General features: G+C 46.8%; 3 protein-coding genes and 1 long non-coding RNA gene across 18 annotated transcripts in view; 2 read left to right on the forward strand and 2 right to left on the reverse strand.

Moving 5' to 3' along the window:
• The first annotated feature begins 19,330 nt into the window (after positions 1-19,330).
• Positions 19,331-136,905, forward strand: LOC144114592 (ubiquitin carboxyl-terminal hydrolase 20-like). Of its 9 annotated transcripts, XM_077648435.1 has the most exons (26): positions 19,332-19,512; positions 19,979-20,034; positions 22,335-22,523; positions 33,579-33,716; positions 33,908-34,027; positions 37,916-38,132; positions 40,193-40,262; positions 41,305-41,418; positions 41,674-41,752; positions 46,502-46,738; positions 47,255-47,446; positions 55,656-55,846; positions 61,672-61,707; positions 63,722-63,745; positions 66,859-67,009; positions 79,549-79,663; positions 94,411-94,476; positions 98,301-98,427; positions 103,276-103,345; positions 107,445-107,550; positions 110,706-110,787; positions 114,529-114,637; positions 121,902-122,007; positions 129,189-129,269; positions 133,995-134,126; positions 136,782-136,905. In XM_077648435.1, exons 4-26 carry the CDS (start codon positions 33,636-33,638, stop codon positions 136,829-136,831), a joined length of 2,556 nt encoding a protein of 851 aa, XP_077504561.1. In that variant the 5' UTR covers positions 19,332-19,512; positions 19,979-20,034; positions 22,335-22,523; positions 33,579-33,635; the 3' UTR covers positions 136,832-136,905. The 9 variants fall into 9 exon arrangements, 8 of the variants coding, with proteins under 8 accessions (XP_077504562.1, XP_077504566.1, XP_077504561.1 ...); XM_077648436.1 differs by lacking the exon at positions 22,335-22,523 and having other exon boundaries at positions 19,331-19,512; positions 47,258-47,446; XM_077648434.1 differs by lacking the exon at positions 22,335-22,523.
• On the reverse strand, positions 134,148-201,305 carry LOC144114596 (uncharacterized). Of its 2 annotated transcripts, none has more exons than XR_013311064.1 (3): positions 201,204-201,305; positions 138,366-138,656; positions 134,148-134,278 (listed from the first exon to the last, which is right to left on the reverse strand). It is a non-coding gene; the product is annotated as an uncharacterized LOC144114596 (long non-coding RNA). The 2 variants fall into 2 exon arrangements; XR_013311065.1 differs by lacking the exon at positions 201,204-201,305 and adding an exon at positions 141,527-141,747.
• Positions 200,189-243,455, forward strand: LOC144114595 (high-affinity choline transporter 1-like). Of its 2 annotated transcripts, none has more exons than XM_077648443.1 (9): positions 200,189-200,361; positions 202,613-202,819; positions 205,360-205,467; positions 214,466-214,621; positions 215,399-215,547; positions 226,118-226,270; positions 227,340-227,469; positions 235,031-235,251; positions 236,960-243,452. In XM_077648443.1, exons 2-9 carry the CDS (start codon positions 202,618-202,620, stop codon positions 237,440-237,442), a joined length of 1,602 nt encoding a protein of 533 aa, XP_077504569.1. In that variant the 5' UTR covers positions 200,189-200,361; positions 202,613-202,617; the 3' UTR covers positions 237,443-243,452. The 2 variants fall into 2 exon arrangements, with proteins under 2 accessions (XP_077504569.1, XP_077504570.1); XM_077648444.1 differs by lacking the exon at positions 200,189-200,361 and adding an exon at positions 201,346-201,483 and having other exon boundaries at positions 236,960-243,455.
• A 30,484-nt stretch (positions 243,456-273,939) lies between these two features.
• The window catches only part of Sirt1 (Sirtuin 1), a 40,693-nt gene continuing 37,432 nt past the window's right edge, over positions 273,940-277,200 (reverse strand). For 4 of the 5 annotated variants that reach the window (XM_077648448.1, XM_077648446.1, XM_077648445.1 and 1 more), the window contains one exon: positions 276,026-276,792. In XM_077648448.1, the coding sequence (XP_077504574.1) occupies positions 276,482-276,792 (311 nt within the window). In that variant the 3' untranslated portion in view covers positions 276,026-276,481. Of the gene's footprint in view, positions 276,793-277,200 lie in introns of all 5 variants that reach the window. The other variant, XM_077648447.1, reaches the window with a different exon arrangement.

The raw sequence follows: 277,200 nt of genomic DNA on the forward strand, positions 1-277,200 counted from the left end.
ACCGGCTGGCGTTATTAGTGCATTGATAGCATTTTTGGCGCAAAAAATTGGCTGATGCAAAAACTGGCTGCAAAGACGTAGCGTGCGTGCTACTTCTGCTGAAGGGCGCCTCAAGAAGGTTTTTGGATCAACGCTGTTATGTCCGCACCTGTACAAAGCATGTCGCAAAATATCTGCGTACTGCGTATTGTTTACGTCGTTAATGATCGCCGAAAGCATAGTATTGTCTAAAATGGTTGCCCTTGACTTCGATGTAAGCCATTTATTAAAACCACCAATACATGTAGCTCTGCAGTAGACGTTACTCGGGCGTGCGTCTTCGATGTCTACGCTCGCCTTTCACGGCATCCATAAACAGTAAACCCGGGTATTCCATATTTTTGCCCGCGTTGAACCAGGATTCGCCACTCGCCCATTGCGCGTTTACAAGCGACAGGAGGAAAGCTCTAAGCAGTTTTCCTTTCTTGCCCTTCCCTCGCGACAGAGCGGTTTTCCTCCTCACCGGAAAAAAAGGTTCAGAGACTGTCAAATGAGCAGGGGAAACCAAATTGCGCGAAACATATTGCACGCAGCGGGCCTTTGCACAGCCAGCCTTTGAGTTTCGTTTCTTTCACAGCGACACCTGTACTATAGTCAAATACAACCCAAGAACGCAGCGGGAAATGCTCCTCAAAGGAGGCCCTCCAGCAATGGGTTCGACGTATTGCCATGACGCCGCAGCCGACTGCCTTGGGCTTGCTAGCCACCTGGGATGCCACGCTAGTAGCTAGTAGGAAAAGTTCTTAGACCCAGTGCTCAAAAAATGTATTTGTATGTTGTTTTGTATTCACGGTTCAAATATTAATAATGATTAGAAGGTTATATTAAAACTCTTTACTTGGAACGCTAAACAAATGTTTATGACCCAACATATAACATTATTTGTTAATTCTTAACATGATAACAACATTTCAAAGTCAACATGATATAATGTTTACTTTCAATGTTAAACTTATATTTCAGATATGACTACAACGTTATATGCTAGTTTTTAACGTTAATGTAACATTCCAACTTAATATATAACGTTGCTGCAACTTGCATAAAATTTTTATAGCGTTATTCAAATGTTCGGTGCTACCTGGGGGGTTTCAGCGGTGTCGGTGTGAAGCCACATAGTAGCAAGTGTAACTAAATCACTTGTTCAGTGGAGGCCGTCATGACTGCCTCCCCCGATATCGCCGTAAAGGCAGCCATCGCGCTAACCATCATCTCCTCTAACTCAATTCCCAAAATTATTATAAAACCGCAATCAATAATTTCTCTAATGGCCGGACCTCCGCCTCTTACAACCTAAGCCCCCCGCCCACACCATCAGCTTATCGGACCCCCGCGCACTCTCCCTCCCAGGGAACGAGAAGGTCCACTCACACGCCCGAGGCATTACTATCCGGGTGGACCCAGCCCCTATCCTCACCGCTGAGCGAGGTCAGCGAGGGACCGGTTGACCACTTATCAGCACATCACCCTAAATTACCAACTGGACCGACGCCTTTACCCACCGGCCGACGAGTCCCTATTCAGCACGCGCGAAGCCTTTTGGCGCCAGCTTCAGACGCACCCTTCCCAAATCCCGCAGTTCTCTCCCATTCTACCCTACCCTCTACTTTTCCAACTGCAGATTCTGCGGTGGGCACGCTACCCTATCCTACATCATGTGGGCCTGCCATATAACCCCCTTCCGCTTCATCACTATCGAGGAGCTGTGGGAGACCACGCTACACATCTCGGAGCCGGGCCTGCTGGCTCGACTCGTCTAACGTGCTGACTGGGTCGCCGAAGCGCATAAGCTCTTGGATATCCGGCGGGGTTGACCTGCTGCGTTATGAGGGGGCAGCAAGTGAAGTTTATTGTATGTCTGTCTTCAATCGCGCTGTAAGGAGCTGTGGCGTCCACCTACAAACTGAGGAAGTTATGCGCGTTTCCTTTTCTCAAAACTATAGCGGAAGCTTTAGACTGCTGATTTTGAGAAAGGGCAGGGAGCATAACTGCCTCCCTGGGTCAGTGGACACCTCAGTCTCCTCCAAGAAGCCATCTGTTTCTTATAGAGAGGCCCCGCCGCGGTGGCTCAGTGGTTAGGGCGCTCGACTACTGATCCGGAGTTCCCGGGTTCAAACTCGACCGCGGCGGCTGCGTTTTTATGGAGGAAAAACGCTAAGGCGCCCGTTTGCTGTGCGATGTCAGTGCACGTTAAAGATCCCCAGGTGGTCGAAATTATTCCGGAGCCCTCCACTACGGCACCTATTCTTCCTTTCTTCTTTCACTCCCTCCTTTATCCCTTCCCTTACGGCGCGGTTCAGGTGTCCAACGATATATCAGACAGATACTGCGCCATTTCCTTTCGCCAAAAACCAATTATTATTATTATTATTATTATTATTATTATTATTATTATTATTATTATTATTATTATTATTATTATTATTATTATTATTATTATTATTATTATTATTATTATTATTATTATTATTATTATTATTATTATTATTATAGAGAGACAGAAATAACTTCAATGACCAAGGGATTTGGGAAACATAGGGCAATCGGTCCACGCACGACCCTACTGCTTTCATGAATGAGTTCATGGAGTTCTATGGCCTGGCGGCCCGTTCAGTGGCGATCTTCTGCCTAGCGGGGTCTGTGGAGCGCAGTCGGATCTTCCAGTCCTCCCAAGTGGTCAGGTGCTCCGGGCTTCGCAGAGGAGGGTCGGCAGGGCATTCAAGGAGAAGGTGGGTAAGAGTAGCGTGGGAGTGGGTGCTCTGGGTACAGGAGGGGGTGTATGCACCTGTGTGTATGCGGGAGAACAAATAGGGAAAGGAAGAGTGCGGGTCTGGAGGCGGCGCCATATTATTTGGTGGTAATTGTCAAGGGATTGGTGGGGTGGGGGGGGGGGGGAGGGGTATAGCTGACGTTCGGCGCAATATGCCTGGGTCCGCTCGCTGAATGAGTGCAGTCGTTCCCGTGAAGAGCCCGACTCCGATTCCGCCGCCGCCGTTGCCCGGTTGATAAGACCTCGGGCGTGGCCATTGGCGGCTTCGTTGCCGGGGTTCCCGGAGTGCGCAAGTACCCAGATCATCTCCACATGGCGGTGCGGGTTTGTGGAGGGCGAGCTGAGGATGCGGAAAGCCCCTGTTTTAATGCACGCAGACAATATTGCACTTTTAGCTGACTGGGAAAGATGTCTATACAGACCCTCGTGGATTTTTGTGGAATAAGACAAAGCTCTGTGCTTTAAATTCAACCTAAATAAATCACGCTTAACGATATTCGAAGATAATACGAATGAGCCGCTGACAATAAAAGGACATGGTATGCCCAGGGCTGGAGAGTACCAAAGCTCAGAGTATGGATAAACGAGGGCAAGATGTACATGGAAAAGCCCGAACAATCTACTCGGCTGAAAGAGAAGGGAAATGCCGCGGTAGTGAAGCACAGAGAACTTGGGGATTTAATGTGTATGAAGTGCTGAAAGTTATCTCGAAAGGAGTGATGTTGTCAAGGCTTACTTTTGGGATTGCAGTTTTGTGCCTAAGTAAATAGTACAAGTGCGGCCAAAAATAAATCAGAGAGCGGTTGTGAGATTAGCGTTAGGTGCTTGCGGCAAAAACACTGTTGAGGCAGGGCAGTGGGATGGACACCGTTCCAGTTAAGCTCGGCCAGCGTGGAGTAAAATTTTGCCCAAGCGTATCTGTAGAGAAAGAGCATTGACTCTCAGTAGAGGAAGAGAACTAAAAAACAAACAAGAAAGTACTCTAGATACCAGAAAGTAATAATAAAAACGCTAAAGGATGATCAAAGAGCAGAGGAAAAGAACTCGGTAAACTCAATGGGACTACAAACGTATGTAGAAGGGGGAAAAGCGAAATCAGAAAGACATCCCTTTATGATAATTCAAACGGCAGCGCCCTATTTAAAGCGAGATCAAGGTGCCTTAGAGCGTGCGGATACAAGAAAAATATACCCGAGAGGATGATTCATGTAGAGTGTGCGATAAATCTGAAGAGACAATTCAACATATTCTGCTGGAATATTGCAGTATCTGCTGCTGGTCCTTGGACCCAAGATATTAAACTTATTTTTCTTCCTTTCTTCTTTCACTCCCTCCTTTATCCCATCCCTTATGACGCGGTTCTGGTGTCCAACTATATATGAGACAGATACTGCGCCATTTCCTTTTCCCAAAAACCAATTATTATTATTGTTATTATTATTATATGGCGGAGTGCTAGACGCACTTTGGCACAGGTCGGCCCGGAATTGCACTGCCTCCGGGATCGGCCCGGGGCTTAAGGGCCTATTAGCGCGCGGCGCCTTTTCTTTCTATCTTTCCTCTCCTATATATCCTTGAACTCTCCTACTTTGAGCACGCGGCAGCGAGCGTGGCTCGGCTTGAGCCAGTAGGCAGGCCCGTGCACTTTCCTTTTCCTTCTTCCTGTCGGCAGCAGCAGCAGCATTCCCGATGTCGGTGCCAACCAGGTCAGCATCTTTGAGGCACTAAAGGATTGAGCAATAACTAAGGTAACGCAGGTGTGTCAAGGCAAAGGTCAGTAAAAAAACAATCGGAAAATTGATGGTTTAAAAAGGACAAGGTTTTTAAGAATAGAAATTGGTGTATTCTGAAAGCAATTGGAAGTTGTAAGTAAAAGAAGTGTTAATTCCATTATAGTGAGTGTGGGGAAGAAAAAGTTCAAAAATTAATAAACCTGAGCCTGGTGAATGCTGCCGCCACCCGTTTCAATGGGGACGCTCATATTATTCCATCTGCCAACAAAGCCCCTTGGTGAAGCACTAGTGAAGATTTTCTGGTCTTGTTCCAGAATTACCAATTATCATCTCACTTCATGTCCACTTGGCTGCACAACTTATGTGCCGAGGTGGTTCTCACGCACCACTCAGTACCGAATTTAAAAGAAATCTGTAAAGCGTAATTCTGAACACCCTGTATATGTACTGGCCCAGCTTTGTGAACGGGGATTACTTCGCCAGTTTTTCAATGCACGGTATGGTGCCAGAGTTCGGATTGAGAAAAAATGCACTGTAGTACGATAGAACAGTATTCCACCGTATTTTATAAAAAATATATCATTCTTATAGACCTCGTCAGGCTGTACTAGCCTTTAGTCTGTCTCCGCAGGACATGCTCTGAAAATGAAGGAAGGAAGGAAGGAAGGAAGGAAGGAAGGAAGGAAGGAAGGAAGGAAGGAAGGAAGGAAGGAAGGAAGGAAGGAAGGAAGGAAGGAAGGAAGGAAGGAAGGAAGGAAGGAAGGAAGGAAGGAAGGAAGGAAGGAAGGAAGGAAGGAAGGAAGGAAGGAAGGAAGGAAGGAAGGAAGGAAGGAAGGAAGGAAGGAAGGAAGGAAGGAAGGAAGGAAGGAAGGAAGGAAGGAAGGAAGGAAGGAAGGAAGGAAGGAAGGAAGGAAGGAAGGCCTCAGACGTTGCTGGCACATACCCACCACGGGGGAGTGGCCAAGACACAGGCGGTTAATTGCTGGATACAGGAAAGTTTTGACGGGAAAAGGAGTGGTAATAGGCTGTAGCCTGATAGATTGGAGTGGAGCTTATTGCAGGGAGCTAAGCGGATGAGAATGATTGCGTGGATGTATCATTAAGCATAGCAGCACACAAATGGACAGGAACAGAGTCCCCAAAACTTTTCAGCAATGTTATTAAGGGTCTATTAATATTCCCTCGTATGGTGTCCGAAAATCGCTTTCGGTTAGTTTTTAATATTATTCGAAGTGTACAATTGAGAAATGGGGATTTGGCTGACCGCAAGGCACTCAGATATGATTTAGCAGCTTTTTTTATTTGCTATCCAATGTGTCAGTTTGGAAGAACGTTTCACAGTTCGGTGTAAACGTTTTTTCCTTGTTTCGAGTGAGATAAGTGTTATACCATGGTGCTTTATTGGCAGTGCGGACGGTTCGAAAAGGAACGTGTTTGGTGATTAAATCAGCGCTTCTATTTTTGGAAATCGACCATTAGTTAGTTTATATGCAGCGTTCAGGGTGAAGTGGTAAGAAAGTGTCAAAAAATGAGCAAATTCGCTTTTTATGGAGGGGTAATTATCTTTTTTTGGAATCTCGAAATTTTTTCTCGGCTCGCGTGTTTTTGGTGCCGTGCTGAGCAGCGCTGCAAGCCTATTTTTTTGACAGTAGCATATACAGGCTCTTTCAGCGAAGGTGAAGCAGAATTTTTTTAAATAAGCCTATTGAGATACAGAGATGTCTTCTGTGGCGTTGTACGAGTAACATCATGGTTGGTGGACGACCAGAAAACCGATGAATCGTATTAACAAGTACGCTGGTTGACTAATATCTAATAATTAACTTTTTAGCTACTACAACCAGGTACTGGTTGTGATAGAAGATATGTAGCCGGCCGTTAGAAAACGGAACTTCGGAAATGTGATTATACCCTCAGCGCTATGGCGCAACAAACTTTCGTCATCGTGCGCCCTTTTCGAAAAGCGCGCGCTAAGCGGCGTCCATCACTGCACTTCTATCCAGTGATTTCCCAGTGAAGGCACCCCCTTCAGTCGTAACGAATGCTTGTTTACACTCGACGGGGAATTTTTATCATCTTTTTCATGAGTGGTGGAGTCATAAACGTTGTAGCCCTACGGGACACGTCGATACAAATAAAAAATTAAAAAATGACTACCGCTGCTTCTGTACCTTCCCCCTTCCCCCCCCCCCCCCCCCCCATTTCAATTCCTGGCGAAACCGCTGCGTCAGCCAGTGGCTCAGGTACCGTATGACTTTCTCTCTCGTGTATGGTGTGGGCATCGGTGCGGGCATCCAGCGTTCCTTTCCATAGTGGTGACATCTCCATTTGGGGGCTCGGGCTCAATTGTTCACATCAAAATATTTTTGCAGAAATTAACGGTCTCGTGTCTAAGACCCATGTGAGAGTCCAATACTGCTTCCAGACTTCTATTACAGATTAAAACTTAGAAGTCTTCTATGCATTTCAGGGGTCGGCACAATCCCTGTGCCCCAAACAGACGAGCAGCGTTTTCACCACCCTGGTAAGAAATAGGGAATCGAGGCAGGCTTGAACAGCGAGCAGCACAGCAGCGGTGATGGAACAGAGAAGGTAACGTGGAACGTGTACAGTGGCTCGATACAGCTTCCTTTGAGGGGCGGAGACATCCATTGCCCGATTGAAGGAGGCCATTTTGAAACACGTGGTTTGCGCCGACCCGTACGATTGACAGACAGGTGCTAAAATTTATTCTGAAATAAGATGGCGATGTGTTGCAGCAGCATTGAACACCCTCATATGTCAAAGACGCAGAATTTCTTAATTCTAGAGTGATATCTTTATGTGGCTAAATGAGCCAAAAAAGCGGAGATGCCACCACCACCTCACCAAAAGAAGGTGTATCGGGGCACGTGCGCAATGGAGCAACGCGCTGTGGGCGTTGTTTAGTGTACGCCTTGCGTGCGCCAGAGAAGTTCTTTTCGAAAAGGGCACGCGGCGGCCGGAATTTGTGTAGCGAGATAGCTGAAAGCAATCACGTTTTCGAAATTCTAAAAAGTGATATGGCTACTACCAGCGGCCGGCTACAAATTTCCTTTCGCACTCAAACGCCTACACTGCGATAGTTAAAAAAGTAAACTATTAGAAATTTGTTAACCAGTCTACTAGTTAACATGATTCACCTGTTTTCTGATGTCCACCAGCACAGGTATCACAATGCGACAGAAGCCATCTGTATAGCTCAAAAAGCCTATACAGACCATATTCATACTATCAGTCAGGTGATAGAGAAAAGTGCAGAATACAGAGTGTTTCACCTAAGACTTTACAGAGTTTTTATTTTAATAGGCTCTCGTCATACTATTGTCAGCAGTGTAGTATACATAAGAATACAGCTATGACGGCTAACTAACAGGCTGGTTAACTCATACTGAATTACCTTTTAACCATTATTGTTAGGCCCCTTAATTATTGAGAGGAGTTAGTCCACTGCAAGTAATATGCATATCAGGTTTTTAGAATTTCAAAAACGCTGTTACCCTCCGTGCTGTGGCCCAGCAAATTTTGGCTATTTAGACGAGTTGCGTATGGTGGAGAGGTTGCTTTGCCTGCAAGCTTCTCGAAAGCGCTTGTATTTTGGCGCAGAGCCGAGGGTAAATGCGTTTTTGAAATTCTAAAAACTGATATGGATATTACTTACGGTGGGTTACACGCCTCTCAATAATTAAGGAGCCTAACAATAATAGCTAAAAGGTTAACTATTCAATATCAGATAACCAGCCTGCTAGTTAGAACATCTTAGCTGTATTCTGATCATACTGATTATGATGATGAATTTTTATGGCGCAACGGCATCTGTGACCAAAGGGCGCCACAGAACAAGGGTTTTTCTTCTACGCCAGGTGGGGTCGAAGACGCATTTCCGAAGCACTTTGCACTAAAGAAGCTGAGCAAAAGGGGGGGGGGAAAGCTTGTACCTATTTATAACAGGTAGGTACCCGGCTGCACTGGGGATCGAACCCCGCACCTCTCGCATGCGAGGCGGAGTCTCAAACGACTAGGCCACCGCTATTTTTTTATTGCATGCAAATAGTGTCGAAAATGAAAGTCTAAGCAAGCTTACGCCACAAAACACCAGACTACCTTACCCCTGCATGCACCCTCCTTTTAAAACATCAACCGTCTGGGAGGCACACACATGCATCCAAATAGAGGAGCCAGCTAGGCGGCTCTTGCGAGGCAGCATATACTCCCCGCACCAGAGCGCATTGTTCACGAAATAAAGATTTCGACGACCGTAGTGATTCGGCGTGGCGGTCCATCATGCGGCTCTTCCAGAGACTAAATAGTCCCAGCAGCATAAATAGATCATATGGCACAGCACTGTTTTTCTCCGCGGGCAAAAAACGAATACTGTAGGGTGTGATGACAATGTCCTTCTTAACTGTTCGTTGTAAGATGTCCCAGAAGAAGATAGCATCAATGCACAGAACAAAACAATGGTCAATTGTCTCTGCTGTTTTGCACAGGCGACAATTCACCGTCTATGGTGCAAGCATCTCCTTAGCATGAAGCCATGCCTTCAGAGACAACGTTGACGTGTTGGCTATACAATGGTACAGGAAACAAATACTCTAAGTGTCTGAGTCATCTGCCTTCTGGAGAGGCTATACAGGTAGTCTTAAGAAAAGACTAGGCCACCGCTATTCTGATGTACTACACCGCTGGCAATGCTATGCAGAAAAAAGCGCTCTTTCAATTCAAAAATCATATATTTTTAAAAAATTGTGTAAAGTCATAGGTGGAACACCCAGCTGTATATCGCCTTCTTACAACCCTTGTCCGTATAGTTTCGAGACTGATTTATTTTCTTCTCTTCAAATGAATCCCCAAAACAAATGTCGGTGCTAGGGTGCCTCGATGCCAGCCAGAGGCGGCGCTGGCATCGAGGCACCCTAATGTCGGTGCGTATTTGTAGCGCCATCTTTTCTGACTAGCCTGAGCTATTTATGTTATTTGCTGTGGCAGCCGTTAGATGGCACTACATATAGAAAAATACGTTGGCACTAGTCGTCTGCTCATTCTACTGTGAGTGAATGTGGAGAGATCGACGTCCACCTCGAACAGCGTGTAAACATAAAATTCTGTGTGAAGCTTGGCAAGACTGCCACACAGACGTATGAGCTCCTTCGTGACGCTGACGGCAACGAGACAGTATCGCGGGCGCGAGTTTTCGAGTGGCACAAGAGGTTCGTTTCGGGGAGAACGTCGGTGGAAGACGACACAAGGCAGAGGCTCCCTTCAACCTCACGGAATGAAAACAACGGGGCTAGGATCAAGGTATTCGTACAGCAAGACCGCACCATTGCAGTCCGCATGCTATCAGATGCTCTCTACATTAGTAAGACCACATGCCACCAAATTTTGAGTGAGAACTTGGGGAAACGAAAGCTGAATGCCAGACTTGTGCCGCACTCCCTCACACATGACCAGAAGGACACGCGGGCATCAGTGAGTGCTGATTTGCTCTCCGCCGCAGAGAAAGATGCCGCATTCGTCGCCACCATGATTGCTGAAGACGAAACACGGTGTTTGAAAAATACGATCCTCAAACAAAGAGGCAGAGCGCCGAATAGCGGTCCACAGGTTCTCCGAAGAAATAACCAGCCAAAAAAGACGAGCACGCAAGGAGAGCAACAAAGAACAACGGCTGGACTAACAACTGAATTGTTTATTGAGTACAGACCACCGAGTAATCTCAACGCATGCGCCAAAGGCAGGACAGACACTCAAACATGGTTGTTCAAATAATCAGGTTCTTTTATCGTCAGCGCTATCGATGGTGAACTGACTCAAGCATCGCCATGTTTAGCTATTTGAAAGGCCTCAAAGATTTCACGGGCCTTCCGTGTTTTTCCATAGCCCAGAATAGGGACATCAGGGAAGCGTGGGGAACATTTGTCAGGACATCCACTACAGTGCCAAGCAAGATTGCCATCTTCACCAGCGCCAACTTTTGTTTTGTGCTTGCGCACCCTCTCGTTGACACAGTCACCCGTCTGACCTATGTAAAATTTTCCACAGAAAAGCGGAATCTTATAAATAACTTCGGTTCGGCACTTTGCGTACATAGTTCTATGTTTGGTCGTGCAACGCTTCTTGTTTCCGCCAGGCATAATTCGTGCACAAAGACCTGAAAGCTTGACGGGAGCCGAAAAAATCAAATTGACCCCCTGGCGCTTGGCGACTTTCTTAACATTGTGCGCCACTTAGTGCGAATAAGGCATGACTTGAAATTTTTTTTCTTTTGTCAGTGGCATCATTGTTTCCCTTCTTGACCCCGCCGTTAATTTCCTTTGATACGGATTCAGCGACCGCTCTCAACATTTCTGCTGGGAAACCTGCATCAGACAGGCGTTTGGCTTGCGTAGTGACACTGGTTGACACGGTGTGGCAGCAACTTTTCTTCACAGCGTTCCGGAAACAAGCCTTAGCAATACTTCTCTTGACTAGTTTTGAATGGTTAGAGTCAAAGGGTAAGAGCCCTTTTTTCTTACCCTGGCTCTTACCCGACGTGAAACAATGCATGTTACTGGCTTTTGTATGAAGCAACTCGCACTATTTTTGTATTGTGCTTAATTAGATGTTTAGTCGAGACTAATTAACCAACTTCGCAAGCAACGAAGATAGGCGAAAAAGTCCAATGAGAAAGTTGCAGAACGGTCCGCGAAACGTCCCACTGAACAGTGTCTAACTTTCCATCTATTACGAATCCGCTTTTATTCGCTCTCTGCGGATGCCCACGAAATACAAAAATACCACGTGACATGCCCGCTTGCGCGCCACGACTGCAGTGCTCTCAAACGTTCCGCCCGAGGAGGCGCTGGCCCGACAAAGAAACAGTTAGTTCATTTAGCCGGGCGTGGTGCTGCTAAAAGGTGACAGGGCGGGGCGACGCACGCGCTAGCTGTGCGACTACGGGAGCGAAAGCGATGAGGACTGCGTCTGCTTGTCGCTGTCATCAAGCTCCGCCAGGGAAGCATACCGCTGGCTAAAGAATTTCTGATGGCCCAGCTCTGTTAGGCCAGGATATACGTAGCGAAAGCGCGGCGACTTCTGCATCGGAAGCGGGCATTCAGTAGATGCGCCTTTATTTATTATTAAACATTGAACCATCGTGGCGAGTAACAGCGTCTCCGCCTCAAACACCAAAGGCCCTGGTTCGATTCCCAGCCTCGGCACAAGTTCTTTTTCTGTATTCACTCATTGTGAGGGGGTGTCAGTGGCTCTCATAGGTGCCGCCACCGAATACGTTGGTTAGCAGTTAAGCGCAGGCTCTGTTAAGGCGCGTTTATACTCTAACGTAACGCGCTGGACACCAACGCCACGTACATGAAAGCGAGATTGAGGTCTCCTTTCCTTTCGGGAAAATGAACGGCCTTTGCAAAGTTGTCAACGCCAATGAACTCTATGAACGCCGTCGGCTCACTTGTTTGTTTGTTTTTTGTTTTTTGAGGAAAGAAAATGGCACAGCAACTGTCTCACGTATATCGGTGGACACCTGAGCCACGCCCTAAAGAAAAGGATAAAGGAGGGAGGGAAAGAAGAAAGCGAAAACTTAAAATTGAAAGTTGGAAGTGCTGTGCGATGTCAGTGCACGTTAAAGATCCCCAGGTGGTCGAAATTATTCTGGAGCCCTCCACTACGGCACCTCTTTCTTCTTTTCTTCTTTCACTCCCTCCTTTATCCCTTCCCTTACGGCGCGGTTCAGGTGCCCAACGATATATGACACAGATACTGCGCCATTTCCTTTCTCCAAAAAACTAATTATTATTAAAGTTGGATTTTGAGGAAAAGCGCGGCGCTGCGCAGCAGCGGAACGCCTGTGGCTCGGTGCTACTAGTGGTGCATGCGCAGTAGTGACTAGGGAGCGAAAGAGAGAGAGAGAGAAATATTCGCGGCGAGACGCGCGTTGTGACGTCATGTGCCTCCTCGGACCACCGCCAACGCGAAATCGCAAGTTCGCGGCCAGTAAAGCTTTCGCTTTGAAACGCTAACTCGCTGGCTAACTCGCATAGCCAGCTGCTGCGTCGTTGCCCTGTCGCCTTTTAAGGGGCTACACACCGGGCTAAAAGATATGTTAATTCCTATCCGGAACGTTTGAGAGCACTGCAATCACGAAGTGCAAGTGGGCATGTCACGTGGTATTTTTTGTATCTAGCGGACATTTGAAGTCAGCAAAAAAAAAAAGCTGATACGAAATAGATGGAGAGATAAAAACTGCACAAACGGAAGTTTCGAGGACCGTTCTATAACATTCTCATTGACATTTTTCGCCTATCTTTGTTGCTTGCGAAATTGGGTAATTAATATAGGCTGATTACTCAATCAAGCAGAACATAAAAATAGTGTGACATGCTCCATATAATAGCCAGCAGTATGCATTTGGTCGCGTAGTCTTAGAGTGCCTCGGCGTATTTTTACACCCGGGCTAAAGTTAGCTGGGACGCCCTGTATATGTGACGGCGCCGTACCTTCGCATGCACAAACTCCACGCGGTTAGTTCTTGCCGGCGCTGTTTCCTCTTACGTCACTGAGTCGACCAAGCTTCGGTGCTTAATGCTGCTGCCCATCTCATCTGCCATTGCCAATCGGCAACCTTCAATCCGTGCCGCGCTACACGGGATAAAATGAGAGCGAGTGATTATCTTGCAATATGCATGCAACGTTGTAATGGACAGAGATAACGCAGGAAGTGAGATAACCAGAAAGAAAGAAGCACGGGGATAGAAATAACCCAGTAGGTAAGAGATAACGCCCATGAGTGACACCGATTGCGTTAAGCAGAGGTTATCTCCGTTTCTGCAGTTTATCAAAAGCAAGTGAGGGAACTGGGACACGACCAAATAGTGTAATACTCTCTCGTAGATTACTTTGCAGCTTTCAACTATAATGGAAACGTATTTTAGTGCCTTTTTCGGCTATATATGAAACTGTATATGGTTCAATCCGCTGTCCTAAATTGGTTTGCTCGACGCTGCTCTTGAGGCCATTCGCCTTCCTGTCGCTGCGTATGGACTTGTTTCAACCATGGCATCTACGACGTCTCGTCTATCCTTATAGGTGTTTTTCCTAACGAAAATCATAACAGCCTATTTGCTTACCGACAATTAATAGGCGAAAAGTTAATGATAAATGCACCAATAAGAAAATTTGATTGGCTAGTAGATTACCTGACGCTGGGAAGTATGTGCAAGTCTCTCATAGTGGCAGAGGTCTCCATTCAACGCACGCGTAAATTCTATTTAGGGTGCCGCGATGAGCAGCGCCGTTCTCAGGGTTAAGAAACCGCTCTCGGAGGGGGCATGTTGGGCCCCACTCTCCCGTTCAGCTGCATTGAGCGCAATGCGGCGGCGCGCCGTCTCGGAGAGAAAACTGTAGTAGCTTCCACGCGGAATTAAGGAAATTTGCTGAGACAGAGTGGCACCAGAAATTGTTTGAACAGTGCATCAGAGGTAGTTACGCTAAAGTATACGATCTTTCGCAGCTAATCTGCCGAGGAAGTCGGCGCCTTATGAACAGTCGGTGCACTCTCATGTATGTTGGTTCTCTTCTTTAGCATTCATATTGCGCTATGTTCCTTCATAATAGCATTCTCACAACTTACTCAGCATATTCCAGTACAATCTCTTGACCCGGATACTCTACATTTCAGTTAGTTTTCCAACAATCAGGATTACTTATTTCGAGCTACAGTTGCATATTGGCCAAAGACTGCCATTCAGGCAGCTTCTCGTTCGCCATGAAATCAATGCCAGAAGGAGCGTTTTATGGCTGTTAATTTAAATACCTTTGAGGATGCAAACATAAGTTGTGCATTATTCCTCCGTCCCCAGCAGAAACTGTTCTGGAAAACGAGCGTTTCGCATGCCTTACTTCTCATACTTTGGGGTTAACTGTTGGTCTGGCCGTCTGGTTTAACCAGCGACTGGCAATTCTTTCGGCGCGCGCTGTTACGAGCAAAAGCAAATAGCCGGTGCACTTTAATAGTGTGGGCAGAACATCCAGGAACACAACATTCCCTCATAACTTGGTCTCTGACTGCTGCGCATCATACACACACTACGAGCTCACTTCAAGCAAAGGGGCGCAGCCCGTTTTCGCCTCGGTTTCGCACGTTTCGTGCCTTCTTCGCCGCCTTTCTTCCGATTAGAGGCATCTCGTTGTCGTTACGCGTCGCGGCCTTTCTTCTCCCGATTACAGCCGCCTCGGTACACATCGCACGTTCTGCACCACGCTATGAGACGCCGCATGTTTAATCCACCATCCCACAAGCGCTTGCACTGATGACGTAGGCCAAGAAAGCTGAAAGGCGAGTGTTAAAGCCTGCCAGTCCACATAAAAATTTTCTGAGCAGCTTCTTCACGACCTGATCTCAAAGGCGTTTCCCAATAAGGCAGCCGTATTATTTAGGCGCTCTCGCGGTTAAGCGAGTATCTGAAGCTCGCGTCGCAACGTTTTGTTCAGTTTATTATTTGTTTTATCTTAATGCCGCGAAGGCATTATTACCCTTCCCCTCTCTCTACTTCTTTGCTCCAGTTCACTGCAATATCCTGGCGCCAAACCTATCTTCTGTGCGTCAGTAAGCAAAGAAGCCGTGGATGCGTGACGCGAACGAAAGGCGGCTTTTTCCCCCAGTAATGGTTTATTTTCCTTCCTTTTCGTATCGCTTTTAAAGAAGCCACAACTGGGGAAAAAAAAAGGTTATTTTCATTGCCGCCACGAAGCCAAGTGAGCAAAATTCGTCACGCGTGTTTCTGGGCAACCATATCCTACAGATTACTTTTTTTTCCTCATTCGATGACAGTAGCAGCAGGGATGAAGACTTGTCGGTCGTGTTCACCAGTCCGCGTGTTCCTGCGTGCTTCACCTCAAACGTGGTTTTGCAATTAGCCCAGACTCATTCCTAATGAGATATCTATTGCCTTGCCCAGCGACTATCGGGTGAGACAGCAAGCAAGCGTCTCTTGGCAAATGGAGCTGACGGTTCAGCAGAAGCGAGTAAGGGGTTCGACAGAGGCGAAACGCAAAGGCGCACGCGTGTTTCTGTGCGATGTCAGTGAATGTTGATCTGGAGAACGCTCAAACTTCGTCTTTAAGAGTGAGACGCGACAGCGAGTTGCAGCGCTGCCAAGGAGCCGACGGAACGCCAACGCACGTTCGGCGCGAGGCGTGGCCCGTTGGACAATCTAAGGAAAGAACGCCTGTCTCCCATATCTCGGTGGACACCCGAACCGGGCAGTAAAGGAAGGAAATTGAAATGAAAATTGGTTTCAAGGAAAAGAAATAACGCCTGTCTCACAATTCTCGGTGGACATCCGTGCCGCGCCGTAAGGGAAGGAAAATCCCTTCCCTCACGGCGCGGTGCAGGTCTTCACTGACATGCGCCATTTTTCGATCATGGCTAAAGACGCCGACGACACCGGCTTTTCTGTGACACGAGTTCCTTAACGCTGTCGCGTTAAAATCCCCAGCCCCGCCGCGGTGGCTCAGTGGTTAGAGCGCTCGGGTACTGATCCGGAGTTCCCGGGTTCGAACCCGACCGCGGCGGCTGCGTTTTTATGGAGACAAAACGCTAAGGCGCCGGTGTTCTGTGCGATGTCAGTGCACATTAAAGATCCCCAGGTGGTCGAAATTACTCCAGAGCCCTCCACTGCGTTACCTCTCTCTTCCTTTCTTCGTTCACTCCCTCTATCCCTTCCTTTACGCGCGGTTCAGATGTCCAACGATATACGAGACAGATACTGCCCCATTTCCTTTCCCCCAAAACCAAATATTATTATTAAAATCCCCAGGTGGTCGAAATTATTCCTGAGCCCTCTTCTACGGCGCCTCTTTCTCTCTATCTTCTTTTACTCCCACCTTCCTCTCTTAACTTACGGCGCGATTCGGGTGTCCACCGAGATAAATAAAACACTGCGCCATTTCCTGCCCTCAAAAACCAATTTTCAACTTTTTCTTGTGTTGCTCCGGCTCCGCTTTCTTGTTTTACCCTGGCAGGGACAATGGGATTGTAGTAGTTGTCAGGGGCTGTGAGGTCTCTTTGTAGATCAGTCGCTGTTGAGGATTTTTCTTCATCCTTTGAAAGGAAAAATAAATTGTTTAGTTAAATTTATCCTCAATTTAAGTGACTTAGTCACTACGAATTAGGAAGACGTCGTCGCACCGCATCATCAGTCTACGTGTAGTCAACACCATTCAAAAGGAAACGCCACCATCTTAATTATTGTGCTGCTGTACAAGCCACTAAGGGAAGCAGTTTAGATAACATGGTCATTTGGTTTCAGACGTGTCCTCAGCTTTTCACTCTAGAGCAGTGAGGAGACAGATTAATTGGAAAAGAAATCTGACATTATTACGTATAATTTTTCACATACGGTGCAGCAACAAGACAAAGGCACTCCAGAGAATGTTGGAAAAGTGATGTTGACTACGCAAAAAATATATTTCGCAGGTCATGCATACTGCGCGCTGCTTGTGTACAAAATAAATTTTTGGCCTTGTGAACAGTCTTTACGTTCAAAACAACAAAATCAGCATAATTCTATGGAATTCGGTGACCTTAATATAGTCCATACTATCACTATCGAGGAAAACCAAATAACTGCTGCCCCTTTACAGTGCAGCCGTTGACTTAGAAACACAGCAGTCCGTCATAACTCTTCGATTACCGTGTAGTCGGAGCGAGTGCATCATGCATAAAATACGCTCAAGACTGCCAAAACCCTACTGCCACGAGTGAAAAATGTACTGTCTATTTCTAGATTAGCAGCATTATTACAGTCGCCACGCGACCGCACAGAAACCGTGTCAGACGCATAGCGCACTGCACGCAACTGACGCGTGGGAACCAACATGCCGCTGCGAGGGGGGAATTGGCGGCGCGGGGTACTACAAAAGGTGTCCCCACCCTGAAAGCGGAGGCACAGCGACATCATCAGGACAAACAGAACATACAACCTTTAATATACTTACCGTATACAAATAGTCAGCATTCACTGGGCTTCACATGGGGTGAAAGAACAGGCACAACATGAACGAGCGCAGACTTCCAACTCTCAGAAGGCCAGACAAGGAGAATTTTGAATCAACTGGGATGCATATTCCTTTTCGTCACGTGCGCAGACAACACTGTCAAGTACGATGGAGGTCATTGCACATACTTATTTCTGGAATGCTTGCATTCCATTTTCACAACTTTATCCTGCCCTTCTCACAGTCACGCTGCGGGAACCCATGGGCACCTACCCACTCCCTTAACTGTGCCGCGACGAAGGAGCGAGCCAGAGTCCTCGCCCCAGGCCTCAGGACGCCCAAAACAACATTGATTTCCAGACGTTCTGAAGACGAATCAAAGACTGCCGGTGAAGGCAACTGCTAGTGATGGGATGGCGTGGGGGGCAGTAAAATTTTGGGTAGGAACCACGGGTTTCCCCAGGAACTTAAATTAGAGAGGGTGTCTTAAAGGAGGGGGGGGGGGGGGGGGTTCCTGAGGGTAGAGTAGTAGAAGCGGTAGTCATTTTTGGTGGTCATCATTATATATATATATATAATCTTTACGAGTTAAGGGACTGCCAATTCAGAAAGACAAGGGGGTGTTTAGGGAAATAACTATATATGGTAGGCACACCACATATGCCGCACTGCTCCTCATACAGGTAAAATGAATAAAATGAACCAAATGCACTAGCAAAAGCTTTACAGGCTCCTTTACCAGCGAAGGGGTCTTATTTACCGGCTCCATTTATTTATTCACATTTCCTGCAACGCCGTGAAGGCATCCGGGTTTTCAAGGGAGCGGATGGCGAATTGTTCTGGGTCTGCAGTGGGCGAAGGAAAGAATTGGGTCTGCAAATTTTCGGGGTGGCGGCCGCCACCTTTCGCCGCCTTCCCTTGGCGCCGTCACTGAAGATTACTGTGGTCAAGAGCCTGTATATCGTTCACTGTTTTTGGAGGCCCGTGTGCTGTGCGATGTCAGTGCACGTTAAAGATCCCCAGGTGGTCGAAATTATTCCGGAGCCCTCCACTACGGCACCTCTCTCTCTTCCTTTCTTCTTTCACTCCCTCCCTTATCCCTTCCCTTACGGCGCGGTTCAGGTGTCCAACGATATATGAGACAGATACTGCGCCATTTCCTTTCCCCAAAAACCAATTAAAGGCAAAAAGATAGGAATACATAGTCGAGGTGGGAAGAAAGCATGAAATTTATTTTCCAGCTCTGGTTGCCTCAGTTTCTGCTTAACCATAGGCACCGAAAATGTAAAATTACGAGCAATAGATCATTTTTTTATAATTTGCTAATTTTTTTTTTCTGAGCTAACGATTTTGTAAGTTGTGCATATAGCGCAGTTTATCAAACTTCGCAATTAAACTGAATTTTATTAACTTGACAAGTTGTTGCGCCACCTATTGTCTTTAAAATAAACTGCAAAATGTTATTTCATTTTAGTTTTTAATACATTTAAGCCGTAACATGAATTCAAAGCTGGCGGCCGCGCTTGTTAGTTCTAAATACACTATTATAGCCACTGTAGTTCGAAATGTACTGTTAGCCATTGTGGCTCTCGAGCAGAAACCAGAACCGAACCTGAGCTCTGCAAAAACAAAAAAATGCTTATGTTGCGTATACGTTTTTTTTGTTGATTCAATATTTGAACGATTTTAAGCCCAAAAAATATGTTCTTGCAAACGTCATTGGCTTTGCGTTGAGTTGGCTACGGATAGCTTCAGGAAGTGCGGCTTTGTCCTTTATTTTCGACTGCCGAACGCAAGGGGATAGATACGCTAGGCGGCTAGGCTACTCAGCATTAGAAACTGACTGTTCAGGAAGGCCAAAGCTGCAGAAGTTTTCCTTTGACTTTGAGTACTCGTCTGCTGCTTTTATGCGTTGCCAATGGCATTTATTGCCTGACTAGTCGCATCTACACCGAGGTAAGTGCAATCGATCCGTCCCAAGTGCTGTTATCGAGCGAAGCAGCGGCGGCGTTCGTTGCTTCGCTGACTGGAATGGAACGCCAACCATTCAGGCCCTAGAAACGGTGTCGGGAAATCTCGTAGCAACCCCACGAACGCGTCCTAAAAACATGGTGCCAGGCTATTTTCTCAGTGTAATTGTGCTTGTGGCTATGTTCGTTCGCGCGAAGCGGAAAATTTAGTGGAATTTGGCTTTTCTTGCATAAAGTTGCGGTCTCTGGGCACAAGTCCGTGTCAGTTCTAGCTTCGGTGATGTGCGAATTTTGAATGCCCTCTGAACAGGTAAGCACAAAGAGAAGAATAGCTCTATTGTTACTTGCGTTTACTAACATGAAGGGAATTTTACCGCAAATGCTTGTCTCAACAACAACGAAAAAAAAGAAAACAACGTGCAGCGTTCGGTTTTCCTTTCCTTGTTTTGCAGCGTCTGCCTGGTTGATCCTCGTTCCATAAAACCGAACAGGCCTTCGCAAAAGCTAGGTAAGGGCTGCGTTATTTTATTTTCCACTTCCAGTGATGTAAAATTTCGCCATTCGTCTTGTTCCTCCGTAACTAGCGCGCGTTCCTGATTATTAGCGACGCTGTTCGAACCGCAGGGCACCTTCATTGATCTTCGGCAGAACGGCCTCTCTCTGTCATGTTCCTCGATGGTGTTACTGCAATCGAAAAGCGATATGCTGGCGTTATGTCTGTTCTGCTTTGCAATTGCGGAACGCTACCTTTATCTTGCCAGTGGGAAATTGGAAGCCTCAACGTGGCTTTGTAAAACTGAAGAGGATAAATTTAGCGCTGTATTTTATTGCCCGATTCGTAAGTTTTAGCTGCTTGCGTATTCAACGCCTAATAATCTGTTGTCTTTTTGGCGTGTATCCTAATACGAGAATCCAACAAGTTAAAACTTGTTGGATTTTTTTTCTCTGTTCCCTGCTCTTGCATGGAATGCACCTCTAAGAAAGTACACCATGTATGTGCAGAGTCTTGAGTATATTTCTTCACTGACAGCGTACAAAGGGCTCGAGAAAGCGATTCGTGTGCTCTTGTGTTAGTAGCGTTTCATGCCTCATAGAGGGCAAATTGACCTCATGGTGGGCCAAAGGGTTTGCATATCACGTGTTTCTCCTTCTGTCGTTTTTATTGTTGGCCTTACTTTTTTTTTTTGTACCCATGGAAACATCTCAGGTTCATGCATTCTCTAATTTGGCTGATTTGTCACATGCCCCATATTTTTGGCTCAGCATAGGAGTCAATATGAATGATGTTATTGATAAGTCTTGACCACCTGTAGAAACAGATTGAATTATTTGCATAGCATACCACAGCAGAGGTGCAGTCAAAGGAGAGCGACTGAAAGGAACACAGAAATGTTTGAATGAGAGCATTTCATAGCTTCACCAAAGCCACACATTACCATTTGCCTTCTGTCATAAAAGTTTCCAGGCGAGCATATCCATTGCTGGGGTGCGATTGTATGCATATTTTGATGCGGAATTGTAAAATGTCATGCTCATTGTTCGTGAAGTCATTGCCATTTCCTCTGGTTACATACTTATTTACATTTCAAATCAAGCATGCAAGTCTGAAGTACTTGCACCTCAAAGCTCCATGAACATCATGGTTTGGTTTTCCTAAGTTATCTAGCCTGTAGCATTTATTTTCTCTCTCCTGCACAGTTGAGAATTGGTGCATTTCTGCACTGGTCAGTTACTGGAGTGGAAATGCCAAGTGCTCTGTTTGTTCAGTTGTTTGCAGAAGAGCCGACTTATGAGGTACAGCTGTCAATTTATTTATTCATTTATCCTATCACATTTTTAGTCCAAGGGCATTGTTACATACTGATCTGAATGGGGGTCATTTCTTAATGAATGGAATTATTAAGGTGTATAGTGACCTAGCATTCTGGGTTACAAAGGTTTTTACACGTTCTACAAGCAGTAGAACATACCGCATTACTCATAGTAACATCTATCCTTCACGTCTTCTAGTAGCCATTGCATGAGTATGTACCCTGAAGGTAGCCCAAAATTTAGTGAATAAATATTGTATCTATATAGTGCTGTTGTCTATAGTGAGTTGGAAGTTGTTCAAGTCATGAAACAAATCTAGCATCAAACCTCACAGTTGAACCATACATGGTGGTCATGCTCCACTTATATAATTTGTTTTACAAACAGGTGTAGAGAAAATACATGGCACTGCTGTTGCATGGCTTGCATAACTGAATAGTAGGTCACAGTGCTTTTCGTGTTATCTTAACCGGGAGCCCAAACTGTTAGCTAAGCCACTGTGACAAAGTCAAGCCAAACGAATAGTCTCTACCACAGCAAACGACACCAAAACTCTCCTTTCAAGGTCTCTATAATGATATCGCCACTCACACCGAAGCTACCGGATACGCAGACAGTGTTGTTGTTGGCACTTTTTTCATGGAAGAAAAAAAAATGCATCTTGATGCACATGGAACATAATTAATGGGATCGAGGAGCCTGAACTCTCAAGAGGCAAACAGATGGTTATGAGAAATAGACTTTACTTTTGCTTCAAGAAAATGTAATGCTCTTTTGCAAAAACTAGTATTACTCTTTCTAGAGTTGATGACCTTGCAAGTAGGAGCATTATTGCTTTCCAATTATTTAATCAGTGAACATGTAGCAACAGATCTTTAATCACTGAATTGCACAAGAAGTTGCAGTTGAAAAGTTGTGGGGCATCAAATGAAAGCCCTGATGTTGCAGTTTCCAAAAATGCACTTTTGTTTCCAAACTTTCTCCACACTTGGACAGAACACACAAAACACTGGAGGAGAAGCTGATTGCTGTCTCACACAGCACACAGCTGCAGATGTGCACACACTGCTACTCTATGGGAAATCTGCACTGGCCACATGGTGCTGTGATTGCTCAACTGTATCACTAAAAGCTTCCAGCGGTGGCCACAAGGGTCACAATGAAAAGGAAACCACATTCTAAACGGTGAGAGACACACATATGATTCATAGCATTCCTTGTCTTGTTACGGTCAGTACAGCTTACTTGCGCAGATGCGCTCTACTTATCGCCTCGACAGAGCGCAGGCATTCATGCCTCAAGTAGCCGCCGCGGTGGCTGAGTGGTTATGGCGCTCGGCTACTGGCCCGAAAGACGCGGGTTCGATCCCGGCCATGGCGGTCGAATTTCGATGGAGGCGAAATTCTAGAGGCCCGTGTACTGTGCGATGTCAGTGCAAGTTGGTCGAAATTTTTGGAGCCCTTCACTACGGCGTCTCTCATAGCCTGAGTCGCTTTAGGACGTTAAACCCCTATAAACCTAAACCAACCATCATGCCTCAAGTGTGCCACGAAATGGTGCTTCCTTCACTCATTGAGCTGCATGTCGCAACCCTGCGGTCAGCATGAAAACCTCCAGCCCAAGTTCCCTATGGCAGGAGCTAGTTGCAGGATCTGCAAAGCATGCCATATTCAAGCGGGGTGCTCGGGCAACAAAATGCCCCACAGCAGTAGCAGTAGGAAGGGTTTACTTTGGGATGGTGACAGAGAATGTTGCTACCAAGAACTTTGATATTCACTTCCTGGCCAGTGGAACCAGTGATGTTGTCTAGGTGGGGACAGTGAGTTGGAGCACGTGTGGGTGGTGGGAATGTGCTGCACAACTATTACTGTCGCTGTAGGAAGGTGACAAATCTGAGTCTGTATTCGTTAGATTTTTTCTTCGTACGCTTGAACAAAACTTGCAGATAAAAATGCTGTACTTTGGAAACTGGGACATCGTCTTTTCTTTGATGCTTTGAAGCAATATAGTCGCAGTTTCTTCCATATAAAGCGGCTAGAATGTGCCATACAGTGACCTAGTTTAAGAACTGATTGCTGCGTACAGTCTTAACTAGTTGCATGGATTTAGGTGTGAGGGATAGCATAGAACGTCCGAGAACATATGTTAGCTCCCATTATGAAAAGTGACAGTAAAATTGCTCTATAAGCTGGTTGTTTATCAAAGCATATCATAGCATTACCATAGTTAAATTTGTAAAGTTCACATGTGTGTTGGTGAAGTACAGGTCTCTAATATGAAAAGGAACAAACAGTTTGCACAAAAAGACGAACTTGTTGGTTATTTCTCAGCTAAAGTTAAAATGACTTTTGGATATTAAACTGCAAGAGGGAAACTAGTTCCAAAAACATGAAAAAGTGTGCTTGTTACACATAATTATGTAGTAATCAGTAATTGAATTGTCAAACTCTCTCCCCTGTTATATTGGAGGAACCTGTACATTGCTTACAATTTTTTCGTCGGACTTGCTTTGTGCTGTGGAAGTGTAGGGAGGTTGTTTATTTCTGTAGTATTATTAGCCACTGTATTAGAGTTACACAATCTTGAAGGTGGATCAGATAATAAAAGATAAGTCAGCATCAAGAAATACGAAATTTTAAATCATGCCCCAAAATAGCTTTAGGTGATCTAGGTTTCAGAGCACATAGCATACATTAAAGGGACACTGAGGAGAACCCTATCAAATTTTTTTTGTGAGCAAAATCTGTTAGTTCGGCATTTCATGGCTTTGTTGCCGCTTGTCCGGGAGTGAAAGACGCATTTATTTCAAAGAAATTTGGATTCTAAGTTGAAAAAGTTTTTCCCGCCGCTTCGATTCAAACTCGAGAACTCTTATGACGACACGGAGAACTCTTATGACGTCACAGGACGGAGTGACGTGAAACGTGACGTAAACGGAGACTCCGTGATTTCTGGCGGCTCGCGGTGCGGTCTAGCAGCTGCCGAAATGAAAGCTACCGCCGCCGCACGCTGAAGGCATCTATCGGGGGTCGCTACCGTCGCTTCGTATACGTTTGCACCGGCGTCTTGCCAGCCTTACGATGGATCCCGTTCCCGAACCCGACGACGCAGTTCTCGCAAAAACTCCGGCCTGCATTCAGTGACCTCAGCCCCACAGAGCGTGCGATGCTTTTGAGGGAGCACGGTTAGGTTAGGCGCCGGCGGGCCGCTTCTCCCTTCCTCAGTGAGCAGCCGTTGCAAACTAAATATCAGAACCCGAGTGCAGGGAGTCGCGAGGGGCCAGGACAAGGTCGGCGCCTTGCGCCCATCGGAGGCTGGCCGGGGCTTTGGGGCCAACGGATTGTGAACGGTGCGGTTGCACAGCGCAGCAGGCGGCGTCGAGGTCTCCCACGGTTGCAAGGGCCAAGTTACTTATTTATTTTTTTGCCACAAAAAACGGATGGGTGCTCAAGGGCGGTCGCGTTTAAAGTCGGCGGCTTGAAACTAAACTAAGCGCACGACGCTTCAGCGGCTTCCGCTAGATCCAACGGGTCCACTGGATCGGGCTCTCTCGCCCACATGAATGTACCTTCAGATATGTACTGTGAATGGATTAAATTAGCCGAGCTCGAAAAGAACAGCTCCGCTCAACTGCCGAAACTATTGAATTACGTCACAACGCGCACCTCGCCGCGGAGCCGAATCAGTCTGGCCGGGCCGGCGGCGGCTGGCGCACTCGGCGCGAAATAGAGACATGCGCCAAGCTCCCCGCCAGTGCGGTTATAGTGCGCCGAAGCCGCTGAACGCGTCGGCGGTCAAACGCAGTTGGAGTATAGAGGGTTTCGCTTCGACCAACGTGACGTCGCCGTGCAGCGTGCGCGCGCGCGTTACGCCGCAGCATAAACGCGCCTGAACAGAGCCTGCGCTTAACCGTTAACCAACGTATTTGGTGGCGGCATCTATAGGAGCCACTGAAATCCCCCGCCCACTCACGGAATAAAAAAAAAAAATCCTGCGCCGCGGCTCGGAATCGAACCAGGGCCTTTGGCGTTTGAGGCGGAGACGCTACCACTCCGCCGCAACGGCTCGAATTACAAGCAATAAAGGCGCATCTAGTGAATGCACTCATCTGATGCAGAAATCTCCGCGCTTTCGCTAGGTATATCCTGACCTAACAGAGCTAGGCCATCGGCAATTTTTCTGAACTGCCTTGTACCTTGTCTCCCGTCCCTAATAAACGATTTCCGTTAAGTAGTTTGAAGTTTACTGGCACAGCCGGGAATGTTTCGCCGGGCGAGCGTGCGAATACACAAGTGCTGCCTTGTACGATCACCGACCATTGTGCCATCATAGTTTTTCATCGACCGTGGCGATCATCTGACAAGCCTTAACAGGCTCCTTAAAAGGTTAACTAGCACTTGAAGCGGCACTTGGAGTTCCTCTGCCGTTCGGCGCTTGTAAATCGAGGCGCGTCAAAAACAGAACCACGGGGCACGCAAAGCTCGTAGACGCGAAGCGCCACAAAAAATCGACTCTCTCCTGGCCGCCTGTGGTGCCGCCAATCATCGGTTTTCTTTGCTTCCAACATTCAGGTTGTCTTTTGTCTGTTTTCTTGTGAGATAAAAGCGCACTATTGGTTATAAAACAAAACTTCAATATTGAACCGCGCAACCTACCTTTGTCAGCCTCAGAGATTCGCGAACATGTAGGAAGGAGAATTCCTCCAAGGTGACGTCTCTTGTCCTATGGCGTCACCACGCTTGCACTTGCGAGATTTGCCAGTGGCGGCGATACCTGTATTTTGGTTCTTGCTATTTTCTACCTTACAAGAGCTTTGTTTTCACTAAGAGCGGCGTTTTTGTGATCAGGGGCTGGTATTCTATCGATAAAAGCCAACTTCAATTTCTCCTCAGTGTCCCTTTAAGTTGGCAACAAAAAGCAATGCACATCATTGTGATCTGGTTATCATTGTGATCTGGTTTGCATAATATATATCACTAACATGTTCTGAATATTTTTATTGGAATGGAAGGGATGCACTGCTCAAGGTATCCATAGATGACATCAACAGTTTGAAAACATAGGGTATGTCTGTGAAGAGAAGAGGTCAGACTCTTCCAGCATGTCTGATAATAGTTCCACAACTTGTTATGCTAGGCTCAAATTAGCCATTGCACTGACTGCTGTTTTATCGTTTTTCTATGATTCTTGACAGTCAAAGAGTTTGAATGCTTCACACGTTAACCTGTAATGGACAGTGACAAGAGCCAACAATCATTTTCGGCTTATGATGTGTCCAGCTCGCGGTGTTTTTATTCAACTGGCAGATGGCTGTATAGGTACTGTAAGAGCATTTTGGTGCAGTTTGTTAAAAAGAAAAATGTCTATTTGGGGGTTAAGGTTGCACAATGAGAAAAAGAACTGAAGTTGAGCCACTTCGAGCTAGAAGCAATGACTGACAGTTTTGCTTTGTGCTTGCTGTTTATATACTGTACAACTTTTAATTTCTGTGGCTGGGTGAACTTTCACAGTGCATTTTTATAGGGCATGAAAAGTTCTAGGGCTGTAGTTGACCTTATAGCACGAGGAGTGAAAGTCTTATGTGCGATTTGTGAGGAGAAAGGAGTCTGTGGCCCAGCTTGTGCTGTCCAATAGCAATGCTGAACTGGTCTGTCTCTTCCTCAAATGTGGTGCGCTGTGATTGGTGTGGTCAAACTAGACCAGACAATTTTGTGTTTCGTCCTTGCTTTTTCGTTGTGAGTCAATTTTTTTTAGATTATATGAAATGTACTGTATTTGTGCCTGGTACTGCCTACAATTATGTAGTAGGTGAAATTTTTTATCTTTGCTGGTGTCTGTTTTATGACAGTGGATATGCTGGATAGTGTATAGCCAGAATACACTATTGTCTTGGTGTTAACTTTAAGGCATGCCTGTAGAGCATGCCTTCCACTCTTTTGCATGAGCGTTGGTTGTATTGCAAAAGAAGCAAAGCTGCTTCCTGCAGTTGTCAGGGTTGGCTTTCAGTTCAGATTATTTTTCACAGAGAGGTGGTCATCATATCGCGGCACCAATGGTATGTATGGAATCAGATGCGCAGTGCCACGTCTACAAACCAGAGTAAACAAGTGATTGAACTGCTGACTGGCTAAAAGAGGATTAGATTAAGTAATAATGACTCATTCATAAAATTGAAAAGGGATGCACACGGATATCCCATGTTGCTTGAACCAAGGTTTTTGGAAAACGGGGTTGGCTACTTAAAAAAAAAAAGTTAGTTGTTCTCTCTTCTGGGGGAAAAAAAAATGTATATGTGGGTCATGGAGAAGGTGATGAGGAACATTTTTTTTTTTCACAAATTGCTCCACTCATTACTCAGAAAAAAAGCTGTTGTAATTTTATTTTGCAGAAATTTGTGCATTTTTTCCATAAAGTCCCCATTTCTTTTCATTCAATTTTCCCACTAATTTGCAAATTTTAAAATGATCCTATGGTAGAAAGTTGTTCCATGCTTCCCTAGATAGTGTTCACTGGATTGCCTCTGGCATCATAGCATTGACCTAGTGTCTGGTACCTTGCATAACCAAATGGATAAAAGTTCAGATCAGGATATAGGCCAGGTGGTGAAGAGGCTGTTGCTTCATTTGGTCTCTTTCCATCTGCATTATGTAAGCAGTACAAGGATGTGCATTGTTGTGCTGCAAGCTGAGTTTTTTTCATGTCATCATTGCATAAGACAGCAGAGCTTGTGGAGTGTTTCAACGTAATGATTTACGTTTGACTTCGCCAGGAGCAAGGAGATAAATCAAAATAAAATGCTCCTTATCCTTACGAATGTGCACATTTCAATGGCAGCCAATTCCACCATTTTTACTGAATTTTTTCTGTTATTTGATAATTTTCGTTTACCAAAAGTTAGCTGTGATATGTACCTCTTGGTGCTTGTGTGACACAGCTGCACCTCTGCATTGATTGCTTCTTAATTTTCTGATTACAAACTTGCTGTATTTTTCAGTCTAAGTCGCACCCTCTTGTAAATGGCAGTTTTTACGAAAAAAATCTGGCATAAGTCACACGTTGTATAAGACACACCTGTTCGTTTGGTAAGCGCTATAAAAACCTGCTGGGAATTCGTTCTTCATAGAGTGTGACTAAAATACTCACTTGCAGCAGTGACAGTGCACAGAGGATTCTTGAGCTCTGGTGAGCATGCCTTTGAGTACTCGCTGGCTTTGCATTCTGCCACTGGCGAGTAGCTGTTGTACAAGGCAACCCTAGATACATAAGCTCTTATGCTGTGCAGGGCTCCAACTGCTGAAGCGTATAACCCAGCTTCTCTAGCTAGTCGGATGCAGCAACAGTGCTCATTTTGACAATAATGTTTGCGAAAAATGCTCAAGTTGCTGGGTCAAGGCTTTCTTGTTATTGCCCTTATTGCAAAATCCAATGCCACTGGGATCCATTATCTAGTGCCGTGTTTTATTATGAACCCAGTATGGTGTTGAGCGCTGCAACTCTTAGGTGATAGGTTCTGGACGTCACTGGTTGGTTGCTGTGACAGAAAAGCACGGTTTAAAGGATGAAAATAAATTTAAGACTATAATAGAGGCTAGGATTTTAGTTTGGCACTCTTGAACTAACAAATCTACTGTGATAAAAAAATATGGTGCAGCTTTGCTAAACTATAATAAACTATAAAAATATGTTAATTTGGACCTTGTGGCCAAATTTCTGGGCATTTGCCAGTGGGTGCTGTGGGTAAATAAATAATTAATTAAAGCCAAATGTTAGTTTGCTGAGACGGAAAAGGTCTCATTCAGGCTGTACATACACAGTGGAAAAAGGATTTGTTTCGGAGGAATGAGGCAAGCAGTGTCAGCAGCTGTTTAAACTTTTTTGAGTGCCGACTTCGCTCACTAAGAGTGGTGTAATAGCAAAGCTCTTCCAGACTAGGCACAACCCTTAAGTTTGAATTTTTTCTGTACTTCCCAGTGTGCCTGAAATAGGAATTTTTGGGTCTAATGGAGGGAAGTTTTGGTTACGTCATAGAGCATCACTGAAGAAGCTGAGAACGCTATGCGAAAAGTGATGCCATGAAAGAACAGCACGCGATAAAACAGTATGCGTCAGAACAGTGCACACAAAAGAGCACAGGGAAAAAACGGCACAGGAAAATAACAGCATGGCAACAGAACAGCACGCGTCAAAATAGCACACCGGACAAAACGGCACAGCGACAAAACAGCACAACGACAGAAGGGCATGGGGGAAAAACAGCACGACGACAAAACAGCACGTCGGAGTACGGTACAGCGCTGCTGGAGAGTTGAACTATCATAGCCGTAACCGCAAATGGTAAATTACAACACATGCGGCAGTGGCCTCCAGAGTTAGCGAGTTCTTGTTTCACAGAATCGATAAGGAACACGGTAGGGTAATAATCGCGATCTCAAATATTGGCTTTTTTTTATGGCGTGTAATGGAATGAATAACGCTGAAGAAGTTCTGGAGCATCGATTCTTCGGGTTGGCCATCTTGGTGCTGAATTCTGGAAAACATGCCCGACGCAGGGCTCTGGGTGTACCACAAGTTCTCGTTCTTCAAAACTTTCGCTGTCATCAATTGAATCTTCAGCAATATTGTTTGGAGCAAGCTACAGGGCCTTCATATACTCAAAATATCCAGTATGCGATGCTTACTTTTAAAGAAAGCAGGATTGCCCTAGCTGACATTTTCAGGTTGCTTCGTGTTTAATCAAGACTCTGCCTGCTGGTTGTATGAGGCTGACTGGTGGTTTCTTTACTTTGCGAAATGGGCTGCACTGCTGACCAGAAAATTAATGCGTCAGCGCGCATTTGCTCAGTGCAATTTTATATTGAGGCCCTTTTTTTCACTTCAAAGAGAATTATCTCGAAACATCAATTTTTGCCACATTTGACTAAAGCTACTTTTTTCACTTGGAAGCCAACCTTATTACAACATCAATTTTCACCAAATTTGACTCTTTTGCTCAGGAACCACAAGAAATACCCAACACACACCTCACGTAACAAACACAGGTGGGAATCTACTGAAGCAGAGTTGTAGAATGAACGCAGGGTATTTCGTTTCACTGGATATTTATTGCCAAATCGGGCTTGATGGAAGCGTCCAGCAGAAAAAATAACTAGAATAACAAATTGGTAATATGCTATGGTTTGCTTCATTATAGACAGCAAGAAAAGCTGGTCATAATTATACCGATGGAATGGCTCCTGCTCTAGTAGTAGTAGTAGTAGTAGTAGTAGTAGTAGTAGTAGTAGTAGTAGTAGTAGTAGTAGTATAAGACATGTATTCAACCAAGAGTTACAGGCTGAGCACATTTCTGGTAGATACTCCTAAAGAGGGCCGCCAACAGCAGGGCTTCCTTTCGAGGTATTTAAAAACTACCAATAAAAAAAAAACCGAGCATACTAAAATTCTGACCTGAGGCGTTGCTGGCATCATCATATGAACTACTATAGAAATGCAACGACTTTTTGCTATAATGCCGTTATGTGTTTAAATGATAGCTACTACGTTGAATATTCTTTCACCGAATGTGTGCGAACTTCTCTAAACAGATTATCAGCAAGCAATATACAGCCAGCGTCATGAAACCCCACGGCAACAGCAAGTGCACTAAGATAAACTACCCGGGGTATTTGACCACAGAGCAGATGCCCGGGCCATTTTTTCTGTTTCCCAGATTCTTCTTACATATAATACAGAAAAAAACTAGGTCATTGAAGCCAAGCAAGCAAGGACTACTTAAAAGGGCTGCGAAACACTGCTTGAACGGATGCCGGTTGCACTTCAGATGGATTCTTTGTCACACAGATGCTGAATTAAAAAGAATTACAAGAATCGATGCATAGGAACGGGAGATATTCGATGAAAAAATTTCAGTATACAAGCAAACAAAATGCTGCCCTCAACTCTATTTTCGCGCAGCTTCCCATTCCCATTTCACTCTCCCAATGACGACACTTAATGGGACCAATCAAAACAGCCTATCTGAGCACATTGCGGAAGTTTGCACTCCATGGTTGCCTGTTCTCTGTAACTTGTTCTTGTCAAGGCTGGCAGCGCCGTTTGCACGGTTACAACTATGTGAATGCCCAGCTGACCCAGCCATGCTTCATCGTCACGCCGATGTCACAGAAGGGAACACTGATAAGTGACTTCCCTGACTTATGGATCTGAACTGGATCCGAACTCGAGCGTGAGGTACTGCGATGGTGTGATGGCCTGCGCAAGATATTAGACACATTTAGCATAGCGCGTACCGCTACTGCTTACCGCCTACCATTGGCCGTCGCTCCTAACGCGCTGGTTGGTCACAGCGAGCAAGGAGCGCGCTCTGTTGTCGGGAGCGTGGCACCATCTGGCGCCGCCGCCCGGTGATCCTCCACAAGCTGACGATGTGCACTGCTAAATGTTAAACGAACGGCTTTTTTCTTTGCATCCTTCCTTGGGACCGAAACGAATGTTTTAGAGTGCAATGGCTCGATCAGGTCGATTCCACAAAGCCGTTCTCAGATACATAGAGAGTAGCCATAAGTGTTGTGTGCTAGGTCATAGGATGTTTACAAAGAAGCGCAAAGTCCTTCAATGCAAAAAGTAGCCAGAGACTCTGGTGGTGTATTTTTGTTTTACTTGCTTTACAGTGCTTTTATCTAAGGCAAACAAGTTGGTTTTGTTGGTGTAATATAAAACACAAAAACTTGACAAAACACATCTCTTGTTATTAACCCAATTTGAAGTATATAATATTATTTACTGTTTGTCCAATCATCAAGCTCCCACGAAGTGATGTCATATCCACTGCTAAAAACTGCCACTGTATGGTGACACCGTGAGCACCGTGAATTTGTTTTTGCGAGCTAATTAAAATATTAAAAACCGTAGTATATGTGGTACGAGCGATGCTAATAGCATCATTATAACTCATTCTATGCAACCAAGAGGCAAAACAATGCACCGATTATGTGTTTCGGGGCCCCTTTAACCACTACTTCTGCCAATTGCAACGTTCACGCAACGCTGCTACCCTCCAGTGCCGGAAGTTGTCTCGTGTGGCAACTTTAGCATCACAAATAAATAAATAAGCAACGGTGTTACTCAGTGAATGAGCCTGCCCTGTTTCTTAATGAACCAGCGAAACGAGCACTCGCTAACTCCAAAGGCCGCTGCCGCATGTGTTGTGATTTGCCGTTGTGGTAATGGCTATGATAGTTCACCCCTCCAGCAGCTGTACCGTACTCCGATGTGCTGTTTTTCCCTGCGCTCTTTTGTTATCATGCTCTTTTTCCGGTTTGCTGTCTTGTCTGGCGAGCTGTTTTGACGCGTGCTGTTTTTCACCTGTGCTGTATTGTCGCCGTGCTGTTCTTTCCCTGTGCCGTTCTGTCGCTGTGCCATTTTTTTCTCGGTGCTGTTTTGTTGCTATGCTGTTTTGTGCACTATTTTAATGAATGCCGTTCTATCGTGTGCTGTTCTTTCGTGTCCCCGCGAGAAGTACCCACCAGACCATAAACATGCACAGGTCTTTCCATAGGGAGTGGCCAAAGTTCATGGTAGCGTCCATTTATGTCTTGTCAGTAGCAAAGAGCAATGTGGTACAAAATCTGTACCCTCCCTCCCTTACCCATGTCTATTAGGGTGGCCCTGCCTTCCTTTGACCCCCCCTTTCCCCAGTGTGCACGTCTATGCACCAGACTGCAATGGGTGTCTGCATATATGCCATCATTGCTTAGCAGCGGGACCCAGCAACTTTCATGCACTGTTGAGGGGTCATTTGATGTTGCGAATGAAAAGTTCATGTGGGTTGCCTTTGTATTCAGTATATGTTTTATTTAAACATTTTTTGTGAATTGCCATAGACTTTCATACTGGTACTTAGCGATGTCTTGTTTGTGGACTATTAAACGTAGGTCTGGTCTGTTTCTTGTAATTGCTAAAAACACATGAAAAAAAGCATCCCACTTTTTTTCTGTGTTCTGAATTTCTGCATTCTGAAGGCTCACATTTGTTGAATCTTCCAGTGTATGAAATGTGATTGTCTTTATTTTAGTTTTTGACAAATTTAGTGGCTTTTGGCTACAATGAATTACTATTTTGTAAGGACATCCTGCCTCAAATTCAGATTTTATTTGATCATTCTCCTTTGTTTCCTTAAAAGATTTTTTAGACGCCAAAATGGGTTGGCACACTTCAAAGTGTTCATGGTTTCCCTATGTTTAGTTTGCAGTGATGCAAGTGGGTATGACACACTGGCCTTGAGGCTGCTGTGGAGACGCAATGGCAGGCCCTCTCAGTGCATGCCCTCATGTCACCACCGTTGGAGACTTCACCAAGGAGGATATTGCCCGCAAACAGGAGGCAAGTGGCCAGTGTTGCTTTCTGTTTAGAAATAAGCTGCTGGGATCCTGTGGTGAACCCTTTCCTCTTAGAATGGACTGCTAAATTTCCTGTCCAATGGACAGCACAGTGTCACGTCAGTAATTGCATCAGTTGTGCATGGCAGAGAAAAGTACCTGATCTAACGCAATTTTATCCTTGCATATATGCAGCAATGGCGCTGTGAATCATGTGGTGCAAGTGGGCCCAGTCTTTGGGCTTGCCTCTACCGTGACTGCTTATATGTGGGGTGTGGCGAGGCATTCAAGGACCATAGCACCCAACACTTCCAGGTAGGTTTTTATATACATATGTAGAACAGTACTGGTTGCTGGCTGTGCCTCTGCCTTCTTGTGTATCAAGTGCAGCTTTCTGTAAGCTAAAGAGCAGCTGTTGACAATACTCTTATACAGTGGTCATATGCTAATTCTAGTTGAAAGCAGTGGTTCGAGCCTTCAAAGGTTTTTTCATCAGATTTCAGTTCGGATGTTTTTTAAATTTGTCGTTAAAATGGTGATTTTTTTTGTTGGTATAAATACTGCCTTTTATCATGTAACTAGCCTGGGTGTGCACATATCTGCTTGCCAGTTTCAGTTGCAGTTTGTTGCTAAGTTTAAACAATTCTTCACTGTGAATGCAGGCTCATATCTAATGTGATGCCCTAAAATGAAGTGCTTAAATTTTTCGTTACCACAAGAAAAATGGCTGTTTTTGATAGGTCTGAGATATTCTTTTCCTGCAGAATATGCGAGGTGTAAAAAAGCGAAATTTACATCAAATTGATTGCAATAGAATGTGCTTCCTGAAGACACATTAAAACACAAATACTTAATGTGAATATTACACATTAGAACACAAATACTTAATGTGAATATTATTTCCGGAGCCGTTCACTACGGCATCTCTCATAGCCTGAGTCGCTTTGGGACATTAAACCCCCATAAACCAAACTTAATGTGAATATTGCCAAAAAAATCAGCAAACACACAAACTTGAAAATTAAAAAAAAATTGTATATACAAGACAGTATCTCTTGGCGAAAAAAAAAATTTAAAAACATTCTGGAACATAACAAAATGTTTCCAATTTGTTTATTAACTAGCCACCAAAACTAAGTTTATAATTCAAAAACGTTTTCTTAAGGTAGAAATTTTTGTGACACTACATGAAAAAAGGCAGTTTTCAAAGTGTCCTTGATATAAATTTTTCAGATGTAGAGCAAAAAATTTTCAAAGTAAAATGTAATGTGTCAAATGATGCTCGATAAATATACTTTTCAACATTATTAATTCAAGTTAAAACTGTTTTTAGAGAACCCGAAAAAGAGTTGCAGAAACAGGAAAGGGTATTTGCCGTACCATTTGTGTTAATTACCCACTTAAAAATTTTAAAAAGGTAATACAGTGAAACTTCACTATAGCAAATAGGTAAAAAACTGTAAAGAGGTTCGATATAGCTAAAATTTTTATTATAAATTTTTTCAGAAACTCACGCTGGGGCAGCAGAATTTAATTGCAAAAGAACAGCATCTGAGAGAGATCTTTCCCAAAGTTTTAGCACCATATCGAAGCCCTTCACAGTGATTGCAGAGGTCACAAGAAACCAGGCAACAAACATCAGCTAGGTCGGCTTCCCTGCAAAGCACTGTAACATGCGGCGGTGACGGGTCCAACGCCAAATACGGTGTTGAGTAAAAAATTGGATGCTAGGACGAAAGCTATCGCTGTTGTCACCACCTCCGCTCCGTGACAGTCGACATGATCAGAGGGTGGCTGTTGGAAAGCTTCGACAACCGACCACGTCTCTGGTTCCGAGGCACTATGTACAGGTGTGAGGGTCGCAAGCAGGTCTACTAGCTGTTCTTGCCGCTATATCTTCTGTGGTGCTAACACTTGCCACACCTGGGTAGTGAGGCAAAGCCTGCTGCCTGCTATTCGAGCAGGCACAGCTTGGCGCTCAGTTCCATTTTATGGGAGGCTGTATTCAATATATAATGTAAGAAATGCATGTGTTTGTTGAAAATATTTAGGAACAATTTAATTCATAATATCTGTGTGCGTTATAACAAGGTTTGACTGTAAACTGCTTCAAAATGCTCTACAATGCTTTGATTTTACAAGAAACTATTTTGAAAGACGTTTTAGATGATTTAGGACCAGTCGGAAGGCACCCACAGCTTTCACTAACAACTTTAGGCTACTACAAGTTCTCAGTCTAAGGTTGGTGCCCTGATTTCTACCAGTCCTGAAGTTGATTCTTTTTTTGGGCAGTTGGAAGTAAATCTAGCCCATATCATGTCAAGACACTACAGAAACCAGACATATCATTCATGACGTCAGTGTGATGTGTAAACAGGCTCCATAAGCGAAAAAACAGGCACGAAGCAGAAAACAAAGGCTAAAGGCAGACAGGTGCCCACGTTTCGTACTAAGGTTCTGCAGTTTCTTTGTCAGAATGAAATTTCGACGATGTAATGTCATCGTCAGAGTCGCTGCTGCTTGAAGCACTAAAAAAATCTGCTGCAGATGCAGCAGAATCTCATGAAGCGAGGTGTTCCCGAGCGCACATGTCTTTGTGGCTGACACCGTGCTGCAAGCGCACTATGCCGGAACCTCAACTTCAAGGGAAAAATAGACTACGCATGAAACGAAAGTAGAGTGCCTAAACACAAATTAGATAGGTCAACAACTCCTTGGTGGCCCCAGTAGCTCTGAAATCGCACTATGAATCTGTCAATTACTTGTAATCGATGCATAATGGCATGGTAACGAAAGTTAAATTGTCTTTAAAAAATAATGTAAGCAACTCAATATTCAACATTTGCAAAGAACATTATAGTAGAGGTATACAGTCGAACCTGTTAATAACAAAACAGTTTATGACAAAATAATGGGCATAACGAGGGAATGACGATTCCCCTTGGAAGCTTGGCCGACACGGGCTATAATGAAGCTGCGGCTATAACGAAGTAATCGCCGGGCCCCTTCAATGTTATTACGAGGTTCAGCTATACTAGGATGTACGTGCACCCAAAAATAGTGTAAGGGGTTTTCTTCCAAGCTGTATAGTGGGGCTCACTAGCACCTATGGGTGACCCATGCTTTGGAGGTGTGAAAACTGAGTTCATCTCACCTTTAAAAGATCTGAAAAATTAATGATGCAAAACAAGCCACACAGCAAAGCCCAGAAAGAAACCCGTTGGGCTGTATATTTCTTACAAAAGCTGTACAAACTGGCATCTAAAAATGCATAAAGGAGATATTACTTAAATGCAGAGCTATTGTATGCGGGTCTGCAAGGTGGTAACTTCTGGTCTTTTAAGGGGGGATAGGCTTTCAGAAAAAATTCTATTTCTTGGTGCATGTACATCAAATTTTTTGAGCATATTAGAATAATTTTGTGACTATTGCCACGAAATTTCACTGTTGTATCTCTAGAAAATTGTTCTCTAATATATATTTTTCCTCGCGAGTCTTGTGAAAAGGCTGCAGAGCTAAGAAATAGTGGTAACAGGCTGTCTTAACTTTCAATGTGTTCCTGCTGACTGTGCTACAGGTCAAGGTGTTCTTAGAAATTTTTTTTCGCTAAGCACAAATTTGTTTTGAATCCTTGCGATGCAGTGTCCATTTACATACTTAGAGTGAGAAGAAACTTTCATAAAAGAAATTTACAATTCGCAAATTTGAAAAACAAAGAATATCTTGACCTGCACCATGGTCCTATCAGTGCAACAAAAAAAAATGGAGTCAAAATAGATAAAACAGTGGTGAAGAAGTTCGTTCCAGAGGGCTGAGTATCTAGGCAGAAAACTGCAGCTGAGAAAAGTGGTCATTGTTCAAGCATTTCCCCACAATGCAGAGCCACCGCAGTTCACAAAACAATTTTTCTAGAGCACTTCCTGGCCGATTTCAGCAATGAAACTTTGGAACAACATAAAAAATGACTCATACAAGCGGATACAATTTTTTAAAAATTAATTTTTTTAGCCCCGTCCCTTCTAACCTGATTCCAAATGTTTTATTAATTCTGTATTTCTTGTTCTCTGTAAATGGCATTCAAATGATGTAAATCTCTTAATACATTGTCAGCAAGCCGACGTACATTTCTTAAGGGCAAAACCGTTGATATGTCCTAACATGTCAATGCATTATGAAAAGAAATGCATGTCTGTTCTTCCACAGAGCTGTTGTGAGCATTCTGTGACACTGAACCTAAGCACACTGCGGGTCTGGTGCTATCTCTGTGAAAGTGAGGTGTTTCTGGAGAATAACCGACCTCCACTGCTTGGAGCATCACCTCGCATTAGTAGCCAAGCTGCTGGCCATACACGCCGAGCACCTGCTCCTGCCCCTGACTCTGATGATGAAGCTGACAGGGAGAACAGCCTCAAGCCAAGAGGTGGGCCTCGATGACTGTTGTGCTTGCAACATGTTCAAACTGCGCTTTAGGACCTTCATCATATTGGGTAGCTTTTCTCCTTCTCTCTATTATTTTTGTCACCTAAGCATGTCTCTGTCTGGAGAGGCACAAAAAAACACATTGGCGAGGCAAATGTGTTAAACATGGCTGTCCCATAGTACAATAAAACCTTGTTAATTCAGATTTCATGGGTCCAGAGAAACTATCTGAATGAACTGTTAATGTCAGTTTAAAGAGGGACAGGAAAAAAAGTGTCCCACATCAACATACCTTTATTTCTTGTAAAAAATCTGTAATCGTTGATTGCTTCATGGGAAACATTCTTATGGCAATAACTATTTTTCGCAGTTCTGCCAAATAGTACATGCATGCACGCTGTTGGATGAACGAACACATATGGTCGCTAGGGCAGTCGCGGCATGAACTGCCTCTCTCTCCTTCTCCCCCCCCCCTTGCTCTCTCTCTCTCTCTCTCTCTCTCTGGCAAAAAAAAGTAAAGCACACCCCTCGTACAAACACTACATGATGTAATATGATTACAGGCTTAATATTAGCGGGAACAATGCTGACAGCACACTCCACAATGCGCACATAATGAAAACAAAGAAAAAAATGGCAGAACACAGCACAAAACTTAAAAGCTTCCCATCATACCTTCTCAACTGATCATCATTGTAATGAATATGGTGCCTTGACATTTCGGTTGCACACTAGTGCCACTCGTACTATGGTGGCCAGGCATCTGTGTCACTCTTTGCATCATCACCACCCTGTGCCCGGCGCCCTGTGCGTATGTGGGCTCTTCAACTGAAGCCTGGCCAAGTTCCTCAATTTAACAACTTAGAATTGTACATAAGTTTGACAAGACTGGGTGGGGGGGTCTGAATTATCTCATTTTCCAAATTAATGGGGTCAATTAACAAGATTTTACTGTAGTTACGAGAGTATGGGGGAACAAGTTTGCAATTTTGTTCTTAGCGTAAGATTTTTGTTGCAAGGCGAAGAAATTAACGAAGTGCTATTAGCATAATACCAGCATTGTACTCTTCATATGGAGATTTCAGCATGTAAATTTTTTCTTTGAGATATCTTCTGAATCATCTCTGTACTGTACACAGATTTATGTCATATTGCACCTAGAGTGCTATTGCAACTGCTTTGCTTGTTATCGTGAGGGTGTAGAGGTCCATCTTTTGCTCTCATGTGCAGTTTTCAGTGGAAGCTCCTTAAATATTAGTGTCATTCACACAGTGTTTCGGATGAACTTTAGTGACTCATGGAACGCATTTACCCCTTAGTGAGTTAGGCAATCTCACTGCACTTGGTTCAGCAATGGAAGTGTGTAGTCTCAACAGGAGCGCTCTCACATAAAAAAAAAAATTAAATTAAAAGGCCTCAAAATCTGTCTTATTTTCTTAAATGTGTCTTTCAGTGGGGACTTGTTTTAAGTCATGAGCAACTAAAATAACAAGCACGCTTGTACACTACTCTCGCTCTCAGGGCTAGTGTGGTCAAGCTATTTTGTTGTTTCGCTCGATGTCTTGCGACTCGCTTACTTGCAACTTAATCTCAAGCCACATCAATGCAGTGTGAGCCTGGGCTCACATGCAACATACCACTGCGACACGCTTGCATTCTTCCATCTACAATGAAGTCTCCCTGTCTGCGCATTCTGCCGTGTTTACCATGTAGGCGTATTGTGGATTGACCTCTTACTTGTTTTGGATTGTGATTCTTTTTGCAGTTACTGTGTTATCATATGCTCAAATAAACTCTAGAAAGCAACTTGGAATATTATATTCGCGATAAAATAGTATTCTCAAAGTATTTGTGTGAAAATTTTCATGGAGTACAACAACATTCATCGCCACTGACATAATTTCCCAATTACTTTGTTTTTATTTGGCCGTGTGACAGTACTCACTTAAAGTGTCATTTGTTCAAGGCAAGTGCACTTCGTGAAAGTGTCACTAAATGTGCTCGTGTGACAGGGGTATTAGTCACTGACGTTATTAATGGACAATAACATTCTTGTTGCAGGACTTACTGGTCTGCAAAACCTGGGCAATACCTGTTACATGAATGCAGCTCTGCAGGCTCTCTCTAACTGGTGAGTGATTTTTTAAAAAAAAATTTTAAAAGCAAATGTCATTTGCTACTTACACAGAATTAATGCAGACACCCTTATGAAGTTTAGTGTCTTCTTTAGTTTGACATCTTTGCAGCTGAAAACGGTAAATCATTTGCTGCTTACTCAAATCAATGCAGAATGAAGTTTAGTGTCTTCTTTAGTTTGACATCTTTGCAGCTACTCACCAGCTACTCAGTGTAATTTTTTCTGAGAATGATAAATGAGTGAAATAATTGCCCCAAGAAGTTGTGTCCACAATGGCAAACGAATTTTTTGCCTCACTGCTATAATATTTAATCTTTTACTTGTTGGTTTCAAATAATGCTTCATTGTATTTCTTGCATTGTGTTCTTTTTACCTGCAACGTTGTTATATATACTTTTTCCCCCACTGTAATCCCAAACCAAAATGGTGCTGTTGGATAAATGAAGTAATTAAGATCTAGTCAGTGCTAAATAGAATGCTGACATCATTATTTGAAACTAATCAGCTTCATCGTGCTTTTTCTTTTGGCCACGCAATGTTGAAGCCTGTTTGTTGCAATTTGCTCAATGTGTTTGAAGTAAGAATAGCTTGGAACATTTAGGTCTTTGTAGGCATATGGTAAAGTGCAAATATAAATGAGTTTGTCTATTTTTAGGCATATAATATATAAGTATTATTGGGAACTGCCATGGAGTGCACACTAAATGTGTAGTTCTTGCTCGTATCATTTTGCAGTGCCATGCAGCAGCTCATGCACAAAATATAGATGCATACATTAAAAATTAACTAGGGATAGACTTGTTCTTGATTTCTTCTAGCATGAGTGCCTCAGTTTTGTGCTTCTTTGGCTACGAGGATTTACCAATTAGACTTATAGAAAACACATTGTTGCAGTAATAGGTCACTGCTATGGTTGTGTGCGTGTTAGTCTTGAACACAACTGTCTTGTGCTTTTGGCCCATTTTTGCATAATTTTAGTGTTTATGAAAAGTAGAGTGCCTGAATGTAAGCTCTACTGTTTGTTTCTTGGCATTAGCCCCCAGCTGACCAACTTCTTCTTGGACTGTGGTGGATTCGTGCAATGTGACAAGAAACCGGGTCTTTCCAAAAGCTACATGCGCCTAGTGAGAGAAATGTGGCACAAGCGCAGGTAAGTTTTAACTGTTACTAATTTCAGCGAATATGTTTGCAGACCAGACTTCAAATTCAGCAGCAAGCTTCTCTTTAATTTCGTTTCTAATTCATGCTTGGTCTTTAACCGATTTTTATGCTTTAGAATTGCTTGAATTGAATGCAAATGTTTTCATGGTGTATTTTATTCGTGCGCTTATTATATAAGCAAAGTCACATGACTTCGACACTGACGTGATAAAAAGACATTCTAATTCTCACTTCTCTTGTCTAGGCCTAGCTATGTGGTTCCTTCTGGGATTGCATATGGAATAAAAATGGTCTACCCAGTGTTTCGTGGCTACAGCCAGCAGGTAAGTGCGTCTCAGCAGCATTGTTGGGCTCTTACGAACCGCTTTTCTTTGCTACTCCGACATTCTATGTGAAGGCCTAGTGTGCCCTTGGTCGGTAACATGCAGTCCACTTTGCAAGGGGCCCTTGGAGTTCTGGGGCAAGGACAAGGCTGGGAAGCATAGGACATAGGACAAGGCTGGGAAGCAGGTTAAACTGGTGGCCTTAAGTAGCTGGTGTGTTTCGCAGTGACAGCTATTAGACCAAATGAGCACTAAAGCCTTGCATGGTGTCAATGTCTTGCCCCTCACACTTTAGCACTCACTTTCGTGCTCTCTCGGTTTGCAGATAGGTTGTTGCTTTGATGTCCACACGACTTGTATGACTCACGAAAAAGAAACACAGGATGTTCGCTGAATTCATTAGAACTAAGGATACCACACTTTTGGCTCAATTTAAAGCATTGTGTAATCGTTTGAACAATGAAATTAGGTCAACTAGGACTACTTACTGCAATAACCTATTTGATAGGGAACTCTCCAGTAATCCTAAAGAAAAATGGAAACGTCTTGATCTGCTTACTCGTCCAAACAAAATTACAACCCTGAAAGTTGAAGGTACGGAACTAAGTGGATCGTGCTTGGCCAATGCTTTTAATGAATTTTTTACCTCAGTTGGGACTCGCTCTCACAACCCTGCCTGCTCGAGATTTTTAGGTAACAAAATTTCACAATCCTTGTTTTTTGAACTGACTAATGAAAATGAGGTGTACATTAATCTAAAAACCCTGAAGGACATGGCAAGCCTCGACTCTTGCAATATCCAAACCCGTCCAATAAAATACGTCTTACATGAAATTGTGCCATGTCTAACGCATATATATAACATTGTAATTTCTGCCGGCAGTTTTCCTGCTGCCATGAAACTTGCTAGGGTGGCTGTAATTTTTGAAAAGGGAAACAGAAATAATGTAAGTAATTATAGGCCAATATCCGTTTTGCCCTTGTTCTCTAAGGGGCTTGAAATTGTAATTCATTTCCGTGTTCATAATTTCCTACAAAAACACTATTACAAATGACTGCCAGTATGGGTTCACCAAATATAGATCAACAGAACAGGTATTACTTGATCAAAAGGAGTATATATTAAGCAATATTGAATCCCAGAAGCTTACATTAGGAATTTTTGTTCACTTTAGTAAGGCTTTTGATACGCTTAATCATAATACTCTGTTTGTAAAGCTTGAACATTACGGTATACGCAGTCATGCCCTTAATCTTTTCAGATCATACATGTGCTCGCGATCACAAAATGTTTCCATCAATAATTGCCATTCTGAAGTTCTACAAATTTCAAACGGTGTGCCCCAGGGCAGTCTTCTAGGTCCTATACTTTTTAATATATATATAAACGACATAATCAACATAAGCAAAGAGATAAAATATATTACTTATGCAGACAGCACCAGTTCATTCTGCTCCTCTTCAGATATGAAACAACTGACAGACACCGCGAACACAGCACTGGATAACTTAAGGGAATGGTCCTCATTGAATTAATTATTAGTGAACCGAGAGATAACAAAGGCAATAATATTTCATTCCAAGGGCAAGGTAGTCACGAATCCTCCACAAATCCTTTTCAGCGGCACAGAACTACAATACGTCAAGGCATTCACCTCCCTTGGCATAGATTTTACTCCCAAAATGTCATGGAATACCCACATTAGCAAGATATGCATCACCCTGTCTAAATTCATAGGTATCATCGCTCGTAATAAACATATTTTGCCAGTGAAAACGAAGCTCAACCTTTATTACGCTTTTTTCTTCTTATATATAGGTTATTGTTACTTGCTATGGGGAAATACTACAGTAAAACCTCGTTAATTCGAAATCGCTTAATTCGAACTTCCGGTTAATTCGAACTGACGGCCGGGTCCCGGCAAAGCCCTGTGTATTTCAATGGGTCAAAACTCCCGATAATTCGAATATGCCGGTATCCACGTCGGTTAATTCGAACTAGGCGCCGATGGCTGGCATTGCTCCTCGCATATAGAAGTCACCTCGTAGCAAATACAATGCGCTGAAAATTTTAAAAAATGCAGAATGATGAGAAAAAAAATAAGCCAGCACGCATGTCAGCACGCACGAGGTGAGACGTGAATTTCATTGCCCGAACCAACCCTCCGGTGCATGCCGTAGCAGGTTTTCGCTGCCGGAGCGTCGAAGCATTCGCTTGTATATTTTTGGCTGACGCGCGGTCACGCGGGTAGCCACCCTACCGCGGGCGCCGCCTATGCTCCGGCCACGGTGGCTCCGGCGCAAGCCGTTGCAGCAGGTCAACTAAAGGACTACCTTGCCGATTACTCGCTCAGCGATGTGTTCAATGCAGATGAAACCGCGCTTTATTTTAAGTTGCTGCCGAACAAGACTGTCAGTTACAAAGGCGACACGTGTTCAGGCGGGAAGAGAAGCAAGGAAAGAGTGACGGTGTTGGTGTGCGCAAACGCGGCTGGCACGGAACGGTGCCGCTTGCTAGTTATAGGCAAAGCAGCGAAGCCTCGCTGCTTTAAAGGGCTAAAAACTCTCCCTGTTGATTATACTTTCAACAGAAAGTCGTGGATGACGCGAGCAATTTTTACGGATTGGCTGCGCACACTCAACAGGAAGTTCGCGGCACAGAACAGGAATGTTCTGTTGTTCGTCGACAACTGTTCAACCCATTGCGACATCAGCGGACTGAAGGCGATCCGTCTGGCATTTCTGCCGAAAAACACTACGGCTGTGCTGCAGCCTATGGACCTTGGGGTTATTCAAAACCTCAAAACACTGTACAGGCGCCACCTCCTAGAGCGGATTTTTGTGTGTATGGACAGCGGCAAATCGTACGACGTCAATCTCCTCGGAGCTTGCCACATGCTGGCAACATCGTGGAATGCTGTCAAGGCGGACACAGTCGCGAACTGTTATCGAAAGTGCGGCTTCATTGAAGGCCCAGAAGCCTGCAGCACGGCAGAGCTGGATGCTCAGTGTGATGACTCCGTCGCGCTGCACCCTGCCTACGCTGCTTTATCGGAGGGTGTTGACTTCCAGAGCTTCGTAGACGTTGACAGCGGCGTGGAGACATCGGGGCCGTTAAGCGATGCCGAGATTATTGAAGCGGCCTGCGGTGACCAGATGCCGCACAACTCCGGCGCGGCGAGCACAGCTGACAGCGATGACGAGTCCGACGGAGGCGACGATCCATTGCCACCCCCGAGTGCATGTGAAACAGCGTCAGCACTCGATCTGGCTGCGCGCTACTTCTCCGCCGATGATAATTCGGACGCTGCGTTGGAGCTGTTGGGCAAGTTGCAGACGATGCTTGTCGAGTCACGGCAAAGAAAACGAAAACAAATGCGCATCACCTATTATTTTTCTCTTTGATATGCTTTGCCAATCTGCTGTTAATAAACATGTTTTTGAAGCATAGTGTCATATTTAATCATTAAGCTTGCTGCTTACGCGAATGCATTTTGATGTTAGCTCCAACCGCATAAACAAATTAACTTTATTTCCTTCGACATTCGGGCTCTATGATTTTAATTCGCGCAATCGCCCGCCGCAAATGTGTAGTAGCGCGTAGTAAGAGATAACAATCTCAGATATGCCTTTTTTAGCTTCGGCCCGTGCTGCCGGGCGTGATGGCCGCTTTTTTTAGCACCCGCTCGTTAATTCAAACTCCGCTTAATTTGAACAATTTTCCGGTCCCCCTCGAGTTCGAATTAACGAGGTTTTACTGTACTGTGTCAAATATACAAAAACTTTTTACACTACAGAAAAAAAATGATACGGATCATTACAAATGCTTCCTTTGATGCCCCGACTCGCCCCATAAGACAGAGGTATAAAATTATTCCGGTTAATAAGCTATTTGATTACAGGTTTGCCTGCTTTAATATTAAAATCATGGCACGAAATTACCCTTTTTTGAGCCGCGTTGTTCCTCTTGTACCATATACGTCACCCTATGCAACTAGATACCATAGAATGTTTGCAATACCGAGATGCAGAACAAAGTACGGTTGTGCGATGTTAAAATATATTCTTCCGAAATGTTTGAACGCCCCTCTCTGTAGCAATTTAACAAAAATGACTTCTTCTGCACTTAAGGAACTGTTCATTGACTAGGTTGTATTTTGTTACTGTATTGAAATGTTTTTACCTGTCATTTCTCTTTTTTTTTCTTCTTTCTTTAACAATGTATAATGACTCTCATGTGTAACTGTCTCTGCTAATGCTGCCGACTTCTACGGGTGATGAAGCTTGTCAAGCGGTCATTGCGAACCGCTTTTTTTTTTCGTCACCCACGGTTTTTGTACGACAAAAGCTGAAATAAACGACTCGACTCGACATGTTCACATTCCATTGGCAAGCCATGCACAGTTTGGAGTCTTTGTGAGAGTAAACATAAATGCTGACGAAAGCCTACATTTGTTTTTGTGCATTTAATGTTGTGTGCCTTATTATGAATATTCTGGTAAGTGGCTCTCTGTTATGGCAAGTTTATCTGCAATCTGCTGACTACTGCACACTCACTTCTCCTCGAATTCCTACTTCTCATTGACTTTGCTTGAGACAAAGATCATGTATTAAGTGTAGGTGCATTTTGAATTAAAGAGCATAAGGTTCGGGGATAATTTTTTTATTGGTGTGGAGGCACTTTTTAAGCTTGGGTTGATTTCGTTGGGTGCTGTTTCTGGCCAGTTCTCATATAGCCTTGCTATGCAGGATGCGCAGGAATTTCTGCGCTGCTTCCTAGACCAGCTGCATGAGGAGTTGAAGGCACCCGTGGGGGCATTTGCACGGCTGCCTCTTGGACGGCCACGGTCACCAACTGCAGAATCTTCAGAGTCTAGCCTTTCTGAGGACGAGGAGGACTTCGAGACGTGCGACTCAGGCCTGAGCAGTGAGAAGAGCTCTTGTGGGGATGATCAGGACCTCCTGCTGAGGTCTCATGGTGGACAGGTAGGGCTCATTGTTCTCTAGGTTCACAGGTAGTGGTCATTGTTCTTAGCTTCACATATTGTTCATGTTTATCACCACCACAAAATAGACAGGAAAGCGCAACAATAGCGCTTGTCCTTTGTCTACCTTTTTCTGTCTTATTAGCTACTGATTTGTATATCTCTGATGTTTAACACATTGCTGGAATATTAAGACTGCCACTGTGTGTTTGCTGTTGAGATGCTTGAAAGAAGCTTAAAGTTTTGGGCGAGTCGGTGACACATGGTAAGCAAAGAAAGATGCAGAGAAAAAGACGACAAAAGGTATATGATGCGTGCGTGCGTGTGAGATACTCTGGTCCTTGTCTTTTTCTGCCGCGCTGTTCTGTGTGTGTCCTTATGCCTCATTTGTGTTAGCTCCATTTTTGTTTAGCCATTTTTTTTTTTGCAATTAGCTTTGTTGTAGTGAGTTTATATACTGCATATACTAAAAGCTGAGTAGTCGTAAGTCCTGTGCATTGTGCTTTGCTACATCCAGCAGGAAGATATGCGAATGATAGTAGAAGAAAAGGCTGGTGGCGACTGGCCCACCCTGGATTCTTCTGCCCCTGGAGGAAGTAAGGGCCATCGGGCACGCAAGATGGCTGCTGCTCACCGCCTCTGCAGTATTGTCTCTGACGTCTTCGATGGCCGCATCCTGAGCTCAGTACAGTGCCTCACATGCGACACTGTAAGTGTAATGCTTGGCTTGTGCACCTGCCTTATATTACCGCACATAAGTTCACTTTTGAAGGAGTTTGACCTATACCTAGAGCCGACCTATTTGCAGGGTCTAAGGCAGTTTTGGCCGAGTTGCGGGTAGTACACGCCCCACACCGGTGCTCGTTCCTGCCAGGGTGCATGGATCTGCATGTCTCATAAAGAAAAATAATTCATTTGTATGCAAATCGGTTTTGCTAATGAAAATTCCAAGTGCATGCCGTTTACTTGGCTCACTTACGGTGGTAGTAACTTTTGTGGCTGTGTAGTAGGTAGCGTGAAAGAAAACTACCAGCAACCTTCATAACGTGCGTCACACTGTAATCCCAAATTATAGGACCATTTGCAGCTCGGTTTGTCAGTTTCTGTGCTAGTCAGCCAGGCTTGCACGTGATTGTAGAAGGTAGGAAGGTGCACCATGGTATCGCCTTTAGTCTTTATTTGCCTCTGACTACTGGCTTTGCGGTTCTGTTGTTATGTGTCTGCTGCTTTGAACTTGTGTGTGCTGCTTTGAACTTGTGTGTGCTGTAATGCTATCCTGCGAGAAACTACACAATAGTGTAGATGCACATCTTCCCTCTCTGGCTGTCGGGAGGGGGTCTATTTTCATTTGGAGTCTCAACTTTTTTTTGGCCAATGAGGGCTGCGAAATGCGAGCATTAACCTGTATGGAACAATACATGTGTACGGTATGTTGCTTTCTATATATTATGACTTTTAAAACACATGCAGCAAGGCGGCAGAACTGTGAGTCTGGAGCCTGCATGTCTTATAACCCTCTCACTGAAGAGGTTTTTCTCTTCTGTTTCGAACCACGCCTTGCGATTCATTTTTGGCGCTGAAAAAGTGCAACTTGTTCTCTCTACACACATTTCCTCAACCCACGACGTTTGACTAGCCTGTTCGGAGTATTGAAGTGTGGGATCACGGCAAATAAAATTCTGATGTTTAAAGGGGCCCTGAAACACATTCCGAGGAGAGCACATCAACTAGCTCAGTCAGTGCATTGTGTTGTCATGAACACATGTTGTCATGAATACATTTCTACCCACAGCAGAGAACCCACAATCATGCATGAAAGTTGATGAGCCCTTTCCGGCGACTTTTTCATGCTCGCACCCTCCTCCATCACACTGCTCCTGCATATACCAGTTCAGGTTAGGTTCTTTCAGACATCAGGAAGCTACCGTGGCCACGGCCAATAAGCAGCATAGCTCCGGCAGATCAGGAAGCTCCGCTCTCGGCGATAGGGCCGACAGAGGAGCATCGACCTTTCAGCATGTAAAAAGTGATGTGAGAAAAGGGAAAGGCATGAAGCCGCTGTAATTCAAATTTTAAGTACAGACAACTCAGCTTCTATAAAGTGCATCAAAAAAATTCTGCTGGAGGATATTTGTGAAGCGGCGTCCAAAATCGCAGGCATACCGCTTTAAACTTGCTTTGAGAGGCAACTACACACTTCAAACCAAACTTCCTTGTCATGCCACCTTGGGGAACACAGGCATGTTTGGTATTGCTGCATCTGTGTTCTTTGTCATCATCTGATGAGCATTAGCTGAGAACAAAGTAACATTGGTGTCCATGTCATGTTCTGTGCCACTTTTCTCTATCAAGACTTAGATTTTTGTACCTGTGAAATTTTTCTAAGTTTTGTGCCTCCTTGCTGCACTGTCAGAATAAATGACAGCTGTGTGTGAGCTAATATGCAGTTGCATCAACAGAGCATGCATACCATACCGTTCTAGAACGTTACAGTCACAATTAAATGATTTTGATACTCTTATTCTTATGCAGCAGATCTGTACAGGGGGTGTTTGTGAGTATTTGAGTCAAATTTAAAAGCTCTGCATAGACCTGTAATTTTTAAAAATTGCTGCTCGCAACCGATTAAAGTGACACCTCAGCTGCCGCGGTGGCTGAGTGGTTATGGCGCTCGGCTGCTGAACCAAAAGACTCAGGTTCGATCTCGGCCGCGGCAGTCGAATTTCGGTGGAGGCCTGTGTAATGTGCGATGTCAGTGCACATTAAAGAACCCCGGGTGGTCAAAACTTCTGGAGCCCTTCTCAACAGCGTCCCTCATAGTGTGAGTTGCTTTGGGACACTAAACACCCCTATAAAACCGCGCTTTCTTAGTTGCCCGTCCCACAGCACATCGTCCTCCATGGAAAGCCCGCACTTCCTAAATGATTGCACCACAACATCACGTGGTACGGCCGCCCAAGCGGAAATCACCCATCCGCACACAGCCTCCAGGGAGGCTCTCTTCACATGCCCCGTTGGCGTAAGTTCCCGCCCTTCCGCCGCCAGCCACTCGTTATACTCACGCCGGAGCAAGTCCTTGAATGGCTTGTTAATGCCAACATCTAGCGGCTGCAGCTGCCCCGTCAGACTGCCGGGAATCACCAGCATATCTGTATGTTCTTTTCGTAGCTCTGCCTTCACTTTCGTGGTAAGGTGGCCGCAAAATGAGTCCAGCACGAGGAGGTTCGGATTGCGATCTTTGAGGGATACCCCTGTCCTCAAAAGCCACACCCAACGGTACCAATCAATAACTAAGTCGTCCGTCATAAAGCCTTTTTCATTCACTCTCACAGTCACACCTTTCGGGAACATTTCCTTTGGCATAATTTTTCTCTTGAAGACGATGTACGGTCGGAGCTTTGTGCCGTCTGCCAAGCATGATAGCATAACAGTGAACCGAAGTTTCTCATTTCCTGTCATGAGAAGCTTAACCTCGCGAGCTGCCCTCACGCTCACTGTTGTGCTGCTCATCATGTGGAAGTAGACGGGAGTCTGGTCTGCATTGCCGATTTGGTCGAGCAGGTATCGCCGCGAGTCGCAGAGCTTGAGGTAGTGCCTATGGAAGGTGAGAACTTTCTCCTCGTAAGCAGCAGGCAGCTTCTGGCATACACTAGTACGCCGATGAAGAGAGAAGCCAGCCCTCTTCATAAATTTCGAAGCCCAAGCCCTGCTGGCTTTGAAGTCTGTTCGGAGTATCCCAGCTTCCGCAGCGAAGACCCGGGCTTGTTGCGTGATTATTTTGCGTGTCACTGGAAGGGACCGATCACGTATTCCGGTGACATACGCTGCAAGCTTGACCTCCAGCTCCAGAAAGCACTCCGACTTCGGCCCGTGGAAACCTCTTCGCCTGGAGTCGCAGTTGAAAATTCTGTCTCGCTGCTTCCACCACTCCCGCATCAACCGTTCAGAAGCATCGAACTTGTGGCCCGCCGCGCAGTTGTTGGTTTCTTCGGCGTATATGATGGCCTCCCTCTTGAACGCTGCAGTGAATGAGCTCCGAATGCTTTTCGAACTTGAAGAGCTCATGGCAAAGCACGCGGCCGGCAGTTGAGTCAAATGCACCAACTCCAAGCACCACCAAACAAAAAGTGATCGGTGTCGGGGTGTCGGCTCTTCCAGCAAACATCGGCATTCCCCAGAAGCGCCGCCGTTATGCGTGTAATCGTCTAGCCGCCGTATTACGCAACCAACTGAAATAGTGGCTCTTCCATCAGCTAGCGACACTCCCGGGCGCTGGCGCAGACTCCGTGATTGGTACAGTGGCCCTTCCTTAACTGTCGATACTCTTGCGAGTGAAATGAAATGAAATTTGTTTTTGGAGAAAGGAAATGGCGCAGTATCCGTCCCTAATCTCGGCGCCGTAAGGGAAGTGATAAAGGAGGGAGTGAAAGAAGAAAGGAAGAACGAGGTGCCACAGTGAAGGGCTCCGGAATAATTTCGACCACATGGGGATCTTTAATGTGCTGTACTGACATCGCACAGCACACAGGCGCCTTTGCGTTTCACCTCCATCGAAACGCTGCCGCATTGGCCAGGTTGATACCCGGGTATCCTGATCAGTAGCCGAGCGCCCTAACCACTGAACCATCGCGGCGCATAATAGTGTGCGCAGTAAAAGTAAAAAATTAAAAATCTTTGCCAAAAAGTCCACGGAATACCGGAATGCTACGCTTGGAGCCGTAGAGCAAACAAAAACTTGTAACCTCGCAGTATCGTCCCTGATAGATCGTTTTTCTTGCTTTTATTGGCAGTTCAAGGTTTTGTTTCGATTGTAAGTCGACCCCCCCACTTCGGAATTTTAAATTTCAAAAAAAGGGTCGACTTACAATCGTGTAAATACGGTAATGGGGTAAGGGGCTTCCAAATCACGGAAAATGACCAAAAATTCAATTATTCAAAAGGTTGTATCCACTCGTATGACTCATTTTCTATGCTGTCACGAAGTTTCTTTGAGGAAACCTGCCAGGAGGTACTAAAAAAAACTTTTATCTACCACGGTGGCACACGTGCTATGTGTCTTGAAATTTGTTTTTTTTTTTAACCTCCCTATGTTGCAGCACAGTGACTGATTCGCACTGTCTTGAGCTCAGCGGAAAGCTTGTTTCTCCGTCATATGGCGCCCCCAGCTCGACTCCACGTCCAAAAGCAAAGACTGACCCGAAAGACGCGGATTCGATCCCGGCCGCGGCATTCAAATTTCGATGGAGGAAAAATTCTAGAGGCCTGTGTACTGTACGATGTCAGTGCACATTAAAGAACCCCTGGTGGTCGAAATTTCCGGAGCCCTTCTCTTCGGCATCCCTCATAGCCTTAATCGCTTTGGGACATTAAGCTTCCGTAAACCAAACCGAAAGCAAAGATACAAAAAGTAAGTTTCAATGTCTCGCTATGTGATTGCCATGTGTTAGCATTGGTCTCCTCCGTAGTTGTCCCCTAGCAACCAGCGGATTCTACATGGGAGTCCGTGAAGCGGCATTTGCTTTTGCACTGGATTGGCTGCGCTCGCTCGGTAGTCCCGTATCATATTGTTTTGGCAGTGCCATAAAGTAGAGGAGGTGCTGGTTTTGGATTTCAGCTTCTGCCCTCATAGACCGACACTCCTTTAATAAGAAGTACAAAAGGGCGCATTGTTGCGGCAGCCAGAAGCAAAAGACTTCTATGGCCAAGAATGGAAAGAATACTTTTCTGCTGGCTGGTGTGAGTGAATCTATCACCGAAAGTGTCATGAATGCGCGTCCAAGCTCTTCAAGTTCCACTGGCCGAGCGTGTGCAGAAAGTGGCTTGGTCGTTGGACGGTATGGATGTGCAACAGAGTTTGTGCACTAGCTGGCAACAGCCAATTGCAGCCATCTGAAAAGCATGCTAAGTCAGGAAGAGGCCAAAAATCACTATCAAAAAGACGCTAAGGACTGTAACTGATGTCCCATCAGCAGAAATAAATGCGATGGTCAACTTTGAATGCATTTTTCTCAGTGTTGTTTTCCTCTCTTGTTCCTCATTTTGTGCATCAGATTCCTTTGCAACAATTTCTTTTATTTTGACAGCATTTGTTTTGTTACACTCTTAAAACCATACTGCCAGTCGAGACAACAATCTCTGTTTTTCAATTCTGTAGCTTTTGAATTTCTTTTGCAAAATATTTTTTGCAAGAATTGAAGACTGTAAATTTGTGTTCTGCTGGAAAAAGTAATGATAGTCGATTTCTGTAGTTAGGCCAAATGTGAATTAGGCACACTAGCGATTCGGTTTTCACTTCGATTCTGGTGTTCACATCGTATTCATGGATGGCAGTTGTTCAGATCGCGAGAATGGGTTAATGTTCATACATGCGGAATTGGCCATTCTGTACATTCATAGATCCCTGAGAGTCTTTCTGCAACTCCTGGTGCATTGGTGTAGCAGCCAAGTGATGCACCACTGCCCATCTGTGGCAGGAGTTGCCATCGTTGGGACTTGGGTTGCTTGGGTTGGGTTGCGATCCAGGTTGCTCTTCCTGAGCAGTTTCTCACGATTGAACTAAGTTGCCGCCTGACACGGGCAGGCGGGCCACAAAGCAGGCTTCAGACACACAGACAAACACACAATGGCTAAATGTGGGGAATGGCCACTATAAGGGCTAATGCACTAACAAAAATCTAAGTGCATCTTGACCTGTAGCATGTCTGTAAAAATGCAATTAATTTGGAACCAGCCTTCTTCCAAATTTTGCTTCTGCAGGCTTTTCACAAGAATCGGGGAGAAATAAATCTTAGAAAGAAAAGTTCTTGAGGCATAAGACATTTTTTTTTAAAATAGACATAATAGTATTTATAATATGCTCAAAAATTTGGGTATAAATCCACCAAGAAGCAAAAAAACTATTGTTTAAAGCCACCTTTCCCTTGAAAACAAGCATGTCTTGAAGTTGAGGCCCATACTGCACTGCCCATTCTGAAGTCTCAATAGACACCTACCTAAAGACTCTCATCTCATGTGAGCAGGGCACGGCTTTCAGCAAAAAAATTATTTTTTGATCGATTTACATGGAAATTTTTGAGCTTATTCGAAATAATATTGACTATTCTGACAATTTAATTTTTATATGTGAATATTTTTGCTGCAATATATTTCCTCCTTGATTTTCGTGAAAAGTATGCAGAGTTTAAAAACGTGGGAGAAGGCTAGTTCAACAGGACTTGTCGGGCTAGTTGGTGTGTGTCTGCCTCCCTTTCGTCCGTGTTCTTGTTGCGCAGTTCGTCTTTTTTGCTAGTTCAACATTCATTGCATTTCTACTGGTTTGCTACGACTCTACATATGCTTAATTTTTTTCCCCCAAACAAATATTTTCAGTTTGGAGAAGTAAACTTTGTACAAGGAATTTATAGTTCACAGAACAGGAAAACCAAGATGTTTTGACGTGCAGTATGGTTCTGGGAGTGCAACAAAACAAATGCAGTCAAAATAAACGAAACAGCCACAAAGAAATTTGCTGCGCAAAGCAATAAGTCAGAAAAATAGCATGGGGAAAAGGCATTCAGAGTTGACCACCGCATTTATTTCTCCTGATGGCACATCGGCTGCAGTCCTTAGTGCTTTTCCGACTTAATGTTTTTGGCTGCCTCTTCGCATGGCGAGCTTTTCAGCTGGTTGTAATCAGCTGTTACATGTTAGCAAGAGTGAATGGCGAACTCTGTTACACATTCATAGCATCCAACAAGCAAGCCATTTTCCGCACACGCACTGCAAGTGGAGCTAGAGTTTTGGATGCACATCCATGATGACCTCAATGATAAGTTCACTCGCAGTAGCTAACAGAGAACTCTTCTATTTTTGGTCGTTGGTAACTTTCACTTGCGCCTACTGTAAGAATGCACCATTTTCTATGATTGCAGAAGTCCAAACCTAAAACCAGCACTTCCTCTATTTTTTGGCCCTGCTAAAACAATATAATCTGAAAGGCAGCCAACCGATCGCAAGAGCAGACGCCACTTCATAGATCCCCTCGTAGAATTCATCGGTTACTAGGGGAAACCACATAGAAGATCAATGCTGGTGTGTGACAGTCACATGGAAAACCTTGAAACTTGGTTTTTGTATCATTGCTTCTGGAGGTGGAGCCGTGCTGTAGCGCCAGATTTAAAGGCAAGGAGACAATCTTTCCGCCAAGTTCAAGACAGTGCTGATCGACTGTGGTGCCGCAAAGACACCAAGGTTAAAAAAAACCCGTTTTTTACCCTTTCAAGATATACGGCATGCACCACCACGGTTGGTAAAGCAACTTTTTTAAGTAGTACTTCCAGATAGGATTTCGCTAAGAAACTTCGTGACAGCATGGAAGAGAAGTCATACGAATTTTTGGTCATTTTTTGTGATTTTAAAGCCACTTCTCCCTTCAAGGGATTAATAGAGGAGAGGTGGATAGCTTCTGCTCATAGTTTTATGCCTCTGCTGTCGATCTTAAGGTCCTGGGATCAGATCCCAGCCTTGACGGCTGCATTTCAGTAGAGGTAAAATGCTATAACACTTGAGTGCTGCGCGATGCCAGTGAGCCTTAAAAGAACCTTAAGTGGTTGAATAATAATCTGGATCCCTCCACTATGGCGTTCAACATAACCCATATGCAGCGGCTGCTTACTTAGGAAGTTGTATTGTGTAAACTCTCTCCTTTTAATTTTTCTATGATTTTAGCGCGTGGTTGACCTGGGTTAGGATATTAGTGACACTTGTTTCTATTTCCTGTTTTACTTTTGGGTCATAAATATGCAGTGCCATTGCAGACATTGATACCATAGCATGCGAGTTTTTGTGTGGTTCAGTGGGCACTTTTAAGTGAAGTCCATGCAGCTGTGCGATAAGAGTGTGCAGAGTGGCCGGCAAGTAAGCAGTGACCCTGTCCACAGGTGTCAACTACGCGAGAGACATTCCAGGACCTGTCGCTGCCCATCCCAAGTCGGGACCATCTGGCTGTGCTGCACGCAGCGCAGGGCAGCAACACCTCTGGCGTTCCAGGGGCCCACACGCGGGCCACACTGGAGCACCAGCAGGGCTGGCTGTCTTGGATTCTTGGGCGCATGTTCTCCTGGGTTTTTGGGCAAGTATTCTTACGTGTCTTCTAATGAACGCACCCAGCTGCATATCTGTCTAATGCCATGAATGGAGTGTTCTTTTGCTTAAATAGTGAAGGTCATCTAAGCATTGCTTTTATGAGGCTTAAAGTGCAGGTTTCTGAAATGGCACTGGAGCAAGGCAAGGACGCAACATGGGCAGTGACTTAACAACCAACAGATTTATTTGCGAGGAACAAAATGCAACATAGAGGAAAACCCAATACTGCTCCAGGCAAGAAAGTACTGGAATGTCTACTGCAGTGTCGTTCTAAATCCTGGCACGAAAAAAAAAAGGTAGTAAATGGTGCAGCAGTTGCCCTCTTTGTCTGTTGTTGCAATCTTAATATCTCTGCTGCATTTTGTGGCCTGTAAAATAGAAATTATCCTATAATAATAGCACCTGTGCTTTCAAAATTGCCATACCACGTCTTAGTACTTAAGAGTATTAAAGTGTTGAAACATGCCATGTCCTAGCATTTAGAGTATGACAGTGTAGAAGGTTAGATGAGTTGGTTGTAGACCACCGTAAAACAGCGCAGCCAAGACAAGGACACAGGAGCAGTTGAACACACGCATGCTGTACATATGACACCACACCAGCTATAGTTGGGTACAACTCTTAAAGAATGCAGCAGCAAATGCTCCTCAAAGGAGGTCCTCCAGCCAACGGCATTTACCGATTGTCATGACATCACTGTCAATCCTGTTAGTCCGTGGTTAATCTCTTTGCACCTGCTAGCCCCCCTGGGATGTCACACTAGCAGATGCAACCGGATTATCCTCTGCGTGATGGCAATGACAAGCGGCTGACATTGGCTGGACGGCTTCGCTTAAGGTCATTTGCCGCTGTGTTCTTCAGTTGTATGAGACAGCAGATCACTTTTGAAACAGCTCAATTAGGGGTCAGATGGGAGGCAAACAAAGCAGATGGGACAGGCGCTCTCCCATCAGCTTTAATCCAAACAGCTGAACTTCAAACCCTTGTAACTTACTTGTATTCATTTTTCTTCCTTCTGCTTCTCACAGCCCACCTTTGTGCACCAGCGTTCTTATCTCTGCGATGTGCCAAGCTTGCCTTTTCATTTTGGTTTCCTTTCGTTTTTCTTTTTTACTGCCTCGGTTATCTTTGGAGCGCCTGCCATAGAGATGGTGTATGCTTTCTTGCATGCTTTCAGGTATTCTTTTCTATCTGCTATATTTTTCAGCTCACAGTCTGTTTGCACTTTTTAAGTGCCCCCCGTTTTGAAGACTTGGCGCAGAGGCTGTGCTTCTATGGCATTTAGCTATGATGAGAGCTCGAGTTCGTGCGGTCAAACGCCATGGCAGCTGCATTTTGATAGAGGTGAAATGCCATAACGTCCGTGTTCTGCGTGATTCCAGTTGACAAAAAAGAGCCTTCGGTGTAGCCCTTCTCTGCAGAATCTCTTATAGTCCATGTGGAGCTTTGGGATGTTGCCATACCATTTTTGAAGCCCTGTAATAGCAGTGTTTTCTGTATACAATGCTGTGTTCTGAAAACTTTTCTATACAAGTTTTCTAACTGTAGACTCTTGTCAGACATCAGAGAACGATTGAAAGGGCTGATGCTAAAATGCCAAAAATGTCGAACTTAGTGCAGTGCAAAAATAGTATATTGTTTGAAGCAGAGAAAATGCGATATAATAGCAGTTTGCAGACCCTTGTTAAACATTGAAGGTTCGAGCATGGCCATGCTAGTCAAAAGAGGCATGTACTTTTGGATTCTTGTGTTGTGCGATAAAATTAGCATACTGTGCAGAGCAGGTCAAAGCAGCACACTGGCAGGGCACCAGAGGGTGATCAGAGGCATGCCAAACTAATGTTTGTGGTGCTTTCTTGTTGTAGGGCTGAGGAATAGAAAAGCCAAACACAGTCAAAACTGCGTATTGTGAATTCAGGTGTTTCAATTGATTGACATGTCCCGTTGAAAATTTCATGCAAATGTGCAGACGTGTTCGCACCTGTAGCGAACTCCCAATGGTGGTCAGTACATTCAATATTCCGGACAGCACGTCGTGCAGTGCTCCCCACTGGAACGGTCTTTATTAGAACAATTACCCATTGCATGTCACTGTCCCCTTCCATGAGGGAAGACTTGCTTAGAAGGACACCAGTCATATTGTTCATGTGACTTTGAGCTGATCTTTACCAAAATTTAGCCCTTTGAAAGCATCAAAGGGAGCTGACAAGAGGCCGCAGGGATGGGTGCAAGGAATGGCTGGAAAATGCATCACAGGCATCACAGGCCATTGCGGAAATGTGCGATGCCTCTTGCGCTGCTGATTCCTCGGCCTAGAAGCATTTGCACGTTCCCCTCGATGATGGCTGCAGCGTTAATGGCTTTCGTGACACCTACGGGCACGATAACGCTTGATCGGGGTGGGACGCTCACTTCTTCCTCCAGGACACTCAGCGCAACGCGATCTTCCCCAGTTTTCATCGAAGCGATGGCTTCGTCCGTCGAAAGCGTGATCTGCTTGGATCGGAGGTCGATGATCGCCTGGTGCTCATTAAGGAAATCCATACCCAAGATCACTTCGCGGGAGCATTGCGGTAGCACAATAAAGGTCGCAGGATAGGTACGTCCTTTGACAGTCACTCGCGCCGTGCATCGTCCTGATGGCGTAATGAGGTTGCCTCCTGCGGTGCGAATTTGTGGGCTGTCCCAAGCCGTTGTGACTTTTCTTAGCTGCGCAGCGAATGTGCCATTCATCACCGAGTAATCGGCTCCTGTGTCGACTAGAGCGGTAACTTCCCTGCCGTCGATAGTCACTTCTAAGTCGGAGATCCTGGCTCTTGCATTGCATGTCGCTCTCGGCGTTGGGTCACGGCTTCGTCGCGTATGCAAGTTGCGGGTGGGGCGTGTGGTCGAAGCTCTTCTGGGTGGCGGCGTTGTTTTCAAGGCAGCCTGCTTCGTGGTCGGGGTTCTCATTGTGTGCGGCGTCGGTGCAGCGAGTGCCGGTTCTTCATGCGGAGTCGTGGGTGCAGCGTCTTCATGGGGCGTGGTCGGTGGAGGATCTTCGGCGTTTCGCTCTTGAGCAACCTCACCTCCAGAGGTTGCTGCCTTTAGTTTCTCCTACGGGGGCTGGGAGACCTTCCTCGTACTGCGGCTGCGTAGCTGCGGCGTGGCGACGCAAAGCGAGAGGTTGACGGCGATGGTGAGCGCGAAAAGCGGTTCGGCGTGTACTCTTCTCGACGCAGGCACTCGTCGATTTCCTGCGGACGTTGTCCGAAGCGTGGTCGTGGGGCGTTAACGGCAAATCCTCGAAGACCGATACGTCGGTACGGGCAGTGACGAAGAATATGGCCGGCCTCACCGCAATAGAAGCACAACGGCCGGTTGTCGGAAGTCCTCCAGGCGTCGCATTTCCTGGGGCTTGAGCGTCGGTCATAGGCTGGGTGGGCGGGGGCTGGGATGTGGCGTTGTGGAACAAGTGGCTCATCTCGGGGAGGGCGTCGGGGCTGTCGTTGGGGCTGAGCAGTCCTTACTGCAGCTGCATAGGTCATGGCCTGGAGTTCTGTGGCCGTTGGGGTGCCAGTGCCTGTTGCCCTTCTTCCCGTACCACGTCCATCAGAGTCACTGCTTGTGACTGTGGGGAGGATGGCAGTTATCGGCGTAGCTCCTCTCGGGCGATTTCGCGGATAACTTCCCGCAAGCTGTCGCTGGTGGTGGCCGGCGTGTCCGAACAGATTGCACAGGCAGAGGAAGGGCGGTTGTGCTGCCGAGCTCGGATGTCGAGGGTCTTCTCAATCGTGCAGGCTTCTTGCATGAATTCTTCGACTGTTTTTGGCGGCTGGCGGACGAGGCTGCCAAAGAGCTGTTCTTTTACGCCGCGCATTAAAAACTGAACTTTTTTTTCCTCGGTCATCCCGGGGTCGGCGCGGCGAAATAGGCGCTTCATATCCTCGACTTAACCGCGGACGGGCTCATTCGGAAGCTGGATCCTGGGCTCGAAGAGTCGTTCGGCTCTTTCTTTCCTCACAACACTGGTGAATACCTTCAATAGTTCTCTCTTGAATAGCTCCATGTCGTGAGGGACGACTCGTAGTTTTTGTTTCACGTGCGTGCGGGGCCATCCAATGAGAAGAACTCGTGTCCAATTTTTGCCGCATCATCCCACTTGTTGAATGACGCCACGCGCTCAAATTGATCCAACCATTCTTCAGGGTGTTCGCCTAGGGATCCATTAAAGGTTGGCGGCAACCGCGGCTGCTTTAGTATGATCGGTGTCGACATCTTCGGTGAGGTTTCGGTGCTCGTAGCAGCGTCTTTTCGCTGTCTGGTGCGGTCCGGCAGTTTCCCGAACTCAGGCTCCTCTCCCTGGAGACGTCGGCTGGCTCGCTGAGCTGCTGGCTTGTCCTTGGGTGCGAAGCGCGGAGGGCTGGTTTCACGGCTTGAAGGGGGCATCCGGAACATGGAAGGCCATCCCGCACCTCCACCAGATGTCACGTAGTGGTGACGGCAGTCGAAGCAGCGATGAAGACGGATGAAAGGGTCTTCTAAAAGAAAACTGTTTATTGGGCTGACTTGCACCCAAAATGGGCTGAATCACTCGGCGGCGGCGAAGCGACAAGCGTGCTCGGCGGTCGTCGAACAGAATACCCGCCGCTGTCGGCCGTGCTCAATTTAAAGCTGATAGCGAACTTTCGAGATAAAGGGTGCAAAGTTACTAGAACATTCCGGAACAACGTAGAATCAGCTCTGCCTGGCTGCGATCAATCGAGATAAATCTAGTCGCGTCTTGCTTTCGCAAAGAAAGCGATAAGGTGGTGTGGCGGCAGATTTTAAAAACAACAAACACTGCAAATATTCGCGGCAATATTGTCATTCCACTGTCGAACCCCAAGGCTTCAGTTGAAGCCTTGACGGCATGCATACTAAATATCTCCTTTACTATGACCATTTTTAAAGACAACCAAAAGGAAATGGGGCACCAGTTTCACTTTACTGTACCTTTTTTTTTATTCATCTTAGTGCATGCGAGTTTACTATAGCGGGATTTTTCTGTAGTAGTAAATTACTATCATTTTGTTAAGGTGCCCACTTTGGTGAGTAGGTAACTAGGGGCTGAATTACGGAACGCTGTCAATCTGAAGACAGTCTCAAAGCAGTCTGAAAGCCTGAGCATTGTCAGGGCCGACCAATAGGAACGGTACTTAGAGTCTGTTTTGAGACATTCTTCAGATTGAGAGTGCGGCCCCAGTAGTAGCTGTGGAACAGCAGCAATGGCCTAGTGGTTTGAGCATCCACCTTGTATGCGGGAGGTGCGAGGTTTGATCCCCAGTGCGAACTGGCACCCACTGGTTTGCAGTGGGTGCAAACTTTCCACTGGCCTGCCACTTGGCTTCTCTGGAATGAAATGCTCGGAAAGTGGACCGAACATTGTGTAGTCAAACACCTTATGCCATGGCACTCTTTGGTCAAGCTGCCCTTGCATCATTAAAAATTCCTTATTATCATTAGCAGCCATCAATAGCCGTAGTAGTGCCACAAGCATTGGATGGCCGTCTAAGCATGCTGCACCACAGCATGTGGACAGTGTGCACAAGTTGGCACTTGCTGCTCGTGCCATATTCTCGCTTGCAGAAAATGTTCCGCACCATTCAGGCTTCAGGTGTCCGATGTTCATGGATCCACATGTCACGCAGGGTTGTTATTCTTTGCACCACAGTAGTGCATTCTGTATGAGTCTCTTTAGTCATGCATGCTCTGCTTTGTGTGTGCTTTGTTGGTATGGCTTCCTTCCTTGCTTTTCTTGCAATGTGCATGAAACTTTATTGCTGTTAACAGGTGGCTTCCCCTCTGGCCTACCCTCCGTGTCCCACGGTATTGACCTTACGTTTATTTTGTTTTGTTATTTTGCAAGGCTTGCTTACATTAAATTTTGCTGAACAAAAACGTATTCTGCTCATACACGGCTTTTTCCTATGTGGCTGATTTGGTTTGAATGTAAGTGGTTGCATTGATGTGCAACACACTGTTTATGTAGTAGTTTACTTTCATTATGTCAGGAAATGTACCGTGTGTGTCATTTAACTATAGCTTGTTCTGTTCATGCTCCTAAAGAACATTTTTTGTGTTCCTTAAAGTAAAATTGTGTTTAGCTTACTAGCAGCACTGCAGTGGCATGCCTCTGCTGGTAACAGAAAAAAAAATTGCACAATTCAGGGCAACTTTTATAAGTAGGGGTGTGTAAATATTTTATTAAACATTAGAATTTTCAAATGCAAATATAAAGAAAAAGTGCCGTCATATATATAATCTCTTCTGTATGAAAAAAAAATTCCAGAAAAAATGAAAAACCCAAATGCTGTTGCCCTTGATTGTTTCAAAATAGTGTGTAGTCTTTGCAACCGAAATAAATAAAACTAGGCTGACTCAGCACCACACTAAAAAAAATTGAGATACTTTGGAAATTCTAAAGTGTGTTCGGCGAAAGCCTGTGGACATTCGACTGACTTTGCCCATGTCTCTTTTTTTTTTTTTTGCACATCGCACCTCCATTCGAATGGCTCGGCAGAACATAAGGGATCGGCAGGCTTGTGCACTGTTTAGTGCACAGTGTAATTTGATTTCTGAATTTTTGCAAAATTCTAAATTTGGTGGGATGACAACATTTTGTTAACTGGCATGGCATGAAATGTCCATTGCACCATAACACAAAAAATGCAGAAGTGTGTATCCAGGTGTCTGAATTAATTCAGCATTAAAGGGGTTAAAGACTCGACTGCACATGTCTGAAACTTATTTTGCCCTATTTTGTTTATTTTGCTTATTTGCCCTATTTTTTCTAGTTCCAGGGGACGTTGCATTTATGCTTTACCTGACTACTGTATAAACGCGTGTAAAGGCAGCACCCTGTTTTCTCGAAGGAATACTCAAAAAAGAAAAGATCCTTGTAACAGATATTGTAAGGAACCCAACCTTTCCACAACTTACGTGGGAGTAGCCTTCCAAATGTGCTTGCACAGGAGCTTCCAGGGGCTGCCCACAGATAGCGTGCGAGTCCATGGTCATCTTCATCTAATGTCATTAATTTTTTTCCTCCTCTGCGAACTCTCATTATCCCTATCGGCATGAGTGTCACCAGCTTCAGCTTTTTGTGGCTGTCACCCGCGCGTGCATTGTGGTTTCCGTGTGCTGTTTGCTTTTTTTTTTCACGAACTGCCGTTAAGCATTGGAATTTTAGCTCGACAATCAAGCACCGTAATAGCTATACGGCTGGCTTTAAATTGAAATCAAAGAGTTCGCTCTCGAGAATAGCGGCAGGAAATACGATGCGGACGAGAATTGCGTTCGAGAATGGTGCAACCAAAAGGATGCATTGAGGAACACAAGCTACAAAAAGCCTGCTTTCTGAAGCAAGCTGTGCAAGTTTCCTGAATTGAAAGAAGAGCTGCTCTGCTATGTGATAGCAGTGCAAAACAATGGCTGCGCATTGACAACAAACGTGCTGCACGTGAAGGCACAATCCTTGGCGCGTGCAAAAAGCATAATGCACGAGAACTTCAAAGTTAGTGCCAGCTGGGCACATTGGTGCATTGTTTTTACTTGAAAAAAAAAAAAAATGCACGCATCACGTGCATAGGCCGTACCCTGAAAATTGGCCCTCAAATTAGGGAAGAAAGTGCGGCTTTTACACGCATTCATACGGTATTTGTTGAACCCTATCATCAATTGGCACCTGCCATTAGCACACATATGTTCTTAAGCTGTTGTAAGAGTGATTGTGCTTGCCAGCTTTGGCAGTCTTGCTGTAGTGTGCCCAATGTTTAGCTTATCTCGTAAGCCTCTTTGTGAGACCACAATTTTGACATCTCTGATTTTTCTGTGTGTGCAGCGTCAAGAAAGAAGTTGGAAAACTGTAAGTAGGGACCCTTTGCAAATCTTTCCAAGTTGGCTTTCTTGCACATTGGTAACCCCTTTGTTCTGGTAGTGTGCCTGTGTTTTGATGGAAGTAGATGAAGTGTTGCAAGCCACTGCACAGTTGGTGCATACAGGGGCCATGTACAGTTCCGCTTTGGACTGAACTGTACCTGGACTGCATATAATTTATGCCTAAAGAGTGGACTACAACACCAGGATGAAGGGGTTGGTCTGTGCAGAACAGCTGGCTTAGAAGCGTTGCAAGAGGTCCATTGCCATTGCAGCAACTGCATGCTGTATATGTGTGATGTGTTGCCAGCTGTGATCAATATGTTGGTAATGCATCATTTATTAACCTGATATTTTTACTAACACGCATGTCGTTGAGCACATTAGTCATGCCACTTTTCTGGCAGGTATGCAACTTGGTATCCAAGTTGGAATGCTTTTTTGTGTTTTTATTATGACCACTTAATTGAACACTGCAGTTGTTGACAATGCAAGAAGGAATCAGTTACTTCCCCTTTTATACTACTTGAGTTTTCTTTCGTAACCAACTAAAGGCAACCTGTGCATGCTTCAAGGATATGTTTGAAAAGCTAAGAATGTGTGTGTGAGTACTATATAGGACGCTGTTAATGAAAGAGGCCTGAGACAAACATCAATGGGGAAGCGATTGTAAGGAAACACTTTAGCATTAGGTAAAATTATTTTGTAATCCTGCATAGTGCCTGCAGTCAGCCATTGCAGTTGTGAGCTGTAGCCTTTTTCCTGACAGTCGCTCTTCTGTGATGTAGGAGGACATTTGGTCGGTGTTTACGAAAGGCTGTTTCTATGCCAGGTTGGAAGAATGTGCATGTAGAAACATGCTCAAATGTCCTTTAATGGAACTGCAAACGTTTTACTCAAGCATTGCACATGACTTTAAGGGAAATAACACCAGCCAAAAGAAGAAGCACAGAGGAAACTGGGAAGAAGACAGGATCCCATGTGAGCGACAAAGGCAGCGATGCGACCAACACTGTGATGTGTGTCAGTTAACTTGGTGCAACCCCAAGTGAGCGATGGCTGTTGCCACACAGCGCACTGTCAAAGGTTTCATCAAAGGTTATGCATGTATTCGGTTGCACCGTTTTTTTTGCTTGAGTAATCCTCAATGTCAGACAGTTTTGTAAAGGGCTTTCTCACAGATGCAGTACTAATTTGATCACTCACAAGCTCGCAGTCATCAGCAGTTGTCTCAACAGATTTCACACCATATTCGGATCAGGTCACCTACTCCACAAAATGTTTGGCTCACCTAGTATTGTGTACACTTCCGTAGCCTGCATGTAATGTTGTCATGTTAGGTTATTATAGGGAGCCAAGCAGAATGTTTTTTTTTTGCTTTTTTTCCTTCAACTTATCAAAGCCACAAAAGGAAGAATAGTTCCCCTGGGTTTTAAGGAGCTTAGCTCACCACTGCAAAGTGCATATTCAGGCAACCAGGATTTCATTCTCTCTTCACTTGAAACATGCACTTTTGGGTTACAGGGGACTGAGCACAAGGCAAGCAGTGACTGCTGATCTGCTTGCACAACAGGCCAGGTTGTTGCTGTTATTTGTTCTGTTCGACACGAAATCGCTCACATGGGGCATGGTTGGAAACTAAACATTTTGACAGATTTACCTGTCTGGCTGGGTTTGAAGACATGATAAACTGCACATCTCCAACCAAAATTTTAACTTTAACCCAACGTTTCGAAGCCCACTCGGCTCCATCAGGGGTGGCTGAGGGCAGTAGCTAGCGTCTTTTAAGTATGGAAGGGAGGTGAAAAAAACGACAGTCGCGAAAGGCGCGGGGGGGGGGGGTTAGGCTGTTAGTCCCGCTGGCGCACTGCAGGGAGGTGCTGAATGGCGACTTTTTTTCGTTGCGTTGAAGAGCGAAGTCCCTGGGCATATACTGGGGGCAGGTTTCCTTTTGTGCGGTTGATATTGTTCGGGTTGGTTTGGATATGCCAGGATTCCAGAAGGAGCCTCTTGTGGTAATTTGTTTCGGTTCCGAGGATGCGGGTTTCTTCAAAGTTGATTCTATGGTCGGAGTCCTCAGAATGTTCGGCTACTGGATTGCGCTCCCTTGCGAATTTGCGGACGTCATTCTTATGTTGCGGAATTCTTTCTTTGAAATTTTTGGTTTCGCCGATGTAGCTTGCGTCGCAGTCGGCGCATAGAATTTGGTAGACAATGCCTTGGGCTCTTTCTCTCGGCGGCCGGTCTTTGGGAACAGGTAGGCAAAGCGCAACAGTGTTTGTGGGCCTGTGCGCAACCTGGAGACCCAATTTTTTCAAGATTCAGGCGATGGTTTCGCTGACACCTTCGACATAAGGTGAAGTGACGTATTTTGGTGGTGGTGTTGGTCTTTGTGCATTGATTTCTTGACGAATGTTGTGTTTTTGACGTCGAATGGTTTTTTGAATAAAGTCTTTTGGGTAGCCGTTCATGATGAGTTCTTTGAATATCGTGCGCTGTTCTTTTTTTCTGTCAAGTTCTGTGCTGCAGTGTGTCTCAACTCTTCTGAACAGCGTCTTCACCACTGATGCTTTATCGACTGTCGGGTGGTTCGAAGAGAAGTGGAGATACCGGCCTGAGTGGGTTGGTTTGCGGTATACGGAGAATTGAAGGGTATTGTCGTTTCGGGACACGAGGACGTCCAAAAACGGCAGGGAGTTTTCTTGTTCCACCTCTAGCGTGAACTGAAAGTCAGGTTCTACGGAGTTTAAATGACGAAGGAAATTTTGAGTCTCAGATTTTTTGATGATGGCAAAATCTTTGGTTTCGGGTGGAATGAGTTGAGGGCTCGTTGTTCGACGTGTTCCATTGTTAAATTGGCCATGACGACAGAGATGGATGCTCCCATTGGTGTTCCTTTGGTTGGAGATTTTTGGTTGGAGATGTGCAGTTTATTATATGGGGCATGGGGCATAGTCATTATGGTTCAGCCATCAGCTGGCAAAAACTTTCTTATGAACCCTCCCTGCTGCTGCACATAATCACCTCCAGATAAAGTCCTTGTGCAGCATCTGTATTTTGCACTATATTGTTGAAGCCTTGGTTATTGTCTTGTCTGTCCAGGTGGTTGTGGGGTCCTGGTGTTGCTCTACAAGATTGCTTATCTGCGTTCTTTTCTGCGGATGAGCTGAAGGGTGACAACATGTACAGCTGTGACAAATGCTGCAAGCTTCGCAATGGCATAAAGTATTCACGGGTACTTCAGCTACCAGAGGTAAGCATAGATTTTTGCAAGGGCTTTATATTTTCTGGGCCAAAAGCTAATGTGCACATTTTGTGATTTTTGCCATTCTTATCTTTCTATGCACAATTTGTATTGGCAGCATAAAAGTTACTTTACATTGGGGTATAAAAGTACATGAGTATTACCAATGGGTGACACCCAGGTGATTTTGCGCCGCATATTACTGCACATGCAAAATGTGCATACAGCAGGGCACAACCCTTCTATGACAAACAACCAAGAACCTTTACAGGGCGTGCATGGATTAGTGGAGACAAACTGCATGATGCAGGGGCGGAAGTGCTGGGCCATTTGCACCATTCTGCACCATAAGGATTTCTTAGCACCATTCTGCACCAGTCAGGGCAAATTGCACCTTAAATAATTAACAGGCGCATGGAGACTGTCGCCCATAACTACTATTTTTGTCCATAAAGTTCCGAGACTGAGTGCATTAAAAAAAATGCGTTTAACATTGAAATAATTTGTGCAGCACCCCTTCGAAACAGCTTCTCTTGCAGTCTATACACAGCTTCCAATGTTTCTGGAGGTCTTGGAAACAGTTGGAAAATGCTTATTTTGGCACGACTGTCAGCTCCTTTGTCGTGGCGTCTTGGATGGCCTCTACGCTCCCCATCCAGCAACCTCTTAGGGCTCTCTTCACACGAGGAAACAGGAAAAAAATTGCATGGGGAGAGGTCAGACGAGTATGGCGGATGGGGGAGTACAGTAATGCTGTTCTTGGCGAGAAATTTTGTCATGCTGAGAGCAGTGTGCGGCCTTGCATTATCGTGGAGAAGGCTCCATTGTCCAGGTGCCCATAAGTCAGGGCGACGGCGTCGCAGTGCATCACGCATGTGTTGGAGCACGCGGATGTAAAACTCCTGATTCACCATCTGCCCTTGTGGGACGAACTCGTGGTGTATGACACCTCTGGCATCGAAAAAACTATCAGCATCGTCTTTGTTTTGGTCTTCTGTCGCTGCATCTTTCTAGACTCCGGAGAGCTTGTGGACCGCCCGCTCTGCTTGTTTGTTTGAGGATCGTATAGAAAACACCATATTTCATCTTCAGCAAAGATGCTGTCGACAAATGCAGCATCTTTCTCTGCCTCGGAGAGCAAATCAGCGCTCACTGATGCCTGCATGTCCTTCTGGTCCTGTGTGAGGGAGTGCAGCACAAGTCTGGCATTCAGCTTTCGTTTCCCCAAGTTCTCACGCAAAGTTTGGTGGCATGTTGTCTTACTAATGTCGAGAGCATCTGATAGCATGCGGACTGTAATCGTGCGGTCTTGCTGTACGATTTCCCTGATCCGAGCTGCGTTGGTTTCATTCCGTGAGGTCGAAGGGTACCCCTGCCTTGTGTCGTCTTCCACCGACGTTATCCCTGAAACGAGCCTTTTGTGCCACTCGAAAACTCGCGCCCGCGATAATGTCTCGTTGCCGTAAGCGTCACGAAGGAGCTCATACGTCTGTGTGGATGTCTTGCCAAGCTTCACACAGAATTTTATGTTTACACGCTGTTCGAGGTGGACGTCGATCTCTCCACATTCACTCACAGTAGAATGCGCAGACGACTAGTGCCAACGTATTTTTCTATATGTAGTGCCATCTAACGGCTGCCACAGCAAATAACATAAATAGCTCAGGTTAGCCCGAAAAGATGGCACTGCACATACCGTATTTCACGATTGTAAGTTGACCCCCCCCCCCCCCCCCCCCAATCACATTTCCGAAAAATAAAAAAAACTTCCAAGGTTGTTTAAGCTTGGCCTTGAATAGTTGAACGTGGTAGCATTATCTAGTGGCCGCCGTTTATCGCCAACCACTACCAGCTGCCGCGCGCGGAAGTGCCTGTGGGCACATTCCAAAACCAAAATGTATTAGTCACTGGACTACTCGTCCACACTTGCACCATCGTCCTCACTAGCGCTGCTGTCATGATCGCTGCTGCAGTCCCACAGCACGTTGTTCTAACGTCATCCAGCAAAGTCCCACACTTTGCAAGCAGCCACAAACCCGCCACGGTGGCTCAGTGGTTGGGGCGCTCGGCTACTGCTCCGGAGCTCCCGGGTTCGAACCTGACCGTGCCGGCTGCGTTTCGATGGTGGCGAAACGCTAAGGCGCCCGTGTGCTGCGCGATGTCAGGGCATGTTAAAGATCACCAGGTGGTCGAAATTATTCTGGAGCCCTCCACTACGGCACCTGTTTCTTCCTTTCTTCTTTCACTTCGTCCTTTATCCCTTCCCTTACGGTGTGGGTGTGGTTCAGGTGTCCGCCAATATGCGAGACAGATATTGCACCATTTCCTTTCCACAAAAACCAATCTTCAAGCAGCCACATCACGACATCGCGTGGAACAGCTGAAAATTATCCTCGCTGCAGCTGCCACACCTGTATCACCTGTTGCAAACGTCGAACTTGTGGCCCGGAGCGCGGCTGTTCATTTCTTCGTGTAAAAAATGACAGCCATCTTGAATGTAGCCGTGAATGAGTGCCGGTCACTTGCCGGACCTGGAGCACAAATGATGACTGATGAAGCACTACATTAAAAACTTGTGAAATGCGGGCGGCAGTGGTCAAATGCGTCAGAGCCAAAGAGAAACTATGCGTGAATGGAGTCAGCTCTTCCGTTGGCTACCGAAACTCCCCTGCCACCGTTGCCATTCCGAGTGAGGGTGCTGCCTCGATTGGAACAGCAGCCCTTCCATCGACTATCAACGCTGCCTTGAGTACCGAGTGCGCATTTGAAAGTAAAAAGGAAACTTGTTGGATGCTTGAGCTTCCCTTAGAATGTGATTGCGTTATCGGGCCGCCGCCGCTTATCAGCAACCGCAGTCAGCAGCCACGTGTAGGGAGTGTGGGGTGCCACTGTTTATCGATAGCTGCCATCGGCCGCCGCCAATGCGCGCAAGGAGGGGATGCCAGTTCTGCGTGTTTACATAGCAGCTGCTCAAGGCCAGCACCAAGAGCGATGTGACGGAGCCACGCAGCAAAAATGCAACCACGCTGTAGCATGTCTGATATCTCGCTTGTCGCACCTTTACTTATAGTGCAATGTTTTCGTTTCGATTGTAAATCAACCCCCCCAGTTCGGATTTTGAAATTTAAAAAAATAGGTCGACTTACAATCGTGTAAATACGATACGAACCAACATTTGTTTCGGGGAATCATTTCTGGAGAAGAAAATAAATCAGTCTCGAAACTTTACGGACAAAGGTTGTAGCCTTTATGTTAAAACTAATGATTCTCCTCGTACGTCCTTAGAATGTGATCACTTCCAAAGCACCTATGCTACTGCGCCTCCAAAACAACATACTGTAAGAAACCACGAGCAGTCAGGCTGTTGCTAACGCAATTTGAGGATATATGCCATGAACTGGAATTACGGGAAACGCTACCAGGTACGGTGCGCAAGCCCAACCCACTTTCCCCCATGGTACAGCTTCCCCACAGTGTGCGATCTTTCACACAGTTTATAAGAAACAAACCCCACAGGAACGAAACATACAAGAATACTTGCACTGGAAGAAAATTATGGGAAATGCAATGCAGTCCACTTATAAAGATATTGAGAAAACTGGAAAATCCTATCATTATAACTGACTGTTGTTATATCTGGACCGGCAAAAAATAATAAAGAGCAAAAAGAACTCCCATTTATCCCCCATGCATATAGGCGTTACGCCATGCATGTAGGTATTACGACATGACAGGCATGTAGGTATTATGCCATATATGTAGCCACTGCCACAGGTGCTCCTGTCAAGGGCACACAGTGTCTTGGTGCCCTGCCAAGTTTGCCCAGCAAGCCCCACCTTGCTCCCATAACAAAAGATAAATACTCCATGATGTTATTGGCATACAGCATTGTTGGTGCGCTGCCAAGGTCTGTGCTGTGGACAGCCCGAAATAAGGAACTGCTAAGAAAAGCTAATTTTCAAAGACAAAAGTTGGGGATGGGTTCAAAATACCACCTTTTGCTTAGTTGCTGCCATTTTTACCCAGTTCACGAAAATGCACGAACAGGCGGGAACTACGTTTGTCTGAGAAAGCGTTGTGAGGGGGCGCCCCCTCAAGCGAGCTCTTCCCTCATCCCTCCGATTGTGACCATGATAATGCTTGGTTCCCAAGGCAGCACTCAAAGCCCCCTCTCAGATTTTGCCACACTTGTCCGTTTGAGGAGTTTTCACATCATCTGCTTCGAAGTATATTATTCTTTATCAAACTTTCAAGCAAATTTTTGTTGTAAGCACCTTCCCAGTAGCCAGAATTTTATCATTGTAGCCGTTATGTTGCCAATAATTTATTGTTACATATCGTTTATTTTTACATTGAGGCAATGGGAGAGTTGATAAATCTAAAGGATTTGATCGTTGTAAGTGATATATTGTTATATTCGGTATCATTAGTGGATTACATTGTACACTCAATTTTACAGAGAGAGAGAGAAAAACGGTAATTTTGGTTATAGATCAGTGGAAATCGTTAGTCCAGGCCCCCTGCGGCTGCTGTGGCAATCTCGACCCAGTCACTCAGCTTTCTATGGTTTTCCAGGCTCTTGGTGGACAGAGCTGCCTCCCGCTGCTTCGTTGTAGCGTCCTGTATTTTCGGAGCTGCCGTTATGTTTTTGGCAGCTGCGTGTACTATGATATAGGGGTCAGTTTGTCCCCGTACCTTTTCATACGCTTTGATATTTTGCGGGGTAAGTCTTATTTAGAGTTTTGGAAAAGTGTTTGTCTGTAAATGTCTCCAGTGAACCGACTGTTCCCTATTGAGCCTCAGCTGAGGTTTTGGGTATTGCATGCGGGCTCCAGGAGATGTTCCAGAATAACGCAGTATATTTGAGAGGCGGGTGTGGGTTCCCACTTGCCATTTGCCACTCAGTACCAGTGGTGTGGCCTCGAGCAGTGGCATCAGCTACTTGGTTGCCTTTGAGGCCAGCGGGCCCTGGAGTCCATATGATGTTACGATGCGTCTCTTGAGGCTTGTATCACCTGAGGATATTTAAGGTGTAGAGTTTGTCTTTTGAAATTCTGGCAGACCTTTTGAGATGCCTAGACAGTTTTCAGCAGATGGATCAAAAACAGCCCTTTATGTTGGAAGCACAGTAGTACCAGAAAACTGGGAGTAAAACATACGGTTACAGCAGAACTCAATTTTTAGAGCCGAATGCTCTGTTGTCTGTGTCACGATCAGGAAAATAAAAAGAGGACGTTAAAAACGTTAGTAGCGTATTTATTGTCGTAATTTGTGCACTTTTTTCCTAAAATTAAGGCATCGAAAAGGGGGTGGGCAAGTTACACGGAGATTCGGGAACACGTCCTAAAAAACTCTACAAAGATCATAACACGCAATATTTTGCCGCGTGTAAGTCGTCCCTCCTACCACCACCGCATTTTGTGGTTCCCTGTGGGATGGCATGATGGCAGCCCAAAGCAGTAACTTGGACCTACCAATTGCAAAGCCAGCAGTCAGAGACAAATCGAGATAAAGGCGATAAAACGGCTCCCTCGCATGCAGCCCATCTGAGTAGCGGCTAATAGAACAGCCAGTGGTTCGGTAGTTTCGGATTCTGGTGCGACGCACACTTCGAAAGTTACTGGAAGTTTGCTCTCGCAGCCGTTTGTACGGGAAGGCGACCGCTGACACGAGTGAGCCGGCTAAACCGCACGCAGTCGACTTTTCTCTCTGGAACCAATTTCAGACGAATTGCTGTCTTTTTTTTTTTTTTTACACCACTCAATCGCCTTTCGCAGTCGCATGTGGCAGCGCGGCCACGCTGATCTTCCAAGCCTGCCCTGCGTGCACCCGCGTCCATGCTGGTGTGTGCAGCAGGGAGTGGAAATTATGCGAGTAAATGATTTTTTAAAATATAAATCCGGGTAATAGACTAGGGATGCACAAATTACGCTAGTAAATATGGTAATATACACAGACTCACTAAGCATGCTAAAGCGCTTCACTCCGCATAGTACAGACGTTAATAGCAGGTATCATCCATCAGCCAAAACAAACAATAAAATTATGCTGGATCCCATGCCATGTCGGCATAGCCGGTAATGAAACAGCTGACACGTTCTGCTGCACGAGCTCACCAAAGTGAATGGAAGTCATGTCAGTATCAAGAGTGCTTCATTTAAGTTATCTTATGTCACCTTTGCATTGGGCACGAAGGCCTTACGCATAGTATAATATACTCATGAAAAAAGGAAAGCCTCTTTGGGAACTAGGTGATGAAGTGGTCATAATAAACCATGCTTTATTTTCCTCCATAATACTTGAGAAACTAAGAAAATATCATTTCACAGTATTTTACAACAAACACATTCCTTTCCACCCCAGCTTACGTTTAGGATGAAATGCAGTAGCATACAGTGGAAGCTCATTAATTCATCATCAATTCAAATTTCTGGATAATTCGGGACTGTGTGACTTGGTCCATCCACTCCATTGAAGTCTATGTAAAATATGGCCGGTTAATTCGAACTTGAATGGGTTGTGCCATCATAATTGGAACTATGCACCACCGCGCCTGGGTCGCCTGGGCATGCGACAAACCAAGCAACGCTCCCGCGAGACTGCGAGGTAGGAGGCTGGATAAACATAAGGGACTTTAGATAAACTGGAGTGGGGGCTTCATGTTAGCGGCGGGCATGGTGATGGCAACTATGAACGACCTCAGAGATTTGTACCCAGCTGTTGCTTGTAAACACCGATCTCAAAGGCTTCAGTAGTTTGCTGTGTTGAATTTTACAGAGCGATGGATGATGCGACCAGCGGTGAGATACAGAAAATCAAGCAAATTGTAGCGTCCTCCAGCACTCCAAATCCGAAACCGTGACGTATACGAAACGAATGTATTGGAGCTGTTGCTGATGTTTGCTGTGCCTCTTTTTTTTCCGGTGCCCTTGGCATCACGTTTCTTGTGACAGCAGTCAACCTGGGCATGTGCCACTACTACTTAGTGGTATAGAAATGCGGTAATTATAGTGCCTGAATTATTCAAGAGAAGATTGAAATTATGCATGAGGTCGACGCCAGTGCATTATCGAAACAGGATGTAGCAAAAAAAAACGCTCATTGGTTTGGCAATTCGCGACTCAGTGTCGGAAGGCTAGAAAAAAAGGGCAATGCAAGGGCGGCCGCCCTGGCGACTGTCGGCTTTCGGCCTAAACCTTTAACTTTGCTTTTCAAGTCGCGCCACGTCCGTAACTCGTAAGTGGGTCATTTCACACCAAACGTCCCAGACGCTGCGTTGCGCTTGACCATCTCCAATTTATTAAAAAAATTCATGGAAACTTATTGTAATGTGCGTAATGAAAGCCTGAAATATTTTTGCCGAAAAAAATTTATTCGTGAGGTGAGGGCAGTTTGAATATTTAGAAAAGGCTAGAAACCGGCACTGCTCAATAATTAATAACAAGTTCAAGTTTTTAGGAAACACTTCAAAAATTTTTTCATTGACCTTTGCACAGATTCTGCCTTTCGATATAATTCGGAGGATGCAGCTTTACATGGCAAAGATTTTTAAAGAATAAAAAAATTATGAAAATGTATCATTTTTGTTGTTTTTTATTTTAAATATCAGCTTGCTCTCGGAAATTCGGAAGTAGCCATTTGGTTCCCCTAGACGTCTAGTACCTATAATAAAAGCTACACGTAATGAAACTGCGTGCACCGAAGTAAAAAAATATAATCAAATTGCAAAAAGTGCGTTTTGAGCCAAAAACACTCGTTAATTTCACCGTAGCCGCCGCGGTGGCTGAGTGGGTACGGCGCTCGGCTGCTGGCCTGAAAGACGCGGGTTCGATCCCGGCCGCGGCGGTCGAATTTCGATGGAGGCGAAATTCTAGAGGCCCCTGTACTGTGCGATGTCAGTGCACGTTAAAGTACCCCTGGTGGTCGAAATTTCCGGAGCCCTTCACTACGGCTTCCTTCATAGCCTGAGTCGCTTTGGGACGTTAAACCCTCATAAACCAATCCTAATTTCACCCTGAGGTGGTCCAAGTAAAAATGCAAACAATAATGGGTTACGTAGAACGGTTTATTGCCTTTCATTTCTGAAATTTTTATTGAAGTAATTGTTGTTTAAAGTGAGAAAAGAATTTTTGAAGTTGAGCTCTCGGGCCGCAAGTTGCGTCACCTCTTAACGCCTCTTCACTGCAGAACACGGCACCGACATGGCAGGACACTTATGGCCAGATAACTTCGTTTTCTGTCGTCCGCTGTCGTGCATTTTTAGGGCTGGAGCTAAAGAAGATATCGCGCGACATTCGGCGGATGGTATGCCATAAACGAGATCGTTTTCACCTTTGAAGTTCGAACAGACCCGCTTTGGTGCGGGGCAGCCAATTAAGAGAAGTAAAGCAGGGGTATTCAGTGTGCCGTCTCGCATGGACCGCTAGGAGGGCTGACCAGCTGGCAGACCAGCGGAGAGCGCTCGCCTCTGAGCGCATGCACGTGAAGGTGCGAAGTGCACACCCCTGCGGCAAGTAACGCGAGAAGCTCTGGCGGTGAACGCGGCCCGCTCCCCCATAGGTGTGTCACTCGCATGAAGGTGCTTCGCCAGCATAGTGGCTCATCTAAAGTTGTCACTTGGAGTATTAATGCAGAAATTGCACTGATTAAATCAAATACAACAAACACATCACATCGGAAACAACCGGGCATGAGCCTCTAACAGCCACAAGGGTCAGGTACCACATGGTGGTGTTGCGTCGCGGATTGCTTGAACACCGGATCGTTGTGGTCATTTCCAGAGCGGCATCTCTCAAGCTCTTATGCTGGTGATTACGTCTGCCATGGCGCCGACAAGAATGACTGAGTGCGACAGAACCACACCGTACAACTAGCTCACTTGGGCATGTGCCGCCCTAGCAACATTAAGAAAATCTTTTCCCGCGAATACCTGTTTGACCACTCAATGTTCCCATGCTTGCCTGCAGTGCAAAGCTCACTTAAGAGCAAGAACTATAGGTTTCGTTTGGCTACAGTGTCAGCAGTATCGTGCTGTGCGGTGAAGAGGTGTTAAGAGACGACACGACTTGTGCTCGAGAGCTGAAGTTGAAAAATTCTTTTCTCGCTTTAAACAAGAATTACTTCGATAAAAATTTTAGAAATGAAAGGCAATACACCGTTCTATGTAAGCCGTTATTGTTTGCATTTTTACTTGGACCACCTCAGAGTGAAATTAACGAGTGTTTTTGTCTCAAAACGCAATTTTCACAACTTTAGTATTTTTTTTTACATTGGTGCATGCAGTTCCATCACCTGTAACATTTGTTATAAATACTAGACATCTAGGGGAACAAAATGTCTATTTCCAAATTTCTGAGAGCAAGTTGATATTTAAAACAAAAAACGACAAAAGTGATACATTTTCATAATTCTTTTAGATTTAAAAAAAATATTTGTCATGTAAAGCTGCATCCTCCAAATTATATTGAAAGGCAGAATCTATGCAAATGTCAATGAAAAAAATTTATGAAGTGTTTTCTAAAAACTTGAACTTGTTATTAATTTTTGAGCAGTGCCGGTTTCTAGCCTTCTCTAAATATTCAAACTGCCCTCACCTCACGAATAAATTTTATTCGGCAAAAATATTTCAGGCTTTCATTACGCACATTACAATAAATTTCCATGAATTTTTTTTAACAAATTGGAGATGGTCGAGCGCAACGCAATGTCTGGGACGTTTGGTGTGAAATGACCCACTTACGAGTTACGGACGCTGCGTGACTTGAGAAGTGAAGTTAAATGTTTAGGTCGAAAGCCGACACTCGCCAGGGCAGCCCCGCTTGCATTGCCCTTTTTTCTAGCCTTCCGACACTGAGTCGCGAATTGCCAAACCAGTGAGCATTTTTTTGGGGGGGGGGGGGCTATCTCCTGTTTCGATAATGCGCTGGTGTCGACCTCATGCATAATTCCAATCTTCTCTTGAAGAATTCTGCACGATAATTACCGCATTTCTAAACCACTAAGTAGTAGTGGCACACGCCCAGGTTGACTGCTGTCGCAAGAAACGTTATGCCAAGGGCACCGGAAAAAAAAGAGGCACAGCCTGAATATTTTAGAACAACAAAATAGGGCAATCTTACTATCAACTGCTTCCCAATCGCAGTGTACCACGTATTCTGGTCACTTCCATTAGTTAGAACTTCGGTTAATTCGAACTCTGTCAGTGCCCTCGTGGAATTCAAATTAACGAGCTTTTCTGTGAACTAATGCTTTAAAAACAAGTAGTCCGCCAGCACAGCAGTGAGATATTTCCAGCCCTGTGTTTGGCGCATGATTGCCTCAGTTGCTTATGCACCATAAAACTCAACACACCAACCAGCAAACTAAATAATTGCTGGTGCCATTCTGCACTGCACAGGAAAGCTTTCAAACATAAAAAAAGCTTCGGGCCTAGTTTGTTTTGGTATTTGCTTTGCTAAAGCATGGCTGAGGCTGTTTCTTTGTTGAAGCACAGTTAGCGCACTACTACTACCTAATTGAAGCTTAGTAGATTAGAATCTCGATATTAATTTCACAGGGCCTTAAAAAAAATATTTAGATCACCTGAAAGTCATGTCAAAAATGAACAAAATCGTAAGAGCCACCGCGGTGGCTCAGTGGTTATGGAGCTCGGCTGCTGATCCGAAAGGCGCGGGTTGAATCCCGGCCGTAGTGGTCGAGTTTCAATGGGGGCATGATTCTAGAGGCCCGTGTACTGTGCGATGTCAGTGCATGTTAAAGAACCCCAGCTGGTCGAAATTTCCGGAGCCCTTCACTATGCCGTCCCTCATAGCTTGAGTCGCTTTGGGAAGTTAAACCCTATTAAACTAACCTAAACAAAATCACAAGACTAGCTTTAACGCAAATTTATTTTCCACTCATACCTAATAGTTTTTCGAAGAGCACTTTTCTTCATTTCGCCACTCCATGGTTGCAGCAGTGCGACCACTGAGCGTCTCCTTAGACGACACTTTCTGCAGCAGCCTCCAGTTACACCATCAACCCTCCGGTTACACTAACAGTCTACAACACTGATGCTGTTTTCCTGCTCTCGAGGTTGCTCCGAGCCACAGTTCACCAGCTCCACCCTTGATTGTGTAGTTGTTGAGAACAGCTCCTACTGCAGCATGTTTGATTATAGAATGGAAGTTTCTATTCAGCTCCTAAAATCCAAAGGCTAAAGGTGTTAGAAGCCATAGGATTGAGCAGCCATGCAAATTTTGTCAAATCTGTGTGCATTCACAGTGCTAGCAGTTTTGATCGTGATCATGACATGCACGTCACGAGTCATAACCAATGCATTTCTAACCCCCCCCCCCCTTTTTTTATTCTTTCACATGTCTTTCATTGAGAATTGTCATGCTGTGCAGGGACACCAGTCTGTAAACTACAGCTCATGGAAGTTGGCAGCCCTGAGGATGCAGCTGAGAACATTTAAAAAAAAAACATCCCAGCTTGCAAATCAGTGAATGAGAACAACTGATGTGGGCATAGCCAAATGGACTAGACGCATTTGGCTAGGCATGTACTGTGCGATGTCAGTGTACATTAAAGAACCCCAGGCAGTCGAAATTTCCGGAGCCCTTTACTACGGCGTCTCTCATAGCCCGAGTCGCTTTGGGGTGTTAAACCCCCATAAACCAAACATTTGGCTATGTTCACATTAGCTGTTCTCGTTCACCGATTTGCTAGCTGGGATGCTTTTTTTTTCTTTTTTTTAATTTATTAATTGAATCGTCGGGGCCGCTGACCTCCATAAGCTGTGCTATACAGAAAACAGCTGATTTGGGCTCAGCGAAATGTGTGGCTGTGCCCGAAGAGGAGCAGTTTAGGATCACCAGTCCGGTTCATGCTTGTCACACTCATTCAGCCTTTAGCGCGCTTTAACTCTGCTTCTCACCATTGCTGCCTTGCCTAGCAGTTTTCCTTTATTCATGACTACTTTTCACGGCGCCCTGGGTGGATGCACATCCGCATCACTCATGCAGCTTTAAGAACTTTGTCAGCCATGATTAAAGCACTTGCTCCAAACATGAGCTATCCAAAAACCACATTTGCCTTGCCTAAACTGACACAGATGTACATACACCCCACATCTATTCCCATGTGGACGCGGTTGGGATTTGGAAACAGGACTATATGAGTGGCAAATGAACTGCTCGAATATGCATCAAAGTGGGGCCATCTAGAACTGGTAACCATGACAGCACATCATAACTGACTCTTGAGTATGCACAGCTGTCACATTTCTTGCATGAGAGTTGGTAAACCTTTAAGTTCCAACAAATTAATTTCTTGGCATTCAATATTTGGTCTTTGTTTCGAAAGCTGTTTTTCAGTACTAATGAATGCACTCCTAATTTTAAATAGGTTTCAAAAGTTGTCAGATCTTTGTAAATATGAAGTACTGAATCTCCTTGAGATAAATCTCCTTACAAGCAGATCTGTCATTCCCTTGCAGTTTGCTGAGTAGTGAGCAATGCCCTGATATCCCTTCATGTGTACTGAGTAAAGCTTGTACGATTTTGCAGGTGCTGTGTATTCATCTAAAGCGATTTCGGCATGAGGTGATGTTCTCAAGCAAGATCAGCAGCTACGTCTCCTTTCCACTGGAGGGCCTTGACATGGCACCGTTCTTGCATACTGGTCAGTAACAGCTGCCCTGTTGAAGTCACAAGATTTTTACTTATTTCTCACAGAATTCGCATGCATTTTTGCTCTTTTACTGTTCTAGCTGGAAGGTCTCTTTTTGACTATTCCTTTCAATGCCAGGGGCTTTGTCTCATACCTTGTATGTTTTTCCTTCAGTAAACGGTCAGTATACAGTAGACTTCCATAAGGACGAACTCAGTGAAGATGAATGCTTGGGTATTACGGACAATGAGACAAAATTTTATTGGTTTCTCATGGACTCAGTGTAAAAAAAAGTCCACTTGAGAGAAACCGAGTTAGACGTTTCTCGGTCAAGACAAGCTTTTGCGCCAACTGTGGACAATGCTAACACTGTGCAGCAGTGCTCACAGAGCATCCATGCTGTTCTCTCGAAGCAAGAAATAAGAAAAAGATAAAAGATTGCTTCCCTGCACCTTCATGACTGCCTGAGCAGGTGAAGTTGCATCTGGCCATATACCGTATCTACTTGAATATAATGCTGCCATGATAACATGGGGGTCGACTTTCTGGGCACAAAGTAGGGAACAAAAAAGCATACAAGTGTAATGCAAGGGCTGCTTTCGCATGTGTAAAACAGCAAAAAAAAAATGCACAGAAATGTAATGCGAGGAACGAGGCTGCAGTATAAGGAAAGTTTGGTTGAAGTTTATAAACAAAGGTGCCTAAAAAAAATTGCTTTCCTGTGGCTCATTTTTAGAGGAAGGCTAGGCCACCTTCATGCCTTAAAGCTGAAATGGTTTTTTCAGAAGTCAATGTCATTCAACGGTTCAAAAGAATGAAGCTTTGAGGTGAAGCATGCCTAGCAGTTTTGCTCTAGCATTTAAAATAATGACGTAACCGCCTATTAAGGGGGGACACGGCTCTTTGGCACCGAAAATCGGCCCAAAAATCAGATTTTCAATCTTTTAATTTTCGTGTTTCTCGCGCCATTCCTCATCTGTATGCAAATTTTCATCATTATACCCAACGTAATTAAGAAGTTATAGCGATTTAAAAATGCAGTACAACACCCACTGCCCTTTAAATTGTGGACAAACGACACCCAATTTCGATCGCCCGGCGCATTGAAACTACGCGCTCTGCCGTGGCCATTTTAGTCTCGTTCGAAAGCGCAGGCTTTCGGCTTATTTTTTCTTTCAAGCAGCCACCCTGTACATGCCGCCTTCGCCAAAAAAAAAGAAATAATAATAATAATTGGTTTTTGGTGGAAAGGAAATGGCGCAGTATCTGTCTCATATATCGTTGGACACCTGAACCGCGCCGTAAGGGAAGGGATAAAGGAGGGAGTGAACGAAGAGAGGAACAAATAGGTCCGTAGTGGAGGGCTCCGGAATAATTTCGACCACCTGGGGATCTTTAACGTGCACTGACATCGCACAGCACACGGGTGCCTTAGCGTTTTTCCTCCATAAAAACGCAGCCGCCGCGGTCGGGTTCGAACCCGGGAACTCCGGATCAGCAGTCGAGCGCCCTAACCACTGAGCCACCGCGGCGGGGCCAAAAAAAAGAAAGAAAAAATAAATAGCGGCGCGCGCTGCTATTGGCCGGTTTAGGCACGTGATCAAAATGGCGTTGTCTGGTTGGTTCCGGCAAACTAGCCGTGGAAAGCGGACGCCCGGCGACGCCATTTTGTCTCTCTGCCTACCACGCTAGTACAACGCGAGAACCATGCCAGGAGGCGCTAAGAAGTACCGCTCTGTGCACAAGTTCGGGTGAAAGTGCGCAAAAGGAAAAGAACGTGTTTATGACGCGACATTGTTGCATACTGTGCAACAAGCATGCGCCAGTGGTACGGGATTGCGTGACGGTCACGTTGCGGGCGGCGACGCTTCTCCGTCTCCGCTGGATAACGGCGGTGTTCTTCGTGCCGATTGTAGTCGCGTACGAATTGACACCACGCCTGTCACTAACAGTGACATAAGCGAGTGCCCGTGAGCAGTCTGCACTTGATCGACTGGAATCGACACCGGCGACAGCACGAAAGACCGAGCTGTTCGCCGATGCAAGTGGTGCGTCTGCCGGATCAGACGCAGACGGAACAGCCTCCTATGCAATAATTGACCTCAACATTGCGAATGTCCTCTTGGATGCCGTGCGGTGCAAAACGTGTCGCGGATGCGTGAGGTTGATTATCAGCGACCAGAGCTATGGCCTCGCCGTGAAACTGATCGTGCTATGTGATAACTGAGGTGAGATTGCGGCCGAGTGGAACTCGCGGAGGGTCGACGGTGAGAAAAAGTACAATCCTTTCGAGCTCAATATTCTTGCTAGTCGAGCAATGCTGTCGACCGATAACGCCCAGACAGCAATGAACGATATCTTTTCGGCGATGGGATTGTCGCGGCGTGGCATGCACAACAAGACGTTTCAACGGCACTTGAAAAACACACTGCAACCTGCTGCTACTCGAGCAGCCGCGGCAGCTATGGCACAGGCCGCGCAGGCAGTGGCGAAGGTATATGACGACTTGTGTGTTTTGGGCACAGGGGGAACATTGCCGTGTGTTACGACAGCACATGGATGATGCGCGGGCACTCGTCACATATAGGCATCGGTGCCGTAGTGGAACTCTTCACTGGTTATGTGCTCGATTATGTGGTGCTGTCAAACTTTTGACTGGGCTGCAAAACTGGTTCAAAGCCGAACACTGACGGCTATGAACTCTGGAAATCGCGCCACGAGTGCCAAAAGAACACCAACTGCAAGGCTGGCCAAATGGAGGTAGAGGCAGGCAAAATTCTATTTGAGAGGTCTCTACAGCGCCACAACATGCGCTACACAACGATGTTATGCGATGGGGATAGTCGCACGTTTAATGCCCTTCAAGATGCTAAAATCTATGGCTACATTGAAGTAGTCAAGGAGGATTGCATAAACCATGTGCACAAGCATATGGGAGCAGCTTTGCGCAACCTCTTGCAAAGGCACAAGGGTGCAGGAAAACAGTCTTGATGGCAGAGGAAGGCTTGCAGCTGATCTAGTTGACAAGCTGGCTATATATTATGGCCGAGCGCTAAGGTCAAATGTAGGTAATGTGGGTGCCATGCAGCGAGCCGTGATGGCGACATATTACCACATCACGTCTACTGATGACTGCCCCAATCACACTTTGTGTCCCACTGGTGAGCAGTCTTGGTGCCGCCACAACGCTACAAAAGCAAAAGAGGAGCCCGAACCGAAGCATAAGTACAGTCTGCCAAGCGATGTGGCTGAAGCTCTTTTGCCCATGTACAGTCGCTTATCAGAGAAGAGCTTGCTGCAGAGGTGCATTCGGGGGAAGACCCAGAATTCAAACGAGAGCTTCCACTCGATCATCTGGACCTTGGTCCACAAAGAGCGGCATTCGTCACTGTTTGCTGTGGAAGCAGCCACAGCAGAAGCTGTGCTGCGCTTCATTGCCGGCTATAAGCATACAGCAACAGCAATTCTGCAAGAATGCAACGCGAACGTGCCAGCAACTGTCTCCAGGAGAGCTGAAGAAAAGGACTTGCGCCCTAACACGCGTTCTGCGAAGAAGCGGGCGGCTTCGCTTCGCTTTGCTAGAGCGGAAAAAAAGAAGCACCGCGACAGCATGCACCCTGACTATGCTCTTGGTACATTTTGAAATCATGCGAAGGTCTTTGGGGTTTTCTTTCCTGATTAAATATGCTGTTAGGCTTGAGTGCTTCTCACAATCCCCCAATTTTGGTGGTGTTCCATTTTTGAAAGATTAATATCTCCGGTCTTGTTCTTGCTATTGCTATAATTTTTTTCTTTTTTTGCTAGAAAGGGAACCTTGTGAGTCACATGACACCAAGGTAAATGCAATGACGACAAGAAAAAATTTACTGAGAAGGTTATCTGTCTTGAGTACCCAAATGGACCTTTCCTTTCAAAAGTTTTCTTTTGCATAACTTAGGCTAAAATTGGCATAAGCCATTAATTTTTGCTTTAGTTCACTTTCAACTAGTTTCTGATCATGTTGACATATCAATCATTGACATAATTTACATGTACATACTGCGAGATGTTTTTTCTCGTTTTCTCAAAACTGCAATTTTCAGGGTTCTGCAATTTTGGAGGAACGATATCTCTTAAACTATTTGTGCTATAGCTCTCATTCTTGTTCTGTTAGAAAGAAAAACTCTTGGACAGTGCATTAAGACTAAAATATGTTCAGTTATTACACGGCAACATTTACAAAATTATCAATCTTGGGTGCCAAGTTGGGCTTTTTTTCACAAAAGTTTGACTAGGTGTAACTTTGGTTTATATTCTTCTAGCACATTAATTCTTGTCTTGTTGCACTCTATGATCCTTCTAGATCACTCTGGCAGGTCTATTCTCATCATGGTATAGAGTGTTTAGTAATTAGCTCACCTCAAAACGAGCAACATGAATTAGATGAAATTTTGAAAACTATTTCATCTACAAGAAAACTAATCAGATATTTGAAATCAGCATGCAAAAATATACAAATAGTGCAAGTTTCAACCAGATCCACCCATAAATAAGGAAAAAAGTTCTAAGAGGGGTGTCCCCCCTTAAAGAGTGACGATGTTCAGGCTTTTCCTCGCTGCATCTGAGAAGTGCGGAGAAACTTAAGGTGACGTTGTTGCCAAAATTTCAAATTTGCACTGCCTTTGCCTACATACTCCCATGTGTTGCCTGACACTGCCAGACAATGCTTCATGGGCTTTACTTTCAGTGATGTAGTTTTTTCATGCAACCGTTTCTTCGCTGTGAGCGCTGCACCACCATGCATGACGTCATTGAAGCCCCCGACCAGAGCTGAGCACTGCGGAGAAGCCTGAAGGCTTGCACGACTTGATTCAGCGATTACGTCACCATGTCAAATGCTAGCACAAAAAGACATTGCTTTCTTTACCTGCAAGTTTCAAATATTCAAACCCTTCTAAAATCTAATCTAAAAATCTAAATTCTAAAATCGCTTCAGTTGCCTTTTAACTCTTTCCTTACTGTAAAAAATGGCTTATTTTGAGTGTTTTGAATGAAAAATTATTTCTTCAAAAGGTGCCTAATGTACTGTGCATTGTGCGGCATCAAACTATAGCTTATTGGTTATACTTCCGAACGAAAAAAAAACCGCCAGAGCTGTGTGTGCCAAACCTTTAGAAAAATTATTGGTTAAATATGCTGGTAACGCAAGAAAATAATACAAGCAAAACAAAAGTAAGCCACTGCAGTAAGCCAGAAGTTGATCACAAAGAGATTGAAATATGCAAAATGTTGCACATGTTCTTAGCTGCACATTACACTTGTTCTGAGTTCTGTTCTTGTTTTTTATAGCAGAGCTTGCAGTTCTTCCTTTTCTCCATTTTCTTTCTTTCAGTTGGTGGCGAATAGGTTGTATGGGTGGAAAGGGGGCGTGGCCTTCCTTGACATCATAAAAAAAAAATCTGCTGATGCATTTGGTAAAATATGTCAGTATGTTGCAAAGATTCTAAAGCACCAAATAAACCACTCTCATCATTTACAAATCAAGTGCACTGCATAAAATACAACGTTAACGGTAAAACAAAATAAGTGTGAGCACGTGCTGGTGTCCCGCACCTATAAGACGAAGTCTCGCTATTGAAACAGAAATCTGATCATTCTGCATCATTGTCTAACTCACCACTGCTGCTCGAAACAAAAAAAAAGACTTTGTCAGAACCAACTAAAGTGCAGCATAGAAATAGATAACATAGAAGTATTCAAAACAGATCAACAGGTCAAATTGTTAGCCAACTGAACAACGAACTCTTCAATTGGCAATGCACGAAGTGAGCCATCCAATCGATTCTAAATTTCAACAGTTAGCGGCAAAAAAGAAAATTTAAAGCAGTCTATATGTGGTTTGAAAGGAACAATGTTTAATGGGTGGTTCCGTCGGGTTGCACCTGCGCTTGAGTACACAAATGAGAAGGGTACCAGAATGCCAGATGACGTGTGATCTTGTGCAGCATGATGATGCGTTCACGTATGCGCCTATGTTCTAACGTTTGCGCCTATGTTCTAACGTTTGCAAAGATAAAGTGTGCATATGTGAAGAAGGTGAAAAGTTGCGATTGTACCGGCTGAAAATGATTCGTATTGCTTTTTCTTTTTAACTGATTCTAAACGGTCAGTGTCGTGCGCGTGATGAGGGGACCAAACAGTTGAGGTGTACTTCAGGATCGGTCGAACTAGTGATTTGTAAGCAGTTAATTTACATTCCTTCGTGGCATTTCTTAAGGTTCATTTAAGATAGCAAGTTTGAGAAGTGCTTTTCCAGAAATGTTATTAATATGAGCATTCCATCTTAAGTTATATGCAAAAATAACACCCAGGCATCTGAACTCGCTGACATGGGTCAAGGGGTTACCGCTATTACTGTAAGGGGAATGCAGCGGATTCTTTTTATGACCGTAGGTCATTGCAACTGTTTTAGTGAAATTAATTTTCATTTGCCATGCGTTATTGCATTTACAGAACAATGAGAACACTTTGTTTAGTTCCTGTTGATCATGGGCATTAGCAACGTTACGATAAAGCACGCAGTCATCGGCATATAGGCGTAACTTCACTGCAGTGTCATTAATAACATTTGTTACATCATTAATAAAAATTATAAATAATAGAGGCCCAAGCACCGATCCTTGGGGCACACCTGAAGTTAGTGACTGACGATGGTTTTGCATGGTTGTTGGTGGTGGTAGTGGTTTTTTATTAAAATAGTAAAAAGGAAGGAAAAGATTTTTGCTAGCCCCGGCATCTGCCATCGGCAATGAAGCACCTGAGCTGGGGCAGTGGAAGTAAAGGATAGCAGGCAGAATGGAGAAATTAAAGAGGTGAGGGGACAGGAAGAGAGGATAAGGGGAGAAGTAATATATACAAACTATTTACACAGTAAGAAATGTGTCCAGGTTGTGCGCGTGATTAGTTCATTTTAGAGGAATTAAAACACACGCGCACAGCACTGTGTTGGCTACAACTGGAGCATAGTTGAAAGTGACGAACTGGGATCTTAAGTACAAGTAGTCTGTTATCCAGTTGAGTAACTTACTGCCGTTAAATATGGTACATAGTTTATGAAGAAGCTTATTGTGGCAGACCATGTCAGATGCTTTGGAATAATCTATAAATATTGCATTGATTTGATCGCGGTTATTTAATGCGGAAGCTATGTCGTGAGCAAATTCAATGAGCTGAGTGACAGTAGAAAAACCAAATCGAAAACCGTGCTGACAGCGGGACAGTAGATTATGACAGGTTAAGTACTGAGCAATGTGCTTGTGAATAATGTGCTCAAGAAGCTTGCAGCAAGTGGAAATTAGGGAGATCGGTCGGTAATTACTAATTTGTTGTTTATCGCTAGATTTAAACAAAGTTTCATTTTTCACTGTGCCTCCTCATGGTAGAAAATTAAAAACAAAACTGAAACCAAAGAGTTGGTGTTATAGAAGCAAACTAGATGGCACAGCTTGGTCAGGAGTGCCGACTTGAATTTTTGACGGCAGGTTTATAACGTTAGTCATATATGTATGACCAATGGCCTATGGTCAGAGTTAAGAGGGGAAGCTGGTCTTTAAAAAAGAATTTTTATTAATGTCTCGATTCTGAAATCTTCGTGAAGCATGTATTTTTGTGTGTATTTCATTCAATTTCATTAAAACAAGTGTTCGTGAACTTATGTGCTATTTTATGTAAATTTTTTGCCAAGAGCTTTTAAGAAATTTTGCCGCAAGGAACTTGCTGAATTGTATGCCATTTGTTTCTCTTGACATCAAGGAATGCAATAAAGGTAAAATTTTCATCTTTCCTATTATAGAAGATGAGTGGTGGCGTTTTGAAGCCGCCACTTCAGAAACGGGAAGAAAAAAATCGTATTCCTGTTTCCGGAATGGCAACTTTAAAACCCTGTAACTCAAGTTTTATGATAGGCAGGATGATAATTTTTCTCTTATTGCATTCCTTGATGTCGATACAAACTAGTGGCATGCATTCAGCTAGTTCTCAGCTAGTTCCCTACAGCAAAAAGTTACATATCATATTACATTAAGGCACAAGCAATAGGTTTACATGAAATTAAAAGGTGTATTTGCAATCGGCACGCAGAAACACGTTCCCTGAAAATTTTTATTGATGTGACTGTGATATTCAAAAGATTTGTTTAAAGAGGAGCTTCTCCCCTAACATAGTACGGCAGTTGCTACCACCATTACCACGCTAAATTTTCATGCGCCCCTTCTTTTTCAATAGAGTCGCACAAAAGATTCTCAGTTAAGACCGATACGAAGATAAGCATGCGGTCTCGCTGTGCTGTCACTGCGTTGACTATGCGCTGAAGGCCTCATCATAAAACAAAACTTCTGAACCCTGTATCTCAACCATGAGGCAAGTCACCGTTCTCGGCAGTGTTCTCGGCAGCCATCGTCTTGCGCACGGGGTCGTAAAAAAAATGTGCACTGGCACGCAAGTTTGATGTCACTTAAAAGGGCATCGGATATCAATCTGGAAGAAAGTGGAGAACGCCTTTTGATTGTGCAACGCGAAGCTTTCAGTGCACCCAGAGCGGATTAACTTCTGCTAGGATGCAACATCAGCGGCGCTGTCTACGTTCAGGGTGCCTGCTGAACTTCAATAGAAAGAAGTGAAGGCCATTACATCTCGTGTGTGGTATTGCGCTTTGCTTCTAACGAAGTGTCAAATTCACGTTTGTTACGCAAGCACAGTCTCCAGTGACGAGTTTCTCAGCGTACCACCACTGCTATATGTGCCATGCCTTGGTCGAATGTTTATGGCTCAGAGCTTCCGTTGGTCAACCTGTACAAGGTTTGTGGCGTTTGAATGGGGAGATAAGTACGTTCTCCCCACTCAATTGCGGCTGACACGGTTCAAAGCCACCCGGACCCCACCCCGTGATCGCGTACGCTACCGAGCGCATGCCAACCACGGCGGGCCTTGCTCTGAGGGAACAAAGGAACGACACATTCGCTGACACAAACAGGCATTTATTGCTACAGAAACAATAACGCCAGCTAGCAACAAGGTATGCTAATGAATCGAGGTCGTCCGACTCACCAGCAAGGTTCCGAGCGAATGTTCGCCTGCGCTAGGGCAAGGGATATATACTCCGAAGGCCGGACGGGACGAGTACGGGAGCCTGTCTCCCCGTCGCTTCCTCGCCCCGCCGGCGAAGAGCGGAGCCCCGAGCAACACGTCCGCTCAGGCCGACCATCCCCGCCGAAGCCCCCCTCTCTCGCGCGCGGGCTTTGGCAGTCTCACGTGCAGCGATGCTGGCACCCTCTCTTGCCTGTTAATGTAACTGACAAGGGAATGCGCTCAGCCTCGAGGTGAGACTGCCGCTGCACGGTGCCTCGCGGGGAAGCAAACTCAGGGGGCTGCAGGGCAGGTCCCCACATCCCCCCAACCTTAAATAGACCCACGCGCCTGAAAGTACATGCTATGGAGGAGTCTCCTGGTCTTCATGTCCTTGAGGCACGTCTTGCAGCGGAGGTCACGCCGACAGCGTCCACGCAGACTTCCGCGGTATTCCGAAGGCGGCGTGAAGGTCTCCGCTGGGACGACTCGCATGGCCTGCGGACTACCGTGTCCGCAGGCCCGCGAATCGAAGGCCGGTGGGAAAACTGCAGGCCAGGATCCTGCAGTAGTCGCCAGGGCAGCAGCAGCTGGAGGTGACTGCTGACTGGTCTCACCACAGCTGCCCCGGATGGATGCGGCGAACAGGATACAGGCCGCTTCGTCGCAGCAGGTGGCAGCGAGACGATGTGCACCGGATAGCAAGCCTGGGTGGCTCCACCGGATCTGCAAAATCGCCGAAACGCTCTCGGCGTGCCTTTAACGTAGGTCACGGGAGGGGAAATGGCATCCGCAAGGGCCTCGTGGCACAATGCCTAACTCGCTAGCAAAACGTGTCAGCGGCTGTGCAAACGCAAAGTTCGAGTGAACAAAGCCCTTTCTTGAGTTGAACGAGACTGCTCAGTTCGTGCGAGGTTACAAAAAAAAAAACGGGCAGGCAGCAAAGTGCGCCCCCTCTCAGCGACACGGTCCGGTGGCCGTGTCTCTTTTAACGTGGTGCAGGCAGCTCCAAAAAGCCTCAGGCCTAACTACCACTCCGACAATGACCGTGACCACAACAAAGACCCAAAACGGGTTATGTGTGCGCAGCCGCGAGGAGACGTCAGCTTTGTAGGGTGGTCCTACCCCGCTCACTGCACAAAGCAGCTTCTGAGCGGTCGGCGCCCACCGTATCGGACGGTGTCGGAGCGCCCGGTGCCGAGCTGCAATACCAGCGAGCTCGTAGCGGCACCCGTGGCCCCAGGCCACCCGGCTCCCAGAGTCGAAAAAGAGACAGTAGAGAAAATATATACAGAAACTCGGACCACCCACGCGGCTTCCGTACTCACTCGCTGCGGGCTCGGCGACTCCGCGAGCGCTAGGCCTCGCGCTCCCTCGATGCGGACCAAGTGATTCTTGCGAAGAAACTCCAGGGAAAAAAATGTGCTGAGCATGTCGAAAAGTTCAAACATGCTGCAGCGCAATACACCTCGCACTCAAGAAAGCATGCCGCAGGTCCTAGCGATCAAAATTCACTCTAGGCCTAGCACTTGTCAAGTCCGGACAAAGAGCGTTCCTCGAACCGAACCGACAGTCACCAATGTTCCAAGAGCGGGCCCCACGTAGGGCGCCAGATGTGGGGGTTTGAATAGGGAGATAAGTACGTAACGACACATTGGCTGACACAAACAGGCATTTATTGCTACAGAAACAATAACGCCAGCTAGCAACAAGGTACGCTAATGAATCGAGGTCGTCCGACTCACCAGCAAGGTTCCGAGCGAATGTTCGCCCGTGCTAGGGCAAGGCATATATACTCCGAAGGCCGGACGGGACGAGTACGGGAGCCTGTCTCCCCGTCGCTTCCTCGCCCCGCTGGCGAAGAGCGGAGCCTTGAGCGACGCGTCCGCTCAGGCTGATTATCCCGGCCGAAGAGACTCCATATCCCGCGGGCGAGCTTCAGCAGTCTCCCGCGCAGCGACGCTGGCGCCCTCTCTTGCCAGTTAATGTAACTGACAAGGGAATGCGCTCAGCCTCGAGGTGAGACTGCCGCTGCACGGTGCCTCGCGGGGAAGCAAACTCAGGGGGCTGCAGGGCAGGTACCCACAGGTTCCAACTTCCTTTTTGTTTCTTTTTTCATTTCCTGAAGTTGGGGGCTGACTTATACAACACACAAACAGAATACGGCATAGTATGCCTTTGTCTCTGCATAATATTGTCACGGGTCGTTCAGACGACGTGGGTCGAAGGCACAATGGGGGACCAGGACCACAGGAGCAGTCCCATTCCCCGCCCGGCCCGCCGCCGCTCTACTGAGGAGGACGAGATCCATGCCAGCCGGCGACTTCAAAGACAGCCCCAAATTTGGCCTCTTGCCTCACATTACCACAAGGTCCGTACCAGCACTGCACATGGCTCGATCCACCGTGAGCCAAGGCCAGCAGACCGATTCTTTGCCCGCACCTGCTGTGGTTTACCTCCTGTGGGGTTGATTTGGGGAGATAATAGTTTCTCCCCACTCAATCGCGGCTGACACGGTTCAAAGCTGCCCGGACCCCACCCCATGATCGCGTACGCTACTGAGCGCACGCCAACCACGGCGGGCCTTGCTCTCAGGGAACAAAGGAACGACACATTGGCTGACACAAACAGGCATTTATTGCTACAGCAACAATAACGCCAGCTAGCAACAAGGTACGCTAATGAATCAAGGTTGTCCAACTCACCAGCAAGGTTCCGAGCTAATGTTCACCCACGCTAGGGCAAGGGATCCTCCACGCCCCTGGGCGGGACGAGTACGGGAGCCAGTCTCTCCGCCGCTTCCTCGCCCCACCGGGGAAGAGCGGAGCCGCGAGCGACACGTCCGCTCGAGCCAACGATCCCAGCCGAAAAGCCCCATGCCCCCGCGTGCGGGCTTCAGCAGTCTCCCGCGCAGCGACGCTGGCGCCCTCTCTTGCCAGTTAATGTAACTGACAAGGAAATGCGTTCATCCTCGGGGTGAGACTGCTGCTGCACGGTGCCTCGCGGGAAAGCAAACACGGGGCTGGAGGGCAGGTCCCCACACTCCCCGTCGCTCCTCGTTCCGCTGTCCCTTTCCGTGGCGAAGCCTCCGAAGACGTCGACGATTGGCTTCAACACTATGAATACGTGGCCCACCACAACGGCTGTACTGCGGAACATTGCCTGCAGAACTTATATTTCTGTCTTGAGGGCACTGCCCGCCACTGGTACTAGAACCACAAGCACACCCTTACATCGTGGGATACTTGCAAGACTCAGCTGTGAAACACTTTCGCAAACCAGCATCGTCGCTAACGCGCAAAGGACCTTCTGCAAACCAGGTTCTAGGGCCCCGACGAAACCATCACTAGTTTCGTGGAAGACGTGTTGCAGCTTAGTGCCCGAGCCGACCCCCGAGCCACCGAGGAGAAGGTGCGCTTTTTTATACGAGGCATCAAGGCCGACATTTTCGGCGGCCTCATTCGGGATCCTCCCACGGCCGTGGCCAAGTTTATCTCCGAGGCGACTAACATCGAGCGTGCCCTGGCAGCCAGAGCCGATCATTATCGTCGGCTTGCTGGAGTTTCCAATACTTCCAGTCTTTTCGCTGACCACCCGGCGGCTTACCCTGTTGATGCCATGCACCTACGCGAGGTCATCTGCGAAGTTGTCAGGGAGGACCGCTTTTACCTTGTCGGGAAAACTAAGCCCGATGACGCCTGGAGGTAGCGTTGCCGACCACGAATCTGTAAAAGAGCCTCCACGTATGACGTCCTGCTCCCCATCACCTACCGACGATGACCTATCCACCGATGCACAAAAACCTTCGCGTACTTGTCGACGGCCACGCCACGACAGCCCTCGTCGGCACCGACGCAGACTACTCCGTTGTGAGAGGGGAGCTGTCCCGCCGCCTTCGCAAGGTGCTCACTCAGTGGGATGGCCAACAGATCCGAACTGCCGGAGGCCACCTCGTCACCCCAGTCGGCTGCTGCACTTCTCGTGTTGAGATTAACGGTTTCACGTGCCCCGTTACCTTCGTCGTCTTGCAGCGCTGCTCGAGAGATATTATTCTCGGTATGGATTTTCTGAGCAAGCTGTTATCGACCTCGCCAACTGCCGCCTCACCCTTCGTCGACCTTCCCTTGACCCGCTGAGCTCCGAGCCGACGTTCTCCGAGGCGCACATCTTAGCGGACCACGTCACTTTGCCGCCTGACTCAAGCGTGTTTCTACTGGTCGAGTCCGCACCGGTTGCCTCTGGCGAAGTTCTTCTTGAAGGCAGTGTGCAGCTGCTTCTTGACAGGGGTATTGGTGTTGCTAGAGGTGTCACGCGGCTTCACTCTGGCTGCACCCAAGTCCTCGTCACCAATTTTTGCGGTGCTCCGCAGCACCTCACCAAGGGCACAGTAATCGGCCTCATCAAGCGCCTCAGCACTCCTGTCGATGCTGAGCATCTACTCTGCGGCTCCTTCTTGTCCGTCCCCTCCCCAGCCCTCGCATTACCCCGCACTTCCACCAGAACGTCACGGGTTGTTCAGACAACGCGGGTCGAAGGCACAATGGGGGACCAGGACCACAGGAGCAGGCGCCAGAGACAGGCCAAGCGGTCGTGGCCGGGCTCACAAGCGAGTTCTGCCTAGCTTGTACCTCTTCACCGTCGATTGGCACCCCACTGGTTGAAGATGAGTTCAAGTGCAAAACGAAGGAAAACAATAACACACACGACAATATTCGATTACAACTCGAGGGGTGACTTTTCACTTGTTTTTTCGGTAAAAAAACTTCTTACATTTGAGTAAATATCGCATATCCTAGTACTGCACACATGCGCCTGTCGTAGTCGTCTGCAATGAATGAAAAGCCTTGCAGGCACGCAGCGTACGTACTTGTTGATTTTGGGCTTGAAGAGTTTCAGCATGGGGAAAGTAGAATTTTCAGCTGGCGTAGTGTTGCATTGTGTACTTTTGCACCATGTGCCTTCACGCATCCCTGAAGCAAATGCAGCAGGTCACGCGTGTCGCCTACGGCCATGTTTGCTCCGGACTGAAGGGCATGTGGTGCACCTGCTCGCAAAGTTGGAACAGCCACGTCGTGGATGGAGTGAGAACGAAAGAAAAAAAAGAATGATCTCGGAGCCCGTACCTTGCAACTAGACATCCGGACACACTCTGCTGGAGGGAAGGAAAAAAAACAAAAAAAGAGAACGGAAAAGGCGATGGTGGCAGAAGAAATTGGGAGAAAGAGAAGGCGAAAAAGGAACTTGACGAATGCTATCTCAAAGAAGGATCAATTGAGCTTGTATTACATCCTCCTTTGGCCATGCATATGGCAGAAAATGCTCTTTTTGCAGTTATCTGCATGGCCACTTCATTCACTGTTTTCATGTAACCGGTTTTTATACAAACCTGGCACAGATACTTTCTGGGGGCATTTCTGATAAGAATTTTATTAAACAGATTTTCATCGTCCCTTGAAATTCGCCTCGAAGGGAGTCTACTGTATTTTGACAGTGTAGAGATATAAGCTCTTACTGATTGCCTAACTAGTGCATTGCTTATCCTCTGGAGGATACAAATTCAAAGAGCACCATTTGGCAGCACATAGTGTAGCGTCCCATAGCAGAACTGTGTTCTGTTGTTTTTAGTTATATGCTCTGGTCATTGTGCCGTGTTTCAGAGTGTCCACGTACTGCCACAAGCTATGACCTAATGGCTGTCATCTGCCATCATGGAACTGCAGGCTGTAAGTATTTGTAATACTTCCCATATCTTGCATCCCGTGTTCAGATGGATTGTTTTAGGATGTTCACTGGACTCCATTGCAGAGGTGGATTCACCTTTGTGGAATGCTGTGAATATTGATTGTGAACAGCAATGGGCTAATCAAAGTAAGACTTTGTCAGGGAACACAAAGCAGATTTCGCAGTTAGGAACTTCTATTTTCATCGCACCCCTCCGGAAGCCATTCATGAACTTCACGAGTAGCTTGCGGAAAAGAATGCGTATTTCAGAGCAGAAATCCTAATGATTTCTGTTGTGAGCTGTTAATGGTTGCGAGCATTGCTCTATGAATTCGTAATGAGAGCAGCCCTCCCCATTCATTGTACATTACTTCATCCTTGCCTTCCTTGTACAGCTGAAATTGACTGTAGTGATACACTGGAGATAATTGTATTTTAATTCTGGTATTTTGCTGTAGAAAAGTAGCCCATTACACAGATTGACAGCACTTATAATTGGATTTTATTACTTAAAATTGCTGATATCTTGATGTTGGCTTAATTCACTGCATGATTTCAGATAGTTGGACTTTACTCACAATTGGAATTCCTGTGGAAAATCTTTTTTCCCAACATTTGTTTGCTTTGCAGCAAAATCATGCATGAAGTGAGGGAGCACCTGTGTGCACACGTGCATACATGTTCTTGCACACAAATGCGCATACAGACACACAAAAGGTTGTCCAGTATACACCAGCATAGTGTAGGAGAATCAAAGCTGTGGAAAGTTCATTGCAGTCATCTTACGCACATGACGCACTATGCATTCCAAGAGCAGTCACACACCCTTGTGTTTAAAGTATTTTGAGCATGGGCTGTGTTACATGCATAAAATACAGTATATTCTAATATCTGTACTGCTATCAGATATCACAATAGTGATAACCACATAAGCAATCATTATCATACTTATTGGATGATAACGATCCTTAGGAACTGGTTTCCAAGTCATTTTCTTCTCTGCAGTCATAGGACAACACTCCACATCAGTGCCGTTTTGTCGAGCTCTTCAAATTTAAATTTTTTAGTGTAGCAGCACTACTACCCGTATTCTCGCAAAAGCCCAAATCTGAAGCCTGCTTTGTGACAGGCTGCCCACTTGCCCACCGGGTTGTGGGCAGAGTGCCAGGTGCTTGCATGCATGTGTGCATAAAATACAGGGTGTACTACGTCCACCACTATAATCGAGGGTGATGCCAGTGAACACACTCAAGTTTTAGTTACATGCGACATAAATACACCCGAAAGTAGAAGATTTGAAATTCGTCGCCATAGCTCAGTTAGTAGAGCACCGGATGGGAAATTCAGAGGTTGTGGTTCAGATCCCACGGCGGCATGTGGTTGTTTTTTCTTTTGCTTTCTAATCAATTATCTTTATACGATTAAATATTTTCACTATTAATATCCTGTTGATAAACATTACATATTACCTTGCGTTTGGCGCATGATGGCCTTAGTTTCCTATGTGCCATAAAACCCAGCATAACACAACAATTTAAAAAAAAAGCTTAGCAGTTGACAGTTCAATTAATTGGTCTTGGTCACGAGAGGTTGCTTGGAAAAAGCAAACAGGGTCTTGCAAGCCCACCGATGGCAGGTGCTGCCATTGCAGGGCAGTGGTGCAACACTTAACCACTGCACCACAATGGTATGAGGACTCCTAGCAATCTAGGAATGTAAAGTAGAGAATGACCGTATCTAGACATTAACCCATTAACACTGTTGCATCATACCCTTAAGGTGGAACTTGTCTTATATTGCTGATCTTTGTCTGAAGCATGCCTGACCTTGAAAAATGAACCTCTAACTGAAACCGAAATGAAAGCCAAAGTGCTAGTGCACCAAATTCGCATTTGGCCTAACTACGCTAAATCGTTCATTTTTTTTTTTCTTCTGCCTTGTGAACAGGACGTGTGCAGCTCACCGGCATGTGGCACCATTTCTGGAGTATATTGTCAGATGGAGACTGTAAAGAAAAAACTTCTATTGATTTCTTGCCCGTATATGGACCCGATTATAAGGATGTCAAGCATATTGAGCTATTATTTACATCATGCCTTTCGTATGCTTGGCTTTGTCTACACATAGCTTACATACAGTATTTCTGAACTTACTATGTGTGGCATGTTTATGGTAGCAGTGCTTTCAGCCTCTTTCTCTACTTCCCGTGTATGATACTTGGTCCATCTCACTTTTATTTTACAGTATGAATACAGCCCGTGTGCCCAGGCCAGTAGAACCTTGTTAATATGTTTGCTAAAAATGCAGAGGAAAACCATGTTAACCAGAAAAACTTAGCAGCCTCTAAGAGTTTAAAAAATGTGGCTGAAGAACAAGCGCACATGCATTTATTGACGCTTTCATTTTGTATAAAGGTCAGTCAGTGTTTACTTGTGCATTATCTGACGAGCTTATCTGTTGTTTGATGACTTCAGTTCTTATTTGCTCTGTCATTAGCAGCGTGAAACTTCATAACATATCCAGTCTGACAACAGCAAAGGCAAAAGTAGGATGAACCTCTTAGTTGTTGTTGTTTTTAGAAGCTTTGCCCCACTGCCCTGATGCATTGTAAAGAAGTGGCCCTGGAGGCTGTCTCCCACTCAACTGATTTCGCATGAAACGAGGGTCGGCCGATTGCTATGTTAAAACCTTTACGGTCGGTTGCAAAATGTATCGTGGGATCAGAATTTTGTGAAATATGAACATATTTACTGAGAAATTGTATAATCTAGGAACATATTAACCAGAACTAGAAGAGTGCAACTCTATGTAATATTTCTGTTGCTTACAATTTTTCGCATATATACCAGGAAATACAGTAACAGCTCATTACTTCGAAGTTCAGGGGACTGGAAAAAATGTTCAAATTATCAAGTGACCCCCAAAAAAGTGTCAAGAACTTCTTGCATCGTGGTAAACTTATTTAGTGAAAGTCTGGGCAAAGGTTGCCTTATAATGCAACATGGCAATGACTTTTTCATGTTTTCATCTGTGCTTTATTGCATTCATACTTTTAGCACCATCAAAGCAGAACTGCTCAATGATCGTAAGCCTTCGCGGTGCAACGCGGTGGAGCTCCGCAGCTTCCATGTCACACCTGCCATAATTGGCACTATTGCATGTGTGGAAAAAAATGGCATGTAATGACCGCGCAGTTTCGGTGTACTGTAAGAATGGAACCGCACGGACACAGGCGAAGAAAACTGACGGAGCTGCGAGAGAAAAAAAAATAGGAAAGAAAACGCCAGCAATATGGCAGTCTGCATCCAGAACATTGCTCAGCTGGGTTTGTTTGGCTTGCTGATGCTGGCAGGTCGAGTCACCATTACTGCAGGCTGGCATAAAGCTCAGAGAAGCAAAGCAGAAACTAAGCGGTCAGACCTGTTCTCGGAGATGGGGCCGTCCATTTTTCGTCACACGCATGTCAGAGGTGTGCTAGAGACTGCAACTTGGAACCCGGGTTTTGAGTAAGGGCTATTTCAATGATGTCTTTGCTGCGCTGGTTGTACCTGGACATAGCCTCGCTTCGGGAGCCCGTTTGAATTAATCAATGCAAGACCCATAGTGTCCATCGTTTTACTCTTTAATGGGCGTTGGGCGGGACTGAGCCAGCAGTTTGAATTATCCAGATTTTTCTAATTAACAGGGGTCAAATTAATGAGATTTTACTGTAGTACCAACTGGGTATGTATCAACAAGGTTCTACTTATGACCTTTATCATATTGTGACCTTTTTCATGCAACATACAACATAGCTTGGAGCTTATTGGGAACATGTTTCTTGTAGTTGGTCACTACACGACGTATGCCCTGAACCACCTCAACGACCAGTGGTACGAGTTTGATGACCAGTATGTTACCTCGGTCGAGCCTCAGGTGGTCCAGAACTGCGAAGCCTATGTCCTGTTTTACAGGTTTGCAACTTTTTATTTGTTATTAGTTGTTTTTCTTTACTGAATTCAATTATCATGAAAAATCTCTCTCTCAGTGTCGAAAACAGTAATAAATGTTGCTGTGTATGGGACAGCACTTTGATGTAGCATTCAAAATGTTGCAGCTTAACAACACTGTTTATCTGCTGAAATAATTTGCTAAATAACTTGCAGTGCTTGCAGTGCACTTATTTATCTCATCCACTTACAGCTGGCTGCATTCGTTGCCATTGTTGCCTGTAATTATCCTCACTACTCATGAATCCATTGATAAACTCATTATATTAATATAGATAATATTTTGTAAACAATTTTACAGTACACGTAGCAAAAGTTATCTACAATGGAATCTTGGCTATATGTAAAGGATCATGCCAATGCACTAGTATGCAAATTGTATGTCTTATATAGTTTTAAAAAGCAATGACTTGCCAGCTTCCAATGACAGAGGTACAGTGCCTACAGAAGCTAGTTTGACGTGGTGGCCACAAGAAAACCAAGTTTCTTGGCAGGCTACACATGCAGCCATGAACTGAAGGGTGTGGCCTGCACTTCCCTGCATAGCCTGCACAGCGCGCCTCTCAATGTCAGACCATGCCTCCTGGCAGAGTAAGCATTTTCATGGCTTCAGTGTTCCAAAAATTTCTGCAGGCACCTGTACATGAAACATTTACAAACGACTACTCTTAAGACAAACTCTGGTCAGTCTTTCAGATGCTACTTTATTATTTCAATTCAAAACAAATATTTCTTTGTCTAAATAGTATATCCAGGCTTCAAGAAAGACAATTCATTACTTTTGCAACGGAAGGCAGCAATAGTTCATTTTTCGACACGCACATACAAAAATTCTTCAAAGCATCCAAGTAGTTACTGTAATAATAAAGCACCAGGATTTGTGAAATCAACACCATAGGGACCTTGTAATTGTTTTGTTTCAAAGATGTACCGGACAGGAAATACAGAAAAATAAGACATTTGCACTGGGGAAAAATCTGTTGGCAAGAAAACTGCATAAGATGGGCTACTAAGCTTACTGTTTTGTGAAATAATTTTTGCTGCATTTGCTAGTTGGCATAAAAAAAGCATTCTGCAGTTGAGCCCACTTATAACAGTCCAAGCTGTAATGAATGCTCGCTTATAACGGATGAGACCGGTTTTAGTGTCAGAATACGTATTATGGCTATGGCACTGCGTCTCAAATAAAACAAACAATTGTGGCCACACCACTAGGTTATAATGAACAAGGAGGCACCGTAAACTCTCCCCCAAAGTTGAAAAAAATGCACTCCCCACCAATGCACAGAACGAAGACCGCCTTCCAGCTCCCATGATGTCCCCCCAAAGAAAGTGTCAACCCGCAAAAAGTAGTGTAAAAGATAACATCGAAATTGCAGTTAACTGCCGGCTGAATGCACCCGGACAGTATACAAAGTCATTTGGTGCATTTAAAGTGGAAGTATAAGCATGGCAAGAGTGAGACAGGGGCAGCTTTGAAAGTGAAACATCAACAAATAGCAGCAATTCGCAAAGTTTGAGCACCTTTCACATAGTGTATCTGCTGGCCCGTCTGGTAAAGTGGTACATGTCGCCTACCCAATGGGATCTCCACCTTTTGCGCTGTTGCTGCGTGCAGGCAGCGCGCAGATGGCAGCCAGGCTTTGTAATCATTGTGTAGAGCAGGCAAGCAATGCACACCAATCAATAAAAACTGAAATCAGACAGTAGCCGATGGTTTTCTGGTAAAGCGCTAGTTCTCACCTGGTTTGTAGGTCTATGCAGCTCTGCCTCTGTGTCGCTGGTGTCGCTTTATTTGGAGTTGAATGCAGTGCTCGAACGCTTAAGAAAACAAGGGTGGCGCATGCCGTACGTTCTGCAAACACATGCACTGCGGTCGCTTTGTCGCTGGATCCTTAAAGCTTTGTCCAAGGATGCTGACTCACCTTGCCGGAACAGCTCAATCGCTATCAGTATTATTGCATCCCTGAAGCGTCTTGTCCGCAGCGTGGGTCTCGGCCAGGAGCACGACTGCGTTGGAGAGCTTAGAAAGCGGCTTGATATGGTCTGCTTTGAAGAAACAGACATGATTTTAGAGAAATACCACTCTTGTCTGCATGTATGTTTTGGCTGTAACAGAGCAGGTCCACTTACTACGAACTTCGAATAAACGAACGCAGTCCGAGTGACCTTCATGTTCATTATAAGTGGGCTCGACTCTGTTTAAAAGGTGAAGGATGCTAAATTCACTAGCAACAAACAAATCAGTGCTAACAGAGCACACTGAAAAAAAGCTGCAAGTTGGCAATCTACAAAATTGTGTACGAAGCGCCGTAAAGGGTTAAGCGGAACAGTTCAAGGACCATTGTTTGGTTTTCCATAGGTGTAATGCAAAAAAAAAAAAAAACTGGTTAATGTAAAGTATTTAACTTTGTTTAATCCAACTCTCACTGTTTTGCAGGAGCATGAATATTAAGATTTGCAGTGCAGGTGTTCTTAAGTCCGGCAGGACAATGATGAATTATAGGTGGCTTTACATGCGACATGTAATTGAGGACAGCACTCTTTAGGCACCATACGTTTCTTGAGGAGCATTAAGGTTTGGGAGGATTTTCACAAATACTGGCACAAATGAGCAGTTGTTGCAGGAAAGGCTGAACCCAGATTTATTTAATAGCGAAGTTTAGATGCTTTGCAGATTTCTAAAGATGTTTCATCTAGGGAGTTTAAAGAACTACTTAGGAGGTTTTACAATTAAACGAGCTTAAAAAGATAAAAGGTGTGAAATCTGCAAGTAAACCATGCAAAGTATTTTTGTGCTAGCATTTGAAATGGTTACGCAAGGGCTGAATAAAGCCGTGATGGTGTTTAGGCTTCTCTGTAATGTGTAAGCTGCCGTTTTGGCTCATTGGTTATGGCGCTCGACTGCTAACCCGAAAGACTCTGTTTCGATCTTGGCTGCGGCGGTCGAATTTCGATGGAGGCGAAATTCTAGAGGCCAGTGTACTGTGCGATGTCAGTGCACATTAAAGAACCCCAGGTGGTCGAAATTATCCGGATCCCTCCACTACGGCGTCCCTCACAGCCTTAGTCACTGTAAGATGTTAAGACCCCATGAAACCAAACCAGAACTAGCTTATCCGCAACGCATAGTGCCAAGCAGGGGCTGCAGTAATGACATCATGTATGGCGGCATTGGACGGTGCACGGCAGAATGTGGGCAAAGGCAGTGGAAATTGAAGTTTCAGCAACAATAACATCATTATTGAGCTTCTCCGTACTAATCCGATGCAGTGAGGAGAAGTCTGAACATTGTCGCAGCTTTAATCAGTTTTTATGTCACCATTTTAAATGCTAGCACGAAAATACTTATATTAGTCACACCTCTGAGTTACTAGGAGCGCTTCTATGCTCATACACATTCTCATATTTTGGGCGCTTATGACAGGCTGAAAAAAATCGTGTGTTTCCATTTATACATATATGTTTCTTCCTTAATGCTAATTTGAACTTATTTCAACAGTAAGCTGTCCCAGATGCCATTTTTATCCTTGTAGTTTGTTTTATTGTGCCGTTTTCACTGTTCCAAATTTTTGTTAATACTCTGCATAATGAACAGTTTCCCGAAATTCTCAGATTTCTAAAAAAATTTGTTCAATGTCCAAGCAAATATGGTAGTTTATCAGATTTGGAGCTCAATAGGACTGCTTAAAGTAAGCATGGCACTGTTGCAGGACAGTCTCACAACTGCTATTTCTGTTATTATATATTTCTTGAATACTGTTTTACTATTTCACTTAATTTCTTAATAAATTTATCTAGAAGCTTTGTTATTTGGTCATTTTTGGTGTAATGGCTGGTGTGCAATGGATACTATTTAGAGCATTGAGACATGATATTTAGAGCAGAAAAAAAATGTTCTTGCCTTTTTTGCCCCACTACTGCTCTGTTTTCTTTGTTCCCTTTGATGAAGCTACAGCCATATATGTTGCTATGGGAGCTAGCTTGTAACGAAGGTAATTTCACAGCCCTGGGATATAACAAGGCCTCTTAGCTTACGGACAATCTCTGAGAAGTGCTCAACGTTAGACTCACTTGTCCATACACAAATCTAGTATTCACGCATATGCTTTAAAGGGGCACTGAGGACAGCTTTATCCAATTTTTGTTCTTAGTTAACAACAACTCTGTGGCTCTTCCTGGGTATGTCTGTTTTTCCGGTAGCAAAGCGCTTATTTATTGCCGAGGAAATTGTATTAAAGAATTTTCTTCCCAGTCGATTCAAACTCGTGAGGCCTACACCGACAAGGGCTCCATGATCAGTTTTGAAGTGAATGGTGGCATAGCCTAGCCTCTGGGGTTTGTGTCCAAACAACTCTGTTGACACACTGCAGCTTACTTTACTTGCAAAATCGGCCAGTGATGCGTCATCTTTATTTCATTTTTTGGCCTTTTTTAGTTTATAGAATCTCTGTTTTCAATAAAAGTAGCACCTTTGTTGTTGGAATGTGGCAGTCTATCATTGCAGGCCAACTGCAGTTTGTTCTCAGTGTCCCTTTAATGCATTATATTTCTTTGTAGAGCTCACTGGGCCTGTGATAAGGCATGATTGTATGTCGGGCATTACATAAGGGAGGCACATAATCAGAGTTGTGTTGTAAACTAACCAAAATATATTAAGCACTCTTGTATTATTATAGAAGTTCACAATATCCTCCAAGTTAATAGTCATGTTCTGTCCTTTATGTTCCACTTATCATTTTTGAAGCTGGCCATTGAAGTTTTGTGTAGTGTTGTTTATTTGACGGGAAAACGACTGTGGCTTACTTGCAGAAAGTCCTCAGAAGAAATGCTGAATCGGCGGACTAGAACTTATGAGCTCATGGAGCGCAGCCGCAGTGAGGTAAAAATTTTTCTACTTACACTTAAAATGAGCAGCTCACAAACTGTTCGCTGTTTCAGATCCCAAATGATTTAGAGGTCATTCAGAGGGCCCATGTTGACATAGAGTCACACTTTTCCCTCCACATTTTTATACCAGCTTTGAAAGTTTGAATTCAAACTACACATTTTCACAACACAAGGGTTCCCATGCTGCTGCACCGTGGCTGAGCTAGAGAATGCGCGCAGCCGCACCGGCACCGTAGATTAACCGCAGCAGCATGTGCTTCTACCCGCATGTTCTCTCTCTGTACCCCTCACTGTTGCCCCAGGAAACAAACTCCTCACCTTGCATCGCCGGTGCTTTCCGCCGTCTCCGCTCCTGACGCGCGGGATCTATCAGCGCCGGAATCACGCGAGCAGCCGTGCTGCGTTGATGGCCGCGCACTGCTGGTGTCATTTCTTTTTTTGCTATGCTTTTGAGCATGAACTGGTGTAATGCCATGTGGCATGACATTCCAACAGAGAAAGTGCCGGAGATGCACCGACGGCGTTGCAGCACAGTGCGTTGTGTCAACTACAGTCGCTCGTTAAGATTTGCATTCCTCTCGTGCCAGTTCGTGATGATAACTTTCACATGGTTCTGCCACATTTCTAGTAACTCAGCACTGGCTAACATATAGATGGCGTAGCCAGTTCGTTATACCAAGGTCAGCTGCCACAACACCTTTGTTACATGGAGGGTCTGAAATACACGCCCTGTAATAAGGGTGGCATTGGAGAATTGAGAAACTTTTTAGTATCGAGGAATTCGCTATATGGAGGTTCATTACATCCAGGTTTAACCGTATTTAAATTAATATAGCACGACGGGGAAGTTTGAGGTCTCACAAAAATGAAAAAATAAAATATTATGATGCGATCTCAGCCTGTTCAACTCATCTACAGCCAAGGGCTCAGAAAAAATGGACAGCATACAAAAATACATAAGCAACAGATATGTTGATATTATTTGAGAGGCAATAATTCAGGAATGCATTGACATTATCGAGTGCAGCAAAGAGCCTTCTTTCCACATTTGAGCCACTCTGTCTTTTGCTCACGTGCACCACGCGCCCCCCGGGTTGTTGAAGAGCTGGCTTTTCTCCTAGCACCTCACAAGTCTAGTGGTGAACATCACAGTAGGTATCTTAAGGAACAGCTAGAAAAAAAAAAATTTGCGTTATATTAGTACCATGTTTACTCGAATCTAGGCTGATTTTTTTTTTTTTTTTTTCGAGAAAACGATGTGCGAAAGCGGGAGGGTCGGCTTAGATTCAAGTACCATGATTTCACTGCTAAAGGCCCGGCCGCGCTAGTGGCATGATGGCTCGCCATGCTCCGACCTCAGGCTGCCGTGTGCAGGCGGTTTTGCATGCGCGCCCGAGGCTCATTTTCGCGACACTCTACGGTAGCTGCACAGTGATGTGGTCGCTCAGGCTCAGCTGCGGATGAGTAGTCTCCACTGCTACTCAGGCGAACCGCGTCATCTGCTTCGTACTGTCCATGGAAGAAATCTCGCAGTCCCACGTTCATGCAGTGAGGTTCATCAAGCCGATGAGCTTTGACGCCGGCAATAAAGTCCCTGTACTTTCGGAAAAGTACTGCCATCCTTCGGAAAAGCACCGCCGGCGGCGCGCACCCAGCCTGAAAGCTTCAACGGGGGCTTTCGAGGGGCGCCGCCGTAGACTTGCTTTCGCCAGCAAAAAGCAAAGAAAGAAACAAGCGTTTTAGGAGAGGAAATGGCGGAGGAGAGAGTAGATGGTGGTACTTTTCTCATATAGGGAATTTAGTCGGCAAGGGTGGATTGTGTCACGTGATTATGGCGCCGGCGATTGCCATGAACTTTGTGGCACCTCCCTTCTCTCTTCCTTCCGCATGGCGCGGCCACGGAGTTGGCAGTTTTCTGAAAGCGATCGTTCAGTGCAGTCTTGTTGGCTGAGTTTTGGAAGTGTCGCGCCTTAATCACATGCTCGCGAAACACCTGCACCATCTGTGCTTGAGAAGCAATTGCACCAACCAAGCGGTGTCACTGCAGTGCGGCCTTTAAGCGAAAGGTCTTTTTGCATGCGGAGAAAACTTAGAACCTGCAAGTGCAGTGTGAGTTCGACGTGCACGAAAAGAATGTACGACGATGGCGCAAACAACGGACCGAACTGTTCAGCTGTGCAGCAACCCACTTGGCGTTCACTGGACCAAAAACGGTTCGGCACCATGAGGTGGAAGAAGTTGTCGCCGATTTTATCACGGAACAAAGAGAAGTGGGAATGCCCATGACAACAGAGATTATCCAAGCGAAAGCCAGAGAAGTTGCCAACGTGAAGGGTGTCACATGAGCCAATTTAAAGCAAGCAGGGACTGGGCAACGCGCTTTATGAAATGGTTCGGGTTCAGCCTGAGACGATGGACCTCCGTGTGTCAGAAGGACTTCGAGGAGAAGCTTGTCAAGTTTCAGTGCTACGTGATGGACAAACGGTGGGAAAAGGGCTACCAATTGGGTCAAATTGCAAACGCCAACCAGGCCCTGGTGTTCTTCGACATGCCAATGGCACACACCGGGAACAAAAAGGGTGCGAAGGAAGTCAAGCCTAGGACGGCGGGTTGCAAAAAGCAGCGAATGACAAGTAATGTTGCACTGCACCGCCGATGGACGAAAACTCTCCCCGTACATAATATTCAAGCGCAAGACTACCAGCGGGTGAAAAGTTCCCCAGAAATGTTGCTGTGCGTGTTCATGACGAAGGTTGGATGTCCAGTAGTTTGATGTAGGACTGGGTGAAAACGGTTTGGGAACGCCGTCCAGGGGCCGCGTTGTGCAAGCAGTCACTCTAGTCCTCGATTCCTACCGCGGCCGTCTGACTGACAGCGTGAAGACCATGCTTTCTCGTGCTGGTACAGACATCATCATAATCCCTTGTGGCATGACTAGCCTACTCCAACCGCTTGACGTCCCCATTAATAAGCCCTTTAAAGATAGGCTTTGCAAGCACTGTACCGACTGGCTTATGTCGGAAGAACATCAGCTCACCCCAACCAAGCGCATCAAGCGTGCTTTGCTTGGCCAGCTGGCGAACTGGATCGCCGCGGCGTGGAATGAAATTCCAGATGAAACAATCATTAGAGCTTTCAAAAAGTTTTGTATTTCAAACGCAATGGATGGAAGCGAGGATGATGCCCTATAGGATGAACTCGCCAACAAAAAGGACAGTGATGTTGCGGACGATGACGACGACAACGATGAATTAACTTTATACATACGTGCCTACAGAGTGTGCACTTAAGCAATAAAAATGCTGGGCTTTCTGCCGATGAAACGGAGTTTTTTTTTCATTCTTTTTTTTCTGTCTTCGAACTTTGGGGGGGTCGGCTTAGAATCGGAGTCGGCCTAGATTCGAGTAAATACTGTACCTTTGTTCCGAATGTAATGCGAGATGCATTCTGATATTGATGAACTGAGGAAAAAAAACACATTAAATTCATGTAAATACAGTATATATATATATGTATATATATTAAATGCTTCAGACACACCTCTAGAATAATTCCCATAAGAGCGTAGACGTTGAATGCTTTTCAGGGGAATTCACAAGTCACAGTTTGAAAACTGGCATCCTAACTTTTTTTTTTTTTTTTAAACTTTCGAATTCTCACATTCTCGCAGGAACCGAAAGTGAGAATTATCCTAGTGTGAATTATTGCGAGTCTGCTGTAGTGAAAGGAAAGCATTGAAGGCTGTGAAAGGCAGACTTTTGCCTTACCCAAGAAAGCTCCTTACGAATATTCTTTCTGGAGAATGCTTCGTATGTTCACTCAGCATTCCCATGCTACGTTTGCAGTCTAATGGAAACAAAAATTCTTTAGTGTCTCATCATGTAATCATACCCATTCCAGGCTCTTCAAGCCTTTTCAAGAAAAGCATAGTGAATGTAGTTGTGATACTGAGTTGAGTGCACTCAACAATAAGTCTGGTTCTTCGGTTGACCTGAAATACATCTCATTCTCATTCCATTGGTCCCTATCATGTGCACTTGCTAAGCCAGTTTGATGGCTAAGTTGATTTGGATCACTGGTTTCTGTTGCAGCCCTGTCTGTTGAGCTTCTTCATATCTAAACAGTGGGTGAACCGGTTTAACACATTTGCGGACCCAGGCCCTATTGACAATGGTGACTTCCTCTGCATTCATGGAGGTAAGCTCCTGGTTCAGCATGTTTTTAATGTGAGAACTTCAATTTTGCTGAAATTTTGCTTCTTGTTCTCATAGCATCAATGTATTTGTGCCATTGACTTTATTGTTACGTATGACTGATTGTTCTTTTTGCTCGGAATGCCCAAGTGTAGTATGAGCAGAGTCTTTCAGTACTCCTATTGGTCATGAAACTCGTGCCGAAATTTGGTTTCGGGACAAAAGCATCTGCTAGAGGCACCACCGCCAATTGGAGAGCAGCGAGCTGTAGGCTGCACCGGCGGCATATGCTGGGGTTGCACAAGAAAAAAATTTGGTGGTGGTTTAGCTCTGGTTAAACCTGGAGTGACGCGATAGCTACAGCTGGCCATGTGGAACTTGCTCAGTTGAATTGCAAAGTCAGTCTTTCGCTGCTGCGTTTTGCTGGGCGTTCCTTCTTCATCTTCGTCGCACTTGACACGGTGCATGCGCACAGCTGTGGCAGCTCGGTTTCGCCGGCACGCCACGCCGCCGGCAGCAGCAGCTGCTCCGCACCACATGGCTGGTCACGTGACCAACCAGGTGACGAACCACTTGATCAGCTCTGGACCATGTGACAGCGAAGGCTCTAAATGCTACAGTAAAGTAGCTATTGCTACAAAACATGCATGCATGCCCATTCTGTCTTCATCTTTTTAATATTTTATGTGAAATTGAAGCACAGGTCCTGAATCCACTACGGTTCCTTAATCCCAGTCCTCTTGATGCTTATATGGAGAAGTAACACTACTAACAGTGCTACGGCTGGCTCTTTACCTGCGACCGTCTCGCTGCTGCGTGGAGGCTTGTCATGCTTAATGGGATATTGAAACGTTGCTTAAATATGCGGTGTGCTTATTAACCTATAATATACATGTGACCTCGCCACAGCATGTAATAACGCAAAGGCCGCATTAGCGGACAGCACTCACTGGTTTGTGCCGCACGTTTGTCGCTCGCGTTGCTTCTGTAGACATAACTACAGGTTTAACAGTACATTGCATTATACTGCAGTACGTTGAGCATTAGCCAATGCGGGATTTTAATGGAGGGTTTAATGCATGGCTGAGTGTCTGCGAGTGTAGCCGACGAATGCATCAAAATGCCATGCTGGCCATTGGTATGCGTGGCACTTGCATAGCGCACTCGCACTTGCGTAGCATAGTGCTCTTGATTTCGCTCACGATACTGCAGAGCAGAGGGTCCTTTCACTTGTGCATCTCTTCAGTTTAGTGCATTTGGGAAGGTGTAGCTATTTGTAAAGTGACAATGCTTATGGCATGGCGCCGCTAACTGCCATGATCCCAATAGAATAATGCCACTATGAATTACGACGTGCTTAGATACTGCGTAATACAGCAATATACCTCGGTCTTCTTCAACATAGTAATGTAAATTATTTTTGCAGCTTACTCATTTTGCCTTCAGCAGTGTAACATGGTAATGTAAATTATTTTTGCAGCTTATCAGTTGCGTGTTCTGCAGTGTAACGTAATGTAAATGTTTTTTCCAGCTTATCAGTTGCATCTTCAGCAGAGTAACATAGTAATGTAAATTATTTTTGCAGCTTACCCATTGTGTCTTCAGCGGTGTACATGCACAAAACCAAAAACTGAACGTCTTGTACAAAATGAACAATTTATTCACATATACTATGAAGAGCGCAAAAAGAAGCGTCAACATACCAGCTTTTAGGGACTCAAATTTTTGCCTTCACTGCCTGGGAATTTTGCATTTACAGTCGCGAAGCTGCAGTTCCTGTGCAACCTAGGATTGTGCAAGTTTTATAGTTTTGTAGACTCTGTCCAAACTGGAATGAAAATGGAAAGGTGTGATTCCAGTCAGTGCCTTGTTTTAGCATATCAAGCTATGACCTGTTGACACTAGCGAGTGGCTCGCCTTTATTACCTGCTTCCGTAGCAACAACGATGGCCGGGTAGTTAAGGCACGATTTATCCGAAGTGTCCACTGCTGTGCAGACATGTGATGCGATACTTCTTTAACTACTTTATGCTACTTTATAACTTTATACTGCTTCATTAACTATGCACGCCCATAGCATGTCAAAATACACCCCCATCTCATCAGCGTTGACAACCTGGCTGAGCTCATAGCTGCGTTCCCTGCGGAGCTTCATCACATACCACTGAAAAGTGATAAGTTTTTCTTCAAAATTGTCTGGCAGCTTGCGGCATATTGTTGTCCGGCATTTCAAAGAAAATCCATTTCTTCTCATCATATGCTCTACTCAGCACCGGCTTGCATGATATGCACTGTACGGGGAATCTGCATTCTTGTTGCGATCTCCTTCGTTTTCATCTGGATTGCATCGGCAGTGACAGCGAAGTCCGTGCATCGTTCACTGCGAACAAACTCAGATTTCTTCAATTTGTGGATGTCGGTTCTTGTGCAGTCCGATGAACTTCTTGCGTGTCATGGCACCTTCAATAATCTGGTTCCACTGCTTCCTCCACCTTATAATACAAGCTCGGTCCACGTCAAATTCCGCAGTGACACTGGGGTTGCCATTATCTTCGGAAAACGCGATTACAGTTGAACTTCAAGCTGTAGGCAGCCCTCTTCAAACTCATTCCAACTTCGTTAGGGCTGTCAGACAATTGACACCAAACAAAGCAGCGCGCGCCCGCAATGCCCACGAAACCTGCTGAGCACCGCCAATACTAGGCCCACACGACAACAGGCTGATAGAGTTATCAGGGTTGCTATCAGCTGGTTTTTGGCGTTCTGTGCTGCCATCAGTCATGTAGTGTTGGAATGCAGCAACACAAGAAGCCGGCTCGATGACAGAGTGGGTGAGCGCGCTTGGCAGCCTTGGCAACTCTCTCTTCCTCGTGAAAAAAGGGGGGCTTAGATTCACATGCAAACCTTTTTTGCATATTTTTATTGCAAAAATAGGGGGGGGTTGCTTAGATTCATGAAAACACGGTACTTGTTTTTCCAAATTGTTTCTGCATTAATTCTTCGTAATCGATAGCAGAGGGAATACTTAGCTGTTTCACTGTACTCATAAGAATTATTGGAGCCCACATCATTGTATGTGGGTGCGCAGTTGGTCTTGAGGCCACTTTTGCTTCAGAACTACGTGGTACTCTGAACGGGTTGTCTTCTTTTGTTTTGCAGGTGTGCAACCAGCCAAAGCCCATATAGCCGAGGAACTCTGTGTGCGACTATCCCAGTCAGTGTGGGAATACCTGCATGACTCGTAAGTAGCCTCAGGGCCCACAAATTAGCATTCACATTATGGCTTAGACTCAGCATGGAATCTTAGGTCCATTTACTTAGCTGACAGCAGCAGTGCTGCATTCTAGCATAGGAGTAAGTGATGAGGTATGCCCTGTCTTTCAGATAGCTGCCTGCATCACTAAAATTCTGTGCAGCTTGGAAGGGCTTCATTTGCATTTGTATCTTGTAGCATTTACAAAACTAAATTTTAGTGTGCTTTTAACATTTCTGCTTTCATTTTTTCATGTAGACATTTTGAAATTAAGGTAATTCTGTTTATGTGAGCTAGATCATGGATGTCCAGTCTGTGCAGTGTCCTCATGTCTGGTTGAGTGTTAAAAAAAAACCCTTACACATCCCTTTAGACCTTGTCTTTATTTACCTTACATACTGACCGTACACGCATAACAGAAAATATTTCACTGTGTGGCAAATATTTTTGTGCCTTGATTAACACAGCGCCTTTGTTGAACCAAAACCTGCATCAACTTTTGATTGTATTTAGTTGACCAAATGAACTCGTACTACGTGTGGACAGACAATAACTGCTAACTAAATTTTTATATGCTCTACTGGTTATTTGCAAGCACTGATAGACTCCCAGTTGATTTTTATGCCATTACTTTGCTAGTTGCCTTCTCATTCTGGGTAACTGTTGCACAGGAACAGCAGGTGCATTCCCACATCCTTTAAATGCTGTAAAGGGCAGCAAGTTTTGTATTATGGGTAATGGCAATGAATCCTGCAGTGAATCCTTGTCAATGTTCTGTCACAAAATATTAAGTTGGTGACACTGAGCACAAATATTGATGGAAAGCAGAAACGAGCAGTGCAAAGGGCACATGAAGGTGTTCGGGTGTATGTGCTCTTCTATTTGCGCCTTATGAATTTTTTAGTTCCATGCCTCTTACGACGTCACAGGACGGAGTGACGTGAAACGTAACGTAAACGCAGACTCCTTGATTTCTGGCGGCTAGCGGTGCGGTCTAGCAGCAGCCGAAATGAAAGCTACCACCGCTGCACGTTGAAGGCATCTATCGGGGGTCGCTACCATCGCTTCGTTTACGTTTGCAGTGGCGTCTTGCCGAACCCGCCAACGAAGTTCTCGCAAAATCTCCGGCCTGCATTTCAGTGACCTCAGCCCCACAAAGCGTGCGATGCTTTTGAGGGAGCACGGTTAGGTTAGGCGCTGGCGGGTGTTTCCCCCTTCCTCAGTGAGCAGCCGTTGCTAACTAAATACCTTAAACACAGTGTGGGGAGTCGCAAGGGGCGAGGACAAGGTCGGCACGTCGCGCCCATCAGAGGCTGGCCGAGGCTTTGGGGCTAATGGATTGTGATTCCTCAAAAGGCGCTGTTGCACGGTGCAGCAGGCGTCGTCGATGAGGAGGTTTCTCACGGTTGCAAGGGCCAGGTTATTTATTTATTATTATTTTTTTGCCACAAAAAACAGATGGGTGCTCAAGGTCACTCGTATTTAAAGTTGGCGGCTTGAAAGTAAAACCGACGCATGACGCTTCAACGGGTTCTGCGCATTTCCGGAGGTACGGGGTCCACTGGATCGGGTTCTCTCGCCCACTTGCATGTACCTTGAGATGTGTACTGTGAATGGATTAAATTAGCTGAGAGCTCGAAGAGAACAGCTCCACCCAACTGCCATAGCTATTGAATGGAGCCGCAAACAAACGAGTTGGAGGAGAGCGTTGTCACGGTCTCTGCAGGTTCCGAATATCTTTTAAAGCAAAAGCTTTACTGGCCGCGAACTTGCGATTTCGCCGTGGCAGTGCTCTGAGGAGGCACATGACGTCACAATGCGCGCCTTGCCGCGGAGCCGAACCGGTCTGGCCAGGCCGGCAGCGGTTGGCGCACTCGGCACGAAATAGAGACGTGCTCCAAGTCTCCACCAGTGCGGTCAGAGTGCGCAGAAGTCGCCGAACGCATCGGCGGTCAAGCACAGTTAGAGTATAGAGGGTCTCACTTTGGCCGACGTGACTTCGCCGTGCAGCGCGCGCGCGTTACGCCAGAGTATAAACGAGCTTAACAGAGCCTGCGTTTAACCGCTGCTAACCAACGTATTCGGTGGCGGTATCTATGGGAGCCACTGAAACCCCCCGCACACTCACTGAATAAAAAAAAAGCGCGCCGAGGCTCGGAATCGAACCAGGGCCTTTGGCGTTTGAGGCGGAGACGTTACCACACCGCCACGATGGCTCAAGCATTAACCATGAATAAAGGCGCATCTAGTGAATGCACTCTTCCGATGCAGCAGTCTCCGCGCTTTCGCTACGTATATCCTGGCCTAACAGAGCTAGGCCATCAGCAATTTTTTCTTAACTGCCTTGTATCTTGTCTGTCGTCCCTAATAAACGATTTCCGTTAAGTAGTTAAGTGGACTGGCACAGCCGGGAACGTTTCACCGGGCAAGCGTACGAAGACACAAGTGCTCTTTATACTGCGAACTGCCTTGTACGATCACCGACCATCATGCCATCACAGTTTTTCATCGACCGTGGCGATCATCTGACCAGCCTTAACAGGCTCCTTCACAGGTTAGCTAGCACTTGAAGTGGCACTTGCAGTTCCTCTGCTGTTTGGCGCTTGTAAATCTAGGCACGTCAAAAACAAAACCACGGGGCACGCAAAGCTCATAGACGCAAAGCGCCATAATAAACCGAATCTCTCCTGGCCGCCTGTGGCGGCATCAGTTTTCTTTGCTTCCAACACTCAGGTTGTCTTTTGTGTGCCTTCCTTGTGTGATAAAAGTGCACTATCGGTTTCAAAACAAAACTTACTTCAATATTGAACTGCACAACCTTCCTTTGTCAGCTTCAGAGATTCGTGGCATCCTTGGAGTAAGGAAAATTCCTCCAAGGTGGCGTCTCTTGTCCTACGGCGTCATCACGGTTGTACTTGTGGGATTGGCCTGTGGCGGCGATACATGTATTTTGGTTCTTGCTGTTTTCTACCTTACAAGAGCTTTGTTTTCAGTAAGAGTGGCATTTCTGTGATCAGGAGCTGGTATTCTATCGATACAAGCCACCTTAAATTTCTCCTCAGTGTCCCTTTAAGTGCTAGTTCTCTATTTGTTTTCTGTGTGCATGGCAGTGACATTTCAGTGGTGGTTAATAGATCCCAGAAAGCACTTCGCACATTGCTGAATTACTCCATATCAAGCGTTTTCTCTGCTTCCACTGGTGGTCTAATGCACGTGTTCTCAGTTCCACCCCTGAGATGGCATGTGATGAGGCAGGCAGCATGGGAGAGGGGGTGGAAGCATGCAGCAGCTTGCCATTGAAGCTAAATGATGTCATGTTCATTGAGCGAGACCACTTCTAGCAGCTTTGGTTGAGCGTCTGTGTGCTCAGTACTGAGGTGGCTTGACGCTTTCAGTGTAGTGCTGAGAGGAACCTTTGGCTGCAGAGTAGCTCAAGGCAGCAGTGATGTGGACATCGCATACTCAGTTAAGCTTAAAAGGGACCTGTGCTGTCAAGAGTGCTCAGTTGGAATCCCTGGTTTAGTTCAGAGGAATGCCAGCTCATTCGAGCTTGTAGCTACTTAGCGAAGCAGGCCCAGCAAGCAGTGTATACACGCTGTGCCCAAGTTTCCACTTAGAATTTGCGAATGGGGGCTATAAAGGGTGTGGCAGTCTCATTATTTTTTTTGGTTAACAATGTGGAGTTTCTTTACTGTGTTTCATGAATCACTTGCATTTATGCCAATGCAGGTTTGGAGGAGGGCCTGCCTGCACACACCTCTACACCTGTCCCACGTGCACCAGTGAGCGTGAAGCCCTAGAGCGGAGACGCAAAGCTGAGCTCGACACTTTCATCGCGGTAAGCAAGGCTGCTTCCAGGAAAAGTATGTCCTTGACACTTCAAGCGTAGGTCAAAGCTTATGCATTGATGTGATTTCCAGATTCAACATAACATTTCAAAACCAGTTGTTCAATCCTGTATTTCACAGCTACTTGCTCCAAGTTCACCCACTTTAAAGCATTTGACAAGTGGATTGGAGAAAAAGGAAAGGACGTTATTATATAGAGTAGTACTACTGTGCTTACTCGTGTAATTTGCACATGCTTAATTTATTACCCAGGTATATAAAGAAAACTTCTGCTCACATACTTTACACGCCCTGCTACGCCAGACCATCAGCATTGCATGCCAGTGCACGTAAGGCAGGCTTGGGAAGATCGGCATGGCGGTGTCGCCATGTGTGGCTGCAAAAGGTGCTAGTGCCGAGGGGATGGAATTATGCGTCGTTCACCATGCTCGCTTGCGCTGGCGTTTGCTTTCCCAGACGAACTATTGTGCTCGTGCCAAAATCCAAAATTACCGAGCTATTTGCTGTTCGGTTTGCCGCTAGTCAGCTGGGTCACACGTGAGGGTGCCGTTTTATCGCTTGTTATTTGTTGTTTGTCCCAGTTCACTTTGTAATGGATCGGACGTTTAACACATTTACTTCCACGGTCTGTCTGCTAGGCCACAGGATGACCTGAGTTGCTGACTGCTGGCTTCGCGGTTTTATTATCGCACGTTTATAGCCTTAAGCTGTGCATGTGCCATCATGCCATCCCGCGGGGAGCTACATAAAGTAGGGTAGGGCGAAAGGGGTGTGCATCTTATTCTTGAAGTCAACTTTTTTTTGGCCCATGAGGGGTACAAGTTGAGAGGTCGACATATAGGTGGCAGTATAGGTGGTATGCACTGACGCCCAGCCGCGCCAAGGCACTGTGGTGCACCGCTGACGGCTGTCATGATTGAGACACACGGAGCAGACGAACTCCTGCTCTGCAAGTATGTTTTCTTTGCGTGTCACATTCAGGCTGCCGTTTGGAATCCGCATGCATCGCAGATTCGGCCGGTAGTCGCTGGACGCGATAGCCGCATGTAACCATGCTACTTCGATTGGTCAGCTGCGCTTGTTAGCGCTGCTCGAGCCTGTTGAGGAAACAGGCGCAGCAACGAAAGTTGGTCATGGGTTTGTTTCCCCTCGATTCTGAGGTAGAAGTTTGGAGTGGTCAATGACAGCAGCGCTTTGGTCAAACCGGAGAGCCGCATGTAGTTCAGGTATATTCACGGGGAAGAGATAGGTGATCCGACCACCCGATATCTGCGGCGGGTCTGTGGTGCTCCTTGCATAACTGTGCACTATATATATCTGAGCAGAACCCTTGATTTCCGAACTCTACTACATGTCTGGCCTCGATATAATGCTCCAGATTTTTGACCTGCGAACTTTTCAGACGATGTGTAAATCCAAACAAGCGCAGGGTGCCCACCAAAGTTTGCTTAAAAGTTGAATGAAAGGATGGGATCTCGTGCTTTCTTTGGTCTTGAAATGAATTTTTGGGCATGCGCTTTGTTTTTCGGTGGAGTCGTGTCCACCCAGGCAGCGTCTTTATATTGTGGACAACGTGAACTCTGGGCTTGCGTCAGGGTGATACTGTAAGCTCGTGAGCTGGTGCGGCAACCTCAGTGTCTACCAAAACAACACGTGCACTGTGTTGTCAGATGCCGGAGAAAAAAAAAAAAAAAAGACACGACACTGACGAAGTGCGAATGTGAGGTGTCAGCTAGCAGGTACTCTCATGTCGGAATTTGTCAACACGGTGCACGCAGTGCAAAAGTAAACTACTACCTAGCCCGTTTTCTGCCTTATGAGCGGCCATTGTGACAATCTACGACCACCTTTGGGCAAAAGAACAACTGCTCCAGAGTGGTAACAAGGCTTCCCAAAGTCAAGTCATGAGTATGCGTTATGTGCAGAGGACTCCCTTACAAGACATAATCGGCACCCTTTGGCAGATATTTACTCGGTGTGCTCATGCACCACAGACGCTGTAGCGAGAGGGCGGATCACCGATCACTTCCTCGCCAATGTGTCTCACCTAAATGCGGCGCTCTGGTTTCATGGAAACACTGCTGTCATTGACCACTAACTGAACTTCTATCCCAGAATCGAGAAGAACCAAACCCGCGACCACCTTTTGTCGCTGCACCTGTTTCCTCGACAAGCTCAAGTGGCGCTAACAAGCACAGCTGCCCAATCAATGGGGCGTTCGTTTACAACGTAGTTATGTGCGGCTATAGTGTCCGCCAACTATCGGCCAAATCTCCAATGCACGCACATTCCAAACGGCAGTCTGAATGCGACACGCGATGAAAACATGCTTGCAGAGCAGTTCGTCTGCTACATGCACCTCAATCATGGCGGGCGCCGGTGGCGCACCACAGCGCCGCGCCGTGGTTGTGCGCCAGTGCATGCCACCTATGCAGTATATACCAAATGCCCCAGCTAAACCAAGCTTTTAAAAAAGACGAAGTGTCCTAGCCCAAGTGAAGCCAACTGAGGGTTGTTCCGAGTCACGTGGCCTAGTCTATAGTATTTTTTTCGTTCTTCAAAGTTCATTAGTTAAGCCTAATTAACTAACTTTTAATATTGACTTGAGGAACGAAGTGTCAATGGAAAAGTTGCAGATAGTCTAAAAAACTGCTTCCGCGCTGTTTCCATCAAGGTACGAATTATGTAGCTTTATTTATTGGCATTAAAAGAAATCTATCACGTGACCAGCTTCTGGCTCACATCTCTACCCCAATGTGCACGCATAGGATCATTGGAGGGGAGCACACTAGGGAAAAAAAACGAATTTTGTTCTCTAAGATCCGTCCTGGGACGTTGAAGTGGCACCATTGTCATGTGGAAGCTTTTTTTTTTTTTATTGTACGAGTTATGGTTTCAGGCTGGTAGAAAAAGTTTACTTAAATGGTACTTTGGTGCCATTGCATCTGTCAGCTGTTTTTCAAAGTGATCTACAACTTCTGTATTGAACCTTTGTTCCTGAAGCCAACAATTAAAAAGTGAGCTAATTCAGCTTAACTAATTAACTTCGAAGAACGAAATTGTTTGATTGAAAACATCTTTATTTGCTGAATATTCGTAGAACACGTGGGTGGGCCGCCTAGTCCGGTAGACCACTGGTTATTACTGCTGCGCTGGCCCTCTCCATCAGCCAGTGCTGACGGTCAGGATCATCGCTGAGCAGAATACCCTCCCACTGCTCCTCTGAGGGGTTTGGGATGGGGTCAACTATGGGATTAAATTGGCATGCCCACACCATGTGGTAGTGGTTAGCTACCTCTCCACAGTGTGGGCACTGCGAAGAATATAGTGTAGGGTACTACTGGTGTAACTTAGCTGGCGTTTGGTATGTATTGGTTTGTAGTCTCTTAAGGGTGTTCTCTTATAACTTATTGAGGGATTTATGTGGTGTTGGGTACTCCTTATACTGCAGATAATGCGACTCTAAACAACCCTCTGTTGGTTTCACGCTGCTAGGTGCTAGGACTTTGTGTTTTTTAAAACTTTGGTTACATTTAGCTTGGACACCTGGTATATATTGCATGTTATGTTGTTTGTAGAGTTTCTTAGGACGTGTTCACAAAATTTCCACATAATTTGCATACCTTGTTTTTGAAGCCTTAATTTAAAGGAAAAAAGTGCAACAATTACTTGAGTAAATACAGTATTCCAAATTTTGGGCTAAATTTGTCCCAGTTCATTTCACAATGGGTCGCACTTTTAACCCATTTGCTTCCACGGTCTGTCCGCTAGGGCACAGCACGAACTGGGTTGCTGAAAAGAATTTGCAGTGACTCTTGTTGAAAAAGTCTCATGCGAGAAATTTTTATTTTCTTTGGCTCTCAAGTCAGTTGCAAATCCAGAGCAAGTAAAATTTTTCTGTGTGAAAAATCTTGAAGCTGTCGGGTGTATGAAGTGCAAAGTGGCATTTGTCCCACTCCCGACAGCTGTCGCTGTTTTTTCCTGGGCTTTGTATGTTAAACGTTTGCATATAGCTTTCTGCAGTGCAGTGATTCGGAGGTATTTCGCGACCAAAGCGGTGCTATTGACAAACCTCTAGATGCTTTCGGGATGAAGCTGCAGCTTGTTTCCTGTGCTCTTGTATCGGGCCAACACAGCCACGGGAACGATCTGTTCGACAAGATTAACTTTTCTCTCAGTGTAGCATATTCTATTCCAGTCACTCTTTGGTAGAATATACAGCTGATGTAAAAAGCAAAATATATCACATTTGTGAATATTTTCTTCGAAGCTTTCGGATTTTCAAGTCGGTGCTCAAGCTACGTCTCATGTGCCAGGCTCAGAGTCATAGTCCTAACCCTCACATTGTGGATCAAGTCACTCTCACTGCCAAAAAGCACTGCATGAATTTCAGAGCCCCTGAAACTTGTCTTCCTGCAACACAGTGATCGTGTTCGAAAGAAGCGGCGAGAAAAGAATTTTTTTTGCTGCAATATAGAGTAGAATCTCGTTACAACGAACTTCACGGGACCACCGAATTGAATTCGTTATTTTGAAATATCGTAGTACTGAAAAACCATTATTTTCATGTCAGTAATACATCACAAGAACTAAAATTACGTACCTTTGCAGCAGATTTACGTGTTGGTAAGTAAATAATAAACGATAACGCTGGGCACAGTTTAACTACAATTTATTGCTTGAAGAAGTCTGTTATCTTCTGGCGAGTAGACGACAAGCGCTGCAGGACCAACGCCTCCACATCCTCGACCTTCCTGTGCACGTCATCGGGGACATCTTTGCAACGCCCGAGGAATGATCGGGTCTTCTCTAGAAAGACTAGGACATCCGAGCCGGAAACAATCTCTTCCTCTTCGTGCGCTGATCCAGTGTCGGCATCGTCTTCGTCGCTACTACATTCTTCTTGCTCACGCACTTGATTCATGTCTTCGGTGGTGAGCTCCGCGGATGTAGGCGCTGCGCTGTCGCTGGCCACATAATTCGAAAGTCGCTGTCCACGGTAGTTGCCCAGCTGCAGACGTTTTCTTGAGGGAGCCAGCTGCGACTCTCGATGTAGTTTTATGATCTTGTCCCGATCTTTGAGCATGGTTGTCATTGTTGACGGCGTGATGTCAAGCTCCCTGCACAAGTCCACTTGCTTTTTTCCAGCATTCAGCTGCGACAGAATGTCCACTTTTTCTTTAAGTGAAAACTGGCGTCGCTTCTTTTTAACGCGGGGGCCAGGAGAACTCATTGTCAGCAAAGCTAATGCACTACACAATCACAGCGCCGATAACTTTGCAGATCCTACTGTTCGCTGTCAACGTGGTGACACTGCGTTCAATAGGCTTACGACTACGGCGCAGTATGCGACCACATGCTGGATGATGGATGGATGATAATGGCCTTACCTTTTGTATCGGGCGGCAGCTTGCGCCGCCTAGCCTATATTCATTCAACGCAACACTCGCGTTGATGCCGATGCCGCTGGGGCTGTATCCGTTGCAATGGGTTCCCCAGCGCATAGCTGCTGCTTCGGATGATGATGATAGGCGTCATCTTCAGGGATTTGGTAGGAAACTTCGACGAAACTTCGTAATAACGAAGCGTCTTGCGACGATTGCGAGATTAAATTGCATACGTTATTCTGAAATATTCGGTAATCTGAAATTCGTAGTACTGAAAGTTTTTTACATTGAAAATATAGGCATTTTGGCAGGGATTTAAAAAAATTAGTAAATCTGAAAAATTCGTTAATCAGATGTTCGTAGCAACGAGATTTTACTGTATTTTCGAAATTGGTGAGCTATTAGTGCCATGTGGCGTGAAAACTACTATCCAAAAATAAGCAGCCAAGCCTGTGGCGTGCTGTCTTGATGCATATTTAAAGCGAGGATGACGAATCGTCATCTTTGGAAGCGAATGGGTTAAATCATCAGAATTGCCCCCATTCAATCCTAACTGTGGCGACCGCATTTCTTTGGCGAAATGCAAAAACTTCCATATGGTATGTGACGTTCAGGCACCATTTGGTAGAAATTAATCCGGGGCCCTCCACTACAGCTTCCCTCATAGCTGGCATGCAGCTTCGGGACATTAGACCCCACATACCACATACTTCTGCGGGTTCTCCTTGTATAAAAATAAAGGCCTGCCAAATTAGCTCACTCCTTTTATTGATCTTATTATAATTCTTCAAGCAGTCAGTATGAATATGCTCCTGGGCCAATTTGCTAGAACAGCTCTGCTTGCAGAGTACATTTACTCTGCTAGTAAAATGAGGACAGCTCATCTTATCCATCCCTAGCTTTCTCTACTCTAGGCTACCCTTTTTGTGGTAGTGGACCTGGCGGCACTCTTGAAAGCAATAGTCTCTCACTTCGCAGCAGTTTCACCTTTGCTTGCTTAATTTTCATCATTATAATAAAGAAAAGAAACAAATGGTGTGTCAAAATAAGACGCGTTTAATTTTATGTGCAACATGAGGTCTTCACAGTGAAACAGTTGTTTGTTTTAAGGTTTCGATCAAATTTTCTTTTGGTATGGAGCCTAATAGAATGTCAAGTACATTTGCCATGGTGATACATAAGAAGTGGTATGTTCAAACAGAATGGAAAAATATAAGGAGAGAAGGAAAGAGAAAACTTATTAATGACCTACATCAGTGTGGCAGAAAATTTAAATAGGCCCCTGCAAGGGAAACTCGGGTGTGCAAAGCATGTCAGCTGATGTATTATGAGTGAAGTTCTTTCAAGGAATTATTACTCACTCACTTATTGATAGTCTTCTGCGCAAGGTAAAGTGAAGGGCACATTGTGGACATTGAATGAAAATGCGAGAAGCATGCATTCGGGCACTTGTTGCTTCTGTGGGCGTGTGTTTGTGCATTTTGAAGACAAATTGCGCAGAGGTAAAAGTCGAACACAAGACGAGACAGGCAGGACAAGCGTGTGGGTATGGGCATGTACACACCAGATGTTTCATCTTATTCAGTAGTAAAACTTCTCTGTAAACATGTTTACATAGCCATAGAACACTATTCTTGAAGGGCGATGGTTTGGGCTAGTAAGTAATTCACATCAGTTTTGGTTATCTGACACCAGGTGAATACCTCACTGAAGCATATTTGTTAATACTAATTACCTGGCATGTTCTAAATTTATAATTTGCGTGTTCTGATGAATCTGGATGACTAAAAGGGAACACCCTGTATATGTGTGATGTCGGTGTGAGTGTGTGCATTTCTTGCTTACTTTGTGGTGCTTTCTTTTGCAGCTGAACAGAGAGTTTCAGCAGAGCCAGGACAGCCCAGGCGTTGTCTATGCAGTAAGCATGGCTTGGTTCAAGCAGTGGGAAGCCTTTGTGCGACGCAAGGACACAGGTGAGAACTAAATACTGTATTTACTCGCGTAATCCTCGCACTTTTTTTCCCTGAAAATCAACGCGAAGTTTGAGGGTGCGATAATTATGCGGGGAAAATTTTCAAGCAAATGTTTCGGAGTGTTAAATGCAACGATGAATGGGTGCAAGATCAGGATTGTCAGGTCCGCAATTGTAAATATAAGGAAAACATTACTTTCAAGCGTAACTTACCTTCGTTACGAAAGTACAGGGTGAACGTAAGCTCAAGCTGCTAAAGCACTTTATTTGCCGTGCGCAACCTCCCCGTCACTACTCGCGTTGCGTACGTCCTGCAGGCAATTCTACTCTTCATCAGAGTCCGTGTCGACGCTGGAATCGATGGTTTCTTCATATTCCGATGCTTCTTCGTCGTCCCACACCAGGTGGTCCTCGGTGGCATCCAAGGCGTTCGAAATTCCTGTTTTCTTGAAGCTTCTGGCCACCATGTTTACATCAATCATCCCCCATGCCTCTGATACCCAGCTGCACAGCAACTCCACAAACGGTCTTTTGATCTTGCCGCCCGGCGTCAGAGCATGTTCACCTTCGGCCATCCATTCTGCGTACAGCCTCCGGACGTTATCTTTAAATGGCTTGTTCAAAGATACGTCAAGAGGCTGTAGCATTGATGTGAGGCCGCCGGGTATAACAGCCAGGTCCGTGCGCAGTTCCTTAAACTTCGCCCGAACTGACTCTTGAAGATGGCCCCGAAAGCTATCAAGCACATGGAGCAACAGAAAAAGAAGCGCTCCCGGTCGCCGCCCCCACACAGTCTTCACCCAGTCCACCATAAGGTCCGCGGTCATCCACCCCTTTTTTTGGACGCGCACATGTATACCAGGGGGGGGAGCTTTCCTTTCGGGAGGGTCTTCCGCTTGAAAATGACGTACGGTGGGAGCTTCCGCCCGTTTGCCGTCACGCCTAGCATGACCGTGCACCTCTGTTTTTCGGCACCTGTAGTCCTGACGTGCACAGTCCGAGCGCCTGTCTGTTCGACTGTCCTGCTGCTGGGCATATCGAAATACAGCGGAGTTTGGTCCGCGTTCCCTATCTGGGAGAGCAAGAAGTTTTTCTCCTGCTGGATCCTGATAACGAATCGATGGAAGTCCACTATTTTCTCTTCATAGGCTGCGGGCAGGCGCTGGCAAGCCGCCGTTCGCCTCCTGAGCGAGAGTCCATTGCACCGCATAAATCATGTGGCCCACCCGTTACTAGCGCGGAAGTCTTGCACCGGGATACCCTCCTTTCTTGCGATTACGAGCGCCTGGTTCCGTATCAAATCAATCGACACAGCATACTCATCCGCTCGTCGAGCATTGGTATATTCCAGTAAAGAGGATTCGACGACAGGAAATTTCCCAGTCTTCGGTCCACGGAAGGCCCGGCGCGTCTTACCAGTCGTCTTGAGTTCGTTGTGCTGCCGTCTCCAATACCGGACGCAAAACTCGTTGACGCCGAAGTGTCTGCTGGCGGCGCAGTTGCCATGTTCCAACGCATACTCAATAGCTTTTAGCTTAAAAGCAGCTGTGTAGCTTGCGTAGCATCCCAAGGTGAAGCGACACAAAGAGCACGGTGCAACACGCAAACAAGGCAAACGAGGCCTACGAGACACCGGAGAGCTGGAGACACCTTCGCAAAATGGCGTAGCGGTGGTGAGTGGATGAGCGGTAGCGGCGGTGGCAGCGGATGATAGCACAGTACCGCCACCTAGTAGCACGCGCGGCCAACCATGGCAGTTAGTTGTGGCCGCAGTCAATAGATGGCGATCGCTACGACAAGCAGACGGCTCGCGGCAGTAATTTTGGGGGTGCGATGATTATGCGGGGAAAAAAAAATTTCCCAATTTTTGATAGCCAATGCGGGGGTGCGAGCATTGTGCGAGTAAATACGGTAGACATTTACCACCATCACCCTTCCAAAGGCAGCACGTAGCACATTCACCTCCTCACGCAGAAATCTGTGCATTTTTTGCTGGGCTATTGTTGAAAATGGCATGCAGTGAAAACAGGTTTCCTAAATGACCTTGCGTAGAGTAGCAGCAATGCTTCTATTTTCTGGCATGGTCAAGTAGATACAGTCAAATCTCGATACTATGAAAATGTTTATAATGAAATAATGGATACAATAAAGGAATGACAATCCTCTAGGAAGCTCAGTCAACATGGGCTATAATGAAGCTACGGCTATAACGAAGTAACCACCGGGCCCTTTCTACTTCGTTATAACAAGGTTCAGCTGTAATTCATTGCACTCTACTTTCCATGTAACCAGGGTTGATGCAGACAGCATCTAAACTTCTCTGCTCGAGGAGACCAACGTACCTACTTTGTACATAAGTGGCTAAAATTGTGGTTAAACAGAACTATAGACCAAGTTGCTGCTCGGCGCAAGCATGCTATCTGCCCCATTGTGATGAGGTATACCAAAAGAGATGTTTGTGTTAGCATGCGATATCTTATCCCATTGAGAAAGAAGGCCGGTCTGTGTGTTCCCTCTTCTACTCTGTCCTGTTTGTTTGCATTTTTGAAGTATCATGAATCATTACCAACTCGCCCAATCTGCCATTCTAAAGAAAGGCAATCAGAAACGGGCAGCAGTGACTTATTAGTGCAGCAGGTAAAAGGGAACTAAAGATAATAAATGTGCATGGACCACACATTCATTAAATTGAGGAGGGACTTTACAGCCTACCTGGTTCTTCTAGTTTGATTCCGTGCAAGGTAACCAAAGCACACAGCTAGCCCTTTAACATGCAGTAAAACCTCGTGGATATGTTCCCGGTGCATGCGCTCAAAATCGCAGGCATTGAAAATGTCCTGTAGAGTTAAATCATTTTTTTACCGTTTAATACGTTCACCTGAACATGATTTCCTGGCTACTACATTTAAAATTTTGACAAAATCTGGTCATTAGCACAGTATGTTTCGAGACGAACTGCTTAAATGCAAACATACTAGTGGGCCGAAGTGGCACGCAGCATGAAAAGCTGGAATGAAGCGACACACCCATCTTGGTGGCTTTTATGGTTTATGGTTTATGGGGATTTAACGTCCCAAAGCGACTCCGGCTATGAGAGACGCCATAGTGAAGGGCTCCGGGAATTTGGACCACCTGGGGTTCTTTAACGTGCACTGACATCGCACAGTACACGGGCCTCTAGAATTTCGCCTCCATCGAAATTCGACTGCCGCGGCCGGGATCAAACCCGCGTCTTTCGGGTCAGCAGCCGAGAGCGTCATAACCACTCAGCCACCGCGGCGGCTCTTGGTGGCTTTTCTACAGTGCTTAGGTGGAAAGGGGCAAAGTACACACACACACACACACACACACACACACACACACACACACACACACACACACACACACACACACACACACACACACACAGGGGCGCGACATGAAGAGGATAAACGTAGCAGCTTTTTTTAAAGTGCCTAAGATCAAAGTATCAGGACTACAACGATACGCTTGCATACGAGCGGGCCGGGTGGGGAACACTGCATGAAAAGCAAAAACACTGCTACAGCCAGCCACTGTGGCAGCTTTCTCCGCTGTGCTCAAGTGCAAGGCAGCAAAGCATAAAAAAAAAATGCCCCAAAACAGATTTTGGCTATCATTGCGCCCCGCCGCTGTGGCTCAGTGGTTAGGGCGCTCGACTACTGATCCAGAGTTCCCGGGTTCGAACCCGACCGCGGCGGCTGCGTTTTTATGGAGGAAAAACACTAAGGCGCCCGTGTGCTGTGCGATGTCAGTGCACGTTAAAGATCCCCAGGTGGTCGAAATTATTCCGGAGCCCTCCACTACGGCACCTCTTCTTCCTTTCTTCTTTCACTCCCTCCTTTATCCCTTCCCTTACGGCGCGGTTCAGGTGTCCAACGATGTATGAGACAGATACTGTGCCATTTCCTTTCCCCCAAAAAACCAACCAATCATCATTGCCGTCGACGAACTGGATGTGTTGCGAAGTTCTTTCTGTGCTTGAGACAACAAAAGATTAGCTGTGGTTCAAACTAACTGAACCTAGTAAGACGAGTGAAAGCTAAGCACATGCCACACGCTTTTATATAGTTTATATAGCGAACGACGTGTCACGCGATTTTCAGCAGTTGCGAGAATGCCATCGGCTTCAAATACGCAGCTGTGGCGAGGCGCTGTGAGTCATGTGATTCGATCTTTGTGAAGCGCGCAAGTGCCGTCAGCACAATGCGTGCAGCTGCGGCGTAATATCGGAGCCAAGCCTCCGCTCCTCCTGGTTTGAAAGTGAAATTTCATAGCCATTTTTTCCGCATACTGCATTTTCTTCTTTTTTTTTATTATGCATCGGCGAGGTTTTACTGTACACTAAATCCCCCAACACTTCACAAGCCCGAACAGCGCCTATCACTTTGCTGACTGTGAAGAAGTATGTACGTAGAAGTCTGGTGGTGGCCATATGCTATATGCTTATGAAGAAAAAGAATACGTTTCAGGCAAGTGTTCTGCATGCCCACACAGGTTTGCACACAAACTCGCAGTTTGTGCATATGCCTATGCACATACAGGTGCTGAGTTCCTGGAACGTCACTAAGGGTTTTTGGCTTACTCAGGCCATTCTTTCAAAAGTAACAGAAACTCAACGAAACTTCAGTGCAGATGCATGCTCCATTGAGTAGTTCAGTTCTCCACCTTCCAACCGAAACACTTCTGCCTCTTGGACCTGCGAGGAGCTGCACTTTAGCCACCCCTGGTATATATACTATAAGTAATCATTTTATTAGAGCACAGCTCTGAAACGTGGCCCGCATGGAGCGTTTTTCCAGTCTATTCGTCGCCGTCGACGGGAGGGGAACATTTTTTTGCCTCCAGAGAGGACGTTTTTGCCAAATCGTCGGATTCTGGCGGAACAGAAAAAATCGCCGATGCCGGGAGAGGGCAGCGACAGAGGGCCAATGAGAGCCGGAGCGGGTGTCACGTGATTCTGGACGGAGCCGTGCTGGTGCACCTGGCTACATTACCCAGCCGAGGGAGACTCGCTCGCATGGAGGATGCGCACTCGCGAGCATTTCGCGCGCGAGAGCCAACAGCTTCACTTCACTTCCTGCGCATCTGTCTGATTTCAGTGTGGATGGGGGGGCGCGCATTGCACAACTGGGCGGCAAAAAAACGCCTTGGCTGCTGACCATACGGGAGTGAATTCATCGACGCCGGCACGGGCGTTGGGCGCGCGACGCGATTTCGGGGGGCAAAAAACGCTCCATGCAGGCCACGCTTGAGGCACCCATTCCCAGGTTGAGTGGCATGCCTTGGTGTAACCAAGCTCAGAGCGCAGTGGAGGATGAAAGACTGCGACAGCGAAGAGCGCGAGGAGGAAAGCAGTTGAGGAGGGTACGGCAGTAGCATGAAGGTAGGTCACACGGTGGCAGCCCGTGGCAAATATGAAGGAAAAGATTTTTCTGGAGCACGCAGAGGCCTCACATCAGAAGATCACGAGAAAAAAAAAAATTTTCCGCCGATTATGCTGCTCGGTAATGCGATCTTTGAGCACAGCTGCTGCGGTACTTGCACTATAGGCGACTGCGTACAGAGAGTGCAGTGCGGAATGGAAGTGGCTCTAGGTTTTAGCTGGAAGCAGGCATAGGCGCTGAGGAAAGGACTAGGTGCTGCGTCTCCCTCCCCCTGACTTCTTGAGGAGACTCGAAGCATGTTAAACCATCTATCCACACACCGCTTCGCCAAGGTCTCTGGGAGAGGAGGACCAGGACTGTGAGTTGAGGCGCGCAAACGGGAGCCCGCACCTTCAGGCACCTGAACAATCTTTTCCTTCATTTTTGCCACGGGCCGCCACCGTGTGACCTACCTTCATGCTACTGCCATACCCTCCTCAACTGCTTTCCTCCTTGCACTCTTCGCTGTCGCAGTCTTTCATCCTCCATGGTGCTCCGAGTTCGGTTACACCAAGGCATGCCTCAGAGCTGTGCTCTGATAAAATGTTTACTTATAGTATATATGCCAGGGGCGGTTAAACTGTGGCTCCTCACGGGTCCAAGTGCGTCTAACAACTCTCAGGAATCAATACTCCCCTCCCATTTCTCCCTCTAATGACAGTTTCCCTTATGTTTTAGAAGAGGTGCTTGCTTCACCAATGGGGCACCGAATGCAGAGGCACAGTGAGCAATCGCTGCATTAGTGTGATTCACTGTTGCCTCCAGCTTTGTTGCAAGGAAAAAAAAAATTGCCATGCCCCCTTTATATTGCAGCTCTTCACTGAACAGAATATTTTTTTATGGCTCTTTGCATATGCCTTTCTGGCCACCCCCGGTATATACAGTTGCTGGCACACTGGCAGCGTGCTGCTTGCTGGGTGCCGCTAGGCCTAGCTCGTTATTGCATCGGCGCTGCTCCTGACAGTGCTTTGGAACCAGCCGCTGTTTATTATAAGAGGCCCCATCTCATTAAAAATTTAGATATATTTGATTTCTGCATCGCCTTCAACAGCGAAACAGGCCATGCGAAAGCAAGCCTTCAGTCAGCTGGGTTGTCTTCATCACGTGACAACTGGTGTACCGATCGCCAGCTTCGCCACATGCAGTGGTGTCGCTTTGAAAATGGCCAAGCCAGGCTGAAAGCTATCTTCAACCACACCCCACATTCCCTTCGTCATGCGTCAACGTCATCACGTAACACCAAAATGAAAATTTTTTCATTGCAGCATGAATTTTATTTTAACGAATAAAATTTAATATTTGAAACTGATTGCTTTATTGTAGCAGACATTATGTTAGGTTTGAACTGCATATATTTAACTATGGGCAGAGCCCATGTTATGCTTACTTTATTCATTGCCATTTTTTCTTTAATACCACGATACAATCATGTGGTTGCCTCCGTTTATGAAGTACGTTGTTTTGTTTTGTCTTTCACTTTTCATTTTGATCTTTATAAGTGACAAGTGTAATGTTTCATGAATGGTTTTGTGATTCACTGTACATACTCAAATATAGCTCCAACACCTTTGGTGAAAAATGCTGATTAGGGTGAAATTTTTTTTAGCCTCTCACTTTGATTCTGTTTAGCTAGATTCTTTAGATTCTTCTGCGTCTCGGGGTGATGCAGTAATTCATTGTTTAATTTCAGTAGAAGTCTCATTGTGTCTTACATGTGAGGGCACTTTCTTTTCTTCAGAGGCACCTGGTCCCATAGACAACTGGTGCATCTGTGCAGCTCCTAGAGGCTCAGGTTCCCTCCAACAGAGCTTGCGTCCTGGTGAGTTTTCTTCTTTCTTTGCTTTTATTGGAACGAGGCTGGTATTTTAAATGTGTCATCATCGAGTATGGGCCAAAATCAGATGTTCTTGCAAGGACACTGAAGTGAAATTCAGTTATGTTTGTATGCCATAGCGGGTGACCTGGGCATACTTAATCAGAAGCAAATGTATCCCCCTCATTTAATATTTATGGATATCACAAAGTGTCCTTGTGCTCATTTATTTTCACATGGTAGGTGTTCAGGCACTATTAAAATTTTTGCAAATTATATTGCAGCTTGTCCAGCATCAGTTATGCAAGCAGCAAAAATCCAGGCCCTGTACATTGGACACTGATGTCTTATGAACAGTACCATATGTTCTGGTGTATGTCATTTTTTTTCTGAATTTTTTGCCGGTGGATTTTACACAACGGTGTGACTTATGGTTGTCACACAACGGTGAAAAATGATGCACCACCTTTTTTCGTACCCAGTAGATATTTTTGAAATAGAGGAGCGAATATTATATTTTTAATATTGAAGTGAATTTGAATAATCAAAATTGGTTGCAAATGAAATTGAGTAGTTTCAAATGTTTTCACCTAATTTCAAATGTCATTACAGATAGCTCACAAAACACAGCTATGAAGAGAAACATTGACATTGCAAACAAATTTTGTTTTAACCCATCATCAGCATAGCTTATGATGCCTGTAAGGCCTACCAGGCATTAAATAGGGGAGGGGTTCATGTAGTATTAGTAGCAATTTCATTGACTAATGCCTTTTTTACAATTGTTTGAATAAACTTTGTTCAGTGAAAAAAGAAAAAGTAGTGTGATAGTTTGACTTTGTGCTCACATGACAAATGAGCGTACTGGATGCTGTCACGAAGCATCTTAACGTGACCACATACCTTCTTACTGGAGGAGTGACATCAACGGTCAATTATCAGAGGGGCAATGTACAAGGCACAGCTGGCAAAATGCAGCAGGACCGCTGATGAAACAGACACAAGAGCAGTAACCTGAGCTACAACACAAGCAGGGCCATCCCTTCCATGCACCCTCGCGACGCCTAAAGACAAAGCGCCGGTTGTGAAATGCCACCCGCACCAGATGCAGCATTCATGACAAGACATAGCCCGCTTATCTCTAGTGTATAGGTTTCTCCAGACTGCAAGCCCCGTGATAAGCTCAAACACTGTCACGAACCGATGGCTTGAAAACTAAACAACACCAGTACACCTTTCAGCGTGTGGGCCGCGATGTATGTGTTGCGGTTGTCCGGGCTGGCTTCAAGCCTTCTTGTCCGCTTTAGACTAATTTACGCAGTTTCTTGATTCTTAGAACAATTGGAAACAATCAAAACGGTTGCTGTGAAAAAACCACAGCAGCGCATGTGGGCCGTAACTTCATCCCTTCCACTTCATCCACAAGCTGGGCCGCTTCCATGCACACCACATCTCTAATCATAGTGATCTAAAACTAGAGGATTACTGCTTGTCAGGTTTACAGCCAGCTGTGGGCTGCATCGGGGCATGACGCTATGAAGTGCCGCATGGGGCTGCGCTTCATTTTTCAACCCGCAAGAACACAGCGCCATGCCACGGCGGCTCTCGATGGCCAGAGCGCATTGATTTTATGCAGGACCTAGCATTACGACGCACGGTCTTTTGCCGTGTGCTAGCAGTCGATATTATGAGAGAAGAGCAAAGTAACTCTCATGACAAATGCAAGATATTGCCTTTTGGAAATGTTGTGATGTTTCGCTGCATGTTTAACAAGAAATTCATAAGTTCTGAATGTTTAGGAGGTTCAAATAGGGAAAGTGCGATATGAATCAATTAGTAAATACTGTTCTCCAAATATTCGAAGTTTTGAATATTCGCATTCCATGTTTTTAAAGGAAATCATTATGTATAAGGGGAAAATTTTTTTTTAAATACTATATCTTATGCGTAGAATTGTATAACCTCGCCACTGTCCACAGCCGGAATGATCGCAGTGCAAAGCACGTGCCACTGCCACATCCAGCCTAGTCGATCCAGCCATATTCTTGAAAGTCTCAATTTCGGCGTCACATCCGTTTGGCTGTGCATGCGTCATGCATTGTTCTTGCTCTAATTGATTGCGCCTGCAAAGTGAAGGAGCTATGATGCAAAACTCAAGTTGCATGCCATTGAATATGCATTGGAGAATGGACAACAGGCAGCAGGGAGACCGGTCAACTTGAGCAAAAGATTATCCGGGACTGGCACAGAGGTCGAAGAGCGGTCATGTCAATGAAGCGCATAAAAAAGGCAGACCATGGAAAGACGGCACTCTGGTCAGAGCTCGAGAATGATCTGCGCACAGCAGCTGCTGCAAACATGTATTTTCTTCACACTCTGCAACGAAAGGGCACCGCAGCTGTGACCTGGTGGTCTGAGCATCCGCCTCGCATGCGGGAGGTAGGGGAGTGATCCCCAGTGCCGCCGGGTACCCATCGGTGTGGTACAATGGGTGCAAGCTTTCCCCTGGTCTGGTGTTCGGCTTATTAGGGTGAGATGATTGGGAAATGGGTCTTTGACCCCACCTTTAGTAGAAGAAAATACCTTGTGCCATGGTGCTCTTTGGCCACAGATGCTCTTTCGCCATAAAAATACTTCATCGTCATCTCTAACGAAAGGACCATGAGCGCGTTTTAATAGCACTTACTGAATGAACAGGTGCTTCTTATACACAGGTGCAACTTAGGTGTGATTTTTTTTTTTTTTTGCAAAACTGCCATTTGCAGGGGCATGTGTCATATAACCTAAAAATGTAGTATTCTTCTAGTAGTCCCAGGTGGAAAGATCTAAAACACACGAGGTTCATATGCTGTAAAGCATTCATAGTGATGACCTCTTGCAGCTCCAGCATAAAGATTGGAAGCCACATCGTGCTGAATATAACATCGGTGTGGAATCTGAGCTATATCATAATTCTGCATCATGTCAGGATCAGAAGAAATAGGCCTTTAGACAGAAATGGAGGAGCTTGTCACATGTCACCCTGTCAGTCTATTAACATTCAGTCATACATTAACTTTGGGCTTTGCCATCCAAGCTCTGAATGCATTAGGGTTGTTGGATCTCATGCACTACAGTTGTTTGCTTACCATGCCTTGCTAATAAGATTCACTAGTCAGAAAAGGCCTCCTTCTTTGGAAATGCATCGCCAGTTGGGCACTTCCTCAGCATCTGCTTTGCAGAAAGGCATCTTGCAGAGTGTAATTCTGGTGCAGCTCTTGAACAGCTAGACTCTGCGGGCAGACTGCTGTAGCTTCTTATGCAAAACTTCATAGACGATGAACTTTAGTATCCTAAGCTCTGGCTTTATATAGTGAACCAACTTGCGCAGACTGGTTTGAAATGCTTTATGAATTGTGCCCACTTACAGGGACTAAGAAATTATATTTTCCAAGGTTAAGTAAAGCAAATGAGTGATAGGCATTCCACCATACGTCTCCCCTCTCAACTCATGCTCAACTTACTGACGTCCGGTTATCGCACCCGTTCCCCCCACTTAAAAGGTGCGTGGATTACAGTACACCATGCAATAGGCGGGATTTTTACAGGATCTCTTGCCCTGTTGTGAAACCTCGACTCGCCCTTTCGGGATCCTCACATGAAATTTCGCAGGTAGGCTTTCCCGCATAGCGTAGTTGACCAAACAAGATGGCGGTGGTCACGCTTAGAGAGGTAAGGTGACAGAATAAATGCCATGGGTGTGGGCATTAATTAGATAACATATTACGAAAGGATAAAAAATAAACGCGCTTTCGCGTTGCAATTGTTAGAAGCGGGTCGTCCACCATCTTGTTCGCAGCACGTGTGGTATGTAAGAAAGCCCACTTGCGGAATTGCGCACAAGGTCAGGCCTAGCGGCATCGGAATGCGGTCGGTCCACGCGATAAATGATGGAGAAGAAAGAGAACAGGGCCTTTATATTGTTTTCCTCAAACTTTAAACTCTATATTCAGATAATTTGCCCAGATATTGCGCTTTTGCCACATTCAAATTTACGAAAGTCGGCGTCGTATACGATCGCTGCCGAGTATTCGGGAATTTTCTAATATTCGGAAATTAACGAATATCATTTTTTTAGTACGAATATGAAACATATTCGATTCGTATTGGAAATTTAGAATATTTGCACACCCCTAGAGAATTTCTAACGGGTAGTAAAGTTTCTTTGCCTGCAGAAATAGTGAAAATCTCTAGCAGCGTCATCGGCACTTGCATGAACTGCTTGCATTTAATAATATAGATTCCTTGTCATCGTCATCATGTTGGCTCGACCTGTAATCCGTGCAGTTAGCTAAGGAAACGTGGCCATGTCAGATCAAACAGAGAGTCCTTATAACAGCAAATACCACCCAGAACTTTTAATCATGGCTGTTAAATGAGCACCAGAGGTGACGTCAACAGTGGCATTGAGAATGCAGGCAATATAAATGACATCATTGAAGGTGCATTTCATGCAAAAAAGTGCATCTAAAAATTCATCCAAAAAGTGCACATAAAATGCAGTAAATATAATTAGGAAGCCCTGACCGGCACTTTCTGGCAGCAGTGGAGAATGTATGAAATCATGTTTACCGTGTGTTTTTAAGGAGCAATAGCCTGTCTATATATATATATATATATATATATATATATATATATATATATATACTTTTCTTGTTCTTCTGTTTTACCCAACAATCTTTATCCACCCAGGTAGCGACTATGGCTCCCTCTCGGAGGCCATGTGGCAGTTCCTGCAGGGCAGCTACGGAGGTGGACCGCAGGTAGTCTTGCACACACGCACTGCAAACCCTCCTAGTCAGCAGGCCCCACCAGGTGTGCCAGGTACTTGTATTTTTGTGACATACATGCAAGCTTCACTTTGAAAACATAACGTGGCAAATGCACCCTGCCACCTGTTGGTGCTTGTGCTGGGTGCAGCAGGCGGTTGCACTGGTCTGTGTACAGTAGGAGACTAGTCGATGTTCTTCACAAGACTGCAAGGATAAAATTTTAAATGATGAGACGCCATTAGGGCCAACACCTCTATCTGCTTCTACTGTTTCCTTCTTCTTTTTTTTCTATTTTCCCCACTCATCTTTACAAGACAGAATGTTGTGGTAGTATGTGTTGCAGGCGGAGATTATCTCGATCAAGGGCTTTTGAGAGGGAAAAACTAGTGCTTCTTTAACTGTGTGAACTAAGTAGCTACAGAGGGAGCAGTGGAAGTGGTAATGCATGGAGGTACAATGTGCAGTTTCATTGCATCAGCATCCAAGTATCCTGTGCAATTTATAATATGTGCTGTGTTCATATATATATATAAATATATACGGATATGGCATCCCACACTTTCAGCACCCAACAGAAGCATTTCAGTAGGATTGGTCTGAATTCAGTCAGTTCTAATTCTTGTAGAAAACAGTGATGGACAACTCTCTTAATTTCAGGCATTCATAGCTTAACAGCCATAGTGTGGTGGTTAGTCTCAAGTAAACCACTAAAAGTTGTCATGCTGATGTTTTGTACCTTCTGGGAAAACCTTATTATCAGAGCCCTTAGTTATTCCTATGTAAAGCATTTTGGCAAACCCCTGCCCCATCTCCTTGTTTCTATTATTTGTTTTATTTTTAACTGATTTTGTGACAGTTTTCACAATAGAAGGCTGCAAAAAGAGCATTGTTTTGAAAAAGTAGTCCTCTTAGGTGATTCTCTATTAGAGATAACTACCTCAGTGCTGCACTGAGTGCATTGAATTATGTAATAGCTACTGTGGGTTTAAAACGCAACAAAAAGCAGTGGTTTCTATTTGGTGGGCTTTAGTGAGAAAGGAGTATGGTCCTGGAAAACTTCTGGAACACCCATTCTTATGGAGGAGCCTCAGAATAAACTATGCCAGATTTGTTTGCTAAACCGAGTCTCCCTGTTGTTTAATGTCTTTCATAGTAAGTTCACAGTGAAGTTGTGAAAACGTGTTATAGAAACAATACTTGCTCCAGGCCCACTTTTCATGGTTGGGGCTGCAGATAGAAGGGAGAGATGTAAGAGGTCAGTTAGGAGCCTGATGATGTTATGCTACAAGTGTATCAAGCCAGTCAGAACATTCTTCTACATGTCACTAAGCTGATCATTGAGGGAGAGTCTTGGTGTGAAGAAGCAAATGGTTAACACCTGGCACTATGAATTCTGATGAGAGAGATATGGTGCAGTCCATTTGTTTTTGCCCTGCAGTATGTTGGTGCTGTCAGCAGCTGAACAAACACTTGCCTTATTTTTCTCTATTGCCTGACACGTGCATTTCGCTTTGCCTTGCTAAAATCATCATATGTAATTTCCTTCAGAGACTTCCTTATGCAGCACCCTTTAAGTGTGCAAAGCCTGTTGGCTCAAGTTGAATGAATGTTTAATCCCTACAGGGATTTTCTCACAATTTTTGTTCCTGTAGTAATGTTTGAGGAAAATGCTTACTATGTTTGACTTAGTGCGGAATTGTATAGTTAGGTAAATGGTTCCCTGAATGCAGTGTACTGTATTTACTCACATATAATGTGCACTCCTAACTCTATGAGAAAAAAAAAAACCTCACGTATAACCCGCATGTTTACCTGGGAAAAAAAAAAAAAATGAGCGCTTGAAAGATACAACTGCACACTCAGTGCTCATTTCTGTTTCAGAACATATATTCAAACGACCACCACCACGTCACTGGTTATCCAATTCTCAATCGTTGCCGCTCTCACTGCTGCCATCCGAGGCTTCATCGCCACTCTCTTACTGATGGCACATTTTTTAAAGCTTTTATGCACCAAGTTGGCCGGTATCGCTTTCCACGCATCCAAGATCCACTGGCACAGCAATGGAATATCGGGCCTTCGCACGCATCTCAGCGGTGTGAGGGCGTAACTCATGACGCCTAAACAAAGCAGTCAAACAGTGCAAACTGGGGTGTAGTACATAAACAGCGCCTGACACTAGGCTCAACAATGCTGGCTGAAGAAAACATGGCCAGTGGCGTGGGGAAGAATAAACAGACTATGAATGTGGATTTGGCTATGCCTTTCATTGGCGTCGATGACGATGGGGATGGCGGACTACACGGGGGAGGCCACCGCGCATTGCCTTGAAGCCAACCCCCCCCCCCACACACACCCCAAAAAATTCGCAGATAACCCACACCCTCATTTTTTAAAAGCGTTTTTTTTTTTATTTTGCTGCTGGGGTTGTACGCAAGTAAATACGGTACCGTCCCCATATACAGCAGTTCATAATTGCAAATGTGCACCATTAGGGAAGTGGTGATCATAGTCTAAAGGTTGTCACCACCTTTTCACTTCTATTGAAATAGATTCTTGCACATGGTGCATGATACACATGCACCATGTGCAGAAACTTTTGGTGTAGCTACCAATAATGGTTTTCATTGTCTTTAGTAGCGCAAGTGGCAGCAAGTTAAGTAAGCTTGTAAATAATAGTCAACTTGACTGTGGTCTTTTCCCTCAGGTGTTGCCCGGCAAACAAGCAATGAAGACACTCCTGAAGAGTCCATGTAGGCAGCAAACCTTGGCAGATCATTTTCTTTGTACATAGATGTCCACAATAAATCTACACAGACAGTTCCTCAGTACACAGCAGTTGGCCTGCTTGAAGTTCATTGCCCTCTTTTAATTTTCCATTTCATGCTTTTGTTCTAGAATTATAGGCCTGAGTGACTGCCTACCTGTTTTATGCAGAGGCATTTCAGCAACCATTGAAGAGGAAGGGGAAAGAAACCGCATGATGTATGTAACCCAAGTTATTACCGTTGGTGAATTCACTGCAGTTATAATTAGCACTGACTTTCTGCAGCAGATGGCAACAGCAGAAATGTGTGTTAAAGGGACAGTCTACTGTCGGAAACGAGTAAAAATATTGGCATGCCATATGGTGGCAATAACGAGGGCTGAACTCTCAGCTTAGGGGGAAATTTTTAAAATGTCAAAGAAAGTCGGGTCTGAACGGATTGTTGTGCTGCGCTGTGTTCTCTCATTTTGACATACATAGAAGATGCCTGGAGTGAATATATACTGCATTTCATGACTATGCCCCAGCGTCATGCAGACAATTATTTTTGTTCATATAAACTTCATACAAAAGGCAGCATACTTTTAATATGTTAGCACTACTACTGGCATTTCAGAATCTGTCCGTTTTATGTATTGTTGTGTGATGTCGCTGAGTGGAATGGGGAGAGTGGAGAGGACGAAAGCATTGTTGGTGAGTAGTGGGTGGAGAGGGTAGACATGCCAAGTGGAGAGGACAGTGATGCCCACCACCAGGTGCATGGGTTCTGCAAAGAATTCACAGCGTGTGGAACACATGCACATGACGCGCCACATGCTGCATGAATCTCACTGATCATCTGTGAATTTTTTGCACTTTCAATAAATTACACCTGCTTTTAGTGCTTAACCTTGCTTGATCATCTTTTAAAATGTTTTAGAAAAAGAGGTCTCACAACCGATGCCGCCGCCATGCTTGCAGCGCTACTTGCGACAAAAGCAGTTGCTAGCATCTGTGGTAGATATCACCTGTATTATTTTGTTATAGTATTTTTTAAACCACCTTAGTGCTCTCAATTAGAGTTTCAATAAAACATTCATATCGGTTAACGGGACGCTCATTATTGCCATCGCACACTGCCTAGGCAACACAGTAGTAGTCGTGACCATGGATTTGCATAGAGTCTCTGTACTGACTGTTTTGTGTCCCCAATCTTGTGGTTTGCGAACGCCATCTACCATGTGAAAACAACGCTACCATATGAAAAATTTAGGTTTTAAGTTGTTTTGCGCTTCTCAGCGTCATAGCCAGAAGATCTATTTATTTGGGCAAGGAGCTTTCAATTGCTGCAGAAAAAAGTTTTGTCCCAAGTCTGTAGACTGTCCCTTTAAACAAGATGGAGTGCTGATATGACCCCACATATTGGGCAGGTCCACACGGGACGGAGAGGCAAAGAGAGACTTCTAGACTGTGAACAAAACAGATATATCTAAGAATTACATATTATCGAGTACATGATGCAGAGGCTGGGTTACCCAAGCTTACATGCAGCTGCGTTGGCGCTGGAGTCTGTCCGGAGGGGCTGCGGAGTTTACCTTTGTTGTTCGCTCAGTCTTGGGCGCTTGGGGCACCGGAGGACCGACTGCCCAGCGGTGTCGTCTCGGGCCTTCATCTCTCTACTGCCCCACTTTTCTTTTTCTTTCCCTGTCCATTCAGGCGATCCCTCTTTCCAGGCTGGAGAGTCTCACTCGCCCCCCTCTCAGCATCGGCGCCTGAGGCATTCCCCGTACCTACGCCGGCTTGGACGTCCCAGCCCATCGGCTGGACCCTTTGGCACTGTAAAGCATGGGGAAAAAATCATTCAGGCATTTCCACTTTCACACTGCCTTATGGTGGTGTGTGGGGCAGTCAAGATTTTTTCATCGCTGTCCATATATTAGCACGGAAAAAAAAATGTATGGGCTGCAATGGTCTCTGGTCATTTCCACCCTATCAGTTATCCACGGACAGCGAGTTTACATATTAATGAGGCGTAAATATTGAAAAAGATATGTCCCCAAGGAATTTTTCTATAATTCTAGGCGTCCATTTTAACGAGGGTCGTATTGCCACGTGCCTGATCCGCGCCACCTCCATGCTGAGCCGCGAGGACAACGAAGCGGACATAGACACGTGAGAAATGCTTGGGCTGGGCTAGGTTTTTGAGATTAAACTCTGCCGCTGTGAGGTCCCCCTCTATGTCTGCGTCTGCCCTCCTCCTGGTTGGTGACAGCATTAATCGGCAATCCGGAGCAAGTTTTTTTGCTTCGCGAAACTGAAGAGCATGTTTCAATGGGCGATTTGGATTCACATCCTGACATGTGATTTGGCCGCGACAGATCTTGCTCCTTCGGGGACTCTTTAAGAGCTGCTCCGGATCGCCGATTGGAATACGCCATTAGGCAAGCTTTTAAAAGGCATGGTCGGGAGCGAGAGGAAGAGCACAGATATGATTTTGCCGAACATCGCACATACAGCTGTTACTGTAAAATAATTGCATGAACTCTGGTGGGGGAGGAATGGTCTCGGTGAGAATGGGCCTGCACACCCCTCCCTCCGAAATTTTTGCGGGAAGTTCCGAGTCTGCCCCTCGGCAATGAACCAATATTTTTCATAGTTGAGAACTCAAATTGACTGCATATACACTGACAGCAATACAATTCAGTGCAATTCATATGCATGTCTTCATTTTGTTTCCGAAAGTGCCGCATCTTAGCAGGCGCGGTATTGTTCTGCTAGTGAAGCATGGAAATAAGTGTTGTTGCTAAAGAATTGGACAACGCATGTACTTTTTATACATTTGGTTAAAGGCCAGCCCATACACCTGTTTCAGCAAAGCCTAGTACTAATTTTTTAAAATACTCTTTTTGAGATGGAAGGCGTCGAATTTATGGCATAGTAACACCAGCTGAGTGCGGGCGTCAGGTAAACTGCATTAACTAAAAAGGTGGTTAACTAAATTCCAAGGGTTAATTACTATTATAACCTGCTATGACTGCTGTTTAATCACAACTAATATAACAACTGTCGAGTCCGCTTATAATGAAAATGACCGTCATGCGCTGTTTGTTCGTTACATATGGATGTTTGCAGTAAGCTGTCTATGCGATACGTGCGAGTCGCCATCGGTCTGGCGAAATTCTGACAGCATCAACGGAGAAGCTCCTAGCTGTGGGGCTGCACAACACTTTCGAAGAACATAGAGAAGCCCTGCTACACATGCAGCAAATGCGACTCGCACAAACGACTGGAAGGGCCCTCCTAAGAAGGTTACGTGACGAGGGGCAGCTGCGGGAAGTCGACGGAATGGGCAACATTCCGGACGAGTAACGCAGTGTCGTAGGGTAGCCCTAATGCCAAGAAACATGGACACTCGGTTCCACGCTGTCAGACGTGAAGCTAGGATGAAAGCGCTGTAAATAAACCTGGAGAACAAGAGAGGAGTGATATCGTGGACGCAGCTACACACGAAAACGAGAGAAAGAAGGCAGTGAGGGTGGTCAACTCGAAACACAAGGACGTTGTCAGCGCATCGATCAGAGACTGCTCTATAACAGAAGAGGTAGAAGTAGCTGTGGCTCTTTGCTCTAGCGGTGGCGAAGGCTTTCGGAAAAAAACGGTCGCTAGCAATTCTAACCGACTCTTAAATGGCTTGCCGGAATTTTAGGGATGGCAGGGTGCACAAGGCTGCCATGCGCATACTCCTTGACTTGTGATGGGGTCAGGGACCCCGGACCAGGGGGGCAAGTGGGCCAGTCGCCCTCCCAACATTTTTCCAGAGGGGGCAGCGCCCCCCCCCCCCCCCCCCCCTAGTCACCAATTGCTTGCACTTGGATCAGATTTCTGACAAACACTTCAGTTCTAGGACAGTGGGGCTGAGCTACTTGGCTTCGTAGCCAGTTGTAAAGCATTTTTCACATGACTGACCTAAACCAGTCATGTCCCAACAGAAGTCGACTTTCTAACCCGTGTACATGATCATGGTTAGCAAACTTTTTATTGCAATTGATCACTCCTCATGCGTAAAGCTTCCCATTTAAATTCATTTTATATTGCCATGAATCTTTGCACCGTCTGTTCGCACTCAAAACCACCGGCACATGGCTTCATCATTTCGTTCTGTAATGCGAGATGCGACCAGACTTATCTCCATTGACCGTGGCCACGTGCAAATGCTTCCACATTTTTCTGGATTATTGTAGTTGCTTTTCGTAGTTTGTCTCGAAGGTCCCTTGCCAGCTTTAAATTGAGGGTGGCAAAGAACTGCAGGCGTTCAGTTCGATGACCACCCAGCATGCTTGTGGCTATCGCCGCCGCCAAGTCATTCAGTTCTTGGAGGGCGCGAGTCAGCCTCTTATCAAACAGTTTCTTTTGGAAGCCTTTTCGTTGTCCTCCTGACTGCTAGAGTGTTGTCGCCACAATGTGACAGTGTGCATCAACCTTTGAACATTGAAAAATAAAAAAAAATATTATGTAAACGAGCATTAAACAAATAACAAAAGCTCGAAGTCTTGCCCCCACTAAAAAAAAAAAAAGTTGCGAAGTCCCTGGATGGGGTTGAAAACACTGAGGGAGAAATCGGAATACAGCACAGGATTGTATTGGTGCCGGACATGCGGGGATGGCGGGGAACCAAGAAGCGGATCGGATAGCTCGAGGATACGTACGGTACCGAGCGCAGTTCAAGGGCTGCCTACTTCCAAAACGAATGGTCGAGTGCAGGCCTGGTCGTCTGCTAGCCTTGGCGTCGCCACCAAATTGCAGCCAGCAGCGTGGCGCCCAAATCAACGGCCGCCGACATCCCGAACCGCGTGAAGAATTTTCAAACAGCACATCGCAGCGAAGCGTTGCCATGACTCAGCCTCGATGCAACCTCGCGGCAGCTAAGCGAAACGCACGTGTGTCCTTTTACCGAACACGACTGAGGTGTGCGCGCGCCGACTTGCATGCTAAGCGGTTTTGTTGCAACAATGTGCATCATGCTGCGCATGCACGTGTTTCCTTTTAAGTTAACATAACCGGCTTCGAGTACTAATATAACTTTATTAGTAGAATGGAAAGACTCCGGTTACGGGTCCGTCGAGAGCACGATGGTCGAGAGATGCAAGGTGCCGGCGAGGGCCGCCGTCCCAACCTCCGTCGCCGCCTTCTCGGGTGGCCGCTCAAGTTCCAAGAGAGTCAGCGGGCCTGTGTGAGGCTCTGTTATCATTGACGAGTGGAATAATTTGAGTATATCCGCCGTTTATCGCGAAACGTAAGCCATCGTCGCGCAAGCCGTCGTCTGCTTCCATGGCGGCTGCAGCTGCACCATTTCGGCACCCGGCACCATTGAGGAGGTGCACAATTTTCCTGCACTTTCCTGAACTAGACCTGCACAACGTCTGCACTTTTTTGAAACGAATGGCGTCGTGCAGCCGGCGCCGTCTTGCGCCGCTGAAACGAACGTCGTCTGCGGGTTTTGGTTCGCCGATCTCTACGTAGACGATTACGTTTTCGCATCATGCACGGCTCAACTCAGTAAGTACTGTTGTCAGACTTGCTACGATACAAAAGTTACCATAATACGCAAGCTCTGTGTGCAGTTTCACCGCAAATGAGCCAGCGGTTGAGGCGGGAAAATTGTTTAGTCTTCACAATAAAAAACGCACAGTACTGTATATATCTTTTTTTCCGATATATATATATATATATATATATATATATATATATATATATATATATATATATATATATATATATATATATATATATATATATATATAGTGCGTTTTTATCGCTGACACTTTCAAAAATTTCCCCGCCTCAACCGCTGGCTCGTTTGCGGTGAAACTGCACACAGACCCGACCGCGGCGGCTGCGTTTTTATGGAGGAAAAACGCTTAGGCGCCCGTGTGCTCTGCGATGTCAGTGCACGTTAAAGATCCCCAGGTGGTCGAAATTATTCCGGAGCCCTCCACTACGGCACCTCTTCTTCCTTTCTTCTTTCACTCCCTCCTTTATCCCTTCCCTTACGACGCGGTTCAGGTGTCCAACGATATATGAGACAGATCCTGCGCCATTTCCTTTCCCCCAAAACCAATTATTATTATTATTAGCTTGCGTATTATGGTAACTTTTGTATCGTAGCAAGTTTGACAATGGTACTTAGTTCAGGCGCACATGATGCGAAAACGTAAGCGCCTACGGGAGATCGGCGAGCCAAAACCCGCAGACGACGCTTTTTCGCTGAGAACCGGCAGTGGCGCCATCTCTTTTGGGCAGTGGAAACCGTCACAAGGTCGCCGAGGCGAGCATTGCAAACAATATTCCTTAAAAGGTAAAGCCTCGTTAAATCATTTGTTCTGATATTTTTCGAAAATTAGTCGAAAATGTTGTAAGCGCTTCAGTAGAAGCAGACGAAACGACAGGAACGGCATATTCAAACGGCCCGCGCTCCTTGCAACGCTCTCCTCGAGGGCCTTGTCGTGACGCTTTGCGCTACCGCAAACAGATGGCGCCACTGCCGCCCTTCAGCGAAAAAGCGTCGTCTGCGGGTTTTGGTTGCCGATCTCTAGTAGACGATTATGTTTTCGCATCATGCACGGCTCAACTAAGTAAGTACCGTTGTCAAACTTCCTACGATACAAAAGTTACCATAATACGCAAGCTCTGAGTGCAGTTTCACCGCAAACGAGCCAGCGGTTGAGGCGGGGAAATTTTTGAAAGTGTCAGCGATAAAAACGCACAATACTGTGATATATATATATATATACCTTTCGTATCTTTGAATTAAAATCAGGGGCTTTTGAGGAAAGGAAAGCGCGCAGTAACTGCTCACTTCTCGGTGGACACCTCAAAGGGAGGAAGGTAGGTGGGTGTGAAAGGAGAAAAAGGTGGAGGTGGGCTCCGGAATAACTTCGACCACCTGATGATCTTTAACGTGCACTGACTTCGCATAGCACATCGGCGTCTTTTGCGTTTCGCCTCGTATCTTTGAAGATAAAAGAATTGTAAATTGTAGAGTTCAATGCCCCGAAGCCACATGCGGGCCGTCGTAATGAAGGGCTTTGGATTAATTTAGACCACATGGGGTTCTTTAGCGTGCTCCCTCAACTCGCCTCTCGTTTCTATAGCTTTTCTTTTTGCTTTTAGTGACGACATGGAGAGAGAGAGAAAGAAAAAAAAGCTTTATTTGGGTGCTTTCAAGGGCTTGGCGTCTCGAGGCCTCCGTCGTCTTCACTGCGCTGGCGACTTGAGGCCTCCTCTTAAGCAAGGTTGGGCCCCTATTCCAGGGCTCCACTGAAGCTTCATGCTGGGGACGCTGCACGTATGCGGGAGGCTAGAGCCAGTATAAATGTGCGGTGTGTTGAACAGAGGACGTTCTTGCTTGCGGACCTAATCGAAGCTGCGATACCAGGTCCGCCAGTCTGTACTTACACACATTCCGCAGACCATAAAGCGCTCATTATAACCTTTCCATGACAAAAATATAACGCAATCGTCGTACAGTTATGCGCGGCGTCATAACTTTAGTTGCGTGTTTTTTTCTTTCAAATTACTCTTAATAGATTAGAATACAAAGATCAGAGCGTGGTATTCGCCTGTGACCGCTAAATAATTTAGAATTGAATGTCTTCTCACATGTTGCTTCGGTTTCATCGACCGAACGATGTCTGTGGTGTGCGGTTACCTTTAGGCTACGTGAGGCACGATGAAACCGAAACAGCGTCAAGATGAAATTCAATTATAAATTATTTACCGGCCGTGGTCGAATATGACGCAGGATAGTAATGTCTAACGCATCATTTGAAAGAAGAAAACACGCAAGCAGAAATTTGGTGCATATAGTCTTTTAATTATATCGTGAACCAGCTGCACGGATCACTTGTTGCACCCTTGTGGTAAGCGCGCCCGTTAAAGGGCAACTCCAGTGAGTTTTAACATTTTGAGTTGATGATCGCATCGCATTATTTAGAGCCCACTCTTTCCGGTGTAAAAAATCCGTTTATTTCAAAATACCGATTAGAAATGTTTTAAAATGGCAAAAACTTGGAAACCGAAAGGGAAACTGGGTTTTCGTACTAGACATCTCGACGTATCAACCTATGACGTCATGGGTACTGTCCCAAGACTTATCGCATGCGCGTTAATTGGCTAAACTTGCGACAGTAAGCGACAGCTTGACAGCTTGGGTCATTATTTGTCTGAACTGACTAAAAACAAGCGAAAAGTTTTAATCTTCAGCAAATGCACAGCGAATATCAACGAACGTGACAGCGTGTGACGTCACGCACGCAAGTCTGCCCGTTGAAACAATACCACCTAGATAACTTGTTGAAATCGCCCCAATTGAAGCCACAAAATTGAAAGCATTAAAATCCATATGCGCTGCGTCGAAGCGTCGCTCGGCTGCAAATTTTGGCACAAATGACTACGAAACGCCGTAGTTTCCCTTTAAATCAGCACTGCAACGGTTTTTACTGAGGGCATGAAAAGCCGAAATTCTGATAGATATTGAATTATCTATCATCATCCCGCAAAAATTTTCAACTTATACTCCATCTTAGTACCTTGCACCGCGCACTACCACAGCTGCGATGGGCGCAGAGACGTCGCCGATGCTGCGGAGCGCAGTGCCAGTATCAAATGGGCATATGGGATAGCGTGCTTTCAAATGCGCATGCTCCAAACGCTACTTCAAATCGAGCCGTAATGTAAGCTCTCATTACGTACGCTCTCGTTAGTTTGAGGTCCGTTCGTTTCGCTTGCACTACGTGAACTGGTTCTCGCGGTGCTGCACTTCGTCATTCGTTTCAGCGATGCAAGATGGCGCCGTCTGCACGACGCCATTCGTTTCAAAAAAGAGCAGACGTTGTGCAAGTCTAGTTCAGGAAAGTGCAGGAAAACTGTGCACCTCCTCAATGGTGCCGGGTGCCGAAATGGTGCAGCTGCAGCCGCCATGGAAGCAGACGACGGCTTGCGCGACGATGGCTTACGTTTCGCGATAAACGGCGGATATACTCAAATTATTCCACTCGTCAATGATAACAGAGCCTCACACAGGCCCGCTGACTCTCTTGGAACTTGAGCGGCCACCCGAGAAGGCGGCGACGGAGGTGGGGACGGCGGCCCTCGCCGGCACCTTGCATCTCTCGACCTCTCGACGGACGCGTAACCGGCGTACGTCTTTCCTTTCTACTAATAAAGTTATATTAGTACTCGAAGCCGGTTATGTTAACTTAAACGGAAACACGTGCATGCGCAGCATGATGCACATTGTTGCAACAAAACCGCTTAGCATGCAAGTCGGCGCGCGCACACCTCAGTCGTGTTCGGTAAAAGGACACACGTGCGTTTCGCTTAGCTGCCGCGAGGTTGCATCGAGGCTGAGTCATGGCAACGCTTCGCTGCGATGTGCTGTTTGAAAATTCTTCACGCGGTTCGGGATGTCGGCGGCCGTTGATTTGGGCGCCACGCTGCTGGCTGCAATTTGGTGGCGACGCCAAGGCTAGCAGACGACCAGGCCTGCACTCGACCATTCGTTTCGGAAGTAGGCAGCACTTGGAACTGCTGGAACTGGCGCTGCACGCTGGCAGCACCGCCACGGCACCGCTGCGGAACTTTACAGAACTGGTGCAGGGAGTGCAGGCGAATCAAACGGACCTTTAGCTTGCGCAAGTCTTGAGTATGTTTCCAACATGACAGCGCGCTTTGAAGCAGGACCCTTCGCTTCAGAGTGAAGTCATCATTACTGGGTTTTTCAGTACATTCAATGGTCACAAATTGTTCATCGGGCTTTCCTTTTGTCTCATCTCACATACAGCAAAATGCATGAGCGATAAATCTGCTTTGTTTTTTGTTTTTCGAGTGACTATTCTCCTCCTAGACCTAAAGAAGAATGCCACTTTCTTGAAAAAAAAAATGGTCTCAGATCTAAAAGCCAGATTGTGCCTCCAGCTGAAGTTATGATTGCGTCTCCGTAAGCAGCGTAACGTCCCGCGAAATTCGCACTCTCCTGTTCGGCTGAGGTGGTCTCTACTCTCTAGCTTCCACAGTGCTGCCAGGTACTGATCATATGGAGTGGAGTAGATATATCGGCGATTAAAAGCGGCCCTCCACGTTTTCCCTCTCGACTCATATATCGGACGGAGCAAGAGAAAAAAGCTTACAGACCGGTACCGCACTCGGCCCACGAAAGCGTCACCGAGCCAACGCGCCTCGGCTATGTACTTTTTTTTTTGCCGCTCGTTCCTCGGTTAGGAATGCCACGGCTAGGCGACCGAGGAGAGAATAGAAGGAATACAAGTGCCGCAATCCCTTGCTGGCCGTGCTGCTTCGTCTACCAGCGTCGGTGCAATTTTTGGGGAGCCAATGACAGCGCCTTACTACTGATATCGCGCGTGCATTACGATCAGTAAGGTATGTTGCCGAACAAGGCGCTACATTGACACCTGCAAGAAGACAGGACCCTGTGCTTGTCGTCCTGTCTTTTTGTGCGTGCCAATTTAGTGCCTTCTTGCACAAGTTAACGTGCATTACGATTTTCGAAGGCGCGAGAGGTCGGCAACGGGCGTCGCCGCGAGGGGCGGTAATGAGAATTTTAGTGCTCTAGCACTAAAACCCCCGATCTCAGATTAGTTTGTCTGTCCGAGGCCTCTCTCTAGCTGTGACCTTAAGGTTGCTCTGGAAGAGCACTCTGGGTCTCACAAGCGCCACCGGTGGCAGCACCTGCCATGGCAAGGTCATGCGGCCTCGTGCAGGGCATCTACACTCTCGCTCTGTTTTTGCCTGGTCACGTGAATAATAACTGCATTTTGTGTGGGGGAGGGGAAATTGTGCACGGCGTGATTATCGAACAACTTTCCAATAACACGTCGTAAACAAAAAAAAACAACATGCAAAACAACGTCGACCGCACTGATCACAGTGGGTCTCGGATACCTAAAAAGAGCGAAAGCAATCCCTTTAAAGCTACGTCGTGTATAAAAGATTCTTCAGCTGACAGTAAATAAGACATCTTTCCCTGACATCTACACATTTTTACATTTTTATAAGACCTTTTAAGTCTACAATATGCGTCTGATTTGCCCATACAAGAACGCATTTCATTTTTTAGATAATTTTTTTGCGTTGTGCAGGCAGGAACCAAGGCTTTCAATGAAGAGAACGCCGGATTTAAACCTAACTCAATCACAATCAATAATAAATAAGTTCGGACTCTATGATTGCAGCATCCGGTTGTTTCACAAATCAATGATTTTTTCATTTAATTTATTGCACCACTTAAAATGTGTCTATGTGTTCGCAACATAGTAAGACATAACCGCCTCTTTCATGTATCCATATGATTCATCGGCCGCTTTGGTCTACTAGAAACCACCCGTAATGTAAATGGTAAATGTTTAGGGCCGTCTGCTGGCGTAAAAATCTAGAGTGAGTGAGTGAAAACTTATTGATGCAGTCAAGAGATACGCGGATTAGAAAGCTCCGTCGTCTTCGTTCTTGGCGCTGGCGATCGGAGTCTTCTCTTCAGCATGGGTGGGCCCCTATTCCAGGGCTCCACTGAGCCGTGCTGCATCGCCCGCGTGCCTCACTAAGGCCCGTCGGGCCGTGAGCTCGCTGCTGGTGAATCTAGAACACTCTGCTCATTGCTTTGAAAGAGTCACAATTTCGCGGTGCACATAAAAAACACTTGACAGAAAAAAAAGGATGTCTCTTGACATTTTATTTGATTTCTGCATCTCCTCCTATTTTCTATTTTCCTAGTAGCGCAAAAGTTTGTAATTATACTCGATGTCCGGTTCTCATTGTATGTTTGACAGCTATATTTGTTTTCTTTCCGGATGCTTTAAAGTTCCGTTGTTTACGACTGTTTTTATTTTAGTGTTGTGTAATATATACACATTTCTGCATGAATTTGTCATTATGTATTCTTAGCACTTGGACCCGAACTAGCCGTTGTTTATGGCTACAAAAATTGTGTTGCGGATTATGTACTTCAGAAATTTGAAATAAACTGAATTCAAAAGCAAAAAATAACGACCACAAGAATACCTTTATAAGTTTGTTGATCAGCCCCGCCGCGGTGGCTCAGTGGTTAAGGCGCTCGACTACTGATCCGGAGTTCCCGGGTTCGAACCCGACCGCGGCGGCTGCGTTTTTATGGAGGAAAAACGCTAAGGCGCCCGTGTGCTGTGCGATGTCAGTGCACGTTAAAGATCCCCAGGTGGTCGAAATTATTCCGGAGCCCTCCACTACGGCACCTATTCTTCCTTTCTTCTTTCACTCTCTCCTTTATCCCTTCCCTTACGGCGCGGTTCAGGTGTCCAAAGATATATGAGACAGATACTGCGCCATTTCCTTTCCCCAAAAAACCAATTATTTGTTGATCACCAGTTCTTCACGTGCACATATAGGGAGGCCACTTGGAGCGAAGGTGGCTGGCAAAGTGAGGTGAGCGCATGGCTTGTATACGCCTTGAGCACCCGACGTGCTGGCTGAATAGTTAGGGCGCTCGTCTACTTTGCCGGAGGACCCGGATTCAATACCGGCCGCGCGGCGGCCGAGCTTCGATGGCAGTGAAACGCAAAAGGAGCCCGTGTGCTGTGCAATGTCAGTACTATATTCTAGGCACTATATCAGTGCATATGAGGGCAAAATTATATCGGAACCCGCCACTGCGATACCTCTTTCTAGGTGGCGGTGGTAGTGGTTTTATTAAAAATAATAGTAAAAAGGAAGGAAAAGATTTTTGCTAGCCCCAGCACCTGACATCGATACTGAAGCACCTGAGTTGGGGCAGCGGAAATAAAGGATAGCAGGCAGAATGGAGAAATGAAATGAGAGAGGTGAGGGGACAGGAAGAGAGGATAGGGGGAGAAGTAATATTTACAAATTATTTATACAATAAGAAATGTGTCCAGGTTGTGCGCGTGATTAGTTCATTTTAGAGGAATTAAATCACACACGCGCACAGCACTGTGTTGGTTACAACTGGAGTGGGGCGTCCAGTTATTAATCGTTCAAGGTAGAACAGCTCTTTCTATATAATTGGTTTTGGGGGAAAGGAAATGGCGCAGTATCTGTCTCATATATCGTTGGGCACCTGAACCGCGCCGTAAGGGAAGGGATAAAGGAGGGGGTGAAAGAAGAAAGGAAGAAGAGGTGCCGTAGTGGAGGGCTCCGGAATAATTGCGACCACCTGGGGACCTTTAACGTGCACTGACATCGCACAGCACACGGGCGCCTTAGCGTTTTTCCTCCATAAAGACGCAGCCGCCGTGGTCGGGTTCGAACCCGGGAACTCCGGATCAGTAGTCGAGCGCCCTAACCACTGAGCCACCGTGGCGGGGCGACACCTCTTTCAATCCATCCTTCCATCACGGTGTGATTGGAGTTACTGAACCCTCTACTTTCCTCAAAACCCATTCTCATTTTTAAAGCGAAAGCTTTACTACTCCAGCCAGCGAGCCATTTCGGCTCGTCGCGCACTTCAGCCGTATGCGCGTGGCCTGACCTTGAGCCGCCGTTGCCTAGCAACGCCGCAGCCGCGCTCCAACAGATGGCGCCGCCGTTGACGCCGCTGTCGTCGCCGCTCGCTCCACCAGATGTGCTCCGCTGGGGTAGAGGGAGAGGAGGTGCCTCGCGCGGATACACACACACACACGCGCGCGCACACACACACACACACACACACACACACACACACACACACACACACACACACACACACACACACATATATATATATATATATATATATATATATATATATATATATATATATATATATATATATATATATATATATATATATATATATATTAAGGAAGCCAACAGTCACCGAAATCAAGGTGCATAGGGGAATGTTTCTTTTTGTTTTTTTTTAATATCTAGTGCCAATCAGTTTTTTTAAAAGAAAATTACTTATAAAGCAGCAGAAAAAACAACCATGCCGCCGGTGGGATCCGAACCCACGACCTCCGAATATCGCGTCCGGTGCTCTTACCAACTGAGCTACGGCGACGGCTGTCCAATCTGCTGCTTTCGTGGGTATTTATGTTTTTGCGTGTAAGCGAACCTGGAGAGTGTTCACCAGCGCCATATATATATATATATATATATATATATATATATATATATATATATATATATATATATATATATATATATATATATATATATATATATATATATATGCGCTTCGCCTCAGTGTATTGTAGTCGTTATGGAGAGCGCGAAAGAGATGCAACAACGACAGAACGGAGCGAGGAAGAGACAACGCGCTCAAGAGACGCCAGAAGAGCGCGCCGCACGACTCGAGAAGCGTCGTAACGAAGATGCGGCAAAAAGAAGTCGTGCCCTGTCCCGGAGTGACTTCAACTGCGGAAGAGACCGGTTTGAGCTCTCGAGAGCGTCGGAATGAGACGCTGCGTAGACGACGTGCCGAGGAAACGAAGATTTCGCAATTCAACTAGGGTTAACCAGAGGAAACCGCAGCCAATTTTTTTCGTTTGGAGCTTTGCGGCCAGCTCCCGTCCCTTTATGGAAGGTTCGCGCAGCGAAATATGTGAAGTTTATCAAAATTAGCCAAATCCAGAAACCGAAACAAAGTCAGATTGTACTGTAATGGCCAGCAGATCCATACATCTTTCCTTTGGAACAACTATGATAACGAAGGGGCTTCGTAACGGCTAGAAAACCTGCGCACAAAGCCTACGTCAAATGAAAAACGAGCCAGATCTTCTTGATGTACGAATCCATGGAGGAAGGAAAGAACTCAGGAGAGGTAGTTGCGTCACATTTTTTGAAGCCGGCTTTCCCCTGCTCCCCCCCTTACTTGGCCGCCGTCTCAGCGCGTTTGCGCACGCGCAGCAGGCAATGCAGCAGACGACGCCGCTGCGCCCAGCGTTACTACTGGCTGCGCCGTCGGCCAAAGACTCCCAGTAGTCCTTGTGAAAGCGCGTGCAGCTCGGATAGCGAGGGCCTCTCCCGAGTTTTCCTTCCTCCATGTACGGATCAAAACGAGCCAAATCCACTCGTGAGAGCCTTCTTTGTCAGTCTGCGCCTCATAGCATGGGTTGTTTCGAAAGTTGTTTTATTTACTCCTTCTGCAGCGCTACTTTACAATCGACTTTGTATACCGGGTGTTTCAGGGAAGATTTTAAAGGGGCTCCGAAACACATAATCAGTGCATTGTTTTGCTTGTTGGTTGCATAGAATGAGTTATAGAGATTCTATTAGCATCGGTCGTACCGCGCATACTCCTGTTTTTAATATTTTACTTAGCTCGGAAAAACAAATTCATGGCGCGGACGGTGTGCCCCGCCGCGGTGGCTCAGTGGTTAGGGCGCTCGACTACTGATCCGGAGTTCCCGGGTTCGAACCCGACCGCGGCGGCTGCGTTTTTATGGAGGAAAAACGCTAAGGCGCCCGTGTGCTGTGCGATGTCAGTGCACGTTAAAGATCCCCAGGTGGTCGAAATTATTCCGGAGCCCTCCACTACGGCACCTCTTCTTCCTTTCTTCTTTCACTCCCTCCTTTATCCCTTCCCTTACGGCGCGGTTCAGGTGTCCAACGATATATGAGAGAGATACCGCGCCATTTCCTTTCCCCCCAAAACCAATTATTATTAATGGCGCGGACGGTGTCACCATACAGCGGCAGTTATTAGTAGTGGATGACATCACTGGGCGAACCTTGATGATTGGACAAACAGTAAATATACTGCAAATTGTGTTAATAACTAAAGATACGTTTCGTAAAGTTTTTGCACTTTATATTACATCAACAAAACCAGCTTGCTTGCCATAGATAAAAGCGTTGTAAAGCAAGTAAAACAAAAATACTCCACCAGAGGCTCTGGCTACTTTTTACGTCGAAGGACTTTGTTCCTCTCTCTACACATCCTAGGACCTAGTACACAACACTTATGGCTACTTTCTATGCATCTGAGAACGGCTTTGCAGAACCAATCCGATCAAGCCATTGCACTCTACAAGCGTTCGTTTCGGTCCCAAGGAAGGATGCACAGAAAAATGCCATTCGTTTCACATTTAGCAGTTCGCGTCGTCAGCTTGTGGAGGATCACCGGGCGGCGGCGCCATGTAGCGCTACTTTCCCGTCAACAGCACGCGCGCCTTGCTGGCCGGGACCAATCAGCGCGTTCCTAGTGGCGGGCCATGGTAGGCGGTAAGCACTAGTGGTACACACTATGCTAAATGTATCTAGTATCTTGCGCAGGCCGTCAATCCGTCGCAGTATCTCGCGCTCGAGTTCGGACCCAGTTCGGATTGCGTTCGGAACCATAAGTCAGGGAACGTCAATAATAATAATAATTGGTTTTTTGGGGAAAGGAAATGGCGCAGTATCTGTCTCATATATCTTTGGACGCCTGAACCGCGCCGTAAGGGAAGGGATAAAGGTGGGAGTGAAAGAAGGAAGAGAGGTGCCGTAGTGGAGGGCTCCGGAATAATTTCGACCACCTGGGGATCTTTAACGTGCGCTGACATCGCACAGCACACGGGCGCCTTAGCGTTTTTCCTCCATAAAAACGCAGCCGCCGCGGTCGGGTTCGAACCCGGGAACTCCGGATCAGTAGTCGAGCGCCCTAACCACTGAGCCACAGCGGCGGGGCTCAGGGAACGTCAAAGATCAGCGTTTCCTTCTGCGCCGTCGACGTGACGATGAAGCATCGCTGCGTCAGCTGGGCGTTCACGTGGTCGTTTTATCCATGAAAACGGCGCTACCAGCCTTGGCAAGAATGGGTGCAGCGATTAGGCAACCATGGTGTGCAAACTTCCGCGACGTGCTCAGACAGGCTGTTTTGGCTGGTCCCGCCCGGTTTCGTCATTGGGAGAGTGAAATGGCAATGAAAATCCCCGCCAAAATCGAGTTGAGGCAGCATTTTGTTTGCTTGCATTTTGAAATTTCTTCATTCAATAACTCATGCTCCTATGCATCGACTCCTGTAATTCTTTTTGAGTCAGCATCTGTGTGACGTAAAGAATCCATCTGAAGTATATCGGGCATCCAGTTAAGCAGTGTGTCGCAGCCCCTTTAAGTAATATTCAAAAATAGGATTTTTGAGGTAAAAATATAGGTCTTGCGGCATAGTATTGCCAGGGTTGGCGGACACCAAAAATTGGCGAATCATCGTAGCTAGGAAGTTGGTTAACTAATTTTCAATTATTAACTTTTTAACTATTAGAGTTAGGCGCCTGGTTGCAATTAGAGATTTGTGGCCGTTCATTAGTAATCGCTGTACCAGAGAATTTCGAAAACGCGATTGCCCTCGTCGCTGTGGCTCGACAAAACCTGGCTGCATCGTGCCAATAAAGTACATGCGCATTCGAAGAGCATGCAGGCAAAACAACCCCTCGAGTGCACGTAACTCGTCCAAATAGCCAAATTTTGTCGAGCCACAGCGCCGACGGTAATCGCGCTTTCGAAATTCTAAAAACTAGTACAGCAATTACTAACGACCGGCTACAAAGCTCTAATTGCAACCAGGCGCCTAACTATAATAGTTAAAAGTTAATTATTGGAAATTAGTTAACCAGCTTACTTGTTAAGATGATTTGCTGGTTTTTTGGTGCCCGCCAACCCTGGCCGTAGCGTGCCGCGAAAGCCATAATTTTACCTCTACAATCCTACTTTTGAAAATTACTTAGTCTTTTCTGAAACACCCAGTGTATGAATTAAGAGATCGGTGGAAGATCTGATCTCAGAAGACGATAAAGAAAGGATCATTAGCCCCTTCGTCTATGAAGCAATGATGCGCCTCTGCTACATTCAACTTTAAAGTGTGTAGCTGGGCTAGTTGGTATTGACTTCCTAAATTTATTATTAGCGAAATAACAGACGCAGACAGGAAACGACAGGACGAGCAGTTGTCCTGTCGTTTTGTGTCCTGTCTGTGTCTATACCGTTTCGCCACTAATCATGCGTTAAAGATCCCCAGGTGGTCGAAATTATTGTGGAGCCCTCCACTACGGCACTTCTTTCACTCCCTCCTTTATCCCTTCCCTTACGGCGCGGTTCAGGTGTACAACGATATACGAGACAGATACTGCGCCATTTCATTTCCCCCAAAACCAATTATTATTATTATTATTATTATTATTATTATTATTATTATTATTATTATTATTATTATTATTATTATTATTATTATTATTATTATTATTATTATTATTATTATTGGGACGCTTTCAGCCAATGCGACTGCAGTTGCGAGGTCCTACGGCACGCGGTACAACGTGCTCTTCTCGCCGTAGTGGCTGCGTTTCGATAGCGGCGCAACGCACAGAGTCAGTGCACGTTAAAGAAACCCAGGTGGTTGAAATCCTTCCGAAACCTTCCACTACGGCGTCGCTCACATACTGGGCATCGTCTCGAAATGAGCACGCACAATACGCGCTTCAGTCCAGCTGCGCAATGCAAACTGCGCTTGTGAAGCAGCATATTTCAAGGGAATAATGATGCGAGTTCACGAAACATTATTTTATGGTAAATATTCATTCTTTGACACTCGCAGAAAACTCACGATAAGCGAAACGGCCCCATTTTCGCCTCAGTGGTAAAAATTTAGCCTACGCGATGAGCTCAATACGGCTGCGCGGCTTACCGCGCCTCTCAGCGCCGACACACGGCATCGGCGCGCTGTGGGGCCGTGCTTCCCCGGCCGGTTTTCACACCTGTCCACTCTAGCCACCTTAGGGAGGGCGAGGCGAGGCGAGGTGGTGTTGGGCGAGGCCCCCGCCGCGATGACTGCGCGGAGAGGCCGCAAGGGTCGCTGCCGGTCGAGTGGGTGCGCCTGTCGTCTGCTGTCGCGCCGATGCAGCAGCCTCGCGCGATTGCTTAGGACGTGTGAAATCAACCTTTGACGGGAATCATCTCTTGGATTGTGAAGCTGGAAGATGCTAAACGTGAGCAAAAACGTCCTGCGATGTCAAAAACTAAGAGGCAATGCAAAGAGAGGACGTGTTTTGTTCCGTTCTGTCGAAGCGGTTATCGGTCTAACGAAGAAAAGGTGTCTTTGTTCACTGCACCGGCGGACCCAGCACGGCTTGCTGAATGGAAAAATAAGATCAAGAGTGCAGACACCGAAAGCTGTCGTGTGCGAGAAACATTTTGAGAACGATTGTATCGAAAGATATTTTAATATTACGGTGAACGGCGTCGTGAACGAACTCGCCCGAGAGAAGCCGCACCTGTAGCCCGATGCTGTCCCTACAGTACTTGAAAATTACCCAGCTAATCTTGGCCTAAAAAGACGGTGAAAAGGAAGATGTGAAACATCTGCAACCAAGGACCGGCACCTAAACAACGGAAGCGAAATGTCGAGCTGGTAGACATTGCTACAGGACCGGTGTGTGATAGCGAAGCGATACTGCAGATGAAAAATTCAAAAAAAAAATACATTACCTAGACGCATGGCAGCGGCATGCAGAACCAGCCGGGGGCGGATTTCTTACTGAACACAAGGCTTGTGGACTAAGGGTTACGATAAGAACTACATTATACTTGCTATCTTACCTTAGCGCCACTGTAGGATACAACCACTTCTTAACATCGCGTTTGAGTCAGGACAAACTGGAAAACGTTTTCGGCATTATAAGGCAGTCATCCGGTTGTAACGACCATCCTACCGTGTCACAGTTTCTGGTGACTGTTAACTTAATGTCGTTTTATAACTTGGCAAAACCACTTAGAGGTACGAACTGCTCACCAGATGCTATGAAAGCACTCTTGAGTGAAGCTCCTTTATCACAGTCTAGCACGAAGGCAGCGCCACTTTTTAACATTATTGATGATTTATTTGGTCATGGAAATGCTGACGAAGTCGAGGAGGCAATTAATAGTGTTATGTTGAGAAATGACCATGCCGGGTACGTAGAAAGGAAAAGTAACGCTGCCTTGATCTACTATGCTGCTGGCTATGTGGCGAGAAAGACAATCGCAAAAAACGCATGCCCGCAGTGTGCATCTTGCCTTTGTGTGACACCGAATGACGCAAACATGGATGAGAGTTCACACTTCACGGCTCAGTTTGACAACGGTGGACTAGTTTACCCTAGTTCCGCCATGTCCACTGCAGTCAAGCTAATCGAGGACGAATTCACCGCCTTCTTCAGCAGAAATGTTCTTCATGAAGAGAGTTTGCTAGATTTCGCCAAGTGCTTACGTTCATTCTCACTACCGCAGCTTGGCTGCTCTAGCCATGAGAAGGAAAATTTGTCCGAAGTGGTCAAGTTTTATGTCTTATTAAGGTTCAGATTTTTTGTTAAAGGCCTGAACAAGGAAAGAGAAGGTCAAAGCCAGCAACAAAAACTCCTCAAGTTGCGCCACTGCCAGTAGCGCGAAGTATGAATAATTCTATGTACTTTGTCCTCTTTATGTAGCACTTGATTTGTTATATAATACTGTACACTGTTGTGTGAATAAATTACGTACTTTACGTTTCATGTGCGCAGAAAATGGAGACGACCAGATTTTTGTTTTTATATTTTTATTTTTCACATATCCGTAGATCTCATGCACGTAATCACCACTGGCCCGACTCGATCCGACAGAGTGCTTAAACAGTGGCATAAAATACAACATTTTAGAAGCTTGTTTATTCTGTATTGAAATGAGAAACAGATTAAACTGTATTAAACAGCGTGCGCTAACAGGACGTACACAGGAAACTTAGAGACAGAGGAAAGAGGCGCTTCTTTAGATGTACCAACTAGCCCGTCAGAAAGTTCTACTGCAGATTAAACTGCTGACATGCTTTGGGCATGCCAGTCTTTACGTGCGGCATCGAGCTTCAGTTCTTAACATCTCGCTATCTGGTAAGTGGGCTAGTTGAATTATAAGGAATTAAGCTTTTGAGATCGGTGGAGTTATTATAAATTGGGGTCGCAAAATTCTGGGTTAGGCCCCTCATGAGAAGAATTAAGAAAATACTTGTTTTTATTGTTCTGCATTGTGAAGCACAGCTGTTCCAAGACTCTTACCGGAAATATTATTACCTTAACGTATGTCACTTTAGTAGTTTTTAAAAGCAATGTAAGTTTTGTGCATTTTTTAAATTCTCTGATAGAAAAAATTTCATTAAGTTCATTATGCGCCATCAACAAAATCAACCCAAAGTCATTTCCAAATATCAGCGTGTATTTAAAATTAATCGAGGGTGGCGCATTAAACTTCATTACCGTAAAGTTCTCGATATCAACGTTTTAATTTCCAGTGCAATGAACATCTCGCACGCTCCTTCAGCTAGTGTGCAGTTTATTGCTTAACCTTATTGTCATTCTTTATTTTCACTTCAGTATGGTCGAGTGAAGGGGATTTGGACTTTCTGAAACAATATTTTTCTCGAGAGCACAGTAAATAAAAAATATCGGTTGCATGGTTAGTATCGAGTTTTTTGCGGGCGAAAGCAAACTGCTAGAATGCGTCAACAAATTGGTCTATATTTGCTATTGCAAAATTTGCGCACTGTGAACGAGCTCGCGTAGTTCTTATATTACGAAACAATTTTTTTAAAAGAGTGCTCCAAATACAAAAAAAATAGTTTGCTTCGCGCTGCTCCGAGCGCGCGTGTCACGGCGCAAATTGAACGCAGATGCACCACCTAAAGTCACTGGAACGGGAAAAGTACAGCATTCGTTTTCTCTCGCCGCCGCGCCAGCGGGCCAGCGCGCGCGTGCTCCCGATTCGTTCTCCGCGGTTACGTAGTCATTCCCAGCCATTAATGGTCCGCTCGCTTCTTCCTCGCGGCCGCCGGCACACAGATCGTCCGGAGCATTACGTAACACTTGCTCTTATGGGCCAAGATAAGCGTGCACAGCATTTCCAGTTGCGTAGTGACGCTTGTGCAGTTCATGCCTGTGTAGAGGCAGCGAGAATGCCTGGGTGCTGCGCCTTTGGTTGCAGCAATCGGCGAGAAACGGGCAAAACGCTGTTTGCCATTCCCAGCGAAAAAAGACTACAAGCGACGAGCTATATGGCTCCACAGAATCCGGCGGGAGAAATTTGTTCCAACGAACAATACTCGCCTCTGTGAGGTAAGCGCTTCTCTTAATTAGGTTGTACATCGATTTTGGTCCAAACCGGCCGAAGTCTTAATTTGGGGGTGAGGGCTAATTTTGGGATTGGCCCAGGCCAAATTTGGAAGTCACCATCGTGTTCCCCGCAGTTCAATTAGGTTGGACATCGATTTTGGTCCACACCGGCCGAAGTCATATTTTGGGGGTGAGGGCCAATTTTGGGAGTGGCCCAGGCCGAACTTGGAGGTAGCCATCATGTTCGCTGTAGCCGAATTAGGTTGGACATCGATTTTGGCGCAAATTGGTGCAAGCCAAATTTCGGTGGCGGGTGGGCCAAATGTGGGAGTGGCTCAGCCGCGGACAGTTTTCCTTTCTTGAGCCTAGAAAGGCTTCCGACTTAATAATTACTGCCTTTTTTCGCCTAATTAGCAAGTGAACAACGGTATGTTACATTGATTGCTCTAAAAAGCACGCACAATTCGTAAAACCTGCTTTATTCTGTTAAAATGCACAGCGCGCGGCCGTCGCTTCAGCGGTGCTGGACCAAATATGGCGCCTCCGGCGATGGTTGCGGTACTTTTCCCGTTCCAGTGACATTAAACCGACCCGGACAACAGCGCACCAAGCGGGCGCCGCCGGAAATCATCGACATCGGGACATTCGCCTAGCCCGCGCTTGCCACACTAGCCAGTATATTTTAGGCACTATAGTTTAGCTTCGCTTCTTGGCTTGGCTTGCAATGGCTCAGATTTTGACTTGGCTTGGCTTGGCTGCCTTCCTGGCTTGGGTTCTTGGCTTGGCTTGGTTTGGCTTCGGTTCTTGGCTTCACTTGGATAGGCTTGGCTTGTATTCCTGGCGTGACTTGGCTTGTCTTGGCTTGGCTTCTTGGCCTGCCTCGACTTGGTTTGGTTGTTGTTTTTGGCTTGGCTTGGTTTGGCTTGTGTTCTTGGCCTAGCTTCTTGGCTTGGCATAGCGTGGCTTCTTGGCTTCGCTTGGCTTCTTGGAATGCCTTGGTTTGGCTTCTTGGCTTGGCTTGAATTCTTGGCGTGACATGGCTTGTCTTTTTGCCATGCCATGGCTTGGTTTGGCTTGTGTTCTTGGCTTGGCTTGTGTTCTTGGCTTGACTTCTTGGCTTGAATTGTTCGGCTTGGCTTCTTAAATTGGCTTTCTGGCCTGCATTGATTTGGCTTGGGTTCTTGGCTTGGCTTAGTATGGCTCCTTGGTTTGGCTTGGTTTCTTGGCTTGGTTTGGCTTGTCTTGATATGGCTTGGTTTGGTTTGGCTTCTTGGTTTGGTTTCTTGGCTTGGTTTGGCTTCTTGATTTGGTTTCTTGGCTGGGAGTTCCCGGTGACGCCAAGACTACCGACACCAACGGTGGCTAACCGAAGTGCTCCTGTGAAGTGCGCTTCCATCTGGAATCGAAACGGGTCTTCAGCTCGGTACCCACGGTGGCGCTAATCACCGAACAGCACAGTGGCGTGCCACGCTGTGCTGCTCCTGTTGGTTGCATTCCCAACCAGAGCAGAGAAGGGGGCTTGGCTTCTTGGATTGGCTTGGTTTGGCTTGGCTTCTTTTGGTTTCTTGGCTTAGCTTGGCTTCTTGACCTGCCTTGGCATGGTTTAGCTTGGCTTGCTGGCTTGGCTTGGTTTGGCTTATTGGCATGGCCGGGCTTCCTGCAGCAGTTTGGCTTGGCTTGGTATGGTTTGGCTTGGCATGGCTTCATTCCTTGATTTGGCTTGGCTTCTTTGTTTGGTTTTTGGCTTGGCATCTTGGCTTGGCTTCGTTTCGCTTGACTTGGCTTGTCTTGGCATGGCTTGGCTTCATCACTTGGCATGGCTTGGTTTCTTGGCTTGGTTTGGCTTCTTGGCTTGGCTTGGTTTGGCTTAGCTTCTTCGCTTGGCATGGCTTGGCTTGGCTACATGGCTAAACTTGGTCTGGCTTCTTGGCTTAGCTTCAAGTCCTGGCTCGGCATGGCTTGGCTTCATGGCTTGGTTTGGTCTGGCTTCTTGACTTGGCTTCTTGCCCTGCCCTGGTTTGGCTTGGATACTTGGCTTGGCTTGGTTTAGTTTGGCTGGCTTGGCTTGGCTAAGTCTGGCTTGGCTTGGGATGGCTTGGTTTCTTGGCTTCTCTTGGTTTGGCTTATTGGCATAGTTTGGCTTTTCGGCTTGGCTTTCTGGCTTCGCTTCTTGGTTTGACATGGCTTCTTGGTGTGGCTTGGCTTGGTTTGGCTTTGCTTCTTGGCTTGGTATAGCTTGTCCTGGTTTGGCTTTTCCACTTGACATGGCTTGGCTTGGTTTCCTGACTAGGCTTGGTTTGGCTTGGCTTCTTCGCTTGGCACGGCTTGGTTTGGCTTGGCTCTATGGCTTGGGTTGGTTTTTCTTGGCTTCTTGGCATGGCTTGGCTTTTTGGCTTGGCTTTGGCTCGGCTTCATGGCTTGGTTTGGCTTCTTGGCTTGGCTTAAATTCGCTTGGCATGGCTTGGCTTCTTGGCTTGGCTTGGTATGGTGTGGCTGATTGGCTTGGCATGGCTTGGCTTCGCTTGGTCTGGCTTGGCTTCTTAACTTGGATTCTTGGCTTGGCTTGGTTTAGCTTCTTGGCTTGGCTTGGTTTCCCTTGGCTTGGGTACTTGGCATGGCTTCTTGCCCTGCCCTGGTTTGACTTCTTGGCTTGGCTTGGTTTGGCATGACTTCTTGACCTGCCTTGTCTTGGTTTAGCTTGGCTTCTTGGTTAGGCTTCACTTGGCTTGTATTGCGCTTGGCTTGGTTTGTCTTGGCTTGGCTGCTTGGCTTGTCTTGGTATGGCCTAGCTTTTTGGCATGGCTTTGTTTGGCTTCATCGCTTGGCTTCTTCGCTTGGCTTGGTTTGGCTTGGCTTTGCTCGGCATGGCTTGGCTTGGTTCGGCACGGCTTCGTTTGGGTTCTTGGCTTGGCTTCGCTTCTTGGCCTGCCTTGGCTTGGTTTAACTTGGCTTGCTGACTTGGCTTGTCTTGGCTTGGCTTGGTATGGCTGGGCTTCTTGGCTTGGTATGGCTTATTGGCATGGCTTGGCTTATTTTGGTTTGACTTGGCATGACTTCGTTTCTTGGCTTGTCTTGCTTTGGCTGATTGGTTTGGCTTGGCTCCCAGGTTTGGCTTTTTGGCTTGGCTTGGTATCACTTGACTTCTTGGCTTGCCTTGGCATGGCTTGGCTTCATGGCTTGCCTTGGTATGGCTTGGCTTCTTGGCTTGGCATGGCTTGTCTTTTTCGCTTTTCTTGGTTTGGCTTCGCTTGATCACTTGACATGGCTTGGCCTCTTGGCTTGGCATGGCTTGGCTTGGTTTGGCTTCATGGCCTGGCTTGGCTTTTGGTTTGGCTTTGTTTGGCTCGGCTTCTTGGCTTGGTTTGACTTCTTCGCTTGGCTTTTTGGCATCGCTGGGCATGGCTTGGCTTGGTCTGGCTTGGCTTCCTAACTTGGCTTCTTGGCTTGTCTTAGCTTGGCTGGCTTTTCTTCTTGGCATGGCTTGGTTTGGCTTGTTGGCTTGGTTTCGCTTCTTGGCTTGGCTTGGTTTTCCTTGGCTTGGGTTCTTGGCTTGGCTTCTTGCCCTGCCCTGGTTTGACTTCTTGGCTTGGCTTGGTTTGGCTTCTTGGCTTGGCTTGGTTGGGCTTGACTTCTTGGCCTGCCTTTTCTTGGTTTAGCTTGGCTTCTTTGTTAGGCTCTTCTCCTTGGCTTGTCTTGGCTTGGTTTTGTTAGCTTGTCTTGGCATGGCTTGGCTTCTTGGCTTGCCTTGGTATGGCTTGGCTTCTTGGCTTGGCATGGCTTGTCTTTTTGCTTTTCTTGGTTTGGCTTCGCTTCATCACTTGGCATGGCATGGCCTCTTGGCTTGGCATGACTTGGTTTGGCTTCTTGACTTGGCATGGCTTGGTTTGACTTCTTCGCTCGGCATGGCTTGGCTTCTTGGCTTGGTTTGGCTTGGCTTCATGGCGTGGCTTGGTTTGGCTTTTTGGCTTTGCTTTATGGCCTGGCTTGGCTTTTGGTTTGGCTTTGTTTGGCTCAGCTTCTTGGCTTGGCTTGGCTTCTTGGCATCGCTGAGCATGGCTTGGCTTGGCTTGGTCTGGCTTGGCTTCTTAAGTTGGCTTCTTGGCTTGTCTTCTTAGCTTGGCTGGCTTGTCTTCTTGGCTTGGCTTGGTTTGGCTTGTTGGCTTGGCTTGGTTTAGCTTCTTGGCCTGGCTTGGTTTTCCTTGGCTTGGGTTCTTGGCTTGGCTTCTTGCCCTGCCCTGGTTTGACTTCTTGGCTTGGCTTGGTTTGGCTTGACTTCTTGGCCTGCCTTGTCTTGGTTTAGCTTGGCTTCTTTGTTAGGCTCTTCTCCTTGGCTTCTCTTGGCTTGGTTTTTCTTAGCTTGGCTTGGTATGGCTTGGCTTCTTGGCTTGGTTTGGCTTGGCTTCATCGCTTTGCTTGGTTTGGCTTCTTTGCTTGGCATGGCTTGGCATTTTTGCTTGGTTTGGCTTGGCTTCTTCGCTTGGCATGGCTTTTTGGCTTGGCTTTGCTTTTTGGCTTGGTTCGGCATGGCTTGGTTTGGTTTGGCTTGGCTTTTTGGCTTGGATTGGCTTCTTGGCTTGCCATGGTATGGCTTGGCTTCTTGGCTTGGTATGGCTTGACTTCATAGCTTGGATTGGCTTGGCTTCTTGGCATTGATTTTTTACTTGGCTTGGTTTAGCTCTGCTTCTTGGCATGGCTTGGCTTCTTCACTTGGATTGGCTTGGCTTCGCTTGGCATGGCTTGACTTCTTGGCTTGATTTGGCTTCTTAGCTTGGCTCAGTTTGGCTTGGCTTGGCTTCCTTGCTTGGCTTGGTTTGGCTTCTTGGCTTGACTTCTTGGCCTGGCTTGGTTTGGCTTCATGACGTGGCTTATCTTGGCTTGGTTTGGCATTGCTTGGTTGCATAGATTGACTGGCTTGGTTTGGCTTGTCTTGGTTTGGCTTATTGGCTTGGCTTCTTGGCTTGGTTTGGCTTATTGGTTTGGGTTCTTGGCTTGGTTTGGTTCGGCTTCTTGGCATGGCTTGGCTTGGTTTGGCTTGACTTCTTAGCTTGGCTTGGCATGGTTTGTTTTTTGGCTTGGCTTAGTTTGGAACGGGTTCTTGGCTTGGCTTCTTGGTATGGCTTGTCTTGGTTTGGCTAAAGTGTACTAGAAGAGGGCAGTGGGCTCATTGACCCTGGTGTCCTGATGCCATTCATGTCAAGTACGAGAGGTGGCGCCATCAGCAACTTCACTGTAGCTTCTTGCTGGTCCAGCCTACAGTGCTGCTTGGTGGCGCGCACTTATGTACGCGCTACTTCAATTCCTGCACCTACTTTTATGGGGGAAACGGCTGACGGACGGTCCGTACATGATCTGCAAAGGAATTCATTATTTAGCGATTTTATGGCCCAGGCAGGGCGAGATGTTGCGCGGTACTCGATCAGCGATACGTCATCATCAGCGATCTGATAGAGACAGATGGTATCAAAGTAAACGCTACTTTTGTCAGGTTTTTACGCCGATGTTTTCATGCTGCTGAAGGTAGTGATTTTAAGTCTGGCGACACCGATCAAGCAGTTAGCCAGAGGTCATCTAACATTTTATTTTTAACCTCATGCAGGCCAACTAAATATAAATTGTAGCTCTATCTGTAGGACAAAATGTGTGGTAGTCTTTGATGTGAATGGAAATTCTGAGAGCGTGCAGTATTCCTTGAAGCTTATCTTGGACATTAAGACAGTCAATAAACGTCGGCAAATGCTGTGCAGTGAAACCTGAATGCGCATGCTTCTCTTATTCCGTGGTTCACGGCCTCTTAACATTCATTTACGTGATTAATGTACGCACAGTGAAGAATGACAAACATAATTGCACAGTGACACCGCAATGCACAGTGACAAAGTAATTCGTTATCAGGCCTGAAACAGAATTTATTTGTCACTTAATTCAACAATACAGTTACAAGCACTTCCACATTTACATCATAAGCAATGGCTCAGCTTAAGATTTTTTGCTTTTTCTCGCTTGCCCATATTCTTGGAGTTTATCCCTTTCACATAAAAGTGCAGCCGAGAGATTATGTAAAAGCTGATGATCCTGGCAGAAAGGACAGGTGCGTGAGCTGAGCAGCTAACCTCTTGTCCAAACATTTCTTTCACAACTGCCAGCACGTCCTGAATACTGTCGGTCTGCAGTTGATGGCAACTGAAGCATTCAGTGAAAAGGTTTTCAAGCTTGCTGACATAGTCAAAGAGCACACTGGACGCGTACAACAGTCACCCTTTATCGAGAAAATGTGTTAACCGAGTGAGTTGGAAGTCATCACCTGGGGATGGCATTGTGAGGAGTGACATACAACCTTGGCATCCTATTTTAATCACACATCGACGTGCAACATACCCCGCAATATGAAATATTAGCCGAGAATCACTGCTAAAACATGCTGTTTGTGGTCAGACATAGATGCTTGTGCTGGCAAAGATGTCTGCGCTGCCGAGGTGGCTGCAGGAAGGCTGGGAGGGTCAGGGTTGTCAGGTTGCATATCATCACCTGAGCTGATTTCTAGCAATGAGGCCAATGATCCACTTCACAGTTCCCGTGGCTGATTACTTTCACGAGGCCATAAAAGGAGAGACAGTTTACAATGACCAAAACTGGTACGGCGTAGGGTGGTCATTGCTGCCAGAGGCTTGTCTCGCAATTCCAAAAAGGTTCTCACGTTTATCTTGGCTAATTCTTGAAGTCATCAGATACTTATATCCAACCTTCTCAGTTAAGTAGGCAAGCAATTCGAGTGTGCTTGATATAATGACGCGTAACCCGGTCACTGTAGAATCACTTATGAATCCCCCTTTGCCATTTGCATGCTTCTCCCATTGATTCATGTACAACAAAAATTCCTTGAGCGCTGTTACATGAGAAGAATGTGGTCGCAGGGCTTCTCCGGGATGCCTTGACGTCATTAGGGTGATCAGATGATGAATCTTACTGGAAAAAATATTGAAGATTTAACTTTAGTGTTAGAGCACAATGCGCGAAAAAATATAAAGTTAAGCTACAACCATTTATTGCTATTTAGTGTCTGAAATAGCTCAAGTTTCCTCACCCGAAGAAATGCTGGGTGGCGGTTATGGTGCCAAATATCTTGTCTAGCTTTTCTTGGTACAGATGAAGGGCTTGTAGGACCCTTGTTCCAACGAGTTGAAAGGCATAGGCAACTCTCATTTTCTCGAACCCGTTCGGTTCTAGGTGGCATCGTGTGATCCCTGGCATGACTTTAAGGGTCCCGTTGCACGAGTCTATTTTGAAGGCTTCCTTAACATGCTGCATAGTAACCTGCAAAAAATATAAAGCTGGCTTAATACCATATACATCAGAGATGGGGAAACTGTCACGCCCATATTCAGAGCATCAATTCAACCCATTTTCATCTTCTGAATTAGCACTGCAATGTGTCTGAACAACAATTATCAGAAATAATTCAAATTTTGTAAACATGCTGCTGTCTTAAACATCTCAGCCAACTTACATGACAGCTGAAGTATTGAATCCACATTTCAAGAGAGAGTTCCGGAGGAATTTTATGAGATGTGGAAAGTCTGAGACAAAAATAGATGTCGGTCTGAATCAACAGGATGTTGCACTTTACACGTAGTTGACTTTGCAGTTGCCTGCATGCCCATCATTTTCCATATTTTCCGATTCCAAGCAGCACCATCAGTGGTAATACAGTCCACAAAGAGACCACTCTTCTCGGCTAGTATCGTAGCCTCTGTCACAACTTTAGCCTTTCATATTCCCATTTGTTGCGAAACAGCCAAAAATTTGGCTCCATTTTCCTTGGAACGGCACAAAGAGAATTACCATGCCATAATCAGATGGTATTTGCTTATCTTTTCTTGTCGTGATGGGCCCGAGATCTACAAACCCCTCTACAATGCCAGAGTTCTTAACAGACAGGTGCTCCGAAAGTTTCAGTTAGTCGATTAATAGGCCTCCATGCCTTTTGCAGCTGTCAAGGTTTGTTGCTTTTGTCTTCAGTTGCCGCAGAACTTTTTCACTGAAGCCGCAAACTGTGCGGTATGATGACATACACCTTTTAAGCGTTGCTTTACTCGGAAGGGACAAAATATTGTTCCTTCGAAGGTGCTCCTAGAGGTGAGGGCTCTTCATCTTCATCATGATACAGTCAAGCACCTAACTCTTGCTATATCACAAGCCATTGGGCTTTACTTTACAAGCTGAAAAGCACTGCCTGACAGCTTCCTGTTGTCGCGCGGGAAGGCTTGCAATGTTTTCCTCAAGGACTTCCCCTTTGATGACGGAGTTCATCTTCTTCAACTTCAAAATTTGCTCATTTTCATGGCCGATAAAAGTCAGAAGCCTCCGGTTCTTCTGGATTGCTGCTTTAAGTTTCCGTGAAGCAGCAAGGCTGGTCGTTGTGGTGCGGCGTTTAATCCTTGATTTACGCATGAGCAATGCTTGCCTCAAATACTTGCATGACATACACTGCACACCTGCGAAAAGAGAGGAAGGTAGAGTTGCATCAACTCATTCAAAATAATGTTGCATGAGCAAGCTACGCTACATTATGGGCAGATAATTTTTCACACTGAGTAAAGCTGAGGCCTAGGCGAGTTGGTATCACTGGGGAGTTGGTTTCACTGAGGAACAGTGAAACAAAGACGGGACAAGCGCTGGTCTCGTCCTCGTCCAGCCTTTGTTGCACTGTTCCCTAGTATGAGCTTATTTTTCAGCGCAATCTATATCTAAAAGGTCATGAATAACAAGCACCTTGTTTGGAAACTGCACCATTACAGTCGCTGCTGAAATACACTCCATGGCGCATTAGGACTTTTGTCTAACTTTTCTGTCAGCAGCGATTCTTAGTAGTTCGCCTGTTTCATTGCACCTGTACACGGTGCACAGAGCTGGTCTGCTGAAGCACTGCCTCCGCATCCTTTTCAGTGATCACTTTACACTCTCTCAGCAAAACACCTCCGGCAAATATCTTGCAGCTGGGACCGGATGACGAGTGAAAAAGCATGACGACCTTTTCTGACCTGACTTCTCCTTTCGAGGTCAAAAACGACGTGCAGTATATGACACCATAGTGATTGGGGAATTTGTGCATGCTTTAATATTTCGATGTCGTTTTCAGGCAGCACAAAAACTTCAGACTGACTTCACTGCTTCCTGAAACTTCCTGGGCATGTAGAGAGCTTTAAGAGTAAAGTTCTAAGCTGTCTTGATGATTGGTGCTTGCATCACCTTCGGCAGCGCCTCCACTGCCAGCGCACGGCACTTTAGCCGGAACTCCACAATGGTCTGGTCCTTTTCTTTTTCTAGGTGGTCTCTCCTGTGCTGTATTTTTCGACAAGTACGTCGGCAAGTTAGGTAAAATAGTTGGGACTGCGTCGGCACGAAGAATCGGCTTCCCACGTGGAATTCGTACTTCTTTTCCTTCGATGGTGTGCACATAGTTCCGAAGCACGTATTGCGGCTCGAAATGCAATTCACAAACCGCGCTCGTGTAAACCAGGGTTCTGCCCGCACGGTGCAGATTCTTCTCCCATTTTTTGTCGCAGCTCTTCGTTCTTCGGTACTCTGAATAATGATATCTTTGGAGCACCCTTCATGTGAACGTAATCCGTCCTACTCCCAGGTGCGTAACAGTGGTTTTGTCGGCATTGAGACATGCTACAAAAATTTTACGCGAAGTCTTGGTCACATTCGCTGCACACACCTTTTCCGCATGTTACTGGAGAACAAATGTTCATAGACAAAACGCGAGCAGCACGACGTTTCAAGAAAACGCGATAATAAACACAAGCACGCAAGCACAGGCTCCAACACGGTCGACACGGCCCACTACAGTGAGGTTGACATCAGCGCCGCGCCGCTGCCTTTCGGTGATTCAAAAATCGTTGACATTTCCGGCGCGCCCGCCAGCGGGGGCTTGGCTGGAGAGTAAGCCCACTGCCCTCTTCTTGTACTATAGTGCCTAGAATATATTTGCTAGTGTGCCGAGGGCGTGCGCTCGCGTGGCCGCTGCGGTGATGCCTTCCTGCGGCCACCGCGTGGTGGCGCTGCCAGTCGTTAAGGTGAAGGATGCTTCAATGCCAGCGCCGGGGTGGAGACAACTTAAGCGACGCCGCCATATTGAATCACAACTGTCCTCTCCCATGTACCGCGAAATGCTCGACTGGTAGCCCAGTGTAGCTCTCGCTGCAAAAGGCCGTTCAAGTTAAAGCACTTTGAAGCGCGCCGAGAGCGTGAACGGCGCCGTTACAAACGTTAGCGCCGCTGATCCCGTGTGATTCAATATGGCGGCGCCGTTGAAGTTGTCTTCACCCCGGCGCTGGCAATGAGGCACCCTACTAAGGTGCCACCACGCCGCGTTCGCTGCCGAGGCAGCGTTGGTGCGGCAAGTCTGGCGTTGGTGTGCTGCGCTTTTCACTACGAAAGCCTGTCTCTGAACGCTTTGAGAGCACGTTTTGCATAAAAACAGCTGCAGACAATCTTACCAGCCTGGCATTACCAGGATAAAATACTTGACTGAAACAGCGCTCGCCGAAGCGTTTGACACGTACCACCAGGTCCAGATTGCTAAATTTTTATTCTATTATTCTTTGTGGTGAACCGCGGAAGGGCTTAAGCAGAGGTCACATTGACTGCCTAATGTTCAGCGAGGTATCCACTTAAAATCAGCAACGAAAGGTGATGCGTTGGCCGCATTACGTTGTTCTGATTGAAAGATCGAGTGTGGTCTGAATTCATTGTTGCTCCATGGAAACTTCCGATCGAGATTTTATTCGACTAGGGGCCAGTCGATTGCGTTCCACGCATCGCGATCGCGGGTGAAGGATATCATAAACACCTTCATGTTGAGCGAGCGCTCGGCTAGCTCTGTTCAGGCGGAAAGACCGAGTCGTGGCCCCCATTATCAATAGCGAGTAGAATATCTAACCCGGAATGGCATCGCATATAGGCAAGAGAAAAGCAGGGCACTCTCGCTCTTTCCCACCTCGGGTTCTGTCTCCAAAGATCGAATGCGACGATCAACACAAGCAGTTGGAATAGGTTTCACTATTTGATGCGTTTTATTTGCTAATCACAGCTTAATTGCTTCATACAACTTAGGCAGGTGTGTATGAACTTGCGCTTCCCTTTGTAACGGAACAAAAAAATGGTGATTCTACCATTGATTTTTATGTACAAATCTGGAATACAGTAAAAACAGACCAAAAACAGAGCTTGTTGGAAGCACGTGCTTGCTTTGTTCTTTTCCGAGAAAATACACTGTAGCGACCACAAGGCTGCGTTCGGGCATCAAGCTTCCAAATGTTACCATTCTTTTTATATACAAAGTGGCAAAGTTGTTTTTCTCCGCTCCATAACGTGCATTGCCTGCCTGCCTGCCTGCCTGCCCGCCCGCCCGCCCACCCGCCCGCCCGCCCGTTCGCCTGCCTGCCTGCCCTCTACCTACCTGCCCTCTACCTGCCTACCTACCCTACCCTACCCTACCCTACCCTACCCTACCCTACCCTACCTTACCTTACCTTACCTTGCCTTGCCTTGCCTTACCTACCTATCTTACCTACCTACCTTACCTACCTACCTACCTTACCTACCTACCTTACCTACCACCTACCTACCTACCTACCTACCTACCTACCTACCTACCTACCTACCTACCTACCTACCTACCTACCTACCTGCCTGCCTGCCTGCCTGCCTGCCTGCCTGCCTGCCTGCGTGCCTGCCTGCCCTCTACCTACCTACCTACCTGCCCTCTACCTACCTACCTACCCTACCCTACCCTACCTTACCTTACCTTACCTTACCTTACCTTACCTTGCCTTGCCTTGCCTTACCTACCTATCTTACCTACCTACCTACCTACCTACCTACCTACCTACCTACCTACCTACCTACCTACCTACCTACCTACCTACCTGCCTGCCTGCCAGCCTGCCTGCCTGCCTGCCTGCCTACCTACCTACCTACCTACCCACCCACCCTTAGGGTTCTTAGGACCTTAGGGTTCGAATGATGTAGGAGGCTGTCAGGTTGTTCTGAATTCAGAAACCAAGAATCCAGGTCTTGTGCATTCTGAGATCTTCTGGTCTTCTAGATAGAGGTCTATGGAGCAGGGGGAGTTGTAGATTCCTCCTCCATACATCTGGTTCACCTGGGAATTTTTGGGGGGCGAGCAACGCATCCCGCTTGCGGCCGTAAATCTCTCCGCGGCCGTCGCGGCCTCCTGAATTGCCGCCTCTTTTTGCACGATGGAGCCCTTCATGGCTAAGAGCGTGATGTCGTCGGTGTACAGGGCATAACCAAGGTCCGAGATCTTCCGCAGCTCTCTGGTCAGAGCCAGCATAGCTGCTTCAAGAAGGATCGGGGAGACTATATCGCCTCTTGCTGCATTCCTTCGTTCGCCACCCCGATCTTGTTCAGTCGAGTCTGGCCTACTCCAATGGTCGTCGTCCGGCCCGCCAGGAACGATTTGGCATGATCAAAGATGCATTCCCCGCAGCTGATGTCATTCAGTCCCTTGAGGGTGTCCTCGTGAGAGATGTTGTCGAAGGCCTCGTTCAGGTCGAGCGCGAGCAGGAGGTGGTGTCCCCCATTTGGAATGCCCTTCAGGATTAGAAACGCTTCTTGCGCAGAGGGTCCCGGCCTGAAGCCCAGAATGATGAGCGGGAGCAGGTCGTTATCCTTTATGTAGTTTTGAGGCTGGCTTGGATGACCCTCTTGTACAGATCACCATGGCACGAAGTCAGTGAGATCCATGGGACGCAGGTCGTCGATCGCGTGTTTCTTGCCGAGCTTGGGACCGGTCACGATTTCCGCGTGTTTCTACTCCTTCAGTACGTGGCCCTTGCTCCAGAGTTCTTCATTCGAGATTTCGATCACGTCGTGGATGTGTATCAAGCTCGCAGGAATTATGAAAGGAGCAGGACTTGCTGGGAGGGAATGGGTGGACTCGGACGGAGCAGTCACAGTAGGCGCTGTCTTATGTCCGTGCCGTAAAGGCGGACCAACTGGTTGGTGCGATATGCTTCTATTAGTTGTTTTTATTTATTCTTATTGCTTCAGTCACGGCATTCTGAGTACCAGTGGCCAGGAGACTAGCCGTGCTAACAGAACATGCAAGGCGTAGGGCAGAGGTGACGGTCATGCGTATTAGGATGCCCGCCTGTTGTGTTTGGCGCTGACTGAATATATAGTAGCTCCGAACCATTCTCTTTCTTGCGAGCGGCGAAAGCTGGGCTCCAAACGACGGCCCCCTTTGTCACTTGGTAGCTGGTCTCCGGCTGAGCTTGCCACGCTGAGTCGAGGGCATCTCCTCTGAGACCGAGACCGCTACCCCCGCACGCTCAAAGGGTGCCTGTTAGCGCACTCGACAAGTACGCAAAGATGGCATCCGCTTAAAGCTCCTCGGGCCTGCTTACGGGTAGTTAAAGCGCACCAGCTCCCAAGCTGACCGACATGACACCTTCAAGGCGGGAAAAGCCTGGTGCTTGCAGACAAACGATGCAGTCGTTTCTTCCTATACAACTCAAGATGGCTCGAGCTCCCGTAAGACGGTGGCCAAGCACGAGGAGCGAGTCCAAATCTACATCATACTGGATGCTACCCCCGCCCTCCCAGCAGCTCTTGCAAAAGCAAACCAAGCAGGTTGCTGGACTCATCAGGCTTGTGGCAGCACGCAGCCATTGTTTGTTCGAACGCGAGACACTGAAGAGGAATAATGCATATGGCCAATACATATGGCCACGATTTGCTGGCAGATAAATGAAAGCGCTTATTCACAGCTGGACTACATGCTTGAGCACCACAGGTGTGGGCCGGCTGAAAAAATCTGCTTCCTCTATTTCGATGTTCAACTACGCGTCGATACGTTCACGTCCGGCCGACTATGCGCTATCGGAGATATAATAAATGCACGAAATCGGCACCTAATTTTGATCAGAGACAACAAATACTCTGATCGGCACCTTACATAATTTAAACACAAATAACGTACAAAGCTTTGTGAGAAACCACCGCAGAAAGCGAAAGTTGCGCACTGGTCGGCGTGCTGGCACGGTACCTCGCGTGGCATTTGGTGGTATTAAAACGTAGACACAGAGTAATAAACCGAAAAGCGAGAAGCTGAACTGTGCCTTGCTCCCGCACGCATCGTAGTGTCCTCGCAGAGTGCATAGCGTATAGCGTAACAGTGCATCGCCATTTCGCGTTTCAAACAAAGCGCAGGCGTTTTAACCTAATGTTGCATGCGCAGCGGTTTCGTTTCATTGCCCGAATCAACGTGGCGGGCCTGATTCTCGATCGAAGTGGCAATAGATGACGCTGCGCATTTCGCATATCGTCAGTTAGAAGCTCCAATTGGAATGCCTGGAGAATTGCAATTGAATGCTTCAATTGGAGCTCCAATTGCGGCCTTTTGAAACCATTCGGAGTGTACAGTGTATTTAGAACCAATGGAGCCTAGAGAAGAATAACTGTTGGCTCCAAACTCAAACAGCAGCTCCAAATGGGCCACAGCAAGCGTGCGTGACACCACAGAAAGGCTAAAAACCGGAAATTAAAAAAATATATATAAAATAAATCTAAAGTTAACCCTTTCTAGTCATCTGTCTGGCATCTCCCGACAGCGGCAAATTGCACCTCCGGTCAGCTGTCTGGCATGGCCCGATACAGCGTTTTGTCTGTTATTGCTGTAGGAAAAATTGCGCGCCATCTGGTTGAAATTATTGCAGCCTGCAAATTGGCTATTCGCTGTCCTCTCGAGGATAACAGCACCGTACTGACGCAAAAATAGTAACTGATCACGTGGTTTTGAGCGCCTGAATTGGCACGACAAAATCGCGGCATGACTTCTATTCCAGAAGGTGTGTTGTATGGAAAGTTGCCCAACGACTTTGTAGAAATCAAAGGTGACTTGAGTGACGGAGACAACTATGTGCCGAATTGACAAGGACTGCGCGCTGTCTACAGTGACATAACGATAAAAGGCAGCAGAAGGGAAATATATATTTTGCTAGACATTTCTTATTGTGTAAATAGTTTGTACGTATTACTTCTACCCCTATCCTCTTTTCCTGTCCCCTCACCTCTTACATTTCATTTCTCCATCCTCTATTTCTGCTGCCCTAGCTCAGGTGCTTCAGTATCAATGGCAGATGCCGGGGTAGCAAAAGTCTTTTCCTTACTTGTTATTATTATTTAAATAAACCACTTACTCATCCATATCAAAATAATGCTTACTCTCAATGTTGAACTAATGCTTTCTTTATAACACAATGTTATTTATAATGTTCAACATTAATGTAACATTCCAATGTGGCATTTAACGTTACTGCCATTATTGTAATGTTCGGTGTGACCAGCGACCCATCCTGGATACCTCGTATGAACGCTATTGTAATCGAGCGCCCTTTACATGACGTCCTTTCCGCGCGTATATGTTTCTGTGAGTGCCTCTTTTACATTTTTCGACCGGAGCCTTGGCGTGGTAGCTCAGCGGGTAGTGCTCTCGACTGCTGCGCCCGAGTACGCGGGTTATCGAACCCGGCCCATGCGGCCGCGTTTCGATGGAGGCGAAATGCAGAAGGCGCCCATGTACTGTGCGATGTCAGTGCATGGCAAAGAGACCCAGGTGGTCGACGTTATCCGGAGCTCTCTACTACTGCGCCCCTCTTAGTCTGAGTCCTTTTTGGACTCTGAACTCCATAAAAGCACACAAAACAAAATTTACGACCGGAGTGGCGAGTGCCTCTTCCCTTCGGAAGTCGCGCGGCGTTCCTTTCATCCCCAAAGCGCACACTCGGGGACATTGCGGCAAGTAAGCCCTTGCACGTGTGCGCGCCTCTGTGTTTGTTTGTGCTTCAGTGTTTTTAAGTGGTCGGTTGTCAACGGAGCTGAGAGCAACCAAGACAGCGGACGAGAGAGCGGCGAGCAGTGTGTGCGGTTTCTCGACTGTGCGGATGCGCGAGCAACATCGAGCGAGGTGTATGAAGCTGCGAGCGTGCATTTATCCTGTAAATAAGTTTTCGTTGTATATAGGTATAGCCATTTTTTGTTTTCAACGTACGTGTTCAACTGTATTTCCAATCAATGTGTATATATTTTCTAACACTATCAACCACGAGGAACTCCATAGCCAGCTTTGTCTCGCGCGGTCCCGAATAACGGACATTCGACGCTTCTTCAAGCGTCAATGGTTGGCTGACGAAGCGTTATCCAACTGCGCCCCTGAAGATTCTGGTGTGACATGTGACAACGGTGTAGCATTTGACCAGAGCGATGCAAACTTTCATCACCGGACAGTAGCCGATGTCGTCGACTCCATGGAAGGAACTCCATCAACAGCGAGCTCCAGTCACGCAGTAAGCCGAGACGATTCCCCTTCTCCTTGCTTGGAAGTGAAGTCCGGAGACAACAGCAAGAAAACAACTAACTTGCCCCAAGAATACGGCTTGGGAGAGTTTCTAGGCAAAGCTAAACTCACTGGCATCCCCCGGACTGAGCCATGGTCGCCAAATGTTGCATACGACTTTAAGAAGGATGTGACACCTGGAACACGGTGAAAGGCAAAGCTTAGGTGAGCGAACGCTGCCGCCAGCCGTTGCTAAATACTATTGTGCTTCCTTCTCGCTCGACAGATGGCGCTTCCAACTTGCGCCCGTCGGGGCGCTGTTCGTGGCGCTATCACAGTGTCTCCGTATGCTGCTCCAGGAAAACTTGCGGTCATCAGCTGATATTTTAGGCGTTCGCTCTACTGTGAATCATCGTTAATTCTTTGAAAAATTTGTCCACAGATCAGGCCGAGCGTAAAGCCTTTTTATCGACGCTCGCGCAAGACGACATATAACTCTTGGGAGAAGCTTTGGTGGAGCGAGAACCAAACAAGCCAATATTACAATAGTTTGCAACTTTTCTCGGTTATAACACGAAACCAGTTTACTTCTCACTCAAGAGTGAGGTACAAGGGCGCATCAAGTTGGCAGTCGTGGGTGAGAATCCAGCGGCTACGGTCCAACGATGGAGAAATGAATGTTTGTGTGTGAAAGCGACTGAACGCACGCCTTAGTGCGGTTACGCGAGAACGACATGCGATTGATTTCTATGAGGATGATTTGTGGGTGTTTTTCGCAACCCAGAAAAACTTATAATCAGGTAGAACCATATGTGTTTTTTCATACATGAACCAAAAGTAGTCACTGCAAACCTGGAATACACACAAAACACCAAAACTCCACTGTTGTATATACAATCAAAATAACAGTACACTCAGCTCGGCTCCTTGTGCTCATACAAGTTTGGACATTTTACGCAAGTCCTGGCCTTTTTCAAACTGCTTGCATTTCATCTCACGGCAGCTAGTACTGACTCATACGAAGGCTTATATAATAATGGAGTAGCTTGGAGAGCACGTCCTCTCTGAGGATTGTACAAGGGAAGTGCAGGAGGTCTGATTGAAAAATTTTCTGGATGCAAACCCTGCAACACATTAAATTATGCACTTAACGACACTTGCATCATTATTATCATATTCAAACACTACATCACACTCCTACCTCCCTTAATCGATTATGCTGTCAAGCTTCTCTTTCAGATGGTACAGCTTGTTTAGTTCCATCGATGCTGAGCTGTTATATGCGTTCTTAAAGCCAGCCAAAGCCACAACACCGTACTGTGCTTTCTCAGAAGCTGAACAGTTACCAAACAGCGGTGGCTTCTGGAGGGAGTAAAGAGACAGCATACGGTACACTTGCAAGAACGTTAGGAAAGTTGGATATACGTTTTGGCCACCCGTTTGTCGAAAAAAGAAAAAAAAACACTCCAACGGGTCCTGATTCATTTCTCCGGTCAGGACATAGCTGAAATTGCATTTTGTCAACAGGTAGATTGACCCTTAATCCTTCCGCAGCTGACCGGCTTAGGAAGAGATCTTGAGGAATTTATCCTTTTGCAACTTCTTCCTCCCATTCGTCAAGCCAATCAGAAGCACTCTCAGGAACTTTAAGATAATTGCAGTCTATAGTCAGACCTTCTTCTGGAAAGCGCCGGTTCAGGGCATCAAATCAGTTGCTCATAAAGATTGTGAAATCAATGGTCGGCTCGACATTAAACATCCGAGGTGCTCCTCTACGTGCGTAAACCAAATTCCTCTTACTGCAAAATTGCTGGAAATTTCGGTTGCCACTTTCACTCTCATTTTAAGCATGTTAGAAGGATTAAAATGGCTGTAAGTCAATTTTGGCCATACTCTCAGCTTAGTAGGGTTCTTGGTGTCTGCTACTAACAGGGCATTGTAGCAAGATTATTTAATGAACTTTCCGCCTTTCTTCAACACTTTTTTCTTATACAGGTGATCGCGTATGTAGTTGAAGAGATGAGGTGCATCTGCGAAGACATGCGCCTGTGTGTGTGTGTGTGTGTGTGTGTGTGTGTGTGTGTGTGTGTGTGTGTGTGTGTGTGTGTGTGTGTGTGTGTGTGTGTGTGTGTGTGTGTGTGTGTGTGTGTGTGTGTGTGTGTGTGTGTGTGTGTGTGTGTGTGTGTGTGTGTGTGTGTGTGTGTGTGTGTGTGTGTGTGTGTGTGTGTGTGTGTGTGTGTGTGCGCGCGCGCGCGTGTGTGTGTGTGTGTGTGCGTGTGCGTGCGTGTGTGTGTGTGTGTGTGTGTGTGTGAGAGAGAGAGAGAGAGCGTCTGAAACATCTCTTAAAGCAAAAACTGTACTAGCCTCGTCGAGCTAAAGTCATCATCGGCGCGGTACACTTCACCTTGAAGTGGAGGTGTGACAGCTACATAACGTACCACGTGAATCGCCACCGCTGCGCCGACCGCCGCCTTGTGCCACGGCTGGTCTCGAAGCGATGTTTATTGCCTCAGAGCATAAAAACTATGAAATGAGAGATGAGTATGATGCTTCAGTAAATGAAAAAAGGTGGGCTAATTTGATGAAATCAAGAAGTGAACGATGATGTGGTCCCTGTGTCCAAGCGATATATGAATTCGGGTTGTTCGGTGAGAGACCCACTGCTGCCAGGTGCCGAATTCTTGTCGGCTTCAGCGCCGTGCAAACCCACAGCAGGCGGTGAATATCCGCCTCACAATCTATCTTGCAGACTGGACCCCCGAGGCGGGGATATAAATCTTTTAAATGCGGTCACTTGCGTGTCACAGCCGGAGTTAGGGCAACCCCGACCCGTATCCTCCGAAGCGCAACCTTCTCTACACGGGTAAGACCACGGGGGAGGGTTACCGCACACGGAGGGATTAGAGCACGTGTGCTGCGCCGGAGGTGTTCCTTTCGTGTTAAAAGGAGAGTGGTGTCATCCAGAGTGAGGACTCGAGGCAAAGACGAGGTTGGGATCGAAAGGCGGGTCACAGAATCTACGCGGCTTTGTGCGCTTAGGAGGTCACGCGGGACCCACTCAATATGGATTTGCTGCGGGATGCGTGCCGCTAGACTATGGATGTCTTGGCAGATTTATGGAGTGCGACTGACTCGTCGTAGTAGGCGTGTGACGTGAAGGGCGTCGGTGCGAATGACAATGCGGGCCGTGGGTAGCATGGGAACGGCGGCCACAGAGCAAAGTGCCTCTTGAACCGCAAGCATCGCCCCACAGAAGGGGGAAGGAGGTTCTGAGAGGCGAAACGTTGACGTTTTGTTCAGAGCAGGCTTGCAAGGACAGTAAACTGCAGTTGTTGTTTCGCAGGCCTGGATGCTTGCGTCAGCGCACATAACGATGGAGCCATGCGGCAGATTGACGTCTTGGTCTGTAATTCGGTCGCGAAACGACGATGCCGCGCGGGTAGATGATGGCCGACGTAGATCAGTTGGCTTGCAGTCGCTTAGCTGCATTAAACGCCAAGGAGGAAGAACTGGCGGGGGCGGCTGTCGAAGGGAGTGCGATAAAGCTTATGTCCTAGTGCACACGTTGTGTGTGTAAGACGACTTTAGGCGGCGAGCATCGCGTCGTGGCGGCACCAGCTCATCTAGTGTATTCAGCTGCGCATTTTCTTGGAGGGCCACGATCGGGGTAATGCGGGGAAGGCAAGTGATGACCCTCATTGCCTCTCGATTAACGGCTTCTATACGATCCCATTGAGCCCTTATGAAATGCTGGAATTGGGCTTGATAAACGAGGCGCGGTTGCACAACCGCCCGCACCAACTGTCGTGCAACATGAGAGCGGGCTCCACCTGTTTTAGGAGCAGTGCGTCTAATCAGACCCACCGCCTGAATTGCTTGCTGTTTAGCCCGAGAAATCCAAGCAGTACCGGTTCCTGACTCGTGTATTGTCAACCCCAAGATTTTTACGGTCGAACTTTCTTGAATTGGAGCTCCAGATATATGGAGACGAATTGGTATTGCAGCCAGTATACGGCGCCCCCAGCGGTTGGCGACTGACACGAACGTGGTTTTGCTTAGTGAAAGCTGCAGACCATTTGAAGAAGCAAAAGTCGATGTAATATCAATGGCTGATTGCAGGCCTGCTGCTTGAGTCATCAGGTCGTTGTGAGTGCTCCACACCGTTATATCATCAGCATACAATAAGAACTTAATCTCAGAGACATCATCTAAGCGCCAAGCAAGGGGGATAAAAGCAATATTAATTAATGTTGGCGATAACACCGATCCCTGGGGAACGCCGCGAAGAGGCACCAATGATCCGACGGCCTCACCACCGAGGCGTATGGCAAAGTGTCGGCCTTCAAGGAAAGAATTAACAAAATTGCGCACTCTAACGGGGAAATGCAGCATGTCAAGCGATTCCAGGATGGCAGCATTACTGATATTATCGTACGCCTTTTCAACGTCCATGGCCAGTACAGTACGTACATTGTGGCTTCAAGTTTAGGCCAGAACTGCTGACGCCAAGACAGCCAGTCCATCTTCTGTACCTATGGACGTACGAAAGCCAATTTGGGCGGGATGGTAGAAACCATGGTGCTCAAGCCACCACGACAGTCGTGTGGAAAGCATTTTTTCGGTAAGCTTGCATTATGTTGGCGTAAGCGATATAGGCCGGAAATTTCCAAGGTCTGTCGGCGGCTTCCCTGGCTTTGGTATGGGGATCACAATAGCCGATTTCCAGGTTTCTGGTACGACGCCTTCTATCCATACCTTGTTAATGTTGGCGAGGAATTGAGGCAGTACGGCGGAACTTAAGTGCTTGTAAACCTCGTACGGAATGGAGTCCGGACCGGGCGTAGTCTTCCGACGAGCCTCGTCTATTGCTGCCAGCAACTCGGGCATTGGAAATGGGCTTGCAATTCCCTTGGCGTCGGCTGTAGATGGGAGCTTATCGACAAATGCTGGAATGGCAGCCAAGGGGGATCCTATGACCCTTGGAGGCAACACATCATACTTGGGGAAAAACTTCCGCGCTGCCTCTCTGGCGAAATCAGCCGGAGCTAAGTTAACTGCGAAGCATGCTGTGGCCGCTGCGTCAGTACGACGGGAACCATGTTACATTGCACGAAAGGTTCGCCAGAGAGCAGCATTCGATGACTTTGTCGAAAACTGCTCCCACCACGCTTGCCACTGCCGTCGCAAGAGATCGCGTTCATATCTGCGAGCCTTGGCAGTAAGGTAATTCAGCCTTGTCCGTGCTTGCGCAGAAGTCGGATCTCGGGAAGCTGCCATCTCCGCTTGTCGGCGAGCAGCCCACAGGTTAAGCAGACCCACATCCGGCGCCGCGCTATTCACGTCCGTCCAGGCGACAGAAGTAGCCTTATTCAGCGCAGTTTGTATGCAGTCCACAAGTAGTGTAGATGATTGCAGAGAGAGATCTTCGACGGTGGTTCGAAACGTGTCCTAGTTGACCACAGAACACCTACGGCGTAATCGGCGGGCCCTTGATTGATGGAGACCGATGATGATAGGATGGCGGTCACTACCCCGGCAGTCTGGCTACAGGTGCCACGATGGAGTCCCGGGTCCTGACCACCACGTAAGGTCCGGAGCATATGCTGGACTGCGAGCATGGCGCACAGTCCGCGTGGCTTAATCTGGATGGTTGAGTAAAACAAACAGCACATCCGCGAATGCGTCCCGCACACGCCTACCACGAGGCTTGAAGTGGGGTACCCCCAGTCCAGATGAAAGGCGTTAAAGTCACCACCGACTAAAATAGGCCACCCTGGGTGCTGTCGTCGTAGAGTTAATAACCACCCCAGATTAATGCGGGGGGGGGGGGGGGGGGGGAGCTCCACCGGCGGGTCTTACATAGTATGACACGACCACAACAGTTGCCTTGGGAAGCTTGACAGTAACTGCAACTACCTCTTGATATGAGGTGACCAGTTTTCTAGAGAGAGGCGAACTTGAGGAAAACGCGCATCAACGTACACCGCCGCCTTTCCCGGACGGGCAACAGTGTGCACACGACGGTAGTTCATTGAAGGAGACATGTATCCATTAAAGACCAAAATGGATGGCAAGGCATTGGTGTCCTGCAGTAGCAGGGCCCACACCTTTAGCTTGTTCATGTGAAGTCGAGATTTGAGCTCTCCCAGCTTTGTGGAGAGGCGTCTGCAGTTCCATTGGAGCACACCAGAGCTTCGTGTACTCGCCATTTTCGATTAGGCTTCCAAGCGTTGTAAAAGAACTGATGTCAGGTTAGATAACTGGTTTACCATAAATCGGAGGAGGGATGTTGTTGAGTTATCGTGCAGGGATGCAGAAGACCTGGTAGAGTCAGCGAAAAACGCATAGGGTTGGACGTAGTCGAATGCGCTGCAGCATTGATTGGCATGTAGTGGGATTCCACTGGTTGTCTACGGCGAGCATTGACGTGATCCTGTCATTCTGAAGTTCAATGCAGTTTTGACGCTCAGAACAGTCGGCTGAAAGCAGCAGGTTACCCGACGAGACTGCTATCCAAAGTCGCAAAAGCGATTCTGCAAGCACTTAGAGGCAGAAAATATGTCACAACCACATCAGAAGAAAGGATGCCGTACGCGGTCATTCCTTACATTAATGGCATTTCCCACAGTCTCGAAAAGGTAGGCGCAAGAGCTGGCGTAAAAGTGCTCATGTCAGCACCCAGCAAATTAAGAAGTCTGTGCGCCAAAGTCAAGAGCGAGCAAAGAAAAATCAATGCAAGAAAAAGCACCGGAAAAAACATGTGAAATGTGTGAAAAGGGTTTTTTTAAACTACCTCTGTAATGCGGATGCACCTACATTGGTCAAACACGGCGCTGTTTGAATGAACGGCTTCGAGAGCACAAAACATTCCTAAAGGGCGCCATCAGCAGTGAATTAGGAAAACATTGCAGAGAGCATAAATGTGACCTGCAGCTTAGCAACACAATGGTTATCACGTCATATTTTGATCAACGGACCAGGGAGATTGAAGAAGCCTTCAACATCCGTCAGAACAACGACGTATATGCGTCACCATACTTTCGATAGCGTTTCGTGACAGCGAAATTGATTATCTGCTTGCGTTGCCCTAATAATTTACCATGCACGTGTACAAATTATGCGTTTGTCATGCTTCTGTCCTTTTCTTATTGCACGAGCGAGATGTATATATTCTATCGGACGGTGATTAAAAATCTTATTGTTAGTCAGCGTCGATTCCCGTCTCTCTCTTCTTTGTTTCGTGCTGCGGTGCTCCCGTCACAATAACATGAAACGTGCTAGAATTTTACACACAAAGGAAATATAAATTCAAAAAGTCGCCCGATCCCGCCCATATAACAGGAAATAGCAGCGCAATACAGATGTAATTTCAATTTATTAGATGTGCTCTTTGCATTTAAATGAATACAAACAGGAGACGTATACGTATGCACCATTTAACACACAATGTACGGAGCACTACGGCACCAGCATATAATAATGGCCAAATTTTTCTCTAGCTCTGAGAAATCTGAAAAAATGAAGCAATAAAAACAACATAATACCGGCGGAAAGTTGATGCACCTTAAGCGAACATTCTGAAGGGTACAAAAGCATATATGCACACGCAAAAGCAAACGCATCTAAAGAGCAACCTGGCTGCCAAAAGAAACGACGATATGGGCATACGATACAGATACGCGGTTTCAGGTCACGGATTTTCTGCAGGGTGAAACCTCCCTCTCGCTTTGCCTCTCGCACGAGCCTCGGAGTAAGCTTGAGCGTGTTATCTAAACAGGAAAAAAAATTAATTCTACGAGGCGAAAACAAAAAACGAGCATAAACCAACATACCTTGAAGACGTTGCCAACGGAAACCCAGGGATGAAATAAAATTCTGCATATATATATATATATATATATATATATATATATATATATATATATATGCATTCAACGCAGCCTTCTGTCCTGCGCCTTCTCACGGCCCAGCGAACGCTCAAACATACGCGTTACATCCTCGCTACACCCCCGTTTTATTTTCTTGTGACTAAGTGTGGAGATAAGACTGCTTGGAGCCGGATGGAAAGGGGGGACGTCTTGAGGTAGGAGCCCTGGCGCGCCGCACCCATGGTACAGCAGACCGTGCTTGCGGCACAATACGGCGTGGGAGGCGAGATCAAGGTGATCAAGGCACAAGTAATCCGGTGGGGGTGGGTTGGAAGTCAGCGACGCGAATAGAACATTAACTATACCGCTGCGACAGGATGGCAATGTAGGTAGAGCAGGTTAATCCGTGGGCACTCGCAGCAAGAGTCAGGTGGGCCTCCGAAGATCTCTCCCGCCTATGACCGCAGTGGACGGCCACGCTGCCACCGAAAACACGCTACAGCGCCACAGAGGCGCTGAGGGATGCAGAGTGCGCGCTAGGAGTCGCCCATTGCCTTGAAATCCGCTGTCGCGAACGACGCCTGTAAGAGCGCCATTATGTAAGAGCGCCGTGAAGCTGCGCAAAAGACTTGCCGTGCGCCGCGCGCCGCTGCACCAGTTCCAAAAGGAATTATGTGGGCATGCCAAGGTGCGCGGGAAAGCTGCCATGAATCCGTAGCTACGAAGTTCACGACAGCCCAGTGATGAGAGCAAGAGCTGCCGCGCGCTGGGGCTTGCGCGCGAGCGGCTAGGGGCTGCGAGAATACGTGTGCACAAGATGGCTTCCGTCCAGCGAGGAAGCCGGGCAAGCGACGGGAGGCCATTACTGCGCCTCTGCTAGACAGCGGCGCAGTAATGCCTGCAGGGACCGCCGCACCGTGCTGAAGTTGGAAGCACTATAGAAGACGGGCACGTTGGTGACCGCCGCTCCCGGCGGTGCGATGAAAAGGCAGACCGCCGTCGCCTGCCTGTAGCATTGAGCCGACGGCCCACGAGAGAGATGCGGGGTGAAATGCGCTTCCTTCGGCTGTTCGAACAAAACTGTTTGGTCTCTCAAAACGGCGAGTGCAAGAGCAAAACCTTCTCTCCCCGTTGCTTTTGGCGCGAGGGAGAGAGAAAAGGGAGCGAGGAGTCGATTTGTATTTTTTGTTGAAAAGCATTGGCCCCAAAAACGTTCTCCAAGTTGCCTTTCTGGGACCAAATTCTATGATTTGTTTTTGTTTCTGCTTAGCACCCTCGAAAAAACGTTTCTAGGGCATTAGTGGGCTCACTGCCCTTTTTCTTGTGCTTCTGTGTCCTGCCTCTACGGCCTGGAAGTGTTCGATAAATATTCTACTGGGACTGGAACATTCATCCTTTCTGGGCGCACCTGGGGAGGTACATTGTTTGCTGGGCTGCCCTTCACGCGGAAGGAGAACGCACGCTCGTTCCCATTTCGGCCCACTGACTTACTGACTGATGTTACTGAGAGGAAGAAGGAAAGGAAAGAGCACGGGCCTGCCTACTGGCTCAAGCCGAGCCACGCTCGCTGCCGCGTGCTGAAAGTGTACGAGGGGTAAAGAATAGGAGAGCAAAAAGTGAAAGAAAAGACGCGCCGTGCTAATACGCCCCGGGCTGATCCCGGAGGCAGGGCAATACCGGGCCGACCCGTGCCGGAGTGCTTCAAGCCAAGCACTCAGCCATATTCCAAAAATAAAAGCCATGGGAGAAATCTGAAGCAACGGATTAACGTGTGCGCGCTCTCTCCTTTAGCCCGAATGTGTATGCTGTCGAATGTATGCTTCGAGTACAGACGTCAACGTGTTCTACCCTTATATTTGGCTGAAAAGCAAGCCTATCAGGTTGTGATCGTGTTCCGGCAGGTCTTAATGAGTGTTTAGAATAATATGCGACGTGTAACACTTAGATGGCATGTTTCAAATAGTAAATGATTCTGCAGCGTAAATATATAGCTCCTGAAATTTCAAGCGCAGCTTCTTTAATTTTGCACAACAGCGGCGTTAACAATTCATGGTGTCCCCGGGAAAACGCATCATGTCATTCACGAGATGAATGGTTATAGACGGAACCCAACCCTGGCCGCAGGAGCAGAGCCCGTTGCACGCACGCGACATCCAAGGTCTCCACTTGGAAAGGCATTTTGAAGTTCGGCGGCGTCTGATGACCGCCCGTCCCAGGCAATGACAACGCAAAAATTAAGTCAGTTGTTGACAGTAACTGCAAGCACGAACTAATAGCCAGCAAAGTAAAATTAGTTCAGAACTGCACTCTGTCTCAATATAATCGGCCTTCACGAGCCAACAGACTTACCTTTGAGGCGATGGCTACCAGCTTTGCATTATTCTCCCGCATTTCTGCAGCCTCGTGATCGCTTTCGATAAACCTCCCGAGAGCATGGACTTTCCTCACGTCATTCAGGAAACGAAGCAGCACTCCAATAACGAAGTTTTCCTGAACTTGACGGGGCTGCACTAATAAACCTTACAGCAATGCGCGTTATACCAGGTGACTAAGCTTACAATGTAAGGAACTAAAAAGTAAGTTTTCGCGATGCTTACAAATTAATAAAAGTTCCTGAATTTAAGAGAATAGAGGGCATTGGAGATTCGACTGCATAATGTGAGATCTTTTAGAAAGATACTTAAAACAGATATTTTTAGGCCACTTCAGGACACGCCGAAGGTTGACCATACGTGAACAACAAAAAATGGCGATCTTTATAGTAGTTGAAGTTAACAATAACAATAACAATAGCTTTATTTCCATCAAAACGATGGAGGGGCCGTGGGTAAAAGCTGCTGAACAGCTTGACTAGAGCCCACGGTCCCCTCTACAAGGCAGTACAGGAGCATACATGAAACATACAGGAATACAAACATGCAGAAACGCAAAATTGATTCGATTTAATGTATCACAAGGAAATCAATATTAGAATTGTTCAAAAACATGACATATCACGTGGCGCAGTTCACGAACTGTAGTGCGACCTAAATCAATTCCACATTTATTCAGATCATTAAGAAGTTTAGGCAAAATGTACGATTTCGGCAAACTCGTACGGCAAAATGTACGAGTTCCTCATTGGACTTACATAATTTCTGAAATTGCAATACTCAGCATGCGTCAGTATCTGTGGCAGCATACGCACATTGTACTAGTCGCCTCTGTTAAGTTCTGGTAGGGTTAGTCAGGCCAGAATGACGACAAGAAAGCTTGCGTCCAACTCAAAAACTTTATTGGGCGAACTCGTGTCACAAACAGAAAGCAGTTCAGCGGCGCAGCGATAAATAAAAAGTGCTCGGTCAAGTAAGGTCAGAAGGACGGTCGCTCTCGGTCTTGCAAAATTTAAAGGTGACAAGGAACTTAAAGCATTAGACGTCTAATGTGCTTACGACAATTTTGCACATGAAGAGAAACTTGCGCGCGGCTACAGCCATTCCGGGGAAATCTGGTAGCTTTTCGTTTGAGAAACAAAAGCGGAAAGGCCGCGTGCCATTCGCTTTGAACGGATAACTATGCATTACAACGCTTCTTGACCCTTTCATGCACATTAGTATTATTTTCAGCTATCGATACAGGCCTTTCGTTTAAGAAAGTTGTGACTTAAATGCGGGTGAAAATAAATACATTCAGGATGTGCGACAATCGATATTGGCGTAATTCGGTAATTAAGTAGTATATATATATATATATATATATATATATATATATATATATATATATATATATATATATATATATATATATATATATATATATCAATTTATTTGACAGTTCAAGGTTAGTGTGCATGAGTCTCACTTTCAACTCTAAAACTAGTATCGTCTCAAACCACCAGCTGCGGCGATATCGGATTTACGGCTACTCATGAGTAGTAGAGAATTTTCTCGGCGACATAGTACATTTTTATGGGACGAGCGCAACACTTTCGTTCTCTTAGCATTAACTTGTCATTTAATCTCGGACCATGAGACATACCAGAGAAAGTGATCATAGTATTTCCTTCTGGATTTAAAACCACGAATGCTCGACATAGTCTGAGGAATGGGGAGAATGATTCCTCAGTTTAAAGTTTTCTTCGAGCAAAATTTGTGATGAAGAATTCGTGCACATGTTGACTGTGTTGAAGGTATTCAGCTTAAGCATCTGCATTTGGTTTTCTTTGATTTAGGTGCTGCGCTCACCATGAACCAGCGGGCTACAACGCGCCGCCGCAGAAACAGGCGTGGAGCCAGCGGTTCGCAGTCTAAAAACCTCCGTTGCGTGCCGCTATCAGTCCGCGTTCAAGAGATGCACAAGGAGCGGCGAACATGATGGTCGCTCTGCCGGGCACAGTCAGCATGTTGAAGCTTCAATAAGCGCAAAAATTGGAGGACGCTTAAGCTTCGTCTTTAAGAGTGGGACATGGTAGCGTTGCCTATAGGGGTCCACGGAACCCCATCGCCCGTTTGGCGCGACGCCTTGCCCGTTGGGCAATTTAGGGAAAGGAAATGACGCCTGTCTCACATATCTCGGTGACCACCCGAACTGCGCCGTAAGGGGAAATTAGAACCGTTTTTTGGGGGGGAACGGAAATGGCGCAGTATATGTCTCACATATCGGCGGACACATGAATCACGTCGTAAGGGAAGTGATAAAGGAGGGAGTGAAAGAAGAAAGGAAGAAAGACGTGCATAGTGGGGGCTCCGGAATAATTTAGATCATCTGGGGATTTTTGACGTGCACTGACATCGCACCGCACACGGGCGCCTCTCGCGTTTCGGCTCCATAGAAACGCAGCCGCCGCGGTCGGATTCAAACCCGGGAACTCCAGATCAGAACCCGACCGCGGCGGCTGTGTTTTCATTCAGGCAAAACGCTAAGGCACCTGTGTGCCGTGCGATGTTAGAGCACGTGAAAGATCCCCTATGTGGTCTAAATTATTCCGGAGCCCTCCACTACGGCACCTCTTTCTTCCTTTCTTCTTTCACTCCCTCCTTTATCCCTTCCCTTACGGTGCGGTTCAGGTGTCCGCCGATATATGTGACAGATACTGCGCTATTTCCTTTCCAGAAAAACCAATTATTATTATTTATATTAATTATCAGTAGCCGAGCGCCCTAAGCACTGAGCCACCGCGGCGCGGCAAACGCCGTAAGGGCTGCGTTTCGATGGAGGCTAAGGAGCCCGTGTGATGTGCGATGTCATTGCACGTTAAAGATCCCCAGGTGGCCGAAATCATTGGGGAGCCCTTCACTACAGCACAGTTTTCTTCCTTTCTTCTTTCACTCCCTCCTTTATCCCTTTGCTTTCCAATTTCCGTCAAAACGCAGCCGCCGCGGTTCGAACCCGACCGCGGCGGCTGCGTTTTTATGGAGGAAAAACGCTAAGGCGCCCGTGCGCTGTGCGATGTCAGTGCACGTTAAAGATCCACAGGTGGTCGAAATTATTCCGGAGCCCTCCACTACGGCACCTCTTTCTTCCTTTCTTCTTTCAGCCAAGTGGTTGAGCATCCGCCTCGCATGCGGGAGGTGCGGGGTTCGATCCCCAGTGCCGCCGGGTACCCACCGGTGGTACAATGGGTACAAGCTTTCCCCTGGTCTTTTGGTCGGCCCATTTAGGGTGAAATGCTTGCAAAATGGGTCTTTCACCCCACATTGAGAAAAAGAAAAAATACCTTATGTCATGGCGCTCTTTGGCCTTAGATGCCCTTGCGCAATAAAAATCCATAATCATCATCATTTCTTCTTTCACTCCCTCTATCTCTTTCCTTACGGCACGGTTCAGGTGTCCAACGATATATGAGACAGATACTGTGCCATTTGCTTTCCCCAGAAACCAATTATATCTTATAGATTTCAAAGGAAAAAGCGAAAGAAAGAAATGAATGTAATTTTCTTTTGCTCAGATGCGGCAGTATCATTATTTGGGCACTACGCCCGATAGCTTTTTTCACTACTCACATGAAAATATTATTATTATTATTATTATTATTATTATTGTTGTTGTTGTTGTTGTTGTTGTTGTTGTTGTTGTTGTTGTTGTTGTTGTTGTTGTTGTTGTTGTTGTTGTTGTTGTTGTTGTTGTTGTTGTTGTTGTTGTTTTCAAAGAAAACGAATTCAAAATTGATTTTAAGGAAACGACATGACACCTATCTCCCATATCTCAGTGGACACCCGAACTGCGCGGTAAGGTGCTACTACTACGACGCCGACGGCTTTTCGGCCGATATAGCTGTATACGTTATCGCGTAATATGTAGGGTGCGTAGAGGCTGCTAATCCTTAAAAAAAATGCGGACGTTACAAAATTGAAATAACAAACCAATACGCGTAAGCAAGTGCGATGCGTGTTAAGCACAGTAGTAACTCTCGCTCCAAGTTAGAAAAAAAATATCTCAACTCCAGCAGCAGTCTACCTGGTTCCACTGTGCTTGTTTGTCTCGGTGACCTGATAACAAGTAGCCGTTGTTAAGTGGGTTTCATGTCTGCAGTATAAGGCACGCTTTCCAGTAGTGCGCATATAATGATGCTGCCACATCTGAGCAGGAGAAAATTGGAGATTCATTCCTTTCAATTTTTTACATTTTGCGTTCCGGATATCATATGAGCGTCGACCGGCGCATTCCGTATGCTCAAACGCAAAACCTCCATATGGAAGCAATCAATGTCTTGAATGGTGACGTGATAGGCAGCAATGACATGTGTGATTACAGTCTCCGCTCAAGCGGCTCAAACTAGACAGGCCTTAGAACGTTACACGAATCATTTTCTAGCTATGTTAACCAAGCGCGCGCGATCTTTAGCGGCCAGGTGATTTGATCAACTATCCTCTTGTAAAAGAGGGGCAATAAAGAACAAATTGTTATATCACCTCAATATTAAGCTAGATAACAAGCCGTATCCCGTTTACTGGCAACTTCAATGTCATTTTAATCAAATGGGGAAGTTAATACAATAGAATTCGGTAACGGTTTTAATACAATCGGCAAAGAGACGGAGACGGAATCACTGGAGCGGTTAAAGCCCCTTGATGTTAGGAGCGGTAGGGTCGTCGCGTCTCTAGCGGCGGCGGGCGGCGTAACAGCCGCGGGAAAAAATTAATGTGGATGAGCCCAGCTAATCCAGGATATACAAAGCGAAAGCGAGATTGAGGTCTCCACGGAGCCGGTTGTGCGCCTTTCGTAAAAATGAGCGGTCTTTGCAAAGCTGTCAGCGCCAATGAACTCTATGAAGGCCGACGGCTCACTTGTTTTGTTTGGTTTTTGAGGAAAGGAAATGGCACAGTAGCCGTCTCACATATCTCGGTGGAATCCCGAACAGCGCCGTAAAGGAAGGGATAAAGGATGGAAAGAAAGAGGAAAGAGAAAACTGAAAATTGAAATTTGCATTTTGAGGAAAGGCGTGGTGCTACGCAACCGCGGAACACCTGTGGCTCGGTGCTACTAGTGGCGCATGCGCAGTAGTGACTACGGAGCGAGAGAGAGGAAGATGACGCATAGCGCGAGGCAGTGGCCACCTGTGCCGCGCGTGACGTCACGCGCGGCAGCGGCGAAAGGTCAGGCGACGGAGTCGGCGGCGGCCACCTTCGCCGTGTGGGACGTAACTCGTGCTCGGACATACGCCGGCTCGCGCGAAGCGCGGTGTTGACTAGCGTAGTGAAGCTTTTCGCTTCAAAACTTGCACTGCTTCCGCCGCGAATGCGAACGTCGTATCAGTAACCACGTGACTTGCTGTTGGCTTGAAAGGGAGACGGCGCCGCTCTCGTGTGCATACACACTGCCGCCGCTGCCGGCTCGCAGTTTGGGCTAGCCTCGCATTCCAACATGATTTTCAAATTCAGGAGCGGGTCCGAGTGCCCAAACTCTAAAGACGCGTCGTCAGAGTTTGACCGCTACCGACTAAGATGGACAAAGAGGATCATAGTGGTCGTCGCCAGGCTAGGGCGGAAGCCTTAGCGCACCACTATGACAACAAACATGGTGTGTTTTACATAGATGTAGCTGGGCCGACCTACGGGGGGTGGTACACGGCCGCGGTCATACATCAAGAAATACAGGTGGATGGGCTCTCCTTTCGAGCCCCAGGCACAACACAAGCTGTAGAGGTTGTCATCGCCCTAGCTTCTTCTGTTTCAAAATCCAAACACATAATAACAGACTCGCGTATGCGCTGTCGGGACGGTCTCGTAGACGACGGGCTGAATCTGATAAATCGGCTTACGTTGCCAATCATGCCAAGTATTTAGCTAGAGGTAGTGAACTTAAACGTACCAAGCTATAGGCAGAGACCGACCAAGAACGGGAGCGTCGACTGGCTCATCGGCGGTTGGTTTCCGAAAGGGCGGCTGCGAAGAGCTTTGGAGGCAGCCGCTGCTGATTCTGCCTTCGCCACGACTTCGGCGCCGGACGAAGAGGTTGAGTCTAACCTGGATTAGCAACGCAGCATAACCACGCATAACAAAGCTTTCGGTCGCACAACCGGGTTTCGCCGAGCTAAGCCGGAGCTATTTTTTTCTTTATTTTGCCTTTATTCTTCCCTACTTTCTTCAGTCATTAATTTCAAAGTGGCTGCGCAGCGGTGTTTTATTTCTGCACCCTGGTAGCATGACCGAATGACGCCGTTTCGATTGACGTACCCATTACTTAGCATGGAAGCAGTTCGCGATATCGCGGAGAGATGGGAAGCAAAAATACCTGCGATATTTGTCGATTTGTTCCACTGGGTATCTATGAGGTGGTGTCTTTCAGTAAGTGAAATGCTAAAGAAAACACAGAAAAGTCTTTCTGTGCCCCGTGTTCTTTTTGCATTGAGTGAGCGACTGTCTTCTAGCCATCACTCGCTTGCACGCCCAGGGTGTGACACTGCACGTGGGGCTACGAAAAGGCTGTAGTCGAGGGCTCTGAATTAATTTTGACAACCTATGGTTCTGTAAGGTACAGTGTTATTGCATATTACATTGCTACATTTAACTTGCATCGAAACGCGGCTACCATGGCCGGGATTCGTTCCTGCGCCCTCGGACTCAGAAGCACAACTCCATAGTAAATGAACCACTGCACTGGTGACACTGTCAGCGGTGAGTGTTTGAGGCTAGAGGTCGTTAGTGATGTTTTCATGCAATAGACCGATTTCAACAGCAGTTCCGCTACGCCACCGCTGCCGCATTGCACTCTGGGAGTCGTGGTTCTCCGGCCGACGGCCGCGCTGCGTGGCGTACGCGCGTGAAGCAGTCATCTTTGTTTCGCCACACGGTGTTTACCTGCATGAATGCTGGATTGGTGCGACAAGTGGGGTCAGCTGAGGGGTGCCATGTGTTACGACAGCTGAGCGAAGCAGCTGGCCTTGGATTTTTCGTACTCAGGGAAAGAAGGTCCCCAAAATAGAGCACAGAAGCTGGTAAATACAGGCAGCTGAATAAGACTTATTCGACATATATAGCCTCCGTGTCCCGGTTAATCAGTGTGCATTGGCAAATGCTGAATCTTTAGATCCAGAAGCTCCAAAAATCCTTTTACGCGCTGTTAAACTTTGAGGGAGCCCCTTAAACTGCTAACAAAGGGAGGCGATCAGATTCATCTTTGTGCTGCTTCATCAAGCCAACACCCTCTCAATGCTAAGGCCTCTCCACCGGCCGCGTGACGTCACGCCAAGGGACCGTGCAGGCCCCGCGCTCCGCGATTTCAGCGCGCCGCGCCCGTCTGCACTATTCGGGTACTGCCGTACGTAGCTGCCTTATAAGTGATTCCTTCATTTTCATTTTTGTCGTTGCTGCAGAAAAGAAATTCGCTAGTTTGTGCGCGCCTTAGGCTATCATTTTATCTGCTTTATATATTTTTTTTATTGCAGAACACCTTATTGTCAAGAAAGTTCGAGCTGCTAATACAGTTTTTTATAATAAACAATTTAGCATACGGCCGCCAATTTCGCATTATTGGTCATTATAATAAAAAATTGATTAGTTAATTTCAATTAATCATCTAATTATTAGGTTCTATCACGTACATGATGTCTGCCGTGCGGTAAAATCCATCCGCACAGACCGCACATGCGTATATCTAGTTGTTAAAGTAGAAGTTCGTGAACATTGAAAAAAAAAACACCGTCTACTGCGCATTGTGTTAGTTTTATTCTGTATTGTGTTTTGCTTAAAGCTTTCACACACAGCAATAATGACACTCACAATAATGTTGCGCTGTTGAGTATTTGTACAGCTAATCTGACCCTTACAATAAAAAACGACGAGACACCAGCAATGAAGTGTGCGCAAAGCATTTTTATTGCTTGGGAATAAAACTTACTTCTTCTTAAGCGTTGCTGCTTTCCGGGCTGCGGCCTTCTGCTGCGCATTGTCTTGTATGGCATCATTTCTTAGTTTGCAAAAGTTGTTTAGAACAACGTTGGTTGCAACGCGTACTACCAAGCGCAGGAGAGTTTGTGCAGTGTGGCCATTTTCACATGTCTCAATGTCGTGTTCGTCCAGGAGGGAAATCGTCTGTGAAATCACGACACCACGTTGATTTCTACAGGAGAGAAAATCTTCCGCGGTTGCTCCAAAAGACAACTTCTCTGCAACTAGTTTAGTCATCAGTACCATGTGAACTGTGCATGGCTGGGGAAACTTCAGCCCTCCTCTCGACAGGTTAGCTATCATGGCAGTATTTTCCGCTTCGATCTCTCGATTTTCAATCACCAATGTGCTGAAGCAAGCAGAACATGAAAGCTTCTTTAAAGCAGCATGAGCAGCGTATCCTGCAATGTAGACAATAGCATCCATGTCAGAGTGGGCGTGTGTAATATCGTCGTCGCTGACAGCCACAGAAAAGTTGCATGGGACAAGATCCTCACTTACGTCTTCAAACTCTGTTTCCTCGCGTGGAAATGTCAAAAGTTTTTGAAGACGAAGCTTCTTCTCACATTCGTAGAGCTGACGCACGGAAATGTGGTACTGTGATCCTGCCAGCTGGCGGTAACGGCCGAACCGGTCTTCTAGCGCATCCGTCTGAAATTTGCCCAGCAGTACGTACTTGAAGTGAAGTTCTTCTAAGCAGTAGCGCGAGAGTTCTACCAGAGAATAGCATGTCAGTCGCAAAGCACTGTGAGTCTCTTTCGTCAGCGAGCCACTGGTGATGTTTATTCTTGCCCAAGCGTCCAACCAGTCCACAACGCCGCTCAGGAAAGCTAACTGTGTGTCATCAACAGACCTTACAGGGTCTTGCATGCTGTCCCTTAGCCTCTGGCCTTTGCAAGGGGTCTTAACATTGACTATTTGCCACCATGTGAGGATAACGTCAATGAAAAGAGCAGTCGACTCAGCTTGAGGAATCTTGAACGCGGAACCATGTGTCCTGAGGGCATTTGAAACAAACTGATTAATGACGTCGAGAGCGAGCTTTACATTTTGCCGCTCCATTGAGGTTGGATTCACGGCTTTTGCGTTCAGTCTGTAAGCAGCCTTCACAAGCGACGTCTTCTCTGAAGAATAAAGCTGCCGCACAGCTGCGAAAGAAGCAGCTTTCATACGAGGAGGCCCTTCGGGCATTGCTCCACTCAAGTCCATTTCAGGGAAATAGAGGCATGTTCCAGGGTTTTTCTGGTTAATCCAATTGTTCCTAATGCACTTCAAGAGATGCACAGGATCGACCACGTAGAAAAGAGGGCGAGCGTTATCGGCTGGATGGGGATAGACAATGCTCACCTGAGGACTTGTAGCAAATAACGACATCATCTTGCGGTTCAGAGCATTGTTGTCCGTTATCACAGCGATAATTTTGAGCCCCATTTTCTCAACATTAATGATTATGTTCTTAGCATGCTCGTGCAAAATTTCTGCGCTCAGTTTGCTCACAGGTAATATGTGAATGACGTCCTTGTTTGCAGAAAGGAGTGATTGTACCATGAACACATGGGCTGTTGTTGCTGGTTCCGTTGAATGAACCGACGATCCTACTATTGTGCCCCCTTTGTAGTCGAAGTATGGTTTTATGTGGATCTCATCGATCATCAGGGTCACTGTCTTCTCGTGGTCTTTCATTGATTTGACTCGTTCTCGGATGTAGGAGAGACAGTGCGGTTGATTTTGCTCCACAAGAGGGTCAGCTTTGTAATTTGAGCAAACACGGCGCAGTGTGGAAGGATGGGGCAGAATGATTCTTGATGCAGCTCTTGTGAAGTGATATGCGTGAGGAGAAATTGAATTCAAAATACTGGCGAATACCAGCAGCTCTGCGCTATACACATGCTGTTTCGCGAGGAGAAGCTCTATCTGCTCAACCAGAAATTTCAGCAAAGAAGACTGTTCTTTCGTCGTATCACTGTCCTCAATGAGGTCTGCAAGCAGTGAACCGACAAACTGCAATACTTTAGTATGTTTAGACTCTTTCGTCACCTCAGGTATATTATGCAAGCCTATCTCGAGTTCTTCTAGCAGCAAGGACAGGCTGGAGGTGTCGCATACTTGAGCTGGCAGAATCCTGCCTGAAGGAAGCGACAGAAGCTTCACTCCATTCAAGAAAACAGAAAGTGACAGATCAGGGAGAACTACCAAGGCGCATTTCACATTAGGTGAAGGATCATTCTCGATGAGAAGGAACCTAACGCACTGCTCATCGACAGAAACGGTCCAGAATTTCGTGTTGCAGATTCCAGGCAACTTAGATTTGAACTCCTCGTAAGATGAAACTTTGTTTCTTTTCTGTTCAAGCTCATTAGACTGAAGTGACTTCCTCATAGCCTCCTGCAAAGCAGCGTTTTCCCTTCTTGCTTTTTTCGTCTCTGGCGATTCACTCCGTCCAGGCGTTGAGGACAAGTATTTTGGGCAGTTTGGAAAAACAGAAGGCGCAGCATCAATCTTCAAATGTAGCCTGTCACGCTTCACCTCTATTATTTTCCCTGTCAGTTCATCTTGGTGTGACAACGTCGTAATGAAGTCGCCTGCGTGGAAGTGCAGTTCACACACCTGCACGAGAAAATGAAGCAAGGCCATTCGCCATGACTCTCCATTGCCTAAAACACTAAGTAAAAAGAGTCTGAATAGTGAACAGCTTTTACATATTTACACAGCTTTTACACAAGCCTTATGCACATCCACAGAACTAAATGCTTCCTGGACAATTCATACATAAGTGTAAGAAGTGATATCATTGCCTACAAAGACAGCATGCCTTTCCGGGAGCGACAGCTCACAACTAAGATAATTACCAGCGCCTATTAAGCAATATTTCAGAGTCTTACCCTCGAATGCTCTGTAGGTGTGAAATCCTTCCGTGGAATGGCTCGCAACCAGGCTTTTCTTCGTACTTCGTCTCTTGGGAAGCAATAAACACGTACTTTGGGACCATTCTGGTAGTTCCCGCGGCACCCGGGAACACAGCACCGGCCCATGTTTCACGAAGTTGCACTCGCTACACGGCAGGCAATCAGTTTCCCATTCGTGCGCTAGCACAGGTACGCACGCCACACAAGAAACGGCCACACGAAACAGACACAGCCGTGCGAGGAGCGAACGGAAATGCACCCAACGCCAGGCTGAAAGACTCAAGCAGCAGCTAGACGCTCACTGCAAGACTGCGTTCGTGTCTGTGCTTGCCCGGGCAAGCGCGAGCACATCGAGGGAGACAACCGAGCGGAGCGGAGCCGCGCTTGGTGAGCAGCCTGACCGGACACTTGGCGTGACGTAGCGCGTGTGGAAAGGAGGGCCTGGAGAGGCCTGAAGAAAGTATTTAGAGGGTGTTGATCAAGCTGTCTTCACAGCAATTTCAGCCCCATGTAAGATTGTGGGCGAAGAACTGTGCGAAGTTTGATTGTTATTCTCAGGAGTCCGCAATAGGTGCGTGCTTGATACGCGTTTTCACTCCTGATCTCTCAAGCTGCCACAGTAGGCATAGTGCTTTCTCTATTATTTCGTGGAATTAAAAACAGTGACTATAAGACCTTGGAACGTGGAATAAGTTCTGATTCTAACGCGACAGCGTTAAAGGCCCCGTTGTCCACACATTCCGGTGTTTGCGTTGTCGGCGGTTCTGGGCGAAAAATCATGCGCATCGCTCTGGCGGATGGTCCCCAGGGAGCAAGCTAGGAGCCAGGTGGGCGACCTAGGTAAGCGCATGCGCGCGCGCGTGTGTGTGTGTGTGTGTGTGTGCGTGCGTGTGCGTGTGTGTGTGTGTGTGCGTGCGTGCGTGCGTGCGTGTGCGTGTGTGTGTGTGTGTGTGTGTGTGTGTGTGTGTGTGTGTGTGTGTGTGTGTGTGTGTGTGTGTGTGTGTGTGTGTGTGTGTGTGTGTGTGTGTGTGTGTGTGTGTGTGTGTGTGTGTGTGTGTGTGTGTGTGTGTGTGTGTGTGTGTGTGTGTGTGTGTGTGTGTGTGTGTGTGTGTGTGTGTGCGTGCGCGCGCTTTAGAGTGACGAGCGATACTATTTTAGGATAAAAGCACACCTACTTCAGTGCATTTATCGCGCGACGAAACAAAAAAATGTAACCATTTTCACTCTATAATTCTTGACGTTCCGTGTTCAAGAAACACAAAGCATAGCGATGGAAGCCAAACAAGTTACATGATAAGTCCAGCTCCACACCCCAAAGTGCCGTAAATACAATGGTAGTCACTGATAATTTAATCTACGCGGAAAACACTGCGCATTTGAATGGGAATAAGTGTCCACGGTACCATATCCACTGAAAGTCAACAATACTTGCAACGCATTAGTTGCACACCACTAAGAGTTAGGAAAGCCTAAATTCTTACTTAGGTAGTTAAAATCAGAAAGAAAGAAAACAAATATTATCGCTTTTGCCTGCTTTCTATCACGTGGGCTGATCAATTCTCGTGCAAACGACAATTTAAGCGCTATAACAACAATACCAGGGTTGAACGTTGGAGGACTTGCAAAACCAGACCTTGCCGTAAGGAAACTAAAGCATCCCGTGCACGAGAAGCTGAAAGTTCGCAATTAGGATGACTGAATTTTACGAAAACCACGCAGACATTCACGTGCAGAGCTGTATATGCTTGAAATTTTATGCAGACTTTTGAGATTTCTGCGCAAAATTTTTAGGTGGACCGGTGCCCCATGCAAATATTGAAAGAGAAACTGGTGCATGTCCATTCGTTCTTTTCTCGTGTACTGCATGCAGAACACGCTGCTGCGTACAAAAAAAAAAAGAATAACGCAGGGCTGGAACATCTGCCACTCGTTTCGAGCGAAATTGACCCACGTCGGGTGTGTGCAGAATGTGAAGGCACGAACATTGATCACGGAAGTGATTATGACGCCACCTCAGCACGAAGAGCTGTACCCGAAAGCACTGCTGACTTTCAGTAGAGTGACAGTGCTTGTGGCTGGGACACGTAATTATGTATATACATGCGATCTGCGCCAACGGCAGCGTAGTCTTCATTCTATATTCGTTTAGTGCTAAGTAAGCTCCACGGATGTGGTTTTTTCAGTATTAGCATTGAAATAAACCTTTAAATAAGGGTGCCTTGTTCAGACTCTTTTTCAGATCGCTATGTAAGGTGAGATACCATTCCTCCTAAAACGGCAACGTTGATATCGAATGTTCCGCTTATTTTAAAGCTCTCTAAGGCAGCCAATCAGCTGCTTATTTGTTTAAGAAGACGTCTACAACAACAAAAACAACAAGAAAAAGGCAAGACAATATAAAACTGCTGCTTTCAGTAATTTCGCTTTTACTCTTACCACTTCAACAACGACATATGCGACGCATGTCAGCCATTCCGCTGCATCTCGAAAGCCGAACGCTGCTCGCACGATGTTTGTTGCGGAGGCGCACGAGTAAGTGGTGCCGCACTGCAAGGGCCGGACCTCGAAGCCTGATATACTTAGTGATCCCTTAATTTTATAAACGTTATAAACAGAAATCAATAGGTGACTTTGTGTAGTTAATGCTCGCTTAATTTCTGTGTCTTTATAAATAGCTCACAAAATGACATACCGTGCGAGCAAATGATTTTACAAGAATTGGAGGCGCCTTTGCAATAGAATCGTTATGGATCTCGTATGTGGGTGGTTCTGAGCCCGAATCCAGGCCATTTACGAACCACTGGTCATTGGGTGATACCAGAAAGCCCACCAGCTAACAGGCACAAGCATCCACTCGCCCGCTGCTCGGCATTCCCACGGAAGGCAGGCTTGAGAAGTGTTCCACCGCGATCCGCGAGCCAAACATTGTTTCCAAGCGCCATGTCCCTCGGAGCCTTGTTTTCTTGCCTTGGGTGGTTTTCATGCGCTAGTTAAAGAGGGCGCGATGCGTTGCCACGATCCACTTGCGTGTGGAGCCAACTGCGCACGTGCAGTGGCAGATGAGCGCCCAAACGTGATGCCCAGGCAGGCGGGTCTCGTGACTGCATCGGACTGTGGCAAAGCGCTCCACAAACTCAAGCCGCGCGCACTTCGTACATGGAAGGCGCAGAGAATGCAGTTCACTGCATCCTTTCGCAGTCACCTTTCGCCACATTTTCTTTTTTTTTTCAGTCGAACCCTGCCCATTTCTAGCAGTCTGTAATACATAAAGCTGTAGGCAGAGAGGCGCATCCTCTTCTGCCCACAAAATTAAGTTCTTAACGTCGTCAGAAAGTTTCCATTGAAAATCCTGCCCTGCTCGCCGCCTACCCTTCCCCTCCAGCAACACACATGCATATGTATACTCCTATTTTGTTTTCGGTTATATTGCTGCTACTCGGCAGCAGGTCACCGTTTGAGGTTGCGTTCTTTTTTGCAGCGAGAAGCTATGTAGAAGCCGCAGTGTTACCTTGGCACACTGCATTGCACCGCCCTTGGTGTTTTTGTCACTGGCAGCCGCTTTTATATATATATATATATATATATATATATATATATATATATATATATATATATATATATATATATATATATATATATATATATATATATATATATATATATATATATATATATATATATATATATATATATATATATATATATATATATATATATATATATATATATATATATATATATATAGTGTTTACGCACCCACATCCTCCGTGCGAAGGGCCAGGTGTTCGCTTCGCACACGTGTGCGTGTGTGCGAATACCCCGGGCGCGCATTGGGCTCCAGAAAAGGCGCCGGACGAGCCGCCACTCGGAGTGCGCAGCTGTCGCGCACGCGTCGGGTGTTCGTGAGCTTCGCTGGACGCTTTCGAAAGCAGCACGAGGCCTGTTCGACAGTCACAGACAGGTAGACGTAGCTCCTTTCATTTCGAAAAAAACAACGCGGCATGCTCGCCAGTTTATGCACAATCTTTGCCAAGGGAGCACAACCCGCGGGGTTCTCTTAATTGTGGGCCATTCAGTGTGTCTCCCGCTTTGCGTCATTTCAGTCTTTTGTAGACGACGAGAACCCTCGTCCCCATCTTTCCAAAGCTTGGAATCTACAAAACCAGGTGCTAGACAGCCCCACCGCGGGGACTAAGGAGCGAATGTTTTTAACAAACATGTCTGCGTGTTAATATCGCGCAGACTTCAAATGAGGAACGCATAATTATTGCCAGTTAATAGCGTGCATAAACAGTCGCTTCTCTTACGCTGAACTTCAGCGGGGGCCTTTCGTGTTGATTTAGTTTTTTTGCCAAGTGCAGAGGTGCATACCATACTTGCCGACCAAATCAGCCGGACGACTAATGCCGACAAATCCGACTGCGAAATCCAGTTGTGTGTCCCTCTCCCCTCAATCCAGCAAGAAAATCTATTTCGCTTGATGCCGCGTCCCAGTACATGAAAATGAGAGTTTTGACTCACGGCCGCTTATTTTTGCTCAGTTTAGCATACATCGCTGTGCGTGAATGGTTGTGCTATATATATGTACTTCAGTGCCAAGGTCTCAGCCCACTGATCTATAGCCCACAATTCTGTTTACTAAACGCGGCTGTGAAATTTCAAGCGACCTAGCCTCCGCGCTACATGACACCTGATTGATGTTAGCCTGACTGACAGAAGTCAGACGTCCATATTGCGGCGCGTTTGGGCCCCGGACGCGTTTCCACGCGAACGGGAGGAAAATCTGGCCGTTTTGCGACTCACAGTGATTGCCCTCGCGGTAGTCGCTCCAGGCAGAGCCGCTCTCAGCGATGTTCGCGAATCAAATGCACCGTAGCCCACGCCTGCACCTCCACTTGTTTTCCCAACTGCTGCGTCACATTTCTGCTGCTTCACGACCGCTGGGGCATCGACGTATGGCGACACGTGTCGCCGTGTAAGCTGCTTTGCCCTACGATGACAGCGTGACGGTGGTTTATTGCTAGCTCGCAACGCTCAATTGACACCTTGCTATATATGCACGCGGAACTGGAATGAAGTTCGGGTAAGGCTGATTTCCTTCAATCGTGCTCTTGCTTGTATGGCGCTGCGCGTTACCGCACGCACCGCCTTGTCTTAAGCGGCCAGGAACGCATACATAAGCGTATGAATAGCTGTTTTCGTATATAGATTTTCTTGCAACGTATAGACGTAACGTGAACTAACGTAACGTGAATCAGAAACTCCTGCGAAGTTCACTAATTAGAGTAACGTGAATTAGAAACCATTTTATTTGCTCACCATGCCGGTAAGTGTTCACTTTAAAAGTTCTTGTATCAACTGCATGAGCACACATCGCCAAATTCTCAGGAAATGTTCCATTATCTTGAAAGCATTTTTGTTTGAAATATCAAACCATTTGTGTTTTGCTCGGCGAAAGTTCGCCCACCCGCGCAAGGACGGACGGCCGCACGTGGTGTTCCCGCCGCCTTTCGCACAGTTTTCATGGCGTTGAAATTAAGTGACTTTCAAAAAAAACGACGTCTTTTTTAACGTCGCATCAACGGGCGTCATGCCTGGTGCACTACAGTCTTCTAGTTGACATTTTTTGGCCGTCTGCAATGGTTAAAAACTTCATCACTGATAATTCATTATCGAGAGAGAGAGAGAGACACGCAGAGAAGAACGCTAAGGCAGGGAGATTAACCAGGCAATGCCCGGCTGGCTACTCCAAACATTTGGAGGGGATGAAGGGGGGAAATAAAACAGAAATAAAATGTGGCCCTTCCAGTGCGGCACGGTCGACATGCGTTGAGCCATGGTTCAGATTCGCCCTCGCACTATACGCATCACAGTTTATCTTTTTAAGCGCTCGACATTGCCCAGACCGAGGTGTCCTGCTCCGTCTGCAACGACCCGCGGCAAATCAGGTGGAGTTCACTGACGCTGGATAAAAACTCCCGTGTTGAGAGAGGCGGCGTCCCTACACGCGCCTTCGCTCATTCAGCCGCGCCTTGCCTGTCTTGCCAGCGTAAACGCATGTCTCACAGATGCTGCACAATAGACGTGGGTGCGACACACTGTGTATTATGAGCCTGTGCCAACGCAACGCGCGCCATGCGTACGCGCATTGGTGGGTCTGTGCATAGACAGGTGTTCAATAGCGTGAGTGTGCATGTCCGTGTTGGCCGCAGCTGGGATGGCGCTCAACGTGGCCGGCCTGGCCACCATGGTGGTACTGTACGTGGTCATCTTCGCCGTCGGTCTGCTGGGAGCGCGCAAAAAGAAGCAGCAGCAGAAGCAGCAGCATTCTCAGGTGGCCACCGACACGTCCGACAGCAGGCTCCTCATGAACGGAGGCCGCAACTTCGGGCTTGTCATCAGCACCTTCACCATCATAGGTACGCACCCTGCGTGCTCGCAGGTTGAGCTCTTTAAGTGGGTGGTTACGTTATTGTATGTAGCTGGGCGATGCGCTAGCTAGGCACCGTCAACGTCGCCCATTTAGGTTTTCGGCCACGCCATCTTCACGTGCGCCCGTCATTGCGCGAGTCCGAGGTGGCCGTATTCACTCTGAGGTCGCGGATCGGCCATCTTGTTAAGCCAGCGTGTGGCTGCTAATCTCAAGATGCCAATTATAAGAGCTCAACTCGAGTGAACCAACTGCAAAAAAATAAAAATAAACGTTATTGAGAAGTTGCATTGAGAAATACAAAGAAACAAGACGCTTAATAAGCTTGTCAAAATCAAAAGAGCAGTTTACTGCTTTGCATTTCTGTGATTGGCTTACTGCTTCTGGTGGCGGTGGTCAGTCATAAGTTTAGAGGAATCCCCCAAGGTGGAGCAAATTTGTATAAACGAGCAAATTACCCATTGGCATCCGCCCAAGCACAGCCATACGTACGCGCTACAAAAGAAAGCTGTACAGCTTCCACAGAAAGTTCGTTGTCAAAGAAAAATCGTCCTGGTCCGGGGTTCGAACCCGGGACCACCGCTTCACCGTAGCAGTCGCTCTACCAACCCTTTGCCAGTTGGCTACACTGCGTAGGCGCAATTTTCACAGTAAATAGGTTAGAGTTTTTCAGTATAGGCCACGTCGGTTTATGAGGTCAGATTGTAAAACGAGTGCAAAACTAAAAACAAACAGCACCTGATGTGCCAGATTTTTCATGGAGATGCTCACAAAGCATGCTCACGTATAAAGGGCGAATTTATCGGAATTGCATTATACTACAATTCCAGTGAACGTCAAGATGTGGGCGATACATACAAAATCACTAGCTCATTTGGGAAAGATACGAGTTACATATCCAACAATTCTGGACAAAAGCAATTTTGAAGGGTAAAGAGTTTATGAACGCATGTTTGTTACCTATTGTAAGATTTTACTATAACAATCGATATAGCCGCAGATCTCCCGTCGACAAGCTTGCATTTTTTTCCTATTAACGTTTTTCCTATCGTCAAAAGCGTTCTTCATTGGTTTTATATGGTAGTCTCAACTATAGTCACTAAATAAAAAATTTTAAATTTTAAATTTAAAATAAATGTTTATTTAGTGACTATAGTCTCAACTATTCGATGCGAGCGATGGAAAATCTTTAAACGAAATATTTTGATACAGATCGGAAGAACGGACCATTACCTTCAATATTTTCATAACAGTACCTTGCAATTTTTCAATATTCAAAATTTTTGTCGAAGACTGTTGCACGTGTCCATAAAACCGTCGTTCGTGTACCATCGACTCCTATGTCTCGCCGTGCAAGCGTTCCCGTCGCTTGTTCTTTTCTGTGCACTTTCTTCCAACTCACCCAGCAAGCAACAAAAATGAAAAGTTTGTAGCTGCTGGGCATTTGATCTCAGCATCATTCGTTGAGAAAAGAGAAGCGATTCTCCCAAGTCCCGCTCTGTAAGGAAATCGAGGAAACGTCGACAAGAGACTGTCCCTTAGCATCCGCTTTCTACCGCTTCATCACGAAGTGCAACATACAACATCTTTTTTAGAAGGGAAAGGAATGTGCAGCATAGAAAAAAGAACAGTTGTCGCGCACACCGAAGGGCACGTTGTATCGCTTCGAACGTTTTTAAAAGACCGAATTCTCCTGTTTCTCATCGAAAAAATTTCTCACGGCCTCACATGTTATCTGCGAGAATAGAGAAAGGCTTTGTTGTTCACAGCAAAAGTTGCTCTCTGAACAAATATTATCAGATCGTAAGACTGATATCAGCTGAGGAGCGTGGAGGCTAATCTCAGAACGCGCGGCCGCCGTAAGCCCTCTCTTTCCGACTGACCGTCTTTTTTTCTCTGCAGATTCATATGTTCCAAACATATAGCGAGCTTTTTGGACATGTTTCTGTCGAGACGTCGCATTTTACGCCTCCCGATAACAAAATAAAAACTTTTGTTGTGCACGGCTGGCAAAAGTGTGGAATCGTGGAACAGAATGAAATTTAAGGTAACATGCATGGAGGAGGCGGACTAGCTGAGTTCAAATATTTTCTCTTTACCGCTCACCTCGAGCTTTCCAGCATAAATTTGAAACGCGTGACCATTACGACAGCGAATCTGAGAGGCAACATGGTGGCTAATGACGGCCATGAATACGGTGCCACACATCTTGAGAATAGATTCACTGAGGTCAGTGGGCGCTGCCATCTCGAGAACTGAGTTGCGGGAGCCTCCTCACCGTTACGCTCACCAACGGTAAGAGAATCGGCTGCGGACAGCGATGCGCGGAATGATGATGACAAAGGTGTGGTACGCAATGACAGTTCAGCGCTAAAGGTTTGGCGGCTACCAGCAAGCTCAGCCTTCTGCCACTTCGGCAAGCTGCCGCCGCTCATCCCACTTGGTGAACTCAAACCAAAATGCTATGTGGACCCCTCATGGAAAAGGTGTGGTGCGTTCATAAACGCTTGGGAATGCCCCCGGTTGCAGCCACCTGGATCGACGGCGGCTTCTTGAACGGCACCGTGGAGGTCGTCACGACGAAGGGCCTCGTGTGGTGCCAAGCTGTGTTCGGCTACTCCCTCAGCCTACTCATGGGTAAGTATATATAGCGCCAGGAGGGGTATGAGGACTCCCAGGGATCTATGAATGTACAATTCGAGACCGACCAATTCCGCATATACGGGCATTAACCCGTGACCGCCATCGCGTCGTATACCCTCAAGGCAGAGGTTCAGTGTCCCCTCCAGTTTTTGTTGAATGCAGTGTTAAATTTTCTTTCATTATTGTGATCGCTATTTCCTATCTGTCACTCGAGCGCAGCGCAATGTACAGCCTGTGTGAAAAATATAAGCCGCACCGGGTTTTCTTCTGGGCCGTGCAGTGCGCGTCCCGTTTAGCATCGTCAACGTTTGAATTGTCTTGAAACTGAGGAGAATTCTCGTCCTCGCTGCTTCGGCGCTTAGGGCTTCCAAGTGTCCCCATCACACCGGGGTAGGAGCAGACCCCTTAGCATGTATATTTAGGACAAATACTACTTAAGTTACTTGACGGAATACCTAGCAGGCGCTCTCTGGCTCGTACAGCTGCTCAAGGCCACCCGTTTTGCGTCACGCCAATAACGGTAACCTCGCTTTAGTCGTGTTAAAAAATGGGGCGCTCGTCTAGAGCGCTCGAGTGCTGCCCGGTCACGCAAAGAAAGCTTCAATTTTTGTCCAGTTACTCGGCTATAAAGACAATGCCTGCTCTGGAGCGAAGGCTCGTAGACATACAAATTGCCCTGCCGCTACAATTGTGCCATGTATTAGAGTAGCTCAGTCAAGATTTTCCTTCCTTTGTTTCGCGGCACATTTGCTCCAGGGTTCTATAGAAAAATGTGCTCGTGTATGTGCATCCGTTCTTAACATCGCATCACACGCACGTCAAATTTTACGTGTCTCTCCTTGACAAGATTGTCCAGATTGGCCGAAGATAACGCTGACTAAAGAATGGACATGAAGAGTTGCCTTTTTTTCCTGCACAAACAGCATCGCAGTTGCTGTTGGCATAAGACGCCCCAACCGAAAATTTTCACTTTCTTCTGCTCGTCAAAGAGAATGTCATTCAGGAGGATCTGAGGCGTAAGGGACGCGTGTACCTCCAGCCATAGTGCCGTCAATGACCGTGTGATTCTGGCGCGCTGAGGTTGTGGAAATTGTCGAAAGGTTAATGGAAAGAGAGAGGTCATATGGTGCCGCTATCGCAGTCTTTTGTTCGCCCCTTGGGAGGGCAAGATTGTCTGGTAAAGATTTGTTTTTTCTTCTTTTTGCGTTTGAAGACCAGATGCAGGCAGAGGCAAAGGCTCGCTGGAGCGCAAGCCAGATTCGATTTAGGTCACAGGTGGCGTCCTAGAACGGGTCTTAGTTTGCGGGCGTTTATTTTCATTTTTCGCATTTTAATTTCTCACAAGCTTAAATATTATGATAGTAACGCGCCGGGTTATCTCTGGAAAGCAGCTCTTCATGCATCGAATGAAAGCGTGCGCAGACCGCTACCTATAGTTCTATGCAGTTCCATTGTGTCGGGTTTGCGGACACGTGCATAATTTAGTATAGGTATTAGCTTGGCTGCAGGCTGATATTATGTGCTTTCTTTTCCAAGTTTTTCTAGTGCGATTCGCGTATTACATTTCTCTAGAAAAAAAAAGAAAGGCAGCTAGGGCGCGTAGTATTCTGGTCACTCCTTTTTTGCCCGGGGATGCATTCGACCTCCCAAAGGCATGCGCAATATATGCCAACGGGAGTGGTTAGAAATCTTTTCAGCCGAAAATTTTCGCTTCAGCGGAAGTTTTTACAATGATAGTCGTATCTTTGAGCCTTCCCGGAATTTCAGGGGCTTGACCTTTGACAGCGTTGCATGCAACAAAAGAACACTAAGTTACGCCACCCCTAACCCTGACTCTTTTACCAAGACAGACGGCAAAAAAGTGAGGGTGTTTTCATTTTCTTCTTTTTTCTTGTTTATACGGACCGAGACTTCACGTCGAATGCGGGAAGCTGTAAGCTGTAATTGTGCGGCACATAGCGCGCCCCTGTACGTCAACTTTGCCCACATTTTAGCGGCGTCAGTGCGTGTGCAATGTACGCCATGAAAAGAGTTTGAACAGAATAATTTCACGTGACGCCCTTAGGTTGAGCTTGCGCCGCGTTGCTTACAGTAGGCGTCATGCGATTGGGATAATTTAGCATTTCAGAACTTTGCTGTCGCAGTGAGTTGACCATGTCTACTCAAGTCGCTGCTCAGTGAAGAAAACTGTGTGTGGTACGGTCTGTTTCCTGCATGGCGATGCTCACGTATTGCTTTGTTCTTTTAACTGATATCGCTTGTTTGTCAGCTATACAATTGGTCGCAGAGACTCCAACGGTGGTTTGTATTATGCTTGTGATTGAACATACCCATAAAGACTCTCAGATGAAGGTATCAAAAGGGGAGGGTGGTAAATAGCACGCAGTAAAAAAAAAAAAAACTCACTCCAGGGGGCTTATAATGGGACAGTGTGTATAAAAGAAAATATAAATTCCAGCTGGTCAAATGAAATGTTTAACATTTTACAAAGAAATCTGCAGGCAACTCTGTCCAACCTTAGTTCTTACTAGAAATCAATTCTGCGGCTTTCTGGCAATATTGATGCTTTTCCGGCTGCAAAAAAAAAAATCTATTGCCGAGAAAATTGCATTAAAAACTGAAATACTTTCCTTCCCGCCGCTTGATTCAAACTCGTGGCGTCAAGATCGAACAAAACTCCGTGATCACCCCTTGGAAATGAACGGCGCTTGTGCCTAGCCTCAGAGATACGCTGCATGCATACGCCGCCGCTTAAATCTGCCTGCGAAAGAACGACATGATGCCAGTATTACATTTTTTGGCGCTTTCTATAGGTCACAAAGGCTTCGTTTCCAGAGGAAGTAGCGGCTTTGTAATGAAAAATCGGTTATCTATCGATGCAGGCAGACTTCAGTCTCTCCTCAGGTTCTATTGACGACAAAAATTTTGAACACAACGTAATAAGGTCGTTATTTTACATCTAGTTGAATTAGTATAAACATAGCAACTAATGCATTCATTAGCATTTGCCTAGTTGCATTAGCCTCTATGGCATCTCGCGGTTTTAAGTTGTTCCAGTGCATGATGTGGCGCGCAAGATATATTTCCTATAGTGGATGAAGTTATTATATAGTACATGAAGACGAATGAGACGCGATGCGCTTAGCTCTGTATGAATGGTCGCGTCAGGGAAAGGAGTCTACATACAGGTGAATGAAAGAAATCGTTGTAAAGCGATAGATGACGAAGATGCTTATGGAAGAGCGGGCACCGCAAGCACCTTCGCCATACGAAATACTGACTCAAAGTATTAACTCTAGGGCCTCCAACTGCACGAAATGTCCCCCCCCCCCCCCATGCATTGGGTATCTGTATATTTCTTCTTCAACAAACCTGAACTTAAACAACCCAAGGACCGATGCGCTCTATATGAGCACATGAGCTTAAGCGAGATCGAACATTTGGAGGAAAAATCTCTAAGGCTTTCCTATCTAGCTAAGGCCTAATACTTCCCATAAAGGGGCATCAGTCGGTGTGTGAATTTTAATGTCCCGAAGCTGCTAATGGTCTGTGTGAGACACCGTAGCGGAGCGCTTCAGAATCATTTTGACCACGAGGGTTTCTCTAACATGCTCTGACGTCTCACAGCACACGGTCGTGTTTGCATTCCGCCGCCATCTGAATGACGCTGCGGGGCTAGGACTTGTTTCCGCGTCCATGGTTTCAGCAGCCGAATGCTGTAACCGACCGCGCCGGGTAGGGGCATCAGTCGCGACTTTGAAATGCTCTTCAATGAGAACCTGTCGTTATCTGCGATCGCTGGAAGTAGCACACTTCATCCACATTCCAAGTTATTGAAATTCTTTGACGCGCTGCAGAAGTAGCGCACACAAAAAAGTCCTGGTCTCTGACCTTCCTTTCTGAATGCGCTATTTATGCAGTATGAATTATCTACAGTCCCGTTTTGCAGCCGTAGTCTTGTCGGCCGGCGCGAGTAAAATCTGACGATGGGAATTTTGATTTTTAAGGGATTTGAGTTGAGCAGGTCATACTTGGGGGTTACATTTGGTTATTTCACAGCGGTGGGTGGAAGTCGCATATTCCATGGCATTCGTCATTAGGGAGCGCCTCGGTACGCGGTGTCGTCAACCGCCAGTGCTAGAGGAGCATTACTTGGCGCACCAGTTTCCAGGTATAACAAGGAACCTCGAAAGGAGGCAGATCACCGTCCACCGCACACAGAACTCTTCAGGTTTGGGTAGGCGGAGACCCCTGGCTGTCGCCCATGCTGAAACGGAGGCAAAGCAACGCACGCTTGCCCTTGCAGAAGGTCTTCCGAAGAATAGGCATGCGCAGAACCCAGCAGTACCGAGGGAGCATGCTTTCTTTGCTCCAGCGCTTTCATACCCTTGATATATCTTTCCCCAGGTTTGCGGTTACTTTAAAACAAGCTAGCCCTCGCTCTTCTTCGCGCCCCACGCATATGGGCTAAAGTCATCGTCGCATGAGTTGCAGGACCGGGACGCACGAGTTGGGAGTCTAGCCAGGTGGGGAGGCGAAGAGCTGACGGGTCAGGATATCTCGTGCCTGCAGGATTTTTTGAGCTAGACCGCAGAGGGTTCCTTATTTCTTTTTTCTCTACGGAATTCGCTTGCGAACCGCAGCGGTGGCCAAGTGGTTGAGCATCCGCCTCGTATGCGGGAGGTGCGGGGTTCGATCCCCAGTGCCGCCGGGTACCCACCGGTGATACAATGGGTACAAGCTTTCCCCTGGTCTGGTGCTCGGCTTATTTAGGGTGAAATGCTTGGGAAATGGGTCTTTGACCCCACCTTGAGAAAAAGAAAAATACCTTGTGACATGGCGCTCTTTGGCCATAGCTGCCCTTGCGCCATAAAAAATCCATAATCAATCAATTCGCTTGCGAACAGTGCCAAACCTTTGCACAATAAAAGAAGAAAAAAACTACGTCCGTTGGGCATTTAAAACCAACGTTACTACAGTTACGGTGAAACAGTTGAGAGTCATCATCACCATCATCATTATCAGCCTGACTACGCCCACTGCAGGACAAAAGCCTCTCCCATACCTCTCCAATTGGCTCTGTCCTGTGCCAGCTGCGGCCACCTTATACCCGCAAATCTCATCCGCCCACCTAACTTTCTGCCCCGTGCAACGCTTCTCTTCCCTTGGAATTCAATCTGTTACCCTTAAGGACTACCGGTTATCTTGCCTTCACATTACATGCCCAGTCCAGGCCCATTTCTTCCTCTTGCTTTCGACTAGGTCGTCATTAGCCCGTGTTTGATCCCTGACCCCCTCTGCCCTCTTCCTGTCTGTCAACGTTAACGTTACAGTTTTTATGGGTTTATGGGCGTTTAAACGTCCTAAGGCGAATCAGGCTATGAGGGACGCCATAGTGAAGGGTCCGGATAATTTCGACTACCTGGGGTTCATTAAAGTGCACTCACATTGCACAGTACACTGGCCTCTAGTGTCAACGTTACACGTATCATTTTTCTTTCCATAGCTCGCTGCGCTGTCCTTAACTATAGTCATGTTTGATGGTGCGGTCAGCGTAGTTTTGCCCGACAGGCAAGAAAGGCAACGTGAGAAGAAAAAAAAAACTTGAAAGGACACTTAAGCTCCACCTTAAAGGAATGACTCCCATAGCGTTGATAGGATAATGCGCGTATAGGCGGAATTAGTCATTCTTTGCTTCACATTCATAGATCGCTGGTAGTCCTCATGACACTCCTGGCGCAGCGCTTAAGCATTGCGCCACTGCCCTGCGATGAGAGCGCTGCCACCGGTGGGGCTTGTGCGACGCCACCTCTCGCGACCAGCTATTAATTTAGCTGCCACCTGCATACCACATACATACATGCATGCATGCATGCATGCATGCATGCATGCATACATACATACATACATACATACATACATACATACATACATACATACATACATACATACATACATACATACATACATACATACATACATACATACATACATACATACATACATACATACATACATACATACATACATACATACATACATACATACATACATACATACATACATGCATACATACATACATACATACATACATGCATACATACATACATACATACATGCATACATACATACATACATACATACATACATACATACATACATACATACATACATACATACATACATACATACATACATACATACATACATACATACATACATACATACATACATACATACAGTTTAGCATGCCTGGCCTGCGGCGGATCACTGACTACACTAACTTCTATTCATTTCTGACAGATTGTATTTCGTTTCAATAAACCTCAAACTGTGGTGCCCTCGTGCACTGAGGTCTGGACGGCCTTACTCGGAAAAAGAGTATGTTCTAACGTTTTTCTTCCTTGCATGCAGAAATCATCACCCGTACATGGTGTCAAATTTTCACCGGTAGCACTTCGTCCTCAAGCACCCAGCCCTATAGCCTTGAAAAGTAAAGCCATTCCATCGGATTTGTCGAGCAACTTTTCCTTTTGCATTTTAGTTTTAGCCGTCTTATAGAGCTCCAACGGTAGCAAAAAGCAAGGTGTAGTATGAAGAACGATGTTGGAGGCATATGAATGAGAAGCGATGGGTGGCAAAATTTTCTGCTGCTTATACGGATACAGCATTGATACTACATTGAGGTGAAGAAAGATTGCTTGCTAATAAATACAGCATATTCTTTTGCCATAGAGTGCTGACCGATACTAGTGAGGGATACCAGGTTTATGGATAATTATTAGCCTCCACTTTGTATCGGGGTGGCGGCAAGTGTCACTTAGCCTTTAATTCATAGCGTGCTGAATACCTTCGCATTAACTGCCAATTTTCTTCCCATTTCTGAACTACTCTTTTAAACTTCTTCATCAATTCTCTAGTCTTCTCTTACTTGTTTCTACTTTTCGAAAATTGAGCATGTCATGGTTATTCCGAAACCCTAGTGCTTCACAAATTCCTGTGGCGGCATCGTGCACTGAGGGTTGGAGGGTCTTACACTGGAAAAGAATATGCTCCATCGTTTCCCTGTCATACATGCAGCAACAGAAAATGTAATCCGTGGTGTCAAATTTTTTCTCGTAACACTCAGTCCTCAAAGCACTGGCCTCGAAAAATAAACGATTCCCTCTTGGAACTGTCGAAAAAGTTTTCCCTTTTAATCTTATATTTCGCCGTCCTAAAGAGGTCCAACGTAGGCTTATCCAACAATTTTTCTTCTGCAGCCACTGAATACTTGCTGAGGATCGTACTTTCTGTTTTAAGGTTGTCTTGCGATCGCTTTTTCCGTTTGACATTTGTATTTATTTGCAAGCAGTCTACTTCTTCGCCTCAATATAGTATCAATACTGTATCGGTATAAGCACTAGAAAATTTTTGCCACCCATCGCTTCTCATTCATATGCCTCCAACATCGTTCTTCATACTGCACCTTACTTTTTGCCTCACGCGCTTGGAAACCAACCCATATCACCTTGGATTGCTTTATTGGTAGTGTATGCGCCTCCAAGGCAAGCCTACCGACTGTCATCTGCTTTATTTCAAGTGCTGAGCGTTTGCAAACATCAATCCCGGTACCACTGCTCCTTTCCAGATTCCCCGAATAAATTCATATTTTTATATCTCCAGAGCGCGCGATTATTCATGACAGCTGAGTCCCCCCCCCCCCCACCCCATTTTGCTTTCTTTATATTTTCTCCCTTATTCTTGCATGTAGTCTCTGCCATTATTAACCATAACTCTCGATTTTTCAGCGCTGAAGCTCAGTACTTGGGCCTCCGTCTCTTTTCCGCAAATGTCTGCCAAGTCTTGAAGTCCCCTCGCACAGTCTGCTAGAAGAACGATGTCATCGGCATATACATGCAGGGGGAGAAAAAGTCCATGGGCATATATCAGTCCCGGTAATCGAGTTGTCTCCATATGGCTCCTTCGCAGCCACGACACAATAGATCCTAATACGCTCGTTATTATATTCCGCTCAGTCTCCTTGATGCAGAGCATAAAAGTAGTGGCAATAAAGGACATTCTTGTCTAAATCCCTTTTTAACCGCAAGTCTTTCTGCGCCTTCCATTTCCTGCCAATTCATAACTACGTTATTCTCCTTGTGAACTTATTGTAATAAACATATTGTTTCACAGCCCACACTTTTTTTTCCCACAACTTGCCATGGCAGGGCGTGGTTTACACTGTCGTAAGACCCCTTGACGTCAAAAAACGCCATCCACAGTGGTATTTCTTCATCTTCAGCAAATTCGATGCATTGGGTGACCACTGTGTATGTTGGGTGCCCCCTTCTGGACAGAAGTTATATTGGGACATATAAAAGCAACTAAGAAAAATGTCTCAGCCTGCACCGCTTGCCTGTAACAAGCTTAAAGCCGATTGTAATCAGAAATTTCCTTGAGTGGACAAAAGCGCTTTCACTCACCAGCAGGTGATAAAATAAAATGGCAAGAGCGGCGGCCGTTGGCCGAGAGAGGGCACCCAGGGAGATTCCCCTGATCTCCTCTGGAAACCAGCGGGTAGGGATGCGGTATAGAGAAATTGATTTTGGTTGTCAGGCTTGTGTGATCGGAGTTTGGACAGGATTGGGGACAGCGGGGGATTTGCGAATTTGCAAATTGATCCGAATAGAGTCGAGCTCCTTTTCACGCCTCCGTAGAGGGCGAGCACTCGCTTATCGCCTAATAGGCGGCCCTCGGCCTCCAAGCGTTCTTTCATACCACGGAGCGTTCGCCGGTAATTACTACCCTCCGAGTGGGGTACCGTGTACAGGGGAAGGTACATGGGGCCTCCTCCCCCAAGACCGGCTCCCCCGCCCCGGCCTTCCTTGAGAGCCGTGTTTTCGCTCGCGCCGACAGTGCACTGCTTCGTCTCTTGCTCCAAGGCACTCGCTCACACGCAGGAACCCTTTCGCGCTTTTTAGACCCAGAAGTGAAACGCACGCATGCGCAGGTGGCCTGATCATCGCGGGTCCCATGTGGCGCGCGGGCTATGTGACCATGATGGACCCGCTGCAGGAGACATTCGGTGTGACCATGGCCAGCCTGCTGTTCCTGCCTTCGCTCGCGGGAGAGATCTGCTGGTGTGGATCCATCCTCAACGCCCTCGGTGAGAGCACATGCACACGCAAGCACCACGCGCGCTAACCATGCTTTCGGGCGCCCCCACAAAAACGAAAACCCGGGGGTCCTGTGTCAGCATCATCGGGTTCACCGGCTTGCGAGGATAAAGCCTTATATGTATAAGCAGCAGATATTTTGTTATCTCTGCACATGAGTACACTCAGTGACGCAATTCCTCCAGGTCGAACAGCGCAATTCCTGTCCCCCTGGGTCCTTTGTCTCTGTCTGCGGGGCATGCCTTGCTTATAAATCGCTCATTGCTAACAAAGGGCGTAAAAATTAAAATAAGCTTATGAACGCACAATACAACTGCCAAATTTACATACCATTCAGTTTCTGCTCATCGCGAAATGAGGACACCCCGTATAAATCTTACCCTTGTCCCAAATCTCTCTAGGTAGAGCGACCACAAAAGTGCCAGGTACTCGACGATTAACCGTCAAGAGTACGTACAGGCGCGTTTTACTCCGCATCACGTGTGTATTAAAACGCGCGAAAGACAGGATAGAGACATAGAAAAGTAAAAGAAGGGCTCGTCTTGCGCGTTCGTCTCTGTCTTGGCACTCCTGTCTATTGTGCGCTTCGCGAAGAGCCATTTCACATTTCCGAGCATAATTCTGAGAAAGGCGCATTTCGCAGCTTTCGACAAGGAGCGAGATGTTGAGATTTCGTTAACGCAGTGGCCCTGTGCCCTGCAAGAACGCACGCGTGCGCTGCCATTGTTGCGCGGCGTCGCTGAGAGTTCCCGCGTTCCCGGGTGCAGGCAGCACAGTGAGCGTGGTGACCGGTCTGAACGACGCCGTGTCCATCGGCGTGTCCGCGGCCGTGGCCGTGCTGTATACCATCACAGGGGGCGTCTACTCGGTCGCTTACACCGACGTCGTCCAGCTCACCTTCATCTTCGTGGGACTCGTGAGCAGACACTTCTCTTCGATCGCCACGGCTCGAACTTCCGAAGGGACGTAAATATGAGCCCCCCTCTGCTTCTCATGCATGCTGAGCCTGCCTTCCACAACGCCACATATGTGATGCGGATTAGAATACAGGCGCCGAATGTCCTCTTCATACGCAGCGTGCTCGTAGGTATAAAAGACGTTGACCTCCAAAACCATGCGGAACTAACTTCAATTAAACTAAAATTGTGCACTGAGCATGCCAGAAGAGCCTATAAAGCTGTGCATTTTTACCTGTTTACCCGCGGGGGAACCCTGGAAGAGGGCATTTTACTTGTGTAGCTCACCAGACGCGCTTGCAAGAGTTATTTGGCGAATGGCAACACAGACAGTAATTTACAGCGATAACTGCGATTTCGATGGGTTTTAATATGAAGATTCCTAATGCTTTAAACATAGAACGTTTTTGCTTACCAATTATAACGTTATGACGCTTCTAACGAGAACGTACCTGTGGAAGAAAATTAGTAATAACCGCATCATGCACACACTATCGTCATTCACATGGTCCCGGCGTTGTCCATGTCCTATCCTTGAAGGTGCACTAAAGAGGAATTTGAACTTGTCTTTTTACCGCGGGAACTCTATCTACACGTTCCGGGCATTCTTAGAAACTTCGAATTATTGTCCTGTGCGGCCGATTGCCCTAATTAAATCGGATTAAACGTCCCGGCTCCCGCCTTTAAGACGAGTTCCGATTCTTCTTTAGTGCACCTTTAAGGCTGCCAGCCAAGTTTCATTTGTCATTAACCTGTCCATTTTCTTCACTTATACTGCTGCATATTGGCTTCGCTTTAATAACTCTACGAACCAAAAATTATTGTCGTCATATTCGCTTCTAAGCGGAAAATCACTATTCGCAAGTATGCATATGCAGAGTAAGGTTTCGAGTAGCCTTCATTCGCTGAACAAATTCAAAATGAAGATGAAAAATTATGGAGTTCGCAGAGTAGACATTTTTTTCGTGCATAAGTCATGTCGTTTAACTAACTGCGACTGTTGAGTCGATGTTATTTTTGGCAGTGAAATGAAACAGCATGATTTGTTCGCAATGTAGAAATACACTCTTGGCTTGATGCCGAACAGCCTGATGGCGAAAGACAAATTTTGGCTGAAACGTAGCCTTTTGCCGTTGGAATACATCAGAGCATTTAAACACTACCAGCACACAGGGGTGACGTTGCCTTATAAGTATGAATTGAGCTTTGAGTTTTCGTTTCTATTTTCTTAAGGCGTAGTTATTTTGAATTAAATTTTCGTAGACTACTTTACAATGAAGTATTTGTTGAGTACTTATTTTTGAGATTACGCTTGAAGGCGGTGATGTCTCTAAGCCTAATTTAAGTAAAGTAGGCCTAACTTAGATACGCCTTATGTAACCGCCGCCTTACCAAGCACTTTATCCTTAGTGGGAACGCAGCGTCTTAAAAACTCTGTAGCAAGCCACTCAAACTTCTCGCCTAGATTTTGGGGAGTATATTTATATGCGTTCATGCAAAGGTGGCGCTTACTGTTGGGTTTGTTTTCGGTGTTCTTGAAGGAATAAAGGTATTCAACTAGCATCGCACGAGAACATGAATAATTGTACAGTACACTGAATAAATAAATAGCCACCAAAATTTTTAAAATAACTTTGCCGATTGGCAGTTCATCACCTGCACCCGTCGGGACACCCTCTGGTAGAAGAGTATACAAAGATGAAGCTCGAATGAACCAGCATCAATGGATTTTCGGTCCATCATTGCGTATTTTAGTCGCATGTGCAAACTGTTCTGACCGTATATGCAAGAATGAATATATATATATATATATATATATATATATATATATATATATATATATATATATATATATATATATATATATATATATATATATATATGGAAGCCAACAGTCACCGAAACCAAGGTGCATTGGGGAATGTTTTTTTTTAATTTATAGTGCGGATTAGTGGGAGAAAAATACTTCAATTAAGCCTTGATTTAAAGAAAACTACTTATAAAGCAGCAGAAAAAACAACCATGCCGCCGGTGGGATCCGAACCCACGACCTCCGAATATCGCGTCCGGTGCTCTTACCACTGAGCTACGGCGACGGCTGTCCAATCTGCTGCTCTCGTGGGTATTTATGTTTATTACGTGTAAGCGAACCTTGAGAGTGTTCAACTATATTAGCAGACAAGGTAAATGAAATGAGAGGCTCGTTTGACAAATGTGGAGGAAGCCAACAGTTACCGAAAGCAAGGTGCATAAGGGAATGTTTTTCTATTGTTTTAATTTGTACTGCTCATCAAAGGAAGAATAATACTTCTATTAATCTGTCCCTTAAAGAAAATTACCTTTAAAGCCGCTGAAAAACAATCATGCGGCCGGTGGGATCCGAAACCACGACATCCAAATATCGTGTCCGGTGCTCTACCAACCGAGCTACGGCGACGGCTGTCCCATCTGCTGCCCTCCTGGGTACTTATGTTCTGCGTGTAAGCGAACCTTGAGAGTGTTCACCAGCGCCACCCTCGTCCATAGCGGCGGACGTAGCACGTCCTGTATTACCGCGAGTGTGACGTGGAACGTCGTCTAGCGGCGAGGGCGGACACTGTGCTAGGGCCCTCTTACGCTACCTATGGCATCAAGACTGCCAGAACCGAGACCCTCGTTAAGCTATTAGCAGACAAGGCAAATGAAATGACGGGCTCGTTTCACAAAGATATGAAAGACGCCAACAGTCACCGAAACCAAGGTGCATAGGGGAATGTTTCTATTTTTTATTTGTAGTGTCAATGAATGGGAAAATAATACTTCGATAAATCTGTCGCTTTAAGTAAAGTACTTATAATTAAAGCAGCTGAAAAAGCCTACAGCTGCTTTATAAGTAATTTTCTTTAAGCGACTGATTAATCGAAGTATTATTCTCCTATCATTCGGCACTACAAATAAAAAAAGAATCATTCCCCTATGCATATATATATATATATAGTTCTTTCTAATAACTTATCGCTCCGCGATAAAATGAACACTTAATTTTCTATTTCACACACACACACACACACAGACAAACACACAGTGAATGAGTGAGTGAGTCTTGACGCTGAAGTGTGAACACTCACTCTCTGCCTGCACTTGTTCAAGTTGAAGCAGACGTACCCCGCGAATTGCATCGGCAGTGGGCCTCCCGATGTGATAGGAACGCATACTCTAATTTTGTTTTAATTTTTATGTGCAGTAGCAGTTCTCCAAAATGTCCAAACAAAATAGCAGGCGTAAAGCAAGAAACTTTCAACACAACAATACTCAGTGAGCTTTCAATGGAATTTCCGTAGCCAATATTTAACAGATCTCTATGCCCCCTTCATGTTGTACCAATAGAAAAACAATGCAAATTCAATGTGATTTCTCAACGTTGACTAAAAAAATTCATTTATTTTCCAACAAAAAATTTTAAGGGTTTTGTCTGCCTTTATGAGCATGCGCGAGGTTTGACTGCAGCTGGTCGACTGCCGCTCCGGCGACTGCGCCAAATGTCAGCTTACCTCCAGCAGCGCGTATACATGCGCGGTCAGACGCAGCTCGCGAACGCGCTTCGACCACAGAGCACTTCCTGCAGGTGCGAGCTCTTGCTACGTTCGTAGTGCAATCACCTCGTGTTAACCAAGGTCGCAGAAGGCTCTGCATGTTTTTGACGTGCCTACGTGTATTTCAACGTCAGTCGCTTTTTCTGCACGATGGCTGCTCGATAATAACCACCAGGCTGACGGTCCTCCTTCTCTTTCTTTCCAAGGCTAACAAGTAAACGCCGGCCAATTCTGAATCGGCTCAGTTTTATTCTTCCCCAGTACTGGGTACACTGCGGCGTGGAAGACGTTCTCGTGGACACCGCATGAGAGCGCTCATGCATGAAGACATACGCAAGCATGCGTTGAACTGCCGGCAGCGTAACCGCCACTGCGCCGTGATATCGTGTGTTTCTCACAAGCCACGCGCTGTGAGCAGTTTTTTCTTTAAATTTTCACTCACGGTATTTGTGCTTCGTTTAGAGATTTCGTAAAACTGATCTTCAAGTCATCTTTTTCCGTAATGTGTTCGGGCCCTGAATTAAAGAAGTATAGACACCAAATTTCTCCTTCCATGATTTCTTCTTTCAAATGATGCCTTAGACATTAGTGTGCATGGATCATCCCGTGGTATTCGGCTGCGACCGCTAACTAATTTATATAACTTAGTTAGCGGTAACCAAAACAGCAGCACGAAGAAACTGTATTATAATACAGTTTCTTCGTGCTGCTGTTTCCTGTTCATCAGCCGAACGATGGCTGTGACGTGTAGTTGGTGTTTAGGTCCCGTGAGGCATGAGAAAAAGAAACGGTAATGTAACTCCTGGTGCAGAATCTGTGGTCTTTCCAGCTCTTCACTCAGTCTGTTGCAGTGATTTACAGTTACGTATCAGCGATGATACTGCAGGTTTTTTCGCGCCCCACGTTACCGAAACGCAAACTACACGTCACAGACATCGTTCTCTTAATGAAACCGAAGCCGAAAGAGCATGAGAGAAGGAATCTAATTATAAATTATTTAGAGGTCGTATCTGAATATCACGCGGTGATCCGTGCATTCTAATGTCTAACGCATAGTTTGAAAGAAGAAAACATGCAAATAAAATTAAGCGTCTGTAGTCCTTTAAGTAGCTAACTAATGAATCTTAAAGCGAAAACCTTTAATGAACACCCGCCGGTAAAAAATAAAAGAATATGTAGAAACAACATCGGTCGAACCCGAGAAGCACCAGTTTCAGAATCATTTTGCTTTTGACAAAAACTATTTTCTCTTGTTTTCTTTTGCCTCGGAACCCTAGTGGCGCACAAAGCTACAGCCATTATCAGGGCTGTATTAAAAAGAAAAACTATGAGTAGCATTCAGACAGCAAAAAAAAGCTAAGACACGCCTTACAAATAGAGCAGCAATAAGTAAAAAAAAAAAGGGCGAGTTGTCCTGAGGCGAGGCTGTGTCGTTCACACAAGCAGCAGCGGCTTGTGACTGCGTCCACAGAATTTCTTGCGGATACCATAGTATTCTGAAAAAGAAAAAAATGAAGGAGGTAAACTGACATTTTTTTCTCACGTTTAAAATAATTCATTAAGGCGCCCTTTCAAGAAACGATACGTGTACGATAGTCCCAGCTTACTGTTTGCGTGAGCAATGTTCTAAAAACATCTGTGCCCATGCGTAAAGCATAAATTCTTCCGGCACAAAATATGACTCGAACGGTAATTTGGCGTTGGGACACATGAATACCAATAGACTGAAATGTCGCTTAATCGAAAATTTTCATTCCTGCAACACTATAATAATTCGTGTAGGTAGCTGTTGTATAGATCAGAACAAGGAACAAAATCAGGTTGTTATAATTCCATACCAAAATTTACGGAGTGCGTCAGAAGTTCTGAGGCCACAGGATCTGCTTTTCAGCCGTGTAGTGGGGCATTTCGGACACCCCCGAACCTCTAAATCTCTGTAGCGGGTAGAAAAAGCATAATTGTAACCTCAGAAAACGTTGTTTGTTTCGCTGGAGTCTCAAGTGCACGAGTATACTGTCTAAAAGCAGACGCTGTGGCCTGGTATCTTTTGACGCATCCTGTACAGTGAGACAGAATGAGACAAAATTCAAACGAGGGTCCCATAACCGAAGACTTTACCGAGACCCTCGTTTTATTAATGCGAAGAGGTGGAGCAACCAAAAAGATCCGAAAGACGCGGGTTTGATCCCGGCCGTGGCGGTCGATTTTCAATGGGGGTGAAGTTCTAAAGGCCCGTGTGCTATGCGATGTCAGCGCACGTTAAGGAACCCCAGGTGGTCGAAATTTCCGGAGCCCTTCACTACGGCGTCTCTCATAGCCTGTGTCGCTTTGGGACGTTAAACCCCCATAAACTATGAACCAAAAACACCAACTAGACAAAGCGAGTGCAAGAGTACGGAGAACTGGCATCTAGAGCTAATAACAACCCAGAAATATAAGAAGTGACAATGCATAAGAATCTTCAACGCGTCCAGTGCGTCAAGAAGAGAAAAATCTTGACATGCCCGCGCTATAACTCCGGATTTTGCCTACTGCAGCATCGAATATAATGTTCTGCATGCAATAACTACTGCGTCGAAGATATCTCCTTATTATTGCGGGAGCTCCCGTAGAAACCCATCTATTATTAATGTTGTTCAATCTAAAAAGGGCGCATATCCACGAGAGGGAAGGAAAAAGAGCATCAATTTCCAAACAAAAGCTAATAAACAACCGCAGTGCGAGCTTAGAATGGACGAAGAAAACATGGACAGTAAAAACAAAACAAAAAAATCACCTCAGCGCGAACGGCGCCCCCAGCAACAAAGCCCTCCAGAGGCCTCGATGAACTTATGAAGAACGCATGCATTCCATCTAGGCTATTTTTGCTGTGCACTTCGTCTATTACTTCTTCCGCATCATCTTTCTCTCCTTCCATGCTCTCCTGGATTAGCGTGGATGAACCATCCTCCTATACCTACCAGTAATGTATGCAGTGTACACTATATAGTAGCCATGTATACAGTGTCTATAAAGGCTTATAAAGACATTGGCGTTATTTAATATTGTCCGGGTGAGTCTCATTGTCATCCAGGTGAGATGTCTGTCCACGGACGGAGAAACAAAATAATGCGTGCACATGGGAAGGTGAAAATGTGCACCTATAAGACATTCCTGCGCTAACGCCTGAAAAGAGCAAAAACAAGAGCAAGTTTACTAAAAGAAATTACTAGAGTGGATTCCTCAGGGCTCGTTAGGGTGATGATAGATTTAAAAAGCCGTCATCACACGACACGACCTTTCAAAGGCTAACAAAGGATATGATTTGTTTCCTCCGCATACACAGTAATGTGTTTCAGCAAGTTTAAATCGCTGGCTTGGGATGAACCGCAGTTTAATATACTATATGATTTTCAATATTAACCGCTGAGCACCATCAACCTTTCCTTTCACACCGAAACCGACACTTTGTGACATGCCAACCGAGCAGAACGATGGGTAGTGGCATGTCCATCTATCAACAAACGGTGACCCAGAAACTCAGAGGCTGCTTGCAGGCGCGTGAAGGAGGCGTCAAAGGTCCAACTTCCTGCGTCAGTGGTATCTGAACCCACGAGATCACTGACGCTGCATCAGATCAAAGGTGATGTCATATAGGAACCGTGCGCTGGGTCTTGCCGAATTCGAAATTGGTGGCAAAAAATGTATTTTAATTAATTTGAATCTGAGCGGAGTGAATGAGTGACATGGGATGAGGCACAAAGCAAGAAAAGCTCAACGAAATCAATCGCAACATATAGCGCGCGCGCGCGCGTGTCTCTCTCTCTCTCTCTGTGTGTGTGTGTGTGTGTGTGTGTGTGTGTGTGTGTGTGTGTGTGTGTGTGTGTGTGTGTGTGTGTGTGTGTGTGTGTGTGTGTGTGTGTGTGTGTGTGTGTGTGTGTGTGTGTGTGTGTGTGTGTGTGTGTGTGTGTGTGTGTGTGTGTGTGTGTGTGTGTGTGTGTGTGTGTGTGTGTGTGTGTGTGTGTGTGTGTGTGTGTGTGTGTGTGTGTGTGTGTGTGTGTGTGTGTGTGTGTGTGTGTGTGTGTGTGTGTGTGTGTGTGTGTGTGTGTGTGTGTGTGTGTGTGTGTGTGTGTGTGTGTGTGTGTGTGTGTGTGTGTGTGTGTGTGTGTGTGTGTGTGTGTGTGTGTGTGTGTGTGTGTGTGTGTGTGTGTGTGTGTGTGTGTGTGTGTGTGTGTGTGTGTGTGTGTGTGTGTGTGTGTGTGTGTGTGTGTGTGTGTGCGTGCGTGCGTGCGTGCGTGCGCGCGCGCGCGTGCGTGCGTGCGTGCGTGCGTGTGTGTGTGTGTGTGTGTGTGTGTGTGTGTGTGTGTGTGTGTGTGTGTGTGTGTGTGTGTGTGTGTGTGTGTGTGTGTGTGTGTGCGCGTGCGCGCGCGCACGCACGCACGCAGACAGACAGAGAGAACCGTAATCTGCCCTCTGTTGTTCGAAACAACGTCAGCCAACAGAAACAAAAACGTACGCCATAAACAAAAATCGTCTCGGCACCACCGTCAGACCCTGCCGGCTCAGGCAAAGAGCGTGGCTGAGGTGCATGTCTTTCCACGCAACTCGAATACTAGTATGCCACCGATGCGTTGAGTTAAAGAAAACGAAACCCAAAAGGCCAGCGCTCGGAAAGCGCGGCGTTGAACGCGCAATCCGTGTTCCTGCCTTCATGCGCGTCGCCCAGAAGCGGCGCCGTTTTATTTACCAGTAATTAGCGTGAAATTAGTAATATTTAAATCTATGCTCGTGGGAAATATTGCTACCCTCATTAAAAGAGTAACTCAATTTAAATGAGATAACAGGCAGATAAAAAGGGAAGTTGAAGTTTACTTCTAAAAACTAGGTTGACAAGTTATCGTCGGGTTGTCAGGCTGCGTGCAGCGCGAGGGCAGGGCATCACGAGGTCTGCGTGTTTATGATGGCACCGATGGAGCTTCCGCTCAATCGTCATGGTAGCCAAAAAATACTTTGTCAAAACATACGTGTCAATGTCCTACATGCATTTGATTAATCTAATAAGCCGACTAACTGCTCTAAGCAGGTGTTGTTAGTGAAGAAAGACTGCTTAGCTAGAAGATCGCGAGGAGATGATGCTTCCTAGTCTGCAGAGGCCTGCAAGCTAGCAAGAGCAATAGCTCAAATCGCACATCTGCGCTCCTTATCCTACAATACAATCGTCGCATCATGCCCTATAGGGTGCCTCAATGGCACGCGCCCTTGACGCGCGCGCGGCGGAGGGCAGCGCGCGCCTCGAGGCACCCTATCATGCCCCCCCTGGCTTCCCTACTTCGTTAATGTTCGACTTTAAATGAGTGTAAATCGCATTCAGCAGCCAGGTAGCCTTGCAAGCCAAAAATACTCACCTTTTTCGTTTAAAACCCAATTTTCAAAAGTGAAGTCGACGTTTTTATGTCGGTTTTTGTCGGGTTAAATAAAAAGTCCAACCCCTAGCTATACTGCACCTTCTGAGCCATAGGTTTCTCTAAACATTACAGTAATGTTATAAAATTGTTGTGTAAGTGGCACTAACGTTATATGTTACATTGGAACGGTATGTTAAATTTGAACATTTATAAATAACGCTGTATGTAGTGTAGTATTATGCTAAAGCTGTGTTATAAAAATATGTTCGGATCATAACTGCGAAGCAACATTATACATGCTAAATGAAGTTAAAATGTGCAAAACATAACTATAAAGCAACTTGCCATTGTACCTCAAGCACTGCATCTCAGAATTTTTCCACTGTTCTTACAGTAATCATGTTACTTAACTAGCAAACTTTTGCAGTTACACACCTGAGATGGTGCGTGTCATACTGTACATGAACAGCTCCTAAATTTAATTAGAAATGTTTTTAATATTACCCGTAATATTACTTAAAGAAAACCCTCCTCGGGTGGGTGTATAAGCTTGAAGCCCTGGTATCCGTTGTAAGGAGAGTGTATGAGTTGCATGTATTAGTAGTGCTATATTACAATGATGATGCTGATGATTAATTTATATGGCGCTAGAGTAACTTTGGCCAAACAGCAGCATATATGGCACGAGGTATTTGCGTTTACACAAGGTGAGGTCAAAGGCCCATTTTCCAGGCATTTCACCCTAAATGAGCCGAGCACCAGGCCAGGGGAAAGCTTGTACCCACTGTATAACCAGCCGCCGCGGTGGCTCAGTGCTTATGGTGCTCGACTGCTGACCAGAAAGAAAAGGGTTCGATCCCTACCGTGGCGGTCGTATTTCGAAGGAGTCGAAATAATACTATGCAATGTCGATGCACGTAAAACAACCCCAGGTGGTCGAAATTACCCGGAGCTCTCCCCTACAGCGTCCCTCTTAGCCTGAGTTTCTTTGGGACCCTAAACCCAATAAAAGCAAACCAACCCGACCACTGTATCACCGGATGCTCAAACCATGCACTAGACCACGGATGCGTTTGCTGTATCATAGTGATGAAGTGTCGCCCTCATGTCGCTGAGGGTTGACTGAAGTCGTCTACTGACACGAATGCCTGATATCTTGTTTTGCAGGGTTAAGTTACCAATTTATCGAAAGTTGAATACATGGCCAAAACAAGAATTAACATTGTTATAATGTTCCATCACTGCCTGGGGTGCTCCCTGCGGGAGTAAACCGCAGCTCCTAACAACAGCTAGATCGCACACCATGTACAATGAGACCGCAACAGCGCAGTTACCTGAAGGAAGGCAAGCTTGGGCGAGTTGATGCAGCTTCACACTGACTGCAAACACTGCAGTTTCGTGGTTCAAGGAGGTTTTTACTTCAATTCGCTCCTTGTCTTCAGCACATCACAGTGTTGTTCAGTTTGCAATTGTTAATTCTTGTCATCCACGCATTAAATAAGATGTCCTCTCTGTAGAGCGAGAGGCCCTTCCGATACGGACGCGAAAAGACCGTATGAATGCCGCCTGCGCAGTGCATATGCGTGCCCTTCACGCTGCTCAACGAGTACACGAATCCCATCTGGTCCGTGCCGAAAGAGGAGCTGCTGGGTTCTGTGGCCACCAGTGAGATACCCAGCTATGTGGACAACCTGCTCCTGCTCATATTCGGCGGCATCCCGTGGCAGGTACGATAGGCACGAAGGAAAAAAGCTACACTGGCTAGCTTTTCTGAAGAGCAGCCTTTTTTTTCGGGAATTACGTATCCGAACGAAATATTGTAGAATTTCCGACATTATTCGGAACCTTCCCGGCTTACACGTGCTGAAAACTGCTATTTATTTCTTCACGGTACGTTCCAAACTGAAACAATACGCTGTTGCATCTAACAGAGCACTTACGTATGGTGATATCAGTGACATGTACTGGCCAAAAAAGTATTTCTCGCCTTAGCGAGAGATTAATTTCATTTTATTTATGCTCAATCGCATAAAATCATTACAGAGCGGTGGCAAAACGTTCAAAAGCATAAAAATCCCTAAACCAAACAAAATTCAAACATAATTGTTATGCTAATCTAAAACAGGGTACTATAAAAGAGGTAAAATTGTGTATAGCGAAAAAGAACATGATCTGTAAAAGGGCGGGCGTCTTTTGGACATCTTGTGGTTACAGTCAGCTGATGTGCGCTTAATGAATGAAAAAAAAGAGTGGCTGGTACAATTGAAAATATGAGCATTCGGAACGTAGTCGATGTCCGATGATATATAAAATGGTCGAGTGATGAACTGACATTTCGTTCGGGATGATGATAAGTTTTATGAAATAAAACTGTTTTCTGTATTCAAGAAGTGGGAGTCATAGGCTTTTTTTCATAGCTGCGTCGCTGCTGGTGCGGTTTTAGTTGGATAACATGAAACGCGCTGAGTTATTAAGATGGCTGACCAATATATCAGTTTCTTTACTACATGAAGTGAGCAACGCCTTAGTATTACCATGCCCGGCTATCCTTACTTCTCTGCATGGTTTGTTGTCGCTTCTTTTTGCATGTGTGTGTGATAAGCACATGCGTCGAACTCCGAGCGGGTTTCCTTCCATGCTTTTTAGGCCTGTCTTGCGGGATGGGTCACCACAGGCCCACTTAATCCTGGTTCTCAACAACAGACGAACTCTTCATCTACCTTCTAAGCGAATGCACTCAAGCACAGCATTTTTGTTACCCTTGCTCGCCCCAATGCGCCCCGTTTATTTCCTCAGGATTACTTCCAAAGGATACTGTCCACCAAAAGCGAGTTCCGTGCCAAGGCACTGAGCTACGTGGGATTCGTGGGCACCCTGGTGATGGCAGTGCCCCCTGTGCTCATTGGCGTCGCCGTGAAAGCAACAAGTGCGTAAAAAGGTCAATGCGATTGGCTACGTGCTTCGCATCAATTATCGGACTGCTGCCGGCCATGCACCGCATATTACTCTTTATTTCACCGGAAGGCCCTCAATTTTCATCGCACGCAACAAATAACCAATTGCAGTCTTAAACCAAGAAATCTGGCCTCCGAGACACAAACAAACAAAAACCTTCACAGGATGGCTACCACTGTGTAACGCGAGCTTCAACGGTAGCTGTTCAGGTATATTCATTTCACCATAGCCATGCTCCAATTACAGAGCCTCCCTGGCCGGTAACCGTTCCCTGGGTGCTCCCGTGGCAACCACCTTCCGGCTGCGCATTCCCCACTCTTAACATACCCTCCTCGTTTTGCGGTAATACTCCTACGTCCCCGTCTACGGTAACCGTGCACCTTCCGGCTGCGAATTCCTCCGCTCTTACCATACCCTCCTCTTTCTGAAGTAATCCTCCTCCGTCTCCTTCTACAGTAACCACCTTCCGACTGCGCATTCCTCTGCTCTTACCATAGCCTCCTCCATCTGCGGTAATCCTCCTCCGTCTCCTACTACAGTAACCACCTTCCGGCTGCACATTCCTCCGCTATTACCATACCCTCCTATTTCTGCAGTAATACTCTTCCCTCTCCTTCTACAGTAACCACCTTCCGACTGCGCATTCTATTCTTACCATAGCCTCCTCCATCTGCGGTAATCCTCCTCCATCTCCTTCTACAGTAACCATCTTCCGGCTGCACATTCCTCCGCTCTTGCCATACCCTCCTCCTTTTACGGTAATACTCTTCCGTCTCCTTCTATGGTAACCACCTTCCGGCAGTTCAATCCTCCACTGTTACCATACCCTCCTCCTTCTGCGGTAATCCTCCTCCGTCACCTTCTACGGTAACCACCTTCAGGCTGCGCGTTCCTCCGCTCTTACCATACCCTCCTCTTTCTGCCGTAATCCTCCTCCGTCCTTTTACAATAACCACCTTCCGACTGCGCATTCCTCCACTCTTACCATAGCCTCCTCCATCTGCGGTAATCCTTCTCCATCTCCTTCTACAGTAATTACCTTCCGACTGCAGATTCCTCTGCTCTTGCCATACCCTCCTCCCTTTGCGGTAATACTCTTCCGTCACCTTCTACGGTAACCACCTTCCGGCTGCTTATCACTCCGCTCTTACCTTACCCTCCTCTTTCTGCAGTAATCCTCCTCCGTCTCCTTCTACAGTAACCACCCTCTGACTGCGCATTCCTCCACTGTTACCATACCCCCTCTTTCAGCGGTAATCCTCCTCCGTCCCCTTCTACGGCAACCACCTTCCGGCTGCACATTCCTCCACTCTTGCCATACCCTCCTCCTTTTTCGGTAATACTCTTCCGTCTCCTTCTACGGTAACCACCTTCCGGCTGCACATTCCTCCGCTCTTACCATACCCTCCTCTTTCTGCAGTAATCCTCCTCCGTCTACAGTAACCACCTTCCCACTGCGCATTCCTCCACTGTTACCATACCCTCCTCTTTCTGCGGTAATCCTCCTCCGTCTCCTTCTACAGTAACCACCTTCCCACTGCGCATTCCTCCACTGTTACCATGCCCTCCTCTTTCTGCGGTAATCCTCCTCCGTCTCCTTCTACAGTAACAACCTTCCTGCTGCGCATTCCTCCGCTCTTGACATACTAACCTCCTTTTGTGGTAATCCTCCTCCGTCCCCTTCTACGGTAAGCACCTTCCGGCTGCACATTCCTCCGTTCTTGTCATACCCTCCTCCTTTCCCAGTAATACTCTTCCGTCTCCTTCTACAGTAACCACCTTCCAGCTGCGCATTCCTCCCCTCTTTCCATACCCTCCTCCATCTGTGATAATCCTCCTCCGTCTCCTTCTACAGTAACCACCTTCCGGCTGCGCATTCCTCTGCTGTTACCATACCCTCCTCTTTCTGCGGTAATCCTCCTCCGCCTCCTTCTAGGACAACCACGTACCTTCCCGCTGCGCATTCCTCTGCTCTTACCATACCCTCCTCTTTCTGCGGTAATCCTTCTCCGTCTCCTTCCACGGTAACCACCTTCCGGCTACCCATTCCTCCGCTCTTACCATACCATCCTTCATCTGCGGTAATCCTCCTCCGTCTCCTACGGTAACCAACTTCCGGCTGCGCATTCCTCCGCTCTTACCATGCCCTCCTCTTAATGCAGTAATCCTCCACCCGTCTAATTCTACGGTAACAACCTTCCGGCTGCGCGTTCCACCGTTCTTTGCATACCCTCATTTTGCGGTAATCCTCCTCCGTCTCCTTATACAGTAGACAGTTATAGCATATCGTTACCATGTTTACGTTACCGTTTACCGCATTACCGGACGCCTGGTTTTCCGGTTAGTGCTGCGCACGCCAAAAGGCATTTCAGCGTACCGTCTCTTCCGTAACGAGTTACCGTAAGGCTAAAACGACTGATGATGATGGCAGATGCCCAGCTTTTATTGCAAACAAAAATAGGGATGCATTGCAATCATTTCTATGATGTGAGATGCTACACTTTAATAATCTTTTTGTGCATATAAAGACGTACCGACTACACTTCAGCAAACAGCCGATTCGGCGGCTTTTCGAATGTGCCCGTGAAGCTAGACACCTTTGCCTGCCCTGGCCAGTTGACAATTTCTTTATGTAAACCTCAGTAAGCTTCATACGCAGCGCAAGTTGCGTTGCGAGTGCTGTAAAAAAGCGCAACTCGACACCTGTTTGCCGTGCGGCATCGTCGCTTCTTTATGTGTTTAAATGTGAACACTGTGGTGCCATCTAGTGACAGTGAGTTAAGACGCGCCAACTCCGGGCTGGAGAAACTTTTTATTTTCTGCAATTACTGATGAATATAGCAATGGAATTACCCGTCTTTTTATTTCTATAAAAAAATCATGAAAATAAAGAAAAATGTCAAATCGGGCACGAAACTGAAGCAGTGTAGTCGTTGCTATTTGGCTATGTAAACAACATATAGTTAGGTTTAACTGCTCAAAAATCGGCAAATAATCTCAAAAATATGGCCTAGCTGTTACTTAAACCTCGATGTATGGATGAGAGTCTGAAATTAAAGCGAATGCCTTCATTCATAGCGAGAAATGGCGCCGAAGAACGCGGCGGCGATGCTGTATTTGGTCCGAAGCAGCCGTGCAGGGCACCGCCATGTTTGTTTACGAGCGAACGCTAACTCTCCGCAACGCTAAAAGAGATTCCATAAAGTGCTAGCGGACCGGTAACTGGCGGCGCATGCGCAGATGTCGCTAGTCGGGCCCGATAAACGGTAACGTAAACACGGTAACGATATGCCATAACTCTCTAGTGACCACTTTCCGGCTGCGCATTCCTCCGCTCTTAGCATACCATAGCCTCCTCCATCTGCGGTAATCCTCCTCCGTCTCCTTTTACAGTAACCACCTTCCGACTGCGCATTCTTCCGCTATTAGCATACCGTCTTCCTTGCGGCAATCCTCCTCCGTCTCCTGCGGTAATCCTCCTCCGTCTCCTTCTACGGTAACCACTTTCCGGCTGCGCATTCCTCCGATCTTACCATACCCTCCTCTTTCTGCAGTAATCCTCCCTCCGTCTCCTTCTACGGTAGCCACCTTCCGGCTGCGCATTCCTCTGCTCTTACCATACCCTCCTCCTTTTGCAGTAATCCTCTTCCGTCTCCTTCTACGGTAACCACCTTCCGGCAGCGCATTCCCCGCTCTTAGCATACCCTCATTTTGCGGTAATCCTCCTCCGTCTTCTTCTACAGCAACCACTTTCCGGCAGCGCAATCCTCTGCTCTTCCCATACCTTCCTCCTTGCGGTAATCTCCTCCGTCTCCTTCTACGGTAACCGCCTTCCGGTTGCGCATTCCTCCACTCTTACCATAGCCTCCTCTATCTGCGGTAATCCTCCTCCGTCTCCTTCTACAGTAACCACTTTCCCGCTGCGCATTCCTGCGCTCTTACCATAGCCTCCTCCTTGCGGTAATCGTCCTCCGTCTCCTTCTGAGGTAATCCTCCACTATCTCCTTCTACGGTAACCACCTTCCGGCTGCGCATACCTCTGCTATTACTATACCCTCCTCCTTTTGCAGTAATCCTCCGCCGTCTCCTTCTACGGTAACCACCTTCCGGCTACGCATTCCTCCGCTCTTACCATACCCTCCTCTCTCTGCAGTAATCCTCCTCTGTATCCTTCTACAGTAACCGCCTTTCGGCGGCGCATTCCTCAACTCTTACCATAGCCTCCTCTATCTCCGGTAATCCTCCTCCGTCTCCTTCTACAGTAACCACCTTCCGACTGCCCATTCCTCCGCTCTTAGCATACCCTCATTTTTCGGTAATCTACCTCCGTCTCCTGCTATGGTAACTACCTTCCGGCTGCGCATTCCTTCGCTCTTACTATACCCTCCTCCATCTTCGCTAATCCTCCTCCGTCTCCTTATACGGTAATCACCTTCCAACTGCGCATTCATCCGCTCTTACCATACCCTCCTCCTTTTGCAGTAATCCTCCTCCATCTCCTTCTACGGTAACCACCTTCCAGCTGCACATTCCTCCGCTCTTTCCATACCCTCCTCCTTTTGCGGTAATACTCCTCCGTCTCGATCCTTCTACGATAACCACATTTGCGGCTGCGCATTCTTCCACTCTTAGCATACCCTCATTTTGCGGTAATCCTCCTCCGTCTCCTACAGTAACCACTTTCCGGCATTCCTCTGCTCCTACCATACCCTCCTGCTTATGCAGTAATCCTCCTTCACGGCATTCTACGATAACCACCTTCCGGCTGCGCATTCCTCCGCTCGCGCACATCGCGGTTTCGCACTAATAATACTACTAGAACCATGCGAAAAGTAGAGAACAGGCCTTTAACAGCGGTTATTGTAAAAGTAACACAGGCGAGATCGCCTATCTTTGCTTAGAATACGAAGCCCGAATGCGAAGGATAAAACCAAAAATCGTACAAGCGACGGATGAAGGAGGCCTGCAAATTTACCGCCGCATTTTATGAACAACAGTCAATTGAAAGTAGTTAGTAACGAAAAGCGTACCTGCAATAGGTACACTTTTCGCAATAGGGCTGCGGACAATGTATCAAGCCATAAAAGCTCAGGATTGGACTTTGCGTCATGTGGCCGGCTTTCGCAAGCCAAAGCCTCTGGAAGCCGTTGCCTTTCCTCTTTCTTTCTCCGGGCACGCCAAAGTCTGCTCTATTTGAAGGCCGAGACCCCGCCCTGGGATTTTGCGCTACGCGCTGTCACGTTGGAGCGAACATTCTCTCTTTCAAGGCGAAAGCCTTACTAGCCCCATTAGACAAAATTCCGTCGGCGATTGCCGTTGAGGGCCGCTGACGGGTCCCAAAAAGATGGCGTCGCAGCAGCCGTCGTCTAGCCACCGAACCGGCGAGTGCAACAACGGCATGCACAAGAGATACTAGGAGCAGCCGCCCTGGTATCTGGACACCTCAATCGACACTTCAAACGAGCTGTGGGGAAAGCCCGTTCTCGTACTCCCTCCCAGCTTTCACCTACTCCTTCCCTTCACTCACGGCGCAGTTCAAATGCAGCTCGCATGAATAGTTTCCTCTCAGAGTAGATTGTTCGTGCTAGAATGAGGAAAAATTGGCAAAATTGACCCGCCCAGTAAGATTTCGCCCTTTATACCCAGCCATCCGCAGTCTGCCTCCCTTTCACGGCGTGGTGGGTACTTGCCTGAATTAATGGAAAATCTCCATCGTCTGCGGTGACGGCGTACCGAGATGACAAGCTTTCGGAGCAATCGTACCCGTAGTGTCATCTGTTCTTGCCGAAGGAACGAGCGCTCTACCATTGAGGCTACGGCGAAACACAAGGTGGAGGAAGCGGCTGCGCCATTGGTTTGAAAGTGCTTCCTCGGCTATTTCATCAAAATTGGGCGCAGAAAACGCTGTTGCATAGAACTGCCCCCCCTCACCGCAACTTGATTTTCTCCCATGAGTTTCTCCGCAGTCACCCTGCATGGTAGAATGCTCGTTCTTCAGGAGGGCGCATGATGGCGCTACCGGCATCATTGCTACGAAAACAGGCAGTTTTGGTTCGCCGTCGCCACAGATGATGATTTCCGATTAATTTTGACCGAATCAGGCAAGTAATCCACCCAAACGTAACATAAAACAAAACTGGTTGCCAAACGCCACCTTTGTGCGAATTTTGAGCGCTAACGAGCTTGCGGTTAGGCGAGGGAATTACTTTTTCGATTTTCTCTGATTTACGCAACAGTCACTAGAACGTGCGTATAGGTTGGTCAACCCTAGTAAGATCGATAAGATTCTTCTAAACATGAGAAGGCAGTCCAATTCATTCCATGTTTTCACCGTCCTCTTCACCGTTACACTTGCTCTCTATTTTCTCTTTTCCACGTCTGTGATTGACCCAGTGTGCCAACGGGATTGCACGGCGAACGGTTTTTCTTTGTCGGAGTAAAGCTTCAGCACATGCTCAGGACACGGCCCTGTCGCATTGCACGAGCAGTTGCGCGAGTGATCATCCCGTAAGTGGCAAAAATTAGCGTAGCACGTATTAGCATAGACGTATACCGGATTAACGAATGCCTGCTGCGCACGCGGAGCTACAGTATTTGGAGCAAGATGGTATGGTGCGCACCTACCACTGCGCTTGGGACTAGCCGGACGGCTATCGGTCGAAATATTTTTTATATAATGCCTTGTACTTTCGAAAATAAAGGACGCTTCGACTTTGATTTCGACTTTGAACAGGAATTGACGAATGCGTTATGCGTCTATGCACAACAGATATTGCGATTTAACGGTGGACGATGACCTTAGTGTTCAAGATAAAAATGAAAATTTCACAAATATTGCGGAGTGTGCTATAGACCTTTCCATCGGGCGAGGAGAATGTTGAAACGCACTTTCTCTGAGCTGTTGAAAACCGGTTCCGCTGCCGCTTCCACCGCGCCCAGCGAGCAATGGGCGACGCCCAAGGGGCCCTCAATGGAAAGGTGTATAGAAGTCGGGGGTAGGGTAGCTAAACAGGATGCTGGCAAGCTTTCTCAGGCGACAAAGACCTGACTAAGGAACGCAAAAGTATGAAAGCCTCCAACCCCATATCCATGATAGAGCTGGCAGAAATGTCAAAGCTAATCAGTAAGAATAAGCATAAGGTAAACGACATCAGGTCACCTAAAACAAATTTACCCTGCGTGTAGCTCAGAACTTTTTGTTTGACAATACTTGTAAACGGAAATTCCCCTAATGAGTTGGCGGATTTCACGGACGAAGCACTCGGCCCTTTCGCAGTGAAACAAATATAAAGGACATCGTATTGGTTTTGTTGTCCGAAAATCATGAATATTCGCACACGCTTACACGCGACCCACAGCACTCCACAGCGGCGCGTATGTAGCCCACGTGTGTACATCTGAAAAGCAAAATCCGCCTAATTGTCATAATCTATGCAGAAGCGCCGAACGGTGTGGAGAATGGCCACCTTCCAGCCCCATAAGTCGCGCGCTAATATAGACTTACAACTGGGTTCTTCCGCACGGGCGTGCAGGATGGAACGAGACAGCTTTTCCCAGCGGAGCAGATCCGACGGACGAAAAGTACGCACCCATGATGCTGTCCCTGGCACTGCAGTACCTCACCCCGACTGCGGTGTCCTGCGTGGGGCTGGGGGTGATAGCGGCCGCCGTCATGTCCTCGGCTGACTCTTGCCTGCTGAGCTGCGGATCCATCGCCGCCAGGAACATCTATGTGCCGCTGCTCAGACCCAAGGCACGCAATAACGCCAGTTTCGCACAGGCTTATTGTGACCAGTAGCGTCGGAAAATTAATTAGACTTTGCGCTTCCACAGCGCTGAGCCTTTGTTCTGCGAGCTTTGCAGCAGCCTTCAAAGCCGAATATTACACTGCTGATGACGATGCGCACACCTGGTGCAAGTACCAAATGGGAATTTTTGATGCAGTCGGCTTAAGCTTTTCGGCTGCACTGCTTCTCAGCTGGCAAGCTGGCCATGGGAACCGGCGCGACGCGATTCCGACAGATACTCAGCCTAACGCTGTTAAAGCACGTTGTGGGACAGGAACGTTGGTGCATATCTTATGTAGTGTAAACCACCACAAAGAAAGGAGCGCCGACTGCGCTGAGAAGAGGGGATCAATTTTGCTTCATCGGAGAAAGCTTGGTAAGGCACCTGATCTTACTTCGTGGAGCACAAATTGACGTGAGAACGAGCGGACAAGCGCTACTTGCAAACATTTATTAATAATGGAACCCGGTGATTAAACAGTGACGGGGGAGGGCGGTCGTCGAGGCTATACAATTACCCGCTTCCATTATGAATAAACAGTTGCAAGTAGCGCTTGTCCTGTCGTTTTTTCGTCAATATGTGCCGTCTTTTTACGCTTACTCTAGAGTAAGCAACACTGTTAGAAGTTGCGCCTTCAATGGGGTCTGAGCAACAGAACACTCGATACGCAAGCTCAGTTTCAATACCGTGAGTGTATTGGTAGCAAAAACATCCCAGTGTTTTTGGGTGTACACTGCAGAAATCCCCCCTGTGTCTCTGGACGGGCGCAAGATGTCTTGCGGAAGCCTTCATTTCACGTGCTTATTAAATATGGCACGAAAATGTACAAAACATGGGTTCCGTTTTTCCAATACCCAAACAGGATACGCATTACAATTAGAAGTCGTCTTTCTAAGCAGTGGTTGTAACTGTAACGGTACTTGCCCTTTCGTGAAGTGTGTTAATACGTTCGAACAGCGCTATGAAATGGGTGTACTTTTCTGTGAAATACCCATAGTATGGGCGTTTGGTTTCGAATGTATGCCTTTTCAGATATGTGAGAGAGTGAGTGTAGACACTGCAAAGCCCCACTGCGTGTGCAAATTAGTTCCGAGTGTTCAAATAAAGCTACATATTTTCGACATTCTTGCGCCGAGCAAGGCCGGTAGCCCCCGTGAAATGCGAAACGGAGGGAGAATGTGGCTCGGGGCCGTACACGAGTAAGAACTTCCTTCCTGAAGAAAAATTGAAACTGAGAAAATCGTAACTTTCGCAATGAAGTTAGCGTCGAGCCTTTTACAAAGCTTTACAGAGCTACTCCCCGAGTTTCGTATGTTCCACATCCCTTCTCCCGGGCGATATCGTACGAAGCGCAAGGCACAGGCGCCCATTCAGTCTCTCGCAATCAAGTCAGGATTGGTAGGGTCGTGAGCAATAGCAGAGAAGGAAGAAACTTTTGCACAAGGCAGTGAATTTCCTGGTTATTTCTCCACTAAATTTTCGAATTACCTTTGGATATTACACGTCAGGAGGGAAACTAGTTAGACGACAAAAAAAGTGCTTGTCACATATAATTGTGGAGTAATTAATAAAAAATGCTCAAGCTCATATTGCACATGTAGCACAGTCGGAACGGCTAATGGTCTCACGAGAGAATAAGGCCTAACCGCTCGCGATCTTGCCCCCGTCGACAGGCCTCAGACACCGAGGTGGTGTGGGTCCTTCGGCTGTGCGTGGTTACCGTGGCGGCAGCGTCGGCCGCCATGGCCGTGTCGGTGCACTCGGTGTACGACCTGTGGGCGCTCAGCGCCGACCTGGTATACGTGGTCCTGCTGCCTCAGCTTCTGGGCGCCGTGTTCTTGGGCCGCCGGTGGTGCAACGCGACAGGCTCCTTGGCTGCCTTTGCGCTGGGCCTGGCGCTGCGCGTGCTGGGCGGGGAGCCCGTGCTGGGAATCCCGGCTGTCATGCACTACCCGCTCTACGACGGCAACAGGCAGCTGTTCCCCTTCAAAACGGTCACCATGCTCTTGTCGGGCGTCACGCTGCTCGCCGTGTCCCGCGTGGCCGACTGGGTCACCGGCTCCAAGCGCGCCGCGCGTCTCGAGGCACCGCCTTCGCCGGCCGCCGTCAAGCTGTCCAAGGAGCGAATGCTCTCCTCTAATGACTTGTGGAAGTAGGTGCTGTGCCCAGACAGACACGGCGAACGAGTCGCCTCTTTCCGTTGCAAAAAAAACACTGATGGCTGCATACGGGACTTTCTCCGGGATACACACGGCGTCGCAGTTGTATTACTATGTAAGGGAAAGCTGCTCTGCCGCGTGGCCAGTGATAGTGTCATCCAGGTGAGCAGGAGAGAGAGCGCTTTCGAGAATGTGGTGCTACGGTGCCATCTATGGTCATGTAACCTAAACTTGCATGCCCCATATGGATGTGGGCCTGGGAGTGGGCGGTGCAACTATGGCTGTCACTTCTTCTCTTCGGACGAGAAAGGGGAGTCTGGTAGGCTTTTAATTTCCTCTCGATTTTTATGTCTACTTGACTTTGCTTGTGTGCCGTTCTTTCGCGCGTTTCGTGCTGCTAGTATTGCTCGCAACTAATCGCAAAAAAAAATCTGCCCTCAAGACTGAGCTCGACATAACGAACTCCTTGTTTGTTTTTAGTTTTGCATCCATTAAGGCACTGTTGTACAGAGCGATGATGACAATGATCGAGTGCCGAGGGAGGCGCAATCTCTCTGTCGTTACTTACTGTACGTTTATGAGTTCGTAGGGTTGTTTTGGGAAACAGTAGGTGTAAGGGATTAGGGAACACCGCAGCAGCCTGATGGCGTTGCCATGCTAAGCTACTAAAGGGGTAAATCGCACAGTATGATTGAGGACTTCAGCAGGTATGCCGCGACGGTAGGTTTAAAAATTAATACGAAGAAAGCTAGAAACACTCCGACAAGGAAACAACGGCTGACGGCAGGCAGCGAGTTAACGCAAGAAATGAGGGAGCGCACCTATTCAGGGCAACTTACCATAGATCCATACCATGGGAACACATTATCAGGGGAATAAGAATAGCTTGGAGAGCATTTGCCAGGCCCTTTCAAGTTACGACCATCACGTTGCCGATAGTGGTATAAAAAGTATATGATAATTGTATCTTGCCAGTGCTCACATATGGGGCCGAAAATATAAGACAACGAAAAACCGTGAAGTTTCATTACGGAAAACGCACCGGAGCTAGGGAGAGGCAAATGATAGTGTTAACGATGAGACAGAATAGGCGTAGCGTGGCTTAGAGAGCAAACTCTAGATAACAATACCCTAGCAGAAATAACAGGAGAAAATGGATGGGACATTTAATGCGGAGAGCAGATGACCGATGGTCCGTTCGGGTAACAGAGCGGATACGGAAATGTCGACGGGAACGTCGAGAGTCAGGCGAGGTGATGCAATAAGGGAAAATTAAGAAGTGTTCAGGTAGGCGGCAAATGGTGCAGGGCAGAGCTGATTGAACTAATATATGGTGGTGTGGGTGAATTGGCGTGACGTGGTTTGAAATTGCAGAAAACACAAGACGAGTAGATGAAAAAGGCAGGAGAGACACCAGCGTTGTGGGTGTGTCTTGCAGCGAAAGCTACGTTTCTGATGATAATGATGACGACGCAATCTTAATGGTCCTCAATTGCGATGCCGCTGTGAAACCTCTAGATTACTGGGTCAAGCATAACCGGTAGTTTTGCTGATGAAAGTTAGTATGTGCCGCCCTTCTAACCTAGACCTTGCACCGTCTGAACGCAACCGCGCAGCAGCAGCTGCGAAAGTGTGCGAGGGATAGAAGGGGCAGAGTGTGTGGAAATAAGGGGGGACAGCCTTCCGCCCCCGCAGTCCCACTCCGCGGATGCAGCGCTTCCGCTCGGTAAGGGTTCGTGCTCGAGGGAACAAAGGGAAGGGACGGAAAAGCGTGATCACTCATATGCTATTTATTACACTTGCAAATAATGCAGAGAGCGGGCCGGCTAGCTACAGAACATCAACTAGGCATTCCTCGGAAATAGAAAACAGCTTAAGAAGGGTGTCCTACTTATCGGCTGAGGCAGGGCCCGACTTCGGAGGTATCGGCGGCAATGGCGGCCGGGTTTTCCCGTGCGCGCCGCATTCTTGGGGCAAAGCCATCCCCGAGCATTTGCTGGGGAAGGAGACGAGAGCGCGCGTCCGTTCATCCATCCATCAAACGCTTCCCCCATGAGGGAGACTTCCCTCCTCGCCCAGCCGGTGCTGTCCTGACGTCCGATGGTGAAGATGGGTGGCGTCGAAATGGAGGGGAGAAACAGTTTCTGCACAAGTGGAGCAGCTGCAGAGGATTTTAAGAGGTGGGGAAGACGCAGAGAGGGAGCGGCATGCGCTGATCACACCAATACCCCTTGAGAAGTTGGAGGTGAAGACGCCAACGGAGACGTAAAAGGCCAGGGAAGTACCGCGTAGGGCAGAAAAGGGGAGCACAGAACTTGGTGCCCCGGGATGCCGTGCCGCCGTAGTTTTCTCTTCCTTTAGTGTTGATGCATGGCTGAGTGTGCGTGTTGGTGCACGCGCTGTGTGCGTTAGAATTTATAATGGAGTGTACCGTGGGCGTGGTTCACGGGACTCGTAAAAAGTCACCAAAGCGGGTAATGGGTGATCAGGAAGAGCGCCGACGGAAACAGAGACTGCTCGCGTGGCCGCGTGCGCAACGACCCGCACGCACCTAAGCGTTCCAGGCGGAGCAAAGTCCTCAGAGAGCCACTTATTTAAGCCCGCACATAATGGCGGTGTGCGCGGAAGTGCAGATGCCGGCGCGTACTACAGACACGTGTCCGGGGGCATGGTCATGGTGCCCGTGGGGACATGAAAATTGACAGCGACCGTCGCTGGCTGATTCTTTAGGTGAAAGGAAAAGCTCTGTGCAAGTTTTCGCTTACCTTAGCTTAGTTTCCACAACGTTGTTACTCAGTTTTTTAGCTTAGGGACTGCCGTCCTGTCTGGCGCTATTAGACGCTGACAAATTTCCGTGCAAAAGAAGGGTCGCCAGCTGGTAGCACTACTAGTTTTACCTGCAACATCAGGGTCTTTAAGATATTTTTGGATTGAACTCCGCGCAGGCTATGCCGCTAAGAAACAGGTACGTTTTGTTTGTCTGATCAAGAGACAACAAAACCGCAGGGTTCTTTAGGTTACTAGAACTACGGCTTAAAATAAGGCTGATGCCTTTTAAAAAGATGATACTGAAATACAGTAGTTGGTGATCCCCATAGCGAATACATGGTCAACTGTAATTTTAATCGACATATAAGTTAATAAATATCAGTTAGGTAATTTTCAATTGCTTCAGACACACGATAAGATTAAAACAATGTGCTTCAACGGGTCACCAAAAGCCTGGACAGCCAGCTGCAACCTAAGCATTTTTAGAGAATACTGTATGCGGGCTTCCTCTCGTGTGCGTCGTAGTATCGTAGCAGCGTCGTAAAAGACCAAGTGCAATGTTTCCAATGTAAGCCTAAACCATGAGAAACCCGTGGCCGCCCTCGGGAGACCGTTAGATCTGGTCACGTGGCCTAGGTGGGCCTGGGAGAGTGCGCCACATTGGGGGGAAAATGAGGGAGGGGGAAGGGTACAATGCAGTGTGGTACTGCTATCGCTGCCACTCTTCCATAACGGGACAAATCGGAAGTCTGGGAGATTTTTTCCTTGCGCTTTATTCTGAGCATGGCGGAATAAAACTTCCAGTACAAAAAGCAGCTGTTGGCGCCGAGATATCCCACTGCTCGCCCAACAAGTTCTCATCATTTGCTAGCTGGCGTTATTGCATTAACTGCAATAGATGACGTTTGTGTCAGCGCGTGCCGCATTTCTTTCTTGCCAAGAGCAGCGCCAGTCTTGGGTACATTACGCTCTGATGCGTTTGCGCTCAGGGGTGGGGAGACCACCTGTTAGACAGCCGAGGAGACCGCATTTCTCTTCTTTATAATCCCCGCATGTGGGGCCCACGGTGGGGCGCCAGCAATGATTTTCCTACGCAGCCCCCCGGGGGGAGACAGCCCTTTGTTTTCCTGAAGGCATCCCCCTTAATTCGGTTTTTCTTACACACGAGGGAGAATTTTGTTTAATAGCGCCGGAGGTGCGCGGAGGGACGCGTCGTCGTCGTCCATAGCCATGGCTTGTGGTGAAAAGAAGTTGTCGGTCATCTTTTGTTTCTACCGATCACCACAGCCACCTTCGAGCTCTTCGGCCTTCAACCGGGTTTTGTCGTCAAAAAGAAGCCGCCTTCTCCCAAACGACGTGAATGAGCTGCTGAGCATCACCACTGAAGCCTCGAAATACCAGACGCCCGAGAAGCCAATGACAATGAACGACGTGTTTTTCTACATCAATTTTGTCGCGAAATTGGTGAGATGTTGTTGCAAGAAACCCAGGCGGATGTAACTTTTCGGATTGTGGTTAAGAATGCGGACATATATTTGCGGTGGTGTAGTTGTGTGTTTAGTCAGAAGTACACATAGATGCTACGTATTGGTTTGTATTTCTTTTTACTGTATACTTTGTTTCATACATCAGGTGCAACACTGTGAAAGGTGCGCAAGTAGTCCGCACGGGAAAATAAAGGAAGCGTGTTCTTCCACGCTTGTTCTGCGGTCGAGTGGTCTAAGGCAAGAGAAAGTGAGAGCGTGTCGTCAGCAATATGAATGCATTTAAGAAAGCTGATGACAAATGTGTCATACAGAAAACCTGCAAGCAAAGGATTTACTATGTTTCGCTCACCACAAGGAACGCACTATTTTTTCGTCGCGGATGCAGGCACCACAAACAAGAGCGCTAGCTTTGACAGCGTTGCACCTGATATATGAAACGCAGTATAGTTTGATTTATGAGCAAATGGTCGGGACGTGCGCAGTGCCTTTCAACCAACTGTTGTGTGCAGCAGCTGTAAATTCATATCTAAATGTTTCAGTGCCATGCAGGTAGCCGTGGCTGATATGAGAGCTCTGATATACAGCTAGTTTTTTTTTTTAAGGTTTATTGCCAATAGTCTGAACTATCATGTAGTTTCTGAACACACTTTATGTAGTCCTTGTTCTTTATTTTTTTCTTTGAAGAGGGTTATCGTCCCAAAGCCACACAGGCTATGAGGGACGCCGTAGTGGAAGGCTTCGGATTATTTCGACCACCTGCGGTTCTTTAACGTCCACTGACACCGCACAGAACACGGGCCTCTAGAATTTCGCCTTCATCGAAATTGGACCGCCGCGGCCGGGAACGAACCCGCCTCTTTCTGGTCAGCAGCCGAGCGCCATAACCAGTGAGCCACCGCGGCGGCCCTTTACTTTTGCCTACTCATAAATACGTCTTTAGTCCTTGTCTAAAGGCAAGTAAAAATTCGCAGTCCTTGTCATGGGTGTTGGAGTCATAAAATTTGCTAGCCCTGCACAAAACATCAACACAAAAAAAAAATTACTACTGCTTTTCCTCGCCTTCCTTCCCTCCTCCCTCCCTAAAAAAATGGCTTGGACGGCCATCTTCAAGAAGCATCTTGCGGGGTAGCGCGCGCATTTCAACCTTCTCTAACTTGACAAGGAGTCACAAATGGGAAAAATATAAAACAATAGAGAGGACGACGCGTATTAGAACATATACTATGAGAAAAACACACTAGTACAACAAAAAATACGTCGCTGGATACAAATGTAGAGAGATGCAATAAACATTAAAATTATAAACAGCGCGCATGGAGATATGAAGTATGAAATTAATTTTCATGCATTATACAACGAAGACATGCATAATGTGTTGTGAAATTTAAAAGATATATCATACATGTAGAGCATCGTCTTATCGCTTGATGCATTCATATGGGACACTTGTGTTGATACATGATTCGAACAAGGAAAAGGGATACAGTCATCGGGAGTTCATGCATACTTTGCGCCAAACAAATGATGAGGCTAAACAAACCACGTCAGCAGAAAATGAACCATAGGTGACATGTCCGTACAATACGGACACGAAAGGACGCTACCAATGGCGCGGAAATTCCTGCTCCCCAAGGAAAAAGAGCTCTTCTGCAAGGAAGTTCAGGAGTTCCCCACGAATGCGCGCCGTCATCGGAAACTGCGCACGCCGGCGTCAGCGGTTGCGCCAAGTCACGAAAGTCCCCGCGACTGTCAACAGTCTCGCCGCATATTGGACAACAGCGCTTAGACACACGGACAGAACATAATAACACGACGACGTGTGTTCCGTCCGTATGTCTAAGCGCTGTTGACCGATACGATATGTAACTCCAACTAGCGCGACCACTTGTCTTATTCAAGTCGCGCAAAGCGGCAGCGAGGGCTACGACTGTTTGATATAAACCGGTTTACCCCAAGGCCTCGAAAGCCTACCAGCACCCCTCTAAAAAAAAAACACAAGTAACTACACATTCCTTTACAACGTGTCGGTTTGACTCCTGGAGCAGACCTCTAGGAGCAGATCTTAGCAGCCTGTCCCTCCTAGGCTAACCCCCACCCCCCCCTCCATGCCACATAAAGGATGCTGTTGTTACCAGCAACCAAGGGACGGACTCCGCCCGCCGCCTTCGCTCTGGAGGCACCAAAGGCATAAGCAACACGCCCATGGCCTCCACTCTGCAGCCATATCTAAATCTTGGCTGGCGTGTCGGGTGTGCAGGGACCACCCCGGAACAGGGGGTGGGGGGGGGGGGGGGGGGGCACCCATAATTTTTCCAGAAAGGGCAGCGCTCCCTCCCTCCAGTCTACAACTGCTTGAACTTGGATCAGATTTCTGACAATTGAAACACTTTATTTCTAGAACTCTTAATGCAAAGCACAGTGGGGATGAGCTACTTCGCTTCGTAGCCTGTTGTAAAGCATTTCGTATATGAGTAACCTAAACCAGTCATGTCCCAACATAAGTCGACTGTGTGACCCGTGTACATGATCATGATTACCAGAATTTAAACAAACTATGCACAAACGTTTTTATTGCAACTGATCATTCCTCGTGCGTAAAACTTCCCATTTCAATTTGTTTTATATTGCCGCGATTTTTTGCACCGTTTGTTCGTTCGCACTCAAAACCGCTGGTGTGCGGCTTTATCATTTTGTTTTGTAATGCAAGATGCGACCAGACTTATTTCCATTGATCATGGCCACGTGCAAATGCTTCCATATTTTTCCAAATTGTTGTAGTTGCTTCTGGTTCTTTATCTCGAAGGTTCCTTGCCAGGTTTAAATTGAGCGCGGCCAAGAAATGCAGGCATTCAGTTCGATGACCGCCGAGCACGCTTGAAGCTATCGCCGCCGCCGAGTCATTCATTTCTTAGTGGGCGCGAGTAAGCCCCTTAAACAGTTTCTTTTCGAAGCCTCTTCCTTGTCTTCCTGACTGCTGGAGTGTCGTCAGCACAACGTGACAGTGTGCATCAACCTTTGAACATTGAAAAGTAAAATATATTTAAAATATTAAATTTATTATTTAAATTGGCATTAAATAGATAAAGAACAAAATAAACTAGAAGACTTGCCTCCCCCTCCTCAAAAAAAGTTCCGGAGTCCCTGCCGGTGTGCCGATGGAACGCCACCACAGTTGCATAAAACGCAGGCATCTGCGAAGCCTGCAGACTTCGACTGAGCGATACATCAGCTACGAATTCCGTGAGCCATGTTCCCAGAAAATAGAACTGGAGGTCCAGCGTTCTAGGCATTCATTTCCTTGCAACAGATAAAGGAGGAAGCATAGAGCCAGCAGCCGGCAGCAGACGGACACAGAAGGGACGGCGAACCGGCCCACATCTCGATCGTGGCTGCCCAAACGCAGCACGCCGCTGTCGGTCAACGCAAGCCTTGCGCCGACCTTCGTGGTGTTCGTGGTTCATGTGGTTCGGGATGGGGCTCGCCGTTATCGTGCTTCTGACCTAGGGCGGGAGCGATCGGGGCCATCGATAGGGTGGAGCTCCGTTACCTTTCCGGTCCGGTGGAGGATTATTTTGCCCGCCGCTGTGTTCTGTATAGTCTGGCCTTTTGCGAAGCAAGAACCGCGGCTGACAGCTCGGCGAAGGTGTTGCGGATCCTGAGAGCCGCTAACTTCTCGTTTGACGAGGTGACGGGGAGGCCCAGCGACTTTTTGTAAGCGCCTCTGATAATGGACTCGACTTTGTTCTTGGTCTCGTGTGTTTAGCGAGCAGGGGTGATACGGCACGTCGTACGTCAGTAACACAGACAGCCGAGCTATAGTTGGTAGGACGTTATGTGGAAACAGCGCGAAACGCAGCAGATAAGAAAGAAGAAAGGACGAGGAGGAGCGTGTCCTCTTCTCGCATGCCCTTGCGGCTTCGCCTTATTCTCTTGATCATCCTCGAGATCTGGTTCGTGGCGGACCTTATGGTTCGAATGGTGTAGGAGGCTTTCAGGTTGTTCTGAATCCAGAAACCAAGAATCCTGGTCTTGTGCTCTCTGGGATATTCTGGTCCTCTAGATAGAGGTCTATGGTGCAGGGGGAGTTGTAGATTCCTCCTCCATGCATCTGGTTCACCTGGGAATTTTTGGGGGGCGAGCAACTCATCCCGCTTGCGGCCGTAAATCTCTCCACGGCCGTCGCGGCCTCCTGAATTGCCGCCTCTTTTTGCACGATGGAGCCCTTCATGGCAAAGAGCGTGATGTCGCCGGTGTACAGGGCATAACCAAGGTCCGAGATCTTCCGCAGCACTTTGGTCAGAGCCAGCATAGCTGTTTCAAGAAGGATCGGGGAGACTATATCGCCTCTTGCTGCATTCCTTCGTTCGCCACGCCGATCTTGTTCGAATGAGTCTGGCCTACTCCAATGGTCGCCGTCCGGCCCGCCAGGAACGTTTTGGCATAATCAAAGATTCATTCCCCGCAGATGATGTAATTCAGCCTCTTGAAGGTGGCCTCGTGAGAGATGTTATCGAAGGCCTCGTTCAGGTCAAGTGCGAGCAGGAGGTGGTCTCCCCCATTTGGAATGCCCTTCAGGATTAGAAACGCTTCTTGCGCAGAAGGTCCCGGCCTGAAGCCCAGAATTATGAGCGGGAGTAGGTCGTTATCCTTTATATAGTTTTGAGGCTGACTTGGATTACCCACTTGTACAGCTCACCATGGCACGAAGTCAGTGAGATCCATGGGGCGCAGGGCGTCGATTGCGGGTTTCTTGCCGAGCTTGGGACTGGTCACGATTTCCTCGTGTTTCTACTCCTTCAGTACGTGGCCCTTGCTCCAGAGTTCTTCATTCGGGATTTCGATCACGTCGTGGATGTGTATCAAGCTCGCAGGAATTATGAAAGGAACAGGACTTGCTGGGAGGGAATGGGTGGACTCAGACGGAGCAGTCACAGTAGGCGCTGTCTTATGTCCGTGCCGTAAAGGCGGACCAACTGGTTGGTGCGATATGCTTCTATTAGTTGTTTTTATTTATTCTTATTACTTCAGTCACGGCATTCTGAGTACCAGTGGCCAGGAGACTAGCCGTGCTAATAGAACATGCAAGGCGTAGGGCAGAGGTGACGGTCATGCGTATTAGGATGCCCGGCTGTTGTGTTTGGCGCTGACTGAATATATAGTAGCTCCGAACCATTCTCTTTCTTGCGAGCGGCGAAAGCTGGGCTCCAAACGACGGCCCCCTTTGTCACTTGGTAGCTGGTCTCCGGCTGAGCTTGCCACGCTGAGTCGAGGGCATCTCCTCTGAGACCGAGACCGCTACCCCCGCACGCTCAAAGGGTGCCTGTTAGCGCACGCGACAAGTACGCAACGATGGCACCCGCTTAAAGCTCGTCGGGCCTGTTTACGGCTAGTTAAAGCGCACCAGCTCCCAAAATGACCGACATGACACCTTCAAGGCGGGAACAGCCTGGTGCTGGCAGACAAGCGATGCAGTCGTTTCTTCCTATACAACCCAATATAGCTCGACTTCCGTAAGGCGGTGGCCGAGCACGAGGAGCGAGTCCTAATCCACAACATACTGGATGCTACCCCCCCCCCCCTGCAGCTCTTGCAAAAGCAGACCAAGCAGATTGCTGGACTTATCAGTCTTGTGGCAGCACACAGCCATGGTTTGTTCCAACGCGAGACACTCAATATGACCAATGCATGGATCATCAGCCGCATCACATATATCACCTTTCGGCGTATAGTTCTTTGAGAGCACCTAGTTCGCCATGGCACGAGCGATGGAGGTTTGTAGATGGAGCGCACTCAGTGCTTATGGCCACGATTTGCTGGCAGATTAATGAAAGCGCTTATTCGCAGCTGGACTACCTGCTTGAGCACCACAGGTGTGGGCCGGCTGAAAAAATCTTCCTCTATTTCGATGTTCAATTACGCGTCGATACGTTCACGTCCGGGCGACTATATGCAATCGGAGATATAAAATATGCACCAAATCGGCACCTAATTTTGATCAGAGACAACAAATACTCTGATCGGCACCTTAATTAATTTAAACACAAATAACATACAAAGCTTTGTGAGAAACCACCGCAGAAAGCGAAAGTTGCGCACTGGTCGGCGTGCTGACACGGTACCTCGCGTGGCATTTGGTGGTATTAAAACGTAGACACGGAGTAGTCTTGATGTCATAGGTAGCATAAGAGGGCTCTCGCACAGTTTCCGCCCTCGCCGTTAGATGACGTTCTACGTCACATTCGCGGTATTACAGGACGTGCTACGTCCACCGCTATGGACGAGGGTGGCGCTGGTGAACACTCTCAAGGTTTGCTTACAAGCAAGACATAAATACCCACGAGAGCAGCAGATTGGACAGCCGTCGCCGTAGCTCAGTTGGTAAGAGCACCGGACGCGATATTCGGAGGTCGTGGGTTCGGATCCCACCGACGGCATGGTTGTTTTTTCTGCTGCTTTATAAGTAATTTTCTTTAAACACCGATTAATTGCCACTTCAAATTATAAAAAATAAAAAAACAGATTAGAAACATTCCCCTATGTGCCTTGGTTTCGTTGACTGTTGGCTTCCTTAAAGGGACACTGAGGAGAAATTGAAGTTGGCTTGTATCGATAGAACACCAGCTCCTGATCACAAAATCGCCGCTCTTACTGAAAACAAAGTTCTTGTAAGGTAGAAAATAGCAAGAACCAAAATACAGGTATCGCCACCGCAGGCCAATCTCGCAAGTACAAGCGTGGTGACGCCATAGGACAAGAGACGCCACCTTGGAGTAATTTTCCATCCTACTTGGTTTCGCGAATGTCTGAGGCTGACAAACGTAGGTTGCGCAGATCAATATTGAAGTAAGTTTTGTTTTAAAACCAATAGTGCACTTTAATCACACAAGGAAGGCAGGCAAAAGACAACCTGAATGTTGGAAGCAAAGAAAACGGATGTTTGGCGGCGCCACAGGTGGCCAGAAGAGTTTCGATTTGTTATGGCGCTTCGCGTCTATGAGCTTTGCGTGCCCCGTGGTTTCGTTTTTGACGCGCTTCGATTTACAAGCGCCGAACAGCAGAGGAACTCCAAGTGCCGCTTCAAGTGCTAGTTAACCTTTGAAGGAGCCTGTTAAGGCTTGTCAGATGATCGCCACGGTCGATGAAAAGCTATGATGGCACGACGGTCGGTGATCGTACAAGGCAGCACTTGTGTATTCGCACGCTTGCCCGGCGAAACATTCCCGGCTGTGCCAGTCAACTTCAAACTACTTAACGGAAATCGTTTATTAGGGACGAGAGACAAGGTACAAGGCAGTTCGGAAAAATTGCTGATGGCCTAGCTCTGTTAGGCCAGGATATACCCAGCGAAAGCGCGGAGATTTCTGCATCAGAAGAGTGCATTCACTAGATGCGCCTTTATTGTCGGCTGTAACCTGAGCCGTCGCGGCGGAGCGGTGGCGTTTCCTCCTCTAACGCCGAAGGCCCTGGTTCGATTCCGAACCTCGGCACCTGACTTCTTTCCCTTTATTCAGCGAGTGGGCGGGGGGGTTTCAGTGGCTCCCATGGATGCCGCCGCTGAGTGCGTTGGTTAACGGTTAAGCGCAGGTTCTGTTTAGGCGCGTTTATGCTGCAGCAAGTCGCGCGCGCGCTGCACGGCGAAGTCACGTCGGTCAAAGCGAGACCCTCTATACTCCAACTGCGCGTTCGGCGGCTTCGGCGCACTCTGACCGCACTGGCGGGGAGATTGGAGCATGTATCTATTTCACGCCGAGTGCGCCAGCCGCCGCCGGCCCGGCCAGACTGATTTGGCTCCGCGGCGGGGTGCGCGTTATATTCGATTGCTGCGGCAGTTGGGCGGAGCTGTTCTTTTCGAGCTCGTCTATTTTAATCCATTCACAGTACATATCTGAAGGTACATGCAAGTTGGCGAGAGAGCCAGATCCAGTGGACCCGTTGGATCTAGCGGAAGCCGTTGAAGCGTCGTGCGCCGGCTTTGGTTTCAAGCCGCCGACTTCAAACGCGAGCACCCTCGAGCACCCATTTGTTTTTTGTGGCATAAAATAAATAAATAACTTGGCCCTTGCAACCGTGGGAGACCTCGACGCCGCCTGCTGCGCCGTGCAACCGCGTCGTTCAAGGAATCACAATCCGTTGGCCCCAAAGCCACGGCCAGCCTCCTATGGGCGCAAGGCGCCGACCTTGTCCTGGCCCCCTGCGACTCCCCGCACTGGGGTTATGATATTTAGTTGGCAACGGCTGCTCACTGAGGAAGTGGGAAACGACCCGCCGGCGCCTAACCTAACCGTGCTCCCTCAAAAGCATCGCACGCTCTTTGGGGCTGAGGTCGCTGAAATGCAGGCCAGAGTTTTTGCGAGAACTACGTCGTCGGGTTCGGGAATGGGATCCATCGTAACGCTGGCAAGACGCCAGTGCAAACGTAAACGAAGCGACGGTGGCGACCCCCGATAGATGCCTTCAACGTGCGGTGGCGGTAGCTTTCACTTCTGCAGCTGCTAGGCCGCACCGCTAGCCGCCAGAAATCACGGAGTCTCCGTTTACGTCACGTTGCACGTCACTCCGTTTTGTGTCGTCATAAGAGTTCTCCGTGTCGTCATAAAAGTTCTCGAGTTTGAATCGGAGCGGCGGGAAAAAATTTTTCAACTTCGAATCCAAATTTCTTTGAAATAAATGCATCTTTCGCTCCCGGACAAGCGTCAACAAAGCCATGAAATGCCGAACTATCTGGTATTGCTAACAAAAAAATTTTGATAGGGTTCTCCTCAGTGTCCCTTTAATATGTTTGTCAAACGAGCCCCTCATTTCATATGCCTTGTCTATATATATATATATATATATATATATATATATATATATATATATATATATATATATATATATATATATATATATATATATATATATATATATATATATATATATATATATATATATATATATAAATAAAGGGAAAAGTTAACCCTTGCTAATCATCTGTGTGGCATCGCCCGACAGCGGAAAATTGCATCTCCGGTGAGTTGTCTGGCATTGCCCGATACAGCGTTTTGACTGTTATCTAGGAAAAATTGCGCGCCATCTGGTTGAAATTATTGCAGCCTGCAAATTGGCTACTGGCTCTCCTCTCGAGGATAGCAGCACCGTACTGACGCAAATATAGTAACTGATCACGTGGTTTTGAGGGCCTGAATTGGCACCACAAAATCGCGGCATGACTTCTATTCCAGAAGGTGTGTTGTATGGAAAGTTGCCCAACGACTTTGTAGAAATCAAAGGTGACTTTAGTGACGGAGACAACTATGTGCCATATTTGACAAGGACTGCGCGCTGTCTGCAGTGACAGAACGATAAAAGGCAGCAGAAGGGAAATATATATATTGCTAGACATTTATTATTGTGTAAATTATTTGTGCATATTACCTCTTCCCCTATCCTCTCTTCCTGTCTCCTCACCTCTTTCCTTTCATTTCTCCATTCGGCCTGCTATCCTTTATTTCCGCTGCCGTAGCTCAGGTGCTGCTGTATCAATAGCAGATGCCGGGGCTAGCAAAAGTCTTTTCCTTCCTGGTTATTATTATTTTAATAAACCACTACTACTGCTACTATAGCCTCCACCAAGGAGAGTGCTTCGAGAAGTATTACACTGCAAAGAAATTCAACTGAAGCCCTAGCGAAGCTGAAAAGAAATGCTTTAAGTAAATGTTTATTCAGATCGTGACGCAGAACTCTCTTTGCGAGGGGCAAGGAAGTCTAAAAGAATGCTGACCGGTGCAGTAGTCACTGGGGAAATTACACCTGACCGGAAACAATTGAAGTCGCAGTAATTCTCTCACTTTTCGGTGGACGCCTCAACCGCGGCGTGAGGGAAGGTAGGAGTGAAAGAAGAAAGAGGTGCTCTAGTGGAGGGCTTCGGAACCATTGCGAACACCTGGAGATCTTTAACGTGCACTGGTATCGCACAGCACACGGGTTCCTTTCGCGTTTCGCCTCCATCGAAACGTGGCCGCACGGCCAGCATAATAATAATAATAATTGGTTTTTGGGTAAGGGAAATGGCGCAGTATCTGTCTCATATATCGTTGGACACCTGAACCGCGCCGTAAGGGAAGGGATAAAGGAGGGAGTGAAAGAAGAAAGGAAGAATAGGTTCTGTAGTGGAGGGCTCCAGAATAATTTCGACCACCTGGGGATCTTTAACGTGCACTGACATCGCACAGCACACGGGCGCCTTAGCGTTTTTCCTCCATAAAAACGCAGCCGCCGCGGTCGGGTTCGAACCCGGGAACTCCGGATCAGTAGTCGAGCGCCCTAACCACTGAGCCACCGCGGCGGGTCAACACGGCCAGCATCGAACCCGGTTCTCCGGTTCAGTAGCCGAGCGCCGTAACCAATGGGCCACCACGGTGCACGACCATGGTGGTGCACGACCTACTGTACCACGGTGGGTCATTAAAGATGTCAAGTGGCGAGCTCGAAGTCGCCCCGCAAGTATATATCATGGCTTCTGCCATGACACGAACGCACCAAACACATTCGCCTGCGCACCCACTCTCTTTCACCTGCATGCAACCACATTTCATCTTTGAAGGCACAATTTCACATCATCACAAACACATGCACTAAAACTGAACACAAAAAACACGTTATAAGAGGAGGTCCCAAAGTAGACGACTTTGAGGGGGATCAACAAAACAGCTGACGTAAAATCGCAAAAGATGGGTAGCAATGTATCGAGGCATGAACAATACTAAATATAACTGCACTTACATTTCATAAAAAAAATTGCCAACGATAATTTTAATATAGTATATGCCTTATTCACGTGACGTAAATTGCGAGACGCGTCTATGCAGGCAACCATGGCGCCAAACAAAATGGCGGTCGCATCGCGTCGCGGCCACACGAATGAGACAATCCTGTTTTCCGGTAAATCCAATAGACAGTTTCAGTGGCGTAAAGCCATGGTAATTTCAGGGGGTACACGGCTCTCCAGCCCCCTCCCCGGTAGATGCTTTCCGGGATATATTCGCCTGCGAACCTATGAAAAACTGAAGACACTGTGTTTTCGGACAACCTTTCCGCAGCCCATGCGGATGCGTTCCTTGGGGTTTCGAATCCTTCTCCTGGGATCTGCACGTGCTTTGGACATTGTAAAACTGCCAGCGCTGTTCGAACAGGAGCTCTCTCATATGAAAACGATATGATTCCATATTTCTCAGCGCTGTACGAAGTCTCCTCGCCATGTAAGTAAAGCTGCGCGCATAGTGTGGTAGGACACTAGCATCATAGTGCGCTTATCAGGGGAACATGTTACACTTGAAATAAATTTAGCCGTTGTTTTTAGAAACCCGCCGCGGTGGCTCAGTGGTTAGGGCGCTCGAGTACTGATCCGGAGTTCCCGGGTTCGAACCCGAACCCGTGGCGGCTGCGCTTTTATGGAGGCAAAAACGCTAAGGCGCCCGTGTGCTGTACGATGTCAGTGCACGTTAAAGATCCCCAGGTGGTCGAAATTATGCCGGAGCCCTCCACTACGGCACCTATTTCTCTCTTTCTTCTTTCACTCCCTCCTTCATACCTTCCCTTACGGCGCGGTTCAGGTGTCCAACGATATATGAGACAGATACTGCGCCATTTCCTTCCCCCGAAAAAACCAATTATTGTTTTTAGAAATTGCTCTTCAAAAGTGTTGTATTGCGAGTCGCTGAAAAGGAATGCCTGCAGTGCTACTTTTATAACCCAATTTTTTTTCGGTTGTGCCCTGCTTAAGTAGGCACTCGTCACTGGTGCGAACCCGCGGCTGAGCTTCTTGCTTCCTGCAAATTTTTCAGCTGCTACTCATGTGTTTGTTTAAGGGTTGTTAATTTTCTCTTTTCTTTTTCAAGAGCGAAGTTGCGTCATCAAAAGCAAACGGACCTGCACAGGCCCGACGGAATGAGCACCAGGCCGGGTCTGGCCGGTCATTAGAAATTGACATCGGGCCACAGTCTGGTCCGGGAAGAAGAGGCGGCGAGTAAGGCCAGGCCCAGTCCAGATATCGCCTGTGTAGACCTCTAGCACCGAGTATAAAGTTATGTTTTGTAGCTTTCTTCGAATCTAAAGTCTGCGTTGTGCTGTTTAAGCATTCGTGTTCAGCAGTTGTGCTATTCCTACAGCATATATAAATGCAGCATCGCTTTTTTACTCTATATTGATAGCTTCTATGTTGTTTTATTTTTGTTTCATAGGAAGCGTGGGCCCCAGATGGTTGAAGGAACATTGGCAATTTTCTGAAAGTGACGGCGCTGGGCATTGCTCAATGTGTGTTATTATTTTTTTAACAAAGATAGCCAGCTGAGGTAAAGTAGTTTTATGCAAACCGCCAAGACAAGAGTCGCACCTGTCAGCGCCTGTCTCGGGCTCTGTTAAAACGTACTCTATGGGCACCGTGCAGGAAACCAGGGGGCAGCACTCTCGGCGAACAGGCAGCGCCACCGGTGGCCGCCGGAGCAGATGCGTTGGGAGAGTCGCGGCCGCCTGGGTCGGGCGCGCGCCCAGTTTGTGGCGGTCGTCGGCAAGTTTTCGAGATTGTTGCAGCGAAGTGGTGTGGCGATTTGGCCTAGTTGGAGTGACACAGCGATAAATAAACAGTGCGGGGACATGAAGACACCACACAGAGAGACATGGATGAGCCCTGGCTTTATGCTGGGCGTGTGTTTCCAAGTAGCAAAGCACGAGAAACAGAGCAGACGACACAAGGAGAAGGGTGCCCAAGGGCAAGAAGCAACACACAGCAACGGATTGAAGGGAGGGGATAAAAAATACGGTGAAGAAAGAAGTAGAAAAATACATAACAAGATTTGTGGCACCCCCCACATGTGGTACAACGCGACACAAAGCCAGCCACGAGCAAGTCGATCAAGCGGGACGGCCGGATTGTTGTGAGAGATGAGGACGCACTTAGGAAAAAGCTGCGAGAATGAAAAGAAAAAGAACACTGCGAAGGAAGTGGCGGTGGAGAAGGAAGGAAAGGGTACGGAATGAAAAGAGGAATGAACGGAGGGGGAGCTGAAACGGAGAAAAAATACCAGAAGCTGACGAAAGGCCTGTAAATTCGCGTACGTCGGCCAGCTAGGCTCATAGAAAGTGACATCTCCCTGCCTGTGAGAATAATTGAGATAACTGACGTAGTAAATTGGCAGAATTTTTTTCGAAGGCTTCGATTATCTCTCCGGTGGGTCGGATTCCTCTTCTCCTGATGACAGAATAGTTTTTAAAGGACGTACGGCATGTAGCGGTGGTCTCCGCAGCGAATCTCAATATGACGCCCTTTGATCATTCTCGCCACACTGCACTGGTATGCGCACAGGAAGTGGCTGATCCAGTATACTAGGTTGACCCTTTAATTACAAATGTTCTGATTGGAACATACGAATTTAAATTTTTTATTTGCCTTCAAGATACGCCTTTCTTTAAAAGTTCTGTTTTCGCATCTGTATGATGGTTGAGGAAATCATTGCAACTATAAAATTTCTTATCGTTTTATTTAAAGGCGGTATTATTATTGGAAAATGGACACATTTTTTTTAGCCTGTGTCGGAGCCGAGTGTTTGTGGGGCCCTTCCCGGAAAAAAAAGTTACAATCAACAAAAGGGAACAAAAGCACTGACAAACACTTGCTGATATCGTGATCAAACCACATGTTAATTGAGCGTTATGTAGAAACTACCTGCGTCGGCGCGCGCCACCACACGCGTTTTGTGGAGCGGCGCGTGCCGGCGCGGGCCGCTCATATGCAGCAAAACTGCCCGGGAGCGCATCGTATTCTTCCTTCGCTCGTTGCTTTGGGGATATTCTGTGGTCACAGATCAATTACTGAGCAGCAGTCTACAATAGCACATAATCCCATAATCCGTTCTTTAATAATTGGAGTGAACCGTTTTCGTAGCCTATAGCTTTCTCATAACTCCACCTTCAATCAAATTTGATGAGATTGTGTTTTTTGTCTATGCATGCAGCATTCTAATTCGGCGTAAGCAGCTTTTCGCTAATTGCTTTCTATGTTATTAGTCCACCAGTCGCGTTGAAGCGACACTCGGGACTCCCGCCTCTCAAGAAAGCTTGCAAACAAGTTGAAATGTATGCGGTGCTAATGAAATGTACGCGGTACTAATGAATAGAAGGACGTGCACCATAAGCGCAATTTCACAAATATTTATTACTCTTTGATAACACATTTTTGTGTGTAGGACCGGATATCATGATTATAAGCTATGTTATGAATGCAATCAAGCAGTTTGATCTTGTCTGTTTCCTCGCATTTCTATCGCGCTTTTAGTGAGTGGGATTATGGATCACTTATAAACGTCCCTTCATCTGCAGTTGCAATCAAAGTGCTTTAACAATTTTTCTCTCAACTCTCTCTCATGACCTACAATCTCTGTTTTTCTCGATCAGTTTTTTGCATCTTCCTTTGCAGATAGATTTGCAGATTGGATTAACTGTTCATTCGTGTTTTGTATTGTTGGTAGCCTTGTATCAGCCTTATTAGCTTGCCAACAAACACTTTCAGAGAGCAAAGCGCACGCAGACAGTGTCGCCAGGAGAGCGTATACATGAGCAGCTATAGAAAAGCGAAGGTGATGCCATTTTTCAACTTGCCCACGCTGTATAATGCGCGCACGAGCCATTTGCGACCGTTGCGAAACAGAAGGGTTTATAACCTCTTGCACACTATATATCCAAATTTCTTAACGCTGGTGTACTACCTTTGTCCGTAAAGTTCCGAGACTGAGTCTATTAAAAAAATGCGTTTAACATTGAAATCATTTGTGCACCACCCCTTCGAAATAGTCTCCCTTGCAGTCTATAGACAGCTTCCAACGTTTCTTGAGGTCTTGGAAACAGTTGGAAAACGTTTCTTTTGGCAGGGCTGTCAGCTCCTTTGTCGTGGCGACTTGAACGGCCTCCACGCTTACCATCCAGCGACCTTTTAGGGCTCTCTTCACACGAGGAAACAGGAAAAAATCGCATGGGGAGAGGTCAGCCGAGTATGGCGGATGGGGAAGTACGGTAATGCTGTGCTTGGCGAGAAATTTTGTCACGCTGAGAGCAGTGTGCAGCCTTGCAATATCGTGGAGAAGGTTCCATTGTCCAGATGACCATAAGTCAGGACGACGGCGTCACAGTGCATCACGCATGTGTTGGAGCACGCGGATATAAAACTCGCAATTCACCGTCTGCCCTTGTGGGACGAACTCGTGGTGCATGCAACTTCTGGCATCGAAAAAAAAACTATCAGCATTGTCTTTCTTTTGGTCTTCTGTCGCCGCACCTTTCTCGACGCCGGAGAGCTTGTGGACCGCCATTCGGCGCTCTGCCTCTTTGTTTGAGGATAGTTTTGAAAACGCCATGTTTCGTCTTTAGCAATGATGCTGTCGACAAATTCCGCATCCTTCTCTGCCTCGGAGAGAAAATCAGCGCTCACTGATGCCTGCGTGTCCTTCTGGTCCTGTGTGAGGGAGTGCGGCACAAGTCTGGCATTCAGCTTTCGTTTCCCCAAGTTCTCACGCAAAATTTGGTGGCATGCTGTCTTACTAATGTCGAGAGCATCTTATAGCACGCGGACTGTAATGGCACGGTCTTGCTGTACGATTTCCGTGATCCGAGCCACGTTGTTTTTATTCGGTGAGGTTGAAGGGTGCCCCTGCCTTGTGTCGTCTTCCACCGACGTTATCCCCGAAACGAACCTCTTGTGCCACTCGAAACCTCGCGCCCGCAATAATAGAGTTATAGCATATCGTTACCGTGTTTACGTTAATAATAATAAATAATAATTGGTTTTTGGTGGAAAGGAAGTGGCGCAGTATCTGTCTCACATATTGTTGGACACCTGAACCGCGCCATAAGGGAAGGGATAAAGGAGGGAGTGAAAGAAGAGAGGAACAAATAGGTCCTTAGTGGAGGGCTCCGGAATAATTTCGACCACCTGGGGATCTTTAACGTGCACTGACATCGCACAGCACACGGGCGCCTTAGCGTTTTTCCTCCATAAAAACGCAGCCGCCGCGGTCGGGTTCGAACCTGGGAACTCCGGGTCAGTAGTCGAGCGCCCTAACCACTGAGCCACCGCGGCGGGGCGTGTTTACGTTACCGTTTATCGTGTTACCGGACGCCGGACTTTCCGGTTAGCGCGGCACACGCGAGGACGTTTTAGCGTAGTCTCTCCCGTAACAAGTTACCGTAAGGCTAAAACGAGTGATGATGATGGCAGATGCCCAGCTTTTATTGCAAACAAAAATACGGATGCATTACAATCATTTCTATGAAGTGAGATGCTACATGCACTTTAATAATATTTTTCTCTGCATATAAAGACTAACAACTACACTTCAGCTAGCAGCCGACTCAGCGGTTTTTCAAATGTGCCCGTGAAGTTCCACACCTTTGCTGCCCTGGCCAGTAGGCAATTTCACTACGTAAACCTCAGTAAGCTTGCATACACAGCACACTATTGCGTTGCGAGCGCTGTAAAAAAGCACAACTACGACACCTGTTTGCCGTGCCGCATCGTTGCTTCTTTGTGTGTTTGGATGTAAACACAGGGGCGCCATCTAGTGGCAGTAAGTTAAAGCGCGCCAACTCTGTGCTGGAGAAACTTTTACTTTCTGCACTACTGATGAATATAGTAACGGAATTACCAGTCTTTTTTTTTCAAGAAAAAATCATGAAAATGTAGAAAAATGTTAAATCGGGCACAAAACAAGAGCTGCAGTGCAGTCGTTGGTATTTGGCTATGTACACGACATGTAGCTAGGCTTAACTGCTCAAAAATCGGCAGATTATCTCAAAAATATGGCCTAGTTGTTACTCAAACCGCGACGCATGAGTGAGAGTCTGCAAATTAAAAGCGAATGCCGTCATTTATAGCGAGAAATGGCGCCGAAGAACGCGACGGCGGTGCTGCATTTGGTCCGAAGTGGCCGTGCAGTGCGCCGCCATGTTTGTTTACGAGCGAACGCTAACTCTCCGCAACGCTAAACGAGATTCCGTAAAGTGCTAGCGGACCGGTCAGTGCCGGCGCATGCGCAGATGTTGCCAGCCGGGCCCGGTAAACGGTAACGTAAACACGGTAATTATATGCTATAACTCTCTACTGTCCCCACAGACTTGATGTGGTACATCTAAACAGTGGCGTGTGGGTTCTGCTAGAAACGCTAGGAAATACGATGCCCACTCCCACGGCCGGTCGATCTCCCGGCTGTGCCACTGTAATAGTAAACGCGGCTTATGGAGTGGAATAATAAGGTCGATCGCATCAATCCGTTACTACAGCCCACGGGGTTCGCTTCCAAGCCATGTGGGGCTCTTTGGCAGCATCCCTGGAATCTTCGTAGGGGCGACGGCAATTGCTCCTGCCTTTGGGCTCGTGCACGAATCTGTGTACACCCTGTATTCGACATGGAAAAGTGCAGCTGATGTCTGTCGTTCGTCGTGTCCACATCATTTCTTCTCATACTGAACGTTAGAAAAAATGCTTATAAAAATGCATTTGAAGAAAAGCCTGTACCTGACAGGCACAAAAGGTGTTCTCATAAGAGCTCTGCCAAGCGTCATGAAAAATGCCCAGACCCAACACATACGAAAGAAAGCGAGGAACCACCCAGCACGGGCTCAAGCTCTCAAGTAATGTGTTTTGGACGCTTCAGCTCAGGCCAAGGTATGACCCCATGCGTACAAACCCGCGGCACGTGCATAAATTAAAACTAATAATATGGTTCTTAGAAAAAGGAAGTGCGTGAGTGTACAGCGCCGACAATTACCAAAAAAAGGTGCATACTGTGGAAAAGGTAAATGTGACGCTAACTGTAAATTGAAGAATAAACTGGGAAACACTACGTTTGTGTTGGTCGGTGGCCACTTTCGAGTGGTGAAGACAAATCGTTTTATATCTTGTGTGGATACCGCACTTCAGCTTCAACTGTGATGCCTAACTTTTCGCGCAGCTTAACAGTTACGACAAACATAAGTAGGCTATATTATTAGATATTATATATATATATATATATATATATATATATATATATATATATATATATATATATATATATATATATATATATATATATATATATATATATATATATATATATAGTAACTTCAGAGATTTAAATGCTCAAAAAAGTACGTTGTTGGGATTCAGGTAGCGTGACTGGGCCGGAGAAGAGACGAGGACGATCGGAGGAAGAAAACTTGGAAAACTTTATACCAGGACTATTTACATTATGTACAAGTACGGGCAACTGAGAGTGCTTCTCAGTAAAGAGAGCTTCTTAGGAGTCGGGAGTCTCTGATACCTCTAAAGAAGGGGGCTCTCCCTGGCATCAAACCAGCAGCTCCTTAAATACTCTTCGTATTCCCCAGATCCCTAGCTGGGGAATACAGTTCGAAGAATGATGTACAATCACACGATGGCACTGATGGTACCACCCACGTCAGGGCGGTCCTGATGTTTCTTCGCAGCTCGGTCGAGGGAAAGGGAACAGGACCCGGTCACGTTGTCGTCCCCGCGGCTTCCAGGTGGCCGATCACGTGCGTCCGGAGGGCACCTGCATGACACAGGAATGCAGGCTGTCTCCCAGCAGGTGTCGAAAGAGCTTGTACTGGTGACCGGAATGCGGAGGCTCTGTCGCAGGTGCGGCACTCGGGCAATTGTTCAAATCCAGCGTGACTGAAGGGGACCACACTGATAGCGCACTTCGTCCTGGCGAGGACCGGAACGAATACGCTTATGGTCGTCGCTGGCATTCCTTTTGAACGCTATCGTCGCTATGGGGACGCTGTCGTCGCTTTTGTTTTGCCTGAATGAACACATGGTGTCTCCCGACGAGTAGTATTGACAGGGCACCTGTCCAAGGCGTGTGCTCCCGCTCGAGGCGCACTTGGATAGGGAAAAAAAATTCGCTAAATGAAATCAGGTTGGTGCTTAGAGGGCACGCGGTACTGGAATAGGTGACTTGATTTGGCCGACGTGGCGTTCAACTTTGCCCGCCCCAATACCTAGAGTCAAGGTACGTTACACCACTCGCTCTTACTTATCCTTGGCCGAAATAAGGAAACGTACTCCTAGGTATGTTACCTGATTATGAACAACATTACTGCGAAGAATGTGGGAGATATGCGCTCTCCGTTAGGAAGAGAATATGAAATAAACCTCCAAAACTACAAACTTGGGGGACATCCCCTTTTCTAAAATCTTTACTAGCTAAAAGGCTCGGCTTAGCCCGTCGGCATTTGTGTGGAGCTTGCTTTTCTTGTAACGAACCTCGAAGCTGTGGTGCTGGAGTGCCAGGCTCCACCTCAGTAGACGACCATTTTTGGGCGACATATTGTGCAGCCAAGTCAAAGGGCAATGGTCCGTTTCTACTGTGAAATGGGACCCGGAGACGTAGCATGCCAGTTTGTCAATAGCCCAAACGAGGCATGCTCATTCTTTTTCAGACGGGCTATACGCCTCTTCCCGCGTGCTGAGCTTGCGGCTCAAGTAAAAGACAGGCCGTGTGTGCCTGCCATCGCTTTCCTGGCAAAGAATAGCGCCTAACCCGCGGTCGCTGGCATCACATTGTATGATAAAGGGTTTCGAGAAATCTGGCGCAGCCAGTATTGGGCGCTTGCTTAGGGCCGTTTTCAGACTCTGAAATGCCTTCCCTTTCTTTTGGTCCCAATAAAGATTGGCAGGCTCACTTTTTCTCAGCGTGTCGGTCAGGGGGCTGGCTAAATCAGAGTAGCCCTTTACGTAATGCTGATAATAGCCTGCTAGGCCAAGAAAAGCTCTGAGTTCCGATTTTGTGGTTGGGCGACGGTACTCCACCACGGCAGCCACTTTAAGTTCTGCAGGTCTGCGTTGGCCTCGTCCAACCACGTGCCCAAGATAGTTCACTTCGGCGCACCCCAGGTGGCATTTTCCCGCCCTTACCGTTAAACCATGCCTCAAGCAGTCGGCTCAACACAATGGGCAGGTGTTCAATGTGTTCCTCCCAGTTTTGTGGGAAAACGGCCACGCCGTTAAGGTAGGGGAGAGCGAAATCTGCAAGCCCCTGCAGCACTTGGTCCATTAACTTTGAAAAACAGTACGGAGCATTTTTCAAGCCGAAGCTCAACATTACAGGGCGAAACGTGCCCGCGGGGGACACGAATGCTGCGTACCTGCTGGCGCGCTCAGTGAGTGGCACCTGCCAGTAACCACGAACTAAATCCAGTGTGGATATATATTCTGATTTAGCGACTGTTTCAATCCTCTCCTCGTTGTTCGGAATTGGGTAGGTCTGGTCCACTGTGATTGAATTCAGTCTCCGGCAGTCCACACAAGGTCTCGGATCCTTGCCTGGAACCTCTACAATAATGATTGGTGACGTATAGTCACTTTCACAGGGCACTATGACACCAAGTTCGCACCTACGGCGGATCTCCGTCTCAATGATTTCTTTTTGTCTTGGAGAGACACGGTACGGTTTGCTCCTGATTGGCTGTTCGCTGGACAGCTGAATGTCGTGTTCGACGAGGGTTGTTTTTCCTGGCTTGTTTGAAAACACCGCCTCAAAGTCGCGGACGGCGTTTTTCATGTCCCCTCGTTGATTTTCCGACAAACGTGGCACTCTGTCGATTGAATTTAGCAGCTCATTCGCTGCTTGCTCGTCCTCATGTGGGACATAAGGTATGTCTGAGATCCCTTCCTCTGGCATGTTCAGCGCCATGTTAAACATGGCCTGACGCTGCACATAAGGCTTCATCAAATTACTGTGGATTATCTGGTTGTGTTTGTTCTTAAATTTGACCTCATAGTTGGTGTCCGAAAGCTTGGACACCACCTTAGCTGGCCCTTCCCATTGCACCTCAAGCTTGTTCCTTTTTGACGGACGCAGCAACATCACCTGGTCACCAGGTTGAAAGGTGCGCTTGCGTGCCGATTTGTCGTAGTACACTTTAGACAGTGACTGCTCTGCTCTGACATTTGCTTCCACGAGGTCTCTGGTTCTCTCAAGTCTTTCCAGTAGTTTCAGGACGTATTCCACTACACAGGAATCCTCTCCGTAACCCTCCCACGACTCCCTTAGCATGCGCAATGGGGTCCTCAAGTCACGCCCGTAGACTAGTTCAGCGGGGCTAAATCCTGTGCTTTCGTGGGGGACGGATCTCATTGCAAAGAGTGCTACTGGAATGCAGCCTTCCCAATCTCCCTTATGCTCAAAACACAGAGACCTAAGTATCCGCTTTAGCACTGAGTTCATACGCTCGACTGGATTTGACTGAGGGCGGTGACTGGAACTGCGGATTATTTTAATCCCACACCGTTCAAAGAACGTTGTTGTCAAGCAGCTTGTGAACACGCTCACGTTATCGCTTTGTATCTCTGCAGGGAACCCCACGCGAGAGAAAATTAACAAAAGGGCGTCTACAACACATGTGGAACTTAGCTCCTTCAAGGGAATGGCCTCGGGAAATTTGGTTGCCACGCACAGTGAGGTCAGAATGTAGCGACAGCCAGAGTTGGACGCTGGCAGTGGGCCGACAGTATCTATTACAAGACGCCGAAAGGGCTCTGTAATTATGGGAACTAGTGTCATTGGTGCTTTCCATTTATCCGTCGACTTGCCGACCCGCTGGCAGGTGTCGCAAGATCTAACAAGCTGTTCCACATCTTTCCAGCCGCGAAGCCAGTAATATTCGAGGGCTAATCTAGCTTTTGTTTTCTTTATGCCCAGGTGGCCCGCCCATGCATTTCCGTGTGCGAGCTCTAGAAGCTGCCGCCGGTACTTTGAGTCGCAGTATTTCCGGTACTGAAGGCCTGATTTCTCATGAAAGCTGATTTTCTTTCTGGCGACTCCCTCGCTCACCTTATTGCTTAGAGCTCTTAACGATGGGTCGTTTTTCTGCTCTGCAATAAGTGCTTTCCTATCAACCTTAGTCAACTCCTCCCAGCAAGTCGAAGCAGGTGTTAATGTCGAACCCTTCGCGTTGGTTCCTGTTGCCCCATTCTCTACGGAATCGGCGGTGGTGGAGTCCGAAGGAGATGTCGAAGGTGCGGTGAAAGTCGTCTGTAGTCTGCTTGCGCGTTGCTTTGCTTGACTATTATCGCAGAACAAACATGCGATCTCGCAAGCGGTGGCAAAAGTTAGAAGTCTGTTGAATAACTTTGCGCAATTCCACATTTTTACAGCGAGAAACACCACGCGTACTGCACCAAAACATATTTATACCAATATAGCAAGCTACTATTAAAGCGCTGCGCGCACTGCAGTCACATTATTCTGGCCAATGTGAACGAAATCGAACATATGTGGGGGTAATGAACTCTGTTATCAATACAGGAATGATTTGTCAGGGCTTGCTAGATTGTTCTTTATACTAACGTTCGAGAATTAGGCTAGCAAAACAGTTTGGAGAATATTTTACCAGTATCGGCTAATTGAAGCAATGAGGCCCTAAAAGCTAGCAACAAGTAAACGGGGTTTCAACACAGCTTTCATCGCAGGAAGCGGCTAAAAGCCGTCAGCTCGGCGGGTTGGTGGCGGCCTTCGACACAGCGCTCGTGTCGTCGTGTTTGTTCCGTCCTCGTGCTTTTGCGCGCTGTTCTACCATGGATAGCAGTAACCAACTTGCTCAGCTTTCCGTATTTCTTCTTCCAATGTTATTCCTATGATACGCTTTTTTATTGATCCGTTGTTTTCGTCTCGCGTTTCTTGATCCTCTTTACTGTCTTTGCATTATTTTTATTTGAGTTTGTTTTTCTGCTCTTTATCTTATCTGCCCCATCACTTCTATCCTCATTTTTGTCTTCGTCACCTGAATGGTTGTTCTTTTCATCAGCCATCCCCTTCTCTTCGGTTTAAACCTGGTAACAGGCTTTCCGTCCCCCACTTCGTTACCGTCCCGAACTCCCTCTGTTCGCCATAGTCCACGGGCCTTGTTTTTTTTTGTTAGTTTTTGTCTAAGTTAAGCTTCGTTCTTCGGGCCCCACGACAGGTGTCCCACCGTCCCAGGCGGTATAACAGACGAGATCAGGCAACACTTGACTGAAGGAAAGCAAACTGAATCTTTATACAGGAATTCACATATTTACAACAGTATTTACAACAGAATAAACGGCGAGTGATTACGTGGAACTGGCTGAGGGAAAATCTTCCCTCCTTGGCATCGCCGAAGATGCAAGAAATCTAAATCTATATTAGAACAGTTTTCCAGGCTCCGGAGCCCGGTTTTAAAACCTAGGAGCCTGTCCCACATTTGGCACCACACAATCACAACAAACTAACACATGATTTGTATGCAAACTGCATGGCATGCCTTCCAGGTTCCGCAAGGTTGAACCCCTCTCCCTAAAATTCTCAGCACGATAAGAAAATCAAAATTGCATTTAAAATATGGCATTCCGGGAACGGGCCCTCGAAATGATTGGCCCACTAGGTTTACGTGCCACGCCCCATACTTCCACAGTATTACTCAAACTCTCTCCCTTACCAAGTAAAAAGAAAAACACACGAAAATACATCAAAAACACTCTCACGTGTCGCCGGCTTCCTGAGACCCCGTGACCTGGAGGCTCCCAGCATTACGACAATTATCGATCTCAACCGAGCCGCTACAGCCGCAAGTTACAAACTACTCGTCTTCGTGCCTACTGTTGACAGGCGTCCCCCCAAAATCTGGAAAGTGGCGCCAGCCTGTCGTTGCTGCCTTTGAACGTGCGTCAGCATCCCTTTTGTAAGTACACCTACGTTTCGTTAACCCGGCCCACTTCTCGAGAGCCGTTGGTATGCCCCGTCCTCAGGCTTCGGCGTCTGCTCGCCGCGCCCGCACCTGACCGTACGCTACGCTTATTTGTTCTCAGCATCGCGCGAGCGTCCAGACCCGTCTCGCCCGGCGGTGAGGACCCCTCAGGTAGGGACCTCTGTGGGGTTCCGGGAAAAACGTCCCCCCCCCCCTCCTTCCTTCCAGCTCTGTCTCTGTCTTGGCAGGTCAACCCTGCGCGTTGACCGGTAGCGCGAGAAATCCAAATACACAACAGTGGTGCTACTTGAGCGCAACAGATGCAATCGCTTGTCGTATATCCCGCGCCCAATGCAAACACTAAACTCATCGGAGACTCGTTTACCTGGAACGCCTCGTATATTGCCAAATGAAATAAAACTGTCATCCGCTCTCTGTTCCTGGGCAGCGGGCGCTTTTCGGGGCGCAAGACACGTGAATCTAACAACGGAGAAAAGAAAAAAAGAGAGGGGGGGGGGGTGGCTTCTTTTCTTGTGCCCGGTGGTGGTGATGGAAACTTTATTAGACACAGAGGAGTTTAGGACGCGCAGGTCCTTGGGCACCCGCACGGCCCCACTGCACTCAAACGTTCAATACCCGGAGGCTCATGGCCCTGGCAGCCCGCGCACCCACGCATCGCCGCCGCGGAAGCCGCGACGCCCGCCAGCGCCATCTCTCGCTCGCAGCAAGCAAGCCGTGGGTCACGTGAGGCGAGCTCACGCTATGACTGGCACGTTTTTTGTGGGGCGGGGCTTCGTCGCCGCCGCTCGACGGAAACGTAGAGCAGGGCTACACTCTAGCAGAGCCCAGCGGCACCGGCCGCCCGATTTTTTTTTTTTTGGGGGGGGGGGGGGGGAGGGGGGGGAACCGGTCCAAATTCATCCCCCTCCGTCGGTGACGGAGGTGACGAAGGAAACGAAAAACCGGCTGTGAGAATGTGGCCTTAAAGGCGTCTTAAATAGGGCTAAAACAGAACCAGCCGTCTTCCCGGTGTCCATACCGAGGCCAAAAAGCCTGCCAAAATAAGATGCCTTTCCCGCCAAAGCTTCAATCGCCTTTAAGACGTCTTTGAGAGGGCAGAGATAGGACCGGTCTTCTAAAGTCCTCTTTTAAGCGTATTGTTAGGACAGATCAAATCCTGGCGGCAAAAGATCTCTTGAAACCGTTTATTTTGGTCGAAAATCCCTTTTATCCGTTTTATCTCTAAAATAAACGTTTTGAAGATCTTGCGTGCTGCCTGGGTGATATCCCTTAATTTCTGGTACTTTATATAGGTTCCTACAGCGCCTTGCTTCTCGTAGCGATAGCAAATGCCGGGGCTAGCAAAAATCTTTCCCTTCCTTTTTATTATTATTTTGAATAAACTACCAATAATACTACTACTCTAAGCCCTCCGTGTGTATTGAGCAAAGAAAATGCGCTAACTGGCTCATTAGTGGATAACTCAATCGCGCTGTGAGGTTGCGGCGGTGTCCATCTATAAATTCAGGCAGTTATGCCATTTCTCTTTCTCGAAACCAACGGAGGGTTTAGATGTTGCAAAACGTTGTTTGCCATTTACTCTGAGCGTCCGTTCACGCTATCTCTCTCTACGAAGTTAGCTTTATTTGCCAACTATGCATAAGTTAAATGTCACTTATGTATACTGATATATTAGGACAACCTGCCGATCCAGCAGGGGGCGTTGTTGATGGCTATAAATGTGCTGCTGCGGCCGGCCGAGGGAGTCGGGCGCCTTCACTGAACAGTTGACAATGTCGTGTCATTCCTTGGACGTGGCAACTGGCGACGAGAATGGGATCCGGCGGCAAATTGGTTTAGTGTGCTGCGCGGCAAGCAAGCGCCATTAACAGGAAGATGACCACCGGAAAGCTGGAACCGTTCGACGCGGACACAACCGAGTGGGCGGAGTACCAGGAGCGCGCTCAGGTGTACTTCGCTGCCAACGACGTCACCGAAGAAAAGCAGAAAGCGGTATTCCTGACAACCTGCGGGCCGACACCATATTCGCTGCTGAGAAGTTTGCTTGCGCTTACGAAGCCTACGGATGCGACGCTCACGGTAATTTTCACAGTTTTGAGTTCCCGTGCACTTCAAGCCGAAGGTGTCCGAAGTCGTCGGAAGTTTCAAATTTTTCTCGAAGCGGAGGCATGAAAGTGAGCCTGTCAGCGACTACGTTGCGGCACTTTTTGGATGACTGCAATTTTGGGCAGGTGGCGCGTGACCGCATGTTGAGGGATCACATTGTCTGTGGTATCAATGATACAGGAATGCAGACACGCCTCCTGGAAGCCGCGAATTTAACCTTGGAATCGGCCAAGCAGTTGGTTACTGCCATTGAAGCCGCGAGGAAGGATGCAAACGTAGTGTGCACGCAAGCAGCGTCGACGAGCGAGATAGGGACGGCTAATTTCGCGGAACGACCGCCGAGAAGAGATGCGGTTGAGCGGCGGGGTTGCGTGCGGTGCGGTGGCAGACACTCGGCGGCGACGCGGTGCCGGCACAGCACTAGTGTTTGCTTCAAGTGTGGGCAGCGAGGGCACCTTGCAAGGGTCTGCAGCGACTCAGCGGTGGACCAGAGAAACCAGATGACACAGCGTTCAGTGCACAAAATGGACGAGATTCCCGAGCCACAGACCGACGACACGGATGCACCTTACGACATGTGGACGTTACAAGCGGCCGGACCCGAGCCCATGCAGGTCCAGGTCTTCGTTAATGGTGCACCACTGGTGATGGAATTGGACACCGGAGCCAGCGTCTCCATCATAGGTGAGGATAAGTTCAGCGTGATGTTTCCTGGAGCACAGTTAGAGCACTCCGACGTCAAATTGAAAAGTTATTCAGGGCAGCTCTCGGCAGTCTTGGGGAAAAGCACGGCCGTTGCAAAGTTAGGAGCCCGCGAAGCAACGCTCCCACTATTCGTTGTGGAAGGACCATGTCCGAAGTTGTTGGGGAGAGACTGGATGGAAGCGTTCGCGATTATCATGACGAAACCGAAGGACCTTAATGCAGTCTGTTCCGTGACAAGCCTCGTCAAGGAATTTGTAGACGTTTTCTCGGAGTCTCTTGGTTACGCTAAAAGGCGTACAGGCATCGATTTCACTACAAGAAGCGGCAAAACCAGTTTTTTAAAGCGAGGCAGGTGCCATTTGCACTCCGAGACAAAGTAATAGAACTGCAACGCATGCAAAGAGAAGGCATCGTACGTCCTGTTCGGACGTCAAGGTGGGCCGCACCTGTCGTGCCTGTGGTCAAGCAAGAAGGCAGGGTACGTATTTGTGGTGATTTTAAGGTCACCATTAACCCAGTAACGGTCAGCGAAAGCTATCCTATTCCTAGAATTGAAGAACTGTTTGCGAAACTGAGCGGCGGTGTTAAGTTCACCAAGCTTGATCTAAAGGATGCTTATCAACAAGTACAGTTGGAACCAGAGTCCCAGGAATTGGTCACAATTAATACGCTGAAAGGCCTTTTCCAATTCACCAGGCTTCCATTCGACGTGGTGTCAGCGCCTGCGTTGCTTCAGCGCGAAATGGACAACTTGCTGGGGGATCTGCCGCACGTTGCTGTTTACTTTGATGACATTTTGGTGACTGGCCGGACCGATGAGGATCACTGGAAGAATGTGTCCAGTGTCCTTAGACGCCTGCAGGAAGCCGGGCTCCGCCTGAAACTAGCCAAGTGCGAGTTCATGAAGGAAACAGTTGAGTACTTGGGCCACGTCATTACAAGCAAAAGCCTGCAGCCGAGCCCCAAGAACATTGAAGCGGTCCTTTCGGCTCCAAAACCACGAGATTGCAAGACGCTCCAAAGCTACATCGGCCTCACTAATTTCTATAGGAAATTCATTCCCCAGCTTTCAACAGTGCTTCACCAGCTCAATAACCTGCTGAGTCCAGGCACACTGTGGCCGTGGGATCCCGCTCAGGAAGATGCATTCTGCCGAAGTAAGGCATTACTGGCATCAGCATCGACGTTGGCACATTTCGATCCGGCGAAGGTTACAGTGTTGGTCACGGATGCATCGCCCTACGGCCTAGGCGCGGTTCTCGCACAGAGGGAAGCAGACGGAATGGAGCGACCGATAGCTTTTGCGTCGCGAATCCTGGCCTCGGCGGAAAGGAACTACTGTCAGCTTGGCAAAGAGGCACTTGCTGTTGTATTCGGAGTTATGCGCTTCAAGCAGTACCTTTGAGGTCGCAGGTTTGAACTTGTGACTGATCATAAGCCGCTATTGGGTCTCTTGGCAGCAGACAGGCCTATACCAGTCATGTTCTCCGCGTGTCCTGCGCTGGGCATTGTTCTTATCAGGATACAACCATGTCTTGAGGTATAGCCCTGGTGGACAGATTCCTCACGCGGATGGCCTCAGTCGGCGGCCTCTGCCCGTGAGGAAGGCTAATGTTGAATGCACTCCAGAAGTTTTCACGCTCCAGGGTTGTTATCCAAGGGTGCTATCAGTATCAGTCGTAGCAGCGGCCACTAACAAAGACCCATGTTTGGTACAGTTGCGAGAAGCTTTGTGGACGGGTAGAGGGCCTCCCTTGGGAAGCATTTAAAGCTCGGTTCCCGGAGTTAAGCGTCCAGAGTAACTGCACCTTATTAGGGAACAGAGTGGTGATCCCTGCATCTTCTACATGAAAGTCATCCCAGGATCTCAAAAATGAAAGCGGTTGCCCGCAGCCATGTTTGGTGGCCGGGACTGGATGGAGACATTACGGCAGCGGTCCAAGCATGCCGTGTTTGTCAAGAGAATCAGCGGATGCCTAGGCCAGCGCCTGTTAGGCCATGGCCTTTTACCGAGAGGCTATGGTCTCGTTTGCAGGTAGATTTCGCCGGCCCGGTGCGGAATGTGCATTTGTTCATCGTGGTGGACGCATTTTCGAAATGGATAGAGGTCTATCGGGTGACGCCTCCATCCGCAGCTGTTACAATCCAGAGCCTGAGACAGATCTTCGCAGGTCAGGGCTTGTCAGACGTCGTCGTGTCGGACAACGGCCCGGCGTTTGCGTGTGAGGAGTTCAAGGTATTTTTACAGAAGAACGGCATCCAACAGATACTGGTGCCACCATACCACCCAGCGTCCAACGGCGCAGCGGAGCGGGCAGTGCAGACCATCAAGCAGAAACTGAAGAAGGCCAGATCGGGAGATATTCGTACACAGCTGGCTAGAATCCTACTAACATACCGGACCACACCGCACGAGGTAACTGGCTGCTGTCCTGCTGAGCCGTTACTGGGCAGGAAGCTGAAAACAGCCCTTGACTTACTTCGGCCGGATATCCGGAAGGCAGTCATGGTGAAGCCGCTACACGAAAATGTTCGCAGGAACCGGATGTCAGCCAGGGTGACCAACCTGAAGTCAAGAAAACAGGTTATTCGTGCGGAATTTCCGACCTGGGCCGAGTTGGGTGCCGGCAGCGGTGGTGTCGGGCGAAGGGTTTGCAGCAGTGCTGAGACTTCCGAATGGCCACGTGTGGACGAGGCACCACAATCATGTACGAGTAGCACCGTTTGCGGTTCTTCCAAGCACTCTGGCTGGCGACGTCGTTGCTGGGGAAGAAGGTGTACTGCCACCTGATATTACCACTGCAACTGTTGCTGGGAACATCGACTCAGGCCATTCTGAGAACGCGAACTCACCGCCCGAGTTTTCCTGTGCGGACGCTGACGCCTCGGGGTGTATCGGAACAATGCCGTTGTGTTCATGAACTTTATTGTGCATGTCCCGTTCTGTAAGGAGGGGAGGGATGTTATATTAGGACCACCTGCCGATCAAGCAGGGGGAGTTGTTGATGGCTATAAATAAACGTGCTGCTGCGGACGGCCGAGGGAGTCGGGCTGACATTGTCGTCTCATTCCTTGGACGTGGCACGACATTGCGAAAGCGGATGCACGGAGTCAGACAGGTTCCTTCCTCCCACCGCTCTTTTTTCTTCTCCTCCCGTGTACGCCAGACCACAATGAAGATATCAGATTACACAGTGCTAATTTTATTCACAGCTATTTACAAATGCGGTATGAGCTTGCCGCTAGGATGCGGCCTCTCTGCACGGCGTCCCAAACGATTCTGCTAGTTGTCTCCCTGACGGCCGCGTCCTCCAGATCATTTTCTTCCCTCGGCGTCCTCCTCACCAGTGGGCTCTTGGTCGCTCTCTCCATTAGCACTTCCTATCCCAGCGAGTTCTTCGCGGCCGCCACCTCCGCAGATGTTCTTTCGCACCAGGGAGCCAACGGGCTCTGCGAATTCATGTAAATGCGCGATTCTTGAGCAGAGTTCCCGTACTGCACACGTGCTGGTTTCGCTGGGGATGACTGCCAAAGGTTTCGATGTCTGCTGCGCTTCCTGCAGACAACGGCAACCTTTTTGCTGACCGTCCGTCCGTCGCCAGCCTGCAACTCCTCGCCAGTTCGAACCGTCGTGAAGCAACGCAGCTTCGGCTGCTGGCTGAGCCACTCTAGCGCGCGCACGCACGCACCCACCCACACACACACACACACACACGTACACGCGCGGTGCCCCCTTCCTCCGCGCTTCGGGGCGATGCTAATGCGCGCACGACACACGCAGTTCCGTCTGGACCTCCGAGGAGAGTGGATGTCCCCAGCTTCTTCTCCCGCGAATTGTTCGCGCCTGTCGACGAGACCGTCTCGCCCCAGCCCTTGCCGCGCCCGGCCCACCCTCCTGCCCGCCCTTTGGACGAACTCGAAGAGCCCCGCGCGCGCTCAGCGCCGTCCGGCGCCCTTCCGCCCCTACTAGGGCTTCCCGCCGGCCGCGTCCCTACTCCATGTAGGCCTTCCCCACGGCGGTTCCCCGCGAGCCCGTCCTGCTGCAGCCCCCAGCGGTATGCCCAGGCCCGCATCTGCCCTCCTGGAAACGACCGCCGGTCCTCATGGCGCCAGCTGCCTGACGCCCCTGCAGTCCAAACTGGCCCCTACGTGCCGCCGGAAACGGCGGTATCCAGCGTTCCCCGCCGCGCTGCTACCCAGTAGCAGTCTCCAGCGGTTCCCATCTGCCGCCACGTGGTCCAGCTAACGTGGCGGCCTCCTCCGTACAGCCCCGGCTGCCCTGCAGTCCTTGCTGCGCCTCTGGCCAGCCTTGCGGCTGGTCAGAGGCCATGCTGCTTGCGTCCAGCAAGCCCCCGACGCGCGCGCCGTTCATCCTAGCCTCCCCTGTTGCTGCTGTGGTGGGCCTGCTGCCCGACTTCGACAGTGCCCCCCCCCCCCCCCTCCTCACATCCCCTTCCCCCTCCCCTGGTCCCCAAGAGTGATGCCCAAAGAGCCAACATACGTCGGGACCAGTACCCCCTCCCCAGAATACCTCATAGCATCAACCACCACCACACACGGAAACAAACATGCGATTGCAGTGATGCCTGAGAACGTCAGTCGGAGTCAGCCATGAAGCTTTCAAAAGGTGCAGATCGGAGCCGTGCGGAAAAGGACAGAGGAGGGAGTGAAGGGCTCCTCCGGAGCATGTGCAAGCCGCGGCACCTCTTTCACTACCGCCTTCCTGCATACACCCCCCCCCCCCCCCCCGGCGCTATTTTGAGTATTTTCTTTCCTCCCTGTCCTTCCCGCACGGCAGCTGCGGAGCTCAATGCCGTGTAGACGAGATGCGAGGAGTGCACGACGGATGTCCGCGAAAAGTGTGTGCCGTGGGATGCTCGTGGATTCTCCATGCCGGTTGAAGTCGATATTCTACATTCCGACGAGAATGTCGAAAGCGTGTATCCGAGCTAACATGCAAGTGCGCGCACATTAGCGGTGGTGCTGGCTCATAAAGCAACGAAGTGGTGGCCAAAAGCGTTCGATACATAGAGGCTAAGACAAGTACCCAAGTGCACAAAACAAAAAGGCCTAAGTCGATTAGCTAAACATGCTTGAAAAGAAGTGAAGCCAAGTTGTTAAATGCTGCAAATATGCTCGTACCAGCACTATCGTCCTCGTTGCATGCATGTGCCAGACCAATGTTGCCCGTCAGAAATGCCATTAATTCCAACCAGCTTTTGCTGAATGATGCGCTAAGCCAGTAAGCTTAGCTCTACTAATTTTTTCTTTCTCTGCAGCAAATGCACTCCTGCGTTCCACTGGTCATTTTGGTGAAACTTGCTCCGTGCCGGAGCTCTCTCTTGATCCACCATACAGCAATCAGTTCTGGAATGGCGAGGCCATGCCTGCCTGCTTTTTGCACGGTTTGAGACATAGCCGGATAACCCTAGGTCACGGTGGAAGAATGGGCGGGAGGTAGCTGTGTTGAGGTGTACTTTGGCTTAACGGCTGACTTGCAGCAATGGCCCTCTCATATTTCAGGCACTGCATGACATAAGCCTGGAGGCCAATGTTTGACATGCTTGATGTTTCACATAATGTCTAAACTTGGTTATTCTGAAGAATGGCAGCAAGTTCGATGCCTCAAGATATCAGAACAGTGTGCCATTGTTTGGAAAGCAAGACACGTTGAAAGGTAACGGTATTGTATTTTTTTTTACATAAAACCACCAAGCACACAACAAATTGACAGACAGTACGCAAAGCTAATGCTATTTCATTTTTTTTTCCAGTTGTTAATTTTCATATCTCCACCACTGTAAAAAAAACCTCTTCCTAGAGAATTTCAATAAATAAGGAGCAAGAATATATACAAAACCATAAAAAAGACAACACAAAAATTTAAAGCTATTTACAAACATTTCAGCATATATTACAAGAGTCAACAGAATGGCAATAGGAAAGAACAATTGTTTCCATGCACCCCTTTTTAAACTGAGCACACAAACAATGCTTAGTAGATCAACACAATAAGGATTCTGCCTGCTCCAAGGTGTCGGTAACCCATATAAACATTGTAGTGCCAGAACCTTTGGTAGATTTTTGCCATTTCAGATGGGATCCTCTCGCACAAATGAAGGAAAAAGGCAAGTAGACGCAAGTTTTCCAACACATCTTGCAGAAGCAGCAGCCACAAATGCTGGCTGCTCGATCCCCAATAAAAGCTAAGACAACAGAGTGGAGGAGGAACATGTGAGCAAAAAGAAATGGCAGGATAGATACACATGTACAATTGCACTCAGCCCTATACTTTGCAGAACGGTCCAACATGTAAGAAAGAGCAGGACAATGCCCACATGGACAAAGAGGAAAAAAAAAATTCATGCAGCAATGAAAGTATGTAAGTGACTAAAATTGTGCCCTAAACAGCAACAAAACATCACGGTGCAGTGTGCGTATCTAAGCAACTTAGTTTGATGGCACAGTAAGTTACACATTGGCATTACTTGTGCATACACTCTTTTGTATTGCTTCTTTTGACCTTGCTACTAAAGTAAAGGAGCAGCACATTGCGGAGACTGCAGCGCCATAAAGTGGTAGGCTGCAGCCTAACAGCGGCTAATACAAGTAACTGGCATCAAGTTATTGCTGCTGCACTACCAAGACATTGTGATAACAGCAAATTATCTCATTGAAGCAGAGGCAAGGAGACACACATAATTAGTACTGAGTGTGGTGGCAAAAGGCTCCAAACACAATTGAGGCTTAGCTTTAAGCTTCCAACATAAAACGATAAAAAACCTATGTGGCAGGCACACAATATATGCTTTCTAGGAAACTTTCACCCAAACCTAAGCAAGGTTATCCCAAGCTTAGGAACAGCCATACTCTATCGCACATCGAGTGAAGTCAGAACTACTAGCAACGTCATTCAGAGCTGTAAATATAATAGGTTTCTTTTTTCACTCTCTCACAGAAGTACGGCAAACAACAGTGTAGAACTTTAACCTAATTCATTTGCATTCAGGCTCATAAACCTCATAAAAGCTGAAGGCGTAATGTCTTAACATGGACACAAATACGCACACAGTAAGAAGATCTATGGAAAGGCCAAAGGAGATTATGTAATGAATACAAAGAGTACAGAGGTGAAGGGCCTCAGTGCTATATCATACGAAAATGTTAGTGTTCGCACCCTTCTCGAAACTGAAACGTTCATCTTGTGAAAGCTTGGCTCAGGGCAACAAAAGTGTATTTACATTTTGTATACAAAAACCAACATACTAGGCCAACGAAATATTCACACCACACCACACCTCAAATGATTTCCTCTGCCATTAGGCAATACGGCGAAACAATCTTCCATGACAACAAGAGGACAGTGGCATAGGTTTAAAGTGTCAACACAACAATTGAAAATAAAAATGTTTCAAAGCGGATGACGTTATAATAAACTGCACATCCCCAGCCACAAATTTTTAATTTTAACCCAACGTTTGGAAGCCGACTCCGCTCCTTCATCAGGGGTGACTGAGGGCAGTAGCTAGCGTCATTTAAGAATGGGGGGGGGGGGGGGGGGGGGGGGGGGGTCAAAGGAACAAAAGCTGTGATTCGAAAGGCATGGGGGAGGGGAAGGAAGCGACTTTGCTCTTAAACTCAACGAAAAAAAAGTTACTCACTGTCCCCACAGTGGGACAGCGTGACTAACAGCCTTAACCCCCCCCCCCCCCCCCCCCCACCTTTCGAATCACAGCCTTTGACCCCCCGCCCCCCTCCCCCTCCATACTTAGACGCTAGATTTTTTTGGTTGGGGATGTGCAGTTTATTATAAGTCTGTCTTCAAACCCAACCAGACTGGCAAATCTGTCAAAATGTTTTAGTTTCAAAGTGTATGGCGCAAACTTTCGTTATGCCCACAGCCACTAAGAGGGAATGTGCAACAGCCCCTCCAAAGTTAACAATTACACCCAATGGCCTTGCCAAAGGCGTGAAGGAATTAAAAGCCAGTAATCAATGATCATGCACAAAACCAATTACGCCTGTTAGTTAACAAGTCTACCGACCACAGGAGAGGTTGACAACTAAAGGCTGTGGGAAGTGTCCTGCCAATAAATAAGCAAGAGTAGTAGATGGTGCGGTCCGTGGTGGGCAACAGGGATTAGGTCCTCAGGAGCAGCGCAGGGTGTTTCGTTCCACATCACTGGAGCCCTCCTCCTCAGAAACACGTGCCTTAATGACAATAGAACTCTCCTAGGTTCCCAACAAGTGGCATAGAGGTGGGTCCTGTACTGGGCCCTTGCTCAGCTGGGTCACAGTCCATGGTGTTTCCCTGTGACGGACTCTCCAGGCCAGATGTGTGAGCAGGGCTCTCCTCCTCGTCCGAGCTGAAAGTCGAGTGTGATGATTCAGAGTCTGACTCAACATCTTCTTCTTCTTCGCCAGTGAAGGAAGCCCCTGGACTGTCAGAATCTTCAGAGTCCACATAGACTTCTGCTCCAGAAAAGATGTATGTAGATGGCGAAGTGAAGAGGTAGTGGCCCTCTGCAACGGCAACGAGCATACAGTAATCGCTCATTATAACGAAATCGCTTACTCGAAATATCGTTTTATTCCAAATTTCCTTCCGGTCCCGACCCAAACATGCATTTTAGGTTGCATTACTTGAAGCGCACGAAAAACTTGACCCGCTTAAAGCAAAGTGGCGAGCAAAGGCATCGTCGCCACGGCGGCAACCCTTTTGCGCATGCAGTGTCAAATTAATACAGCCGATGAATTTCAAATTAATACAGCCGATGAATTAGTCTCAGGCAGGCACAGAACAGGCCACAAAAGTACCAAACCTACAACTGATGACCTGCCTAGTAACGAGTAAGCGAGTGCCGAGTGCCCCCAGCTGTATGCAGCGGAAACGGAAGCGTGCCTGAACCGGTCACATTAGCGTCGCTGGTG

The sequence above is a fragment of the Amblyomma americanum genome, chromosome 1 (assembly GCF_052857255.1).
Source record: "Amblyomma americanum isolate KBUSLIRL-KWMA chromosome 1, ASM5285725v1, whole genome shotgun sequence".
NCBI lineage: Eukaryota > Metazoa > Arthropoda > Arachnida > Ixodida > Ixodidae > Amblyomma > Amblyomma americanum.

Excerpts from the sequence above, each read along its gene's own strand:
- LOC144114592 (XM_077648435.1), top strand. The coding sequence starts at position 33,636 with ATGGCAGGCCCTCTCAGTGCATGCCCTCATGTCACCACCGTTGGAGAC. Across the intron at positions 40,263-41,304 it reads CTGCAGGCTCTCTCTAACTG|CCCCCAGCTGACCAACTTCT; the intron begins GTGAGTGATTTT and ends TCTTGGCATTAG. Across the intron at positions 110,788-114,528 it reads TGGGAATACCTGCATGACTC|GTTTGGAGGAGGGCCTGCCT; the intron begins GTAAGTAGCCTC and ends ATGCCAATGCAG.
- LOC144114595 (XM_077648443.1), top strand. The coding sequence starts at position 202,618 with ATGGCGCTCAACGTGGCCGGCCTGGCCACCATGGTGGTACTGTACGTG. Across the intron at positions 215,548-226,117 it reads CCTTCATCTTCGTGGGACTC|TGCATATGCGTGCCCTTCAC; the intron begins GTGAGCAGACAC and ends CCGCCTGCGCAG. Across the intron at positions 235,252-236,959 it reads TGCCGCTGCTCAGACCCAAG|GCCTCAGACACCGAGGTGGT; the intron begins GCACGCAATAAC and ends CCCCGTCGACAG.